At 48.9% G+C, this 243793-nt stretch overlaps 3 long non-coding RNA genes and 1 pseudogene across 5 annotated transcripts; 2 read left to right on the top strand and 2 right to left on the bottom strand.

Annotated features, from left to right (window-relative positions):
- The first annotated feature begins 251 nt into the window (after positions 1–251).
- On the top strand, positions 252–130869 carry LOC139084082 (uncharacterized). Of its 3 annotated transcripts, XR_011541352.1 has the most exons (9): positions 252–451; positions 90465–90538; positions 104659–112863; positions 113294–113388; positions 113806–113921; positions 127162–127376; positions 129079–129331; positions 129610–129800; positions 130433–130869. It is a non-coding gene; the product is annotated as an uncharacterized lncRNA (long non-coding RNA). The 3 variants fall into 3 exon arrangements; XR_011541350.1 differs by having other exon boundaries at positions 104659–113388; XR_011541351.1 differs by lacking the exon at positions 127162–127376 and having other exon boundaries at positions 104659–113388.
- LOC139084083 (uncharacterized) lies at positions 51417–63196 on the top strand. The gene is made up of 3 exons (XR_011541353.1): positions 51417–51668; positions 52736–52818; positions 56125–63196. It is a non-coding gene; the product is annotated as an uncharacterized lncRNA (long non-coding RNA).
- Positions 130870–158570: 27701 nt separating the features above from the next.
- Positions 158571–163386, bottom strand: LOC103551242 (uncharacterized). The gene is made up of 3 exons (XR_544964.2): positions 163181–163386; positions 159189–159468; positions 158571–158851 (listed from the first exon to the last, which is right to left on the bottom strand). It is a non-coding gene; the product is annotated as an uncharacterized lncRNA (long non-coding RNA).
- Positions 163387–240529: 77143 nt separating this feature from the next.
- LOC103551241 (myosin regulatory light chain 2, smooth muscle major isoform pseudogene) lies at positions 240530–241666 on the bottom strand (annotated as a pseudogene).
- Between the last annotated feature and the right edge of the window lie 2127 nt (positions 241667–243793).

Below are 243793 nucleotides of genomic sequence, written 5' to 3'. Positions count from 1 at the left end.
CTTTGTTCTTCTTTGTCAAAATTGTTTTAGCTATTCAAGGGCCTGTCTGTGCCTTTTCATGTAGATTTTAGAATAAGCTTGTCTACTGGGATGACTAATTTCATGTGTCGACTTGACTGAGTATGGGGTGCCCAGATATTTGCTTAACCGTTATTCTGGGTGAGGCTCTATGAGTGTTTTGGGTGAGATTAGCATTTGAATCCCTAGAATGAATAAAGCAGACTGCCCTCCCCCAATGTGAGTTGGCCTCATCCAATACACTGAAGGCTTGAATAGAACAAAAAGACTGAGTAAGGAAGAATTTGCTCTCTCTGCCTGGCTGTCTTCAAGTCGAGACGTCAGTTTTCCTCTGCCTTTAGACTTGGACTCAAACCGGTACTGTACCGTTGGCTCCCCTGAGTCTCCAGCTTGCCAACTGTAGATCTTAGGACTTCTCAGCCTCCATAATCACGTGAGCCAATTCCTTACAATAAATCTCCCTCTCTCTCTCTCTCTCTCTATATATATATATACACACACATATACACAAATATACACACATACATACAGTCACGTGTTGCCTAACGACAGGTATGCATTCTGAGAGATATGTTGTTAGGCAATTTTGTCATTGTTCGAACATCATAGTGTGTACTTACACAAACCTGCATGGTATAACCTACTGCACACCTAGGCTATGTGGTACTAATCTTATATGACTACTATCATTCATGCAGTCTATCATTGACTGAAACATCGTTATGTGGCACATGACTATGTATACATATATAGGTTATATATATGTGTATATATATATATATATATCTTACTGGTTCTATATTTACAAAAAACTTTGTTGAGATTTGGACAGGAATTGCATTAAACCAATTTCAGGAGAATTGACATCTTTACTATGTTTTCTTCCAATCCATGAGTCTGGTATGTCTCTTCAGTTATTTAGATCTTCTTTAATTTATTTCATCATCATTTTATAATTTTCAGGATACGGATCCTGCACATGTTTTGTTAAGCTTATACCTAAATATTTCATTTTCTTTGGAGTGATTATAAATGGTATTGTGCTTTTAATTTGTTTCTGCATGCTCATTGTTAGTGTATAGAAATGTGATTGATTTTTGTGTATTTTATCTTTTATCCTGCAACCTTGGTGAATTCACTATTAGTTTTAAAAATCATTCTTCTGTAGATTCTTTGGGATTCTCTCATAGACAGTCATGCCATCTATAAATAGAGACAGCAGTTTTATTTCTTTCTTTTAAATCTTAATATCTTTTGTTTTTTTATTTCTCTTGCCTAATTGCAGTGGCTAGAACATGCAATATTATGTTGAATAAGAGTGATGATTGTGGACATTTTTGCTTCATTCCTTCTCTTTGGGGGAAAACATTCAGTCATTATCCATTAAATATAATGATAGCTGAAGGTTCTTTGTAGATGCTTACTATCAAGTTAAAGTAATTGTCCTCTATTCCCTAACTTGCTGAGAGTTTTTGTAATGAATGGGTGTTGGATTTTGTCAAATGCTTTTTCTGCATCAATTGATATGATCAAATGATTTTTCTTCTTTAGCTTATTGATATGGTGGACTACATCGATCAATTTTGGAATGTTGAACCAGCCTTGCATAACTGGAGTAAATTCCACTCAGTCATGATGTGTAATTCTGTTTATACATTGTTGGGTTCTGTTTGCCATTTTACTGAGAATTTTTTCATCTAAGTTTGCGAAAGATACTGGTCTATAGTTTTCTTTTTTTGTACTGTCTTTGTCTGGTTTTGTTATTTGGGTAATACTGGCCTCATAAAATGAATTGGAACTTTTTCATCCTCTTCTATTTTTTGAAGATATTGTATAAACGTGGTGTTAATTATTCTCTAAATGTTTGGATGAATTCTCAAAATTTCATGACCTTGAGTATCAGATGTTATTATAATTTCTATTTCAGTTATCAAATATGATTTATAAAACTCAAGAGGAAAAGGATAGTCTTTTGTATGTACCAATATTTTTGTTCTTTCCATTGTTCTTTCTTCCCCCCGATGCTCCAAGAGTCCTTCTTTTATCATTTTCTTTGTATTTGAAGACTTTCTTTAGTCAGTCGCTAAGCCTAGGTCTGGAGTCTGATAGTAACGCATTCTTTTTATTTTCCTTTGTCTGAGGATACTTTATTTTCCCTTCATTCTTGAAGGATGCTTTCATTGGATATGGAATTTGTAGTTGATAGTTAATTTCTTTCAATTTGAAAAATGTTGTGCCATGCACTTCTGGCCTCCACGGTTGCCGATGAAAAATCCACTGTCGTTTGAATTGCTACTTCCCAATAGGTGATGCACCATTTCTCTCTGGCTGCTTTCAAGATTTTTAATTTATCTTTGGTTTTCAGAAGTTTAATTATGATGTTTCCTGGCATGGATTTCTTTGTGTTTATTTGGTTTGCTCAGCTTCTTGAGTCTGTAGGTTAATGTCTTTGGCCACATTTGAAGAGTTTTCAGCCATTAGTTCTTTTTTTTTAAATTTTATTTGAGTTCATAATAGTTTACATCATTGTGAAATTTCAGTTGTACATTATTTCTTGTCTGTCACCACATGAGTGCTCCCCTTCACCCCCTGTGCCCACCCTCCAGCCTCCTTCCCCTGGGGACCACTGAACTGTTTTCTTTGTCCATGTGCTTGTTTATATTCCACATATGAGTGAAACCATGTGATGTTTGTCTTTCTCAGTCTGGCTTATTTCGCTAAGCATAATTCCCTCCAGGTCTTTCCATGTTGTTGCAAATGGGATGAATTTGTCTTTTTTTCTGGCTGAGTAGTATTCCATTGTGTATATATATATGCACCACATCTTCTTTATCCAATCATTGGTCGATAGGCACTTGGATTGCTTCCATGCCTTGGCTATTGTGAATAGTGCTGCGATGAACATAGGGGTGCATATGTTACTTTGGATTGCTGATTTCAAGTTGTTTGGGTCAATACCCAGTAGAGGGATAGCTGGGTCATATGGTATTTCTATTTTTAGTTTTCTGAGTAATCTCCACACTGTTTTCCATTGTGGCTGCACCAGTTTGCATTCCCACCAGCAGTGTGTGAGGGTTCCCCATCTCTCCACACCCTCTCCAACATTTGTTATTTTCAGTCTTAGTGGTTATAGCCATTTTAACAGGCATAAGGTGGTATCTTAGTGTAGTTTTGATTTGCATTTCCCTGATGATTAGTGATGTTGAACATCTTTTCATGTGTTTATTGGCCATCTGTATATCTTCTTTGGAAAAATGTTCATGTCCTCTGCCCGTTTTTTAATCGGGCTGTTTGTTTTTTTGTTGTTCAGTTGTGTGAGTTCCTTCTATATCATGGAGTCTAATCCCTTATTGGATATATGATTTGCAAAAATTTTCTCCCAATTGGTGGGTTGTCTTTTGGTTTTGATCCTAATTTCCTTAGGCTTGCAGACGCTCTTTAGTCTGGTGAACTCCCACTGTTTATTTTTTCTTTTGTTTCCCTTGTCTGAGAAGACACGGTGTTCAAAAAGACCCTTTAAGTTTGATGTCCAGGAGTTTTATGGTTTCAGGACTTACCTTCAAGTCCTTGATCCATTCTGAGTTTATTTTTGTGTATGGCGTGAGATAATGGTCTACTTTCTTTCTTTTGCATGTTACTGTCCAGTTTTCCCAACACCGTTTATTGAAGAGACTGTCTTTTCTCCATTGTATGTTGGCACCTTTGTTGAAGATTAGCTGTCCATAGATGTGCGGTTTTATTTCTGGGCTTTCAATCCTGTTCCATTGATCTGTGTGCCTGTTTTTGTACCAGTACCATGCTGTTTTGATCACTATGGCTTTGTAGTACATTTTGAAGTCAGGGATTGTGGTGCCTCCAGCTTTGTTCTTTTTTCTCAGCCATTATTTCTTTGAATAATGTTTCATCCCCTCTCTCTTCCTCCTCATTCTGGGACTCTAGTGACCTGAGGGTAGGATCTTACGTTATCCGCCAGATACCTCAGGCTCTTTTCATTTCTTTCAAACTATTTTCTCTCTGATGTTCAGATTGGGTGAAATCTGTTTATCTGACCTCAAGCTCACTAATTTTATCCTCTGTGCTTATCCAGTGAGGTTTTAAAAAAATTTGTTATTGGATATTTAAATTTTTTAAATAGTAATGCCCATTGGTTCTTTTATTTTTCATAACTTCAATCTTTGCTAAGATTTTTAGTTTTTCATTTGTTTGAACAGAATTTGTAATTGATTATTGAAGCATTTTTATGATAGCTTCTTTAAAAAATTTATCTTGTCAGATAATTCCAACATCTGATTCATCTCAGTATTGGTGTCATTGATTGCCTTTTCTTCTTTGAACTGTGATTTTTCTTGATTCTTGGTATGACAGGTCATTTTTGAATTGTTTCCTGGACATTTTATATAGTATGTTAGGAGACTCAGGGTCCTATTTAAATTTTTAAAGTTTAGCCGGCAGTCACCCTATTTATGTTTCGCACAAGTCCTGGCCTACATTTTTGGGTGGTTATTCCAATGACAGTAAGGTTCTCGGAGCCTTTCTGGTGTTGTTTTGGTCTGCTTGGTTTATCTGGTGCAGCAGGGGATCCTGCCGGTCCAGGCTCATGCTGCCTGAGGGGTGGAAGGGTGGACCCAGGCTGGACCCAGGGTGTCTCTCAGTGGAGGAGGGTCTTGGCCCAGCAGAGAAGGAGAATACTGTTTCCCTGTCTGCTTATTGTTGGCATGGCTTGCCATCAGTCATTCTTGGTGTTGGGCTTACTTCATGTTGCCAAAGGAACTCCTCTTTGACTTGGGGAGGGAACGAGCCTACTGAGTTGCCTTCTCTTTCTAGGTTGGGGTTTAGGAAATGGAAGGTCGGGTTGTCTTCTTCTGATGGATGGGGAACATACGATGCCTGCTGCTTGCTTGTTCCTCTGCTCCTAGAGCCACAAACCAGTTTACCTTCTTCCACATGTTCGAGTTCTCCTTTTGTTGCTTCTGGCAGTATTTCCAGGGCTTATCATTACACTAGTGGGTAGAAACAGGGAAATGAGCCTGTAGCATCTTATTCAGACTGGAAAGCTAGATTTTGTTTTTAAATATGTCTCATCAAAAATATATTACTGGATTTTGCTTTTTAAGAAAATACAATATGTATAGTTTCTCTATCTTTGTTAAAATTTTGATTTATTTCAGTATTCCTCTCTGCTATTATATTATGTCATATAATTTTCTACCCCTCCCTCCATTTTTATGCCTTTCGTTAATTAGACTGAATTTTCTTTTTCTGGTTTCGAAGATGTTACTCTCCTCCCCACAAAAGGATTATACACGCCTGCCTTTTGTCAGATGACTTGAAGCGTTTCCCTGTGAGTTGGTTATACTTTCCTGCCCCATGAGTATCAGGCATGGCTTGAGATCTGCTTGACGAATGGAATCTGAGTCATAAAGATCTGCCCATGATTTCTGAGCTGAAGCTTTAAGTACCATCATGTGGTTCTTCTATGACACTTTTCCCTATGCCAGGAGGCTGAGATGAGGCCTGCCCCTTGAGCCAGGTCCCGGAATGAGAAGATACGTGGAATGCACCTGCAGTAGCTGGCCTGCAGCCAACCTCTGTATGCGGAATAAACCTTTGTTGTTGCAAGCCGCTGAGATGGGGCTGCTTGTTACTGTAGCATAACCTTGCAAAAGCTGACCGGCCCGAAGGAGTTCATTCTATTATTTATTTTTCTGGTGGTTGTCCTATTATGTCCTCCAGCAATCTGTACTTTTTCTTATTAATTTCTGAAGTATATCAGTGTTTTTCTCTCCCCCTGAATATGGACCTCAACATGTACCTCTCACCTCCATGGTGATTCTCACCTTGTCCCACCATGTTAGGTTTGTTTAAAATCTTAGTTCTAGATTGTTGTGGATATACTTTTGTTTTGATTCTTTCTTTTTTCTTGTTTACCCATATATTTCCCAGCATACTCCTTAATTTATTTATCTTCTTGCCAGAGTACTTCTTCTAAGAGTTTTCCAAAGGGACTGTTCTGAGGTCTCACTTGCCTGTTACTATCTTTTATTTTGGTTTTATATTTAAAAATAGGTTACTGGAATATAAAGTTCTGGGTTTAAAGTTTTTTTCCCTGAAACACTGAAAATATTACTATATTGCATTTTTTTGTATTCTGTTTTGTATTCTCAACTTCTGTTGAGAAGTCTGATGTTCATTTCGTTCTTGTTCACATGTAGTTTATCTGCTTCTCTCATTCTGGAAGTTTTAAAAATTTTACTCTGCTTTTGATCTTAAGTTGCTCTATAGTATGTCTAGTTTTTTCTGTTTTTGCATTTTTTTTTCTTCCAAATCCATCCTGTTCGGCACTATATAAGCCTTTTCAGTCTGAGGCCTTTCAACTTTCTTTAATTTTGAGAAGTTCTCAGTCATTACCCTTGAACTGTTTCCTCCCCTCCGTTCATTTTTCTCTCCCTATAGGACTCCTATTAAAACATATATTGATGTCTCTATTTCTATGCATCACATCTCTTAACTTTTCTTTTATATTTTGCAACTCTCTTTCCCTTTATGATACTGTTTGGCATCAATCTGAGCTTCCAGTTCACCTGTTTGTTCTTGAGCTGAGTCCATTCTGCTATTTGACCCATCTGCTGAGTTCTTTATTTCAACTCTGATGTTTTTCATACTCGAATTTCCAAGTGCCTCTTCTTTATAACTGTGTGTTCCCATTTCATGTCCCCAGTATCCTTCCTTATCTCTCATAGAATTATTATTATAAAGTTATTTTAAATTCTTGTTCTGTCTAGTCTTTTAATTCCATCTTTGTCTGCTATAGTTTCTTATCTTTTTTTAAAAAATAAGGGTTGCGCCTCTCAGAGATTTCATTATTTTCCTCTGTGAACTTATATTCCCCAGAGGGGTCAGCCATCTTGGCTGTTACACATACCGATGGGGAGCAGATGAATCCTGCACCCCAGCTTGTTCCCCGCCAGGTGAGTTTAGGATGTGTGGGATGGGAGGGTGGGTAAATGCACCTCAGTGTGCAGAACCCTGGTACTATAGGCAGTATTCAACCATTGCCCATGAACCACCACCATCCCCTTCCCCTACTAGGTGACCCTGACCTTGGGGAACCTGCCTTAAGTTTTAATCCTGGTCTTTATGGTGTGTGTGTATGTGTGTGTCTGCCTCTCAAGCTCTCCCTGGATGTTCTCTGCTGATGGCCCCCCCTGGGCTTATGCCGCTGTAAGCCCCATGGTGCTGACAGGGTGAGCAGAAGTCTCCTTCCCAAGGCAGTGTGGGGCTCTCCTCCTGCCATCTTCTGTTCTCTCTCTTGCATCCTTGCCTGCGTTTCTTCCTCTTGCTTCTGTAACGTGCCCAGGGTTGGGTTTGGGGGAGGGGGCCGTTGGTCCCTGATCATTCACTGCCGTTCTGCGGATGGGAAGTTGGAGCTCTGACTTTCCTTTCCGTCTCCTCTCAGTTGTGATTTCAAGGGATTCTTTGCCTCAAATGGGAATTCCTTTCAGAGGTGTGGGCAAAATCTGGGGGTGGACATGCTGTTTCTAAGCCCAGAGTGCCCGAGTGGGAGAAGGAGGGCGGCGCAAGCAGCAACGGGGCTGTGTAGTCAGCCAGGCCTGGGCGTCTCTGAGGACCAGAGCAAATGCTGTGAGCAGGGTCGTCCTCCCTTCACATGCCTGGGGACTGAGCCCCAATGAGGGGACCTCGGGAGCACTGGTGGGTGAGGCATGAGACCAGGTGGTCCTGGGAGGCCTGGGGCTCAGGAGATGGATGCAGCTTCAGGGCTGGACCCACTGGGCTCCCACCCACCCCAGCTTGGCACTCAGTGTTGAGAGGGCCGCAGAGGCAGCCTTAGAGAGACCAAGGGGATGAGAGGGCAGGAGGGAGCCTCCAAGGCCCCAAAGACAGGTGACAAGCCAAACAAGATGGTCTGGACCTTTGCTTCATCCATCCATTCACTCATCTGCTTATTCAATAAATATGCATTGAGCACCTGCTAGGCACTGTTTTGGATGCCAGGGCTGTTGCCATGAATAGGACAATTTGAGACTCTGCCGGATGGAGCTGACAGTCCAGTGAGGGGTGGGATGCAGAACCATGCAGTGTTGGGGGCCCCAGGAGCAGAATCCTATACCTTAGGGAGGGGCTGGCCAGAGTCCTGTTGGGGAACTGTTGTCCTGGGAGGGGAAACCCCTTGAACTGTAGACCTAAGATCCTTTGACCTGTAGGCAGGGCATGTATCTGACCCATCTGTCAGCACCTTGCAGTATGACAGGTGTTCACACTTGTGCGCAGACCCACTGACTGACCAAACCCTGAGGCAGAAGCTCCTTGGCCCAGACTAGGAGAGTGGGGGAGCCATCGACTTGGTGGGTGCCTGGAGGCCAGGGTGCTCACTCCTTGGACACGTGGGCCCATGAGGCCAAGACTGCAACAGAAGATCTGGTCTGCATCTGTCTGGAAATTAGACGGGATGGAGCCTTCCAGGGGAGGGGATCAGGGCTTCTGATCTGGAGAGGAGGGGGCCTCAAGAAAGCAGACAGAGCCTGACTCCCAGCCCTTACCCTCCATGAGAGAGAGGCTCTGCGCTGGGCTCCAGCCCTACCCAAATGGTCCGCATGCTGACAGCCACTGTGTGACTGCCATAGACTGAATGTTTGTGTCTTCCTTGAATTCCAAATACCCGAGGTATTAAATCCTAATCCCCAATGTGATAGTATTTGGAGGTGGGGCCTCTGGGGAGGTGATTAGGTCATGAGGGTCGAGCCCTCATGAATGGGCTTAGTGCCCTTTTAAAGGAGACCCCACAGTGCTCCCTTGCCTTTTCAGCCATATAAGGGCACAGCGAAAATCAGCCATCTATGAACCAGGAAGTGAGCCCTCACCAGACCTGGGATCTGCTGGCACATTGGACTTCCCAGCTCCAGAACCATGAGAACTAAATTTCTGTGGTTTATAAGCCATCCAGCCTATGGTAGTTTGTTATAGCAGCCCGAACTGACTATGAGAGTGTCCTTGGGCAGGTCCCTTTACTTTATCTCTCAGTTTTCTTCGTGGGCCTCAAAGTAGGTGACTCTTGTCCGGGTCACTTCAGCCCTGAGATCCCCAAGTAGAGCAGGGAGCCCCCATCCTTGCCCTCCCCTCCCGCCCCTCCCTGTTTTCAGAGCTGGGATGGCACCCTCGTTACACCTTTGGTGTGACATGTGATTGAAAAGTGCAATCTGGATCCTCAGCTTCCCCAGCACCCTTCCTGCTGTTGATTCGCAGCTCAGAGCGGGTTGACTGCCAAGTCAAGTAATCAGGAGGTAATAGCCTAGTATCAGATGAATCCCCAGAGCTGGCAGCCGAGTCTGGAAAACTCCATCCCCATGCTGCCTGTACCATTCACGACCAGGAAAATAATTGTGTAAAGCATGCTGGCTCGGATCAAACCCAGGCTGACATGGCGTGGTGTAGGAATTGCTCGCGCCATGGTCTGATGTGGTTATTAGGAACTTGCTTGGGGGCAAGGCTGCCCAGAGCACCAGGCGGGCTGGGATTCATTTGCCCATGCCGATCTGATGCTTTTCCCCAACCCACGGGGATATCTCTATTGTGGCCTCTTTGTTCAGTGCCCCCTGATTTTTCCCTCCTTCTTCCCCATCGCCTGCTCCGGCTGCCTCTTTGCCTTCCCTGTCTGTCCATCGTTGCTGAAATTCTCGCAAAGTGCTGATTTTATTGAGTGCGACAAGTGGCAGTTCATTAAAAAGTGGGAGCAGATGGGGAACGGATTGTGGAAGAAGATTAATGATGCACACAGACCACTAAATAGGGCCAGGTTTGGGAGTAAACACAATCGCTCAGCTCCCTCCGAGTGGGTAATCCTGCTCTGTCAGATCCGTTCTCGTTAGCTGGCTAATGTTGGAAGGCTCGGGAGAGTTAAAGAGCGCGCCAGCCTGCCCAGTGGAGGGCCAGCCTGCGCTCTTGGCCAGGACAGGGGTGGAGGAGGGATGGGGGTGCAGAGCAGCTCCCCGAAGCTGAGGAGCAGCACCCTTTCTGGCTGAGAGGCCTCTCTGGGTATCTGGTAGGGGAGATTTGGGGGAAAATCTGGTGACCTCTTTTAATAGCCCTGCCAGGCTGGATCTCGGCATAGGAGTTGGCGCACCCTACGTGGAGGTTCCTCATGAACCCTCAAGATTTGGGCTTTGAGGATTACCTGACTCCATCTAGAGGTGGAACAGAGGCCTGTCACTGCCCCTTCCTGTAACCTCCGTTTCTGGCCTCAGGTCTCCCCGAGCCTGGCATGAATTCTGGGCCAATGGATCAGAGCCTTGTTTCAGGAAGAAAATCTCTCAGAGAGACAAAGGTGAACTACCTACCAAGAATCCTAATTTATAGTCCAAAAAGTCCTTCTAGAGGATTTGTTTTCACTGCCTGGACAGCTGCCTATGGTTCAGGACGGAACAATATATGGTCATTCGAGACTCAGGTGGAGGGAGCTAGTTACAGAGAGAAAGGAGGGCTCTTCTTTTGACTGACCCCTTGGACCTCTTGCATTAATTTAATAAGTACTTGTTAGGTACCTATTATGTGCTAAACCAGGGGTGACAATTAGCTGGTGTTTGCTCCACCTCCCTTCCTTGCTCTCCCATGGCAGACGTCAAACTTGATTCTAGCGCTTTTTCCACTGAGTCCGGAAGAGTCCTTGGAATCCTTCTCAACACAACATTCCAGATAGCCACTAACAATGTACGGGCACTGGATGGTGACGTGAAATCTGTTTCCCATCCCTATGTGAGACATTTTGGGAAACCTAAAGATTTATGTTGTAAGACAAACTGCTGAGGTGAACAGAAATATTTCAAGATGAGAACTCATTTGGAAAAAGAAATAGCAGATCTGAATGAGAACTGAAGAAGGGGTGATGTTCATTGCACTCACATGTACGCAGAGAACACATACTCGCTAAGGCATAACCTGTGGGCCCCTCGTGCTCTGCGGGAGGGAGGAGAGAGGAGCCGAAAACAGCTACCCAGGCCTCTCCTTCCCATGTCTCCAGCTCTCCTCACGGGGATGGCACGTGGGGTGTGGCCAACACCAGAAGCCTAGCCTTGGAAAGCCTGCCCGGTGTCCAGGGATGGGAGAGTTTGTTCAGCCTTCTCTGTGGGCTCCCTGTCAGGCAGGGGAGCACCCCATGTTGCAGGTCGCTCTGGGGAAAGCTTCCTGGAGGCAGCCTCCTGTTCTGTGCACTCTATTTGCCTCCATCTGTGAGTCTGGCCCCAGAGTCTCATTTACCTGGTTTCCTCCTGCTATTAGATGGCTATCTGTGCCTCCCCCCGCCCCGCCCATGCTCCTCGCCTCTCAGCCCTGGCCAGGAGGTTCTGGTCTCCCAAGTCCTCATTTCCATCCCCTCATCTCCACTCACCCTCTGTAGGTGAGGGGTATCTCCAAGGCTTGACCCCAAGAAGGGTGGGAGAGGCTGGTGTGAGTCCCTGGCTGCTGGTGGAGCAGGGACCCCAGCAGCAGATGGCATCTCCCTGGCGCCAGAACCAGGCTCCATCTTCACCCCCAAACCTCCTCTTTCTTTGGCCTGCCCTATTTTTGCCCTTGGACTCATTATCCTCTCAGGCCCCTGCACTCACAGCCTCGGAAATATCGCTGATTCCCTGGACCAGAGTTGACTGGTTGCCTTCCAATAGCCATCTCTCCTTTCTCCCTAGTGACAAATCCTGAATGTGTTCAGGGTACAGTGGGTCCATCCAAAAGACTCCATTTCCCACCCTCCTTTGCAGCTAATCTTGGCCATGTGCCTAAATTCTAGTCAATGACGTGTAAGAGGAAGTGTTGTAAGAGAAAGTGTGAGGGTTCCTTAAAGGGAGCTGACTCAGAGGGAGATTTTTGCCTTCTCTGCCTTCATTCCTATTGTTGTCTAAAGTGTAGAAATGATGGCAGAAGCCCCAACAGCTATTTTGGTCTATGGAATGACCTTGAGAATGAAAGCCATATGGTAGGATGTTAGAACAGAAAGAGAAGGAGCCTGGGTCCATGATATGTCTGGAGCTGCCATAACAACCCTGGACTGGCTTCCTCCAGACTTCCTTTAGGTGCAAACACTTTATCTTGGGTCTCTGTTATATTTGGCTGAACCTAGTCCTAAATGGTTTACTCCTCTTTCTGCTGTCTGCACCCTGCCTGGGGAGTAGTGAAGTCCACGGGCTCTTTCTCCAATAAACCTCTTGCAGTTGCCTGGCCTTGCAGTCGCCTGGTTTTGAGCATGTCATTACCCAAATCAAATATCCTTAATAGATCCCCATTATCTTCTAAATACAGAACAGACTGCTTCCCCTCTCATCCAAGACCTTCCATTGCTGGATCTCAACTTCCCTTTCTAGTTATACCTCCTGCACACGTCCTGTGGTTCAGCCAAGTTGATTTCCTGGAGTCCCCAGACACACCATGCTTTTCTGCCTCTCTTCTTTGGCTCCAGTGTTTCTCCCATCTGTCAAAACCTTACCTATCACTCAAGGCTCATCTCAAAGATGCCTCCTCCAGGAAGACTTCCCAGTGCCTCTGAGCTAGGAGTGATGGTCCTCCTCTGGACTCCCATAGTAAATTGATTGTGGCTGTCAGGGTCTGCCCAATATTATTACTCTCTCAGCTTTTTACACAACTGGAGTGCTTGTAGGTCTGGATTATGTCTTGTTCATTCCCAAATTCCCCGAGTGGCCTGGCCCAGGGCCTACATGTAATAGGTCCTTGGTAAATGTTGGCTTATCAAGGTGACCCCTCCCACCCCCATCCCTGTCCCCTACCAAGTCCAGGGCCCATGCAGCTCTGCAGAAGTCCCCTCCTGAGGTGGGAGGCTGGCTCAACCCCTGATTTCGCTCTCCTCTTCTCTCCCCCTCACTGTCATGCAGCAGATTCTTTGGCCCTGGCTTCCAGGGAGGGGGATGGGCGGGGGTAGGGCTCGGGCCAGCAGCTGGACAGCTGCTGCCGCCTGGGGAAACAGAGATGTCAGGGTTGACATGGGGGAGCTGGGCTGCTCATTAGATCTGCTAAACTGCTGTCACAGGCTGGCTCCCCTGTGGTGACAGGGTTCACCTCTCCCCACCGGGCCCCCTGTGCGCTCGCCGCCCCCACCCTCTCTCCTGACAGCACTGGCCTATCTGGGTGCTGCTCTCACTCACTAAGCTAAAGGCCATGGAGCGTCAGGGCCGTCTCCATGGAATACAAGGCCATTTGTCTTTCAGAAGGGACGGCCCTCCCTTGGGGGACGGCTTCCAGCTTTCTCTCACTCTCTGGCTGTAGTCAGAGCAGCCAGGTGAGAGAGCTTGCTTGGACCAACCTCAGCCTTGGATTTGGTGGGTTTAGCCCCCCTCATGCTGCTGGCAATGAGTTCTCCCTAAGTGAAGTCTCAATTTGAACAATAAGTCATTACGGGATACAGTGCAGTGGGGCCACAGAGGGCTGACTCCAAATCTGAATGCCATAGGCCTATAAATTACAGTGATGGCATGAGGCTGTTCCTCAGGGCCCCCGGGACTAATGAGCACACACGCCGTCAGCCTAGGGGGCGGGTGGTTTGCATGGCCACGTCTGGGAGGATATACGTTCTTTGGAATTTTCACACTAACAGAGCTCAGTGATAAAGCAAGTAAAAGGACAGCCTTTGAAGTTAAACTGTCAGGATTCAAATCCCAGCTCTGAGAATTGATAACTGAACTTGGGCGGTTTCTTAACTTTCCTAGACTCTAGTTTCCTTATCAGTAAAATGAGCATTCGCAAACCTCTTGTGCGGATGATGCAAGATAACCCAGGCAAAGCGCTGAGCTGTTTCCAGCCATAGTAGATGCTTACTGAGCTGATTATCTACTAGAGTGGAAGCTCCCAGAAGACAGGGATCTTATCCATGTTGGCCATCTTGACATCCCTAGTGCAATCTCAGTAAATATTTATGGAATGAATAAATGTGCATTTAGAGAGTAAGCTTCACAAAGACTGGACAATGTCTTTTCTTCTTTTCTCCTATCTCCCATAAAATCCTGCTGCAGCACCCTGCATTGCAATAGATGCTTAATAATTAGTGGTAAATTTAAACACAAAGTGTCTTTGCAATTTTGGAAAGTATTTTATATGTAATAAAGAGTCCTTAAAAGGTCTCAACCCAATAATGCCAACATTTGGGAGATTTCTCCATCTTCTAGAACCTCTCCTGGGTCTCTGGCTAAGTCAACTCCCCCAGAACTCAGCAGCTTGACCCAACATAAGATGCTGTGGGAAGGATCCAGAACTGGATGTTGGGAGACCTGGGTCCTGTTCCAAGATCTTTAGTGGTTTCACTGTTTGACCCTGGGCAAGTCACTCCCCAACTCTGAGACTCAGTTTCTACATTGATAATGTGAGGGGGTTGGTCTGGATGCTTTTCCAGATTTATTTCAGTTTGATCCTTACAGCATTCTGATTGTAGGGTGCCAGGCTCCTGTCAAGACCTAACTCTGGGCCCAGGTGTGATTCTGTAACTCCTCCATCTGGAACAGGGATCCAGAAGCATTCTTTCACCTTGTGTCCCTTAGGACAGACCAACATGAAAGGTTGGAGGAGGTGCTATGGAGGCAGGGCCTTGATCCCTCTGAGATGGATCTTGGGGAGAGGGCCACAGGGAAAGGCTGAGAGGGCACGGCCGCAGCCTACTGGCCTCCTGGTTGGAGTGGTGATGAGGGGGGGGGGTTATAGCGAGGACTCTTTTATCTGAACCACTCTGACCTAATCCCTGGGGTACCAGGGCAGGAAATCCATAGCCAGACCCATTGGGTTGCTCCTTACTCCCAAGAGGGAGCCAGGGCTAGAGCATGGAGTGTGAGGGCTGTGGGGGGACAGGAGGAAGGGATCTCATCTGTCCCAGACATCTGCTTCCAAGAGACGATTTTCTGTGTGAGCAGTCTCACCAGATGAGACCTAGGCATCGCCCCCTCCGTACCAGCATCGCCTACTGCCCCTTGCAGCTTGCATACCATCCTTTAGCCAGCTAGGGCCTTGCGCTAGTATTGGAACCCGGAAAACCAAGGATGCCTTCTCTGTGGAGTCTAGGGCCTTGTTGCCTTCAAATTTTACAGAAAAAACGTCTTGTTTTCTCAAGTCTCATGGAGTTACCTGCCCAAACTCTCAGTTATGCATGTCCAAGGATGTGTCTGCTTCTGAGCTCTCTGCTCTCTCAGCTCCCTAGGGACTTCTGTGTCCTGTGTGATGGGACAGCTGGTAGCCTGGACAGGGCAGGGAGTGGTGGGGAGCACCCTGAGTACCCAGGACCAAGCTGAGCCTCTGCTGTGTGACTTTTCTAAGCCTCAGTTTTATTATTGATAAAATAGGGATAGTGATAGATAATGTCTAGTGTCCAGTTAAGAGCAAATTAGATAATGAGGATGAAAAGGATGTTGCAAGCTGCTAAGTGTGGGCATAAGGAAGAGGTGCAGAGGTGCTGGCATGGAAGGAAGCAGTCTGGCCTCCTAGGGGCGGGGGCAGCCCCATTCGGAGTGATGGGCTCCTTCCGACAGAACTTACTGCCTCTCCCAAGCAGCTCCTCCCCCTCCCCCGGAACTCTCTGTTACAGTTTAATCCATCTAATTGAAAGACTGCTGGATCAGGCAAGGAATTTATCAAAGGGAAGGAGAGGAGAGCCTGGTGCCATGTGGCTCCCTGCACATTTGTCCTTTCAAATCCTTGTAGATAATCCCATTTCTGCATTAGGAGCAAGACTGGGATTTTGCATGAGAAGGAGGGACAGGAGGAGGAAAGGGGGAGAGGAAGGGATGAGGCCAGAGGCTGGGGGAGAGCTGAGGCTGCCCTGGCCTGGGAGTGGGCCAGTTAGGGGCTCTCTTGGGCAGGAGAGGCCGTGGCAGCGGCAGAGAGAAATTAAGGCAGAGGGGATGAGGCTGGAGGGAGGCACTAGTGGCTGAGAGGGCAGCTTGCTGAGAAGGTAAGAGGAGGTGACACCAGGCACCCAGAGATGAGGAGGCTCAGACTGCCTTGGAGCCAGCTTTCTGACCTATCACTTGCCTGCATAGAAGGCAGTATAAACCTAAGCACCCCTTTTCGAAAGACCCTGCCCCATTTGCGGGGAAAGAGGAGAGGATGGTAGCAGAGTCCTGACCAGGAATTTTTCTAGAAAGATCCAGCCCTGGCTAACACAGGGAAAGCAGAATGTCCAGCTGAGGGGATTGGTGGCTGCAGGCCTTAGGAGAGGAAGAGGATCAAGGGGAAATGCAGAGAATGAAAAGGGTGAGGCCACATCCACTGTGTGGTGGTTGCTATTTATGAACTGAAAATTCCATCCCCCAAAAAACTCCAAGAGGAGGTTATTATTAATCTTACTTTTTGACGGAAGAAACTGTGTCTTGGCAAAATTTAGTGCAAGAAAACGGAGTAGGCTGGTCCTTTGAGGGTGGGAGATGAGGGACCCAGCACAGACAGGCTGGGACAGGCAGGGGCAGGGCAAACTGAGTGGGGCATATGCGGGTAGGGGTGGATGGGCACTTCTACATGAAGAAAGAACACTGTTCTCTGTGGGGCTGGACTCATGTGTTCATGCACTATTTATGCACCAGGCAGGATGGGCATGCCAAGGAATAAAGCATAGCCCTCACCCTCCAGGACCTTGCAGTTCAGAGGGAAAGGCAGATGAGCAGGTGAGCACATGGATAAATGTGGTGCAGTATGGTGAGTGAGTGCTGAGAGGGGAGGAGTGTGCACTGTGCTGTGGGAATCCTGGAGAAAGCTATTGATTAGTTTCTTGGTGATGGGACAGTTGCCAGGAAAAGCTTCACAGAGGAGGTGGCATTGCTCCTGTAGAGAGTTGAGAGATTGATTTCTAGGGTGTTGATGTAAGTCAGTGATCTAGAAGAAAGGAGTATCTGCCCTGTGCTTCAATATGTTATCAAATATAATTCTCACAATATTTGTGAGTCATTATTCTTACCCCTCATTTCACAGAGGGAAATGCTGAAGCCTACCTAAGGAAATATGGATTGTGTCTTTCCCACCTCCGTCCACTGTCTGAGGAGGCTCCCTGTTAATGTGCCTTCTTGCCCTAGGAAGCATTGTTTACCCCCAAAGAGACTGTGGCAACCAAGAAAGACATCAGCACCTTGGACAGGGCCCAGTGCCCGGTCAAGGTCCAAAAGTCAGATAAAGTGATGGAATCCGCAGCCATGGCTAGTACCTTTCCAAAACCCAGGGACTCTTGGAGTGGGCACTGCTATTTCGAAGATGATGTAATCTGGGGTTCCGATGAATCTGAGCTCACAGACCACTGAGCTGGTCTGTGACTGTTGTGTTTGGAGACAGATCTGCTCCAACAGAGGGGATTAAGAAATGTGTATCTGAGGGGCTCCAGGCCATTTTGTCCCCATCCTCCCAAAGACATATTACCTTTAAGAGCTGAGACAAGCTTAAAGGACCCTGTAAAATGTATATATGTAGCTGAGAGGAGATGAAGCACAGGTTAGGTACATCTTGGAAGGGGAATTGGAAAGGTCTGGAGCAAGGCTGCTGCTCAGGGAGAGTGGGCTGGCAGAGTGCCAGGGTAAGGGGCCCTGTGGCCTCTGAGGAGCAGCGTGAGAGGTCAGGAGCAGGTGGGGTGGGCTCACTGAAGACAGCATCATAATTTTGCTTCTGGCTGGAACCTGTGCTGGAGTCAGGGTGGGATGGAAATCTTGGTCAGTGAATTCCCCATTTCTGAGAAATCTGTAAATGGGAGGCGCCACAGAAAGAAACATACATGTGAGGAGGCACCAGGAGAGAGAAGAAGGCACATGCACACAGATATCACTAGTTTGCACAGCAATTTGTGAAGGGCCTACTTGCACTTTTATCCACATACATGTTGTTGGCTGGTCATCACAGGGTGGTGTCCAAAGGCCAAGAATGATGATGATTTCCAGCTTGCTAGAGCTTATGTGCTATCTCTTTTGATGCCTCCTAAAAATCCTGTGGAGTAGAAAATATTCTTTCCATTTCTCAGATGAGAACACTGAGGCACAAGTAAGTTAAACAACTTATCCAAGTTGTACTGTTAATAGGAGCAGAACTGCCACTTGAGGAGCTCAGGTCTTCCAACTCCAGGTCAAGAGCCACTTCTGATGCACCTCAGATGAAGCCGATGGTCCCAGCAGCCCCACTTCTGTGACACAGAACTACTCTACTTCTCAGGGCACATAGGAGTCACGCCAATGGGAGTCTGGCAATGCACTTGGGAGGGTTTATCTAAAGAGCACAGGTGTTGGAGAACATGGATTCAGGTTTGAATCTATGTTCAAACCTTTCATAGCTGTGTCATCTTGGGAAAATTCATCAGCTTCTCTGAGCCAAAATTTCCTCAGCTGCAAAATGGAAATAACAAAATCCACCCCACAAATTGTCTGAAATAAGAGGAAACATATGGATGACCTAACACAGTACATGGAGTTATAGAGGATTCTGTTTACCCTGAATGTCCAGGACCTGTCCTATTCCATCAGGGATGAAGTCCGCCTGGCAGGTGGCGGTGAGGGGCAGTGGAGTGCCCTTCTTTGGAGCAGTGTCAGTGGAGGAGAGGTGGCAAGGGGACTTCGAGGGGCTTTCCTGACCTGGGAGGTTAACTTCTATCAGACCTAAGGGACCTCAGCCTTGGAGATGCAAAGGGGGACCTCATGGAGATATCCCATCGGGCTGAGGCCGGCTCCCACAGACAGTGACCAGGGCTTGCAGGGGGCGGTCTGATGGGGTTTTGTGCCCAGAACCCCAGGGTAGGGGAAGGGACCCCCTAGGTTCTGCCTGGGGCTCTGCCTGCAGTTTCCTGCCGTCAGCAGGCAAGACACAGGGCTGCTGTGTGGGCACCGGTGCATGCGAGGTGATTACCCCTTTAATGTTTAATGTGCTGAAAAACCATTAGACCCCAAAATGGACAAGTTCTCCGTTGGTAACTTTAATTATTGTTAAGACTCGGTCACGCCTGCTTATTAGCAATTATGCATGGCATCTCCCAGCGTGCCGTGGGCCTCCCCCTTTTGTTTCCTTCTCCTGGGGAGAGCAGATTGCGGACCTCTGCCTTCGGGTGGCTGGAAAAGCAGCACCAGCCGCACGGGTGGCTCCTGTTCCTCCCTTCTGTAGCCTGGCCTTGCTTAGGACCAGAGAGGCTCTCTGCTGCTTCTCAAAGGAGAGGGAAGAGCCTTCCGGCACAAACTGGGAGGGCCCGAGGGGGGCCCACTGCATAGCACGATGCCTTTTACGAAGCACTTTTGCTTCCATTACCTCATTTCCTTCTGGCACCATCCCCACTCTGCAGATAAGGGAACTGAGTCTCAGAAAGGTTAAGTAATGCAGTCACCTTTGAGTGCCTACCTTTGAGTGCATGCGTCCCCTTCTTGGAGACCCACCCACTGAATCGTTGGGCCTAACTGCCATGAAAATACCGCCTGACCTCGAGCCCACTCCTCCCCTGACTCCGTCTCCACAGCTGCTTGGACCGGGGTGGATTCCTGGCCTGGGCTGGGCCACTCAAAGGCTCTCTCCTGGAAATGGAGCGTTGGGACACAGCTGGTTGAATGTTGGACCTGGGAGATGATGGAGAACCAGGAAACTGGGTCGTCCATTTTGAATCATATACAAAGAAAGCCACTCTCTAGGGAGAGACAGTAGAAATAGATTCACAGAGGCAGAGAGGGGGAGAGAGAGAGAGAAAGATTGAGAGAGAATGAATCGAAGCTGCAGAAGGACAGGGAAGTCATCCCTGGTTCTTGACTCTCTACTTTCTTGTGAGGCTGGCTGTACCTGCCACCCTCAGGCTCCAAGAGATAGTCCTGTATCCTTCTAATAAAATCCCCTCTCTTGCTCGAGAGTGTCGTGCCGCAGGTCCCTCGTAAGCCCAGATGTAAGCATTTTGAGGCCTGGTGGTCAGCTGGTGCTGCGAGAGCTCAGCACCCCTTCAGGTTTGAAGGGCCAGGCGGGTTCCTGGAGAACTGTGGGCGCATCTCTGATTCCATGCTGGAAGAAGGGGCAGGGAGGAGGCCGCCCCCCACTGCAGACCTCCAGCAATGTCCACCATCCCCTGGAGACTCTTCCTGAAAGACCACCTCTCTCCTAGTACCCCTCGCTCAACACTGGAAACCCCAACGTTGAGCTATGCTCAGGCGAATGGCAGAGTGATACTACGGACTGGCAGCCTTGCCTCTGGCCTTGATTTTTAAGAAGGGGAGGGAAAAAAGAAACAGAAGGAAAAAAGTGAACATGAGTAATGGGCCTGGAATGAGGCATACGAGATAACACTGAATAATAACGCGTCAAAAACTACAAGATGTATTTTTTTTATTTCCCAGTGGAGTTTCCACTGCGCTAATCCATCACTGTAGCGCAGGCAAGATTATGCTTCCCCAAAAAACTCTGGGAGATAAATGTGAGTAAATTAGGGTTTATTATATTATTTGGGGTGATATAATTTCCAAGCGGGCCCTTATTAAATTACTTCCTCTGGTGCTGACACTTCCTGCCGGGGTCCCTGCACCTTCGCTCCACTTCCCCGTCTGAAGCTGCTCTGTATTTTAATGTCTCTCATCATTTTTTGGTGGGGGCGGGGTGCCAGTGGAGAGAGCCAGAAGGGAGTGCTGAGTCACTGCTGTCCAGCTGAGTTTCTTGCTTGCCAGCCTTCCTAGGATCCCAGAACCACAGGCTTGTACAACGTCGACGCTGGGAAAAATATAGAGACACCCAGCCTACACCCTCACTTCATAGATGGGGAAACTGAGGCCCAAGGACAAAAAGTGAGTTGCCTTAGGTCACACAAATGGGTAGGGACAGGGTCGAGACTGGCATCCATGTGCTGATTCCCACACACCGCCAATGCTCTTCTTTGCGTGGGGTTTTTTTTTTGTGCCTGTAGGTCTTCCTGGCTTCAGGCCAGCTTCAAGTCAAACAGCAGAACCCTCTGGAATTTAGGAGTCTTGGTCATCTACTTTGAAGTCTTCCTAGTGACTCAAAAGGAGATATGAGAGAAGACCTGAGGTCTAGTCTTTGGTTTGACCACAAAAAAGCTGTGTGAGCTTAGGCAAGTGGCTTCACCTCTCTGAGCTTTATAGTAAGTATACCATCTTTATAGTAAAAGGGCTTAGAACAGCGTAGTGGTTTTCAGACTGTGTTTTTAGGAGTGGAACTCCATTTTGCAGCCTATTTTGGAACTCTCACATATAAAATAGTTAAGTGAGGAGTTACTCTGATTGAAGAAGAACACTGGAGGTTGGATGGCACTTCTCTCAGTTTCCCTCCATCTTTTGCCACCTTGTTTGAAACCACTTCGGTTTCAGCATCTGACCCTGATTGTGCCCCTCAGTGCCCTCCTGGCATCCTCACTGAGTCCTGCCCAGTCTCCAAAGATGAGTGCCCGTGTCTCTTCCCGCCCTGAGAGTCTCTGATCAGACTCCACAAGTCCCATCCACGCAGCCCTGTCTCTTGGTCCCAACATGAGCAATCCATGGAGTGAGCTCACCCTCATGGTGAGCATGGGCTTTTCCGTTTAGCAGCTGTGTCACCTTGGTCAAGTTATATTATTTTTCCTCTCTCTGAGTCTTTCTCATCATCTCTAAAATGGGATAATAATAATTTTGACCTCTTAAGACAGTGAAGTTTAAATGAGAAAATACATATAAAACACTTAGCATAGCACTTAGCTTGCTGTAAATTATAATTATTATTTTCATTATGAATACTACCACCTCTGTGTTTTTTTGGTGAAGTTTATACAAGGGCTTGGTACAGTACACAATAGATGCTTAACAAGCAGATAAATGGAAGCCGTCATTTTTATTAGCTGTTATGATAATAGGACCATGGGAGACAAGTGGTGAATGCATTCTTGTCCCCTCTCTCAAGGGATCCCGAGTTCTGCTTGCCCACCCAGACGTGAGCGCTCACACTGCCCTCGACTAGGCTCTGGGCTTCAGGAGAGGGCAGCGGGGAGCCTGCGGGAGAGAGCTGTGAGTACCCACAGCGGGGATCAGCGAAAGCTTCAGGGAGGAGGGGACTTGCTTCCTATTGCTGTGCAACCAATTACATCAACTGAGCCGTTTGAAATAACCCCTACCTACTCACAGAGACAGAGAGTAGAGTGGCGGTTGCCAGGGCCCGTGGGGAGGGGAGACGGGGAGATGCTGTTCCGGGGGTGCCGGGTTTCTGTTTTGCAAGATGAACAGTGTCCTGATGATCGGTTTCATGACAATGTGAATGCACGTAACACCACTGAACCTACGCTGAAAAATTGGTTAAGACAGTATATTTTATGTTATGTGTGTTTTTACCACAATTAAAAATAAAAAAGAAAATCATGAAAAAAATCATCAGAAAGCCCCACAACACCTATTCATGATTTCCCTGGCCTGTGGGTCGGAAGTCCGGCCTCCCTTGGAGTGTCCACAGGGCTGAACTCAAGGAGTTGGCTGGGCTGACTTCTCGCCTGGAGTCTCCGGGAAGAAATCCACCTCTAAGCTCGTTCCGGTTCTCGGTGGTTGTAGGGCTGAGGTGCCCGTTCCTTGCCAGTGGGCGGCTAGCAGTCACTTTCAGCTCCCAGAGGCTGCTCTCGGGGCCTGTCCATGTGGTCCCTCCACCTTCCAGCCAGCAGCGGTGTGTGGAGCCCCTCTCATGCTGGGAATCTCTCTGACTTCCCTTCTGTGACCAGCGGGAGAAGCTCTGCTTCTAAAGGGCTCGGTGATTAGGGTCAGGCCACCTGAATAATCCCTGTTTCTTAAGGTCACTAATTTGGGACTTTAAGTACATCTGCAACATTCCTTACAGCAATACCTAGATTAGTGTTTGATCGAATTATCAGGGGCGAGGAATCTTGGGGGGCGTTTTAGAATTCTGCCTACCATGGGAGGTGTCCTTAGAATAGAGACTGAAGGAGAAACAGGGTTTGAAGGAATGCCCAGAATAAGGTGTGGGAGGAAGTGGCCCGCCCTGGGGCAGGACTGAGTGTTTGTGGGTGGGGTGCTGTGATGGGAGGGGCGGTAGGGCTGGGTGGGCGTATGAGATGCTGGAACTTCCCACTGCTCTGAAGGTGTGTAAGGACTGGAAGGCCCACCTGGGATGGTTTAGGAAGCGAGAGGGACTGGTGCACTCTGGGGAGCCCCTTTGGACCAGAGCAGGCTGGGAAAAAGCAGGAATGTTCTTCTCCTTTGCCCTCCGTAAGAGGAGCTTGGTTCCTTTCTTCTGTTATTCTTCATCCATTCAGTAAATATTACAGAGTGCCTACGATGTGGCAGGCCAGTGCTAGATTCCTTTTGTTTTTTTCTTTTAAATGCTCTACTTCATGAATAAGATCACACAGGCACAGAGTATTTTTTTTTTCCTTAAAGATTGGCCCTGAGCTAACATCTGTTGCCGATCTTGTTATTATTTTTTTCTTCTTCTCCCCAAAGTCCCCCCAGTACGTAGTTGTATATTCTAGTTGTAGGTCCTTCTGGCTCTGCTGTGTGGGATGCCGCCTCAGCATGGCCTGATGAGCGATGCTAGGTCCGAGCCCAGGATCCGAACCGGCAAAACCCTGGGCTGCAGAAGGGGAGCACGCAAACTTAACCACTCGGCCACAGGGCCAGCTCCAGGCCTGTGCTAGATTCTTAGGGCACTGTGGTGGACAAGATGGGTATGGTCCCTCCCATCTAAGTGCACTTAGAGTCCAGAGAGGAGAGATGGAGCCCAGAGGAGATTCCTATGCAGAGGAGGCTGTAGTGGCAGGGGAGGCCCTGGGTGCCATGGGAACCCTAAGGAGACCTCACCCCAGGGTCCTGGTTTAAAATGGATGAGGCAGGAACCCATCACCCCCGCCAGTGGGTTGGAAGGTAGAGGAGTGACAGAGGTGCCATGGAGGGCCATCCAGGGGGTGCTCACCCAGGCCCTTCTGCCCTTCACCAGCAGGACGCCTGGGCTGGCATGGGGAGGAGCCTAAGACTGGCCTGAAATGCACAGTCCTGGGGAGAGGGCAGGCAGAAAGAAGCAAGAAACTGTTTGCTCACAGTCTGGGCGCTGGGAAAGAGCTAAGTGTCTTTTTGCTGGCAGCTGCAGTAAACGGTACAATCATTAGAAGGTGGCATTTTGCATTAAAATTGTTCCCATCAGCCAGTGACATTTTCTTGTTCCTTCTGGTCAGGGGACCTTTCAGTGCTACAGATTCAAATGACTCAGGCGTCAGAATTTCTTTCTCTCTGGGGAAGAAACCCAGTCCAGTCACCCTGGGGTGGCCATCCGCATTAACTGAGGTTTAAAAAGCAGATGAACCAGCGAGCACAGCAAGGATGAAGGGGTGTGTGTGAGGACACGGAAGAAAATGAAAGTGCATGTCTGTGTTTTGTGCATCCAAACCATTTTGTATCGATGAGGATGGCAGGCCTGGGGTATTGGGTCCTGCACGTGTGTGCCCCATGGAGGTGTTCATTACCGTGGAGAGAAAGGCTCACACTTGGGTCTATGTGTGAGTGTGTGCACTGAGGAAAGAAGTGAGCAGCTGTGCATAAGGGCATGTGCACACGTGTGTGCAGGCGGGCACCCCTTAGTGCCTGGGTGTGTGTGAGGCTGCACAGAGCATGGCGGGTTTTTAGGTGGTCTGTCTGAGAGTGAGTGGCAGATCACCCATCCCTCTGCTCATCCCCCACCTGCCACAGTCTTCCCATCTCCGTCAGGGGTACCACTACATGTCCAGCTGTCAAGCCCCAAACCTAGGAGTCCTTCTCCCTTTCTTTCATCTCAAGTTCAAATTTCGCCTTTTCAGATAGACCTTTTGTGCCACTTCAGCCAAAATAGCTCCCCTAGTCCCCCCACAAATATTCTCCATTATGGCACAAATTTCCTTTCCTTTATGGCACTATCTCTATCGGAAACGATCTTGCTACTTGTTTGTTTATGTGGCTAGTGTCCTTCCACCCCTTCCAGAACGCATCTCCCTGAGAGCGGGGATTGACTTTCTCATTCACTTCTGAATCCCCAGTACTAGTAAACAGCAGGTACTCAATAAATGCTTTATAGAGTGAATGATGAATGACTTGTTTCCTTGTGTTGCCCCAGGGGCTGACTTAGGTCTGAAAGCAGGTCTTGGAGGTGTTGCTTCAGTGCAAAGACACTGTGACCCAGAACAGATTGGCATGTGAGGGAGTGAGTTCCTTGTCACGGAAGGCATTCACACAGAGACTGAGTAAATGCTGTTAGCTTCCCACACCTACAGAGTACGACCCGAGGGCCATACTGTGGGACACAAAGGTCGTCAAAGACTCGTCCCCTTTTACCTCCCCAGCCTCGTGCCTCCTGCCTGCGCATGCTGTTATCCTGCCCTGGAAGGCGTTTCTTCTCTTCCTTGATGGAGACGTGTTCTCATCCTTCCAGCAAGTTCTATGAAGTCGTCTTTGACTCCCCAGGCAGAACCCGGTCCCCCTTTGTCTCTGCTCCTGGGGCCCTTTTTGTGGGCTTCCTAGCTCTGACCACAGTGGAATGTTTGCTTGTGTACCCCTTTGACAGACCCAAACCTCTTACGGACGAGGCCTGTAGCTTGGCATCCCCAGGCATGTGAGGGGAGTTCTGGCAGGAAGGTGAGAAGCACAGCTCCACTAACAGAATCTTCTGCTCCCTGCCCACTCCTCTTAGCCCCTCTGACTTTGCGGCCAACAGAGGTTGGTCCTTTCTGGTGACTCCTGGGCTCAGCTTGAGAGCCGCTGATGCCCCCAGGAGAAGATATTAAATGGATGCTGTCCAGACCTCAGGCGAGCCAGTGACTGGTGGGGCGCCTTCCCCAAACCTGGGCTGCTGGGCAGAGGGACTTGGGACTTGGGCCACCAAAGAAGCTTACAAAGGTCCTTCATGGGGCCCAGATGGATTGATCTGGAGAGACCCCAGGAAGAGACAACTCTTTCTGAGAGGCCAGGGCGGGGTGAGCATGGAAAAGGGGAGCTCCAGAGATCCCCACTGTTGCCTGCATTCCTCTGGAGATACAGAGAACAGAGGCGCGTGCAAGGGGAGGAGGGCCAGGGAGGGCCCCTCCAGGGGTGGCAGCTTGGCTGGTCCACGCCGAGCTTTCAGGATGGCTTGGGTCGCCTGAGGCAGGATGGCAGTCTTGGGGCAGGCTGGGCTCGGGGGGTGCACACGGGCAGCAGGGAGCCCTGGGGAGACTCTGTGGGATGGCACCCTGAGCCTGAAGTCAGCAGCTGAGGGCTCCAGTCTGGCTCTGCCACTTCCTAAGCACACGACCTAGGGCGAGAGTCTCAAGCTGGTTCCGAGCCTCAGTTTCCTGGTCTACAGAAGGGGGTTCTGGGGATTAAGCGCTGTCTCATTTATCTTCACAGCATCTCCAGGAGGTGAGCACTATTATATTGTCCATTTTACAGATGAGGAAACTGAGGCGTAGGCCAAATAATTTGCACCTAGGGGCACAGTGAGCCACTCAGTTAGCCAGCACTGACGTTGGAATCTGTGCTCCGTTTAGCTATAAAGCTCATGTCCTCACCCACTGCTCCAGATGCCCCATGATTCCTGCCAGGCCCAGGTCCCAGGATCCACGTGCAGATCTGAAGCAATCACAGGCGAACACACGGTGTGAGGGGCCCAGCAGGCTTCATGTGGAGGACCACGGCTGCGTGGCCTGGGGCTCAAGACAGCCACTCCTCCCTGGCATGGCTGCCTCCCCGCCCCCGCCCTGGCTGGCCACCCCTGGGGGCAGGCACAGGCCGGTGCCCTCTCTGCTTGCTCCTGCCGCCGCTAAACTTTACACTGGGCTCTGTCATTAGCCCAACAACAAGCTCCCTGTTTGACTAGCCCTGTCCAAATTTGCTCGGCGTGGGCAGGAGCCCATGGTAAGTAAACGGTTTTCTGTTGATATTTGAGCACTAATGAAGAGGCAGCGAGCGGGGCCCATTAATAACTGAGGAGATGATTGTGTTTGCAGAATGCCTGTGTACAGCGTGTTAGCCTGCCTAGACAGGGCCCGCCTCCTTATTGATTTCCCAATAAGCCACGGTGGCACGCTCGTTCTCAGGCCAGCGGGGAGGCATCCTCTGTGCAGGCCCAGGGCTGGATTGCCTTGCCCTGGTGCTGTGACCCCACAGAGGCTCTCAGCCTGGTTCTCAGGTGAGGGTGGGGGCTTCGTTCATTCTGCCTTCGTTCATTCAACATGCACAGTTAAGCATCTTTAAAGCACGGGTCCCTCTGCCAATAGCCAAGTCCCTGTCCTCAGCTAGAAACAGAGCCTGCCCTTGATCTTATTGGGGGGCCTGGTCTCTCATACCTCTGGGTAGACACATGGGCAAAAGCTGACTCTGTGTGGATCTCTGACCATGCACCAGGTGGTACCCCATCCTCATCCGCTGCCCATCAGGACCCTCTGTCCTCATCTTGAACCGACCAATTGCCTGATCTGTGATGGGAGATGCCCTCTGGATGGCCCTGGGGGTTAGCGTCTTTCCTCCTCATGTTGTCCTTTAGCCCTGAGATCCAGCAGGCTCAGCTTGGGAATTTCTGGCTTTGACTAGGATAGTTAGTTACAGAGAAGGGCTGCAGGGCACGGCAGGATGCCCGCTTGTCCTCCCCACTCGGAACCTTCCAGATTCTGAGCTCTCCCCAGAGATGGCACAGCAGATGCAGAGCCAGGGCTCCAGGAGGGCTGCCAGGACCCCAAGCCTGAGCCTGATTTGGGGGTAATTTCTGGCCAGTCTTGCAAGGGACATCAGGATGACTAAGGCCGTACCCTATCTGATGGTGGAGGAGGTTGACCTGGAAACAAATAATTGGAGAAAAAATGATAATATGTTGAGAAGCATGAATCCAGGGCTGTGGGAGCTAGAAGGCAGGGGGGACTTCCCAGAGGAGATGACATTTGAGAAGGTTCTGTAAGGCTGGCTGGGGTTATGGAAGCCAGGTGACTGCTCTCACTGGTGGGGGAGGAAAAGAACGGAGTCTGCCATTGATTGCAGTCTTGCAAAGAGACCCAGGCTTGTGTCCCTTGACAAGGGTAGGCTTTGGAGGGGAGGAGTTTGTCAGGCAGGTCCTTGACTTGGAATTGGGGTGCTGAGGTTGGGCCTGGGGTGGAAACATATCCTCACTCCTGGCCTGGAAACACATCCTCCTGGCCTGGGTGTTGGTGTCCACAGCCTTTCCTCCATTAGTGCTGTCCTGGGAAAAGATGAAGGAAGGTGCGAGGGTGGGAGGCAGAAGGCTCAGACTCTCATCTCAGCCCTGCCATTGTGCGGAGAACGACTTCACTGCTTGGAGCCTCCATTTCCTGATCTGTAGAATGGAGCTGGTAACACCCGCGTCCCCTAAAGAGGAGAAGCAACTGAGGTCGTAGAATAAAAAATGCTGTAAGGAAAAGCAGCCGAGTGCTGAGAGGTGGTCAGTACACCAAGAAACACCACCCAAGCATCTGTATTGAACTTGGGTTTCTAGATAGAGACACACGCCTCACACTGTGGTCCTTCCATGTCACACCAGTCTCCTCTTGCTACAGCCCTGGGGGCAGAGCCCATCAGCAGCTAACAGAGAAGAAACTGTATTTGCAGGAGCCCAGGGCAGATTATGATGCTGGGGACCAAGGAAGTGAGTGAGAAGGATTGCGGAGGGGGCCTGAGCTAGTCCTGTGGAAGCCAGCCTGGCACTGTGTCCTCTCTCCCAGGACACAGAGGCTCCTGGCGGAGCTGCTGGTTTGAGTGCCCTTTACCAGAGGGCCCTGAGCTCCTGGGATCAAGGGGGCAATCCAGAGTGCCCTTGGAGGCCTGGAAGAGTCCTGAGGAGTGAGCCTAGCTTACTGGTTCTGCTCCCTCAGCCTTTAACTCTGGCCCCAAAACTGCTTCCCTTTCCCTCTTCCGTCTTCTAGTTCTGGGTAGTCCAACCAAGGCTGCAGAGGGACAGCCCTTCTGCTGGGGTGAGATCCCCATGTCAGTGGGTGTCTTTGACCAGATTCTAATGCGGGGAAAGGAGGTGCTGGCGGTAGTGATCTCCTTTTGACCATTCTCGTTGCCACACTGTCTTGTACTACTTACTGTCTCTCATTGAGAGCTGGAAAGAACCAACCCCAGCTCCCCCACCAACTCCTGTCTACTAGCCCCAGGTTGGCACAGCTGTATGAAATGGAAGGCTACTGGATTGTGCATCTGGACCCCTTTCCCAGGATGAGGACCTGCGTCTGTACTGGTTACCTGGTCTATATCCTGCAGAAGAAGAGGGTCTTTGGCAAGAGTGAGAAGAACGACGGAGACTGTTAGCAATAATAATGCATTTCAGTTACACCATGAGTGGTGGTCAAAATCAGCACAGTGGTTCACCCTGATTGCACTTTAGAATTACCTGGAGATTGCAGGTGATGCCTGGACCTCACCCCAGACCAATGGAGTCACATCTCTGGGGGTGGAGCCCAGGCATCTTTATTTTGAAAAGGCTGCCTGGGTGGTTCTGATGCATAGTGAAGGCTAAGTACTGTGGGGCTGGAGATGCTTTATCTTCTTTGGTGTAGTCTCTCAGAGGCTGGCTCCTTCATCCTATATGCAAGACTGCAGAATCTGAAGCCCCTTTTGATTTTCATCAAGGGGAAAACTGGATGGAACCTATTGCCTGAATGCCTGAGCGAGAGGTCAGGAAGAAGCAGCAGCTGGACCCTGGGAGGGAAGGAGAGAGACTGAGAGGGGGCCATGGAGCAGAAGGATGGAACCCCAGATGTCAGTCACAGGGGCCTTGGCCTGGAGCAAAGGAGAGAACCACTCTGTGCTCTCCTCTGGCCTCTGTGTGCCCCATTGTCTGGTGAGAAGATGTATTTCTGATAACGGGTTGACCTTCCTGTGCCTCCAGCTCTAAGAGCACAGTTAATGGTAAGACTTGGGGACCTACCCTTTGGGATTTTGGACCTAATGTGCCGTGCTCTGGGGCGCCACACATGAACACCATTTGGCCGAGCTCTCTTTCCACTGTGACCGCCTAAATGCTGGACTCGGGGTGAAGAGGTGGAGATAGAGTCAGCAGGAGCTGTGAAATGCCACCAGCAAGCCACAAGGATGTGGGACAACCACACTGAAACTGGACTTGCAATTCGGGAAGGAAGATTTGGATGGCCCAGGCGAAGAGCCCGACTGCAGGGGCATTAAGTGGGAACACTAGAAAGCAAAGGCCTACAAGAGTTCTTTGTGAAGTTATTAGCTGGAAATGAAATTTAAAAAGATGTAGCCTCCATGGACACCTAATTTCTGAAGAAGTTCATTTTTTTTGAAGGGGAGAGGAGGTCAGGGCAGACATGCAGGAACTCGTTCTTGGCTTTTGCGCTGCATCGCCATCTGAGGCCAGATCCCTGGGTCTTGGCTGCTGCTATGGGACGGATAAGGGGATCAGCCAGCTCTGAAATGACTGGTACTAACCATCTTCTTCTGGAAACTGGAGAAGAGTGCTAGAAATACGCTGCTGGGAATGAGACGAAAAGATTTGAGTCATAGTTAGACTCTTCAGAGAAATGGCACAGAGTGGCCAAGCTTGCATGTAGGGCAATGCTGCTGTTTATGACGTACAAAGCACTAACTAACGTGCCCCTCACAAGGGAGCCATTTTTGGACCCAGATGCCGTACAGACTGATGTGTCTTGCGGCTCTGGCTCACTGCCCCGGAACAAGCATATGGCAACGTGGGAGGAATCGCTTCTCCCTCACTCAGCGTTTTACGGCGGTTCATTATATAGGAAGTGCAGCCCTTTGGCAACAGTAGAAAGAGTTGCTTCTGCTCTTCCCTCCATACTCCCAGTTGCTCCCCCTCCCCAAATGAGTTGATGAGATGAGAGGAGGGGTCTACACAAGAGTGGCCTGGGCACCCTTCCTCTCTCTTCTGTCAGGGCTGCCCTGTCGGCAAGGAGCCTGAATTCCTCTCCCCCTCATTGGGGCAAAATCTACCCCTGTAGGGAAAAGACCTGCAGTTCAGAGGGCAAAGTTCAATTCCAGGTGGAAAGCATTAGGAGCCCAACTTTGGACATGGACCCAAGCCATGCTAGCCAACCAGCCTTCTCAGCAATAAAGCTGAGGGTTTTTTCTGTTCCCATGGAGGGGACTGATATTTGAGCCACGTAGCAAAGAATGGACAGATTAGGCTGGGGGAGAGAAAGCATTGCAGGAAGAGAAGGTGGCGTGAGCACAGTGGTGCAGGTACCCCAGGAAGAGTTCTAATGAACACCGCTGAAAGGAGAGGCTGGAGGCAGACCAGAGAGCACCTTGCAGGCCAAGCAGAGGAGTTTGAACTTCACTGGACAGACATGTGGGGAGCCACTAAAGTTTGTTTAGGTTAAGGCATGACAAAAGTCAGAATTGTCAAAATCTAGAAACTCGGCTACTGATTAGATGGGAGGAGCAAGGGAGAGTAAGGCGTCACGAGGAACTTCAGGGTTTCAAATTTGGTTGCATGGGAGATGTGGTTGGCCTTCTGAGTTGCTGGGAAGTAAAGAGGAAGAACGGGGCGGGGTAGGGAAAAGACAATGACTTTGGTGCCAGACATTTGGGTTTTGAGCTGAATAGGGCAACCAGAGAGAAGGATCCAGAAGACAACTCAGGAAGGGAGAACTGAGATTTCTTAGGAGGTGAGGGAACCTGGGATTTAGATATGAGGTCGTTGTTACATAAGAACAAGGCCACCAAGAGAAAGGGTGTGGTGAGAGAGCACAGCTGGAGGTATAGCCAATGGGAACACTGGCATGCGGGGCTGGAGGGGAGACAGAGGTTTGGAAGGAGCAGGCAGGAAAGAGCCAGAGGGATAGGAAACCCAGGAAGCAGCAGTGTGGTGTTGCTGAAGTCAAGGGCTGGGAGTGCTCCACACGAAGTTAGGGCTTGCTACCCTGAACTGAACTTAAGCAGAAGGGGGTTGTCCAGAGTGAGAAATGCCACTTGGAAGTCAGAGGATGAGGACTGAGAACAGCTCTTAGATGTGGTCACTGGGAGGTCATTAGTGGCCTCAGCCATATTATGACCTGGTTGGGGTAGGAGCCAGACTGCAGGGGTTTGAGCAGCAGACAGGGGTTTGTGAGGAGGTAGAGATTTCTCTCTTGAGGCTCTGCCAAGCCCCTGGAATTGTTCAGAAATTCTGGTGGCAATACTTGGTCCCAATGAGGTTGTTCTCTTCCCAATGCCAGGTGCAAAGAGAACTGCAGCCCGAGGGCCCAGCACTGCTGTGACTTGCTGTGGCTACTCACAGCTCACAGTGCTCTGCACAGTCAGACTCTTGTCCTATGACCCTAAGGATCCTACCAGGCCACTGGGGGGGCCCCAAACTTGGGCTTCAAACCTTCAGCACTTCTGGATCCAACTCACGTGTTCAGCCATTATTACCAAAAGTACACACTTTCCAAGGATCTCGGGTCTGGAGGAAATTCTGCACCACACACATGGTTCCCCAAACCAGCTCTCTCCTGTCCTTGACTTGGGCTCAGGTCACTCTCCTGGACACCCTCTTTCCTTAATTCTATTTTAAGTGCCTGGATTTTACAGGTCATTCGTCCAGCCACGGATCTCCCTGACTTTGAGTCTTGGATAGCAGAGGTTAGGTCATTGGTCTATCTTTTTCCCTCCCCAAAGGCACTGGCCTTGTTGTGTAAATTGGGCTCCTGCCCCAGCACTCAAAAGGTAAAGCAAATTTTCCTAAGCTACTAAAGCAAAACAAAACCCCCCAAACACAGGTTTTGTTATATCTTGACCCCTTAAAGAATAAACTCCTTCTAGCCTCTTCTTTGCAAAAGTAAGAGGGTTCCTCAAGTGACCTTGAGCAGGACAAAGATCAGCTTCACAAGGACAGAGCCTATGTAAGATAAACAAAATCAGTGAAGAGGGGGCAGCGAGGAGTTCTTTCCAGGGTTGGTGTGTGGAGTGAGGGGAGAGCAAAGGAGAAACTACAAGGAGCAAGGACCCTCCTCTCCCCTCAGCATTTTCTCATGAAAAATTTTAAGTACACAGAGAAATTGAAAGAATTTTTCATTGAACACCCAACCCACCACCTAGATTCTGCTATTACCATTGTATTATATTATTTCATCACAAATCTTTCTATTCATCTCTCCATCCATCCGTCAATTAGCTTGACTGATTAACAGCTTTGCTGTTAATTTTGTTCATACCATAAAATTCACCCATTGTAAAATTCACCCACAATTCAATGATTTTTATAAGTTTAATCAGTTGTGCAGCTATCAACACACGCCCGTTTAGAATGCTCCCATCAGCCCCAAAGAGCCCCTTCATGCCTGTGCGCTGTCACTTACTGCTCCCACCCCCAGCAGAAGGCAACCACCGCTCTGCTGTCAGCCTCTATGCGTTTGCCTTTTCTGGAAATTTCATGTAAATAGAGTCATACAATGCACAGTCCTGTGTGTCTGGCTTCTTTCACTTAGCATGATGTTTGTGAGGTTGTTCTTGTTGTTGCACGTAACAGTAGTTTGTTTCTTTGTGCGCTGAGTTGTGTTCCATTGGATGGATGTACCACAGTGTGCTTATACATTCACTGGGGGATGGACATTTGGATTGTCTCCTGTTTGGGGCTATTCTGAATTGTGCTGCTATAAACCTTCCTGTACAAGCCTTTGTGTGGACATATATTTTCTTTTCAAGGTGGTAAAGCCTAAATAGGAGCTGACTACGTTGTTAAAGCCAGAGGAAAACACTCCTGGCAGGATGCACAGTATGTGCAAAAGCTCAGAAAATTACAGTGCCTGGTGTACGCAGGGGGGGAGAGGAGCTCCGTATTGTAGGGAAGGAACAAAAATTCTCTTTTCCTCCACTCATCTCAGGTTCATTGCCTGGAGCCCTGAAATTTGGACTGACAAAAGACAGAAAAACAGAACTTATTAACATGAGCATCACGCATACATGTAGAACTCAGTGATGAGTAACTCAAAGGGGTTGTTAGAACTTGGGCTTATATAGCATCTTAACCAAGAACAATAAATTTGTAGAGAAGCGACAAGACAAAGGAACAGGGGTTCAGGCTTTTAAGGGTGGCAAACTTTGGGAAGGTAAATATATGGGGGAAACTAACAGAAGATAAGGGTTGTTTCAGCAAGGTTTGTTATGTAGACTCCTCTGGTGTCGTCTCTGGGCTGATAAGAGTCTAGAGCTGTCTCCAGTGATTAAGAAGCATCCTGCTCTTCCTGGTAGCGAGGAGGAGGCCAGAGACTTTGTCCTGTGTCTGCTTCTCAAAAAATAGCCTTTAGCTCGAAATAATCCTTATACCAGAGTGGCATGTTTTGGGGTGGCATACCCTGAACCCCTTCAGTATCATGGGGGAGTGGGACAGAGAGGTAGGCTGGGGCTGGACCACAAAGCCTAGGGCACTATGCGGGGGCGGGGGAGTGGGGGTGTCCAGTTGTATCTTGAAGGCTGAAAGGAACCTCAGAGGAGTTATGTAGGAATCAACCCGGTCAGATGTACTTTGTAGAAAGATCACAGGCTTGCGTCACAGAGAATGGGCCAGCTAGAAAGGTATTACTATTGTTAGGTGAGAAAGACAAGGTCCTAAACCTGGACCCGGGTCAGGGTGGGGGTCAAAGGGGGCGGATTGGATAGGTGGAGACTCTGTGTCTGTGTGTCCTTGGGGAGGGGAGGACATGGGCATTGAGAGGGCAGCCGGGTAGTTCAGCCTTCCCTGCAGCCCCGTGAACACCCTTCTCCAGCGAGGAGGCAGCCCCAGCTCTCTTCTCACGGACGGACCGTGTGTGGCTCTCAAGGTTAGTGCCAAGGGGGTCAGCGCTGTTTAAATGTTGATTACAGAGACGGTGGGAGCTGCTCAGATTTCTAATTAAGATTAAAGAATGTACCCGGCTTATAAATGGTTCTCAGGAATGTATAATTTGATTAGCCTGTTTTCTCCAGGCGCTTTAATTTCTGGATTAGCGAACGTGGCCTCTGACTATAGGTGGGGCCGCTTGCTCACCACACACAAAGTTTGGGACCTTGTAAGGCATTAGGATGGGGAAGGGGGGAGTAGGGCAAGAGGAGGAGAGGGAGTCCTGGCCAGAGTGGTACTTCTCTTCTTCTCCACTTCTGGACAAGAATGAAGGATGCCCAGCTCAGGAGCAAAAAGTGCCCAAATATTGACTATAAAAATACATGTGCTCCCCTGGACCTTATTTACATTCATTTATTTCTATCCAGAGGCACCCAAGGCTGAGTCCTCCCTCTCCTGAATCCCATCCTCTTCTTCCCTGGCCCCCCATTTTGAACCCAGCCAGCTAACGCCTGGCAGGGCCCCCTGTAGGGCTGAGGTCTCTTTAGGGAGCATTGCCCCAGTGTCAGTCATAATCACCAGGACAACGGTAGTGCTGACTCAGCGGCTCCGGCTGCCAGGGGAAGTCGTATCTCCCTGTGGGAAGCATCCTAGGCTCCAGGGCAGCCAGCTTCCGCCCTCCTCACACCTCTCATCCTCCTGCCCCTGGCCGAATTACGACTTTTGTGACTCCCCAGACACTTTTGCTTTCATGGGTCCCTTCCTCTATTAAAAAAAAAAGTTCTATTTTACACCTGTGTTGGTATAAAGATGAATAAATTAATATTATATGTTAAAACACTTTATTCTATCTAAAGTTCATTTGTTTTCTTCTGATTTTACAAGAAATGAGAACATTTTCTTGGGCCCTTAAATGTATGATGAGCCCTGGGCCCTGGGCCTCCTGTGACGGATGGATAAGGTGGCCCTGTCATGCCCCCCGAGTCTCCTGACTGGCAGCACGCCTACCTGCCCATTGACCTAGCCACAAGGGGCCGGTCTTGGGGGACTGCAGCAACCAAATGCTGCTCCTCCCTGAAAAGCCCTTAGGGGCGGCCTCTGTTAGCTCTGCCCTCAGGCTGTCGGGAGCCTCTCCCCAGCCCCTCTTCACTTCTGCTTCTGAAACCCGAGGGCAGCACTCCCAGAGGGGGGCCAGATGTTTCCCACCCCTCAACCAGGCCTGCCCAGATGGCCCTGCTTCCCGGGCCTCCTTGCGTTCTGTTTGAACTAGGTCCTCCCTGCCGCCTGTGCACGCCCATGTGGCTGACCTCTGGGGTGTTGTTCAGAGCTCAGCCCTGGTGGGGAGGGCTTCTCCAAGAGTGGTGGAGGAATGCCTGGGGGAGGGGCTGAGAAGTGAGTGTTTAAAGAAGATGCCAGGGGCTCTACCCTAGACTTCACATCAGAATCTCTGGCTAGAGTTGGGACTTGGCCCGTGAAGGGGCTCTCCAGGTGATGCCCATGCACAGGAAAGCCGGAGAGGCCTGGTGGCAGGTCTGGTGCCCGTCTCTCCTTCCTGCTCCCAGGCCTCAGGCTGCTTGCTGCTCGCTTTTACCCCCGCTTGGAATTCAACGAACATTATTACTAAATGCCGTGTTAGGAAGTACAGAGGAGGAAGGGATAGGTGCCGTCCAGTTCCTGCTTCCTGGAGTTTAGAGTCTTCCTACGCAGAGGGTGGGGATTACCCTCTACACCGTCCCCTCGTCCCCCCCCCCCCACCCCATTCAAAAGGCTTGTCTTTCCATGCTTCTGAGGAAGAGGTCCAGGGGCTCAGCCCCATCCATCAGCTTCTGAAGTCACCAGGAAACATCTCTGGGCAAAAATGCTTGTTAGAGGATAAATGCTCACTTTTAGGAAAGCAGCATGAACAACAGTGTAGGCAAGAATCACATGCATTTAAAGAAGTATGACTCCAGTCACTCCAAGAGGGTGGGCTGGAAGACCCTGCACAGCCTCTGGGGACGGCACCCCTGGGCTCTGGGCTCCTGCTCCAGTGTGGCCACTAACCAGGGTGTGACCTAGGGCAAATCCCGATACCTCTGAGCCTCAGTGACTCATTCGGACCTATTGAAATAATGCATATTGTGGCATTTTGTAAACAGTAATGAACTCAGCCTGTCATTCGTGATTATTTTGCCAAGTATCACTGTGGTTATTCCAAGGGAGCAGTAAGGTGTGTTCACGGAGCGCTGGAGGAGAAGTCTGGAGACCAGGGTTGGGCTCTGTTTCCAAGTGGCTGTGTGATATGGAGACCCTTCCCGGGTCTGGGCCTTACCGTTATCATCCCTAGTAAAGGTGGGAGAAGGAGGGATAATATTCAGTGTCGGTTTTACGACTTCCAGGCAAGTTTCACTCTGAGCACAAGGCGGAGATCTGCCAGAATTACCGCCTGGTCCACCCAAACCGCTCTGAGCACGGGTTTGTGACCCCCACGGTCCTTCAGCCCTGGGGGCCCTTAGGGGAGACAGGGATTGGGCCACAGGGTTTCTGGTCAATGGGGGCGTAGTTCTGGGGTCAGCCGGAGAAGGGGCACATCCTGCAAGACTTAGGAAAACGCATTTTTTAGGGCTGACCAGAGTCAGTACCAGGAGACCACCTCGCGCCGTCCGTCAGCGGACTCCGACACCTCCAGAACGTGGGGCGCCTCCTCAGTGAGGCCTTCCTGGACATCCCCTCGCCCTTACCGGGAGTGGGACGGATACACCTGCAGTTAGTTGTGTCTTGTACCTCGCTCCTCCTCTCCCCCCAACCCCCCCCCCGCCCCCCCCCACCCCTCCCGTCTCTATCCTCGCGTCCGGATCTCCAGAAGGCCGGGGAATGAGATACAGAGCCAGGAGGAGTGGGGGTACGGACCGGCGGATGACTCGTGCTGGGGGTCTCCGCGCACGCCCGGCCGCTGCAGCGCAGGCTGGCAAGGGGGCACTCCGGGCTTCCCGCGCTGTTCGGGAAGCGCGTTGGGACGGGGCTAACGATAATTAACACTTGGGGCGCGTTTTGTCTTCGAAGTGCTTTACAAACACGACCTAATTGGCCCGCGGGGAGGAGCGGCGCCACCGAAACGCTTGCTTTATTATTCATTTCTATACCGTCTGGAGCGCGCAGCCTCGGCGCGCGAGAGGTGACGGGCAGGATGCGCTGGTTGGGGCGCCTCCTCAGGTCCCCGACTCTCGGTGGGAAGGGCCCCCAGCAAGGCCGAGCGCGACTTCGCGCAGTTCAGCCGCTTCTCACGCATCTCATTTCATCTCCGCGGCAATCTAGAGAAATGGGTAGGCTCTGGGGCTCAGACCAGTGAAGTGACATGTCCAAGACCACACAGGCAAGACAGGGGCGCTGAGACTCAAACCTGGCCCCTAAACCGCAAAGCTCCAGGTTTTCGCCACCTCCCCGGGCGCCTCGAGGGCCCCGAGCAGCAAAGCTCTGGGCTTCCCGCCGGGCTCGCCGCACCCGGGCGCCGCCGCGAAGGCGGGCGGAGACTGGCGAAGGCGGGCGGCTGGCGGCAGTGCGCGCGCGCTCCCGGGCCGGCCGAAACTGTTGCCAGCGCAGCTCCCCGCTACACCTGAGCGGGGGACAGATGTGCATCAATATTTATTCGGAACTCCCAGGAAACCTGGATGAAGTGTAATTATCTCAGCTCAATCAGCTCGGATTAGCATAACATCAAGTCACCCATCAGACGGAGGGTTTGATTTTGGGGATCAAAGCGCCGCGCTGTAGCGGCTGATTAATCGGGGAGAAGAGAGCGGCGAGAAGAAAGCTGCGCGGGCTCCTCGAGCCGCAGCTGCGCCGCTTTGATGCGCCGATTGTGCCAAGTTAACTTTCCCGGCCCGCTCGGCGCCCGCCCCGCGGCTTCCTGGCCCGCTGCGCCCGCCCGGTGCTCGGGTTCGAGCGCCGCTTCCCGGGCAGCACGTCGCTGGCTCGAACATAAGCCGCGACCGCTGCCCACCCCGAGGCTGTGCTGTGAAGCGGGCTGCCGGTCCGCTGACTTTCTGCTTGGAGGTGCAGGGCGCTTCGGGCTCGCCCGTGTGGGGACCAGGGCCGGACACCGGCGAGGAAGGCCTCGTTCTCCTCCTCGGATCTCTCCTCGGATCTCTCCTCGGAGACCGCAGCGAGGAACGGGGAGGCTGGCCCCAGGTTGAGCAGAGGAAATACCGGCGTTCAAAGCCTTCCCGGGCCGGCACCAGCCAACCTTTCTCATCTCACCTGCCCCATCCCCTCCCGCCACACGGAAAGTGCTCAGGGTTTCTTAACTCGCCCTGCTTTCTTGATCCTGTACCTTCGCACAGTGTTTCCCCTACTGGGATGCCCTCTGTCTCTTTCTTTCGCTAACCATTTCGGACATCTTTAACGCTCAGCCCAAACGCGTCTTGCCGCGGCGAAGCCTGTCCTCATGCTTCCAGTTATTTCTCCCGAGAGAGCGAGGGGAGCCTCTGTCGTGGCGCCGTGGCATTGTGCTGTCATCGTTTGAAAACCCCCCTTCCGCAGCATACTTGGCGCTGCCACTGGAAGGGACCCAGGGGGCCCTGGAGAAAAGCATTTTCCAGGGATGAGGATGGGCAGCAGGGTTAGATTTCATTGATAATCCACATCGATTTCCAAACGCCCCTGCTAATTCGCACTGGTTCCCCCTCCCCCGTCAGCTGTGCTGAGGACAGGCACCCTGTTGTACCCATGTTTGTGTCCGCTTGGATATAGTCCTTGGCACAAAGCAGACATGGATTCTCGCTCTTGCCCTTTACTAACTTTCTGTTTATTTGACCAAATCACTTGACCTCCCAGGACCTCAGATGGCTGGGCTGTAAAGTCTCTGTGGCTGAAATGTCCTGTCTTCTGTGATCCTTCCTTTAGGGTTTACCCTGTTCAGTGAAGCCACTCCCGGGGGACAGTGCCCAGTTGGTGTCAGAGCATCCCAGAATTTTAGGGTTGAAGGAAGCTCACAGACCCCTTCCTCACTCTCCTGACAACTAAGCTTCATCCTTTGCTTGAGGGGATGGGAGCATGGAACCGGATCCTGAGGGTCTGCCCTGCGGTTGACCCAGGTGGCAGCTTGCCCAGCATGGTAGGGGGAGGGGACTGGAGGACCCCCAAGGCCACTCTTCAAGGCTCTCTCTAGCTGATAGGGTGAAGGCATCAGCCATGACATCACCTAGGGTGTCTGTGCGCTAGGATTCTCCCTGCTCGGAGAACCTGGAGAGCAGTGGAGACCAAAGGATCTCAAAGCTATGACATGTGTGTATCCATTGGCATTCTTCTCTGGAGTGTATATCCTTTGAGGGCATGGATGGTCTGTATTTCATTCCCTACTGTGCCCCAGATTCAAAGCTCAGTGCCTGGCACATAGTAGGTGTTCGAGAAATAGATGTAGAAGAAATAAAAGAAGAAACGAATGAGAAAGAGAGGAAGGAAAGAAGGAAGGAAGGGAGGAGTAAGGGCTTGCCAGCCCTGGCAGGGGGCTAAGTCGTGAGAGTGGGCGGGAATGTCCCCAGTGTACTGGCAGAAAGATGATTTATCTCTATTCCAAATCTCTGCTATGCAACATCGTGGATTTTTCTCTCCCCTTTAATTAAGAACTAAATATAGATCTTAATTAAGACACTGATGAATTTAATTTAGAGTGGCATTAGGGCCTTAACTTGCAGAGCCCAATGCTGTGTTTGTATAATGTGGGATATAAGCTAAATGAGTGCTTGCTTGTTACCACCGTAAATAGTTCCCCTGAAAAATCCCTTTGGAAGCATCACTAACATGAATGTGCCCCCATCTAGAGGATGCTCTTGGACGCCCACTGCCTAGCCCTTCTCCGTTTGTTGACATCACAAAATGCCCTGTCTTGTCACCCATGCTTGGACCCGACTAGGGTCCTCCTTTTCCCACTTCCACTGCCTTGCCCACCTCTGATTCTGTTCACACAAGTCCCTCCGCTGGGAAGGCCTTTTTCCTCACTTCTCACTCCAAGTTGGTCAGGAGAGCGCCTCCCTTCCTTCAAGTGCATGGATTTGATGAAGCCCTCTCTGCTCTCTCTCCCTGTCTCCTCATCTCTGAGCACTTGAGATGTGAGCTCCAAACTCCCATAGGGTTTTATTGATCTCGCACTTATTCTGCCGTCCACTGTTATTATTTCATTACCTTGTTATCTCCCTGGCCCAGTCAGGTTGTGAGAGCCAAGCACGGGGCCTGTGCACGGTAGGAAGAAGCTGTAGTTCGGCGGTAGGAAGAAGCTGTAGTTCGGCTTTCATCCATGGAGCTCAAGGAGCCGACCTCGCCACTCAATCATGCATGCCAGGCACCGTGCTAGGACCTGGGAGACCCTTAGAACCATTGCAGGGGTCAGGGCTGAATGAAGACGCATGGCAAGGGCAGGCAGGCCTAATTATATTGGGTGGAGTGCAGAGCATGGCCTGGGCCTGTTTCATTCGTTGTTGGGGCTCCAGTCTGATGCCAAGGTGGAAGTACAGCATGGTGATGAAGAGCTGTGCTCTAGAGCCTGATAGTCTGGGGCTGGACTCAGTGGCTTCACCTGTAAAACAGGGTTGTTATGAGGCTAAGTGAGATGTTGCCTTCAGTGCCGTACATGACGCACAGTAGGTGCTCAGGAACTGGTAGCAGTTGACAGGCTAACCTAGTTGGAGACTGAGCAACTGACAGTCAGGTGGAGGAGCAGAATGTGTCATTTGTACTTTGTATGTAGGACATTGGGGTACAGAGATTGCTTGGCCTCTTCAGGAACTCCGTGCTTTTGGTCCACCTTGTCTGGGGCCCTGGGCCCTTCCTCCGCCCTCTGTGCTTCTCACCTGTGAAAATGAGGGAGTGGGATGGAGTGATTTCACCCCCTCCCTTTGTGGTCTCAGGTGACTCAGCCCCCTGGCTCCTCCTCCTCTCTTTCTGAACCTTTCCTTGGTGCAGTTTCATCACAAATGTCGAGTGTCAGCGAGGGGACTGTTTTTCAAGCACTTGGCCGTGCGGTGTCATGGCTCTTTCACGTGGCAAGTGGTGACTCTCTGTGATTTGAAGAACGGCATCGTTTCCCTGGACCTGCTGCCCTGTGACAGCATGGCTGTTCCAGGCTCTGAGCGGAAGGCACCCCTTCTGAAACCTGACGATCCAGCTCCCCTCTTGCCGCCGGCACGTTTTGAACACTGTCCTTGAGGCTCTAGACTAGTGTTTCTCAGCCTCAGACTATTGACGTTCTGGGGCCAGATCATTCTTGGTTGGGGGCACTGTCCTGTGCACTGTAGGAGCTTTAGCAGCATCCCCGGCCTCTACCCTCTAGATGCCAGTAGTAACCCACCCCCCTAGCTGTGACTATCCAAAATATCTCCAGACAAGGCCAGACATTCCCTGGGGGGCAAATTACCCCCAGTGGGAACCATTGCTTTGTACTACGTGCAGGCCATGTGCATTATCTTGTGTATCTACATGCCAGCTTGTGATACAGACACTGTTCTAATACTCGTTTTATAGATGAGGAAACAGACTGAGAAGGGATTCTGGAATCAGGCATGTTGCCATCTGCAATCTGGGCACCCACTCAACCTCCTTTAGCCTCAGTTTCTCACCTTTAATATGTTGAAAATCACACCTCACTCGGGGTTATTGTCAAGTTCCTAGCACAGTGCTTGACACTTGGTAAGTGATCAATAAATATTAGCAAATATTCTTTTGTTGATGCAGATTCAGACTCGACAAACATTTTTCATGCCTACTATGTGCCAGTAATAGTAACAGTTAATATTTATTCAGTCCGTGCTATATGCAAGGTGGTGATTAAATGTCTTAACTTGTTTGACTCTCGCAGGAATCCTGTGTGGTAAATGTTATTCCTGTTATTCAGATGAGGAACAGAAGCACAGACAGTTAAAGAACTTGCTAGTAATGTGAGATACAGGGATTCGAACCCAAGACCATGCTCTTTATTGCTGCGCCATGCTGTGGCACCAAGCTTTTAGTAGGAGCTTTCATGTTCATTTCGTTTGTGAGCCCCATCTCCAGAGACACCTCTTTCCAGAACTGTACTCTCCAATTTGGTAGCTGTCAGGCATATGTGGCTATTTGAATTAAAATGAATTAAAATGCAAAATTCAATTCCTCAGTCACACCAGCCACATTTCAAGTGCTCGATAGCACCCTGTAGTTAGTGGCTGTGTGTCAGACGGCTCAGATGCAGAACGTCACCATCATCGCAGAGACTTCTATTGGGCAACGCTGTTCTAGGACTGCGGCAAATGAATTTCTTTCCCTTAAGAGTTTTTTTGATGTCCCTTCAGTTAATTAGTGTCAGGCAATCAACACTGCATCCAGAATTGTACAGCCACCAGAGTTTCCGTTCATTTAACATTTCTTAAGTTCCTACTATGTGTCTGGGACAGTATTTGGGACTGAAGATATAAAGATAAATAAATACGGTCTCTGCTCGTAAATGTAATTTATAAGAGCATCAGGTATTTAACTTATATAACTCAGTGCTGTGTTTGTATCATGTGGCCTGGAGCTGAATAATGTGAAATGTGCTAAACTTGTGCAAGGGCCAAATGTCATGGGAGCCAGTGCAGGGGATAAATGCTTCTCTCAGAGTTGGTTGGGGGGGTGCTTCCTCGAGGAGGGACCGGGGGACCTTCCTGGGTAGTCCTTGGACGGGCAGAGACTGGGTGAGTTCTCCAGGTTCTCGAGTCTGGCTCAAACTCTCTTGGACTGGAATTTCTGCTGTAGAAACTTGCAGCTAAGAAGGTCCAGCTATTAGGGCAGATTGGCCTTATTTAAAGGAGATTCTGTCAATTATAAAGAAGTTACATTCCAGGTGAACCCCTAGTTGAGCACAAGGAGTGGGGATTAGAAGTGCAGAGATGGAAAATATTAGAGGGTCACCTCTGCTTGTGCCTCTGGAGACCCCAGTGTCCTTCTTTCCTAATTCCAAGCTGAGCCCTTCCTCCCACCTCCCTGGAGCTCTCAATCCCCACTCCCCACCGTGTCAGCTGACCCTGCCCAATCGCCCATCTTTCTGCTCCAATTCAACACTCCCCTAGCTCAGAAATTGCCTGGTGATATTGGGAACAATGAGGCCTGACTCTGTTAGTTCAGAGCAAAATGGTTTTGTTTTTTTTTAAGGGTATTGCATTCCTGGTGATGTATGGATAGGAGAGCGGGAGAGCTGGGACAGGCGGGGAAGAGGAGTTGGGACTCCAGAGTGGCTGGAGCCCCGTGGGGCAGGGGAGGTGGCTGCTACTGCCAACGCGTGGGCTCATGGTCCTGCAGAGCAGGGCCTTGGCTCAGCCCAGCAAGAGGAAAAACCCTGGGTGCTTGGCTGGGAGGGGTGAAGCCATCAGGGCTGCCAAGGAGCCAGGGGCCGTGGAGAGCTTAGGCCTTCTTGGAGGCAAGAGAGGCATCAAATTTAGCTTCATCTCACCCAGTCTTGGACAAGAGTGAGGCGGTGAGATGGCCTCGAATGAGAAGGTTCACACGGGGCCCACGCTGAGGCCCAGAACCTACAAGTGATTTGCCTAGGGTCACACAGCAAGTGAATGGCTCTGTCACTAGATCCTAGGGCTTTGTGCGTGTGTGCGTGTGTGTGTGTGTGTGTGTGTATGTGTATCAGTAGTTCATTCCTTTTATTCTTGAGCAGTGTTCCATGGTATGCATGTACCACAGGCTATCTAACCATTCACTTGATGGACACTTGGGTTATTTCCAGATATTGGCTATTATTATTTTTAATTAAAAGACTTCACTTTTTAGAGCAGTTTTAGGTTTACAGAAAAATTGAGTTGGAAGACATGGAGTTCCTGTATACCCCCTCAGTTTCCTGTATTATTAACATCTTTCGTTGGTGTAGGACATTGGTTACAATTGACGAACCAATATTGATACACTATTATTAAGCAAGGTTCATAGTTTACATTAAGGTCACTCTTGGCTTTGTCCATTCTATGGGTTTTGACAAATGTAGAATGTCCTGTGTCCACCATTACTGTGTCGTACACAATAGTTTCGCTGCTCTAACAATCCCCTGTGCTCCTCCCATTCATCCCTCAGTCCCTTCTAACCTGTGCCAGTCACTGATCTGTCACTGTCTCCACAGTTTTTCCAGGGCTCTTTATTTGCTTCTCCTTAGAGTTTTCTAGAAGTCTCCCCTCATGGATCTCTAGACCCAACCACGCCTAGCCATAGAGCCTTCTTGGAACCCAGGCCCCGTGAGGAGCTGGTTTGGGGGTGTGTGAGCAGCCTGCACATGAGTTTGGATTGTTTCTTTTAAAGACCAGCTATTGCTGGAACTGGCTGACCCAGCCCCCCTCTACTGGCTGAGCTGTGGCCTCAAGAGGGCTTGGTGCTCCAGGCCTGTTTGGGGGTGAGGGAGAGCGGAGGAGGGAGGGGGTGGCCTTGTCAACTGAGAGCTCTGCTCTGGGGCCTTTTCCAACCTTGAGGCTCTCCGAGACCCCAAGCGCTCAGATCCTTTACAACCGAGAGCTTAGAAGCCAGCTGCCTGGGCTTTCTCCCTCCCAGTGCCTCTGGCTCAGCCTGGGGCTGCCTCCTGGCTTGCAGGCTCCCCCTCTAAGTCCCACTTTCATTTCTAAATAGACGGTGAAATAAGCAATTGATTTTTGGATATTACATAAGCTGGGTGAGGGAAACTTTAATAAGGAAAAGAGCAGAGGGAGGGGTCTGAAGATCTTAAACTCAAAACTACAAAAAGCCTACCATTTCCAGCCCAAACGGAGACAGCTACAAACCTGCTGTGATCAGAGAGATGGTGCAGGTGGCCCCAGGCCCTTGGGAGAAGCCTGGCCCAGCCAGCCAGGGCTCTGTGATGTCCCACTGGAGGCTAGGCCCAGGCAAGACTTCTGTCCCTCCTCCCGCTGTGGCTCCCAAGGTCGTCCCTTCTGTCCCCCTGGCCATTCTGCACCTTCACAGTCACACCTTCATTTGGTTCTCAAACCACCCTTGGAGGCAGACTGGGACTTCAGACAGTCAGGGACACACAGGACATGAGGGTAGGAAGGCATAACGGGGACTGCAGCTCAGGTGTCCCAGTGCCTGGGGCAGCGTCCATTCCCTTGTTGTCAGGCCAGATGATGAATGCATAGTCCTTTGCAGGGTGTCTGTGATCAGTACTATTGATGGTGCACACACTCTAGGCAAGGAAACTGAGCTTGGGAGAAGTGGCTCTCACTTGCCCAGGCCTTTGGACCCCTGGTTCAGTGTTCTTGACTGTTCCATGTTCTGTATGGACCTGCCCATCCAGCCCACGTCAGGTTGGGTGGGCTGTCCAGAACAGGTTATAGAGGTGTGTGTGTATGTGTGTAGGGTGGGGAAAGACAAGGATTGTAGGCATAAGTGGTGGTGGGGGGGTAACTGAAACTTGGCAGAGGGAGGGTGGAAGGTTTGTTAAGGGTCTCATGGATCCTGCTGTACACTGGCCTCCCTGGCTTGGGAGATTCTCATTAAGAACATATGGCCCTGAGCAACCACATGGGCACTGATGTAACCTCTGCACCCCCTTCTCTTAGACACCCTGAGCTCCAGAGTCCAAAGAATGCTGGCAGGCAGGCCTAGGAATCCCACATCTCCCCCAAATCTGGAGTCCCATGAACGGGAACCCCAGAGGGCTTCAAAGGCTGGATGAGTGACCATCCCTCTATGGCCCATTGCTGACCTGCGTCAAAGTCCTTGTCTGGATTGGGTTTTGGAGCCAGCATCTGAGAGGCATCCCCACTGACCACAGCCAAGGGGACATTCATCCTGAATCTGGTGGCACTGTGCTTTTCACAGTAGCTAAATCCATACCTAGAGTTTTAGAATCTCTTTCAGAAAAGATTGGAAATGTGAGAAAACAAGAAAGACTTGGTAATGTCCTTTCGCTGGGTTGTAGAGATGCAGGACGGCCCTTGTCCAGCTGTTTACACTCACAGAGGAGAAGAAACAAGTGCATAGGGAGGCTCTGTGATAGGAGGCGAATAAATACCCCCATGGGGGTACCATTTTGCATGGGTTCAGAGGTGGCAGCGGCCTCCTCTTGGTGTGGCCCTGAGGAGGGACAGTTGGTATTTGAGCTGAACCCTGAACAATGGGTAGGAATTCCACAAATGGCAGTGGGAGGGAAGGGTGTTCCAAGTGGCAGAAATGGCACGAGCCAGAGCAGCAAGATGAGAAATTGTATTGTATTTGGGAACTGGCCAAGTATTGAGTTAACTGAAGCATGGAGTGTACATAGGAGAGGGACGGTAGAGAAACCTTGGATGGCGCCTGAGCCCAGTCATGGAGGATCTTGAATGCCAAGCAAAGGAGTTTGCGCTTCACTGAACAATCAGTGGGGAGCCTTTGAGCGGTTCTGACCTGGGGGTGCCATGATCAGCCTGGTGCTTGAGGAAGGTTAGTTTGGCAAGTTGCACAGGATGTATTTCAGCAGCCACCAGGTGATTGCAGTGGGCTGGGCAGAGGGTGGAAGCCCAACCTGGAGGAACAGCCATGTGAAGGGGTTCAGGGTGTGCACTGGGGAATCTCAGAGAAGAGAAAGATATGGCTCCCGCCTGTAAGCCTAGCTGGGGATATATATATGGATATATATATATATATATAATGAGAGAAAGGTATAAGAGGAGGATTTAATGAGGTGCCAAATTGTATATGGTCAATACGTGTTTTGGGCTGATGGAAAGGGATGAATCAACAGGGGTTGAAGCAGAAGGAACGGCTTTTTGGACCACGTGGGACCTGAGCTGATTCCTGAAGACCATGAGGCTGTGAGTAGGAGAAGAGGAGCAGAGATAAGGGAACAGTGTGAGTGAGGGGTGCATGACTCGACCCGGAAGGCGGGAACGAGGGCCAGACTGGGCTGAGCTGATCATGTTATTTCTGAATAAGGTGTACTATTAAATGCAGGGTTCCTGGAGCTCAGAGGCTGGGGTCATTGGGAAGGCCCAGGGCAGGACCTGCAGCACCTGTTTCTTGGAAGACTCCAGATCTCCAGGCCCTCCAGCCGGGACCTCCACGATGTCTTAGGCAGGCCGGTCTTATCTCTTCTGGCCAGGGTCTAGAGCTCTTACTCCATCCTAAGGCTGGTCCCTTCCTTGGGAACCACAGCAGAGAGCACGGGGAAGGAATGTGGGCCTGGAAGTCAGGTTTTGATAAAGCAGCCTGGGTTGTAGGAGTCAATGTCTGGTCCCCTCATCAGGTCCTAGGTTTTTTGGGTGCTAAACGAGGATCCTCAGATTTCCGTGAGGACAGCTACTCTTTGGAACCCATAGTGGGCAGCTGTCCCTGGCATCCTGCTGTCCCTCCCACTCAGCCTTTGGCGGCCTCACCGGAGACTTCTCCTTTCATGTCCCCTTTGCTTGTTTCTGCAGTGGGACGTTGTTGGGCGGAGACCAAGACTCACTTCACGGTTGCTCTGCAGGCCTGATCCTGCAGTGCAGGCACAGGGGCCGGGAGATGGAAACTGTCCCTGCTGGGTGCTATCTCCCCCTCCGTCTTCCTCCGTCTTAGGCAATGGGAGGCACTCCTGTTAACTCTCCACCTGCCTGTAGGGTTTAGGGGGTGGGCAGGCCCTCTCCATCTCCTTGGCCTGGCTTAGGAATCCGACACTAGATTCAGGGCAGCTGTAGACGTGCATAAAAGATTCCAGTTTTGATCCTATGGTGGGGGTCAAAGCAGGCAAAGGGATGAGAAATATTTAGGACCAGGCAGTCTGACCCTACATCTCTCCCTCTTCTCCCAACCCTTGTATTTATTAAGTAACTGAAGGCTAAGTGGCTGGTCGGTGCATCTTGGGTGGGAAACTTGAGTGACTAAAATGGAAGCTGCAGCCTGAGAGGGGCGGAGCAGAGCAATGTCACCATTCCGCATGCACATCACATGATAAGTGGTACTGTACCGTGAGAGACCTCTGCCCTCCCAACCCACCTCCTGCGCAGCCCACCAAAGCGGGGGTCATGGCACAACCGCTGGAGCTGGTTCTCGGGTGGGCTTCAGATTCGGCACCGCTTTAGGAGGGGTCTTCCTCCCTCTGCCCAGGGGTTTGCTAAGGCTTTTACGCTGCCTCCAGCCCCCAGCTCATTCTCAGGTGACTCATGTGCTACTTACAGAACAGTCAAGTCTTGCCACTTGCTTCTTGTAAAGAGCTGGCGCTTGGACTCCGATGCTGGGATCAACTCCCGGGTCTGCACTTAGAAGCAGGGATGGGGGCTTGTGGCTCCAGTCGTGGCTCCCCAGGGTGGGGGTAAAAGCCCCTGTGGGGTCATCCCAGGGGCAGCGCTGTGAGGGGTGGGTCCCGGAGCATAAAGCATGAGGGCTCCCCCGCACCCAGGACTGAGGGCCTCCAGGGTGCATCCTGGACACCAGCCCAGCATTTCTGCATTCCCTGCACAACCTGGGACATGAAAGAGCACACACTCTGCCAACCCTCTGGCCCCTGGGCCTCTGAACTGAGGAAATGGCTGAATAATTAATGAGGCTGGAGCACTTCAGAGAGGGGGCCCCCGGGGACAGTGTGGGCAGAGGAAGGGGCATGGACAAGTGAGGGCGGGGGACCTGGCATGTGGAGAGATGCCAGGAGTCCTGATGAAGTCTGTGGCTGTGGCTTCCACTGCAGTTCACAGCTGTTGACTCACACGGAGGAAAGTGACCACGAGAGCTTGCATACGGATTGTGTTGCAAACCCTCAGCCTGTTGCACATCTAACCTCCCAGTGGTGTCACTATTGTCCCCCCACCTCAAGCTCCCTACCAAGAAAAGCTACCTGTGGACTTTTCAGAGGTAGTTCGTGGGACTGGATTTAGGCTGGATCCCGGGAACCCTTGCTAAGATGAGGGCTACAGGACAGGAGACTTTCTGGGGCATTTAGAGAAGGGCCAGACCAGCCAGGAGGGTGGTTGTGGTACATGTGACTTCCAGCAGGTGCTGGACAAGGGTGGCTTGCATGGCAGTTCCCAGAGGGGATCAAGGGTCCTTAGAGGCATCCCTGCCAGGTACTTGGTTGCTTCTGGTGATGAGATGCTCTCTTCTTTTGAGGCTGCAGCTCTATTATGTGGACATCCAAGCATGTGACCTGGGGACTTCCCATCTCTTGTTTTGTCTGTCGACTCAACACTACCCTTACCCTTTCTGCAGGCCCCAAAGGGGCAGCAGCTCCCCAAACTCAGCCTGCAGAAATAGGGTACGCACCTTTGTTGAGTGCTTGCCACGTGTCTGGTTCTTTCCTGACTGAGTCTACTGGATAGTTCAGATGTGTAAGCAGGAGTGCCTCCCCTTTAAAGAGAAATAAACTGAGGCACAGAGACACTGAGTACTTGGTTCAAATCACACCCCTAATAGCGGGTGAGTTGGGGTCCAAATGCATGTGGCTGAGCTGGGATTGGAACTTCAGGCCCTTTGCGTGTCAATCTGGAACTGGAGGAGGCTCTCATTCTTTTGCTGGGCGTTTTGAGGGCCTTTGAGTCGGGCTCACTGTTGGCGCAGCTTCTCAGGTGCTGCCCACTGCCCCAGCCGCCCAGCTCGCTCAAGCCCTTCTCAGCCTAAAGCAACTACTAGAGCAGCTGTCAGACTCGGGAGCCTGCCTGGGCCTGGATCTCCTTCCCACGCTTCCTTTCCCCCTTCTTTGCAAAGCCTGGTTGAAGCAGGTGGATGTCCTGTATTTGCCGGGTGGATGGGACCCACCTGTTACCCCCTTCTCCCTGGTCTTGCTGTGGGGCACTTGCCCAGGCTTTCTTTCTCTGCCAACACCCAAGCATGCCGCCAAAGCAAGTGGAGGACCCCTCCTTTAAGCTCAGCATTGGCTTATGCCCACCCTCTCTGCACATCCTTCCGGCTCTGCATCCCTTGGCTCTGATTGGCTTAGGGCTTTCCTGTGCACCTCAGGTGCATGCTTGTCCAGCACCATGTATGGTCTGAAGAAACTCAGGAGGGCTTCCTGGAGAAGGTGGTCTTGTAGTACTAGGCGGCAGTAGCTCACTCTGAAGTCCCTGCCGGGCACAGACACAGGGCCTGAAGGTGCCGGCTGTGGGGAGGAGGCACAGACGGAGGAAGGAGGGAATGCTGCCGGAGCCTGGCCAGCCCAGGGTCGATGGACAGAGTGTCCGCAGACCTCCCACGAACACTTTGCACAGATTGTCGTGAACCGACACCAGCAGCACCCCAGCTGCTCCTCTCTTCCTAGCCCCATCCTGGCTGGTTGGGCACAGATTAAATCATTGGATGGTCTTGACCCTGGCGTCTGGTGGAGGTTGGGAGGCTGCAGTGTGAGTTGCCTGCCATGAAGCATGGCAGGAACTTCAGCTTCATCTGGCTGGCGGCCCCTCTGCCAGGGCAGTGGGCAGGAGCTGGTCAGGTGGTCCGCGCTGCACCACCCTCTGCTTCTTGTGGGGGGCGTCCAGTGCTCCCTGCAGAGGGCTCTGGGCACTGTAAGAACAGGCCGGTCTTGCATTTTAACACAAAAACACTTTATTGACCTTTAGCCAGCAAGGGAGGAATTGAGGCCAAGGGCGCATCCATTCCTCCTGAGAGGGAGGCCTTCTTAGGGAACTCTGAAACCAGACTAGGAGGGGCTAGTGTGCGCCACCGTGGAGCCTCCTTCTGACTTGAGTGGGGCCGCATTTCCTGTGTTTTGGGGACCCTGAAAGGCAGTTGCCAACTATGACAGCACAGTGAGGGGCTGGCCTCTTAGGTGTACCCAGCCAGCGTCCTCCAGCCCGACCTGGAGCAGCAGCCCTTGGGTTCTCGGAGCAGGGCCCCAGGCTGTCTGCTCGGCCTTGGGGTTCTGCCCCATGGGTGCCAGGTGGCTGCTCAGGGCCCTGGCGTCTGGCCGACCCTGCCCACTTGTGGGCATGAGGGTGGGGCTGGTACTCCTTTCCCTGCCACCCCTTCGCTGGGGTGTCCTGCTGCTCCCAGAGCTGCTTCATGTCACCAATGTGGCCTTGTGGGGCGTGCCCAGGCTTCAGGTAGCCACATACTGCTCTGGAGGGCTCACCTTGCCTTAGGCCAGAATCCAGGACTGGCCAGCACCACAGGGGGCTCAGTCCCCTCAGTCCTCATCCTAGCTGTGCGGGCGCTCATGGTGCCCCTGCCCTCCCAGTGCCTGGGTTCAGGCCAGGCCCCTCTGGGTCAGGGACTTGTTCTGTGTGAGAGGGCACCATCTGCCAGGAAGGCTGGCTTGAAGAGGCAGGGCATCCTGCTGGCTGGCTGGGGCCTCGGGGCCCCCTTGCTTGTGATCACTCTCCCCTCTGGAGGACCCTCAGTGTCCAGATTCCCTGTAGACATCGAGGTCAGGGGGGTGTGGACGTTTGGGACCTCAAGGCAGGTTGCCCGGTCCTGCTGTGGCTCTGTCTTGGCCATGACAGTCACTGTCCTGAGAGGGTCATAGGCTGTAGGTGCCACAGGGCAGGAGGGGTGTCCTGGGTCTTATGGCTCAGTCTTCAGCAGGCTGGGCAGGGATCCCAGTGATAGGGGTCCCAATGGGTGGCAGGGCCGGTCCTGTCGTGTGGCCCTGGGGGTGGCCCAGGCAAATGTTGAAGGGAAAGGGACCCAGTGTTCCAGCTCAAAGCTGATGTCTGGGGGCCAACTGCCTGCTGCCTCCTGGCTCATGGGAGGTTTGGGAGGGAATTCTGTCGTCATGGCTACAGCCAGTCCCAAGAGCTGTCCTGGGCTGGGGCCAGGCAGGCCAGACCCAGAGTCTCAGGGTCCCAGAGAGTGGTTTGCAGCTGTGGGCCTTGTGGAGGTCCCCTCATGCTGCTGCTCCCAGGCCTCAGGGACAGCCTGGTTGGGCGAGGGTCCCAGCTGCTCGTGCTGGGTGAGTGGGCCAGGGAGGGCCAGCCCATCCTCTTAAGGGAGCATCTCAGTGCTGGGAAAGGTGAAGAGGGGCCTGGGCACCAGGGGCACTCACTCCAGGCCCATCGGTCCCAGAACATGATGTGGTTTCAGAAGGTATAGGTCACATCTAGGTTGATCTGCTTTATGTCCTGAGAGAAAAGCTTGGGTTGCTCCTTCATTTTCTGTGGGCGGAACCAAGGAGGAGGAGCCAGCATCAGAGATTCAGAACATTAACTGCCACCAACTGCCATCAGAAATGGAGCGGGCGCTGCTGGCTGGAATGTGAGTTTTTCCTGCAGAAACCTCATTCTTTGGCTTGTTTCTGAAGCCAGGGAGGGTCAAGCCCGGGATGCCCACATCACGGTCTGTGCCCAGCAGCCCTGGGGAGGGGACTGCTGATGGTCAGTCTGTGGGCTCCTTCGAGGCCCAGACCCCTACTCGTTAAAAAGGCACCGTCAAGGCTACCAGATCCTCTCCTCCTCTCCCCTGCACAGGGCCCTGTCCAGGACAACAGCGCCCACCTAGGCTCTGAGCTTGCCCCCCAGGCTGCTCCCTGGAACCTGCTCCCAGGGTACTGGAGGCCGGCTCACTGTCTCACCAGCTCACTTCACCAGCTCTGTCTTGCCAAGCATGAATCTGCCACCAGCTCACCCGGCCATCCCCTGACTCAGGGCCCCGAGAAGGGAGGGCTGCCCCGGGCTGGAGGCCTGTCTGCAGCGCTGGCTCCCATCACCCTCACGCTAAAACTATCCAGGAGGAACATGGAGCCCCATGGCCCTGATACCCTCACTTTCAGATCCCTGGTTAAGAAGGCAAAAAAGTATTCTTGGGGCTCCACATAGGCCTGACTGTTGTGCATGTTTCCCATTTAAAAGCTTTTTTTGCTCATATAAAGGAAAACTCTTGACCTTGCCTATTATCTTGTGCCCAGCCAATTTTCCAGATTAGTTTGCTAATTCTGATTAATAGGTTTTTGTAGAATGTCTTGAGTTTTCTAAGTATATGATCGTATCACCTGCAAATGGAGATAATTTTGTTTCCTCTCTTTTCATGTGTGACAGTCACTTTTATTTTCTTGACTAATTGTACTAGTTAAAACTACCAAAACAATTTGAATAACAGGAATGATAGCAGACATCTCTGCTTTTTTTCTTCCTGATTTTAAGGGAAATGGCTTCAGCATTTCATTTCATGGCCCCTTAGGATATTTGCTGTTGGTTTTTCCTAAATAGTTTAAAAAATATTTAGTTTATTTCTATTCTTATCTTACTTATGATTTTTTAACAATTTAGAAATGGCTGCTGAATTTTATTTACTAGTTTTCTGGAATCCACTGACATCATCAGGTGACTTTTCCCTTTTAATGCGTCGATGTGACATTTAGTCCCCACAGGCTGGTTCTGGAACATACCCTCCCGGGTCATGAGGCATGATTCCTTTAATCCCTTGCTACGTTAAACCTGTTAAGATTATCTTTAGAATTGCACCTTCATAGTCAAATGTGAAATGGATTTATAGGTTTTCTTTTCTTTACCAGGAGCTCTTTACCTGGTTTCAGTATTGGGGCTGACAGCTTTACAAACACGGAGCTTTCCATTTCCCCTGGGTCTGAGCGCCAGGCTGAGTGGCTGCATCTTAGAAGCTTGCATCCCCTGCAGCCACCAGCAGCCCCGCCCACACTCCACTGAGGGCGCTTGCATCTTTTCTTTGGTTGTCCTTCAGTTAAGGCTTCTCTTTTTCTTCCACGTGGGCCAATTTTGCTTGGAAATCATCTGCTTCCTCAATTTTCAAATGCGTGTCCACCGAATTGCACACAACCCTCCCTTGTAATTCTCTACACCTCGTCCCGCTTGTGGCCAGGGCCCCGTTTCTCTGAATGCCCCACATTTTCTCCTCTCTCCGTTCCTTTGTTCAACCTTGGGAGAGGTTTGGCTATAAAACTGGTTTTCGCAAGTGCCCAGTTTTGGGTTTTATTTATCTTTTCTACATCTATTGGTTTTCTATTTCATTTTGCGTTTTTAAACTTCCTCTTTGTTATCCTTTTTCTAATTTTTCCTTCAATTTTAAAGTTGAATACTTAGTTCCTTAATGTCAGTCTTTAAAAAATAAAACACATGTTTTGTGGGTCTTTTCATTATCTGTTACATAATTTGTAGTTTCAGTTTCGATATTCTTTTTGCTCCTACGTTTTGCTGCTATGGAGAACAGAACATTTTTCTTACAATATTTACTAAGGAGTTGGTAAATAAGGTGGTGGTTTTCGTTATTGGTGCGGCACCATTGTGTTAGATAAATTATAGCTGAGGATGCTGGAAGTAGTAACAATCTGCTACTTCAGTGAACTCTCTTTTTGCCAACTGGGCCCCTGGCTGAGTCCCTTGTGTCCTTTCATATGCGGTATCATCAGCTATTAGGCAGTTTGTCTGGATTTTCATCTGTATCTCGATGCATCTGGCTGGGTTCCTGGTCATAAGTTCAGAAACAGACTCGGGCTGTCAGAACTTGCAGGGAGCCTGGGGGCTGGGATGCAGGATCAGGTAGGGTGCAGATGTCCACGTGCTGCCCCTTCCTTCCTGAGAAGGAGCTGGCCACACCCGGCCCGGCACCAGTACAGCAGGAGGGGTCTGGGCTCACCCTCTTGCCAGGACAGCATTCCACAGCCAAAAATAATCCTGCCTCTTCTCTAAATGCCTTACTTATCCTGTCCCATCGCACTGAGCCCATTTGCAGGACCACGGTAACAAGCTGTGCAATGGGTAACTAGACCCTCTTCTTGTCTCCAGTTTTACGGGTGCCCTTTGAGGGTTTCACAATTAAGCATGATGCTGGTTGTTGCTCCACAATTATCAATGGGTGTCTACATCCATATCTATTTACCACATTAAGCAATTATCTATTCTTGGGCTGCTCATTGAAGTGTGACCATCTCTATACCCTCTCCCAGCTGCATTTCCCAGTGTCCAGGCTTCGCTGGGCCGGTCCCACTTGATCTGGGTGCATCACTGCCCTTTCCCTCCCTGAGGCAGTACGACCTGGGGGGCACCCTAGTGGGAGACGTGAGCATTGAGAATGAAGCCAGGTGCAGGCTCCTCACTGGGGGGATGGGAAAAGACCCGTTTATTGTCTCAATTAAGTCTTTTTCTGTTTATTCAATTTAACTTATATCTGTTGTTCACGTCTGTTTGGTTTTGCTTTTCTCATTTTATGGTTTGTGTGCGTGTGCTTCCTTGCTCTTTTTCCCTGGTTTCTATCCTTTGCTGTGTGACTCTGGCCCCCACTCAGGTGTCTGAGAGGCCTTGGTTTGATTCCAGTGGCGTCCATCCATCCCTGGATCCAATGTCTGCACTGGGCTGAGCTGGGCGGAACTGAGGCCCAGGCAGCATAGAGAGGGGCAGGGCTTTCCCAGCAGGAGTGCCCCAAGCCGTTGAGTCTAGGAGGTACCAGGAAAGTGCTCAGGACAGGCGAGGGGTCCCCGTGGTACACGACCTGCTCCCTTAAGCAAGCTCCTGGGAGGGCTTGGCCTGTCAGCGCTGCCTCTGCCGGGTGCAGAAGGGCCACCTCAGGTTTTCCTTCATTCTCTGCCTTTAGCTTCTGAACGTCCAATCGGAGAGACCACACCTGATCTTGCATCTGTCAAAGGATTCCTTTGGAGACCTTCGATGCTTCTACAGGATAGAAGAAAGCTCTGGTGAAACAGGCCACAGGGCGACGCTGCGGAGGAGATGAGTCGGACGCATCTGGAAGATTCTAGTCTTCAGCTCCGTGGTTTCTCAGAAGAGGTTGGGTTTACCCAGAACTGGGCCCTGTCTCCCACAATTAAGAGTGGACGAGGGCTCGAGGGACATTGTGAACTATGGTCCTGACTTATCCTTCCCTATGAGGCCCTGGGCCTGGGCTGGCTCCGGCTCTGGCGTCAGATCCTCTCCAGGCGAGGTGACCCTTGTGGGGTGGTCAGGGAAGCTGCGAGCTGCCCTGGGGATCCAGGCCCGTCCTCCTTGGGATCAGGAGAGCATACCGCCTATCTAGTGCTCAGTTCTCTATCTTCTTGCTGCTCTGGTATTTATACCATTCCTTTAGCATCTTGACCCACTTATCTGCTCGCCCAGTCTCCCGGAGTTTCTGCTAGAAAATGAGAAATGGTGGTGTTAGCCAAGCTGCCAGCTTTCCTGGAGTGGCACAGCGTTGAGTCATGCTTAGGAGCCCCGATGTGGGCGAACTCAGAGGAGCCAGAAAAGGCACAGACTGACTCACACAGACACCAGGGCTTCCAGCTGGGTCCCAGCCTCGAGGTGGGGTCTTGGCAGCCAGCGGGCAGTGACCCCTGAGCTGAGTGTGTGGTTCTGGGACAAGTGGATTTGGTAAAACCTCCCCCAGGACAGCTTGGAGGTCGGGGGTGGCAGGAACCCCAGTCCCTGCACCCATGGACCTCCTCCTGCCTGCACAGTGAGGACAAGCTCTTACCATTACCGGCCCCCCCCCCCCCCCCCCCACCGCCCCGGGTGCTGAGGCTGGGCAGCTCCTTCTCACTGGAAGGCAAAAGAAGCAGAGCCATGAGGACCTGCCCCAGGCCAGGTGCCAGGGAAGGACCAGGCCCTCCCCTCACTAAACCCCAAGTCTCAGCCCAGGTGACTCTGGAAGGGAGGGCTAACCCCAGGAGGGTGCCAGCAACATGGGGCAGAGGGAGGGCAGCGGCTGCCAGGTGCTTATGGGGCTCCAGCCACAGTCATGCCAGAGGCAGTGGCCTCTGTAGGAGCCTAAGAAGGGACAGTGCTGGCACGGGGAATGGGCTGCGTCCTGATAGCAGGCCCCCAGAAGGTGACCTGCCACTGTCCTGGGGTTGGGCCAGCCTGAGAACTCCCCAGTACAGCCAGGGTACACCCTGTGCCCATCCTGCTGACATCCTCATGCCCCTCATGGGTCTGTCTGCCGTCTATCCTGCCTCTCTCTGCACCCCTCCCGTCCCCTGACTTCACCCCTCTCTCGTCCGTCACTTCAGCCACTCTGGCCTATCTTTTACCCCTTATCTTGTCAGAACCTCTGAGCACGACCCACCCCTGATTGGCCCAAACAACTGCTCATCCACTGGGCAATGAGTGTGACCGAGGGGCAGACAGGTTGGCCCCGTGCCGTGTATCCAGCCTCAGCCTGCTTCTCATGGTGGCCGTTGGCTTCCTTCCCTCCCACTGCAGCATCACCGCACAGCCTGCTGCGCTCTCTACCTTCACACTCCATGCACCAGGGCAGCCTCCTCCCCATCCTCCCTTCTGCTGATGGGGGTCATCCACCCTCTCTGCTCTGCACCACCACCCCTCCCCCGCCTGATCATGGCGCCTCCTCCACGGCTTCTCGCCTGCACTTTTGACCAGCAGTGTCTTTAGAGAGCACTGCAGAGGCCTTCATGCCTTCAGGACTGACCGAGGCTCCTGGCTCAGGTGTCTCAGGTGAGTCGCTTTGGCCCTGGGCCTCTCCCCATTCCAGGCTGTCCTCCCCCAAAGAGGATGCCACCATCCCAGGAGCCCAGCGCCTTCGGCCCTGCTGCAGGCTAGCTCCGTCCAGGTAGACACACACACACACACACACACACACACACACCACCCTAATCCCATCCTCCTCCAGTGTCCTCTCCTCTCACCCTTGACAACAACCTGGCCCGCCTTCCACCCCAAATCTCCTCCTAGCACCAGACCAAGGGGTCAGGTTGTCTTCAGCCTCAAACTCGACCTGCCTGTCACCATCCCATGAGATTCTGAGGCCAGGTCCTGCCAGAATGCTCCCCCTGCCTGTCCCCTCAATGCCTGAGGCCACACCCCTTGTTGCCCTCATGCTAGTCGCCACATGGCCACTCAACTGGGCCCACTTGAGCCCTCGGAGACCTGCTGGACAACTGCCCACAGGCTTGCTCAGGTGCCCCTCACCCTGTGGAACCACTGCTGACCGGGCTGGACTCTCCCTCTGGCCTGGGAGGTGGACACCATCACCCCCTCTCCGTTACGGGCATGGAGGCCACACTGCTGAAGGCCCAAGCACCTGGCCCAATGCCCAGCTCCACCCCCTGCCCATTTCCTCAAGTTTGCATGCTGGGTCTCTTGGCTTGAGCCCAGTGCACACCCTGGCCCACAGTGGGCACCAGGGGATAAGGCCCTGAGCTGGGGAGACAGGTCCTGCCTCCAGAGAGGTGTTTCTGCAAACAGAGACCATCCCTGAGTTGAGATGGAGGGGTGTCTAGACAACTCACTGCAGAAAAGCAAGATGGTCGGTGACTTTGTATAGTGAGAGGTCAGCATCCTCCGCAGGTTCTGCAGGCACCCTGCATGTCATCCCTGAAACCCAAGGTGGGGGGGGAGGCATCACAGTGAGGGCATACTAGAGCCAGGGACAGGGGGCGAGGAGGGAGCAGGCCAGCTCCTCCTTCCCCTGCATCCTGAGGGAGCCCAGGAACCTCTGACTGGGCACAGCACAAGAGGCGAGGACCCGCCTGCCTGAATGGGAGCAGCCTCACCTGCTTCTACTGGCTAGGATCCTCACCTGGGCCTCACCTGCTCATCCTTGGCTATGATCCTGCCTGGGACGTACCTGCTCCTGTTACATGATCCCCACCTGGGTCTCATCTGTTCCTGCTGCCTATGATCTCCGCCTGGGCTGTTCCTGCTCATCCTTGACTATGGCCCCCACCAGGGAAGTACCTGCTTCTACTGGGGATGACCCCTGCTTGGGCCTTACCTGCTATTGATGCTTATGATTCCTGCCTGGGTCTCACCTGCTTGTCCTTCACTATCATTCCTGCTTGGACCTGCTCGTCCTTGGCTATGATCCCGCACTGAGTCTCCCCTGCTTCTGCTGGCCATGGTCCCTGCCTGGCCTGTATCTGCTCCTAGTGGCTATGATCTCCCCCTGGGCCTTACCTGATTGCATTTGGCTGTTATCGCTGCTTGTTCTAGGGCCAGCTGGCTCCCCAGGTCCTCCTTCGTGTCCATGCTGCAAGACAAAAACTCTGAGTATTACACTGCACTGAAGAGCTTCAAGAACAAACAAGTCTGTTCCCTCTTGGCAGCTCCCCAGGCTGTCCGATCTGAGTGGAGAAAACCCTACAGCCAGGTTGGGTGACATCCTGGGTTGGTGGATCATAGGTTCACACTCACTTTCTAACACTCCCGCTTACAGGCTGCCTTCCCAGCCACCTGGGAAATTCCGTCATAATGAGATTACAAAGCTCTCTTCAGCCAGCTTTATAAGGGACAGGAGGACCCAGAGGTCAGATGGACTGCTGATCTGCAGTGCAGTGTGGTGTCCTCTCGACCCGGCGCTGGCACTGAGGAAAGGAGAGGGCAGCTGCTGCTGATGAGCGGCTTCCTGCAGGCTTACTGGGAATCAAATTTTGCTCTTGGACACCAAAAGCACAAGCAATAAAAAAAATCAATAAACTTGACTTCATCACAATTAAAACTTCAGTGCTTCAAATGATAGCATCGAGAAAGCAAAAAGGCAACCCACATGATGGGTGAAAATGAATGCAAATTGCCTATCTGATACCAGGTCTAGTATACAGAATACGTAAAGAACTCATAACTCAACAATGAAAAGACGAATAGCCCAGTTAGAAAATGGACAAAGGACTTGGACAGACATTTCTCTAAAGTGATAGACTAACGGCCAACAAGCACATGAAAAGATGTGCAATGGCGTTAGCCCTCGGGGAAATGCAAATCAAAACCACAATGAGATACTACTTGTCACCCATTGGAATGGCTGTTACCAAGAAAATGGAAAAGAACAAGTGTTGGCGAGGATGTGGAGAAATTAGAACACTCCTCTGTTGCTGGAAGGAATGTAAAATGGTGCAGCTGCTGTGGAAAACAGTTTGGTAGTTCCTCAAAAAGTTAAACCTAGAGTTACCATATGACCCAGCAATTCTGCTCATAGGTATAGACCCAGGAGAAGTGAAAACAGGTACTCAAATATTTGCACGTGCATATTCATAGAAGAACTACTCACAATAGCAAAAAGGCGGAAACAGTCTAAGTGTCTATGGACAGATGAATGGATAAACAAAATGTGATCTATACATGCAATGGAATATTATTCCACCGTAGAAAGGAACGAAATTTTGGTACATGCTACTACATGGATGGACATTATGCTAAGTGAAAGAAGTCAGACACAAAAGGCTACATATTGTATGATTCCATTTATATGAAATGTCCAGAATAGCCAGATCTATAGACACAGCAAGTGGTCCAGTGGTCCACAGGGGCTGGGGGAGAGGGCCATGGGGGCACCTGCTGATGGGTAAGAGATTTCTTTGTGGGGTAGTGAAACGCTGTGGAAATAGTGATGACAACTGCACAACTCTGTAAATACTCTAAAAACCACTGAGTTGTATACTTTAATGGCTGAATTTGATGATTTATGAATTTAACAAAATCCGTCCTCAGAGCCACATTCCCCACCATCCCAATCCTGAGGGATCCTGAAGGTGGGAGTTGAGAACTGCACATAGATTGAAAGAACTTCCAGGGGCACTCCCACCCATGGACACCCCCTTGCTCCTGCCCTCTCAGCTGTTCCCTGGACCATGCACTTAACCTGGGGATGTCCCTGCAGCAGGGTAGAGCAGGGATTGGAGACCAGAGGTCTCTAGGACCAGCTTCCAGGCGCTTCCACAGACCAGGCAAGCACCCAGTCCTTAATAGGCAACAGGAACTCTTACATCTACTCCATTCTCCTTAAATCTTAACTGATTCTGGCTGGTGAATCAACCTAGAGAACAGCACCAATCAATCGGGAGGGTTTGGGTTTACCTTGTGGGACATGAGGTCCTGGAGAACACCCAGATGGACTGAACCACCAGGGAGCATACAAGGGGCATGGGGTGGGTGACAAGTCTAGAGAACTTGGGACAGGGGGCTGTGCCCCTGTTCCAGCCCTCAGGACAGATGCTCATCACCTGTCCAGGGGTCCCCAAATCTAGACAGGCTGGAGAGGTCAAGGCTAGAGTCTAGCATCACACAGTGCGGGGCTTCTGAGTGAGTGGTGGGGCCCTGGGCGAGTTGTCGAAGCTCTAACCTCAGTCTCCTCTCCTGGAGGCACCACGGGCAGCACCCCACACCCCAGGATGCTGTGGGAGGGCTGCATGAGGCCGGATCACTGTCAGTGCCAGGGGGTCAGTGTCACCCTTGGCCTCAGCCCAGGTAGGCCAGCGCTGCCCACTCATTGGCCACTGTTCCAAAAGTGGCCCCAAGGGAAGAGGGAGCAGGTTACGCTCACCTGTCTTACCAATCTCTGTGAGAGTTGTCTAGAAAGGGACGTGAAGGTCAAGTGGGGCAGTGCGAGTGTTGCAGAGCCTATCGCAGAGCACGAGTGCCTCCAACTATGTGGACAGGAAGCAGAGTGGGTGCCAGGCAGTGGGCAGAACTGTGGGAAGGACTGCCATTCCTCCCGACAGTGAAGCCTCTGGGTCCACAGTGCAGACCAGTGGAACAGGGTCAGCACTTAGTCCTTAACCCCTGAAGGTCAAGCACCCCAGGGGAAGGGTCCTGTCACCACGCAGGGCACAGGTGAGGAAGGGCAGGTGTGAGCCCAAGGAGCAGGAGACCCAGGTGCATATGTCCTCTGTCCCCTGCAGGACGAGCTCCGTGCCCCAACAATCCTCACTGTCCTTCCCTCCTGCTCTTCCCCTGCTTGTTAGCAGTGCGTGGAGTATGCTCATATTGACTTTTTAAGCCTTTTTATTTTGAATTAACAATCAGCACAGCAAGTTCCCCCACATGCCTCACCTAGCTTCCCTGAGGCTCCCCGGGTCTGACAATCAAACCAGGGGCTCAGGCGGGTACAGCCTGCACTGGGGCCCCATCCTGGCCCCTCACTGCTTGCTCTGCGTTGGCCTGGGCCCCCTGCTCCTCACTGATCCTCCTCCTCTTCTTCCCCCTCCTCCATCCTCCTCCATTTGACTCCTCTTTCTTCCTCCTCCTCCATATTCCTTTACTTCCACCTCCATTTCCTCCTCCATCCTCTTCCATCTCCTGCCTCCTTTCTCTGATTCCTCCACCTTTCTCCTCTTCCATCTTCCTCCTCCATCCTCCTCCTCTGCTATCCTCCTCTATTCTCCTCCGTCCTCCTCTTCCGTCTCCTCCTCCTCCATCCACCTCCTGCTGCTCCCCCGCCTCCATTCTCCTCTCCTGTCCCCTCCATCCTCCTCCTCCTCCTCCCTCCTTCCTCCTCCATCCTGTGTCCCCCTCTGACACCCTGCCTCCCTCAGGCGGGGCTGGGCTCTGAGCAGACCTGCACAGACAGGAGGCCCCCCTGGGCCAGGCCACGTCAGAACAACCCTCCAAGCTTGGAGACTCACTGCAACCCAAGGATGTCACCACATCTCACAACAAATTTCACTGTCGTTCATGTTTTATTAGTATAAGTGCCTTAAAAGCAGATCAGAGATTCAACTAATTTGCTCATTAGTAAAAGGAAATTAGCCATTTGAGATCTGTTCTAATAAAATTAGCTTGGTGACAAAGGCTTTGTTGCCACGTTTATTAGATTACCATACTCCTCGCATTTTAAAGGCCAGAGCGGTCAGCAAGTCTTCAGGGTGTTCTCAGAGCTTCTCTCTTCCAGGTTTTTGTACTTCCTTTCAGGCCTGTGGAGGATTATTTTTTCCCCTTTCATGGCTAATTTGGAAAGTCTGACCCAAATCTGTGTTCACTCACACATCCCACAAGTCCTTGGGGTGCACAGTATCCCTCTCCCCGCTACCCCGATGTGCTCCCACCTCCCACCTCTTGGCTTGGCCCTGCCCCCAGCCCCAGCCCCTAGGTTTCTATGTTGCTGGTCCTTTAAGGGAGCCAGTGGCCCCCTGCCATGCCCAGCCCAGCCACAGGCTGGCAGCAGCAGCCCCCTCCACTTCCCTAATTGCCTGGTGGGCTTTTTCACTATTCCTTGCATGGTCTCCCTGCCCCACGGAGCCTTCTGCCTTATACTCCAGCTTAAGACCACCCGGCTCCACTTAGTCATCTGTTTCTATGCCCCTGGAAGTGAACCACCCCCAGTAGTGTGGTCAGCTCCCTTGTTTGCTTCTATCCTGCATGTGCTTGGCTGGCTGGTGCTCAGCTGGCATGGATGGGAAACTCTATGAAGCAGCCCATTGTACACCGAGCTGCCTGGAGGGCCCCCATGTGTCTGAGGCGGGGGGAGGGATGTGTGGGTCCTGAGAAGCCCCTAGCTAATCCCAGACTGTATGATTTAAGAGCAAGTGCTCCCCAGCGTGGCCACAGCCCTCTGCTGGCACCTCTCTTTTAGCAGCATTTCATCCTACCCTGTGTATCATTTTCACAACCACCATGAGCACCATCTCTGTACCAGGCGCTGGGTCAGTCAGTGCTTTCTACGCATTCTTCTGTTTAATCGTCTGGATGACATAAGGAGGCAGACGGCACTGTTATTCTCATTTTAAAGATACAGGGACTGATGTCTAGAAAGTTTCCTTACCCTGCTTGTAAGCTGCAGAGTAAATGCGAACCCAGCCTCATGTGTCTGCAAAGTACCTGACTCTAACCATTGGGCTATTCTGTGTGCTTGGGGAAGTGCTGCCGGCCCATCCTGAGCATGGGGTGTGAGCTTCCTGAAGGTGGGTCTGTGGCTCAGACATCGTACATCCCTCACGGTGCCTGGCACAGACTGGTGTGTGGTGCGTGCTCAGGCACGTTACTGAGGGAACAGGTGGAGGGGGGAGAGATGATCAGACAGCCTCAACTACTCTGGGGTCAGGGTCACAGGCCCATGGCAGGGGACCCTGGGCTGGTCCAGCAGAACCTGAGTGCTTTTCCTCTTTTCCCTTTCCTCCAGCAGCCCCAGGCCCAGCGTCTCCTGGCCCCTCCCGGCTCCCTCCGCTCCTGGTACAAATCGTTGGCTCAGACAACAGCGATGGGTTTATCCCACAGGATGTGACTCTGAATATTAGAATGTCAGGAGCGTCTGCCTTCGCGATAAGTTGCTGTCAGAGAGGAAATAAGAGGGGAGTTGGAGTTATTTAATTTGGAGCGTGCAGGCGACAGGCTGGGCCTGAGGGCTTGCTGCTGTTTCCCAGCAGTTGGGGCATCAAAGCCCCCAGGACCACCCCCTTGATTCTCACCCTCCCGCTGGTCACGCCCTCCTCCAGCCCCCTCACCTCTAGCCCCACGTCCCACAGGGGTGCCTGGCGCCCACTGAGCCTTTGCTGACACCTCCCCTCCCTCCAGAGCTCTCTTACCTCCTACCTCTCAAGCACCCACCCCCAAACCCTGCAGTCCTCGGCACCTTTACTATATTATTTATGATGTAAATGATATTTAGTCTTATTATCAATAATAATATTAATATTGGTTAATTTATTAGTTAATATTATTAGTTAATAGTATTAATCAAATTATTAATAATAACCAATATTATTAATAATACTTATCTTTCTTATATCCGTATCCTCACTTATTTATCCTGCCACTCCAGCGAGGTAGACGTGGTTTCTCCTATCTTAAAGAAGGAGGAAATTGAGCTCAGAAAGGCTAAACAGCCAGGTCTTCTGATTCATGTGACAGAAGACACGAAAGGAGACCAGTAGTGGTGGTTCCACAGTTCTTGTTGAGTGCTGTCCGTGAGCTGCCCCTGTCAGTGCCAAGATGAATGAGCCACACTGTTGTTGCCTGGAGTGGTATGGAGTGTGTCTCTGAGCCCTGGTTCCCATGGAGGGGTTCCTGGAGGCTGTGGGTGAGGCCTGCCCAAGTGCTGTTTGGATCTGACTCTCCCAACCTCCGATGCAGTTAAATCTCCTTTCTTTGTTCTGGGCTCCGGAGGGGCATGCAGGGTGGACACAGGCCCTGGGGTGGGCCAGAGTGTCCAGGCTGAGGCTTGGGAGCTGGTTTTTGATGGAGACATCATCCCTCTTTCCAGTGCTGGGCTTTGTGTATGAAGCGTGTGCCCTGCTGGTCCCAGCCCCTCAACAGAGGACGTTGAGGTGCAAATTTGGAGCAAGATCCCCAGAGAGATAAAGAGAAGAGCGTGGGCTCTGGAGTCAGCTGCCTGAGGGTACAAAGCCCAGCCCATCAGCTGTGTGACTTCAGGCAAACTGCCTAAACTGCCTGGGCCTCAGATTCCATGCCCAGCATCCACTTTTCAAGAGGGTTCTGAGGAAGAATGGAAAGATGAGTGGAGCTGAGAGTAGAGGATTCAGGCAGTGATGGTGACCCTCTAAGGGAGAGGCCCAGCCTGACTTCTAGCCAGGCGTGGGAAGGAGGCTGCTGGGCTGGACCTCGAGGATCAGTCTAGCTGAAGCTCTTAGGAATCCTGTCCAGCCCCAGCCCCTGCCTGGTGAATCAACCCCCAGGAGGGAAGGCACAGCTCCCTGGGGCATAGCACAGCCCATCCTGGCAAGAGGCCCTCCTCCCTGTGGAAAGAGGAGAGGGTCCTGTAGGCTCCTGGACGCCTCTGTGCTCACCCCTCTTTCCTCGTCTGCTCCCTTCTGAGCCCCACACCCCTACTCAGTGCTGTTCTCTGCCTGGAGTCACACCAGTCCTTCCCCCACCACTGAGTCTACAGGGCATGAGAGTGTGAGCAGAGAGGCATCAGGGTGCAGTGGGAAGGTGTAAGAGGAGGGAGCTGGATTCCAGTCCCAACTTTGTGAGCTGAGCAATTGCTTTACCTCTCTGAACCTTTAGCCCCTTGAGACCATGGCTAAGGAATCACTCACAGATGTGTGAGGGCCAGTGGACTGATGTAAGTGCGAGCATGGGGCTCAGCACACAAGAGGTACAATTTCTCCTCCTTGAGAGGCAGCTTAGAGCTGAGGCTGCAGAGGCTCATTCCACACCCCCAGCACCCTCTGACTCTCCTCACCCCACTCCTTCAAATCTAAAGTGGGGTGGTGATGGGGACTTCAAAATTAGAGATTGTCTTGATTCTTCAAACATTTTTTCCACTCTTTTCTCTCCCTCTCCTCCTCTGGGCCTCCCATTACAGGTATATTGATATAATTTATGTTGTCCCACAGGTCCCTGACACTCTGTTCATTTTTCTTCAATAATTTTTCTCTTTGTTCTTCAGATTGGATAATATCTATTGACTTATCTTCAAGTTCACTGATTCCTTCCTCTAACTTCTCAAATCTGCTGTTGGGCCTGCAGTGAATTCTTGTTTGTGTTGCTATGTTTTTCAATTCTATAATTTCCATTCTTTTCATTTTCTTAGTTTCTATTTCTTTATGGAAATTACTCATTTGTTAAGTCATTGTCATCATGTACTCCTTTGATTCTTTAACATGGCTTCTCTTAATTCTTTAAAGGCATTTATAATAGTTTCTCTGAAGTCTTTGTCTGTCGAATCCAATATCTTCCCCTGCTCAGAGTTGGTTTCATTTGACTGTTTTTTCCCCCTTTCTTTCTTGAGTATGGGTCATTTTCCTGTTTCTTTCCATGTTGCAATTTTTTGTTGAAAATGGACATTTTAGATAATATGTTGTACAAATTTCGATTCTGATTTTTCACTCTTGAGAGTTCTTATTGCTGGATTTTTTTTTTTTAAGGTAACTTACTTAGACCTAGTCTGGGGAATTTGCCTGCCCAGTGGTACATGCTGCTGATATCTCTACTTGGTTTTTAAAAAATTCTTTTTATTTTCAGGCTTGCTTGCTAGGGGTTGTTTCCATGTCTGCATAGCACAGTGATCAGCTTGTGATTAGTCAGAGATGCGTGCAGCTCTCCTCCTCTGTTTGTGGATGGGGGAGGCAGGGGGACATTCAAAGTCCAGGTGGTTTTCAGGCCTTCTCTGCTTTTACTTTCTGAGGCCATCCTGGTCTTCCCTGCATGTGTGCAGCCTCCCAGGATACCAGATAGGGATGCTTTTCCAATCCCTCTGTGGCTCTCTCATTTCCAGGAGTCCCCTGTTAAATTTCTGGCTGATTTGCAGCTCTGCTGGTTGCCCCAGTTGGGACTGCAACCCCAAAATGACAGAGCTACAGGCCTCACCCAGTTGCTTCCTCACGGATCAGCCATTTTTACTGCCAACCGCTAGACATGGGCTCCTCACTTTCTGCTCCAAAGCAAATCAGCCTTCTCCTGCAGTGAAGCTTCTCTCATTTTTATGATCAGCCCCACCCAAGAAGAACCACAGCTAGGGGTGTCGATGGGAGCAGTCGCAGGCAGAACTTTGCAGACTCCTACTTTTCTTACCCAAAGTTCAGTGTTTCATGAACAAATGCTTCTCGATTTGTTGTTTTGCAGTTGGTTGATTTTCAGAGCCCTGAAATGGTTGTGACTGTTTTTGCTTTTTGACTATTTTGTCCCAGACTTTGGAAAGAAAATTTTCTGGCCTCTTCAGCTTGATTCTTGAGACCTGAGTTTATTGACGTTAACTTGAGTTTTATTTGCAAGTGATGAATAACCCTCTACCTGTTCTGTGTCTCATGAGCTTCTTGAGGCATTTGATGGCCTGACCTTTTCCCGAGACAAAACAGATTTGGAGATTCGCGTGCTTGTCTTGGGCCCTGGCTGCTTCCCCTGAGGTCTTCTCCACCATTGTACCCTCCAGAGGCGGGGACCAGGCCCTGCCCCAGCCATTTTGAGACCTAGAAGCCCTCCCCACTGAGGGTCTGTTTGCCCATCGGCCATACCTGGTGCATGCCACTCATGAAAACAGAGGGGGTGGTTTTCATCCAGGACCCCTGAAATTGTGACCCCATTTCCTTATGGGGCTTGTCTCCTGAGCACTTCCCTTAGAAGGAGAGCATCTGCGTGATCCCTCCCTGGACGAGGAGATGACACAGTTGAGGATTCCTTGGTCTTCACTGCCTCTAGGTCTCCATGGTCTCTGGAACAGCAGATTCTGTTCTTCTCATATATCTTTCTAAAACACAGGCACCAACTTATCACGTTCTTGTTTAAAGCCTTATTGTCTCAGCACTTGCTATTGGATAACATCTAAACATTCTAGCCTGGCATTCAAAATCTTTCATGACCTGGCCCCCACTCACCTCTCTAGCCTTCAGTCCTGTCACTGCTCCTCACACTCTGGGCTTCAGCCCAGGGAATTATTTGCTGCTCTTTGAACATGCCGTGCTCGTTCACACCTCTGCACCTTTGCGTATGCTGTTCCCTCTGCCTAGAAGGCCTTTATCCCTTCTCCATCTGGTAACCTCCTCCCTCTATGACCCATCTTAGTTGTCACCTCATCCATTAACCCTTCTTGGATTCCTCTGGGCAGAGCTGCTGTCCCTCCTCTGTCTTCCCATGGCACACTGCTTTTGCCTGGGCTCACCCATCACATACCACCACCTGTTTCCCTTTTGGCTTCTTTCTCTAGCCTGTGGGTAAACTGAGAGCAGGGGCTGTCTTCAGCTCATCTTTATATCCTGGTGTCGGACATAGTGCTTGGCCTATGAAGGGCTCCTAATGCATGTTTATGAATGTGAGAATGACCTTTCTATAACTTTTTCTACCAGAAGTGAGTTCTCTTGTTGGCTCGCTGTAGGTTTTGAAGTCTTTGGAGCACGATTTATAATCTGATTATATTCACGTGTAGGATCTACATGACAACATTCAATTAAATTCAATCTTTTATCATTTCGAGTGCCTTTTAGCTTATTTAATGTTTAATGTCAGTAACACTGGGAGACCCCACCCTCCCCCAACTCTATGTTCAGGCTCTAGAACTGCGTAGTTTAGTTTTGTCATATGTTGTAAATAGCTGTGTTTGGAGACTAAAGAACCACCCCTCCTGCCCATAACCCCATCTTCGCCCTTTGAGATCAGCGGTCTTGGTGCTTATTGCTGCCACCATGAGCTTTTCTGGGACAGGTGGCATGTGTGTGTGTGTGCACATGTGTGTGTGTGTGTGTGTAGGAGTACTTGTGTTTGGGAGGAGGGAACCTCATCAAATGATATGGGATCAATTTGTATTTTATTATTTCTTCTTTTAATAATTAAATTACTGATGCTGGCAAGCATTAAAGATTAATCCTATAAATTCCTCTCTGAGCTGCAGTGATCCCTTAAACAGGCCCCTTTCTTGATGGCATACATTCCAGGAGGGAGAGTCATGAACAAACCCTGCCCTTGTGAGGGAATCTGTGACTTTGGACTCTTGAGCTCTTGCCTGCCCCATCTAGTAGGTGGAGAGTGACAGTCTGGGAGGGAGTGGTGGGATATTGGTTGGGACCCTGCTCCCTGCCCCCTCCTCCAAGTCAGCAGCCCCCTCGGAGAATTGGTGAAGCCGCAGATTCCTGCACCTGCTGCTCAAAGGAGAGAAAGCCAAGAGAAGGTCAAGTGAATTTGGTGAATTTGGTGAATTGGGCTGCGACTCCTGGGCTTATTGCTCTGTGAGGACTCAGATATGTCACCCAGGTCATTCCCCAACTTCTGAGAGGTCCAAGTCCAAACAGCCTCTAACAGAGAAAAGTTTGTCTCTGGATGTATTGATGGATTGAATAAAGGACACCCATCTGGTTCCTGGTTCTCAGAGAGGAGTGGACAATGCCCACTGTGCCCCACGATGAACATCTCACAGCACCACAACACTCGGTGTCCCTAGTTCTGTGCAGGTCTGACTCCCACCAGACTGTGAACTCCTTGGGGCAAGAACTGTGTCTAATTCATTTTCATATTTCAGTGCTTTGTGCTGTGCCTGGAATGTGGAATGGCTCACTACAGACTTACAGAAGAAAAGAAAGAGTGGGTGGGTTGGGGGATGCAATTCTGATAGGAGGTGGGGACCAGACAAGAGATCTTTGACTCTTGTGATATAAGTGGGTGTTGGCTCCTGTGTCTGCATGGTGACCCTTTTATTTGTGAGGACACCAAGTGTCCTCTCTAAGACCCCTCATACACTCTGCTGCCTGCTGAGCTCCTCTTGTCCTCACAGCAAGGAGCTGTGACCTGTGTCCTGACCAAGGAGCAGGCCAGGTCAGGGTCCCAGGCAGAAGCAGATGGCTCATTCCAGAGAGGTAATTAAAGAGGTGGGGTCTAATGAAGGGCTATTGACAGAAGTGTAGGCAGGATTAAGGAAAACCAACAAGATAGAGCCCCCCAGGGCGGAGCAATGGGAGACACACGGTGTTACCACCCAGGCCTGAGAGGCAGCTGGAGCTGTAGGAGCCTTAGGTGGTGTCTGCGGTAGAGGGAGCCTGGAATAAATAGCCCAACCTCTCTTCCCTTCCACCTCCACTCTCTTGCCAGTGTTTCCTCTGGTGAACTCAGATGGAAGCTGGAGAGCAGGGAAGTGTGTGTGACTCAATCCGTGGAGGTGGCCTCCTGGGTCACACCGCAGATGGAGAAGGGTGCAGCTAGGACTGGGGGAGGGAACTGATGATATCCAGCGCACAGGGTATGGGGTGAGTTGAGAGTGTCCAGCTCAGAGAGATGTGTGAGTCCACGGGCCTCACCTCATACAGTGGCTGGGCCAGGCTGGAGGCGGGTAGGTGTGGCCTTGGCACTGTCCCAGCAAGCAGAACTCTAACTCCAACTTGTCCAGCCACCCAGCCCAGCCCTCACCTGGCCTTCCTGACCTCTGGCTCCATGACCCAGCAGACTTTTTCTCTTTCTCTCCATCTTATTAAAGACCATCTACTCCAGGCTAGAGAGCCAGCTGGCTGTCGATGAAACACCAATAGCCTCGTACTCTCCTGATCAATACTGGGGTGGAGAGGGAAACAATTAGTGGCTTTTTGTCTTCTAGGAAGTGAGCTGTCTTTTGTGCAGGGCAGAGGTGGAGGGCATCTGGCTGGGGACACCGAAATACTTCATAAATCAAAAGCTAGTGAGTTCTAGGTCTTGTGAGATTGGTAGACGTTTGCAGAGGTGGCGTCTGGGTTTGATTGGGGGTGGGTAGTGAAAGAGCAATGACCTGGGGACCCTTGTCCTAGGGGAGTGCTTCTGGAGTTGTGGGAGGGAGAAAGGCATTGGGTTCCAGGGACTGGGGCTTCTCTAGGTCAACCTCAGGCTTGACTACCAGTTCCCAAATCACCGAGGGCAAGATCTTAGAGCTTGAAGAACCTTAGTGATCTATGGCCAAACCCCCTCATTTTACAAAGTGAGGCACTGGGCTTCACAAAGGCAATGACTGTCCCAAGGTCACACAGTGTGTCCATGGTAACGCCACACACTATCTCATGAAATCCTTTTAACAAACCTATGAGGTGGGCGCTAGCCAACTTGTTTTACACCTGTGGAGGTAGAGGCCCAGAAAGGCCAAGTAACTGGCTCAAGCTTACACAGCCAGCAAGTAGAGAAGCCCAGGTCTGTTTGGCTCTGCAGTCCATGTCCTTCCACCAGACATGCTGAGACAGTCTTGCAGGGCCAACTTGGGGCCATCTCATCATCGCACACTCTGTGAGCAGAGCGTGGATCTTTGTTTTGACAACGTCAAAGTTCCATATCACTAATTGCTATTGTCTGTCTTAAGTGGCACTGCCCTGTGTTTGGGGTGATGCATGAGGGTCGGTCTAGGGAGAATTAATGGGCTCCATCCTCCTTGCTTCTGCTCAATTGAACTCAATTTGGGTGATTTTCAGTGGTCCATCTGGAGGCCTTATCCCACACAGGGGTGGGAGGCTAATGGGATAGTCGTCCCCCAGGGTCACCTGGGTCTCCCACAGCACGGTCAGTGGGTTGATGTAGGTCATCATTGTGAGGGGCTGGCTAATGTAGAAATCCCTTGCTCTCCAAGGAGCAGAAGGAAAACCTTGGTTTGGAGTGTGGAGCAGCTGTGTGTCTCCCTTCTGGTCCTCTCTGGAGGCCTCGAATCCAGGAAGCTCTGAGCTGAAAGGGACCAACTTGCGTTCTAACATTTGAACCCTTTCTGCAGCACCCTTTCTCCCCCAAACCCTCTTCTGGTCTTTACCTGCACACCTCCAATGACAGGAAGCTCACTACTCCTACACCAAGCTACCTCAGTGTGCTCCCAACAGGCACATTTCGTGAATTCCCCTCAGCCATAGGGCTGCCAAGTGGGTGGTCTGAGTCCCTTGGTGGTCATCTACGGCTTTGGGCCATCTTGTTCCTTCCTTTTCCCCAGTGAGTGGTACAGATATGATCAATTTCTGTGTGAGCCATGATGCAAACAATGTCAGGAAGCACTGCTGTGTGACATTTGTCAGCCCTAATTTCTGTGTCCTTATTTGGGACCTAAATCATCCTTTTTCCCTACAGTTTCCAACCACAGTCTGAATTCCACACTTTATGAGCCAAATGGTCAAGTCCTTTCTATCACAGTTCTTTAAATATTGGATACTTTGTCCCTGTCAGTTTTCTACAGGCTAAACATGCCCAATTCCTTTAATATTTCTCCTCTGACATCATTTGAAGCCCATCCCCATCCTGGTCCCACTCCTCTGTCTAAACCTCTCTGAGCACAACACTCAGCACGGGATCGGGTTCTCAGCGAGGGCTCACTGCAGAGACTGACAAATATATCACCTCCTTGGTTTTGGACCTTGTGTCTCCATGAAAGCAGCCCACACCTGCTAGCTTGGCTAGCAACCCCTTCACAAAGTTGAGTTTCTCCTGTCTGGAGCCCCGAAGTCCTTTTCACAAGGACCGGATGAGACCGTATCTCAGAACCATCATCCGTGGCCCTCGAGATGCTTGTTAGAGGCCGTTACCACCCTCCAATCCACACCCTTAGTTAAAAAATCCTGAACAGCAAACATTTTCTGAATGGTCGTATGTACTTAGCCTTTTGCTAGTTCGGAGGAAGGAGCAGACGTGGCTCCTGCTCTTGAGAAGAAAGAGACCCACGAGGGCGATGCTGGTGAGGTGCGGGTCCAGAGGGCAGAGCTCTCTCTGGCTCTGGGGCCCAGTCTCTCAGTCTGTCTTTCCTTCCTCCTGCTCTCCCTGGTGTCCTGTCCCTCACTCCCTGCAGTTCTGCACTCTCTCTTCTCCTTCCCATTGCTGGTGGATCCTTACTTGGCCTGGGTGGTGATGCGAGGTGAAGAGGAGAGAGGGTGCCAAGGTCTAACCAATTCTCTTCTGACATCAAGGCAGGTCAAGTCGTCCATCCTCCCATAACCAGGTAGGTTGAATTAGTGCATCCCAAGCTTGTGGACAGATGTCCATAAGGACATCCATCCTTATGGGCCTTCAGAGGATATTGACGAACTCAGTCTGTGGTCCAAGCTGCATTCTGATTGTGTACACCAGATGCCCTCTGCCAGCTCATTACATTGTGATACCCCGAGATTGAGTCAGACAGACCTGGTCCTAACCCAGGCTCTATGCTCGTTAGCTGTGTGTCCTCAGGAAAGCTACGTAACATCTCTGAGCCTCAGTGTTAAAATCTGTATTATGGGGATGTAATTTTCATCTGCCAGAACTGATGTGAAACTTTAAAAAAATACCATGTGCTCTAGCGTTCAGAGTGCCATGCGTGTTGAAAAGACTCAACTGTTTTTTTCATTGGAATTTTTCTACTGATGGTGAAATAAACACTTTCTGGAGTGAGGGGTTTGAGAAAAGTGGGGCTGCTTTGGGAGTGGGGTGCTGTGGCATAGTGTGCAGGCCACGGCCCGTCCCTAGGGGTTGCCCCTTTCCGAGCCAGCCTTCCTTCCAGGGCCAGGCCTGCAGTCTGGGGAGCTGAAGTGTTTTCTGAGAGCTGCTGCTGCTGCTGCTGGCTCTTTAGGTCCTGCAGGAGCTGTCGACTCTGCCCCTGGCTCCAGGCTCTAGTGACACTGCAAGTAAACAGCAGTTGTCAGAGTCAATTTAATGTTGATATTTTTATCACATATCAGGGCCCGGCGCCACGGCAAGGAATGACAGAAGCAGAATGCTAAATAATTTCTCTAAATAATGTACCCTCCCGGGGCTGCCTGGAGGGAGGAGGAGCCGAGGGAGGTGGGAACACTGGCTTGCTTTTCAGTGTATGTGCCAGGGACACAGTTAGTCCCTCATCCCAGGGGTCCTGCCACTGACAGCCTCATGCCGGCCAGCTCCCAGGTGAGTGGAGGCGGCCACAGGGCAGCAGAGGTGGGCGGGGTAGAGGCCAAGGGGAGATAGAGAGTCAGAGAAGGAGAGACACAGAGGCTCCAACTCAATGAATACTTGTTGATTTGATTTGAAAGGAGAGAAAGAGGGAGGAAAAGGAGGGCAGAATGGCAGAGGCAGAGCCTGAGAACCCGAGTTAGAGACTGAGGGAGGAGAGAGAGAGGGAGGCACAGATGGAGCGAGACACAGGGAGCAGGGGACCAGGGACTAGACAGAGAGAGAGAGAGGAAGCGGGAGAGACAGAGACGGATGCGAGTGAGGATGCCTGGAGATGGAGTTGCCATGGGAGAGCAGTAAAAGGGGCTTGGCCAGGGGGCCAGGGGAGGAGGGGGACCTCGGAGGGCTGCAGTGAAAATGCCAGGCAGGCCAGGGCCCCAAAAGGTGAAAACCCCATCCTTTGCAAACTCTACCACTCTACTCCCCCTCTCCTGATCCCCACTTCCTTTGGGGCACAGAGTTATTCCTCTGGGCTTTGGGAAGACAGAGAGCTCAAGGCTGTGCAAGTTCAAAGCCTCTCCAAACCGACTGAGCCATCCCAGGGGAAACCATGGGTCCACACAGCCCAGCAGCCAGGTGGGGAAGTCCCACTTCTTCTCACACTCACCCTGCCCGGGTGGGACCAGAGGAGAGGTCTCTTCCCCTAGAACCAGGCTCTGGACCCTCTAGTCTCCCTGGCTGCTGACAACTCCAGGAAGGACTTCGAAGGTCACTGTATTTCACCAAAATGCTTTCAGTCTACAGTCTCCCCCTGGCGAGCTACACTGGTCTCTGAACGGGGCGCATCTTACTCATCTCTCTAATTCCAGCTCCTAGCAAAGTGCTGGAATATGTTAGGTGGTCAATGCATGTCCACAGAATGAATGAAGGAGCAACGAACCATCTCAGGGTGAAGAGACATCAGAGACAGAGAGAGGTTAAATGACGCTGTCCCAAGGCATGTTTGTGACAACCCAGGACCCATAGACCTCCAGGCTGGGGAAAGGTCTTCCAGCTTCTCAGTAACCATCTCTGGAGCCTGGAAGAGCCTTTGGTCCAAAGCCCTGTTTATAAACAAGGTAGGTGAGGGTGGCATCCTGCTCAGTCTAGGCTGTGGCTGAGTCCTAGAAAACTGAGTCCTCCTACCTTCCCATCTCTCTTTTTTCCCTCACTCGTCTTCCCATTTCTCCTTCCTCTGCCAATCCAATCTGCCAGGGAAATACCGTGACTCTCGGGGAAAGCTTGTGGTCAGCTAAGTGCCACCATAGCTCTCATTCACACCATCCTCGGTTACCACATAGGACTGATGATGCTGCGGTCACCACAAACCCCCAGATCCCAGCAGCTGATCACAATAAGGCTTTATTTCTTGTTTGTGTCACAGTCTGATGCAGGTCCAATGGCTCTCCTTGGAAGCTCTTCTTCAAGGGATGACACAGGGATCTTTGCCCTTCCATTTTGTGATGCTGCCATATTAACACGTGATTTCTAAAGGAGCCTTGGAAGGGGAAGAGAGAGCATGAACGAGGACTTGTGGGTCTTAGGCCAAGCTAGGAAGTGGTGTACATCACTTCTGCTCACATGCCTTCAGTCAGAACCCAGTCACACAGCCCCTGCCTAGGTACAAGGAAGGCTGAGGGAGAGGTAGATGACATGGGGTGGGGTGAACACACAGAATTCTCTGCCACATCACCTGTGACATCATCCCTGCCATCGTCTTTCGTTTCCCATACTCAACCTGTACTTCTCCGTGGGACCTCTTGCAGATTACCTCCTCTACTCCCCTGCCTCCCCAACCATTCCCTCTGTCCTCTGATACCCAATTCCTCCTACACAATGGTACCCAATTCCTCCTACATCCCCAACATCTTCTCTGAAAGCTCTTTCTACTTGCTGGCCCTAACCGGAATTGGGCTGTCTTTGGAGGACACCCCTTTTCCCAGCCAGGGAGGTGGGGTTGATGTCCTCACACTCCGGGTCTGGACCTTCGCCCTCTCGTGAGAAACTCGGCTCCACTGGATTGCTGTCAGCTGCTCTACCTCTCTCTTTCCCTTCTGACTGTGTCACTCGCTGCCTCTCTGTAACTATCCCTCAGTCACCAAACACGTTGCATCTACCTCAGTCTTCATCCTCACGCCAAGGCCTCCCAAGGCCCTGGGAACTTCAGTGCTTACATGAGAGACTCATTCAAAGTCCTGGCCTCTGTGTCTTCTCATCTCTTCATATATATATATTTATATTGTGTGTGTGTGTGTGTGTCTTCATCTTTGCACTACTTCTGACAGCCACTCGCATGCGACATCTGGATACTATTGCCCAGAATTTCCTCCCTCTGAAATCCTGTATTCATGTTTTGACCACAACTTCTCATCAACCAAGTTATCTTGCTCAGTTTTTTCCACAAAGTGTGTTTTTCACTCTCATGGCATGCCCCTTGATCTCTTTCCTTCTCTGTCTTCGTTTCATTTCCCATCCAGCTTAAATTCTCTGGTCCATCGTTTAGCCACTGTGTTAGTCAGAATTCTGCAGACAAATAGAACCAGTAGGAGATATCTATATCTATCTATATCTACATGTATATCTGTCTCTATCTATCTATCTATCTATATCTATATCTAAGAGACTTATTCTAAAGAACTGGCTCATGCAATCCTGGAGGCTGAGAAGCCCCAAGACCTGCAGTTGGCAAGCTGGAGGCCCAGGAGAGCCGCTGGTGCAGTCCAGTCTGCAAGCCAGCAGGAAAGACCTAGTATCCCAGCTTGAGGCCTGAAGGCCATTGGGCAGGAGAGGTTTACCTGTACTCGAGGGAGGGCCAGCCTTTTTGTTCTAGTCAGGCCATCGGTTGATTGGATGGGGCCCACCCACATCAAGGAGGGCAATTTGCTCACCTCAGTCTACCCATTCAAATATCAATCTCATCCAAAAACACCCTCACGGACACACCCAGAATAATGTTTGACCAAATGTCTGGGTGCCCTGTGGCCCAGCCAAGTTGACACAAAATATTAAGCATCTCAGCCACTCTCTTGCAACATCCTCTGGTCCTTACTCCATTGCTTCTGTCTCATAACCTGGAAAAATCCTAAACCCTGGATCAATCCAGTGGTCTACCTTCTCCACCTCTCAGTCTGGGGTGACAAGTGCTGCTGGACACACAGACACACAGACACACACACACACACACAGACACACAGACACACACACACACACACACACACAGTGCTGAGTGCACTGGTGCCTCTTAATTCACGGCCTCTGGCTTCACCTGGGCCTTCCACACTCTTGGCAATCCTCTGATTCCCTAGGCAGCCCTCTTTCCATTTCTCCAAGAAGTTATCTCAAATGTTCTTTTCTCTCCTTGAACTTCCTCAGCACTCCATCCTCTTTCCTCTCTTCCTGCCTCTGGCGCCTCTGAGACAATAGCAGCCCCAAGACCTAAATGTCTTCAGCAAACTTCCCTCCCCCACACCAGTCTCCCTGCATCTGTATCTGGCCTTTTTCTGGTTCTTTCCTGTCCCAGAGGACAGTGAGTCCAAGTGTTCTGTCCCCTCCTCAGGAACTTCACCTCATCCATCAGTGAGCTCCTTTCTCTGCTAAAACTGCAGACACCCCCTCCCTCTCTGGAGCCATTCATGCATCATTTAAACATATGTGTCTCCCTTTACTTAAGCAAATACACTCCCTTCTTGGACTTCACACACCTCCCTGGTTACTGCCCCATCTCTCTTTTCTCCTTTACAGCCAGACTCCTTGAAACATTGTTGCCATTTCCTATTTTTATTTCATTTGCTCCATTGGAGTCACGGGGCCTTCACCCCCACTCTGCTGAGGTCACCTGTGACCTGTTTGTGTCACTAGATGCAATGGGCAAGTTTAGCTCTTGTCCTGCTTGACTTCTCTAGATCATCAGATCTAGTTGACTACTGCTTCTGGAAAAGCTCTCTTTTCCTTGGTTTTCGTGTTGCGGTTTTCTTCAGTTTCTCTTTGTCTCTCTCTGACTGCTTCTTTGTGGTCTCCACTATAAACTCCTTTTCTTCTCCCTTTCCTTAGTTTTTTGATATTTCTCGGTGTTCAGTTCTCTGCCTCCTACACGTTTATGTCCCAAATTCTCTGCGGGTGTTTGAATCCAATTCCATGGCTTCCATTGTGCTGTATCAGCTGGTAACTCTGGCACCTTCCTCTCCCCAGACCCCCTGTGTATCCTACTCTTTGCTGCATATCTCCAAAACTTAACTCATCATCACCCCCTCCCAACAAACCTGCTCCTCCTCCTGGAGTCCTTCCCTCGGTAAATTCATCCACCCAACACATATTTCTTGAATGCCTACTGTGTGCCCAGCAGTGCTCTAGGCTCGGGAGACCCTCCACCTGGCTGCCCAAGCCAGAAGCCTTGAAGTCAACTTTGACTGCTTTCACTTTCCATCTTCTAAAAACACCAGATCCTGTCGAATCTACCTCTGCAGTCTCTTAAATGCTTGCCTGTCTCTCTGTTCCTACTGCTTCCCGGACATCTACCTTAGGTCCCAGATTTATCTCCCTATTTCCAATCTTGTCCCCTTAATCTCTTATCTCTATTAAACCAGATTGTTATCACCACTCTACTGCTCCAAAACCTTTAGTAGATTCCCTTTGCCTTCAGGCTCCCTGGCACCTGTATACTCACCTGCCTTTGTGTGACGTGGCCTCTGCTCATTTCTCCAGCCTCGTCTCTCATGGTTCACCCCCATCCTGATTGATGCTGCATCCAGGGTGAAACACGTGGAGTCCAGACTTCCCATGCTGTCCTCTCTGCCTAGAATGCCCTGCCTCCCCCTCTTCGCCTGTGAAACCTTCCATAGCTCAGATAACATTAGAGGTCCTTTTTCCCAAGAAGCCTTAATCTCCCAAGACCAGCCCAAGCGTGCCAACCTAAGTGCTCCAGAGCACCCAAGCTTGCTTTGTCATGGAGACCACCACAGTGTAATTTCACGGCTGCTGCACTCACTGTTCCCCATGCCCACTATGAAGCTCCTTGTAGGAGTGACTGTATGTTGTTCATCATTTGTATTCCTGCACTTCACATAGTGCCTGGCACATAGTAGGTGGTCAATCTATGTATGTTAAGTGAAGAAGTGAGTAAGGCAATGAAAGAGACAATGAGAGAGGCAAGGCATCAACTGATCCAGAGCCCAGCCAGGACCACAACAGACAAGGACGTCTGTGGACAAAGAAGGGCTCGGAGGGTGTAAGATGCAAGTGAGGACATCACCACAAACACATGACTGCCTGGTACTTGTTTGGCAGCACTGATGATGGTGGACAGAGTAGTGAGCTCTGGGTCAGAGAACCTGGGTTCAAGTTATGTCTTTGCCGTTTCTTAGCTATTAATAACTCATGACAATTCCTTTAACTGACCCAGCCCTTGGTTTTCTCATTTGTTAAATGGGGACATTAATGTCAGTCTCATAGTGTTGTGGTCAGAATTAAATGAGGTGAGAGTTGTGGGAAGTGCCAGGAATTTTACAAGTGTGAGGAAGGTCTCTTGAGCGTCTGTTAGGGACTTGGGCAAGTGATGACTTTAGAAAGGCCTGGCTAGCTCAGACTCATGAAGGAAGCAGCTGCTCCCTGGGTCCCGGGGGTTGGCTCTCAGTGGGACAGAGAGGGCCAGCTGCTCTAAAGCTCCTGGGAGCACCACAGCAGGGAGGGGCAGCCTGGATTCAGCTCCTGCCTGACACCGGCCTCTTGCCTGGGAGCAGACCCCGGCCTGGGTCCCCTGGGAGAAGGGCAGGGCCTGATGTGACTGGGGACCAGGACAGCCAGGTCCCAGTGGGAGGCCCCACCCATCTGAGCCCGGCAGGCTCCCAGACCCGCTCCCCAGGGCTGCTTCCTCCTGGAGCTGCACCTGTCTTCCCTCCATCCCGCGCCCAGGGCCCCGAGGACATACCACCTCTGAGCCTAAAGGGGCCGAGGGGCAGCTCCACACGGCAGGAAGGCAGTGGAGGAGAGACTCGGGTTCCTGTCCCAGCTGTGCCACCTGCCAACTCTATGGCCTGGGCTGTTGCCTCTGGGCCTTTTCTGCATCTTAAGAAGGAATTATAAACCCACTACCCAGGGCTGTTGTGAGGGCCAGTGAGATAGAAGATGTGAAACTGCTCCTGCATCACAAAGGCTATGCGAATAGTAAGAATGATCAGAGAGACCCGGCTTCCTGAAGGCCTCCAGGGAATTAGTGCACTAGTCAAAAGATGAGTGCCAGCCAGACCTGTTTAATCCTCAGCCCGGTAGCAGGGTGTGTGTGGTAGGGGCTGGTGAGAAAGGATCCCAAAAAAGGGGATTTCCCCCCTTTTGTGTCCTCTGGTGTTGGGACTTCCTGCGATGTGCCTGTGGGGGAAGAGAGGCTGCTACCCAGTTTCTGGATTGACGTGAGGGAGGGGGAAGCTGAGAGAGGGCAGCTGTGATCAGGAGAGCCCCAGGAGGGCTAAGGATGGGGACCTCATGAAGCTGGCCGGGCTGATGCCAGGACTCAGTTGTGCCAGTGTTTTTAACTGGTTGCTTATAGTTGAGTGTTTAAAGCAGTTTACTCGTGGTGCCAACTGTTCTTGGATGATTTTCCCTAAATGTTTTATGTTTTGTACTTGTGCCCAGAGGCAATTTTATCTGGTGGGGGCACTTCTGTCAATCTGTCACTGTGAATGATCAGAGGAAGGAGGGTGGAGAGGGAGGGAACCGAGGCGAGGAGGAGGAGCCTGCCCTCCTGGAGGGCTGGGGGAGCTCTGTGCTCTCGGTCAGGCTGTCAGGTGGGTTGTCCAGTGGTCAGTCCACCTGCTGGGCTGAGAGCCCTTAACCCCTGAATGTGGCCGGTTGGGGTAGGGTGCTTGGGAAGCGTGGGCTGGTGTCTTTGCCCTCAGGGAGCTTAGGATTAAATGATGGCTCTCTCTCTCTCTCTCACACACACACACAGACACACACACACACATACCACTGGAGTGCAAGCTACCCTTACCCGGGAGTAGTTTCCTACGGGGCACGATTTAGGGCATTCTGGGACACTTCTCCATCTTGAAGCCTCTCCTGGATGCTTTTACCTGGAATTCCATTTCCATGAGCAGGACTCTGACTTCCCTCGGATCTTAGGTCAGCCACTCGGAGGCCAGGGTGAGCACCGAGAGAGCAAGCTGCCTGACCTGGGAGGTAGCAGACACTGGCCCCAGACCCCTCTCTCTTCAATTCCTGACTCAAGTGCTTCCTTGCCGAGGGGTGGCCACTCCGGGCTCAGAGTCGGGCCCAGTATGTCTTCTGGATCAACTGGAGGACCGCGATCAGAGGCCAGGACATAAGCTCCTGGAGGCACAGGTTTGCGTCTGGTGTGTTTAGTGCCTAGAACTGTGCCTGGCACACTGTGCACACTGAGTAAATATCTGTTGGATGAGTGAATGAATGAGGGCCTTCCAGGATTTCAGAGTCAAGGTTGGACTCTGTGAGCAGGCTCTTTTAAAATGCAGACGCCTGGGCGAGAGGCAGGACACTAGGTTGTCCTGAGTGGTGGAGAGCTGCCTGGCTTAGAGTCAAACAGATCCCTGTTAGAATCACAACTCTGCCAATGACTGAGTATATCACCTCAGTTTCCTCACCTGTGAAATGCCCTCACAGAGGTCAAGTGTGTAAGCTGGGAGTGAGAGGAGAAGGCACACAAGAAGCCCAAACAGATGTGGGACTGGAAAGGAGGAAACTTCATCCCAGTGAACTCTGGCCACATGCTAGTTGGGACTTTCACAGCCCTGGGTGCCTTGGGGAGCCAAAAGCAGCTCTGAGTCTCCGTCCTACAATCGTGGGGCATCTAGTGTTCACCAGGCAGGGAGTGGAGCAGACCAGCAACTCCTTAACTGGGACTGTGTGCCCCTCTCTGTTATCAGTCAATCACACTTACTGTGTCTGAGCTGGCAAGAGTCCTCCTCGCCTTTCTAAGGGGATAGAAGCTGTGATCAAGCGTCAAGGAGAAAGGAGGACTATCTGGGGGCGTGTAAGGAGGCTCACACAGGGAGCCACGGGCCTGGGAAAGAGCACAGGAAGCAGATCCCCGAGGATCTATTTTACCCTGGACACACTTGCTTGGGAATGAGAAAACCATAATATAATAATTCTCCACATGGTGCTGTAAAACCTACACTGTTTCACCTAATCTCCACAGAAGCTCTGGGAGGTTTCCCTGGAAGATGTTCTTTCCCATTTTGTGGATGGTAAAACTGAAGAGCAGACGATGGAAGGAGGTATGTATGTCAGCTCGACTGTAGATACCAAATTGCCATTGGGAGCTCTGGTCACCAAGAGGCCAGTCCTTCCATGACTTGTTAGAAAGACTGGGAACAATAGGGACAGGGGGACGTTGGGGACAGGCTCACCTCTAACTCTGCCGGCCACACTGGGGGTAGCAACAGGTTGCGTTGGGGCACAGGTGGCATCCTGGGAGACTCTGAGCAGGCCTCGAGCCAGTTGCTGTTAGGGCTGTCACCAGGTCCCACTGTCCCCATGTCTGGGAAGGCCTCATGACAGTGTCACCACAATGCAATGGCAGGGAGTCATCCTAACTCTGGAGTCCAGGATCTGGGATCCACTCTGCATTCTCTATTTTTTGGACGTGTGGCTTTAGGCACACACCTCTGGGTGCACGTTGGCACGAGGGCACACTCTCTGGGGGAGGGTTTGTGTCACGAAGGGAGGATGGACAGGAGGAAAGGCGAGACTGGGAGGGGCCTCTTCTGGCTGCAAAGGTTTGGCTGCTAGTTTGTGGGTGAACACCCCAGAGAGTGCAGCATGTCTGAAAAGTGTGACAAACAGGGCTTGTGGAATTGAAGTGTATCCCAGACAGGACCCGTTGCATCATTTGTGGAATCCCCCCAGTGCAAAATGAAAATGGGGGGGCCCCTTGTTCCAGGATGATTAAGAATTTCAACACAGTGACAGAAGACCACCAAGCGAAGTGTCAGGCCCTCTGAGTGTGGGGCCCCGTGTGACTGCACAGGTCACACGTCCACAAAGCCAGCACTGGTCTTGGTCCATGGCCACATGGATAAGCTGTGGGAGTCAAGGAGGGGTCCCTCCTTCTCTGCTTGAGGGGCTTCGATTTGCCCTGCAAGTCCTCAGTGTGGCTGGGGCTAGGTAGTGGAGGCAGAGGAATGTGGGTGCCGTGGGGAGGGGGTCGCTTCTGCTCGGAGCAGACGCAGAGGGCAATCTCCCCACCTTCCACTCAGCACTGTTCCCTCCCCTCTCCAAAGCCAGCGCAAGGTAATAGTTTTCGACACATTGCATTGAAATATAATAAAATATTTGCATGGCGTTATTAGATAAATAAGGGTTGACTTGAGGCAGTGCTTATTGGGAAATGTGATATGAAATTTCATTTAATATGAAAGAATGTGGAAGCTTAAGTTTATGGTAATGAATTGATTGCAGATAGCGTCTAATAACTCCATAGAAATATATTTCAATCATAATATCTGTCGGGGTGGTCTCGGCTCCAGAGGCGTACGGGGCGGTTGTATGCCCAACCTCTCTTCCGGGCCAGATTAGAATTAATTAATTGCTAATATTGTGACATTACTTTTGTAATTAAGAAGCCCCATAATTTTCAGCGGTGGTGAGAATGAGAAGTGTTTATTATTGTCTCAGATGAGGCTGGGGAAGGTAGAGAAGCAGAAGAGTAACAGCAGAGGGAAATCTAGAGAGGGAGAAGGGATTGTCCCATTCTCGTGTCTTGAGGTTTTCTGTCTCGCCTGCAGGCAGGGAAGAGGTGGGGTCTCAGGGCTGGGCTGAAGCAGAGGTTCCAGCATCTGCACAGAAGGTCAAGGATGACTTCTCTCCAGCCTGCTGATCCCCCGAGGCAGGGCCCAGGAGCCAGCTGAGTGAGGGGGCTCTGGCGTGGAGCTGTGGCTGAGACCAGGGCGGGAAAGCAGGGACCAAAGGTGGGTCACGCTTGATGAGTCCGTGACACGCCCCTTCCTCCCTTGATAAACTGTGAAATCCATTTGTCCTTGGCTGGGATGAACTCAGGGAGGCGATGGCTGTCACTTCTGGGCGTCCTCAGAGGGGCTGCAGTGGGAGGCGGGGAGGTGTCTGTCGGAGGCCCATATGCTGGCCTGTCTCCCGTGACATGACCCTGGGAGTCTGCGTGTCTTTCTGACTTTTCCTTTCCTGGGGAGAAAATGGAAATAATTTCTTTTGAAACGTGACATTTCCTAATCCAGCGCCCGGCCTGGCTGACAGCAGGATTAGTGTGCTCCGGCTGCCAGGCCTGGCTAGCCATATGCAGGCGCCTCCCGAGGGGCTGCGGTGGCCAGCGCCAGCCCCCTCCCCTGGCTCTTCTCCCACCTCCAGTCTGGTCTCAGCTGCCCCCTCCGTCTGCACATTAACAACTGGTGCGCTGGAAGCCCACTGAAGCCCTTTCCTGACAAGTGTGTGTGTGTGTGTGTGTGTGTGTGTGTGTTTGTTGGGAGGGGCAGAGAGTTTCACCCACCAGAAAAGGAGAGGAAACCAGGACCTGGAGAAGTGGGTTCAGGTCTTGGCTCTGCATGGACCAGCTATGTGACCAGGGCCGTTCATGTCCTCTTTCAGGGCTTCAGACTTGTCATCTTCCAAATGAGAGGATTGCATTAGACTGCTTCTACTCCTTCTGCTTCCGGCAGTCTCTGTTCTCTAGTCTTTGTCAAACATCTTTTGTTAACAATAAGGGCCAAGAAAGTAACGGGAAGTCAGCGGTAGTTTCCGCACGGGGCATTCTCCAAGGGCAGGAGCTGCTCTGCTCTCCCTCTCTGTTCTGTCTCCTAAGGTGCCCACGACTGGTGGTTTTGCACGTGGGGTCTCTCCAGCAGGGTGCCTGGCAGACAGCCTCGCAAACCCTCTTATTATCAAGGGCCATGTATATTATAATGCATGACGTCAATGCTTCATGAGGATCTGACAGGTGGGTAGTCTTCCCTCCTTTCTACAGATGAAGAAATGGAGGATCAGAGAGGATGGGTGATGCTCAAGTGATCAACTCAAGCAAATTTGAACCTAGACAGTCCAGCTCCAAATCCCCTGCCCCTAGGGCTGCCTGTCATATGTCACCTTATGAGCCGTCCTCCTTACCCGGCACCCCCTGCTAAGTCCGTGAACTCTGGGAGTTGGGCTGCCAGCCCTAGGTGACCTCGGCTGTGTGTGTAATTTTTATGTTTTTTGCAATAGGGATTGGGGTACTTCCTGTGGGGAGGGTCTAGTGTGCCCCTCTACTCCACAATCTGGACCAGGCATTGTGAATTCCAAGACTATGACCTTTAGAGGTGTCCCCAGACACAGAATGCCTGATCCCCAGGCTGTGTCCACAAGTCAAGTTGAGAGCTGAATGTTGAGGTTAGACAGCCCAACAGAGAGAACCATACAAGGAGATCTGAATTGTTTTGCTGGAGTGGAATTTTCCTAAGCGTGTTGCTGGAGATCTCTCTTCTGGCCTTGGAGACCAAGAGAGGACAGAGGGAGCCCAGCCTAGAGCGGGGGATTAGCAAGGGAAGGAGGGCAGCAAGGAGGTGCAGCCGGGAGAGCTCTCACCCGGGGCCCCGGCTGCCTCTGGGATGGAGCTCCTTCCCTCCTCCAGATCTGCATTTCTACATCAGTAGGTCAGAGAGTTGGCTTGTGTCTGAGATTCCAGGGCCTCTTGGAAGGGCTTTGAGGCCAGTGCGGGAGGGAAAGAGATATTCTGTAGGCTGAGTACCTCCCCTCCTCACCCCTCCATCTCCTCCATGTGCCCATGTTATAACATGCTGTGTGAAAGTCTAAGAGTGCTTTATTTAGGAGGCTGAGGTGTTTGCGGTGGAAACTAAGGGAGGGGAGTTGAAGGGTAATTGTTGCTGTAATGGCAGGAGGAGAGAAGAGTACGCAGCCAAGCTCAGCTCAGCCCTCCCTTGCCCGTCTCCAATGCAAACAGCCCACAATCAAGCTCCTTCATTACAGTTCAGAATTACAGATGGGAGAAAACATTTCCAGTGTGGGACCCAGGGGTGGAAGGAAGACAGCTTGGTCCTAGAGTGCCCTTCTTGAAAATGATATTTGTTGGAGATTACAGTAGCAATTCTCAGAACAAAATCCAAACATCACGGGCTGGAAGAGCTGGGCCCACCTGCAAGAGCGAGGTGTGGTCCACTGGGAATGCCCATCCCTACTCCCGCTGCGGATGTTTACCTGACCTGCTCCTTTTGAGTCCAGGGGGCCTTGTCCCACTCCACACTGTCTCTTTTTTGCTTTGTCTTCCTGCTCATCCTTTCTTCTCTGCGTCTTCGGCGTCTCTTTCTTGGTGTCTCTGCCCCTCCCATTTTTCTCTCCCGTGCTCTCCCTCCCCATCGATCTCCTGACCTCTGCATTAGCATTCACAACCTCCGGCACCAGCCACTTAGGCCAGAAAGACAGCTCCTTGGAAACACAATTGAAATATTTTTATAAATGACCAGCGGAGTTTGAGTGACATGCCCTTCTTAGGCTAAATAAAATTAAAGTTAAACCTTCTAAAAAATACATGAGCCAAACATCCTCTGCACATTTCATTATGCAAATGCAGCTGTCCGGCGCTGCACAAATTAGCCCTCCTTTTGAAATTCGCTGCTGCTTCTTCCCTTCCCTTTGCTTTCCTCTCTTTTTTTTCTCCGGGTTTTGAGCGAAAAGGCTTTGTGATTTTAGGCCGACAGCTGGAGTCTGGGGGAGAGGCGGGAGGCTGGAGGGTGGGAGAGCCAACTTACTCCTGATTTCCTCTTTGTCCCCTTCCTTCCCTCTCTTGTGGGGGAAGACGGTGGGAAAACAATGGGCACCGGATGACTCCTCACCCTTTCTCTTTCCAAACTGCTTTGCAGGGTCTGGCCAGGAGAGGTCAGTCTGGGGCTGGGAATGGGGCCTCCTGGAGTGGGGGCGCTTAGCATCCTGTCAGTCTGGGGGCTGTGGGAGCCTGCAGCCCTGGGATGGACTGGCAGACCCACTCCCACTGCAGATCCAGGCTCTCCTTCCCCGGGGCCTCAGGCATAGTCAAAGTTGTCTTATCTCCATCACCTGAATCTGAGATGACAATTGGAAAATTTGAGCAATGTTCTAGGTGTGGCATCTGCTCTGTGCCCAGCCCACAGTGTCTGGGAGAGTTTGGGTTTCGTGCAGGTGGGAGAGGGTCACACTGGATTAAATAGATTTGGGATAGCCACCCTCCCAAGGCCGGTTGACCAGGCCATGTAGGGAAGGCTGTGGTCCTTGTAATCCTTCCTGCATGTTACTGCTGCCGCGTGAAATAGCCGCATCAAAATAATTTATTTGCCCCTGTCTTAAGGGGAAAAACACCAGGAAGGAAACAAAATAAGTCACATGGAGGTGTAAAGAACCTCCTGGAGTCTCAGAATTTGCATGTGTCTCGGAGGGTTTCATGTTTGGTGCTATAGGTATGGGGACCGGGATCAAAGTGGATGTGTTGACTTGGCCACAGAATGGGTTCTTCCATGCTCTTCTGCAAATGGAAGCACCAAATTTGGGCGCAGAAAGAAGAGGAAAAGGGGACACAGAGGCAGAAAGAGTTGCTGAGACAAATGTGAATTGATGCTCCTCCATCCTCAGATATGGTCTTGCCCTGACCAATTGGGTGCGAGGCAGCACGTGAACCTTGCATCCAGCCAACTTGCTGTGCATCCTTATGTGGTAAATCCACTCTGGACCTGTAGGACTGAGTGTGAATTCCAGACTGGGTTCCTCCCCCACTCCCCTCTCTGGGCAATTTCGGCCTAGTCTGTGGGGTTCAAGTTGACCTTGCCCCTGCTGTCCTCTTTCTGAATTTAGCTGGAGGAGAGGGCGTGGGGGAGGATGAGGGTGGCAGAGGCAGAGCGGTAGATGGAAATAACTCAGTTGATTAGGCAGTTGACAGCTGGTGGAGACCCACAGTAGCCTTCCTTTCCATTCCAGCCTCCCCAGTCTGGACCCTCCTCCCCTTAAACTTAATTTACTCTCACTCTGAGACACTCTTCCCCAGTTGCTGGTGAGATTCCTATTCTAACTCCCTAATTCTTATCACTTTCTTACTCAAAAACTTTAAGTGTCCAGTCTAGTACCAACAAACATTTACTGAGTCTCTGCCACATGCCAGGTATTGAGCAAGAGCCAGGGGTGGGGGTGGGGCATGAAGTGCAGGTGGCCTGGAAGCCTAACTGGAAGCCAGGGTGTGACCACCACATGGCTGACACTGGCTAGCTGTTTACTAAGCCTCTTTCCTCTCCTTGGGGGGCAGAGCTAGACGACCTTTCCCCATCTCCCTTGCAGGTAGGCATGGTTTTCTGACTGGTCTAGCTCCTTGCTACACAAGGCATGTTCCTCGGACGGCAGTGTCAGCGTCACCCGGGAGCTGGCTGGGAACGCAAATTCTCAGGCTCCACGTCAGACCTACAGACTCTGAATCTCTGGGAGCTGAGCCCGGGAATCTGCAGGTCCCAGTGTGAGAAGAAGCTGTTCTAACCAACACAAGGGGAGTGGACGTGCCGCCCTCAGGCAGCCCGGCGCCTCCGAGCGGTTGCTTTCTTTTTCCTCTTATTTACTAGACAGCAGATGCATAGAATTGAGTTAATCATACCGCACAGGACATGGCAACTGTCATCATTCATCTGGGGAAGGCCCCTGTTTTGTTTTGTTCCATTATTTCTATCTCACCCTCATCCTTACTTCCCTATGTCTAATATGTATCTGTATATACATATATATACTATATGATATATGTATATTTTGATATATGTATTTGATATATATATATACACACGCACATATATTTTGGTCTGTTTTTTGCTTTTTTCATTCTGCTCTGTCTCCATCTTAGTTCGTGCTGCCATGAATACGTCAGTTTCCCCACTTCTGGATGAGGCATGGTATTCCACACTCTGCACGCACTGAACGTTGCTTCTGATTCCCTGGTGCAGGACACCCAGGGTGCCTCCCTTCCTTGCTGGGATGAACAATTTCAAGCGTGTCCCATTATGCATCTCTGTGGAAGTTCATGTGCGGTCCATGCCCAGAGAGGGCTTTCTGGCCACGTTTAGTGTCACCTAGACCTGCCAGGTGGCTCCTGAGAGCAGCCCTACCTGCAACTCTCCCAGTGGCAGTGCCTGTGGGTTCTGGTTTCCCCACATCTTTTCCAACACTTGGTGTTATCAGGCTTTCTAACTGTCACCAGCTGATGGGCTGATAGGGGCGTGTTACTGGTTTTTGCCTTTCTCTGATTGCTGTGCAGGTGCCCACCTCTTCCTGACCTGTTACGGGGAAGGACTTTGCAGATTCCACCTTACGTGAATTGCCTGGTCATATTTTTGGCCTTTTCTCAGTCATTTCTGATATTTTTCTTGTTGATTTGAAAGAGTTCAAATATATATATGACATATACATATTCTCTATTTCAGTTGTTGCAATATCTTCTCCCAGTTGGTCCCCTGTCTGCTAATTCTGTCTTTCTGTTCTGTCAGTGAGCAAAAAGCCTGAATTTTACTCTAGTCAAAGGCATCATTTCTTTTTTGCCTTGTGGTGTGAGCCTTTTGGGGTCTTATTAAAGAAATCTTCCCACACCAAGTTCACAAAGATATTCTTTTTACATTTTTCTCTATTAGTGTTGTAGTTTTGCAGGTTACATTCAGGGTCCTAATCTTCAGGAGTTCAAGTTTTCATATAGTAGAAGGAGAGACAAAGTTGTTTTCCATTTCTATGGTAGGCCAATTACACTGCCTGCTACACAAGCCACCTTTCCGCCAGTGCTTTCTGACTTCACCAGATCACACGCCCAGTCCAATACACATACAAACACAGAACATCTATATGTATTTCTGGGTTCTCTCTTCTGTTTCTTTGGTTTATTTGTTAGTCTCTGTGCCAGTAGTACAGTTTTATTTTAAAAAAATGATTGTTGCAGTCATTGGGACTGTTCACAAGTGGTGTGTTTCCCTTCTCTTTCAGGAAAATGGTAGGGTTGCATTTCCCTGTCCATTGGAGTTCCATGTGTCTATATGACTTGATTTGGACAATGAAATGTGAGTATAAGTGACACATGTCACTTCTGGAAGGAAGCTCTCAGAGCCAGTGTGTAATTCACCTTGTCCTATCCCCCTGCCATGACAACCTGTGATGCTCCAGTCGGGTAGGTGCTGTCAGCCCAGATCCTGGAGTGAAGAGACACAGGGCAACCCTCAATGGACATGTAATGTGAGGGAGGGACAGACCTTGGTTGTTTCAAATGATTGCCCTTGGAGGTTTTTGTTTCTGCAGCAAAATCTAGCCTCTGCTGACTAAACAATTACCATGGCTGTACTATTTCCGACAGCCGATAGCCAATGTCCCTCCTCTTTATTCTTCTTTTAAAAAATGACTTAGTTTTCTGTGGCTTTTGTTCTTCCATTTTAGAATTTGTTTGTCAATCTTCTAAGAAATTCCAGCTGGAAAATCCACCCACATAAGAAGTTTTGAGCAGGAGTGTGACCAAAAACGGAGGGGTTTGTATTGCTGAAATGCAAAGAGATTTAGTTTTCACAAGTGTCACCTTCTAAAGTGCATATATTGGCACCTCATCAGAGTCACTGACCCTCGATTCATTCGAACCTCTTGCCACTTTTCTGGCTCATCTGTTCACCACCTTCCCTTCTCATTTTTATTCTCTCTTCCTCTCTCTTTTTATGTGAATAACCACAAACTCCTCCTGAATCTCATGCAGAGCAACTTCCCCCATCCAGTGTTTTGGTGGCACTGTCACTTGGGCCTTCAGGGGGTTCACCTTTTATTCCACATTTATCAAGAGAATTTTCTAAACAGTGACAGTTGTCCCCTAAGAGGAATTCTGATGCCAGCTGTTAAGATAATACAAAGTTATCCACTTTGTTACAAATAAAAGATGCCGGGAAAAATTAGACAGCTGGTGGGGGTGGGAAGGGGAAGACAGACATGCATTCAGATACATATCTTATGTCATAAAAGAAGAATAAATTTCTTATGGATAAAGAAGGCAACTGCAGGGGGTGGGGGGGAGAATGGAGGATAGAGGTCAAAAAGTACAAACTTCCAGTTATAAAATAAATGCCATGGGATGTAATGTACAGCATGGTGACTATAGTTAATAATACGGTGTTGCATATTCGAAAGTTAATAAGAGAGCAGATCTTAAACCTTCTCATCACAAGAAAGAATTTTTTAACTATATGTGGTGATGGATGTTAACTAGACTTATTGTGGTGATTATTTCACAATGTATACAAATATCGAGTCATTATATTGTACACTTGAAATTAATATGATGTGATGTGTCAATCATGCCTCAATAAAAAAAGAAGCGAAATGAACGTTAAATCATAGGAAGATAGAATAAATATCTGATTTCTGTTTCTAACCTTAAAAGGAATAGAAGAAATAATACACATGCAAACTGACAGGCTTAACTATATAAAAACACAAAATTCCTACATGTCCAAACTGTATAAGCAAAATTGGAGGGCAATCAACAAACTTGGAGACAGTTTTTACAAACATGACAGGAAAAAATTTGTAACTTTAGTAAAGTGTTCATCAAATCAAGAAAACCCAGTAACACTCTTAAGAAAGAAGGCGCTCACAGAAATAGGCAATCCCCTAAGGGGAAAATAAAATAGCTAAATAACCAACCTACAGAAAAGATATTCAGATTCACTCATAATAAACTAAGATCTAATTTTTAACAACCCTGCTGGAATTGTTCAGAAGTGTATTGAATTTATGGATCAATTTGGGGATGATTTTCTCCATTAATTTGGCTCTTCTGTTTTAGCCTGTAATAGTTTATAATTTTTCTTTGTAAAGGGCCTTTGAATTTTTAGGCAGGTTGATTCTCAGACACTATATTTTTGCTTGGGACTGTGACTAACACCTGATTTCTAGTTGAATATTGAGGAGATGGGACCAGCTGCCTGCTCTGGAGCAGAAGATGGGTCCAGCTTCTCTTCCTTTTCTGGTTTACTGTGTCCCTGTTTCCAGCTGCAATTGTGGACCCCCAGGTGCTGGAGTGCAGGGAGCGGGGCTGAGGAAGGGAGAAAGTTCTTAACCTAAGGATGCTGTCAGAAGACGGCCCTGATGGTTTTGTACTATGTCAACGTAGCTTAGCTAGAATTAATTTTCCCAGAATTCCCTTCCCTGAATGATTCTGTATTAACATTGACCACAAGAGAAATTTGGGCAAGATTTGGAAAGTAGAAGGAAACCAGCAGTCATCACGCCACAGGGTCGGTCAAGGACCCAGATGCCACTGTCGCTCGGACATGTTGTCAACAATCTCCTGCTCACCTCCTCGGGGCCAGGCTGCAGCTCTCACTGAGTCTCCCCTTCAGCTTCTGAGTCCTGGGCCAGACCGGGGTTAGGCTCCGTAGCCAGGGGCTCCAGCTCCTTCTGCAGCTCGTTGAGGCTGGAGGCAGTGAGAGACAGGTGCAGGCTCCAGTCTGCCCTTGCTCTCCCTTGCTTCAGGACCCATAGTGGCTTCAGGCCTGCGTCAGACAGAGGCAACAGCCTTCCACAGGCTCCTTCACCAGCTAACACTATTGTGTGAGGTCTGCTTCCTATAATAAGTCCCTACTCCATCTTACTCATAGCAGTTCTACCTTCCTGACGAATCCCTAGCTGACACAATGGCTCCGTGCTCTCTGAGCCTAGCAGACTCATTCTCTCGTGGGTTCCTTACAGGCTCCTCTCTGACTTCAGCTCTCTCACACAGGCCATCTTTCAGCTGTCACCCCCTCCCCCGCGCTCCCCCTCTTTATCAAGTAGGTGTACACTTGCTCTTGGAACCTCATTGCCCTCCCAGGTAGCCCTGGGTGGATAGGAAATGGCTCCAGGGTGGCTGTCTTCCTCCCACATGAGCCACTTCCGGTCCAGGGCAATGCAGAAGCACCTTCCGTCCCTCACACATGCTGGTGGTGCAGGCCTTTCCACCCCGGAAGCAGTTCTTCCTCTGACACCAAAGCAACTCATGGGCCCTCTCTCTTGCTCTCTACTATCCTGGCAGGGGGCTGCCCAGTGGCATAGTGATTAGGTTCACTTGCTCCATTTTGGCGGCCCTGGGTTCACAGGTTTGGATCTTGGGCTTGGACCTACACACTGCTCATCAAGCCATGCTGTGGTGGCATCTCACATACAAAATAGAGGAAGACTGGCACAGATGTTAGCTCAGCGACAATCTTCCTCACACACAGACACACAAAATCCTGCAGAAGCTACACCAGTCCCTTGGATTCCTCAAGCCACAGGGGACCCTCATCAAGCTCTTGGGGCGATGCTTTGGAAGTCCCCCTCGTTGGGCCCCTCTCTTCCCTGGTCCCACTTGGGGGAGGATGGGGAGCACTTACTACAGTTCTCCCCAAAGAAAATTTCTCCTCAAATTCATCTCTCCATGCCCGCTTTCTCCACCCTTTGCATCCTTTTTGTGGATCGTAGAGCCTTCTCATTGTCTTTTTTTAAAATATTTTTTTTTGCTGAGGAAGATTAGCCTGGAACTAACATCTGTTGCCAATCTTCCTGTTTTTTTTTTTTCCTTGAGGAAGATTAGCACTGAGCTAACATCTGTGCCAATTTTTCTCCATTTTGTATGTGGGTCGCCACCATAGCATGACTGACAAGTGGTGTAGGTCTGTGCCTGGGATCTGAACCTGCAAACCTGGGCCGCTGAAGTGGAGTGTGCTAAACTCAACCACTAGGCCATGGGGCTGGCCCCTCTCACTGGGTTTTGAACATCTGCTATACCATTTCTAGTGGTAGATGGGTATTTGTTGTTTATCATGGTGCCTCAGTCAAAACTTCCATGCATCACCCTGTTAAGAAAGGATGAAGGCCTCCTCCTAGATGGAGACTCTTGCAGAGGAAGGCGTCATCCCTCTAACCAGGCCTGCAGGGTTAGAATGCAGGGCCCCCTCCGTATCCTTTCCCTGGGGAACTTACCAGAAAGAGCAGTCTTGCTGGTCTCTAGGGCTGGCTCTTGGGGGAATCCTGGAGTCACACAGTATCGGAGCTGGAAGGGGTCACAGAGGTTGCTAGTCCTACTACTCCCTCATTTTGTGGTGAGGAAACTGAGGCCCAGAGAGAGGAAGCGACCTGCTCATAGAGATGCACGAGTTTCCAGCCCAGGCTGGAAGGGATCCAGGTACAGACCTCCTTTCTCTGGTAAAGCAAAGTCAAGTAGACCCCAGCTTCCCTACCCCTAAGAAGAACTGCCGTGTGCTGGAGGGTCGGGAGGGAGGTCCGTGGGGCGGCTGGCCTCCAGCAGCTGGTTGCCAGAGCATCCAACAGAGCTTGCCTGCATCTTCTCACCTGGAAGGAGGCCAGAGAGTTCGGTCAACCAACCCTTGGTTCACGGGGAGGGCCATGGGGCTGGAACCCAGCATTTGGGGATCTGGGCCAGTGAGGGGGTGTCAGCAACCTCAAAGCACACTCTGAGGGCTGCAGGCTCCTGGTTTTGCAAGCATGCCCATTGCGTGTGGCCTGGACTCTTCTCTTCTTTACCCCACCAGCTGGCCAGACCGGGCTGAGGCTTGTTGGGGAGGCAAATCCTGGGCTTCCATGTGGGGGCTGGGCCTCTGCCCCTCTAGGACACGGTGGAGCCTCTGAGAGACTCCAGTTCCCTCCTCCAGCTCGGGGAGGGGAAAAGCCCCCTCCCAGAGAGCAGAGCCTCTGAACAAGCTCAGCTGTGGCTAGAACACACTCTGAGTCAACAAGGGCGGAGGTGGTGCTTGACCGAGCTGTGAGGGTTGTCCCTGTGCCGAGCACTGTGCTGGCTTGCACGTGCCGTTCCTTTCACTCTGAAAATAATTCTAAGAGATTGTGCTGTTGAGACTCAGGCTAACAAACTTGCTCAGGGTCAAAGATCTATCTAGTAACAGCCTCATAGATGGTATGTCAAATCACACTTCTAACCAGCAAAAAACCCCCAAGAATCAAAAAACAAAAAGACAGCAACTGCATCCCTCTGTACCCTTTCTTTCTTTTTTTTTTTTTTTGAGGAAGATTAGCCCTTAGTTAACATCTGCGGCCAATCCTCATCTTTTTGCTGAGGAAGACTGGCCCTGAGCTAACATCCATGCCTGTCTTCCTCCCTGTACCCTGTCTTACACAGAGATTTTGCACTTTTTGACCTTGGACCATCTGTTAGGTGAAAATGGTATCATAATGTTAACAGTTCTCTGACTACAGGTGAGGGCAACCATCTTTGCTTGTGTTTGAGAGCCGTCTCCTTTTATTGATTGATTTTTTTGGTGAGGAAGAGTGGCCCTGTGCTAACATCTGTGCCAATCTTCCTCTATTTTGTACATGAGATGCCGCCACAGCATGGCTTGACGAGTGGTGTGTAGGTCAGTGCCTGGGATCTGAACGGGCAAACCCTGGGCCGCCAAAGTGGAATACAGGAACCCACCCACTGTGCCAGCAGGCTGGCCCCCATCTCCTTTTAAATGAATGTCTCTGTATCATTCACCCGGTTTCTCATTGATTTGTAGACATTCTTTCTCCTTTCAGAAAATTAATTGTTTGTGATGTGGTTTTCAAAAATTTTTTTCCAGTTTATTATTTGTTTTTTGGCTTTGCTTTTGCGCCTTCCTACCCCACCAGCCCCAAACTAGGTGAATTTGATTTTTATATGGTCAAATTAATCAGCTTTTTGAAATGGGGTCTGGGTTTTAGGTCATATTTAGAAAGGTCTACTCTTCTCCAAGATTATATTTATAAAATTCCCCCATTTTTTCTAGAATTTTATGGTTTTATTTTGTAAAAGTGTAAATATTTAATTCTTTTTGAGTTGATTTTGGTGTAGGGTGTGAGCTAGAAATCCAACTTTATTTATTTTTTCTTAAACCACTACCCAGTTGGCTAAATGCTATTTATTAAAAAATTCCATCCTCTACCCTTTCGAGAGGGTGTCTTTGGGTCTCTTCTCTTCCACTGATTTGTCCATCTGTTCATGATGTTTTAATTATTATGATTTTGTCAGCTTATAATGTGTTTTAATAGCTGATAAGGCTAGTCCTGCTTCTATCACCCATTACTCTTCTTTAAAAAATATTTATTCTATGGGGCTGGCCTGGTGGCATAGTGATTAAGCTCGCGTGCTCTGCTTTGGTGGCCCAGGGTTCACAGGTTTGGACTCTGGTCACAGACCTAGCACTGCTCATCGAGCCATGCTGAGGCAGCATCCCACATAAAATAGAGGAAGATTGGCCATAGATGTTAGCTCAGGGCCAATCTTCCTCACACACAAAAAATCTATATATTTATTCTACTAATTCTTGCTTATTTATTTCTAGAGATTATTATTTATTTCAGAATCATCATTTTAGTTTCCCCTCCAAAATGCCCAAACAAAAACAAACAAATAAAATTAAAAAAGCAAATCCCAACTCTGTTGGGATTTGGTGGGCAAGGTTACAATGAATCTATATGTTAACGTAAGGGGAGCTTTTGTATGTCCAATGTTGAATCTTCGTATCCAGTCTTTAGTAGCCTGTATGCCTCATAGTGTATTCAGGGCTTTTTTCTCCCAGATCTTCTCCATTTCTTGGTTTAATTTGATGTGTCATATCTTCTTCTGTTGCTCTTATAAATGGATTTCTAAAAATTCCATGATATCTTCTAACTGGTTGTTGTTTGTACGTATATTTTTGTATGCTAATTTTATAATGAGCCAACTTAGTAAACTCTTTTAATTGTTTGCAACATTTTTTAGTTGATTATCTTGAGTTTTCCAAGTAGACAGTTGCATCAACTGAAAATGATGCTACTTCTCCTTTCCAATTCTCACACCATTGGAACAGCGTAAAATAATAGTGGTGACAGTATGTGTCCCAGTCTTGTTCCTTACTGTAATGAGGATGCTTGGACTGTTTGCCCAGTAAACATTATTGCAGTTATTGCTGACACATATCCTTTATCATATTAAGGAAGTATCCATCCATTACTATTTTATAAGATGCTTTACAAAATTAAGCATGGACGTGACTTTTTCAAATGTCTTTTCAGCCTCTATGAGAATGATCTATGTGATTTTTCTCTTTTGATCTATTCATATAATGAATTAGAAAATGATTTTTCTTTTTCTTTACTGTTTGGTGAGGAAGATTCACCCTGAACTAACGTCTGTGCCAGTCTTCCTCTATTTTGTATGTGGGACGCTGTCACAGCATGGCTTGATGAGCATTGTGTAGATCCACGCCTGGGATCTAAACCCGGGAACCCTGGGCTGCCAAAGTGGAGCACATGTACTTAACCACTATGCCACTGGGCCGGCCCCTAAGATGATTTCTTAATATTCAATCATTCTTGAATTTCTGGATGCACTCTACTTGGCTGTTATGTTTTTCACACGCCACTGATTTCTGTTTTCTAATATTTACTGTAGTTTTTTTTTTATTGTTCTGTTATTCGTAAGTGACAGTGGGCTGTATTTCATTTTGTGCTCTTTGTCAGGTTTTGATGTCACTGGTATACTGTTTTCGAAAAAGAAGAATTACCAGTTTTTTCTTTTTGCATTCCTTGAAGGAGTTTACAAAGCATCAGAATTACCTGTTTCTTAAAGGTGTATTAGAATTCTTCTGTGACACTCTCTGGGCTTGGTGCTCTTTTGGTGGGGGTAGCTCCTTAACTATTGTCTTTAGTTTTCTATAGCAATTAATTCATTGGATTGTCTGACTTTACTATGGTTAGTTTTGGAAATTTATATTTTTCTGTAAATTTACCCTTTTATACACGTTCTCAAATTATTTTGCATAACAGTGAACAAAATAGTGTCATATGTTTTAAATTTTATCAGTTTCTATGGTTATTTTCCTATTATAATTATTTGTTTTGCATATTTCTGTTTTCTCCCTTTGGCTTGATAATATTAGCTAATGGTTTCTCTCTTGTATTAGCTTTTTTTTAAAAAAATAGAATAGCTGTTGGATATATATTAATCCTGCAGTTCTTTTATTTAATTCATTGTATTCTGCTTTCATATAACTAATGTCTTCTTTCTGCTTTCCCTGGCTTGAGTTTGTTGTCTTTCTTCTAACTTCTTGAGTTGCATGCTTAATTTTCCCTATGCACTCTCCTTTAGCACAGGTTCTGACATATGCTATTTTCATTAGGATTATTTAAAGGTCTTTTCCAATTTCAGTTTTGATTTCCTTTTTGTCCCAAGTGCTGTTTAAGAGAAAGAATTAAAATTGCCGAGTGATAAAGATTTTATTCCAAAATTCTTATTTTATTACGTTATAATCTCACAATATTATATGTATAGGTTTCCATTTTGGGGAGTATATTGAGGTTGTCTTTGTAGCCTAAGATTTTCAGTTTTTTAATTTTCTTTTTTCGGGATACTGAAGGTATTATTTTCAGGGTATCAGTTAGAATAACCTTATTAATTCGATGATTTGCTTCTCTATATTCTCAATTATTTTTTGTTTCCTTCTTCTGTCGCGGGCTGTCTGGTCAACCGTAATCTCTGACTACTGATACGCTTCTATTTCTTCTTGTCCATCCTGTCGTTTTTCTTTAAGGATGTTGATGTGACGGTATTTGAAGTATAAATATTCACAACGGTTAGGTCATCATTGGGGATGGTGCTCTTTATCATTATCGCATTTCTTTTTTCTGGTTTAAGTCTTCTCTGCCTCGCTGCTCCCACGCCCAAGCTTAATCTCATGGGCACTGAAATTGTGCTCCCTCCTTTCTTTTTGTTTGTGTTTGCACGTCACATCTTTCCCATTCTTCTGTTTGCAACCCTCCTAAGTAATTGTGTTTGAAGAGATACAAAAATGGGCCTTATTTTGTGATCCCGTTCGAGAGTAAAAATATTTTAGCCAGTAAAATGATCCCATCCACATAAATTAATATGACAGACATGGTTATTCTTAGTTTTTTTTCTTTTAAATCCTGTTTTATGTTTTCCTTTCTGGTTTTATTGCCGCTTCATTTGTTTTTTCAATCTTTTACTCCGTATTCGGTTTTATTTGCTTGGTTTTTATGTGTATATTTCTTCTAATAATTTGAAAGGCTTTTATTTTCCCCTCAGTGATCACCTTTTACATATACATTTTTTTCCTTAATATCTGTTGACTGCTTTCTCTAAGAAGGATAAAATTGTTATACTTCCACTGAATCCCACTCAGCCCCCCCACACACTTTATTTTAGTCAATAATGTTATTACTGTTTTCCTTAATGTTTCCCTTTTATATATATATATATATATATATATATTTATTTTTTTTTTTTTTTTGGAAGATTAGCCCTGAGCTAACTGCTGCCAATCCTCCTCTTTTTGCTGAGGAAGACTGGCCCTGAGCTAACATCCATGCCCATCTTCCTCTACTTTATATGTGGGACACCTACTACAGCATGGCGTGCCGAGCGCTGCCATGTCGGCACCTGGGATCTGAACCAGCAAACTGCTGCCAAATCGGAAGGTGCGCACTTAACTGCTGCGCCACCGGGCTGGCCCCTCCCTTTTATATCTTTAAATATTCATGTATGTCTATCACTTACTTTATTAGCTTTAAATGATATCTTTGACAGCCAGCTATAAACAGAAAATTTGTCAACATGCTTACACTGATTTCTACCTTCTTTTCCCTTTCCTGAGGTAAATTTTGCTAGTAAGAAAATTTCTACATTATCGAAGTTTAAAATCTTTACATTTGGTTCTATACCCATAATCACCATGTTGCTTTAGCGTTGGTCTTAGTCTTGGTTACATGGATTTCGTGTCACTCCAGTTCTTCTGCTGTGCTTTCCTTCACTCATCTTTTGAGTGGCTTGAAATTATCCACCTTAGATTCTTCAAGTTCATGAGATTGGTGTTTTCATATTCTTGCATGTTTGTAAATATTGTCTTTATACTTGATTGATGGCTTGTCTTGGATGTACCATCTTAGGTTACACTATTTATTTCTTTGCATTGAATAATGTTGTGGAGCTGTCTGAGGTTACTGTGATTTTTTTTTTCCCTCTCCCTTAAAGGCAACTTGATCTTTTGGGCTGAATATTCCAAAGGATTATTTGTCTTTGAACTTCAGAATCTTTACTAGATTTGATCATTCTTTGCCAGTATTTTCCTGTGACATAATAGGCCTTTTTTCCCCCATAATCCTCCTTCACTTTTTAAAAAATAGTTTACATCATTGTGAAATTTCAGTTGTACATTATTTCTTGTCTGTCACCACATGAGTGCTCCTCCTCACCCCCTGTGCCCACCCCCCACCCACCTTCCCCTGGTAACCATTGAACTGTTTTCTTTGTCCGTGTGTTAGTTTATCTTCCACATATGAGTGAAATCATCTGGTGTTTGTCTTTCTCAGTCTGGCTTATACCACTTAGCATAATTCCCTCCAGGTCCATCCATGTTGTTGCAAATGGGATGATTTTGTCTTTTTTTCTGGCTGAGTAGTATTCCGTTGTGTATATACACCACATCTACTTTATCCAGTCATCAGTCGATGGGCACTTGGATTGTTTCCATGTCTTAGCAATAGGCCTTTTTAATCTGTAGATTTAGTTCCTTTTTTATTTTGGAAAGTTCTTATAAATCATCTCTCTGTAGGAATTGCATATATGTTTGTCAGTCTTTCAAACCTGCCATTTTCTCTCTGATCTTTTTTTAAACCTTATTAATTGCTACTAATTTTTCTCACCTTTTCTAGTTCTGTCCTCTAGATCTTTTCTGATGCATTCAGCAGTGTCTGTGGTTGGTTTTACATTTTTCTCCCACTTATTTTCTGAGCTGTACAACCACATGAATATATCCTTTGCTTGTCTGGCCATATTTTTTGTGAATATTTGTATCTCTTCTTTGTGTTCTTGGTTTGTAGAAGTAATTGCTTCATTAAGTTAAAAGCATTTTCATGGCAATATGTTTGTCCATTTTCTCCATCGCAATATTTTTCTGGTGATTGTTTTTTATCTACTATTTATTTTTCCTCTTGTTTACTCCTTTTTTTCTTTTTTTACTGTAGTATCTTTATTAAATGGATTCTATAGTAGTTTCTTTCTGATTATTAATTTCTCTTTAGTGAAGTGACGTCTTCTTGGACCAGCTCTCTGCTTAAGGTTCCGGAGTGAAGGTGGGAGGGCAGGGCCATGTCCTAGGCTCCCAGGAATATTTTGATGGGCACGTGTGTGTAAGATCTGTTAAGCTTTGCTTCTCTCTAGTCAACTGGCAATGACAACTGCAGATATGCTCTTCAGGAGGAGCCTCCCTCCTCTCTCCCTCCTCACTGAGAGACTGCTCCCTGCAAATATGACTTCTCTGTCGCGATTCATCATTGTCCCACCTCTGCTGTTTCTACTTCATGTCAAAATAGGTTCAGGAAAGCTCCCACTGCCAGCCCACACACCTGTCCTTATTATTCCTAAGTGGAGAGTGTTATCTTTTTGACCTCGGGGTGTGGCACTTACCTTGGCCAGCTATATTTGGCCAGCTTTCCCTGAGCTCTGTGCCACAGCTCCTTTCTCTTAGCATCTTCTGCATCCTAGTGATGTGCTGTGTCTGAGTTTATAGATCTTTGCTAGCTTTGTCAAAGATACAGTTTGTTTCTTATTCTCCTTGTTGCTTTTAGGCGATTTTCAAGGGAAATATTTTTCTTTTAGAGGGAGAAACACCAAGCAGAGCTTCTATATATTATTTCTTTATTTTGTATGGCCTGCTTAGCTTATAATTTGTATTAACTCATAATTTCCGCTTACTCAAAACAGACTAACAACCCTGTTACCTCAACACCTATTTCTATGTGTCTCTTTAGTTTTTACTTTTGCTACCAATTGAATGATACTCTCCCCATATTTTCCTATTCAAACTTCTGAGACAATTTTATTGGTCCAGCTAATAACCGTTACCCTTACTTGGATAGAACTTTTTGCCCTCAAGAATCCCAGGAAAACCCTTGGATCAAGTTCCCTTCACTGACCAAGTAGTTGTTGATGAGGGGTCTTCAATAACACGGTGGAGAATATGCAGTCTTGGGCCGTCTCCCTGGCAGGGGGCCATGGGCAAGCGCGTCTGTGTGGACAAGCATAGTCCAGGCCAGGACTTGGGGTTAGGACAGAGTTTGGAGAGTTTGGGGTGGAGCCCCCGAACCAGGCGTGAATGGAGTGGAGCATGCTGAGATGACATTGACTGGGGAGGGAGGGTGGCAGGTATGGAAGGCCTTGAATTCAATGCTGAGGAATTTAGACTTAGACTCAGAGGCTGTTGGGAGTCACTGGAGACTGGAGAGAAGTGACATGACAAAATTAGGTTTTAGGAAGAGTTGTTACACCCTGTGCTGAAAGGAGGAAGAGAAGTGACAGGGTAGTAGGGCTGATCCCCTGCAGGGTTGGGGGCAGGCAGCAGTCTAGATCACTAAGTGCAAATGGTCGCCATAAACGTAAGGCTGTCCTGGGCAATGTTGATATTCAGGAGGTTCAATCTGAGCAGTGGGGCTACAGTAGGGGCTTCTGGGGAGCTGTGTATCTGCACGTCTGCTGAGCATCACTACAGCCTGGGGCGACACATACAAATTGATGCAAAGTACTGCAGAGGTGTCTCTAGCTCTGGGGGAAGGGGCAGAGGGTCATTAGGTGGGTCCAGGGCTCATAGCTGAGTGGGCCTGGGTGCAGTCTAAGTCTTTGCCCAGCTGAGACTTGGCAGAGAATCTGGAGATCCAGCTTGAAGGTCTCTGGACCTGGCTCTGCGTACCTCATGGGGATGAGATGGAAGGGCCGATGCCCAATGCTCACGCAGTTGTCCTTGGTCCTCAGCCCTTCTCCCTCCTCTCCCCTCCTTGTCCCGGGGTCTCCCCCAGAAAGCAGCAGCTCTCATTGGCTCAGGACCCCGGTGGCATGCAGTTGAGTCAAGAGCCAGGCAGGGCCTAGGAGGGACGGGGCTTGGGAGTGAGAATACTCAAGGAAGCACCAAAGGAAGCGAGGCTGGAGGGGGAATCCAGTTAGGAGGCTGTTGCCCCTCAACGTCAGGGTGCAAGTCCCTGGAACTGAGAAGAACAAACTGCAACAGTCATGAGGTTGGGAAATTCCAAGCCTGAGGTAGCATTAGAAGGGAAGACAGAGGAGGGATAGATCAAGACCCTTAGCTAAGCCAGAGTTACAGACCTCGGGTGCTAATGGCTAGAGTGGACAAGGTGGAGGGCAGTCGAGGATGGTACTCCTCATGGAAACCAGGAAGTATGAGGGATGAACTGGAGCAGGAGGGAGATATGGAGCCTGGGATTGAGGGGTGGGGGGTGGGGCTGGAGAGGGAGAACTTTTAGGGTCATTAGCATTGAAATAGTTGAGGTTACAAGACAAATTGGTTTATCGTACTAGTTTTTACTTATTACAATAAATATCTTCTCTTGAGTGACTGGTAGAAACACTCATGCCAGCCTAGAGTGGCATTGATCTGGGTGGCCTCTGGATCTGAGCGTATTAAGACTGTCCCTGGAGTGTGGTCAGCGTAAAGAATGGGGACTTGCTCCTTCTCTCCCACTTCACCCCAGGCTCCTTCTGGCCTCTTTTCCCTCCCAGTACTCTTGTTGCCATGCTGCTCCTTATGCCGTAATAGGATTACAGAGTGTCAAAGATGAAAAGTACCTTAAAGACAGTCTCCTTTCACAACCCTCTTCTTTCACAGAGGAGAAAATTAAGGACCAAAAAGGAGAAGTGACTATTTTCCTTTCTGTTTTTAATGCTTTTTTGATGAGGAAGATTGGCCCTGAGCTAACATCTGTTGCCAATCTTCCTTTTGTTTTTCTCTCCCCAAAGCCCCAGTACATAGTTGTATATCCCAGTTGCAGGTCATTCTAGTTCTTCCATGTGGGATGCTGCCAGAGCATGGCTTGGTGAGCCGTGTGTAGATCTGCACCCAGGATCTGAATGGGTGAACCCCTGGGCCGCCAAAGTGGAGTGGGCGAACTTAACCGCCGACCACAGGGCCAGCCCCAGAGGTGACTGTTTTAAAGTCACAGAAAATGGGACCCAGAGTCCAGGACTTCTGACTTTTGGTCTGCTGTCATTTCCTCGATGCTAGACCGCCTCTCTAATCCGTATGTAAGATTTTCTCAGTATTTTACATTTTTAGGAATATTTTCGCTGCACGTGTGTTAGTCCTTCCATCAGCCACTCACATGTCCTGTTCTTCTGTCTCTGCAGCACAGCTCTCCCAGCAGCCCCCGCCTTTGGGGGTGATCAAAAGAATTGCTAGATTCACGCCTCGTCGCTCCTTGCCCAGCAACAGCCTCCCGTTCTCCAGTCTTGTTACCTGCCGTCCCTCTGTGATGAGCCAAAACTGTGTCTCCCCAAGTTTTTGTGTTGAAGTCCTGAGCTCCAGTGCCCAGAATGTGACTGTATTTGGAGACACAGTCTTTAAAGAGCTAAGTTAACAGGAGGTCCTACGGGTGGCCCCTTATCCACTGTGACTGGTGTCCTTCTAAGAAGAGGAAATTAGGACACAGTTATGCTCAGAGGCAAGACCAGCTGAAGACACAGAGAGATGATGGCCATCTACAAGCCACGGGGAGAGGCCTCCAAAGTAACCAACCCTGCCGACACCTTGATCTCAGACTTCCAGCCTCCAGAGTGTGAGAAAATAACTTTTTCTCATTGAAGACTCCCAGTCTGTGGCACTTTGTTGTGGAAGCCCTGGCAAGTAATACACCCTCTATCCCCCTCCAGCCAGAGTGAGCTTTCGGCAGGGCCGCGCTGAGCCCTCGCTCTTCAGCACCTACAAGATGAAGTCTAGTGTGGTCTGTAGCCCTCTCGTCCTCCGGCCCCTGCCCACCTCTCTGAACACATCCCTCCCTGATACCCCAAACCCAGCTTTAGGCATCAGGCTCCGGAGATATCAGACAGATTCGAGTTCTCCGCACAGTCCATGCCCCTTCACACCGCCACGTCTCTGCTTGGAGGGCCCTTTGGCTCGCTCATGTGCCTGGCTAACTCCTGGTCGGCTGCAAAGCCTGCTCAGACATCACCTGCCCTGGGCAGCCCTTTCCGACTGCTCCTTCCCCTGTGCACTCAGCACCTGGTTCACTTGTTCCACAGGGTCACACGGATATGATCGTCCCTCACCATATCCCTCTGCTGGAGAGTGAGTGTCTGGAATGCCTTACTCTTCTATCTCTGGTCTTAGGCCAGGCAGCAAGGTCCTTAATAGACTTCTGTTGAATTGAGTTGAATTTTGGATCTATAGGGGTCATGGGCCTTTGCTCTAAGGAGAAGATAAAAGAGAGGGGCCTGGTGACAATCTGGCTCCAACCAAGCCTGGCACTAGCAAGTGTGTCTCCTGAGAGGGTCTGATCATGGACATGCAGCTGGGCTGTGTTTGTGGGCTGCATGCGTGGCACAGCTGGTTGGATGAGTATCTGCCTCCATCTCTACAGGTCGAGCGCCTTGGGACAAGGACAATTCTGGTTCCCAGTTGTGTCTGCCCGGCCTCAGCACACTCTGGTGAAAGGCACCAGGCATGTTTAAAGAATGCTCCAGGGGCAGAGAGTAGAGATTAAGAGTATTGTCCCTTACCTCAAAGAGGCACAGCTTTGGGTCTTAGCTCCGCCACTTAGTAGGTATGTGACTTTGCGGTAAATTACTTAATCTTGCTAGGTCCTATTTTTCTCATCTATCAAATGGGGATAATAACACCTACACCCTAGTGTGGTGTTGAGGGGATTAGATGCAATAATTTCTCTCCATCATCTACCTACCTACTCTACTTACCTACATCATCTATCTATCCATCTATATATCTATTATCAACCTATCTATTGATCTATCTATGGATCTACTGATCCATCGATCCATCTGTCTATCTAGTGCTTTGCCCAATTCCTGGCACTACCAATGCTCAGTAGATGTTAGTTTTATAAGCTGAGAAGGGAATATTTTCTTCATTTCCCTCAGCTTAAATGACGGGGCTCAGACAGAGAAGGGCCTGTTCCAAGGCTGTTCCAATTTTTTTTTTTAAAGATTGGCACCTGAGCTAACAACTGTTGCCAATCTTCTTTTCTTTCTTTCTTTCTTTTGTTTGTTTTTCATTTTTCTGTTCAGACTTTTGACCCGTGCTCCCACATCAACCACAGGCCCAGAAGAGGAATAATAATAATAATAATAATAGTAACAGCAATTGCCCACTCTGTGCAGCACCTGGCAGCTCCATACAATGCACGGGAGTTCATAAAATGCTCCCCTGTCCACCGTTCTGTGATATGCACCCAGAAACTCACTCAACCCCCTGGCAGGAAGATCCCAGCATCCGAATGAGAGATGGTGAGAACACCACATCGCACGTGACAGCAGCCCTCGCATCCTGGGGCCCAGCTGTGGCTCCTCTTGTCCATCACATTCGACTCTTTTCCTTGCCAGAAGGCATAAATAGAGAAGGCTCTTCCAGAGGCCAATTGAGCTTTTAAGGGAGTTTGACCTTGAGGGTCCTTTTCCTGGGCTTGGAGAGAAAGTAGAGGTGGCTGGGACCAGGCTCCTCTCCCCACCTGCCTGCGACATTACCTGCCTGCTTTGCAGAGGTCGGCTCTCCCTGGCAGCCATCCCAGGCAGCCGGCCCGTCCTGCGTGCCATCCCAGAGGGCCATGTCCTCGTTCACGGACCATTGGGTGCAGGCTGCTGCTCTCTCCTGCCTAATTGCCGTTGTCCTTGTTAACACCCTCCCTCTGCCTTCGTGCTTCACACCCACCCACTGCTCCTGGCTCCCCACCCAGTGCCTCCTACTTGATGAACAAGATGTAAGTATACAAGTTATTAATCTTCCTACCAAGGCAATTACAGCCCCTCAAAGTTCCTCCCTGGCCACGTTGGCTCTTCTATGACAACCTTATCAGGTTAGCAATTTCAGATCTGCATTAAGTGTTCAGAAATCAATTTTCAGCTTATTTTGTGTTGCAAAGTTTGCCATGCCTGAAACCGCACCGCTAATTGAACAAGAGCAATTGATGTTTTAGCAGTAATTAAAGATGGTAATTATGACCAAATCTCCCCCATGGCCCTGCCGTGTTTGCTTTTGGACCTGTCAGAATGGTGGGCAGGCCAAATCAATCTTAATAAAGTTGGTGCTTCAGAAGTCTCTCCAGAAATGGCATCACCCTCAGGTTGCGCATGATGGAGCCACAGGGAGCAAGGGGGATGGCATATTTCGGGCCGTGGGGTGACCAGTTAGCTGGACAGTTGGGCAGTCATCACGGGTGACCAGTTTAGTCCCCTGGGTGCCCTGCCAGTGCCGAGCTGGGGCTGGGAGTTGCGCAGGGGCAGCATCCCACAGACATAGACAAGTGTACTATACTCTAGCCATCGAGATGCTTACAACATATTTGGAAAAATATGATGTACATGCATGCACAAAATAACTTTAGAACACTTATTTTCATTCATAAACATCAGAGTACCTACTATGTGCTAGGTGTTAGAAGAACAAAAATAAAAGATACCATCCCAAATGAACTTACACACAAGCTCAAATGACTACGACTTTTGCGTCTTTTCTCCAGGACTTGTGGTCAATCCATGTTCTTGGGTGGTGTTGGCCTGGTGGTTGGGGAGTGGCCCCACCCCTTTCTCTTTTCTCATCCTCCCAGAGGTTCCTCATCCTCAGAGAGGCAGCAGAAAATATGGACAGAGCTCTGGACCGAGGTCAGAGGGCCCCAGTCCTGGTGTGGCTGCTCTACATTGTGGCTCTCCCAGCTCTGGCATCCGAGGACCCATTTAGCATCTTACAGAGCAGTCTGAAGTGAGATGAGGAAGGTGCGATCAGTGGTAGGAGGTCTCATTCATCCTGTTCAGAATGTCAGTACCAGATTTGTACTCACCCCTCGAGTTACTGTACCATGAGGATGCTCCTAGGTTAGTATTCATTCTGTGTGCCGGGCATTGTGCTTTGTGCCTGGGGATGCAAAGATTACTTTTGAGCGAGAGTCTTGGGCAAATCCCAATGCCTATGACACTTGTAGGCAGAAGGTTCACATATATAGGACCCATGTGATCCTCAGCCTCTCAGTATCCCCTGGGGGGTGTGCTTTGTCCTAAAATGTAGGTTTTATTATTATTCAGATATGATGAGGCCAACAGATTAGATGATCATCATTGGAAAGATAGTTTCTTACAGTTCCCAAGAAGAAGGGGGTGTGCCACATCACACAAGGCCACAAGGGGCAGCACCGGGATCAGTCAGGAGGCAAGAGGGAGTGAGGGGAAATCATGGGCAAGAGCTCTGGGGCATATGGGCTGTCCCTAGTTCTTTGGGTCCTGTCTTGTGGTGATTAGGGCAGGTAGATGGTTGTCTGGAGTGTAAGGGCCCTGTAAGGGCCCAATAAAGGAGGTGGTTGAAGGATGCACCCCAATTAGTTCATTTGCATATGAAAGGCACACTCAAGGGGAGTGTTTGCTGTCTCTAGGAATTAGCTGGCCCTGGGAGGGACGTTCCTTCCAGTGTTGGCAAGGCAATAACAAATAACCAGATGTCAGAGCATCAGCATAGACATGCTTGATACATGCTTGGGCTGGGCGTGTTGGATGCATCATGGGTTCTGCTCCAGGAGAGGAATGCCGTGCAAGGCTGTTGTTCTACTGTTTTACAGGGAGAACTTGAGAGCAACATTGCAAAACCATGTAAGTGTGGGTGCCAGCTGCTTGAGGGAATGCATACCGCACCGGAGCTGGGCGTACTGGGAATGCATAGTGGGAGCCACCAACCTCAACCAGCTCATTTTGGAGCAATCTAGAGAGACCATCAGGTCATTCAGTGGGCACTCCTGTCTGCATCTCCACAATGACTAGGACGGGGTGCCTGACCACAGGAGCTTTATAGTCCAGTAGGGGAGGAAAGACTGGCAAGTGGACAAGAAGAAAGTACAGTACAAGGTCATGACATAGCCGTGCCAGGTTTGTGGGAGCACTGAAGAAGGACCTGGGGCGTGAGAGAGGGATTGCTGGACGCTGGTCCTTAAGGCTGAGCAGAAGTTGAGCATTTGAAGTTGGAGGGTCCCACTCAGGCGGAGGGGCGCAGCATGGAGGTGAGAAGCATTGTGGCATGTGGCGGGGGCTACTAGAGTGCAGAGGGCAAGGCAGGAGGTATGAGAGCAGAGTTTGGAGAGGGAGACAGGGCCCACGTCACATCAGGACGTTTGGCTCATGCAAAGCCATCTGAGATGGGGAAAGGGAAGCCATGGAAGGTGTCAGGTTTGCCTTTGAGAGAGTTTGTTCATTCTAACAACAGTGTGTGTGTGGCAGGGTGGGGACAGATGTAGCAGTGAGGGCTGAGGGACACACTGCAGCTCCCAGGATGATTCCTGGATCTTTCTAGAAAGGTTAGAGGGAGTCCTTGGACAAACGCTCCCTCTGCTCTTGCACCTGGTCACATGTAGAGGGTCAGGGCAATAGAGCAGAGAGCCTGGCCCGTGGCTGAATGATCCCCACAGCTCCACACTCAGATCTGCCTTATCCAAGCCTCTGCTTCAGTGGAGCTGGGAAGAGGCAGGCACAGGTTGATGGCAGCAGTGTTGGGCAATGCTGAGGAATGGACTCTTCTAGAGGAGAGAGCAAGATGAGCAAGACCTCTGGGCAGAGAAATGTCCACGAGCCTCTGTCCGGCATGCAGCCTGTGCTGGCCACATGCGTGTTTCAAAGCATGGCTATTTAGGCCCCATTCACACAGACAGACCTGCTGAAACATACATGTATATGTGTATGTAACAAATGCACATACACGTAACAAACACATATGTAACAAACATACATACCTGCCTGAATGGAAACACACTGAGCAGCAGAGGTCTGCGCATTTACAGGCACACAGCAGCACATGTAGCTATGCCTCGAGTTGCGCATTTACATGTGCTCACTGAAACATACCCATGTGTGTGCCATGTGCATACACACCTGGACACCCGGGGTGGATATGTGTGGATGCTCTCAGCCCTAATGGGAATGTTTGCCCTCTGGTCCAGGTGACATCAGTTTAAAAAACGAGGTAATTTGGGAGCCAGACAGGTCTTCAATCAGAGGGCATAACTCTTCCAGGGGAGGCAGTGGAGATGGGATGGGGAGCAAGTACAGAGGAAGGGTGTGGGAGAGAAGCTGAGGGCTGGTCCTTTGGCTTCCTCTGTGGGTATACCTCACTCTTCCCATATCCTGGTCTCTTGTGGGGGGTGTTTAGGCCCCTCAGACAGGTCTACCTTGGCCTTCAGACTCCAAATGGTCAGTCCCTCTCCTATCAGGGTCAGGCCAGCCTTCACTGATGGCCACAAGGGCAGGCCACTGTAATGGGAAGATACTGGTTCCAACTCCACAATGATGAGGAAAGCGAGTCAGAAAGTTTTCGAGTTTAGAGTTCATCTTGCTGAACTCTTGCATTGTCTAGATGAGCAGGCAGAGGTCCAGAGGGGACAAGTGACTTGCCCAAGGTCACACTGAAGATGTGTGAGGAGGCGCCTTACCATAACTTTGAGGCACCCTCTTAAGCAAACCATACGCCATGGTCTGGCTAAAGCTCTCTAGGGTCTGCCTAGACAAGACCTGGAGATGTATGCTAGCTCAAGCTCAGATTTTATTGGCCAGAATGATGCCACTTATAACACGCCTTGGTGCAAGCTAAGGACCTGTGACTATACGGCCATCTCCTTACCACCAGGTACCCCCACCTTGCTCATCGGCTACAGTTTGTATTTGGGCTCCTGTTTTAAAAGCTCTTCACTGGTATGCCTCTTCTCTGTCCCCTCAATACTGTCCCCTGAGTCACACTTACTTTCCCGAGTCAGGAGTCTTTCCCAGCGGACAGCAACTCTCCGCCTCCCCAGCTACTCCAGCCGCCGTGACAGCTCAAGCTCCCTGTCTCAGGAAAGGAGAGAGCAGCTGGTCATTTCTTCCCGGCGTCTCCTGATGCTACTCCTCTGGGCTAGTCCAACTTACAGACATAAACCCTGCAAGCACTTTCTAATCTCTGACTTCTCTAGGAAACAGCATCAATGGAGAAGATATTGATGGTGGGAGTTCAGCTAGAGGCCTGGTTTCTCAGTCTCAGCCCTGGGGCTCACTTTGTCTGTACCTTGATGAGGCTCTGTGCCCTTTCCTGGCTGGGGCTGCTGCGGCAACACCCTGCGGGGGTCCGTTTAGGCAGTTGGTAGGGTGGGAGGCCAGGCCAGGGTCCCAGCATGGGATGTGCCTGTAGCCCCTGAGTTCGATGCCCACTGAGTGTCCTCTACCACCTTGGACCCCACATTCTCTGCAGCGTCTCTCTCAGCTGGCTTGTCTGTGTTCCTGAAGCTCCTTCCCTGGATGGGTGATTGATTAATTGATTTACATATTTATTAAAATGTATTTTAGTGGCGTCTTTGCCTTTGATGCCAAATCTCATTTCCTATTGTGGGGCTGCTGACAGCCGGCATTGTAAATGCAAAGACACTTTACAAAACAATTTAAATAGCAATTGCCACCAGCTTAAAAATGAGCAAAACAGACAAATAAAATACTGATGAGGAAATTGGCAGCTTCAGGACAAGGAGGGCCAGGGGTTTCTAAGTAGCCAGGAGCTCCGGGGGCTGGGATGGTAAAGGCTGTGTAATTGTGTCTTTAGAATGGCCCAGATTTTAGGTGTGGATGAAAGGAGGGTAGCAGTCACTGCTCAGGGAGCAATAGTGCCTTGCCCTTAAAGGTGACCCATCCTTGGGTAACTTTTCTGAGTAGAGGGGGTTCCAGATGGAGGGCGCAGTCAGAGTTTGAACCCTAGATCTTTGCTCTGCGTTCTCAACTTCTGAGATAGTGTCTGCTTGCCCAGGGAGCACTGTGGGCGCTGAGGCCAGCCTGGAGATCTGGGAGACCAGCAGGCAGCTTGTTGTCGTCCAGCCAATGGAGTGGGAAGAGAGTAGATAGGAAATTCAATCTCTGGATTCCGGTCCCCGCCTGGTCCAGCTGTGACTCTTGGGCAGACTATGTTCTCTTTCTGGGTCTCTGCTTCCTCTACAGGATGCACTGCGGTAGAAATCCAGGAGTACTAGCCTAGGACACTGGAGACTAGATCTAGTCCTGCTCTCTACTCCCTAGCTGTGTGACTTCCAGCAGATTGCATTCCCTCTCTGGGCCTTGTCTGTTGCATGAGAGGAAGGAATGTGATGCTTCGTGAATCCTTTTTTCTTTTTCTAAATCTGTGATATGCTAGGGGCCCATGATACTCTGTGGTCCCGCTGATGGTCTGATTGCAGAGAGGGAGAGAGGGGAAGGTGAGCGGGTGTGCGGTGGGAGGAGTAACTTGCAGAACAGGAGGCCAAGACCAAACCAGAATTTGGAGCAGACAGGATTGCGCTGTTCCTGGGAAAGAGCGGAGATGAAAGCTGCCAGAAAAGAGGGCAAAAATCTCCAAAGGTGAGTAGGATTTTGCTCATCTTCCTCGTCCCCTCATCCATCCTGTCCTCTGGTTGTTTCTTCCCCTCCTGGTTGTGCCTTCTCTGTCTCCAGTGTTTCACTTCCTCCCCCAGCCTCAGGGCAGTCCCCCAAGACCCCTCCTGATGCTGCCTTTTCCTGCTGCTAGATTTACTTCCTGCATGAGCTCATTTTGCAGCCATTCTCTCTTTTTCCAAGATGCTCAAATTTTCATTTCTAGTCTTGACCTCTTACCAGAACTCTAGCCTCATAAATCCAGCAGCCTGTAGGACATCTCTCCTTAAATGTCTTGCTGTCACCATGAAATGTCTAAAACCACATTCAGCATCTTCCCTTACAAACCACTGCTTCTCCCTGCGACCCCCAGCATTCTTTTTTTTTTTTTTTTTTAAATGTATTCTTCTCTTTTTAGGTTCCTATATCCAGGCAGTTATCAAAAGAAACCTTTATATGGTGTTTACAGTTTTCAAGGGACCTTTCTGTGCCTGATCATATTTCTTTCAGGAGGTGTGTATTGAGCAGCTATTATCTGCCAGGCGCAGGATACAGGAATGAACAAAGCAGACACAGCTCCCGGCCCTCATGGGGCTTGGGTTCCCATGGTCTCCCTTTGCTGCAGGCTCCCACTGGGCTGCCTTGTCCACAGACACAGAAACAGTGTTTTGTTTCTCTTGGGAAGCTTCACAAGACTTCAAGCACAGGATTTCGTTCAAAGCACATGATCCAGATATTTTGTCGGAAATGTGGGAAGCAGCTAGTGTGAGCATAGCGCTGTTCTAAATGCTGAGGTTTGAAGATAGGGTCCCAGCCCTTGGGGAACTTGCAAGCTGGAGGAGCAATGTACCCACAGGGAGTTAAGTAGCAAACCGAAACAACCACGTGGAATGAAACATTCCTTCATTCATTCGTCCATTCATTTCATAGACATTTATTGAAGACCCAAGATGTGCCAGGTGCTGTGCTGGTTGTAGTGAATGTAGAGATAAAAGAAATCGTCCCTGCCCTCAAGGAGCCCGTGCTTTGGTGGAGGAGGAAGCTGCGTGAGTAGGGATAAGCGTGGATGGGGCAATGGAGGCAGGAAGCACAGGATGCTGTGGGGCGGAGAGGAGGGGTCGAGGACAAGGAAGGCTCCCCAGAGAAGGGAATGTCCGAGTGGGCCCCTGAGGATGAGCAGGCGTTGGTCAGCAAGCAGAAGCGGGGTGGTTGGTGGGGGAGGGAGAGCACTTTAGAGGGAACAGCATATATGTAATGCACGGGGGAGAGTAGGCTTGTCGCATTGGTGACTGAGCGGTCCTGCAAGGCTGGTACACAGAAAGGCTTAAACGTCAAGTGAGTGGTAGTGACTGTAAGGACAGGAATTCAGAAGAGGAGAGAGCCCTTTGGGAGAGCTCAGCAAAGTCTTCCTGGAGGAAGTGAGCTTCCAACTGCACGCTGAAAGGTGAGGAGAACTGGACTGGTGGGGATGAAGGAGAAAGGCACTTAGCTCTCAGGGGCTCCCCTTGCATCAGATAGCCAGGCCCTCCATGTTCTGGCCCCAGCCCTCCGTTAACTTTCTTTCCTGCTGACCCCCTTTGCATACTCTGCCTGGCGGGGCAAATGCAGCTGCTCGTAGCTCCCATGCTTTCCAGTATTCATGGATCATTCAGGTGGTCCCTTCCCTTGGAAGGACTCTGTTTCTTAATGGCAAGATCATAACCATGTTTCAAGATCAGGGATTCACAGGCCTCTTCCTCCATGCAGACTTTCTCCTCCCTGCCACCAGACAGTCTCTCCTTTCCCACTGAGAGTCCACAGCAACTTTCATAAGGGCTGTGTCTCTTCTCTGCAGCTCCCTCATGCTGACTGTTTCACAGTTAGCCACATAACCCACCTCACCTGCTGGATTGCAGAGCGGGGTCTTTGCTGGTCATCCCAATGGCTCCCTGGGCCTGGCACCAGGTCCGTGTGCAACCAGTGGTGGTTGAAAGAGAGAACCCCAGAGGCTGGGGGCCAAAGCAAGCTGAGGTGTGGAGATGGGAGCTGAGCCTGGCGTGAAGGGGTTTGGTGGGTCTGAATCTCTTGGCCCAGATCCAGAGAGGGAAGTAACCGTAGAGGAATGGTTATAAGTGTGTATGAACTCTTCTTGTGTGCATGGTATGGTGGACGCCTGGGCAAGATATACCGAGCAGCTCTAACGAGGAAAACCACCTCTGAGTGCGGGAAATGGGGTCCCACCTGACAGGTGAGGGTTTTCCTTGTATGCAAGTCACTACCCGCTATTCTACCTGTTGGCATTGGCCAGCTGGCCTCTTCGACCGGAATCCAGTGCCAAGTGGACAGCCCCAGCTGTGTAGGAAACTTAGCCCATGCCTCTTTTCATTTTGTCTAGCAGGCAAGCGAGCGCTTCCTTCCTTCCTTCATTCATTCATCCATCCAACAATTAATTAATGATGATGTGTGCACAGGTGCTGAGGTGCAGTGGGCAATCAGGTGGTTCCTGCCATTTATATTTGCTGTCATTATTTACTTTTCCTGAATATTTAGAAAGGTCTTTTTTTAAATGCCAGCCTTCTTCAGCTGTGCCACGGGGAGGGGACGTGGGTCCAGCCTCCTGCTAGAGTTTTAAGGGTGCGGAGGCAGGGGAATCGCCCCACTGAGCTGGGGAACTGTGAGGCAGGTGGCCCTCAGAGGGCGGCGGGGAAGTGCCTTGTCTGCCCATCCTCTGCTTCCTGAGCTCTTCTCTGCCAAACTTGGGGCACTCTGGGCTTGTCCTTAACAAGGGGCCTCTCCTTTCGTGAGGCAGTGTCATGGAGTGGCTAAAACAGGCTCTGAGATGGCATACCTGGGTTTGCCTCTTCCCATGAACCAAAGACTTAAGCTCTCTGAGATGGCATCTGCCTCACGGGGTGGGTAAGAGGATGACAAAGATGGCATGTGCCCTGCTCTGACCCATTGCACACCACAGTGAGTCTTTGATGAGTGATAGCTGTCATTGTCATTATATACAGGTGCAAAAGACATGGGGCCCTCTACTGTCAGGCAGGAGAGATGAGTAAAATGCAAAAGGACAAGTGCTGTCTTTCATTCATATAGAGCAGGTGGGTTTGCCTACTCTCTTCTGTACTCTTCTTGGCCCAGGCTTCAGTGGCCTTAGTCACACACACCAGGACCCTGACACAATCAAGGAGCTAAGTGGCTCGTGAGAGGATGGAACCCACAACCTCAGCATTGTCACAACCATAGTATACAGAGCTGGTGGGCAGCCCTGGATACCGTGCAGTCACATGGGCCTCCCTGCGTATGAGGCCCTCATAAAGGGGGTCTGGGGGATGGCTGGATTTCCTCAGCCTCCTCTCTCCAGCATCCTAGAGCGGGAGCTCCCTCCTCTCTCTTCCCAGGGAGCACCATCCATGGCCATCCCCATGGCAACTGTGATGGGGACCCTGTGCGGGGATAAGAGAGAGATGAGGAGGGAGAATGATCAAGAATTAGTTGTTTAGGGAAAGAAAAAAAGGAGGAAGAGGTAGAGCGGGAGGGAGAAAAGATAGGAAGGTGAAGGAGAGATGGAGGGGAGAGAAGGAGACAGAGAGAGAGGGAGGAGAGATAGAGGAAGAGAGAGAGGAGAGAAAGAGAGAGAGGGAGAGAGAGAGAAAGAGAGGAGAGAGAGGGAGATCGGAGAGGGAGGGAGACAGGGGAGAGATGGAGAGACGGAGAGACGGAGAGACGGAGATGGGAGAGAGGGAGAGAGAGGGTGAGAGAGAGACAGAGAAGAGTCTTTTCTTTGGGGAAGAATGGAAATTTAATCAGATCAGTTTTTATAGTGCAAATAGAAAATCAGTTTTAATAAAGCCAAAAGGAAATGCAAAACAGCCGCTTGAGATGGAGATTGTGTTCAACAGACAGCTCTTTAGGAGTAGCGAGTCTGGGACGTTTATTGTGCACAGACAGAGCAGGGAGGGGGATTTCTGGCTGCGTTTCAAATAGGCGCTGGATTTGGCGTAGGGGGTGGGCGATGAGCCCCTCCTCGGCCATCCTTCCCACCCCCGGGCCCATCTGTCCATCTGCCCAGGGAAGGAACTCTCCCAAAATGAGAAGGAAAAAGAAGGGGAGAGTGGGGACAACAGAGGCACCTCCCCTTGGGATGGGGGTTGTCCCCAGGCCTCCTGGCCAGCCTGGCCCACTCCTCCTGCCCATGACTGGACTCTGCCCTGCAGTGACACACCCACCCTTTTCAGCTTCTGATTCTTAATTATAGTTCTGGCCCAGCTCTTGGTTTTATTGCTTTCATTTATTATAAAAAGACCAGTGTCTATTTTTTGAAACGGCTATCTGGTCAAATCACAGTTGATAAGCAACAGTGAGCTGTCTTTTTAAGACAGGCCAAATTTATCACACTTAAAAAAAAAAAGCAAGCCTTCCATGGCCTATTAGGAAATTTCCCCCCTTTTCCCAGAGTGACATTTTAGTAAAAGGCTTTATTTTTCCCCTCAGCTTTCACAAAGCCATTGCCTTGAAAAAGAAAGAGAGGGAGGGAGAGCCCGACGCAGAGCACTTTTGAGGCTGTTCCATAAAATATATGGAGAGGGCATAGACGATAACAGGATCTGTCCTAATGGGGCTGTTAGCTCAGGAGAAAAAGAGGGGACCTCTGGCACGTGTTTGTCAGCTGTTATTTTTGTAATTAGAAGAGAAACCGCACTTTACATTTCGGAAACACAGCTATTTGAGGCTGCAACGAAGATACGGGGTCTGGGCCAGAAAGATGGGTTGGGAGGAGGTGGGATGAACAAGACAGGGAGGGGCGGGCCTGGTGGCTCCTGGGGTTAATTAGCTCATCTGTCACCTTCGAAGCTGGCTCACAACTAGAGAGGAGACCCTCAGGGTTCCATCAGTGGGCTCCCCTGTCCTTGCTGAGCACCCGGTATTCATGGAAACGGGATGAGGTAAAGCAGTGGACCGCCCAGGCTGCTGGGGGTGGGGGCAGGGTCCAGACAGCAATGTTCCAGTGGCTGCAGAAGCCTCTGACCAGCTGCAGGGACCAAGACAGGAGCTGGGGTGAGACCCTTCTAATGGCTCAGCTTATCCCTTGCTGCTTGCAAGCTTGGTTATAAAAAGAACAGAGATCCGAGAGAGGAGGGCGGGTCCCTGCTCCTCCTGCGTGGACGCGGGCATCCTTGGGAGCAGGCCTGTGGCCTGCAGACATGCAGCATCCGGGGCAGCTGTTGAGGGGTGCGGGATGGAGGAAAGCAGCAGGCAGCAGGAGGCTCACCTGCTGGACGCCAGGGCTCACCATGGACCTTCGCGCCCTCCTTGGCTCCATGCAACCCTCCCTGAAGGCTACTCCAGTCCTCCTTTGCCTCTTTCTTTTATGCTTTCCTCCCCAGCAATATTTCTCTCCCTGTCACTCTGAACAAGACAGCTGTAATTATTAAACAGCTCCCTCTCTTTTGTTGTGCCCCTGAGATTCGGTGCCCCAGAGGAGAGCTGTCGACAGTGGCCTCTTCCCCACTCTGCTTACGCCCGCCTTCCTTAGTGTGGAGGGCCTCAGGCCTGCACCACTCGGGTCTCCTTGTCTGCCTAATGGTGAGCACCAGACTCAGCAGCAACGCGCACTGACGTCTGCTACCTTGAGGTCCCAGGAGAGCTAGATGTGGAGGAACCTGGGCCGCAGAGATCAGGGGCCTGTTGGTGGAATGGAGAGGGCTTGGGCTTGGGAGTCAGAGGAAGCTGGTTTGAAACCCAGCACTACCATTAGCTAGATGAGTTTAGGAGAATTCTTGGACTTCTCCAGGCCTCGGTTTTCTCACCTGTAAGATGACACAGGCTTGTTGGGAGGATCAAATAAAACGAGGGAGGTAAAGCTTGTGTCCCAGAGCCCGGGACTCAGTGAGGGCTAGTCTCCCTGCCCGCATGGAGAGGCAGGTGGGAGATGCCTGCCTGGCATGTTCTGCGTCCCAGGGGCAAAGGCGTGGGCTCAGCAGGGCAGCATGCGTCATGGTAGAGCCAGGACCAGGAGGTCTAGGACTCCCAGTCCAGCATCCCTATGTTACCCCAGTGTCTCTTAATCTTCTAGATGTGTCCTGGGTAGGCCATTCCATTTCTGCAGGTCTCAGTGCCCTCTCCCAGATGATCTCCAAGGTGGTCCAGTTCCAAAAAGGCCAAGTCACATGAATCCATTCTGGAACTCTCTGGATCGTTAGACCTGTAAGGTCAAAACCACGCCTGGAGGCCAGACAGCTGAGCTGAGTCTCTCCCTTCCCCGTAGCCATCAGAGACTTGGATCGCCCAGCCTGGAAACCAGCTCTCACCTTATCTGAGGACTGTAACCCCAGCTCCCGGAGAGGAGGCATAGAGTAGGGCCACCAGCCACCCTGGTTGGCCAGGGCTGAGGGGTTTCCCACACGTAGGACTTGCTGGAACTGGGGAAGTCCTGGGAAAGCCAGGATGAGGTGGGCCCCCTAGGACGGGGCTCAAATTCAGGTCTGTAAATGGTAGTTGATGCTCTACTGTGGGCCAGGCACAGGGATACAGTAATGACAGAAACAAGCCTCACCTTGAAGGTGCTCAGAGTGCCGAGGAGGAGCAGCTGTGTAGACAGGTTACTTGCCCTACAGCGGGTGATGGGGGCTGACTGAGGCCTGTGTGAGGCCCAGGAGGCCCGGAGGAGGGCAGGTGAACTCCAAAGTGGTCGTGATGGAGGTGGGGTAGTCAAGAAGGCTTCCCAGATGAGGTAGTAGTTGGGGTTTTGAAGGCTGAAGAGATGTTAGCAAAGCTAGCAGAGTGGAAGGAGAGCTGAGATGGAGCTCAAGAGGCAGGGCCTGGAGGGGTATAAAATAACACAGTTAAGCTTAAGAGTAAAATGATGTGTAAGGGGGCAGGAGGGCAGGAGCTACAGAAGCTGGAAGGTAAGCTTTCCCTTTCTTTGCAGGCTGGGGATGGGGATAAGATGTGACTTGGAAGGAAGGAAGTCCTCAGGACCAGGCAAAGTTGGGATGTCCTCCCCACCTAAGGATGGAGACATAATTTCTATAGTGTGTCCTGGTTCCATCTCAGCCTTCCGAGGCCTATAAGAATGTTACAGGGCTGCTCCATGCCAGCACTGCTTGGCTCCCTGGCATGGCTGGGTGCCTGGCCCATGGCTGGAGGCCAGTGGCCCAGAGCCCAGGAAAGCCAGCTGGTGACAGGATAGAGTTGTCCCGACTTTGGCCAGCAGACTGGTGGGCTCTGACCCAGACTGTGATCCCTGCAGGACCTCCTCTTGGAGATATTTAGCCCTGCGAAGAGGAAGGATGCAGCTCTGGCTCTGCCGAGTGCCCGCCTCCTCTGTGCTCCCTTGCCCCAGTCACCAGCACAGAGAATCCAAGCACCCAGCCTCTGCAGGGTGGGGCTGGGCTAAGGAACCTGGCCAAGATGAATTCCACCTCCCTGGACCTTCCAGTCAAAGGGCCTGGGGTGCTTAAGAAGCCGTGGACCAGAGTCAGCCTGTGAGCACTGGCCCTCCACCTGTAGACAACACCCGGGGATGAGACTGTTCAATGAACAGAGCAATGAATGACGAGCGGGTAAATGCAGCTGAGTCCTTTCCCCGCCCCCCGTGGGAGAGAATGCATTGTCTCAGTCCATCTCGAATCCTTTCTGGAATAAAACAAGGTATTATAAACAACCACCCAGTCAGCCACCCAATCAATCAGCCACGAAGACTTCACCGGAAGCTTCAATGTGGCATTCCACAGGAAGGTACCCCAGGTGCCAGGCACGCTGTGAGGACCCAGGCATCTGGCTTCATTAGCAGCCCTTATCTCTCCTCATATGGTGGCAGTGCCCTTGGCCTTCAGAGATTTGTATCAGAGGCTCCCACACTTTGCTTTCCTGACCTACAACTGTTTACCAAAGGGGATGATTTTTTGGACCCAAGGCTAGAAATTGAATTCATATAGGATCTTAAAAAAAATAGAACGGAGGGAGGATGACAGTGATGACGGTATAATAATGCGTGTGTGTGAGGGAGCACATCCTTGGAGCCCAAGGTAGCAGATTTGGGGTGCAATTGGGGCCCTGTCACTCAACTGTAGTTCGGTCCCTTAGCGCCTCTGAGCCCTCCGCTCCTCCCCTGTGGAGTGGAACACTCGGTCCCTAGGACGTCTAAATTTCTGTTCCCTTAGCAGTTCTCCCCAATAGACTGAATTCCTTGAGAAAGGAGGCCTCCTTTTTTCCTGTCTTTGTATCCCCAGGGCCCAGCATAAAGTAGAAACTCAATAAATGTTAGTCAAATGAATGAATAAACGTTTGAATAACAAAAATACCTGCTCTCCCGACCTCTCTCAGGATTATTGGGAGGATCAAATGAGATAATGCACATGAAAGCACTTCGTAAATTGCAGAGCTCTATACAAATGCAAATCATTCACAGCTTTGGTGGAAATTATTATTCAAATTATTATTATTATTTTCACTGTGAAGGAGGACAGGAAGGAGAGGGCAATGGAATCGGTCCCTAATGGCGGGAGCTCGGCCTCCAGCAGTGGGCAGCGGGGCAGCCGTCCCCAGCCTGCCTAGAAGCCCCTTTGAGTCATCCTTCCGCAGGCTGCCTCCGGGTAAGGTGGGCCTGACGGCAGCTGCTTGGGCTGGGGCAGAAGTTGCTGTTGGCATCCTGCCCAGTGCGGGGATGGAAGCTACCAGCACATCGTACCCTGAACAAAATGAATTAAACGCCAGGCTCCAAATGAAAAAGGTTTTTTTTTTTCCCTCTGCTGCTTTAAAAAAAAAAATTAAGTGGAAAAGGTGGCAGTGCTAGAAATGTGGTGGTGGGAGAGAGAGAGAGAGAAACGCATGGCACCCCAAAATCCGGGGTTCACCTCATCTCCCCAGGCTGAGCTCAGGTTTCCAGCGCTATTATCTCGCCTCTTCAACCCCTGACCTTGGAGAGGGAGGGCGAGATGGCTGGGCAGCCAAGAGACTCGGAGCAAAGGCGTGATTGATAATTGGCGACTGTAATTCTATAATTCATCTCCCTGCACCGCAGTGAAATTAAAAGAGTTTAGGTTCCCAAGCATAATGATCATCAATTAAACGCCGGGAGATTTAGTGTCCTCATTTGAATTTTGTTTTATTTATTTAATTGTGTCTCTTGTGGGGGGAGGAGAGTGCGGGGAGTGGGGAACCGGCGGTGCGGGCCTGGGGCGCGCGGAGGCCGAGGCAGGGCCGGGGTCTCCGCAGCGGGGTCGCGCCGGGCGGCCCCGGGGAGGCGGAGGGTGGAGCGCGGCCCGCGGGGCGGCGGGCTCAGCGAGACGGGATCCATCATCCCGGGCCTAATCAGTTAACACTGATAAACTGCCAGCAATAACTGCCAATTGCGCCGCCGTCTGGAGCTGCCAGTTCATTCATTTAGGGAGTGCGGCGGCTCAAGGGGAAGCGCTCCCGACCCCCCCCCCCCCCCCCCCGCGTCTTCTCTGTCTGGTCTCCCGGAGGCATCTGGCGGAGGCGAAGGGCCACTGCCACTTCTGTGGGCAAGGGAAAGCCAATACTGGTCAGCTGCAGGGTGGCGGAGCAGGCTGCGGGGCGGAATCAGGCCTGGGCTGGGCTGGGCTGGGCTGGCAGGAGAGGCCCGCCTGGTTCTGCCGCCCGGCAGGCATGGAGATGATATCCGCTTTGAGGATGAATCTCCGAGGATGTTTCCCCGCCGAGCCGTGGGATCTCTTTGTGCAGGGCCACGGAAGGAAGCCTCAGCAATCAGGGTATCTCTTGCGGCGCTGCCATGCCGACGCTGTGACTCAGTTTCCAAGTCTGGAAAGGAAGGGGCTGGGCTGGGCGGCCTCTAGGGGTCCTTCTAGCTCTGCGGCTTGGCTGAAGCTGCTTTGCTGTGCTGGCCTGGAGGTGGGGTAACACACCCTCTGCCCTCCTTTCCACCCGTGGGAGTTTGGGGCTCCAAGTCTCTCCAGACGCCACCCTTCCACCTCCACTCTGAGCCCCTCCTCCCTCCCCACGGTGCTGTCCGTTTTTCTGGGTTGGTTCCTGCTGCGGTTTCCAGGCATACTGATTCCGACGACTTCTCACTTGCAATCAAGAAACTAAAAATAGAGCATAAAGGAGCTCTCCAAGGGGGTGGGTGGGGGTGGGCAGAGGACGAGGAAAGTGCTTGGTTCCTCCTGGGAATGCGACCTCATCAGCTCTACATAGGGAGTTAGAAATCCAATCCAGACCCCTGGCAAGGGGCGGAGTGTGGGATGGGGAGCCTTCCTGATCACCAAGTGGGGAGCCGGAGAGGATATTGTGTGGTGCTTGCCTGGGCAGTGGGGTTGGGAAGAGGGAGGGTGGGTGTTTTAGGTCCTTTGGGACGTCCCCAGAGAATGCCCTGCACAGTAGCTGCCCCCCTCCTGGGTGGGGTGTTGAATGAAAGCTGAAAACCGTAGACCTTGGAGGCCCACATAGGCACCAGAGGGCCTGTTTTGTAACTCATCTGCCAGGAGGGGGCGCCCTATTCTAATTTTAACAAAGGCATCTTGCGCCTGCTGAGCCTCTCAGAAAACTTGTGGAGACTGGTTGTGTAGTTGTCCTCTTGGGTTTGTAGACAAACAGGGCCCCCATCAGGGGTTTCTTCTTCAAAACCTCAGAAATGGTGTCTTTTGGATTGTAAGGAGTGGCTGTGGTCAACCTTGACGTGATAAGGTGGGCAACTTGAAGGCACTGAGGCTATGCTAGGAGTCGGCCCACAGGAGTGAGGGCTAAGAGGGAGTCTGGACTCTAGGGCAGCCAGTCCCTGAGCACAGTGCCCCACCTCTCCTGCAGAGCTCCCTGGAGCTCAAGCTCGGAAAGGTAAGTGGACTTGTGAAAATTCCTTAGCAGGGGGAGCGGGAGAGGAAGCCTGATTCTGGAGCCTGGAGCCCTAGGCGGCAGTTCTTTCTGTATTACTCCGTGCCCTTGGGCATGTTGCTTTTTTCCCTGAGCCTCAGTTTCTCCTCCTGTCTAATAGGATGCATTTCATAAAAGCTATGGGGTGGGGAGGGACTCTGTAAATGCAAAGGAGATCATAGTTACAAGTTTCATCTCTCATCCATGAAAACAGGCAGCAGCCCAGCTTTATCTTCTATGGGGCACTCGGACGCAGGCCTGTATCTCCGCCCTTGTCTGGCGTTGCCTCGCAGGCCCCTTTCTCACATGGGGTATGTTTAGGACCCATGATGCTTCCCCTCCTAGGGGTGCAAGGGAAATGGCTGATATTAGAATCCAGAGACTTGCCATTTTTTTGTACCACTGATTCAAATCAAGATACTGTCTTTCAGTCTCCTCTCTGTCTTGCTGAATTTGTTCCAGTTCCCTTACCAAGCCCATCTTGATTGAGAGAGAGTTGGTCCTTGAAAACGCAGTGATTTCTCCAGTGAGGGAGGGCTGAGCTGTGGGGAGCCAGGCCCCACAGTGTGGGGGGCGGGCACCTGCACCCGGGGATGAGCCCATCCTGGTTCCTCAGTCTCATCTGCAAGGCTGACTCCTTGTTTCTAAAAGAGCCCCTCTCATCAGCCCTTCCTTCAGGAAGGCTGAGGATGTTCTGGGTTGATCCAAGGAGAGAAGCAGGTGACCCCAGCTCCCAGGGAACCCACCTCCCTTTATAAGTCATCATGTTTTGTCCGGCGCCCAGGCCGTCCACCCCACAGTGTCCTCTCTTCCCTGGCTGGCCTGCTGTCGAGGGCCGCTCTGCAGCTCCCGGCTATGGCTTTGGCCCCCCTGGGCAGGGCAGCAAGTGTATTTGGGATGAGGCACTCCAAGGGTCAAGGACTCTACGATTTTCTGTGTGGAATCTGTAAAAGCACCAAGCCCAAGTGGGCGTGAAACCCAACAAAGGCTTTTTAAAATTACCATGTGCTGTCCTTTTCTGTGATTACAAAAAGAATACATATTCATGCTCAAAAATTTGGAAAATAATACAGAAAAGCATAAAGAAAAAAATTCATCCATATTCCACTCCTCAGAAGCAACCACTATTAATATTTGAGGAGTATCACCTTGCTGCCCTGCCCTGTCTCTCTGTCCCTTTCTCTCTGTCTTTTAATACGAATCTCATGCAGTAATACTTTTTTGTCACCTACTTCCTAACACTGTGTTGGGAGCACTTCTCCACACAACAAACGCACAAAAACGTGTAGCCAGGTGTTTGGCCTGGAAACGTGGGAGAGCGGGCTCTCAGAGGAGAGCTCAGCACTGACAGGTCCAGGCTCCCTCCTGCTTCCAGTGATGACAGAGGACCGCAAAATCCATTGGCTGGAGGGGTAGCCTGAGAGAAGGGGCTGTGTGCCCCAAGGATGTCTCAGGAGCACGCCAGACTGATCCTGCTGCCTCACCGGAGGTCCGCCTCACTGTATCGTCTTTCCTCCTGCATGTGTTCTTGCCCCAGCCATGCAGGCCAGCGGGAGGCAGAGATAGGTTCGAGGTGGCAAGTCTGTGGAGGCTCAAAATCACAGGAGAAATGTAGGGACTGCCCCTTCAGTTCCTTAGAGTGGGGTGGAGTAGAGAGGTTCCCCCCTTAAGGGACAGGCTTGAGAAATGACAGTAACAAGGAAGTGGGTCCCCTTTAACTGCAGAGCTGTGGTGTAGCTCAGTAGGGCTGCCTCTGGGGCCCTCAGCCTGTCCCGAGGCTGAGCACGTAGTTCCGGGATCTTGATTTGGAGGCCCTGCCTGCACCCGTTGCCCGTCTGGTCAGCACAGCACGCTGGGTTCACCTTCCGTAAAGCATTCCCACTGGGTCCTCCGACTCCTGAGCCCGCAAAAGCCTGTCTCCCCTCTACCTGCCCAGACCTTTTTCTCTCTTCAAACATAGCTTAAGGTGCTCGTCTTTTAACAACAAACCGTGCTCCCCCCCAAATAACCCAATTAAAAAAATGGGCAAAGGAGTTGAATAGACAATATACAAATGACCAAGTATATGACATTTTCAGCATCACTAATCATTTAAGAAATGTGCATGAAAACCACAGTGACATATCACCTCATGCCCGTTAGGATGGCCACTATCAAAAAGCCAGAAAATAACAAGCATGAGGAGGGTGTGGAGAAATTGGAACCCTTGTGATCTTTAGTGGGATTGTAAAATGGTACAGCTGCTCTGGAAAACAGTATAGTGGTCCCAAAATAAATATAGAAAACAGAATTACCGTTTCATCCTGCAATTCCAATTCTGGGTACGCATCTGAAAGAATTCAAAACAGGATTTCAAAGAGATGTTTGCACACTCGTGTTCATAGAACCGTTATTCACAATAGCCAAGAGGTGGAAAAAACCCCAATGTCCATTGATGGATGAATGGACAAACAAAATGTAGTATATGCATACAATGGAATATGATTCAGCCTCAGAAAGGAAAGAAATTCTGACACATGCTACCACGTGGATGAACCTGGAGGACATTGTGCTAAGAAACAAGCTGCAGAAAGACAAATACTATATGATTCCACTATACGAGGTCTGTAAAGTAGTCAAACTCGCAGAAACGGGAGGTAGAATGGTGGTTGCCAGGGGCTGGGGAGAAGGAAATGAGAGAGCTGTTGTTGGCTGGGTGCAGAGTTTTAGTTCTGCAGGATGAAGAGAGTTTTGGAGATCTGTTGCACAACAATGGAATATATTTAACATGCTGAATCGTACATTTAAAAATGGTGAAGATGGTAAATTTTATGTTACGTGTATTTTACCACTACTGAAAAAAAAGGATGCCCTTCCTGCCTTGTCTGGCCAGCGCAGCAAAGAAAGAGATTCCCCTTTTCAGAGCCCCAGTGTGTTTGCACTTTCTACAGCCAGGCCCCTAAACTGACTTGTTATCTTTTTATGTGTTCACATTTGTGCTTCCTTTCAGACAAACTCTTTGAAGGCAGGGATAAAATCTTACCTCTCTCTTTTCCTCATGGCGCCCAACACAACACCTGAAACATAATAGCAGCCCAATTAACATTTGCTGATTGACTGAATGATCACGTCCCTTGATAAATTTTGGACTGTGGCTGGTAGGGTGATGGATAGAGGAGAGAGCAAATAGAGGAGAAAGATAGACAACAGTGCGGGGTTTGAGTCTGTTTTCCACACATTGCCCAAGAATTGCTTCCGCTGACTTATTGTGATGCACACTCACCTACCAGTTTTACACGTACCTGCAGATAATGAGATTGGTGGAGTGGAGAGACCATGGGCTCTTAATCTTCAGTTAGGGTTAAACCTAAGGAGATGGTGTTTTGGACTCTTTCTGAGGTTTTAAACTAAAAAATGTTGGGAGGCATTAACCTGAACCACTTGGGACATGTACCCAATTTTACTTTTCTTTAGAATTCCTAGAGAAACGGATTCACAACTCTCCTCAGGAACACAGATCAGTGTCTTAGAACTCTTCTGCCGGGAAAATTCTTCCTGACCTCTCACCCCCATCCCTGTGGCCAAGATGTCGACTTCCCCACTGAAAGAGGGATCCCTCCCCTGGACGGTATCCCTTGTAGGTGCTTTTACAAATTGGACTTCAACAGAAGAAAGATCCCTCACATTAGGTATCTGTAATTTTCTCTTTGTAGGGTGGTTCCTCTGCTAAATTAATTGTCTAGTTCTCTTGAAAAGCAATCTTTTCCCCCAGTTCATGTTCCGGTTTTGACCTAACATTGCGATTCTTGGCCTTTTGAAGGGGATTTGCTTCTAGTGGGGAATTAAATTTCCATAGCAACGCGGGCAGCCATCTTGAAAGCGCTCTCCACCAGCCCCATCTCAGCCCTAGCCCCCACCAACCCTGGTGGTGGTTTGCTTGGTTGTGAGCTGTGTGTATATTTATTCTCATTTAAGTCAGGTCGGACAACAGCAGTGGCAGCTCAAATGACTAACGGGATGAACAGAAATACATGAAGGAGCCTGTCTGTTTTGAGTCCTGTGGGCCCTGGGCTCCTGAGGAAACATTGCTATTTACCTTTTAGCTTCACAGCATTTTTTTTTTTGCAGCTGGGGACTGGAGGTTTTCATCTTATTTCTGAATTACCTGGGCCTTTTTCTCTAAGCGGGGCACCCTGCTAAGCTTGAAGCAGGAGACAGGCCTGAATCCTAGCTTTGGGGCTATGTCTGTTTGTTGAAAGTTTATTATTTATGTCTGTTTTTAAGTAAACCATAAGAAGTGTGAGGCTTGTCTTTTTTCAGACACACCACTCAGCTCCCTATCAGTAATTCTGGAAGGATCTTTGTGGACTATGGAATCAATTCCAAACTCGATCACATGGCACTCAAGGCCCTCAATTTGCTGGCCTCAGCTCAGTCTTAATTCCCTCACTCCTCCTTGGGTTCCTACCCTCCTGCCAAACAGGATGTTTGCATGTTGTCAGAATACACCCAACATTTATCACCTCTCTGCCCTGTGCCCGAGGGCTTGCAACATCCTTTCTCACAACCCATCTGTTGAGGTTCTGCTCCTTTTTTAAGGCAGGGCTTCCCAAATGGTGAGCTGTGAAGTATTCATTCCCCTTAGCCCTGAGGACTGCCACATGGGGCTGGAGCTGCCACGGGAAGCCCTCTTGGCCCACACCCCCATCCATGGCAGCGTTATCCATTTGTCCCGGTGAGCCAGCCAGTTGTTACCATTTTCTGTGTCCAGAAAAGATTAGAAAGCACTGCTTTAAGGCCCAGCTCCATGCTGCCTCCTCCAGACCCTCCAGCCAGAAGGCTCCAGGCCTCTCTTGGACGGCTCCCCCCTCCTTCTGGAGTGTCTTACGGTCTGCTTTGTATGGTGGGTATATATTGCTTTTCTAGAGGCATCCTCCCTGCTTCCCTTCCCCCAAGGACTGGAAGCTCTTTGAGAATTCTGTTCTTGTTTCGTTGCTCACAGTGCCTAGAACTTGTCTTGCGTGGACGTGGGACTCCTTAAATGGCTGCTGATTTGAAATCCAGAGCTTCTGTAGCCGCAGATTGTCCTCCAAGCCCAGCTCTCTTTGATGTGCTGCTCTTACTCCAACGACTCCACGACTCTTCAAAATATTTCAGGAGTTTCTTTTCTAGAATTACTTTCAGAGAAGGTTTATGAGCCAAAGAATAAAACTAGTCTCTTTTCTTTAGAATCAAACAACGTGTATTTAATTTTCATTTTGTTGCCATTGTTAGTCAACAAATATTTATTGAGCCCCAGGCACAGAGTTGTTTTTTTAAAATTTAATATAAACTACTCGTCTACCTTATTGGCAAGATTTGGCTTCAAATAAGCTTGGTTTTTTTTCCCAGAAATCGAATCTACTCTCCAAACATTAAAGGTTTACTATCTTGGAGGAGATTCACAACAATGAAAGCAAGGAATACAAAACTGCAAAAAAACAAAACTTAAACCGAAAAAACAGAATAAATGCAGAGGATTCACTGGAATCAACGCAGAGCCCCCCAAAGCATCATGTTGCAAGGGCCAACATTAACCGGAACACGTCAATCCCGGAGTGTTAAAAGGACGAAGTCTCCCTGGTTTATGTCACACCTTGTACAGGTATGTCAGAGAATGTGCAGAGAATGATGGACTAACACAGTCGTTAGACTATGCCATTTGAAGCCAACTGATGCTGCTTATGTCCTGGCTCTGTCGCCTACCAGAGGGGCCAACTTGGGTAGTCATTTAAAGTGTCTGGTAGTTTCTCGCCTATATGATGGGGGCATGGTGTCTACTTCATAGGGCCGTTGTCAAGATGAATGGTGACTGTGACACCCAGATATTCTGATTTCAAAGAAAACATCTACCAACATTTTGGATTATTATTTTTTTCCCAGAGAATAGAAGGGCTAAGGAATAAATTGCTGCCTTCGACCTTTTGGAGACTTACATTGCAGACCGGGTTTTAAGATGTTCTCTGATCCCCTGAAGAAAATAGCAGAAGACCTGGCATTTGGTTGCTGTAGAAATGAGATGGGCTGGATCTCATGAAGAACCTCCCCTGAAGATGAGGCAGATGGGTGGATGAGTAAAGAAGACTGAGAAATCGTTTATTGAGAAGCAGGACCTTAGCTGGCCGAGTGCATTAAAGCAATTCCTGATTTCTCCCACAGAGTAGCTATTGGGAAGACAATGGGAACCTCCTTCTGAGCAGTGGGCTCAGAGAAACGTGATTATGCCAATAGATATGTTTACTTTCTATCTGCCAGGCCCTTCACACAAACCCACTCACTGAACCCTAGGAGGTGCCATGATGGTCCCTGTTCTATGGATGAGGAAAAAAAGGCTCAGAGAGGCAAGAAATTGACCAAGGTCATGTAGCTAGTCTGCAGCAGAGGCAGGATTTGAACTACCTTAGCATCCCAGCAGCCTCATCACTTCTTGATTCTATCTACTTTAAGAATTTGCAGATTTGTCCAAATGAATTAATTACTTACTTATCCCAATTATTGTTTATCCTCCTCTGCCAGTGTTTAGGCTCCACAAGGTCAAGATCTTTTGTCTTTCTTATTAAAGGCTGAATCCCTAGTACCTAGAACAGTGGGAGCACACATCAGAGGTGCTTAATAAATGTTTGTTGACTAAATGAACTTAATACATTTGTAATATATTGCTTTTTTTAACCTTCCTTTTCTTTCTTTCTTTTTTTTTTTTAGTGAGGAAGATTGTCGCTGAGCTAACATCTGTGCCAATCTTCCTCTGTTTTGTATGTGGGACGCCACCACAGCATGGCTTGATGAGCAGTGTGTAGGTCTGCGCCCAGAATTTGAACCCATGAACCCTGGGCCTCTGAAGCGGAGCCTGTGAACTTAACCACTATGTCACCTGCCGGTGGCTCCGCTGCCTTGCTTTTTTTTAGCACATTGCTTTTTAGGAGTTTTGATTTGTGTGTCCCTGGGCCTCCTGACTGCCCTGTGTTGTGCAGGTAGATTTCAATCAGTGTTATTGATCAACATCCCAACTCTATTCCAGGGAAAGCACATTCCCAGTCTAAAGCCTGCTTTCCGTGGGTACTTTTCTTCATTAGAGGCCATCATAAGCCTCAGAAATCAACTCGTCTCAGAGTTGTCATGATAAATAAGGCCTGCAGACATGACTTTCTGGTGTTTGTTTCATTTTTTTACTCTTCTCTTGGCAGCTGTGCCCTACCCCTGTTGTTTAACACACCGCTGTTCAGTCATCTAATTTCCTTCCTGGTCCCTAAACGGAGTTACATGATTCTAGTTAACTGCCTCATTTTACAGTGGGGGGAACTGAGGCCCAGAGCAGGGTGGTGACTTGCCAATGGTCATGTAGCTGGCAGAGCCTGGAATCGAGTGCTGACCCACCTCCTGGTCCAGTGTGCTTCCTCCTCCACTGTGTGCCCTGGGCAGGAATGCCTTGTCTGAACAGGGATGAAAACGGATGCCATTGGTCCCGGGGATGGTGAGTTTGGGGTGACGGGACACAGAGGAGTTGAATGGTGACAAGCAGCTCTCCCATTCTGCACCACCACGTAACCACTATCCTCATTGGAAACCCCTTCAAATGATGGTATTTTCAACAAATGGGAGAGAAGTAGGTCTTTCTCTTTCCCTCGCCCCACCTCCCATTGTAATTAGTTGTCAAAAAATTTTAGATGGAAGGGGGAATGCTCGGGTCCTGATGAGATGATACAGCAAAGATTTCATTTCATCTTGAATTTGACATTAAGCTTTAATAGTCTCAAGGACAAGAAGCCAAGAGATATCAGATGTAATGAGATAAAGCAAAGTTTCTCTGACAGCAAATTTGATCACAAATGGGCTCCGAGATTGCTTCTTTGATATAAATGAAACATAATTCATCTTCCTGGGCCCCAACTGGGCTTTCAGGCTGGGGATAAGGCTGGCATCTCTCTTGGCTGACAAGGGGCAGCACAGGGACGCGGTGGAGGCTTCGCCGGACCCTCCCAGGCAGTGGAGCCGCTCTGTAGGACGAGACGGAACAGGCTGCCGGGAGCTGGAGAGCATCGTGAGGTTTCAACCAGCGGCGGGGACACCTCTGCTCGAAGCTGCCTTTGACTTGGGAGGTTCTCCTCAAGCTGAGAATGGCAAAGACGATGTCAAACAGGGTGGGAGCCCTCACAGGTCTGGACCCTGTGGGAGACTGCTTTTTGGATGATTTCCTGTTTTGGGCATGAGACGGGCACAGCAGCTGCTTCTTGAACACCCCATTCATTCTCCTCTGCAATGTCTTCTTGACACAGTTCCTTCCTTTCCACACCTCCTACGGCTGCCCAAATTCAGACAGTGTGGCGCCGAGGGGGAGACAGGGTGGAGGGGCTGGGGTGGAGGGCTCTAGCCTCCCAGTCTCCATCAACTCCCCACTGGTTTTTTCAATCTTGCATAAATTACCATGTTAATGCCTTCAGGGCCTGCCCCGCCCTTTCCAAAGATTGCCTCCCTCAGCCTGTCTTATGCAGAGCTACTGCAGGTGTGCTGGGCCAGCTCCTCAGGGTCCAGTCAGGGCCACTGCCACAGCCTCCCACTCGGCCTCCGTGCCTCCAGCCTTTGCCCCTTCTGATCCCTCCTCCTCAGACTACAAACCTGTAGATACTTTAGGATAGATGACTTAACCTGATGTCCCAAGCCCGTTTTTAGCGCAGCCTCCCGCAGGTCCTGAGCATCCCCTTCGTGGCCACAGTGGGGGAGAGCACTCCCAGAGCGAACCACACCCTCCTCGTGCTTTTGCTCCTGCAGTCCCCTCAGGAAGCCCTTCCCCTCCTGCTCAAACACTACTCACCCTCCTTCAGTCTCTGAGAAACCTTCTCTCCCCGGCTCCACCAGCCCCACTCCTCTGGGTTCCGGGGCCCCTGATGACTCAGGGTCTCTCTTCCTGGTCTTACTGCAATTCCTGCATGGATCTGTCTCCTTTTCCAGGCCAGGAGCTCCTCAGGCCATGTCTCGTTGATCTTTATATATCCCTGGGTATATCACGGTGCCTGGCGCAGAGCAGGTACCAGTGAGGATGTATTAGATGAGAACGAATCCTGGCTCACAGCATGGCCTTCTGGGATGCACCTGGCTTAGTTTGGCTGATAACCCTCCCCTGGTGTTACGAGAATCAGAATGCATGCGTGCATATCTCTCTGCCCAAATGGAACAAATACAGCAAACACAGCAATTCAAACTAAATAACTTTGTCCAAATTCTCCTTGATTGAGGTCTTGGGATTGCAAAATTGGGACCAGATTGAAGACAGAAGATCTGCTGACATCATCTTCTCCTTTTTGCTGGAGGCCCAGAGTGAGGGCTCAGGTTGAGGCGTCTTCGCCTTTCTCAGCTGAGGATAGCCTGAACACCTGATGGGGAGGGAGCTCTCCTTGGAGAGGGAGTGTTGAGTTTGGCATTACTTGGGCTATACAAATGTGTGGCCAGGGGAGCTGTGCTAGAGCAGGGTATGCATGAGAGATGGGCTGGGTCCAACCTGGGAGGCAGAAACAGAGTTGGGGGGCAAGGACTGGTGTACTAATTCAAGGGAAACGTGGCTTTGAGAGCTCTGGGTCCATCAGAAATGTAGATTTAGCCCAAATATCCACCAACAGATAAATGGATAAACAAATTGTGGTATATTCATACAATGGAATATTATTCAGCCATAAAAAGAAATGGAGTAGTGATACATGGTACAATGTGCTAAACCTCAAAACCATCATGCTAAGTGAAAGAAGCCATAGAGGTCATACATTGTATGATTCCATCTCTATGAAATGTCCAGAATAGGTGAATCTATAGAGACAGGAGGCAGATCGGTGGTTGCCAGGGGCTGGGAGGAGGGTGTATAGGTAAGGGGTTTCCTTTTGGGGTGATGAAAATGATTTGGAACTAGACAGAGGTGGTGGTTACGCAACACTGTGAATGTACTAAATTGTTCACTTTAAAATGATGAATTTCACGTTGTATGAATTTCACGTCAATAAAAAAATTACAGGTAAACAAACAAACAAACAAACAAGGGAATGTAGGCTTAGTTCTGGGGGATCTGGGTAAATTCTGCCAGGTGTCTTTCTTATCATCCTGAGCTGCCTTATGACACTGCCCACATATATGTGTGGTTATCTACGAGGGCTGCCACTCTGCCCAACTCCAGGGACACCATTGATGTGATGGTCCAGGTGGATGGAACATGGTGGGCATGTGTCCACCCTTGGGTGTCGTTAGGTCTCTGGCCAAGAGAGACGTATGGCAGAAGCTCCAGGCTGGCCTCCTGCATCCGTGTCTCATGCTCGCATGGCACAATGTGATTTATTTCCCTCTCTGCAGCTGCTAACCAAGGGAACTAACCACTGATTATCAGGAGGAGCTGGTGGGTGGAAAGAGGGTCTCCCCATCTGTGGCATCACGCCCCATCCCTGCCATCCTTCCTGTCTCCCAACACAGTGGTCGTTGCCAGTGCTCTTGAGATAGAGTAGGCAAGGGAGGAGGAGAAGACCCTAGGTGATGACAGAAGAGACCCAAAGTCATTATTTTAATGGAGTCGTTGGCTGTGCTTCCACATCTCCTTACCAATGTCATTAGAATTAATTTGATTGCATGCTCTCCCTCTTCTCTCTCTCTCCTTTCTCATCACAAATGACTTTCCTCATGGATATGTTACCCTCAGGCATGACAAGCTTCCACCTGTTGGGACCTTTGAGGCAATGAAGACCATGTGCAGGAGCTCCTGCTCACTCAGAGCTGGCTGCAGAGGCCTCCTCCTTCTGGACATCAGCCTCCTCTTGCTCTCAGGACACTGGGGTTGGAGAGGATCATAAATGGCTTCTAGCCTTCTCTCTGGTAGTGTCTCCCTAAGGAACTTAAGAAATACTGTGTCCTGCTTTCATCAGCCATAATAAAATTTAGGGACAATAGCTGTGAAGAATTTTGCTTTGCTCCTTAATGCAGAAATCTTTTTTTTTTCTTTTGAGGAAGATTAGCCCTGAGCTAACTGCTGCCAATCCTCTTCCTTTCGCTGAGGAAGACTGGCTCTGAGCTAACATCCATGCCTATCTTCCTCTACTTTATATGTGGGATGCCTGCCACAGCATGACATGCCAAGTGGTGCCATGTTCGCACCCGGGATCCAAACTGGTGAACCCTGGGCCACCAGAAGCGGAATGTGCGAACTTAACCACTGCGCCAACGGGCTGGCCCTCTTAATGCAGAAATCTTAAGCCACATGGAATTCTCCACCCTAGTAGTAGACTTCCCTCTCACTCAATCCTGGTCTTACAGTCCAGAAGCTTTCGAGAGAATTTCGTAAGGGCTGTGGGTTGACCTGCGCACCTGTGGAGGGGTAGAGGGAGGTATCAGCGAGTGTCGGACACTCTGCCAGAGGCCTGGCCTCAGAGGGAGGGATCTGTAAGGAGGGTGAAGATGCCTTTGCACTAACAGCGATTGTCTAGCAGGGGAGGCCCCCACCAGTTCTTGACGCTGTCTCCTCAGAACTGCACTCACAGAGACTACAAGGGAGAAGGGAGCTTTCTGGGTTCTGGGCAAACTCCTACTTCTCCCCACCACAGACTTCCTTGGGCAGCCTGAGAAGCCTGCCCACATATTGTCCTTCTGGGAAGACCCCATGGAAAAGTCCCTGGTGTGTTTGCTAACTGCCAGTTTGGGTTTCCAGAGGGTTGGAAATAGGGAGCACATGGCAGCCACAAACGGCACCCACGGTTATCCTTTGCCGACTGCACTGCGGGCACCTGCCCGGCCTGACGGTCTTTGCAAGATCGGGCTGATTCTGGAATCTGTGGGTTGGACATTGGGTGGCCGCACTCCTCCAGCAGACCTCCTCTGGTTTCTGCATCTGGACGAGTGCCTTCGGGAGGCCACCTGTTCCGCATTTGCAGAGGGCAGGCTGAGGGTCATGCCTTGCAGAGGCTAAAGGGGAGAAGTAGACTGCGGCAGTGTGCTGGAGGAAATGGAGCCCAGGAGAGAGTCTGAAACCTGATGGAGCCCTGCCCTGCCCCCTGTCTAGCTGTAGGACCTTGGCCAAGTCATGTTCCGTTTATGGGCTGTATTAGTTGGCTCTAACTGCTGTAACAAAGTACCACAAACCGGGTGGCTTAGAACAACAGAAATTTATTGTCCCACAGTTCTGGAGACTAGAAGTCTGAGATCAAGGTGTGGCAGGGCTATGCTCCCTCTGAAACCTGAAAGGAGGGTCCTTCCCTGCTTCTTCCAGCTTCTGGAAGCTCCAGACATTCCTTGGCTTGTGATAGCATCACTCTAATTTCACACGGCATTCTCCCTATGTCTCTTCACATAGCCTTGCCTCTGTGTCCACATTTCCCCTTTTCTTAAAGACACCTGTCACATAGGATGAGGGCCCCCCCAATGACCTTATTTGAACTTTATCTCTGTAAAGACTCGGTTTCCAAATAAGGTCACGTTCTGAGGTGCTGGGGCTTGGGATTTCAACGTATCTTTTTTGGGAGACACAATTCAGCTTGTAACATGGGCCTTGGTCTCCTTACCTGCAAAATGAAGGTTGAACTAGGGTCCCCTCCAACAGGGACCTTCTGTGATCCTATGCCACCTGCCAGAAACTTTTCCCCTTTTTTTTTTTTTTTGCCAATGTAGATAAAAGAAAATCTAAATTTCCAACCAGAAGAAAGGAAGGGTTTTTCATAAGTGGTTGTCAAACTCTTAGAATCCCCTGGGGAGTGGGTTACAATGGCAACATTCTCGTCCCAATCCCAGAGATTCTGATCCAACGGGATCCTGAGGATCTGTATTTTTACAAGCTCCCCACGATCCTGATGCTGATGGCCCTCAAAACTCAGTTTAAGAAATTCTGCTTTTCACAATATATATGTACCTCAAAACATCAATTTGTACACCTTAAATATATACAGTTTTGATTTGCCAATTATACGTCAATAAAAATGGAAAAAAAGAAGGGCTGGCCCCGTGGCATGGTGGTTAAGTCTGGTGCACTCTGCTTCAGCAGCCAGGTTCGCGGGTTCGAATCTCCAGCGCGGACCTACATCACACATTAGACCATTCTGGGGCAGCGACCCACACACAAAATAGAAGAAGATTGGCACAGATATTAGCTCAGGGTAGATCTTCCTCAAGCAAAAAAAAAAAAAAAGGAAGATTGGTAACAGATGCTAGCTCAGAGCAAATCTTCCTTGCCAAAAATAAAAAAAAGAAAAGGAAAAAAAGAAATACTGCTTTGCCTCTTGGTCCAGACTCAGGCACTGTCCTCACCTAAGAGGTGGAATGTAGAAAATGGGATAGACAGCTGGAGGAAGAGTCATCTGAACTTAGCCCCCAGTACTTTGGATCCACTGCCCAGGACTTAGCTATGGTCCCACACAGACAGACCGGAAGCAGGGGAGGCTCCCCAGTAGGCATGCTACCCGGGGTCTTCTCTCAGGTCCCAGGGAGAGAACCCTGGCCGCATGAAGTGGGCAGAGCCCCCATCACCTCAAAGCCTGTGACAAATACCTGTCATTATCACTGAGAGGAGTAAGTCACGTTTTGCAGTCCCAGGTATTTTTTCTTAATTAGTGAGACGGGGCTGATCTATTTGTTAACTAACAGATGGAGGCGCATGTAATAATGCGGTTTGCTTTATTTATATTTGACAGTGGTGGATTTCTGGAGGAACGTCTGGAGAGGCAGGCACTGCCTGAAGAGGGGCTGGGATAATGATGTGATGGGACGATGAGTCATCCTGGATGGAGACCCTCATGGCTACACTTGTTCCCCCAGGTGTATCCTACATTCTCTCTAGACCAGGAAGTCAGTGTCACTTCCCCACGGGGTTGGCAAGTTTGCTTGGTCAGGTGAAAAACCAAAGTTACTATTTATTAAAAGCTCAAATTTTCCTCCTTTCTTCCATTATATCTTTATTCTCTTCTTCCATAAATATTGAATGTCTACTTCTACACATGCTAGGCACCATGCTGTGTACTGGAGAGCCAGCAGTGAACACCACAGACACAGCCCTTGCTTTTAGGGATCAGTTGCCTCTTCCATGCAGTGGGGAACCCTAAAAGAGCTCTTTTTTAAAATTGAGATGAAATTGACATATAACATTGTGTAAGTTTAAGGCATGCAACAGGTGGGTTTGATGCATTTATATATTGCAGTGTGATTACTACAGTAGTGTTAGCTAATACCTTTATCATGTCACATATGTGTCATTTCTTTTTTGTGTTAAGAATAGTTAAGATTTAGTCTCTTAGCTTTATAATACAGTTTTATTGACTATAATCACTATAGACTATATATTCCATATAGTACGTTAGATCTCTAGAACTTATTTATCTGCTAGTTGTAAATTGGTGCCCTTAAACATCTCCCTAATTCCTCTACCCTCCAGTGCTTAGTAACCACCGTTCTTCTTTCTGGTTTTACAAGTTCAGGTTTTTTAGATTCCACATATAAGTGAGATCCTACAGTATTTGTCTTTCTCTGACTTCTCTCACTTAGCACAATGCCCTCAAGGCCCATTCATGTTGTTGCAAATGGCAGGATTTCCTTCTTTCTCATGGCTGAATAATATGCCATTGTATATATATACTACAACTTCTTTATCCACTGATAATGAGTGTCATCCACTGATGGACACTCAGGTTATTTCCATGTCTTGGCTATTGTGAATAGGGCTGCAGTGAACATGAGGGTGCAGATATCCCTTTGCGATACTGATCTCAATTCCTTCAGAAATATACCCAGGAGTGGGATTGCTGGATCATATGGCAGTTCTATTTTTAGTTTTTTGAGGAACCACCATGCTGTTTTCCCTAGTGGCTGTACCAATTTACATTTCCACCAAGAGTACATAAGAGTTCCCTTTTCTCCACATCCTTGCCAATACTTATCTCTTGTCTTTTTGATAAAAGCCATCCTAACAGGTGTGAGGTAATACCCCATTGTGGTTTTGATTTGCATTGTCCTGATGATTAGTGATGCTGAGCACCTTTTTATATACCTATTGGCCATTGGTACTTCTTCTTTGGAAAAATGTCTATTCAGGTCTTTTGCAAAAAGGGCTGCTTCTTTTACCCTAACCCTCCATGCTCAGTGCAAAGGAAACAAGAATCCATGACCTCAGAATGTTCTGTAGCAGCTCGGCTCTAAGGAAGACCCGGCCACGCTGAACACCTGGTAGATGCCTTGTCTAGGCTAATAGGTCTTGTTGGGGAGGGTGAGTCATCCCCAGGACAATCCCAGCACAGGTGGAAGTCTTTCCCTTGAGTTGCTCACATGCAGGCAGAAACCTGGGCCTGTGCCGAAGGGTGTTTGCAGGCCACTAGCCTGGTGTGGGCATTCCTTAGACATGCCTCACCCCCAGGTCCATGCCTTTTAATTCCAGAGATCAGGATTAGACTTCTAAGATATTCTTTCCCTTTGAACCATAGCTCAAATTCTCTTAAAAGACTCTGGCCAGTAGATGGCCATGTCTAAGCTGAATATCAGAAGTTAGTCAATGTCTACATATTTTGTCATTTGAAGTGTTTAGTAGTTTTCCTATGACATTGTGCCTTAGCACATTAATCCTCATAACAAGCCTGTGAGGTAAGTACTATAATCACTTTCATTTTACAGATGAGAAAACAGAGGTGTGAAGAGATGGTTTCCCAAGGTCCCCCAGCTGGAGGGGGCAGAGCGAGGGTCTGGTTCTGGAGCTGGTGTTCTTGACTACCTCTACCACCCTCCTCCCAGGAGAGTGTAAGCCTTGTCCAGGGCCAGATCTGTATCTACACCCACCCCTGATCTACCTTCTCTTTCTTTCTCTTCCTATCTGCACATGTCACACCTAGATAAATATTGGGACGCAGTCTGGGCTTGTAGTCAAGTACGCTGCAATGGGAGGCCAGATCTGCCTGTTACTGGGCTGTTCTCCTTTTCACTCCACCTTGTGATTCCCCCTTCTCTATGTACTGAGGGACATGTTAACAACACTTCAAGTAGGCCAAAAGAAAGAGAACAATAGCCTCCAGAAAAAAGCAATTGTAGGTAGGTAGTATAATGGCTGTAGCCTCATATTTACAGTGGAGAGTAAGTTAAGGAAGTGCATATAAAGTGCTATCATAGTTGCCGACAGAATAAGCAACAAATAAATGGTGATGATGATACTAATGAAGATAGTGATAACGGATATGATGAAGGTGATGTTGGTGAAGAAGGAGGAGGAAGAAGTGGAGGAGGGGGGAGCAGGAGAAGGGATCAGGCCTGTGGTGATGTCCTCACCAACGACTTTGGGGAGAACATGCTCATCTCTCTGGCCAGAAGAGGCTGCCTGACAGCTGTGGAGGAAGCATCCTTTAGCAGATGTGCAAGGAAAGGAGCAATTTCAAAGTATTGCCCTTGTGGGGGTCAGCAACACGTCCACACACATGCCCTATATCCCTAGGCCCTGGGGAACACTTTGACAGTGAGTTGTACAGAGTTGCAGTGCCAGCTCCCAACTTCTTCTATTCAACTCTGCAGAACTCTTTGTTTCAGTCCGTGAAAACAGATGGTATAAGTCATTAGAAAGCCAAACAGATTTGCTGAGACACCCAAGAAGGTAGCTGCTTCTGCCAAGCATTCATAATAGCTACCATTGTATCCCAATTGGGCATCAGGTCCTCCACACAGTAGTCAAAGTGATCCTGTTAAAGGATAAATCAGACTGTGCCCCTCTGCTGCTTCAAAGGGATCTTCATTTCACTAAAAATAGGGGGGAAAAAACCAAAGTCTTACAGTGGCCTTTGAGGTCTTGTGGAATCTGACCTCCTATCCTATCTTGGACTTCATCTGTTGTTACTCTTCCTCTCTCTCTTGCTGCTTTAGCCATACCAGCCTTCTCTGTACTGCAAACATATCAGACACACTGCCACCTCAGGGCCTTTGCACTGGCTGTTTCCTCTGCCTAGAATGCTATCTCCCAAATATCCCTACTGCTCACTCCTTCACTCCTTTGAGTCATTGCTCAAATGGTCCTATCTCTGTGAGGATTACCCTCACCATGTTAACTTAAATTGCAAACCCTCCTTAGTGACATCAGCATCATGGCAGAGTGAGTTGTTCCCTTTGTCTCTCCCCTCTAAATTATAACTAAATGGACATTTATTAACCAGCAGAGGATTCCCTGAACAGCACAACAGGATGTCTGAGAGATCCATGGAGCCGTGCATCTGAAGGTAGGGGGACTGGATACCTGGGAGGCAATGGAACTAGGTGAGTGCACCCCTTCCACTCCCCAGCAGCAGCAATCTAGGTCATGGGTCCTCACACAGTGGCCAGTGTGACTGTAAGAGGAGGCCAGGGAAGCCCAGCCCTCATGAATGCTTTCAGAATTGTAGCCTGGCCTACAAGAGCACCCACCATGCTGGGGCAGCCCCACCTGTGGGAATGCTCCCCACCAAGTGGCATGGCTCAGCCCCCCATGAAGGAGCACCCACCAAGGGCAGCAGCTCAGCTGAGCTGCCCATGAGTGCAGAGCTGGGCCATGCATGAAAGAAAGTGCCCCTCACCTCCCAGCTAGCACACAAGCTTGGCTGGTCCCCTGCTGAGCACAGTGGTCTTGAACCAGAGCAACCCACTGGTGGAGCAGAGAGGCCCCACCTACATGCTCATGTGTGACTTATCAAGTGGCTGCAGCCAGGGTGCAAATTCAGAGAAGCCTCACTAGCACTTCAGCAGGTGGAGTGGGATCAGAAAAGACAGGTTCTGTCCCCCACCTCCAGTGGTGGCAGTTGGAATCTGCGACCTGATACTACCACAAATGCACTGGCAAAGGATCACTTCATCGAACGCCATGGAGAACTACATTAATGCTTTAGAGAAGAAGGAGAATGAAACCAATCCTGAACTCACAGAAATTTACAATCTAAATGACAGAGAATTCAAAATATTTATCATAAAGGAAATCAACAAGTGACAAGAAATCTCAGAAAGGCTGTTCAATAAGCTCAGGAATAAAATTAACAAGCAGAAGGAATCCTTCACCAGAGAGATCGAAACTCTAAAAACAAACAAACAAACAGAAATTCTGGATATAAAGAATACAATTAATGAGATACAAATAATCTAGAATCCATGAAAAATAGAACTGATGTTACGGAGGACAGAACTAGCGACTTAGAAGATAGAAATAATAACAGATCTAAAGGCAGAAATTGACAGCAACAAATTAATAGAAGGGGACCTCAATACCCACCTTGTATCAATGGATAGATCATCCAAATAGAAAGTCAACAAGGAAACAGTGACCTTAAATGAAATGCTAGACCAGATGGACTTAATAGGTATATAGAGAACATTCCATCCCAAAACAGCAGAATACACATTCTTCTCAAGTGCACATGGAACATTCTCAAAGGTAGACTATATATTGGGAAACAATACAAGCCTCAATAAATTTAAGAAGATTGAAATCACATCAAGCATCCTTTCTGACCACAATGCTATGAAACTAGAAATGAACTACAAGAAAAAGGCTGGGAAAGTCACAAACACAGAGAGACTGAACAACATGCTACTGAACAACCATTGGATTAATGAAGAAATCAAACAAAAAATCAAAAAATACCTACAGACAAGTGAAAATGAAAACATAACATACCAACTCTTATGGGATGCAGCAAAAGTGGTACTAAGAGGGAAGTTTATAGCAATACAGGCCTACCTCAACAAACAAGAAAAATCTCAAATAAGTAATCTTAAACTATACCTAACAGAACTAGAAAAAGAAGAACAAAGCCAAAAGTCAGCAGTAGGAGGGAAATAACAAAAATTAGAGCAGAAATAAATGAAATAGAGACTAAGAAAACAATAGAAAGGATCAACGAAACTAAGAGCCAGTTCTTTGAGAAAATAAACACAATTGACAAACCCTTAGCCAGACTCACTAAGAAAAAAGAGAGAAGAGTCAAATAAATAAAATTAGAAATTAAAGAGAAGAAATCACAATGGATACCACAGAAATACAAAGGATTATAAGAGAATACTATGAAAAACTATATGTCAACAAATTGGACAAGCTAGAAGAAATGGATAAATTCTCAGACTCATACAACCTCCTAAAACTGAATCAAGAAGAAATAAAGAATCTGAAAAGACCAATCACAAGTAAAGAGACTGAAATAGTAATCAAAAACCTCCCCCAAAATAAAAGTCCGGGACCAGATAGCTTCTCTGGAGAATTCTACTAAACATAAAAAGAAGATTTAATACCTAGCCTTCTCAAACCATTCCAAAAAATTGGAGAAGACAGAATGCTTCCTAACTCATTCTATGAGGCCAACATCACCCTGATACCAAAACCAGACAAGGACAACACAAAGAAGGAAAATTACAGGCCAAATTGCTGATGAACATAGATGCAAAAATCCTCAAGAAAATGTTGGTAAATTGAATACAGCAACACATTAAAAAGATCATACATCATAATCAAGGAGGATTTATATCAGGGATGCATGGATGGTTCAACATCTGCAAATCAATCAGTGTGATATGCCACATTAACAGAATGAGGATTAAAATCACACAATCATCTCAGTAGATGCAGAGAAGGCATTTGACAAGATCCAACACCTATTTATGATTTTAAAACTCTCAATAAAATGGGCATAGAAGGAAAGTACCTCAACACAATAAAGGTCATATATGACAAACCCACAGCCAACATCATACTTAACAATGAAAAACTGAAAGCCATTCCTCTGAGAACAGGAACAGGACAATGATGCCCACTCTTGCCACTCTTATTCAAAATAGTACTGGAGGTTTTGGCCAGAGCAATTAGGCAAGAAAAAGAAATAAAAGGTATCCAAATCAGAAAGGAAGAAGTAAAACCCCCACTGTTTGCAGACGTGGTTCTACACATAGAAACCCTAAAGAATCCACCAGAGAGCTATTAGAAATAATCAACAACTACAGCAAAGTTGAAGGGTACAAAATCCACTTACAAAAATCAGTTCCATTTCCATACACTAATAACGAACTAGCAGAAAGATAAGTCAAGAATACAATCCTATTTGCAATTGCAACAAAAAGAAGAAAATATCTGGGAATAAATTTAACCAAGGAGGTGAAAGACTTATACGTGGAAAGCTAGAAAACATTATTGAAAGAAATCAAAGAAGACATAAACAATGGAAAGATATTCCATGCTCATGGATTGGAACAATAAATATAGTTAAAATGTCCATATTACCTAAAGCAATCTACAGATTCAATGCAATCCCAGTCAGAATCCCAATGACATTCCTTATGGAAATAGAGCAAAGAATCCTAAAATTTATATGGGGCAACAAAAGACCCTGAATAGCCAAAGTGATCCTGAGAGAAAAGAACAAAACTGGAGGTATCACAATCCCTGACTTCAAAATATACTACAAAGCTATAGTAATCAAAACAGCATGGTACTGGCACAAAAACAGACACACAGATCAATGGAACAGAATTGAAAGCCCAGAAATAAAACCACACATCTGTGGACAGCTAATCTTTGACAAAGGAGCCACGAACATAAAATGGACAAAGGAAAATCTCTTCAATAAATGGTGTTGGGAAAACTGGACAACCACATGCAAAAGAATGAACATAGACCATTATCTTACACTATACACAAAAATTAACTCAAAATGGATTAAAGACTTGAATCTAAGACCTGAAACCATAAAACTCCTAGAAGAAAATATAGGCAGTACACTCTTTGACATCGCTCTTAGCAACATCTTTTTGAATACCATGTCTACTCAGGCAGGGAAACAAAAGAAAAAATAAACAAATGAGACTACATAAGACTAAAAAGCCTCTGCACAGCAAAGGAAACAAACCATCAACAAAACAAAAAGGCAACCCACCAACTGGGAGAAAATGTTTGCAAATCGTATATCTGACAAGGGGTTAGTCTCTAAAATATATAAAGAATTCATACAACTCAACAACAAAAAAACAAACAACCCGATCAAAAAAATGGACAGAGGATATGAATAGACATTTTTCCAAACAAGCTATACAGATGTCCAACAGGCACATGAAAAGATGTTCAACATCACTAATTATTACGGAAATGCCTATCAAAACCACAATGAGATATCACCTCACACCTGTCAGAATGGCTATAATAAAGAAGGTGAGAAATAGCAAGTGTTGGCAATGATGTGGAGAAAAGGGAACCCTCATACACTGCTGGTGGGAATGCAAACTGGTGCAGCCGCTATGGAAAACAGCATGGAGTTTCCTCAAAAAATTAAAAATAGAAATACCATACAATCCAGCTGTCCCACTACCGGGTATTTATCCAAAGAACATGAAATCAGCAATAGAAAGAGATCTATGCACCCCTATGTTCGTTGCAACATTATTCACAATAGGCAAGATGTGGAAGCAACCCAAGTGCCCATCAAGACAAAAAAAGACAAAATTGTGCCATTTGCAACAACATGGGTGGATCTTGAGGGTGTTATAAGTGAAACAAGCCAGATAAAGACAAATAACATATGATTTCATTCATATATGGAAGATAAAGAGAACAAATTAGTGGATAAAGAGAACAGATTAGTGGTAACCAGAGGAGAAGGGGGTGGGGGTAGGGCTAAGGGGTAAAGGGGCACATATGTATGGTGACAGATAAAAACTAGACCATTGATGGTGAGCACAATGCAGTCTATAAAGAAACTGATAAATAATGTATACCTGAAATTATACAATGTTATAAACCAATATGACCTCAATTTAAAAAAAGTGAAATAAAAAATAAAATAAATTGCGAGCTCTTCCCCACCCCCTTACTCTGCTCTACTTTCCCTTAGAAACATTTACCTTCTAATATACAATTGTCTAATTTATATGCTTTGTCTGCTTTCCCAGTTAGAATGTAAACTCTATGAAGGCAAGGATGTTTATCTGTTTTGTTTAACGAGGTAGTCTCAGCGCTTAGACCAGTGTCCAGCACATGAAAGGAGCTCAATAAACATGTGCGGATGGATAAGTAACGCTTTATATGTATTCTCTTACTTAATACTTAAAACAATCAACAAACTTACAAGGGAGGTACAATGATTATCCCCATATTACAGATAAGGAAACTGAGGCCCAGAGAGATTAAGCAACTTTTTCAAGGCCACACTACTAAATAATGATAGAGCTCATTTTGGAACCTAATATCCATTTAGAGCCGATGCTAGGTCAGTTATACTATGTTGCCTCATCTCTCCCTCTTTCCATCATTCATCCACCCACCTTTCTAGTCTCTCTCTGGCAAAACCTACCTTGTACCAGGCATTGTGCTGGGCTTGTGGGTCCAGAGAAGAAATGACACATAACTGAATGATCATTGCCTTCAAGGGGTGCACAGTACAACAGAGCAGACCTCTAAGGGGCTACAGTCAGATTTGTAGGAAAGGAAGTTGGTTCTCAGCATAACTAAGCTGGAAAATTTGGGATGATTTTCTTTGAGATCTGGCTTCTAGTAATATTAATCTATTTTCATCTTATCTGTGTTGCACAATATCCACAAAGTCTGCACGGAAGTCTCTGCACAGGAAGTCAGAAGCCTCATCTGCATATTTTATTTGGTACCCAACACAGTGTTGGTTCCCTGAAAGCTCTTGGTGGAAATCATAGGAGGTGGGGGATGCTCGAAGCGGGAGACTGTCATTACGCTGCTGCTTTAGTTAAAGCTAGCCCTGGCTGAAAATCACAAGGGAGAAAAATCATCAAATTGTGCTTCTGCTTTTATATAATCCCAAAGGCTGAAGGTTAGTGTTTTTAAATCTTGATCAGTGAAGTGTCCATATAAGAGGATAATTGAACCCGGTTTCTTGGTATGAGATGCAAGCGCTGTGAAATTCTTTCCTACTAGTGAAATGTCAACACAATTTCATTTGTTATTATTATTATTTCCAGGGATAACAGTTAACATTTGTTGAGGATTAGCCCTGTGCCAGGCCTGTTCTTAGCATTTTACATATTTTATTTAATGATCACCCCCCCCCCACACACACACACAACAAGTAGGTAATGTTGGTTCTGTTTTACCTTAAAGAAAACGAACTTCGAGAGATTAGTAAAATCACGCGTTCACCCAGGCTCAGTGCCTGGAATACAGTGGCTGCTCAAACAATGTGGCTGCTTCTTGGCTACTCTTCTCAATGGGACATGCTGTTGTTGAAGTCCTGAAAGTTCCTAGACACACCTGGAGTCCATTAGTATTTGCTGCCTACACCACCTCTTGGGTTAATGAGTTTTATAAGCTGACGACCAGCTGTGCCAAGCTGTAGTTGTTCCTTTCATTTGTTTTAAACTACCTATTTCAGGCTTCAAGAGGAGCCTCTACAGATCCCGCAATTCAGGAGTTGATGAGCACATTCATGCTCGTCTTCGATAGCCTTTAATCTTGCCGCCATTTATTATGCACCTGCCATGTGCCAGGTGTCGTGCTTCTCTCTGTGGATACAGGAAAGAAATCTCCCCCAACCTTAAGGAGCTCTCCCTTAAGAGACTTTGATTACCGGACTCTATAATACAGTTGTGAGGAAACAGGCTTTGGAACCAAGCGAGCAGAGGCGCTACATTTAGGCACACAGCTTATGCACTACACAACTCCAGGTGGTGCCATCCACATTGAATACAATTACGCACCTTGGAGATGTGCAGTGCACGACCCGTGCACCGGCATGTGGTGACCTGCCGGGGGCGGGGGATGGAGGGGGTCACAAGCAATTTACTAATATTTTCTTTAAAATTCTGTTTTCTTATCTGTAATATGGTAATCCCACTACCTTCCCCACAGAGTCGCCTTGAGGATTAAATGAGATCATGCATGCCAAATGAAGATTACAGCGTCTGGCACACAGGGCTGCTGAATAAACGGGAGCCTCTGTCATCCTTATGTAAGTGTACGACGTGAGGAGCCCCTTCATCCCTGGGGCCCTGCCCTCCATTAGGCTCTGCATGTCTTCTTTTCTAACTCAGTTTCCCATCCTTCCCCAGCCTTGCCCTTGCCCTGTGGAACTCCCGCTCAGCCATCAGCAAACCACCTCTTTCCTTAGTCTCTCCTTTGATCATTCCCTGGTTCTCCCTAAGGACACTGTTTTCTGGGGAATCTCTCTTAGTTGGTGGCTATTTTCTCTCACTGCCATCATACCTCTGGGCCTGGAGGTGGCCTGGAAGGCTTCCTTGCTTCTCATCGCTGCCTTCCTGTTGTCCTCAGTCCTTTCTCTAAGAACCCCCAGCTTTGGAACTCACATCGTCAGGAGCCGTTGTGAGTACCTAACGACCCTTGGTGACGTGCTCTCATTCCTTCAAGATTTCAGCTCCTGGCTCACTGTCACGCTCTCCAACACTGCCTCTCTCAAAATTCTTGGTGGTTTCAACATCCACGATCCTTCCAATACCTGGGCCTCTTAATTCTTTGACCTCCGCTTCCAATGTTCTTGTCCTCCCTCCTTCCCCAGCCACCCATTCCCATGGCCATACCCTAGACCTTGTCATTGCCAGTCACTGCCACCCCTCCAAGATACGCATGTTAAGGAGCCCCCACTTTCATTCTTCTAGCTCACAAGCTCTAGTAACCCCTCTCTAACACTCCTGTCCCCTCGTGGAACATGCAATCCCTAATCCAAATGCCCTTTGGGGATGCCTGCCTGTCTCAAGTCCTCCCTCGTATCCCTCTCCAGCTAAAATTCCCTAGTCCGTCATTATAATCCCTCTTCTGCATACCTCTCATCTCCTTTGCTCCTCCTCTTTTTGCATTCGAGGAACAAAACCCCAGCTATGATTAAATCCAACTTTCTATTGACTTTGAGCTTACACATGGGCCGCTGAACACGGCTGGAGAGCAGCCCCCTCATCTGACTGATCTTACTTCACCTTCATGAGCCAAACCTCCGCTGGCCCCCAGTGCTGCCCGACAACCCAACTATATTTCCTCACCTCTCACTGGCCTGCTCACCTCCATGACTGTTTCAGCCCTTTTCCGCCTCCTCCAAGAGGTAGCACCTCCTCCCCTCCACTCAGCTGTTGACTTTACCTCCTGCGGTACCACGGCCACACCTACTCCCCCCCCCCCCCCCCCCCCCGTGCACCTGTGCCCGTCTACCTGCCTCTCTCCTGTTACCGTGGGTGAATCGCCCATGCTCCTGGCAAGTGTGTACTTGATCCTGCCCCCAGCAGATTTCCAAGGACCTCACTCTAATTCTCCTTTCTTTCCACTGTCTCATCAATTTCCCTGTCTTTGCTGCATCATTTCCCTCAGCTAAAACATGCTGCCATCTCTGTTACCTCTAAAAAAGCTCTCTCTTGACCCCACGTCTTCCTTTCGCAAACTCCTCCAAAGAGATGTCTGTACCTGTGCCTCCAGTTTCTCTCCTCTCCTTCTCCCTTCAACCCATTCCAAGGAAGCCTCACTCCCGCTTCTGAAACTGCTATTGTCAAGGTCACAAACAAGCTCAGAGTTGCTAAATCCAATGGTCAATTCTTCGTCTTCATCAAACTTGACTCATCGCTGACATGTGACAGAGCTGATGACCTTTCTTCTCAAAACATTTTCTTCCTTTGCCTTTCAGGACAACACCTCTCCTGGTTTCCTTCTTTACTCACCAGCTGCTTTTTCACTCCTGGAGTGGCCCAGAGCTCAATCTTTGGACTTCTTCTCTATCTACCCCAAGTGATCTCAGCCAGTCGCATGGGGTCATAGCAGATGAGGTGGCTCTCAAATGTACATGTTCCAGTTCAGGCCTCCCCCCTGCACTCCAGACTCATACCTAGTTGCCTGTGCGACATCTCCACTCAGATGGAGGCCCCTGCCCTCCAAACCTGCCATAACAGAGTGCCACAAACTGAGTGACTTCAACACTCAGTTGAAATATATTGTCTCACAGTTCTGGAGGCAGGACGTCCAAATCAAGGTGTTGGCAGGGCCGTGCTCCCTCTGGACACCCGGGGGAGGGATCTGTTCCAGGCCTCTCTCGGGGCTCTGGTGGGTCCTGGCCCTGTGGCAGCACCACGCCATCTTCACATGGTGCTCTCCCTGTGAATCTGTGTCCACATTTCCCGTTTTTATAAGGACACCTGTCCTGTTGAATTAGGGCCCACCCTAACGACCTCATCTTAGCTTGACGACATCTGCAAAGACCCTATTTCCAAATAAGGTCAAATTCTCAGCTATTGGGGGTTAGGGCTTCCTAACATACCTGTTTTGAGGGACACAGTTCAATCCGTAACACCTGCTCCTCCTGCTTGCTCCCATTTTGGTAAGTGGCCACTCCATTCTTCCAACTGCTCAGGTCAAAAACCTTGGAGTCATCTGTGATGGCTTGCTTTCATATACACTGACACCCAAGCCATCAGCATATCTGGTTGGTTCTACCTTCAAAATATATTCAGAATCCAAACACTTCTCATCACCTCCACTGCCATTTCCTGGTCCAAGCCACCATGTTGCAACTTCTGCGTTAGTGGTAACAGTTCCTTAACTTATCTCCTTGCTTCTGCTCTTCCCCTCCCATAGTAGCCAGAGTGACCATTTTAGGTTATGTCACTGCTCTGCTCAAATCCCTCCTAGGACCTCCCATGGCACGTAGAGTAGAAGCTGATGGCCTGCATGGCCTTACATGGTCCACCGCCCACTTTCCCCCTGTGGACTCCTCGCTTGCTACTCCCTCCTCCCTCCTCCTGCTCCATCCACTCTGGCTTCCTTGCTGGTTCTGCCTCAGGGTCTTTGCACTTGCTGTTGCCACTGCTTGGAATGCTCTTTCTCCAAGTAACTGCCTGGCTTGCTCTCCTCGTTCCCTTAGACTTTTGTCCAAATATCACCTTCTCTGTGAGGTCTTCACTGACCAGCCTTTGTAAAGTTGCAGCCTTCCTCCCTTACCCCTGATACCCCCCTCCCCACTTTATTTTCTCACTAGCATTGAGCCTCATCTGACACACTATATATTTTACTTGTTTCTTGTCATTCTCTCCCACTTGAATGCATGCTTTCTGGAGACAGGGATGTTTATCTGTTTGGATCACTGCCGTATCCCCAGACCTTGAACAGTGCACATAGTAGGTGTTCAGGAAATATTTGTACAAGGAATTAATTAATTGAATGAATAATCATAATTATAATAATGGTGAACTGATGGTGATTTGACTGACAGCTTTCAAAGGATGACCATGAGTTAATTTCTCCTCCAGAAGACTGATGAGGTAGAACTTATTATCCTCATATTGCAGATGTGGAAACTGAGGCTTAATGTGATTATGTGATGGGTCCCAGAACTTGACTTTGGAATCAGACCATTCAGGTTCAAATGCTTACTCTGCCTCCTGTGTGTGTGTGTGTGTGTGTGTGTGTGTGTGTGTCTATAAGCATTTTCCATAGTCTCTTGAAGTCACAGTTTCTTTTTCTATAAATTGGGGGTAATAATAATCCTCATTTCATACAGATCTTGAGAAAATTAAATGAGATAACCCTTAGGAAGTGACTGGTAAGTAGGAAGCACTTGATGAATATTAGTTTTTATTGTTATTATTCTCCGTATTTGTTACTGTTATCGTACCCCACAGACGAAGCAAGAAATAAAATCGTGGAGAAGCGGTTCTCTTTTGGAACCTTTATTTTCTTTTGGCATCAGCTCAGGACCCAGCTACAGCATTCTTCTAAAAGCTGCAAATTCAGTATTTAAAAAAAAACAGGCCCCATCTAGCCCCTGCCTCAACAACCGTACGTTAGTGTTAGAGTATATGTGGGCGAGTGCGTGTTGCTTGTGCCTGGGTGTCTTTATTTTCCATTTACCTAGAAAATTGATAGATTTCCAATTTAGAGCAAGGGGGGACCAGGAGGGAGAAGGAAAATGGAGCTGCCCATCAAAATTAGCAGGGAAGTGGGTAAAGGTCATTTGATCACAGCTTGGCCGCCTCTGAATTAACCTGCATAACAGAGACTTGTTGAGTTTGCAGCTCTTTAAGGCGCATATTAGCACCAGGAGGGAGGCAAGGAGACACCCAGAGAGAAGGTCAATTTGTGGTTGATCAGATCAGCAGGGCTCTTGGAGAAACTTGGCTGGAGAAGCCAGCTCTGGGGTGTTGGGGTGAGGAGCGAAGGTGGAAAGTCTGGTGCCTGTCCCAGGGCTGGTTCTCTGGTCTGGCTGCCCTGTGAGACCCCTGGCCTCGGAGCTGGGATGGGCTTCCCCTGGAGCTGGAGCTGCAGCTGAAAGGGAATTAAAAAGAAGAGAGCACAGCATCCAGCGTGGCAATTGCGGATTCATTAATCGTCTGTGGGGAGAAGAATGGGAGGCATTTATATGATAAAGATGCTGGGAAATTAGAGGGAGCAGCAGTGCTGTTTACTGTTTTTATTTTATTTTTATTATCATTAAATTGCTTCAAGTCACCTGTAATTTTCCTAGGCTGTCACAATTACAAATCTTTGAGGATTACACAAGATACACACAGTCAGAAAGGTATAATTTAAACTTTCAAAGGTCTGAGGGCCTCAGCTTTTTTTCATTACCTCCCTGGCAGTTGACCCTGATGGGTCAAATTAGGTAACTCCCCCAAGGCAGGTGCTAGCCACCAACCTTTGTGATTTTACCACCAATTTGGTGGCATGGTAGACCATGAGGCAGTGGTGCCCTGGAGGGAAAAAGCATGACTTGGGGCCAACGAACTAAAATTCATATTCCTGCTTTGCTATAGGATGGCTCTCTGCCTGTGGATAAGTCACTTACCCTCCCTGTCTCTTACTCTCCCCCTCTGTAGCATGGGGATATTGAGATATAGCTTACAAGATTGTGGTTTGGCTTATAGAAAACTGTGGTTCCTGTGTTTTGACACCAATTCTCTGACAGCAACTGAGTGTCCTGCAAGTTACTTCAGTGCTGATATTAACTACCTGGGTGGTGGCACAGAGCTTCCTTGCTCTCTCCTCGTGGAATCTAAATCAGTCACTCTCCCAGCACATCGGTAACACTCATCAATCAGGAAGGTCTACTGAGCTTCAGTGTCCAGAGTTTTTGTGTGAGTTTTGTTACGCAGTCATTGTTGATTAAATCAATGGCCATGTGATTGAACTCAATCTCCAGTCCCTCTCCCCTCCTCAGAGATTAGGGGTGAGATTGAAAGTTCCAACTTTCTAATCCCCCCCCTTTTTTTTTTGCTGAGGAAGATTAGCCCTGAGCTAAAATATGTTGCCAATCTTCCTCTTTCTTTTTTTGCTTGAGGATGATTAGTCCTGAGATAATATCTGTGCCAATCTCCCTCCACTTTATATGTGGGTCACCACCACAGTGTGGCTGACAAGTGGTGTAGATCTGTGCCTGGGATCTGAACCCATGAACTTGGGCCACCAAAGCGCAGCATGCCAAACCTAACCACTATGCGATGGGGCTGGCCCCGCTAATCTCATTCTTGAGCTTTCTGGAATGGCCACTTCCTCCCCTGACACTATCTAAGGGCCCACCATTAGCATAAACTTAGGTATGGTCAAAAGGGGCCTTGTTATGAGTAACAAAAGACACTCCTATCAGAAAATTCCAAGGGTTTTTAAAATTCTGTGCCAAGAACTGAGGACAAAGATAAGATGTATTTTTTATTACATTATAATTCTCAAGTTACAGTTTCTTCACAATCACCCCAGAGCATATTAAATTTCAGCATCCAGGGTCCTGGCCTTCCAGGTGAGTGACACAGTAGGACTGGGCTGAGACCTACAAATCTGCATTTCTACGGCTCTCCCAGGTGATATTGATGCTGGTGGTCTATGGATCACACTTGGAGAAAAGCTGATGTAACACAATGTACAGTAATATGCATGAAATTGCTCTGAAAACTGTGACACCTATCATGAACATTAGGCATTCTCATGAGGACTGTCTCCTCCTTTGAACAGATCTGAGTGTTGGATATGTTTTAAGTGTAATTGTAATTACATATCAGAGCTGAAGGAAGCCTAGAAGCCTTGGGAGTCTAGTTCCCTGGAACTCCTAGAAGGGTTTTTAGGGGTTTAGAAAGGTTGGAAGACGAGGTCAGAAGTGGGGATGTGCAAAGCCTGAAGGAAATTAGAGACGGGCCATTTTCAGTGCTCCCCTGGTGATTCCTGCGATCACCCCCTCCCTTCCATGCTGTTCCCTCTTGTTCATCCCAGTGACGGGTCAGCCTCACTTACTGCCTCCTCCACACTCCCAGGCCAACTATGAAGGGTGAAGCTTGGGTTCTCTACAAATCTGGGGTCTCAGTTGTGACCACAAAACTCTTGCAAGCTTCTAATTCAGTTTCTCAAACTATGGTCTTGGGACATATCCCAGAAAACCACCTGGAGAATGATCTTGAATCAGTACCTTTGTGGGGTGGGCCAAGGAATTGGCGTTTTAAACAAATTCCCAAGGACCCTAACCCTCTCTGCCTGAGCTGATAGCCTTGTCTCTAACTTTCTGGGAAGTCTAACGCAGGCTAACAAGAGGCAGCTTTCTATCTGGCAGGTGGTAGGCACTCAATGGATGTTGGTGGAATGAGTGAGAGATTCCATGAATAAATTCCATTTTCCTTCTCTCTCCTTTCTTTTCTTCAAAAGAACTTAAAGTTCTTTTGTGTCTTCCTTGTCTTTCCACTCTCTACCCCATGTCCTGACCAGGTCCCCAGTAGGCTTTCTGGCCTCATGCAGGATCTTGACTCTCAGTTATTCTCTCCTGTATCTTTAGTGTCTTTCTTTCCGCCAGCTCTTTCCTCATCACCAGGTGGCCCCAGGCCTCCTTCATGGTTCTTGTCCTCTCTTTCCCCTTGTCTCTGATCAACATTTGCTACTTTCTCACTTAGATTAATGGCATCACCATTCTCTCACCTTCCTCCTGCACCAGCCATCTTTGACTCTTCTCTCTCTCATCTCCACACCCAATCTGTGGCTCAGATCTTTGTTTTATGTCCACTATCTTTTTCGTGATGTTGTCCCCTGTGTCAGACCTTCATCTGTTCAAGTCGGGTCCACTGCAGTAGCTTCTGTTCTCTGACGTCTGCCCTCCAAATTACACTGAACACTTAGCCCAATTAATCATTCGAAGAGTTAGCTCTTTTCATACCATTACCCTGTTCAAAATGTTCCTCTGACTCCCCATTGCTAGCAGCATAAAATCCCCAATCTTTAGCCTTCACAATTAGACCCCTATCTAGTTTTCCAGATTTATCTTCCATGATTCCCTAGACTTCCAGTCTTCCCCAAACCCTAGATTCCTACTTTTCTGGACCTAAATACTTGCTGCGTTCTCTTGCCTCCTCATCCTTATCCTTGTTCTTTCCCCAGCATCACTGCTCCCTCCTCAATCTTTTCAACTCCCTTCAACCACAATGGCACCTGTTCCAGGACGCCTTCCATCATCCCCAGACATAAGTGCATCCCTGGAACCTCCATAGCTCCCCGCTGGCCTCTTCTCTGCCTCACTTTGTGGTTATTTATGTATGTCTTAACTTCTGAGATGATCAGCTCCTTGATGGTAGAGGTAACAACATCAATTACAGCACGTCCAATGGCAGGGACTACTGTAATTCTTGATTGAGCACCTACTGTGCATAATAGGTTCTTCACACACAATAACTTTAAAATTTATCATCATACTCTGATTTAGTTGTTCTCTCCATTTCAGAGATATGGAAGCTGAGGAGTAGAGGGGTAAAGGTCATAAGGCTGACAAGTGGCAGGGATGAGATTCAAACCCAGGGATCCAAACCCACTCTCTTTCTTCTCCATAACATGGCTCCCAAGGCAAAGAAGAAAACCCACATTTGTTGAGCAACTATGTGCCAGTGCTGGCAGGGATCCAAAACTGACCAAGACAATTCCAGGAAATAGTATATATGAAAGTGACTAGCACAGTGTCTGTCACGTAGTGGGTGCTCAGTATGAATGCTCACTGAGAAATGGGTGGAGTCAGTGTCTGCTGCACGCCCGTGCTTGCTCCTAGAGTAGCGGCTGTGTCCTACTGTGGGGAGCTGTGGAGGGAAGCCTGGGGCTGAGAGCTCATTTGGGCTCAGCCAAACGCGTTTATGATGACCTTGAGCAAGTCTCACAGCCTCTCCAACCTCATTTCCTCACAGCGAAATGAAAAAGCCAGAGGACATTTTTTTCTAAGGTCTTTCCAACTCTAAGAGGTGAGGTGATGTGGGGGTCAATGAGTTGTAAACAGCAAGGCAAATACAAGCGGAAGTGATTGTTTTAATACTTTAGACGCTTCCTGCAGCAAGGGCGCTCCTCTGGATTTTAGGAAGACTGGATAATTCCCTTCTCAGAGGCTCAGTTTCTGAGGCCAGAGTCCCCAGCTCTCCTGGGCCTGCAAGGACTCAGGGGCAGAGGACAAATGGCAACCCTTCCCTGATGCGTGGGAGAGGGGACGCTGCAGGGGACCCAGTCTGTCTCACGGGGCACTGACTTCTGCAGTATCTGGCCTTGCTTGGCAGAGAGTTATTAATGTCTGCAGGGCCAGTTAGCAGAAATAACAATTGCTTTGATTAAGGGAGAGATGGCTATGAGCTTTGCTTTAAGTAAAATGGACAAAGAAGTGATAGGAAATCATCCACTTGGCCTCCTTTGCTGGGCCTGCTGGCTTGGCCTCCCTCTATCCTGGCTGCTGACTCCTCCAGCTTCCTCCAGGAAATGGGGCCCCGCTCTCCAGCTGTGCTTTACAAGGACCCTGGTTTTTGTCATTGTTGCAGATAAGAGGGTCGATACTGCTGTGGGTTTTGTGAATGTGAGTTTGGAGAGGGGCCCAAGATGCCCAGGAAGAGGCGATGATGGCAGAGCTGATGAAGCTGGGCACAGTCAGGAGAAAGGCGCGCTGCACACCGACAGTTAGTATGGCTTACCCTCCCGGGGCTGCCGCGCGAGCGCGCTGTTCTGAGCGCTTTCCCTGCATTTTCTCATTTAATCCGAACACCCACCCCAGGAGGAAGCGTGAACTCTCTGGTGGAGGTCGCTTGGCTTGTGAGTAATGGAGCCAGGATTCTAACGCAGATCTGTCTTGGGTGACAAAATGGTTACTCATTATAACCTACCTCCTCCTGGGCAAGGAGGATGCAAAATTTTGGGAGAAGAGCAAATGGGAACCGAGGACAGTGGACTTAAGAGGGGAGAGGGATGAGACTGAAAGTCCTCAAACTTGCCCAGGTCGGCTGCTGAAAGCTTCAAATGCTAACATTTGTTGAGCCCTACTATGTGGGAGGCGTGGTGCTGAGGAGCATTGCTGGTACAGCTCACTGAATCCCCACAGTAACTGCGCATAGTAGGTGTTCTTTCTCATAGGAGGAGATTGAACCTGGAGAGACTAACGCTCTGTCCAAGTCACGCGGCCAGTGAAAACTGCCAGATCTTGAACCCAGTTCTATTGTAGGCCTAAAGTTCATGCTAGCTCCATCGTCCAGCACTGCCGCCCGCTTTGCAGAACATCACAAAATGCTGATAGGTCCAGCCTTGGCATAAAGCACACTGCTCACCCCCAAAGGCAGGAGAACGGAAAGAGTGGGAGAGGCACTGGGAGACAGAGCTCTTGCTGATCGCTTCAAAGCGCCTGCCACTTGGCCAGGCACTCCACGTGTGTTTAATCTCATTTAGTTCTCGTAACACCCGGGTGGGAAAGGCATAATTGCTCACATTTTGCAGCTGAGTGTATCGAAGCTCAGAAATGGCAATTGACTTGCCGAAGGTCACAGAGCTGGTAAGTGGTGGACCAAGGATTCCCATCCAGATGGGCCCAGCTTCAAGGCCCAGGCTAATTAAAAATATAATTTTGTGCTAAATCAAGTAGCATCTCATACCAGATTCTATTAAAGCAGAGGCCAACAGTTAAAAGTAAATTTGTAGTTGAAAATTTATAATTAAGGCGATCATCAATTAACTTATTTTTCTGGGAACAGAGAAAGGTTTGCTGTTATTGGATTTTAGCTGCAGAAGAATCTGGAGCCTCGTTTAAGAACCACAGAGGCTTTTCAGTAAAGCAGGAGTTGAGAGAGCAGCTCGGGGAAGCTGACCCAGGCTGCATGCCCAGAAACGGGACTCGTTCAAGAGCTTTCTGGGCATGGAGAGCAGGCGGGAAGCACAGCCAGGTTAGCTGCTATCCGGGAGAGGAGTGTTGGCTTCAGTTAGCCTGTACATAGAATCTGCCAGAAGGGATCATATGTTCTCAAAAAACGGGGAGTAGGGACAAAATAATTTGATCATTTGTCTTCCCTGCTCAATAACCTTCAGTGGCTCCCCATTGTATCCCAAATAAACCCTAGAAGCCTTACCTTGACCTTCAAAACTCAGCACAATCTGGTCCCAATTTACATTCCCAGTCTTGTCTCTCACACATCACTCTACATAAAATTCATACTCATGTTAAACTGATCCACTTTTTCTTCCAGTAACCCAATTCTGAGTCTTTCCCCTTTCCTCCGTTTTCCATCCAAATTTACCTAGTAAAATCCTGCTCATTCTTCAAGTTCCTTTCCTAGGTGACTCCTCCATGAAGTCCCCTCTGATTGTCCTCCAAGAAGCAGATACTCCCTCTATTTATGCTGTACACATGGCACGGATCACATGGTGCACTGAATTGAGATTATTTATGTACATCCCATCTTCCCTACTAGATACAAGCAATACCTCATGACTGTGAGTGTATGAATAAAACAGTAATAATAGCTAAAAGGTTAGTGTCTTGTCTATGACATCATTGTAGTTAAATAATGGTCAGTGTTTAAATTCAACAATTTAAAAGGACTTAACTCGAACTTGCTTAAAAGTGTGTCAGAGTCTTGAAACGTTTTGAGAGTTAGGTTTTTTTGGAGTTCATAAATGGTAAATACTCACTCATTCGTTCATTCATTCATTCAGCATCCTCAGTGTGGAACAATATATTTTTTCTCTGACAACCTTGTTTGAGAGCTTGAGGGTACAAGCACCCCCAATGAGATTGGGTCTTTTAGGAACTGCAATGACAGGCCCTTAGTGCCATCAGGTCTGCCGGAGTGTGTGTCTGCACGTGCACACATGCCCTGTTTGCTGAGTCCCCATATTTGCCAGTCACCATCCTAGGGTCTTGATCCACACGGTTCCCTTGATGGTTGCAGAGAGACATTCTGAGGCAGGATTCATGGTTTGCCAGGCATCCATCTCCTCCTGTGGTTAGGTCAGGCCAAAAGAGAGAAATTGAAGGATGTCACTATTAAAAATACTTGGGGAGAAGCCAAGTGATTTCTCCCGCTTTCCACTCTTGCATTGTGCTCTGTACCTGACTGGGAGGGACAGGTATTCCCAACCAGGAAAAACGTCTTGCCAGTTTGCACAGCAGCGCTGGCACCCACCTTGTCTCTAGGACACTTGTAAGTTTGCAAAATTAAGTCAGCAATGTCCCAACTTGGATCAGTCTCAGTTACTAGAAAGACAGCCACACCAACTCTGGCCAAAAGCCAAGTGCTGCCGAGCTTCGTCGTTCTCGGCGCGGATCTGGACTTACCTGAATGAAAACAAGTTGTCGTTCTCTTTGGCTGTATCCTTTTCGGGAAGTTGGAGAATGATCTCATTTTGAGAAGGAACCAAGAATGACTTTAGTTCTGCTCGCTGCACCCAGAGGCAGTTCACACGGTGGTCCAGATGCGGAGCTTTGGGTCAGCGCGCATCTCAGCTCTCCCTTTCTTAGCTGTGGGTTTTGTTTTGTTGGGTGGGGTCAAGTTCCCTGACCTGCTGTGCCTTTGCTCCCTCATCTGTGAAGCAGGACTAATCATTGTACTTCATAGCTGTTGAGAGAATTAGATGAGCCAAGCATAGTGTCGGACAAGAGAAGCGCTCAATGGGTACTGTCTATTACTCTAACCAGACTGCCAGTGGGCATGTGGTGGCTCAGCTGACCTGCGCTAGCCACCTCGCTCCACAGACATCAGCCTCCTGTCTTGGCTTCTTTTCCCTAAACAATCCCTTAATCAAAACTCAAACCTAAGCAGAAGTTCTCAGCATTTCCTGTTGAACATGACCCTAATTCAAGCTTCATTTATTCTTCAGGTCTGTGCAATAAACATTCCCACACTGTCTCCTTTTAGCGAGCTTCTGGGCGAGGCCGTGGGAGGTTTTGGGGTGAAAAGGTAGTAGACATCGTCCTTGCTTTCAGGGAGCTTGCAGTCTGTTTGAATGGAAAGAAAGGTGCCCCATTTCTGCAAAACAACCCTAAGCGTGAAAACGGTCGAAAATAAGATGTAGACCCAACGACTCAGTTATTGGCCCTAAACCATGTCACTGTTCTGCCTTATTTTAATTATGGTTTCCCTTCTCTGTTATCATCAAATTAAAAAACCCTTGACATGGTTGTCTAGCAACATCGTTATATTGTCATTTTGCAAATTATGTGGAAAGAACAAATTGTTTTCAGGGAAAGTTTCAAGCAAATTTATGAGCTTATGGACAAATTGCCCATTATTGCTTTCAAAAAAAAATTTAAATACTGTCAATGGACTAATTTTCAACCTTAGAAAGAGAATACCATCTTTTGCATTTCTGGAGCTTAAGGTTTATAAATCTTGCTGCTGTGCACTTTCCCTCTGAATGCTTGAGGACACTGTGTTGGTGAGAGAGATAACGCAGTCTCAGGTTAGAAACACAGACAGAGGCTCAGAAAGGTCGCGTCTTGCCTGTGTTTGTGGACCGAGGGGCCTGGTAAGGTTTTGGAACCCAGGACCCCTGGCTTCAAATCCACTGTTCTTTTTGCTACATTACTCTGTAGGCACTAGTTATGCACGATTTCACTAACGTTTAATTAGCTAAAAGTGGAAACAGATAACCTTGAAATTAATTCAAGTTAATGTTCAATGTTGCTAACTTTTTATTAGTTGGATGTTTCCATTAACTTTTCTGGTGGCTGCTTTTTTGTACCTCCTCACAGCAGTGAGCAAAATTGAGTAAGTGTTCAGTAAGTGTTTATCGACTCAACAAGGAGCTTAGCCGGCCGGCTTTGGCTGCAGGGCGGGGTTAGAAGGTTGAGTCACTGAAGACAAAGTTGAGCATTTAATTCACTCATTTGTCAAGTGTTTATTAAGTCTCGGTTCTGTGTGCTGTGCTCCATGGAGTAGAACATGGCGCACATGTGGCCCTCGGCGAGTTGTTTAACCTCTTTGAGCCTCAGTTGCCTTGGCTTTAAAAATAAGGAAGAATAATAGTACTGAGCTCACGCAGTTGTTACTAGGATCAAATAAATTAATGTCTATAAAGAGCTTGGTACAGAGGCTAGCACATGGCGGTGGGTGCTCAGTAAGTGGTAAAGATAGTAATTAGCAATCTCCGTGCTATATCTTTGTATGTGGTTCATACCCCAAGTTTCTAGAGACTGAGTGAAGTAGTTTGTGGCACTCTCCACAGCCGGCACAGAGTGGCACAATTGATGTGTTCCAGAGGCAGGCAACGGAAGCAGAGCCAGGTTCCTATGGTCCTGATGGAAGAAAGGGCCTTCCCCCTTCATTTTGGGTGACAATGGGGGAAGGGACCCAGAGAAGGCAGGTGCTAGTCACACGCCATGCTCCACCAGGGGCCTCCACTCAGCATCCTTTGGGAACTCTGGGCCTTTGGGCCTTTTGGCCGACTGCCTAGGTCAGCTGTGTGTGCAGGGATGCAGGGGTGGGGGCTTGTGATACGGGGACCATGCTGGGTTTGTGCTACAGAAAGACAAAGCTGCCAAAGCAGGGCGCAGGTAGCTTGGATCTTCTGCGGTCTGGTGTCCCCTCTCCACAGTGGGAGGAAAGAGTGCTGCCGGGGGCCCCAGAGTGTTCCTGCCCAGTCCTCCCCCTGAGCAGGACTCTCTTGAAGCTGAGAACTGGGAGCGCAGGGGGAAGGGCCAGAGTGCTGGCCTCATGCCCAGGGACCCTTCCGTGCCAGACAGGGAAGGGGTGAGTGTAGGTACGGAGAGACTCTCCCTTTTGACTCGCCCCAGCCCAGGCTGCAGCTGGGCCCAAAGCACTGCAGTGAGCTGCTCTAATGAAGGGAGCTGCTGGCCAGCTCATTCCCAGTCTGACGTTCCTGCTGGCCCTGCCAGCAGCTGCCACCTATCCTAAGTGGGGAGAAGCCATTTAGGAAGACAGCAAAGCAACCTGCCACCCATCTGTCAGCAATTGGCTTCCATTAAGGATAGGACGGCTGGTGAGCGAGGCTGGAGAGGGGCAGGCTGGGAGGGAGGAAAGGGGACAAAGACAGCTCTGTCTGTTTAATCTCATCAGGTTTCCAAATCCCAAAGGGATTCTCGGGGAGCCTCGGTAGACTGGGCAACGTTGATTGTCCTTTCAAGGTGGCAGCTGGGTGCAGAGGTGTCTTCGCCTCTCTCTCCCATGGAAAGGAAAGAATAAAATGCCAATTTGCTGATCGTATCAATCTGCAGGAGGGTGTAAGGTTTATCATAAATTGTCCTGCCTGCCCCCATGGCTGTTTTTCTGTCCCCATTCTGTCTGATCTGTTCTATCTGTCTATTCCCATGTCTGTGTCTCCCAAGTGGCTGATCTTTCATGTCTGGTGCCATGTTTTCTTCCCTAGCTGTAGTGTGAGCAGTGGTTGCCAGCCAGGGAGGCGGTATTGCACACTGGAGAGGCGGTGCTTACAACTGTGCGGGATGGTGGTTGTCGCCATGAGTAAGGGCTGCTACGGGCTCTCAGCAATCAGTGGGTAGGAAACAGGGGTGCTATGCATCCTATGATGAGCAGGACAGTCCCACACAGCAAAGACTTATCCCACTCCAAATGCCAGTAGTGGTCCAGCTCTATGCAACAAGGGTTCTCAGAGGTAACTGGGCTCAAAGTGAACTGACTCATGTTAAACTCACAGGAGATGGATGAAGAGATGCGGTGGAGTAATTACAGAGGGGCTGTTCCTTTTCAGTGGACAGAGACGTCTAGCTGCTATTTGGAGCTCCTCCTTGTACCAGGCCAATAAAGTGACCCAGAGTCCAGCATGGAGTGGGGGCTAGGAAGCTAGCGCACCGCGAGGCCTGATGAACCAACGATCCCTTGTCTCTGTCGCAAGTGCTTCTCTAGAGCCCAGAATACTCGTGTCAGCCTGTGTCTCTCCCTTTAAGCCAGTGCTGGATAAACCCTAACAAACCCTTGTTCCTCAGCCCACTCCTACCTGTAGACCTGGGGAATAAGGTCCTTGCCTGGGCTCCTGCTTTAGAGGGTCTAGCTCTGGTCCTCCCCCTACCTGGGACCTTGGAATTCCCTATCCAGACAGCCCCAAGCCAGCTCCAGGGCATCTTACCCAGCGGGCGCCTCTTGAGGTCAAGGATGGCCAAGGGGCAGCTGTTCTACAGGGGGTGGGGAGCCAGAGCTTGGACATGGGCCTGATCTCTGGGAGAGAGCTGGGGCAGGAAGAGAATGGGCAGGGCCTACCCTGGGTTTCCTTTTCTGGGATCCAAGCCTGGCAACTTCTCCTGTTAGTACAGCCTTTTTTCCAGGAATTCCCAGACCTTAACTACATTCTCACCAGTTCTCCTGGGAAAACGCCTGTCTCCCCTTGACTGGATTGGGGGCCGTTCACTCTTCACTCCCCCAGACCTTGGGTTTCTCTCCACCACCTTCTCAGAAGGCTAATGACATACATTTTGTTGGCTTTTATACATCCTTTCTGAGGTTCTATGGAGCAGGTGAGGCTTAGGGTGGAACTGGGTCACTGCAACTTCCCATAGTGACAATGACCACCCCCCATGATGTCAGCTGTGACCCCTGGCTCTGTTCTTATGATGTCTATTCCTGTGTCTATTTTCCCTAATGTTTTGTTTATTCTGTTTTCTTAGAAGTTCTACCTTTTGAGGACCGGAGCACAGGACCATAAACTTATCTCATCAAGCAGTAAATGCGCAGGGCTGGTATAGCTTCCATAGAAATGTTAGAGCATTTGATGTCTCAGGCTGCAGTTCTAGCCGTTTCTTTGATCTTTTACTGACCAGTAAATTATTTATTAGGTCTGTCATAAAGATAAACCAAAGCCTATAAACTATATTTATAGTATCACAAAAATCTCCCCTCCTGCTCGGCATCTTTGGCGATGGGCTGCGGTCCTGATGAAGACGATGCAGCCGGGGCTGGGGCAACGCTAGGACCTTACTCACTTTTTTCCCACCTCCTTTTTTGTACCTTTTCTTTCTTTTCCTCTGAGCTATTTGCTTTCCTTCCTTGATTTTGCTTCACTTTCCCTTCCTTCTATTTTGTGGGGTCCAGAGCTGAGATTTTTGTGAGGATGGTTCTTAAGATCCCATCACCTCTCCCTGGCCTCTAGGAAGCCACATCCCTTCTCTGCCCGAATCCCAGACCAATCTCAGCTCCTCCCTACAGAAACTGACACTCCAGTCCCCAGCCCAGCGCCAGGCCCAGGGGCTGATTCCTTCCTCTGCAGTCATCTGCCTTGAAGCCCAGACTACCTGTCAACCCCTGGGAAAATGAACTGGGCCCAATCAATGGCCAGTTGCAGCTGACACTTTGGATTGTTGGGAGAATTCCTCCCAGAGTGTGCGTGGGTGTGTGCGCGCATGATTGTGTGTGCACGGGAGCAAAATGCCTGCCAGACACTAAGCACTTCCTTTTGTTTTATTTTTCCTTTGGCTTTTAACTAGCACCTTCCTCAATTAAAGCGGCAAGGCAGAGCAGACAAGGGAATCAGTGGATCTCTTCCCGAACATCAGTAAAACAAATTTCTCTCTGGGATACCTATTTGTTATTTGGATATCAGACTGACTGTAATCTGTTTCCATTTCCTTCTACGTGTCCCCCGCCAGAATCTAGAGGCTCAGCCGTGGATATCCTGCTGTTTCCATTTGGCTGAACGAGGGGAGAGATTAGATTCCTATTTGCTATGCGGACTCTCCCATCTGACATCCATTAGATGTGTCAGGAAGAGCCCGGAAACTGCTGCGTCTCCCCTATTTATTTTGGGTGGGTGGGGTGGGATAGCAGTGGGGGGCGTTCTTGGAAGATGCCACCAGCTGCATCAAAGATACCAACATGGCTTTCTGTCTCCCTCTGCTTGGTAATAAATCATGGCCCAAGTTATTTCCATGCCGAGAGGTATGGATGTTAGGGACTGCTTCCTGCTGCTACAAGAGGAGAAGCTAGACCCAGGGTGAGAGGTAGGAAGAGTGCCTTTGACGCAGCACCCTAGAGACCTAGAGTGCAAGGTGCTCCATTGGACAGATGAGGAAACTGAGTTCCAGAGGAATGAAGTAGGTTGTTGCCACAAGACCACCCAGCTCTCTCCTCTGTTTTCTTTCCTGCTGCCAATTCTCCTGAGGGGTGCCTTCCAGCCCAGCCACTCCCTGCCTACCCACTCCTCTGAGAAGTGAGGCACGGATGTGTCATTCATATGTGTATCTGCTGCCAATCAGGAAGGCAGGGCCATGTCTAATATTTTGCTGTGTCTAATAAGCTGCATAGCACGGTGCTGGGCAGAGGTGAGCTCACAATACATCCTGGTCAATAGATGGGGCCCTAGGAGTTACCTCTGAGGTCGCTGTCCTCTATAGCAATTGCTTACCAACTCCTTAATATGTGCAGGTTTATCCAAATCTTCTAGCCCCTGGACCCCCAGGTCTGTGGGCCTCATTCCCGTCCTTCAGGAGGCCCATTCCTGCTGCCTTCGCCAACAGGCCCGCCTCTCCCCTCCTTCCCTACTTGACCCTTTCCTGTTCCACTTCCATCAGTGATGCTTTACCAGGACAGGCCTCCGCCATTTGCTTGGTCCTGCCCCCACTCCCAGCCCCACCCCCGGCTGCTGCTTTTCAGCATCCCCCACTTCAGGGGATGGCTCGTTTTTAAAGAGAATGCTGTTTCCTGTGACACCGACAATCCCTCAAAATTGACAAGACCTGTCTCTGCATCTCACACTCTGCCACTGGCTCTCAACCTGGGGCCTAAGTGACTTGTCATCTTCTCTTGTCAGTCGCCTGCTCGGCTGGCGCTCTTGCTCCTCCCTCCCCGCTGGAGCCATAATCCTCTCCCTTTGATATCACAATTGTCTCCATGGCACTGAGTGGCCCTCGTGGCTCAGCGGGGGCTCGCAGCCCTTGGAGAAAGATGGAAATAACAGCAACAAAGACTCTCTTAAGAAAAGAATAGTGTCCATCTCCACACGTGCCCCCCTCCCGTCTCTTCCCCCTCCCCAGAAAAATATTTTTAGTAGAGAAGATACCCAGGAACAGGGAGAAGGGCAGAAAGGCTCTCAGACAGAAGACTCTTTGCCACTGCTGTTCCAAGTGGGATTATTTATTTTCCTCGTTAAGCAGCACGCCCGAGAGAGCTGGCTCCTGCCCTTGGTCTGAAAGGGGGAGCAGAGTGTCTGTCCAAGAGTAGGACAGACCCAGCTTCCGGAAGCTGGTGAGGAGCAGCTAGGCCTCCAGGAGGCCCAGTAAGTACACGTGCTGTAGGATGCCATAGGACTCTGGTCTGGGAGGCAGGGGCCAGGGAGGGATGGAAAAACAGGGCAGGTTCTGGATTCCCAGGGATCTGTCTGTGGTGCTAATGGCCTGGCACGGGACATGCCCACACCTCCTCAAGTCAGGCCTGGTGTTTTGTATGCCGTGGGGGTTCTGCTTGATTTCCCCAGACTCCACGCAGGGCAGTGTCTGAAGTCTCTTTTTCTCGGGCTGTGTGGCCTGTCACGCCAGGGGCCCTGGGTCAGCTCTCAGAGCCTCGGGGTCTGCTCCTGGCTTGGCCATTTGCTCCCTCTGTGCAGAGAGGAAAACATGGTGAAAAGATGCACAGATCTGTGCTGTCACTCACTGGGGGTGAGCACTCGGCAACTTTCCCAACCTTAGATCATCACATAATTGACGTAAAAACTTAGTATTAGGAAAAGAGAAAGCTCTTGATGCAATTGCATTTATTATGCTGTTTTAGACGGGTCGTTTTACCTCCGGGGTCTCAGTTTCCTCGTTGGTAAAGCGGAGCGGCATCTCGTCTTGGCACCTCATCATGGAATCACACGAGGAGGTGGGCATGGAAATCCTCTCTGAAGCGTGAAGTCCGAGGGATGGTTACTCGTACCTGCTTTTATACCCCAGTGTAGCTATCACTTAGGGGAGAAGGGATAGGATAGAATTTGTCTTAAAAGCTCAGAAATGGTTTCCAGGCTGCCCAAATCCCTTCTTATCTCTTCCTTGCCAATCTCCTTGTCCCTAACTTGATTTGGCCTCACCTATCCCCCCCAACCCTGTTGTTGCTCCCTGCTGACACCCCACCCCCAGGACAAAGTGCAGACTTCGTGCCTGGTTGTCAAGGAAGGCTCCTGGGGATCCGGCTCCCTGTCCTCCTCTCTTGCCATTCTCCCATTCACAGCCCTAGCCGATCTCCATTTTCACTTGTTAGAAAGTGCTGTACTGACTCTGGCCTCCAGGCCTTTGCACATGCTGTTTCTCCTGCCTGCTGATGCCTACTCATCCCTCAAGTCCTGGCTTAATTGCCACTTCCTCCAGGAACCCTTTTGATCAGGTGAGGTGCCCTTGATCCAGGCCCTGGCAGTGCATTTAACTCCTTGCTTGCTTATATTTCCCACTTACCATAAACCCTGAGAGGCAGAGGCCATGCCTGTTTTGTTCTTTGGTGTCCTCTGCACCCAGCACAGTACCTGATCCATAGCAGGTGCTCAAGGAACACTTGCTGCAGGAAGAAATAGTAGGCTGGTCCAGGACAAAAAAAAAAATGTGTTGGGTTCCACCCTAGTAACTTGGCCTGGAGTCATCTAGTTCACTGAGTGTCTATGAAGTGCCCTCTGTGAGCCAGACTGTCCACTAAGCCCAGGGAGCTGCTGGGCTGCAGGCCTGCCTGCAGCAGTGTAGAGGCTGAGTGGGCAGGCTTCATGTCAAGCGGAGCAGGATGGAGCCCTCTGCACCTGAGGCCTGACCCCGGGCTCCCCAGCCCTTCTCCCTGAAGCCAGCCTGTCTGCCCTTGGTAATCCCCAGCAGAGGGGTCTCGGCCCCAGCCCAGACTTTCACCTGATCTCTATGTCTGCATTGTCTGTGGATTTCTCATGCCGAGCATCAGCATAGTGGGAGGAAAGAGGCAGGACCACACCCAGCTGAACCAGCCAGGGCTCCAGCCTGGCTCTGAGAAGTCCTGTTTGAATATTAACATTCTGAGGACGAAGCCAGTGATTACATTTTAGACTTGCAAATGGGTTTGGTAAATAGGCTTTGCTGAGAGGTGGGACAGACAGCTGGACTGAGTGAGGATAACAGTGAGCAGCAGCACATGGTGATTAAGGAAGAGATTTGCTCCCCCAGAAGGAGACTCTCCAGGGGCTGCTTCCTGGTGAGAGATCTTTTAAATGAATTCATTTTGGCCATTTCTGCCTTCCTTCAGAGAAGAAGTCCCTGAGCATTGCTTTTGCTGTCTCTCTCTGAGGACCAGAGGGAGAGGATGCACCAAATGATAGGAGAGCACACTCACCCAACAGGGGTCTGTTGAAGAGTTCATTCATTCACTCATTCATTCATTCCTTCAACTAACTTGTGTTGTGCCCCTTTCTGCCAGGCACTGTGCTGGGTTCTGGGGACACAGCAGTGAGAAAGACTTTCATTCCCCAGTCTTCTCCACATCAGGATGTGGTCAGGGCCCAGGATGGAGGTTCGAATACCCTCAGTTACTCCATTTTCATGTATCAGACCCAGGTGACTTTTCTATCCCAAACCAAGGTTAGCAAAGGGGACATGTCACATGGACACAGGTTGGGATGGTCTGGTCCTCTGGCCATCTTTGTATTCCTAGCACCATTTTTCTAAAGAAAAGAACCCAAGGTCGTGTAGGTGAACCAGATGCTCTGGATGTTGCAGCATTGCCCCGAGCTCACATGGTGGCCGGTGCAAAAGACAAAGCAGGGCTCCTTCCTCAGGACACGTCACTGCCATCTGCTGGAAAACTTTCACAATGAATACGTTATGACTCTGCATGACTATAATGTGAACAGTGCCCCCTAGATTTGTTCCGTACATCACTTGCCTATCCATGTGGTCTTGGTCCATTGTTCAGTATGAACAATGCTGTGGATCCACAGGGCAGTGGCTAATGTGAAATGTCTCAAGAGAAAGATGCAGTGCGTGTCCAGTCCCAAACACCCGAGATGCCAAAATGTATCTTCATGTGCTCTGTATTTCTAAAGTTCTATCAGGTGAAGGGTGACTGAGGGTAGAAATCTACACTATCCCAAACTACATGTGAGAATCTGACTAGTGAGGAGGTGGAAAGTTATCCAAGAGGATCTAGTTTTCTTTTCCCTCTCCCTTATCGATTTCTCCTCTCTACTCCATGCTGGGGACAGATTGCATCGCTGCTCAGGTACATGCCAAACACTTGGCCAGAACAATTCCCCGCTCCTTGGCTCCCAAGCTCATGCAGTCCTTGGAGGAACTCTTGAAGTATTTGCGTTTAAGATTTATCACCTTATAGTTTAATTTAGAGGCTAAACCTCTGGCCTCAAACCCCTTTGCCACAGAGGAGGTAGATAAGTAAAGTAATGGATTTAATCAACAAGAAATGGAAACCCAAGTTTCCCTTGAAGAATACTGAGGGCCTCTTTCCAACCCCAAGGGGGCTGCAGCATGTACACACGCACACATGCGCATGCACACGCACACACACACTTGTCTACACTTGTCTGCTCCTGTGTATGCAGGGAGTTGGGGTAGATGAGCTAATATCTAACTCTGTGCCTTTTGCCCACTGTGTCAACAGCTGTTGGCTGCTGAAAATGGTGGCGGTGCCACTAATAATTGGGGCCTTCCTTTCCTTGAGCTTTGAGTTCCTTGTTGGTAAAATAAAAGTGTTAGCTCTGTGTGGTGTCTTAATCTGTTTGGGATGCTGTGACAAAAATACCATAAGTTTGGGTGGCTTGTCTTCCTCCCAGATCTGGAGTCTGAGAAGTCCACGATCAAGGTGCTGGCAGGTTTGATTTGGTGAGAGCCCTCTTCCTGGTTCATAGACGGCTGTCGTCTTGCTGTGTCCTCACATGGTAGAAGGGGGAGGGAGCTCTCTGGGGCCTCTTGTATAAGGCACTAATCCCATTCCTGAGGGTTCCCCACTCATGATCTAATCACCTCCCAAAGACCCCCATCTCCAGATACTATTACATTGAGGGTTGGGATTTCAACCTATGAATTTGGGGGTGGTGGGGACAAAAACATTCAGTCTATAGCAGTGTGGTGTCATTGCCTTCTCTGACCCCAATGATTTTGAGAACCATCCTGGGTGACTGACCAGGAGCATATTGCTGGGCCTAGTGGCTCCAGTTACGAAGGCACTTACCAGGCCCCAAATGGCAGGAAAGGGTTGACCCAGAAGCCTGAATCAGTCAGAGACAACACTTTCCTGAACTGAGCATCCTTGCCCTGCCTTCTCAGCTATGGGGATGCAGGGACTAGATCCCATCAGCCTTGAATGCCTCACTGTTTTCTGCTTTGGATTCTCCATCCCGTCCCTTATTTATGTCATCTGTTGATTAGAGCCCAAGCTCCCAGTCAAAGCAGCTCTGAGCACACACTCTGAACTTGGCCATGGGCATCAGGTAGAGTCACTACTGCTCTGGGGAAGTGCTGCTGCCTGGGCAGTGAGTTGGGCCCTGGGCTCAAGGGGTTCTGGGGAGGATCAGTGTATTTGGGGCCGAGAGGCAGAGGATGCTTCACCTGGGTCCTGGCTTGTGTCCATCCAATGATCCACTAGGGCACTGAATAAGTACTTACTGAGCCCCCTACGTCCAGGGCCGTGTGTTGTGGGCTGTGGGGGCTACACAGATGAATGAGACATTATTCCAGCCTAAAGAGCTTACACAGAGCACCCCAGTATAAAGCTGAATGTGATACCCAAATGCCACTGGGATTCCAGGTGGTGAGGTCTGGCTTCAGTACAAACTGTGGGGAGTGGGGTGAGAGAAGGTGGGATGGGGAAGAAGACTGGGGACTGATCAGCAAGGGTCTGCCATCTTGGTTGAAGGAGTCATGTCAACCAGGGTTGGTGTGGTAGACAGAATAATGGCTCTCAAAGATGCCTGTGTCTAATCCTCAGAATCTATGAATATGTTACCTTACATAGCAAAAGGGACTTCACAGCTGTGATTAAATTAAAGCTTTGATATGGAGAGATTACCCTGGATTATCCAGGTGGGCTCAGAGTAATCACAAGGGTCCTCCTAAGAGGGAGGGAAGAGAGTCAAAGGGAGAAGAAGGTCATGGATGATGAAAGCAGAAGTTGGTGTGAAGCAGCCACCAGCTGAGGAATGATAGCGGCCTCTAGAAGCTTAAAGAGGCAAGGAGCAGATTCTCCCCGGGAGCCTCCGGAAGGAACACAGCCCTGCTGACCCCTTGATTTTAGCCCCATAAGAGTCATTTTGGACTTCTGAACTCCAGAACTATGAAAGAATAAATTCGTGCTGTTTTAATCCAGTAGATTAGCGGCAAGTAGTTACAGCAACCAGAGGAAGCTAATACAGTTGGGAACTCCTCCAATTCTTGTGGTTTCTAATCTAAGGCAAGTTACTTAAATTTTCTATTGGACGCCAGTCTCCTCATCTTTTAAGGGGCTTAATAGCTGTACCTACCTCATAGATTTAGAGGATGGACCGAGATAACACAAGCAAAGCATCTGCACAAAGACAGCATGTGATAAATTATAGCTGTTGGGATTATTAATCCTGTAGGCTATTCTCGCCTTCCCTCCTCTCCCCATCATGGCCTCTTCTCAGGACAGTGTTTCTCCTTTCTCACTCGCTCCTCCTGAAGCTCAGTGACTGGGGGCTCTGCGTTTTAGGTGAAGATATTCATCCTCATCTCTGACCCCCACCCACTCAGACTACAGGTCATTTAAAACTCAATCTGAGGGACAGACATCTACTGATGGAGCTGCCATAAGATTCACAGATCTTGATAGTTATTGATAAGATATTAACATTTAAAAAATTAACTATGCATTTTATTGTAAGCACAAACAAAAAATTAAATGTTGTTCACTTTACGTACAACATTTAATGAGGTGAACAAGCCAATCTTTGAGAGGTCTGCATGTAGTTGTATGTGACTAAGCTCAGGTTTGGAGGGTATCATGGATTTTGTTAGAAGTCTATCCCTGTGACAGATCCAGAAACACACATCACCTGTATAAACATATCTTTTTAGCAGCTTTATTGAGGTATAATTGACATGCAAGAAATTGCACATATTTAAAATGTACAATTTGGTTAAGTTTTGACATATCTATATACCTGTGAAATCATCACCATAATTAGGATGATAAACACATCCATCATCCCCCCAAATTTCCTCATGCCCCTTTGTAATCCATCCTTCCTGCCCCTTTGTGTCCCCTCCATCCCTTTTTGCTGGCTCTTCCCAGGCAACCACGGATCTGCTTTCTGTCCCTATAGATCAGTTTACATTTTTATAAGTTTATATACATGGAATCATACACTGTGTATTCCTTCTTATCTAGTGTCTTTCACTCAGTATAAGAGGTTCATCCATGGTGTCAAATGGATCAATAGTTCATTCCTTTTTATTACCAAGTAGCATTCCATTGTGTGGACATACCACAGTTTGTTTATCCATTCTCCAGTTGATGAACATTTGGATTGTTTCCAGTTTGGACTTATTACAAATAAAGATGCTATGAACATTTATGTAAAAGTCTTTGTATGGATATATGCTTTCATTTCTCTTGGGCAAATACCTAAGAGAGCAACGGCTGGTCCATATGGCAGGTATGTGATTAACTTTTTAGGAAACTGTCAAACTGTTTTCCAAAGTGGGTGTACCATTGTATATTCCCACCAGCAATGTATGAGAGCCCCTTACCCACAGGTCATATGGTCAGCTTTTTTGTGTTGGTCATTCTAATAGACACGAAGTGGTATCTCATTGTGGTTTGAATTTACATTTCCACAGTGGCTAATGATGCTGAGCATCTTTTCATGAGCTTATTTGCCATTCATATATCTTCTTTGGTGAAGAGTCTTCGAATCTTTTGCTCATTTAAAAAAAATTGTGTTGTTTGTTTTATTATTGAATTTTTAAATCTCCTTATTTAGTCTGCATCCAAGTCCTTTATCAGATACATTCTAGCATTTTCTCTCTGTCTGTGGCTTGTCTTTTCATTCAACAGTGTCTTTCCAAGAGCAGAAATTTTTAATTTTGATGAAGTTCAATTTATCAGTTTGTTTTTTATGGGTTGTGTTTTTTATGTCATATCTAACAAATCTTTGCCTAACCTAAGGTCACTAAGATTTACTCTCATGTTTTCTTCTAGAAGTTTTATAGTTTTGGGCTTTATATTTAGGACTATGATTCATTTTGAGTTAATTTTTATATACAGTTGGACATTTGGATAGAAGTCAATTTTTTAAAATATAGAGATCCAATTGTCCCAGCGCCATTTGTTGAAACGACTCTTCTTTCTCCACTGAATTGCCTTTGCGCTTTGTCAAAAGTTGGTTGTCCGTATACATGTGAATTCTTACAAATATTTTTATATACTTTTTCAAGTATAAAATAAGTGATGTATTTGAAGTTGCGCTTTGTAGAAATTCTAAGTTATTTTCAAAAAAGTTTAAGTTAACAAGTGCTCATAAATGAATGTAGTAAACTTACCTGCCCACTATTTGTGTCAATATTTATAAAGGCACTATTGCTTGGTTTTCTCAATACTTGGGCTGGAATGAGTCATGGAAACCACAGCTCACTGAGCCTTGGGGAAACACACCTCAGCATTTTATAAACGCCTCACAGTAAAATTTTGATGTTAACCTCGTGCCTTTTCAATTCCTTTAACCCTCTCGCTGCTCCGCCTCACCGTTTGAGTGGCAGTGGGCTGTCTCCCGACTCTGCCCTCAGGGTAGGGACCATACAGAGAGAACAAAGAGTCCCTTTCCTGGCTTTTGAGATCTTAAGTAGTCTTTTGTAAATCTATTGTCGAGGCGATGGTATTGAGAGCCACGGATTTCAATTCTAAGGGCAAGGTGCTTGAGAGAAAAAAGGGTATTTTTGAATTTCAAAAGCTTGGCTTTAAATATCAAACGCCAAAGCCAGAGGGCTCAGAGCACAGATTTTATATCATAAACCAGACTGTGGAAAACAGTCTCTTTCTCAGCCCAGAAAGAGATAAGATTTCAACCAGGGGGCGAGGTGGAGAGGAGCGGGGAGAATTGGAGGGAACTTAATTAAAGTTTAGACCCTGGGTCCCTGGGAAGGGGTTTCGCACTCCATCCCACGGGCCCCAGGCTGCAGTGCTGACAGAAGCTCAGACATCCTGAGGGGGTCTTCAAGGAGAGGAGGGATTGCCTGACTACCCTGAGTGTAGCCTTGTGTTTTCTGGAACCACACCTAAGCAGTGGGGGAACAGGCTGAAGATGTCTAGGCCTGAAGGGTTCCCAGCCTCTCAGATCCTTACAGTCTAGCATGGGAGCAGCCACTCCCAAGAAGGATCTGGTGGTGGTCGTGAGGGCCAGTGGCCTGAAAAAGGCATTCTGACTGGAATGAGAAGGATGCAGAGTCTGTGTTGCTGACAAGAGGATGCTATTGCTGGACCTCAGGAGAGAACCTTGCTTCCCTCTCCCAATGCAGGCATTCCAGAGGCAGCAGGATCCTTCTGGAGTGGGAAAAACTTTGATACCAAATCAAGAGTTGTGATTATTGCTGAACATTCAACTTTCTGAACTGAGATTGTGTTTACAACTTAAAGTGCTGTAGGGTTTTCTATTTACAGAGCTTCTAGACAGGGGGGACTCGACATTGATCCCCCTCATCTCTCAAGAGTGGTAGACTGGGGCCTGGGGGATGTCAGATCACCCAGGACAGTACCTCCAGCCTTGGGCAGTTTTGCCCATTTATCTCACTGTACTGTATGAATATTATTTTCTCTTTGTGCTTCAATAGAAAGAATTCTAGGAAGCTACTTTATCAGTTTTCTACTGCTGTGTAACACATTACCATTTATTCCCTCACAGTTTCCATAGGTCAAGAGTCAGGGCACAGTTTGGCTGGGTTCTCTGCTCAGGGTCTAATGAAGGTGTCTGCTGGGCTGTGTTCTCATCTGAAGCTTGGATCCTCTTCCAAACTGTTGACAGAATTCAGATCCTTGTGGTTGTAGGACTGAGGCCCCCATTTTCTTACTGGTGGTTGGCTTAGGGTCCTCAGCTCCTAGCAGGGGAATCTCCATCCAGCCTGCTAGGAAGGAGTCTTATGGAGTGTAACATACTCAAGGGAGTAACTGTCAGGCCATCTTAGGATTCTGCCCATCATAGCCACCAAGCTATGGAACATGAGCAGGAGCAAGGTTACAACCATGGGCAAAGGGAAAACTGCCCCCATTGACTAAATCATAAAGGGACAGTGGGAAACAAAAGTAGGGTATAATTACATCCCATGAATTATTCTTGTTCAGTGATCCAGTTATATGCAAATTAAACACTTTCACTTGGTCTTGGATTTCATGAGATTGCTCAAACTAGCAAATCACGAGTATCCAGTGATTCTGTGGAAGCAGTGGGGCTTCCAGGATTTCTGTATTGAATGGACTACAGGGAGGTCATCTGGTTGAAGAGAGTGGACAGGGAATTTTCTAAAGTCACAAACTGTTTTTATTTAGAATGCATGCTTATTGGATATGCCTTTGGAAATCAATTGGAAGGACAGATGTTAAAGGCATTTCTAAGTCACTTTTTGGATTTTCCATTAGTGAGCATATTGGTATGTTGACGAAAATAATCCATAACCAGTCTATAAATGAAAATTTGGGAGAGTTTATTCTGAGCTGTAATCTGAGGACCATGGCCCGGGGCCTTTCTTCCCAAAGGGAGAAAGGGCACCAAGGGAGTGAGGTATACAGAGTGGTTATACACCCCTAAACGGGACGTTTCACATATGATTGAAATGTCCCTCCTACAATAGTCACAAGATTGCCCTGTCGGCACAGCGCTTGATGGACACAGCAGGTAGTGAGACTGCTCTCTCAGAGGGCATAGCAGGAGGCAAGTCTATTGTCTTGAGCTGGGTGGTCACAGGTGAGTGCAGCAATCAGTTTCTAGCCTAAGGAAAGATGCTTAATCCTTAAGGAAATGCCAACCTTGGGAGGGGGAGGGAAGTTGCACCTTTATCTCAAGGGCCTTTGTTCTTGCCATAGGGAATATCTAAAGCAGATATACAGTGCAGCCTCGGTCAGGCTCTTTTGGAAAGATAAGGTCAGGCCGAATTAGGTTTATACCAAATGGCTTCCTCATATTCTCCAATATATCCTATTAGTTGCCATTTTTATTTGTCAGGTCGAACTTTGGAGAAATGTGCCTAACCCTTTTAGATGCATAGGTTGAGTTCTGGGTATCCTGGTACGTGACAGCACTGAGGTTGACATGATGCATAGTGGAAAGTGAGAAGTGCATCAGAATCACAAGCCCTGGCTTCTAGTTCCAGTTCTGTCTGCCTGTGGCTGGCTGCGTGTCTTTGAGCAAATCACTCTCCTCTCTGAGTCTCTGTAAAATAAGGGGTCAGGACAAAAAGTTCTTCAAGGGCCAGCTTGTCAGACGCTTACTCTATGTCCTTGGTACCAGGGCATCCTGGATCTCCCAAAGATCTGAAACACTCAGGAATAAGAGGTTTCCTGGGCTATTGGGCCATTTTGAGGATACTTGTCTCTAGACAAGTCAATATTCACCCTGACACAGGCAGGCTGGCTCTTTTCTGTTTATAAAAGTCTCTGCAAAGAGATGCCATGGCCCCTTCCTCTAATATACTCATGTGTTTTACCATCACCCACCCTACTCCCACCCCTGGGATGATTTCTCATTATCCCACCAATACCACCTGGTCATATGTAATAGGATGCAAGTTGTACCAACATCTGAATTAGTAGCCAGAAATGCCGTCAAATTGGTAGCTGACCAAGTGGGTTGGCAGGTTAGGAAAGGGGGAGAATATTTATTCAACAAAGACAAAATTCTTCCAACCAACATTCCCTGAGCGTCTCCCATACAAAGAACACGAGTTTAGGCACTGCGACATACCAAGACACATACAAAGTCCTGGCCTTTGTTCTTAAGGAGTTCCTAGTCTCAGAGAACAGTGGAGCAGAGCAGCAGACTGTGCTCCTAGGGCTCCCCAGGGCCATGTAACTCCACGGAGAGGACGGGCCTCAGGAATTGCCATCCATTGTGAGGTTTACAGGAGCTGTGGTTAGCGGGCTGAGGCAGAGGACTGGGTTCCTGGTGAGCCACCTTCATCCCTGTCATGGTCTCTGATGTGTCATCGTGGCTAGGCTACAGACCCCAGCTATTTAATCAAACAGTAGTCTAGGCGTTGCTGTGAAGGTATTTTGTAGATGTGATTAAAATCCGTAATCAGGTGACTTGAGATAGGGGAGGTTATCCTAGATAATCTGAGTAGGGCTGATTCAATCCACTGAAAGACCTTAAAGGCGGGGCTGAGGCTTCCTTAAGAGAAGGAGAAATTGCACCCGTGGACAGCAGCTTCAGTCCGTGCCCGAGACTTCCAGCCTGCCCTGCAGAGTTCAGACTTGCTGCACCAGCCCCCACAATCATGTGAGCCAATTCCTTGCAATCAGTCTCCTAATATATACCTCCTACTCATTCTGCTTCTCTGGTCATGCCCTGGCTAATAGAGATTTTGGTACCGGAAGTGGGGTGAATGTATTTGTATTTTGCTTGAAGGATGGACCTGTATCTTTGGGGGTCAGAGAGCAGACTGTGGTGGGCAGAATAATGTCCCCCACCCACTACCAAAGATGTCCACATTCCGATCCAGGGAACCCGTGACTATGTTACCTTACGTGCACCTGGAATTAAGGCCGCTAATGAGCAGACCTTAAAACAGGGAGATTATTTGGGATTATTCTAGCGGGCCCAATAGAATCACAAGCACACTTAAAGGTGGAAGAAGGAGGCGGGAGAGGGAGAACCAGAGAGACGGCACCACGCGAGGGACTCGGCTTTGGAGATGGCGGAGACAAGGACAGCGGACGGCCTCTAGAAGCTGGGAAAGGCCAGGGAGTGGATTCTCCCCGAGAACTCCCAGAGGGAATGCAGCCCTGCTGACGCCTGGATTTTAGCCCAGTAAAACCCCTTCTGAACTTCTGACTTCAGAACTGTAAGATAATAAATTTGTGTTGTTTTAAGCCACCAAACTTGTGGTAATTTGCCACAGCAGCCATAGGAAACTACGATCCCCCTCTCTCCCTGCAGGGGGTCACCAACTGCTGGGCCATCAGTGATGTGGATCAGGGCTGCCCCAGGGAGAGAAACCCAGGGCGTCCTGGCCTGCATGCCGATCTATATGACCCGATTCACGTCTAAAGTTGTATGACCACTCAATAACTACAGCCCACCTGCACTGATACCATTTAATGACTTTTTACATCATTTTTCCTTTGTCTAGTAAAAATAAGTCATGTACCCATGCCTTATAAATTTAGCCCTAACCCTCAACACATTGCAGCCTTTCACTGCCCATAGGTCCTGTCCCCATGCCTGCAGCTCTTCACTGCCCATGGGTCCTGCCCCCATGCTATTCTCTGAATAAAAGAGCACTACCACCAGACCTGGAGAGTCCAAGAAATCTTTCTTTCGACTCCTCGGCTCACCAACCCCGCATCAGTCAACACTGAGATAGGCGGTTTGTTCTTTCCCTGCTGCCCCACACGTCAGCTTGCCCGCCATCCAGCCTCTGCCTCACCCCTGCCCAGCAGCTTCCCTCCCAGGGCACGCAGTGCAGCCCTCGGCTCTCTGACACAGCCTATTCCCTCCCCCACAGTCTGGACAGTTCTGGAAAGATCCAGAGCCTGTAGCCTGTGGTCACCACCCTATTCTTTACCCTCTCCCAACAAGAGAGTTTCCACACCAGATGCACTGTCTATTTATAGGCTTTCGGTGCCCAGGAGACACTTCAGAGAAATTATACAAGGCTGCCTCTTATAATTTTTTTTAAGTGTTTGATCCTCTCTCCAAGCTTATGAGGCCATGGGGATACTGTGGCTTTATAGCCTCATATTATTTTGTCAATTGCTTATCTGACGGAAATGGCTCCTCACTGCACTCACTTCCTCTTTCAGGAGGGTGCATCCCGCTCGTGTTCACAATATTCTCTGGAAGGGATCTTCTCTTCCCACACCCAGGGCCTGAAAAATCGCTGGTAGCTGTCTAGAAGGAGATGAAGCAGGGGCAAAAGGCGGTTTCATTTTCTTCCTTCTTTTCCTCTTCCCACCCTCCTCCCTCCCTCCCTCCCCTCTGCAGACACTGATAAAGTTCCAACTCCGGCTCTGACACTGTTGTAACGAGCACTGTTGTGTTCGTTCTTTACGGCTGCCAGAACAAAGTACTGCAAACTAGATGGCTTCAAATGACGGAAACTTATTCCCTCACAGTTCTGGAGCCTGGAAGTCCAAAATCAAGGTGTTGGCAGGGCCACGCTCTCTCTGCGACTCTGGGTGGAACCCTTCCTTGCCTCTTCCGGCTTCTGGTGGTGGCTGCAATCGTTGGTGTCCCCTGGCTTGCAGCTACATGGCTCTGCTCTCTGCCTCCGTCATCACCTCGCGTTCTCCCTGTGTGTCTGTGCATCTTCATGTTGTATTCCCTCTGTGCATGTCTGTGTCCAAATTTCTCTCCTCTTCTAAGGACAGCAGTCATATTGGACTAGGGCCCACTCCTTTCCTGTATGACCTCATCTTAGCTAGTCACCTCAGCAATGACTCTGTTTCCCAATAGGGTCACATTCTAAGGTAGTGGGGGTTAGGACTTCAATGTGTCTTTTGAGGGGACACGATTCAACCCGTAACAGTATTGAAGGTAAACTTGACTCAGCCCTGCTTCTGGTTAGGAAGGGAGAAGGAAAACGTAAACTGACAATGGCAGCCTGCGAGTTCCTAGAAAAGGATTGTCATGGGGAAAGTGGGGAGCGCATGGCAGGGGTGTCTCTGTTAGTTAGGGAGTGCTGGCTGCTGTAACAAACAAATCTGTTCTCGGGTTTATTTCCCGCACTCGGGTTTATTTCTAGCTCAACACGTCTGTGGGCAGCTTTTCTATGTGGTGGTTCAGGGACCCAGGCCCTTCTATCCTGTGCCTCTGCCATCCTCTAGGGCCTGATCTTCTGCCTTCAGCCTGTGGAAAGAAAATGAAGCCTAGAAGAAGGCACATTTGGGGAAATAATAATAATAATGACAGTGGCAATATTTATGTAGCACTTTACACGTTAATGTGGGCATCAGTCCTTAATATACATTAACTCATTTCATTCGCACAGCAATTCTATGATGTAGATATCGTTATTATTCCCACTTTATAGATGAGGAAATTGAGGATGGAAAGGTTAATGATTTGCCCAATTAGTTGAGAGTAGATTGTAGCAATGTCAGGGGTAAGAATGGTCAAAGGGGCCCAGGAGAGAGAGAAGTAAAAGGATGTAGGGCTGTAGAGGAAGCAGAGGCTATATCGTGAAAGGCATCATAGACCATGCTAAGAAATTTGGACTTGAAGTTGACGTCAGAGAGAAGCCACAGAAAGGCCGACATGGCCAGATTTGCCACCAGATCTTTCTGGTGTATGGTTGTGGAGAATGATTTGAGAGAGTGGAGACTAGAGGTGGGAAGTTGTATCAGGCAGGATGCTGCAAGTCATGGAGCCCCCAGACTAAACTGGTCTAGACAATAAGGAAAAGAAGTATCTCACAGGGAGGGAAGCATGGCAGCAGAGAGTGTCCAGGCTACTTGGGCAGCTCCACGATGCCATTGAGAACCCAGGTTCTCCCCGTCTTTCTCCTCTGTGGTCCTCAGCATGTTGGGCATGACTCCTCATGATGCAAGATCCTTCCCATGCAGACAGAATAGCTTCTGGTAGAAGAAGAGGGGCCATGTCTCCCTCCTGTGTGTCTCTCTTTATCAGCAAGGAAGCCTTGCAGTAGATTTCCTCTCATTCTCCATTGGCCAAGTTTGGGCCCTATGTTGCTTCCTAAATGAATCATTGACAGGGGGAATGAGTTGACCATGATTGACTTTGATGAATCCAGACTTACCTTTATGCCATGTGGAAGAGAGATGGATATCTAACTGTTATGGACTAATTCATACTGGCCATACTGTATCAATAACAAAATATCAAAGTTATCTTGCAGGGGCAATGAGAAGTGCATATTTGTATTCTCCCGCATAAGATGCAGCCCCTGGTTGTTCACTCAGCTGTCACTCAACAAATGGCGTCCAATTTTGTGTTGTTCAGAAGTGGGGATGTTTCCCATCTGTTCACTGGAATAGCGTCCCAGATTATTTGATGAAAATAGAGTCAAGCATGGGAGGTGGTGTCCTGCTTGTCTCAGGAAGCCCTGACCTTGAGTCTTCCCCGGCTCTCACCTTGTACTGACCCAAGGTGTCAGGAAGGAGAGCAGCAGTGGCCTCGAATTCTGGACTCAACACCGCCCCATGGCCTGGCAGCACAGATGTACCTGTCACAGGGTGAGACTTTTATTTGGAACTTCACAGATGACGCATCATTCATTTATTCAGGAATGTTTATTGAGAGCCTATTATGTACCAGGCCCCGTTCCAGGCCCTGGGGATGTGGCAGGGAAAGAGTCAGCCCAGAAAGGCTCCCCTTCTGGAGCTCGTGTTCCAGTGTATTCAGGATCTTTCCCACCGTCGATATTCTCATAATAAGCACGATTCATGTTTTACAGTGTCTCCTAGTTTACAAAGCATGTGGATGCTCATTAGCTTACTTGATCCTTTCCAAAACCTTGTGCAGTAAGAATTATTATTGTCGTATTTTATAAATTTACACACTGACATTTTTTCTCATTTTAACATCTCTGACATCAGGATGGGTCTTAAAATTGATGGCGTGTCACGGTTTAATTGGTAGCATTTATTTTCTTTCTTAGTGGTGAATAAAAGAATGGTGGGTCTTACAATCAATGGTATCTCAGATTTAATAAAATACGGAATCATCCCTGTTTCGCAGATAATGAGGCTGAAGTTCAGAGAGATTTGATGGCTTTTCAAGGTCACGTGGCTACGTTGCTTACACGGGCTGGAGGGGCCCTGGAAAAGTGAGGGCCCTGCACAAAACCACAGTCTGCCTGCCAGAGCGCTGTCTCTGCTCTTGGCGGATTCGATTTCTGAGCACATCACAGCTGGCTGCTCTCATTTTTCTACAGGGAAAGGAAGCTGTGCCCTGTCCCAGGATGAGCTTCAAAGGGAGCCTGTCCCCTCCTCACTCCACCCCACCAGGGGAGCAGCGGGAGTGTGGCTGAGCCCAGAGTGAAGCACGTCTGGGATCAAAAGAGCCCCCATCTCTCCAGAGCACCCCGGGGGCTCGAGCGAGCTCCCTCTCCGGTCTGCTGAGTGATCAGTTGACAAAACACATCTGGGCAAGGAGGAGGCCTCTGTGATCAGCTGTCATCTCCCCTAAACACCCCTGATGCATTTTCTCTCTTCATTACCCACGAGGTGTCAACCCTTCTGTGGTGATCTACGATCTGACACACCCGCTTTCCTGTGGCTGGAAGGCAGTCATGCTGCTGGGGGGCGGGGGGCAGGGAGGGGGGGACAAGCGGGGAAGGCATCCTACCCGAGACCAAGAGAAGAGGAGAAAGAAGAGGGACAGCAGAAGAGGGCTGCTGGGGGGAAAAGTGGGGACAGGTGGTGGGTGTTGGCTTGTCTTTATCCCCTGTCAAATTCCAAAGCTGAGCCTCGGCCCCAAAGCCAGGTGTGGGGTGACCCCAGCGAGCACCACGTAAGCACGGCTCTGCTTCTCCAGCACCAGTCCCCCCCACCACACACACTCACTCACTCACTCACTGCCTGGGTCAATCTCCTTCCTTCCTACCTGGAACTCTCTGTCTGGTTAACAGCAACACATGAGAGGGTTTTCCACTCTCCTCTTGGATTTTCCATGCATGATGTGAGGCCCAAGAGGTCACTTTATCTATACACATCCCTCCAGCTCTACCGTATCTATATCCCTTCGCCAGCTCTAGAGTTCCCAGAATTCCAAAACTCCTTTGTCTGATATCCAACTCCCCTTTTAATCTAACCCTGAGCCATATTCCCAAATATAAAATGCAGTACTCTTTAATCTGAATATGGTACTCCAGAGGACACATTTTCCAACTGGACTAGAAGCATGCCATAAAAAACCCCACCTCTGTATCTTTTCTCACTCCGTGCTTCTGCCAATAGTGCCCTCCCCTCTCTCTGCAGCCTTTATGCTCCACTCAAGTCCTACCTGTTCAGAAGACTCCGCCTCGGCCCAGCCTCTCGCAGGTCGTGCCCCTAGCTGGACTGCTGACCCTTCATATGAAGGGGAGCCACATGCCGATGCCGGGACCAGAGGGAGTCCATGAGTGAGGAGGGCTTCTTCTAAGGGACCCAGGCGAGAATCCCCGCATCCTCTTGGCCAGTTCTGAGGACTTCAGTTATGTGCTCCTGTTCTCGCGGTGGGCTTAGAGCCCCAGCGTGTGTGTCCACCCACCCCCATTTCAGAGTTCATTTGAACCCCAGTCCTTAAACACGAGCCTTCCCGGGACCATTCCCTCTGCATCTTCGTGGAACTCTTGGACGAGTTCCCTGGACCAAGACTGGAGATAGCTGCGTCCCATGATACCGGCCGATTCACCAGACTGAGCCTTAAATGTCATTGTCCTCTACTGAGTCGGCTTCCACAGCACCTCGCCCACCCCAGGGGCAGGTAAGTGCCGGCTCCCAGCCCCTTCCTGCCTTCGCTATCCTGCTCTCAGTGGCTCAGCTGTGCTGCCAAGCCCTGACAGCCCATGAAGCCTTCTGACTGCAGTGGTGGAGGAGCTCCCTCAATGCCATTCTCTTGCTTCTTAAGTGATGAGTACAGGAAGCAGTGTTCTCTTCTACGTGTCTGTCCTATTCCCTCAGCTTCCTCGCACATTCCTTCAGATCAGAGACGCTCGTATCTGTGACTTCCCTGCCTCATCACAGCAAGTCTGTGAGTGCTTATTGACAATGCAAATGTTGAAATCCTTGCTGATATCTCACCGAAACTCTTCCCGTTGCAATGATTCACTCCCGCTCCACCTTCAGCTTCCACCTGTCCTTTCCTTTCTTGGGGACTCTTCTTCCCTTCACTAATTCACAATTAAACGTTGATGGGTTAGATGTGGAGTTTTGTAGGGCAGGAACAGTGCTTTGTTCATGTCACTATCCCAGTATCTAGCATGGTGCTTGTCATATAGCAGATAACCAGAAAATAGTTGACTAGACTTGTGAAATTGAGCTCAACAAACATGTCTCGAGCCCCTAATGTGTAGAAAGCATGTGCTAAGCATCTTAGGTTCCAGAAAGAAAATGAAACCAAACAGGGTATCTGGCCTCCAGGAAACCGGGCCAGGCAAAGGCAATAATAGTTCCCAATTAATTCCAGATGGATGCCGCATGGGTTGAAGTTTCTTTCTAGATTAGGGGTTATCAGCTGGCGAGCTAGAGATGGTAGACTCGGAAGAAACTGAGATTTCTTAATGGTTATTAAGACATGAATAGAATTCCCCATGAGCACATATATGCCATTTCTGGAAAACACAAACCCTTTGCTTCTGTCCTGGTGAAGCTCGAGGTCTCCACATTGTGACCGGTAAGACAGGGTAAGGGAAAGGCCAAGAGCCATAAGCCTTGGAGGATTCGAGGCCCTGCAGGCCCCAGAAGACCTAAGCTCCCAGCTTTTCCTCTTCCCTCAGGTGAAGAGTGACTGGTTTGGTGGCAGAAGACAGCCTGCCAGTGGCTGCCTGAGTGGCAGCAGGCAGTCTTGTCAGCCATTACCCTGCTGGAGTAATCCTCGAACCCGCGCGCCTCTCCGTTTGAGCTGCTTGAGACCACAGGAGATAGTCAAATGCTTTTGGCTAATATCATATGCACGCATAATTAGATGGCAGCAATTGCCATCTGGGTTCCTAGTACTTGTTCCAACATCCAGGCCCTGGGCAAGGAGCTGGTGGGAGCGAGGAAGGGAGGCCTCCCCCAGCCCTGCTCGTCCTCTGTCAACCTCCCAGAGAGCAGATTGGAAGCCCGGAACCTGGGAGCACAGCCCTGTAGAAGGCCAACGATGCTCAATGAAGAGTGACAACATGCAGGTGGCAGAGGGAATCGAGCTGTGGTAGTGTCTCTGCCAGCTCATGGGTTGGCACGGCATTGCGGGCTGGGTGGGTTGCCATGGGCACGGGGGATGAAGGCTCGTGGGCAGCCCTTGTTTCAGAGAGGAAGCCAAGAGTAGGTCTGAGGGTTCTCAGAGCAGTGACGGGGCTGATGAGATGCCATCTGCCCCGCCCCTGGCACCAGGTCCTTCTACCTCCTGACTGTTGGAGCTCCTTGCGGGTGCCAATGACACAGGCATATGCTTGGCCAGGCCTGGCTGACATTTTCCTGAGGCTGGTGCTCAGACTTCCCAGCTGGGAAGGGGAGGTGGAGATGAAGAGAGTCAAGCAGCCTGGAAGGAGGGTCTTCTGGTGCAGAGGAGGCTGAAGAGCATGGACCCAAGCCCTCAGACACCTCTTCAGCTCTAGCCTATGACTCGGGGAGGGTCCTGGTGATGGCAGTCTGGCACAGTCCTATGCAGCACTTGCTACCTGCTGTGCCTGCATTTAATCAACCAGTCGATTCAGGTGGACACAGTGCTTCTGCCCGGAGGTGGAGGCGGGGAGGCGGCGTGTCTTGGAAAGATATTCCTGCAAGGGCTTTGGAGTGGGCAGGGCCGGGTTTGAATCCCAGCTCTGCATCTCCCAACAGAACGATCTGGGTCAAGCTACGTTACCAATCTTTACTCCTTCAGCAAAGTGGAGTTGTGAGGACTGAAGGGGGGCCTGGCACATAGGAGATGCTCAGAAACGTTAGCTCGCTTTTTCCTTTCCTTTCAATGCAGGGTTGAGCCTGTTAGAGAGTCTACATTTTCTGTTCTTTCTTGATTGGCAAAAACGTAAAGTGCAAAAAAAAAGTCCTATCCCCTAGTCCTATCTCCGAGGTGACTCTAGGCTTGGCTGTTTGGCATCAGAAGACTCTGTGTGGTCCATTTTGGCCAAACAACCTCCGCAGACTTCCAATGCCCTGTTCTCTGTGACTTGCTTGAAGGCAGACCCTGAGCTCCCCCTTGTGCTGTCCCATTGCTCTATAGATGCTTGTCGGTCATGGCACCCAGTACCTGGTCACTGTTTGTGTTGTATTTGTGTTTGAATCCTCAGTCCCTTGCACGATTCTTGGCAAATGGTAAGATTTTGAGAAATGTTTGTTGAGTGACTGAATGATTGTGGTCTAACTCAGTTGACCCACGCTGAGCTGTCAGGAGCAGCTTGAAGGAAAATGGGAAGAGACCAAGATGAAGATGGAAGGGAATGAGGAGACTTCTGGAGTCCAGCACATCAGCGTGGAAAGAGCATGGATTTTGGATTCAGTTGGCCAGGGTTTCAATCCTTTCTCTGCCATGCAATAGCTGGGTAATCTTGCGGAAGTCACTTAACCACTCTGACCCTCAGTTTCCTCATTACTAAGATGGGTATAATAGCTACCTCACAGAGTTATTACGAGGATTAAAAAAACCAAGTACGCAAAATTTGCCACATAGTAGGTGCTCAGTAAAATGATAGCTATAATGATTATAATTTAACATATGAGTTGGGACCTCTTGACCTTGAGAGATGTATTAAACTCTACTGGAACCTCAATTCTGTGGCCTGTGACATGAACCTGTGATTTCTTGGGCTCCTTCATTTATTTTTTCTTGCTTCTAATGCTCCACTCCCAGGCCTGTCTGGATCTTCTTTGCTGGTTTCCATATTCTATCTAATCACTCCCAGCATCTGCTGAGGTTTTGCAGACTTGTTGAAGGTTAGGGGAGGCAGGAATTCAAGAGATGGCTCAGTTCACTTAGTGAGACTCAACCTTTGGTCCTCTTGCCAACACTTTCTCTTTTTTCTTTCTTTTCTCTTCCCTCTTCAGAATGTCAAGCAAATTCGAGTCCTTGCTTTATGGACAACAGCTCTGTTCATTTCCAGATCTTTTGGGGGACTCATCTTTTGTAGAAATTCATAAGATGTTCTTCCCAAGGAGAATTCTGGAGAAGGAAGAGCTCTCACTCTGCTTCCCTTATGACTGTCACCTCACTCAGCACTGTGGCTAGCTCCTGGTAAGGGCTCCTGGATACTCCCTTCCTAGGTTCTAAGATCGGGAGGACATTAGGCTTTATTTGGGCTGGGGGCAGTAGCTATGGTGGGCTGGGCTGGAGCGTGGCAGTAGGTGGGGGATGAGGAGTTGTTGGCGCAGGAAGTCAGGTAGGTGTTTCCATTGTGGAGACGGATGGTCCATGGTCAGTGTAGGGACCATGCTGGTAAATAGGAGTTCTAGGGAATTACATCCAGGGCATGGAGTGGAATGGTTGGCAGGGAGTTGGCAAGGGGACAGAGTTGGCCTAGGCATGCACTAGGAGTCCAGCCAAGCAGGCCATGGCTTTATCACTAGAGGGAACCAGAGTGATGAGCGGGAAACCTAGGCTGGAGACCAAGGCTTCAAGTGGGCCAGGCGTGCTCGGACTAGGAAAGAGCACTTTGCTTTGGAATGTAGGTATTCTTGCCCGTGTGTGAGGCTGTGGGGCTGCAGTCCTGTGTGCTTGTGATTCAGAGGCTGCAAGGATGGGTGGGAAGGTGTGCTGCTCGCTGGAGATATTTGCTGCATGTTCCCTGCCTTAATTATCCAGTCAAGGGGTGGGTTCTGGGACAGAACCTGGAAATCAGGAGGCTGCTCTTGGGTAGGTGGGAGGGTAAGTCCCATCTCATTTACTTGGATATGGGCCCCCAGGATCCTGGATGGGCTGGGGAAAGGTGGACTGCAGCAAGGGGCCAAGCCAGGGGGCCATCCCTGTGAGGAGAAACCGCGGGAGGGCTCCAAGTTGAACACAAGTCAACTGCAGGTCTTGAACCAGATGATCTGTTTCGCATCACTCTGTGTTTCTTCCCTTTTGTTTCTCCTGAGCCTTTGGGAAAGCTGTACTTAACCATTCTGTTATTTGACCATTGATCTCTGCTACACTGTAGAGAGTAAAGAAAGTCTTCATGCCTGCGCTTGGGATCACAAGGTAAAGTGGGGAGCATCCTGAACCCCAGGCCCTCGTCATCCCCAAAGATCTGGGTGACCCAGGGCACCATGCGATCCACCTTCCCCTTCACCCCAGGAGTTCTCTTCACTGCAAACTGCGGAATGTGGGCATTTCACTTTGCTAAGGAAGATGGCTGTTTCTCCATCGTTGGCTGCAGTGAGGCTGTGACTCAGGGTACACTGGCTTCTTGAGCGCAGTATTTATTGTGTCCGCAGCAGTTCAACCTAATTTCAGACCTACCCTTTTGTGGACTGAGGCTCTGAAAGCTTTCTGTGTCCTGATGATGCTCATTTTTGGAACCTAGGAGAGGAGGCTGGGTCTGCAGTGGAAAGACATCAGGCTGCTGCTGAGCAGGGCTGAGGTTGGTAGAGGGCACAGAATTGACATCCCGTCTTTTCCCTGGCTACCCAAATTCAGTTCCCAGCATGGACTGGCAGCCTGCCCTTCTCTGAGTTCTGGGTCCATGCTCTCTGCCTGCACTGAAGGGCCTCAGAAAGGTCCACTCCTTATCTCCCTGCTGGCACCGTGCCCCAGAGGCCCGAGCCAGCCCAGCCAGAGCTGGCCTTGAGCGTCCGGGGGCCAAGGTGACGACCTCAGCTGCACAGAGCCCTTTTCCAGAGAATTCATCGCAAGTCTACATCCAATTAGGGAGAGCAGGCTGGATGAGACAATGGTCCATACCCCTTGTTAAGTAACATCCCTAATTGATGACAGGGATGGTGTAGCGGCTTGGAAGCCAACTCGGATTGTGTTTTTAAAATTCTCCTTTCTCCTAGGCTGCCTGCCAGAACTCCGTGGCATGGCTCTTCAGGAGAACAAAGGCGGCTTTGAAAATCTTTCTCCCCCCTCCTTCAAATGCTTATCTGAAAGGACATCTTTTTCCCCTTAGTTGCTGCAATCATAAAAGCACAGGTGATAAACTGCTTCTTTGTAATCATCAATTGTGAAGGTTTCCCCCCCAAAAAAAGCAGGAATTGCAGCCCCAGCAGCCAGAGGGAGAGGACCATCTCGGCCCACATTGATGCCTATCAAGCCTCCAGAAAGGAGAGGGAGGGAGAAATGAACTTTGTTCAGTGACAACTTTTATCTGCAGGTCTTGGGCTGTTGAAATGTCAAGCCAGGGCTAGATAGGATTCCCTGACAGCGGCTGAGGCTGCTGCCAGCTCCGGGGGATAGAGGGCTGGCAGAGGGTGGGAGCAGGGCCTGGACATGAACTGAACGCATCTCGAATACTTGAAGCTAGAGTTTGGGTCTTGGGGGTGGGGCCTATGTTCCTAGAGGGGAAGGCTGCAGGGAGAAGCCGTCAGGTCCTGTGTTTGCAATGACCTTGAGAAGCTATCTCTGAAAGGATAGCGCCTAAGCTCCCCAGGTATGTAATTGTAGAAACGGGGGTAGTTAGGCCTGGGGTTTGGATTGGATTCCAGACTCCTGGGACCACAAGTCAGCTCCTGCCCTGGCTCCTCCACGTCCTTCACAGTCCATCTGCAGACTTTCACTCTCTGTCCTGTGATGCTCAGGCCACTCCGGGCAGTGTGGACGGGAGTCCATGGCTAGGATCATTTATAGCTAAGAGCAGGGCCACAAGCTCAGCTGAATTCAATAACACTTCAGATTTTTCAAGCCAGAGGGGATGACATCTGAGCTGGCCATTGTATTTAAAAAAAAAAAATTCACAAAGCACCCATTATGTAGTAGATACTGGTCTAAGTGCATTGTGATTATTAACACATTTTATCCTCATGATAATCCTATGAAACGGGGAAGAAAATTGAGGTACAGAGAAGCTAAGTGATTTGCCTAAGATCACACAGTAATTGGCAGAATCAGAATTCAAACCCAGGAACACTGGGTCAAAAGCTTATACCCTTAATTATTACTCTTTTCTGGCTTTCATGCTGCTATGCCAGGCATTGAAGGATGAGTAGGAGTTTGCCCGGTAGACAATGGGAAGGAGAGAATATTTGGCAGGAGTAAAGGCACAAAGATGTGAACCAGTTTGGAAATAAAAGGAAACTATTATCTGTTGAGTACCTACACTGTGCTAGGCACCATGCAAAGCATTTCACACCTTCATTATTTTATTTTATTTTCAGATTAACCCTGTAAAGTAGCTATCATTCTCCTTTTATGAGTGAGGGGATTGAAGCTCAGAGAGGTTAAATAAATGGCTCAAATTCACATAACTACTAAGTGGTGATCTTCCATATTGAATTGATTGGGATTAAAAATGCAACCAGTCAAGACTCCTTTTGACAAGACCTGGCCCTTGTGTTTCCTGAATGTTCTGACATCACTAGCGTTTCCTTGTTTAGAACACAAGTTGATCTTGTAACTAAAGTTCAATATTTACAGTGGACTGTAAGCTCCATGAGGACAGGGTCGCCATCTAAGTTAATTGCCAGTGTTTATCCGATACCCAGCACTATGCTGGGCACCCTGTAGACTTGTAAATATCTACCAAATTAACAAATGGAAAACCCGGCTGCCCGGTTCTTTATTTTCCCCCTATCCAACTACGTTATGTTTTGCTAAGCAGGGTCCCCCGTCTCATCTTGCTGGCTGATCTCTACATCCTTATGGATGAGGCTACAGTGGTCACCATCATCGCCACTCAGATGATTTGGAGACGCTCTGACTGAGAGAGGGCGGGGTCTCTAGGAGTAGCCACGGTCTGGGTGACCAACATCCTCAATTGCTCGAGAAGGCCAGGTTTGCACTTGCTGTCCCAGTGAATTATTCCAGAACCGAAGAGAAGCTTGGTGGGTAGGCGCACATGGAACATTCCAGAGATTGTCCCTTTCCTTTTCCCCAAAGCCCCTTCCTTCTCCCCTCAGGCTGGCCATCCTTGGGGTGAGACAGTCACCTCCCTCTAGTGGAGGGCAGGTGTCTTGGGAGACCTGGCCGCTGACCAGCTGTGACCTTGTGATCTGGGGTCCAGGTTCTCTATCTGAATCCGAGGATGAGAAGACAGGAGTTTGGTGGTGGGTCACCTATGTTCTATGCACCCCTCTCTGTCCCCAGGGGAGTGACTAAAGGAGTTTGTGAAACCTGGGGCTAAAGATTCAGATGCCTGGACAATCGAGAAGGCAGCATCTGCCGCCAGAGTTCTCAGGGCCTGTCAAGAGGTCATGAGTGAGGCTCACCATTTGCCAGGGCCCTGAAGAGTTTGGAAGATGTGCGCATCATCAGAGCCCATGGGCCCCCGCCTTCCTAGCCATGGATCTCGAATTTGGGGCTTCCTAGGTGGCCAGACTGAGTGGAAGAGTGGCTCTGTGGGGTGACAACACGGGCTGGGGAGGGGGTAAGAATTCATTGGCTGGAAGGTCTCCAACAATAATTAATTGGCAATCAATTCACATATTCATTTATCAAGCTTTCACTAAGCACACCAGGGGGCCCAGCTCTGAGCTAAAGGGTCTCTGTTAGAGAGTGCTTCCGAGTACGCGAGGGTCAGGGCTCGGTGCCGCTTTTATCCCCAGCCCCGTCTCCTCCTGTGCTCACCTGGGGGACCTGTGTCCCGGGGCTGGGGCTGACTGCAGGAAAGGGCTGGGCCAGGAGTGCTGGGGGTGGGGAGGTGGGCTCCGAAGCCTCCCAAGGGTTGGGGGACACGAGTTGGGGGCTAACTCTTCCTCTGGGCAGCTGGCACTGGTGGTCCGAGGAGCCCCTCCAGAGGAACAGGCTGTAGACTGTGGTCGACTCTGCCATCACAGGACCCCATACACCCTTTCCCCACCCCGCGCTCCCCTCCCAGGCCGCCTGGCTGCCTGTCCTCTGAGGGGGCTCAGCCAGCTCCCCTTTGCCCTCTGGAGGTCCTTGCCAACATCTCAAGCCCCTAAAAGCTCTGGGAAAGGCCAACTCACTTTGCTTGAAAGACAGTCTTCTCTGCCCTTCTCACTCTTCCCGGGCCCAGCTATGGACCACCGGGGGTCCCAGGATGGGGCAGTGGTGAAGGCCTTCTTCTAGGAATGTCTGTGCAGGGTCTGGATTGGGAAAGGATGAAGGAAGCAGGAGGCATTGTTAGTGGGGGGTCCACGGAGATCTGAGAACCTTCAGGAATGGTGTGGAGTCCACGGCGAAAGCTACCCCTGTATCGTCTCACTTCCTCCGGGCTCTGGAGTTTGGACGAGAATCAGGCTGAAGTTCCAGACACAACACACAGGTGATGTTTTTCTCTGGATACGGTGGTCTGGCCTGCTTTCCATGAGCAGTTTCCCATCTCACAGACCTCAGAAAGGAAATTCTTTGCACTCACAGGGTGGAGGGGTGAACTGGGGCAGGGATGTGGGTGGCTCTCAGAGCTCTGAGTTCTTGGCCCAGCTCGGCACAAAACTGCCGTGTGGCCTCGGTCAGGCCCTCCCACGTGTAAAGTGGGGGAAATGATGATATTGGGGTCCCTCCCTTCGCTAGACTTCTATAGTGTTGTGAATTCTATGTCTAGGGGTGTGCCTTCACCCTTCACTCATTTGGCTTCTGGAGAACAAAGGAAGAGAAGTTGCCAGCAGATGCTCCTGGGGGACTACCGAGCCCAGGGACAGACAGGAGGTGCTGGGGTGGCCCTAGTGGGAGAGGGACCTGGCTTTGGGTAGCTCGGGCAGCTCCTAAGTGTGCTGGAGAGTCCCTGAGGAGAGGTTACTCCGGATGTCTCTTGTGTCTCTTAGCCAAACTGCCACTGACTCTTTTCAAAAGTACTAGAGGCTCATTTGCATCTCATTTAAACACCAACTCATTTAATGTTCAGGAATCACTAAGATTTCTTCCAAGTCCCTGATTCTTGTTCTCCCCAGGTTGTTTCTACCTCTACCTCCCTTTCCTGCATCCAGTGGGGAGTCCTAGGGGCCAGGCCTGACGCTCTGGGGCTCGGTCTCATTGGGCCCAGCCCGGCCCGAGGCGCCCACCATTGGCTGTGGGAGGAGAGGAGCCCATGGGGAGTGGGCAGCAGACAGCTCTGCCCTTCCTCTCCAGCCCCCTGACCCTTCCGGAGCCTTGGGCTCTCCAGAACTTTCTCTCAGACATCTAGTCTCTCAGGCTGCCTGCCACAACAGACAGAGTGGGAGGGGGAGAGCGAGAGCCTGTGTGTTAACTGAGAATGGGTTTATTATCCCCCAGGGAGGAAAAAGAAAACAATTAAAGAATTGATAGTTTTGTTTTATTTTGCCACCTGCAGGCTTGTGGGGAGGTGAGCTGGGGAAATCTTGTGTGGGAGCTGGCGAGAGAGTTTCTCTTGCAGGGGACACAAAACCTTGTGGGAGTCGTTGTATCAGAGCAAGAGGGAAGCCGTCCCTGCCTCTCCATCCCCCATCCTCGCTAGGATCCAACCCCAAAGCAGACCAGGCTGAAATGTTGCTACTGCAGCTCCGCAGTTTGAATTGCAGCCTCACACCCAGGCTCTCAGAAGGGGCGGCAGCTAAAACCCCTCCACCTTCTGGCAAGAGCTGAGACACTGAGAGGCCGGCTGAGTGGCTCTCGAGAAGCGGTGCCTGGTCAGAAGCCAAGCTGGGACTGGAACCCGCATCTCCTGACCCCACCCACTGGGCTTTTAGAAAACCTCCAGATCTCCCACAACTTAGAGACCTGATTCCAAGCCTGACTTGCTCCCCTCCCCTTGCTCTCCTAAGTGGGGCAGAAGCTCATTAAAAAGAGATGACGTTAGTGACCCAGACTGGCCCTCCGCAAGCCAGAGCGGGCACCGACTGTCCTGTGACTCCCTTGCCGCCCTTCTGATGCCACCTAACACCTGTGGCCGAGTCCTCTCCCTCCTCCAGAACCTAGTGTAAGTCTCCTCTCCTCCCTGCAGCCTCCACCCAGGTCTTGACTGACAATCTGGCCCTTCAAGGGACCCTTGCTAAGATACTGTGTGTTGTTCATCAGGTGTGGCAGGATGGGTGAGCTTTATTCCCCCAGGGTGTGAGCTCAAGGAGAGGGAAGTTCTACAGCCTCCTTCTCTCTCTCTCTCTGACACACACACACACACAGCAGTGCCTTACATATGGGGCTCAAGTCAGGTCCTTTATAGCTCCTACCTTGCTGGCAGAGGTGCCTCAGTTTCTATGTGTGTGAAATGAGGCGATGGGAGATATAAGGCTCTTGTGGCTCTGTCCATTTCCACTGGGAGCCAAGCCTCCTGCTTTATGAATGGTTTGGTTTCCTGCCTGGCCAGAGAGCTGGGATTGGGGGAGGGGAGGCTGGGGGAAAGGGCAGCTGGTGCAGTCCCAGACTTGCATGGGGTGGAGAAGCCCACCCCATGCTCCCTGGCACCACGTGAGCGAGCGCTGTACCTGCGCGGGCCGTGCGAGCAGCTGTCTGGCAGAGCTCATTATGGGGGATAATGTAAGCAGAGTGACATGGAATATCTGTTCTCTCCCTGCTATTACACTTGTCGCTCGCTCTCTTCCTCTGGCAGGTGAGCTAAGGGGTTTGATTGCCTGTGTGTCGGATCTCTCCATAACAACCAGGCAAACGAGACAATCGGCTCCTCAGAGTACTTTGGCTGGAAGCCACTTCCCAGCAGCCCCCAGGAATGGGAAGGGGCCAGGTCCTGGTGGACAGCTCCAGTGGAATCTCCCCCTGCCCCTCCCCCTTGAGGCAGCATGACCGTCCGGACACTTTTCTTTATCCCAGAGACAAGGAGAATGCCATTACACTTGGGTGGTCTTGCTGCGCAGATAGAACCGACGTTGGAAATGACTTCAAACACTAGAGAGCCTGGCGGCAGAATGCCCTTGCTTCTTCCTCAAGAGGGGTTTGTGTCCAGCTGAAGGGCCTCCTAAATAGATGGCTGAAGTTGTCTGGCTCATCTGTGGCTAGAGGTTTTCAGAAGCATAGGAAGCTAGATCTGGAAGGGTGGGGGTTCCCCAGCTGGCCGGCCACCAGTATTGCCTGTGGGGCCCCCAATCACACAGAGCCTGTGCTTTTCCAGGAGTGGGACCCAGAAATCTGCGTTGTACTAATTCCACAGGTGGTTTTGATACCCAGCCAGACTTGGGCACTGCTGATCTAGCCTTGTCCTTACTCCCATGTTACAGATGTAGAACAAGGCCAGAGTAGGGCACAGCAGGTCATTTCCAAGTGCCTGGGGGCCTGCAGAACACGTTCGGGGAAGGTGACCGAGAGCTGAGCCGTGTGACGCTGACCACACAAGCACCCAGCCTGGGGGACTGTAGGTGTCAGAAATGTAATCCAGAGCCTCCGAGTGGAGGCCAATCTGAAGGGGCTGGTTGGGGGGGCACGCAAAATGTGGCTGGGCACAGGGCAGGCAGATGGGCTGGAAGCGTACATTGGGAACAAAGGGCCTAGAATAATGTCAACCGGCAAAAGACGAGGGTCTTGGATCCACTAAAGTTTCTGGTGAGGCTTAGTCCATGGGCTGAGGAAACAGGAGGGACTCGCCTAAGACACAGCTGAGGCCGTGGTCACAGAGGAGGCATGAGGTTTTGAACAGAAGTTGTCAGAGGAGAGGAAGAAGGTGGCTCGATAACAAAAGGCCTTCCTCCTCCAGACAAGAAGGGGAGCCTACAACAGGGGCTTAGCCTGAGCTCAGGATGGAGTGTGGGAAAATGAAGGAAAAGAGAATGAAGCCAGGAGGCAAATGAGCATCTGCCTCCCAGAGCATGGAGTTTTGGGTGACATACACACAAATCAGCCCTGCTCCCTGAAACCCTGAGCCTCCAGCCATCTCCAGGGGAAAGTGGAGGGTGGTGGGTGCTCGCCTGTGTTAGTAACATCCCTTCATGATGACTATGTCTCCCTTGAATAGAAGAAATACACAATCTCCCATGGGGCAAACAGACAGGGCATTACTGAGCCCTCAGAGCCTCGTCCTAAGACAAACACCCTCTGTCTGACATCCTGCCTGGGGTAGGCAGTATTCTGAGAATGACCCCCAATGACCCTCACCCTCACCTGTGAATGTGATATCACAGAAGTGACTATGTGGTGGCACAGTTGACCTTAAGATAAGGAGATTTGAGGAAGTGGGCCTAATCTAATCAAAAGAGCCCTTTAAAAGCAGAGTTTTCTCCAGCTGATGGTGGAAAGGGAAGTCAGAAACTTGAAAAGGATTGGATGAGTCATGCTGGCTTAAAGATGGAGGGGCCCCCAGGATGAGGGATGTGGGCGGCCTGTAGGAGTAGAGAGCATTCGCCAGCTGGCAGCCAGTGAGGGAATCATGACCTCAGTCCTACAACCACAGGAGCTGAATTTGACCAACAAGGATCTTGGAAGCGGAATCTTTCCCCAGATCACTAGATAACTGGGTTTCGGCTTTGTGAGACCCTGACCAGAGAACTCCATTGAGCCTGACCAGGCTTCTGTCCTACAGACTGGGAGATAATAACGAATGGGTGTTGTTTTAAGCTGCTAAATTTGTGGCCATTTGTTATGCAGCAATAGAAAAAAATACACTAAGTCTAACATCCGGTCACCTGGCCCGGAATCCATCCTTCCTAATTTCTGGCCCCATGTGGCCAATAAAATCTGATTCTCTATCAGTGGGAAGTCAGTCAGCTGGGTAGCCATCCTCCTCTTTAAAGCTTTCAGGCTCCCAGAGACTTCCTACACCCCGAGTGAGTTCTGATGTGTGGGCAGAGGGTCAGTTCCCTCTACTTCTCATTGTAAGAGCAGTGATGAACCTCAAGAATGATGTAGCCTCGTGTTTTCCAACTTTTTCAGCAGCCTACAAGTAGTAAGAGTAGAGATTGTAATTATGATAATAAGAGCTGATATTTAATGCATTAAATATTAATGTCTTCCTATATGCCAGGCAATGAGCTAAGGACTTTCTCTATATGATCTCATTACATCCTCACAATAACACCGAGATGGATATTAGTATGTTCCCCATTTTGTAGATAAAGAAACTGAGGTTTAGAGCATTAAGGGATCATGCACCGCTTTGTTATAGGTGTTTGAGCCAGATTTGAATCTGAGTGTCTGGCTCCAGAGACTGTCTTCTTCGCAGTCATAACCTCTCCCTCCCTCTCCACCATGCACCCCGTATTTTTAAAGATTTTTGTCTACCAAACAAACTGCATTTATCAAGTAATAATTTGTTTTCCCATCTTTTATTAATCAAAGCCATGTACGACTGCCAATCAGGGGTTCAGATCAGTGTGCGATTAGCAGTGTTATCACACTGAGTTGATATAATTCCAGCCAAAAGCAAAGAAATGATGTCTCAGTTAGCAGTCTGTGCACCCTTATCTTTGGTAACTGTCTCGTTTCTGCGGGGCATACAGAAATATTAAAAATAGCTCCTGAGCCCCATTTCTACCTGCGGGACCCTGGAGGGGTCTGAGGACTGCAGATTGGGCCACTGTTCTAGACTTTCGAGACCCTTCTTATCTGCTCTGCTCAGGCCTCTGAGTCTCTGCTTCCTGTTCAGGTACCCTTCCTCCACAGAGGGGGCTGCAGAATCCCCCTTTGCCCCCAACCACCACTGCTGCCAGGAACAGAAGGAACAGTGTGATGTGCCCTCCAGTCCTCCCCCAATGCACACATGCATCCACAAGTGCACATGTGCACACGCTTGTGCACACACACGCGCTCACCATAATCACTGCACCGCGCCCCCCTCCCCCATCAGGGATGTGGTTTTGTTAAATAGCCCTCTTCTCCAAATCTTTCCCTGCTCCCTACTTGCTCCTGCAGACACACACACACATACACACACATTTCCATGAGCACCACCATCCTCTCCTCTGGCAGAGGATAGTTCAATCTTAGTCTAAAACATACAGCTTCCCAATCTCACATCACCAGAAATGTACAGGGGCATTAACATATGTGAGGAGGGTCATTCTTTCTACCCTGACTCTAGGTAGTCTGAATTCTGCTTCTAATACCAGGAATCCAGTACAATGAGCCCTAAGTGTCATTCATTCACTCAAAATTTATTTATTTAACACCTAGTATGTGCCAGGAATTGTTAGGTACTGGGGATTTACTATAAACAAGGGCCAGGCTAGTACAGGCAAAAAGGATGTGTCCTGACAGCCTGGAAGTCAAGCTGAGTCCCAGGAAACTTCAGCTGAGGGCAGGAGAGCACAGGACCAGCCAGGAATGAAGGAGGGACCTCTGGGGCTCCGGGCGAGGGTTGGCATCAGCAGAAGTAGAGGAAGAGTAGTTCCTTTCAGAAAGACCCTTCAGGCTGTTGCCCTGGGTTCCTCCCGCTTGTTGCCCTCTGAGCCTTCCCAGTTAGCCAGAATCCCAGTGGTCTTGTTAGCAGTAATTCTCACTTGGGATTACAACTGACCCCCAAGTGTCCATGCACTAGATCACAGCTGCTTGACACCATTGGTGGAAGGGCCATTGGGTGGTGGCCCTGACCCGTGGACGTGAGGGAAATGGAAAACACAGATTCTCCTTCTGTGTCATCTCAATGAAAATGAACATGACTGGCTGCATGTATAGCCTGCATCAGAGGTATTAAAGTGTTTCAGAGACAGGATTGAATACCAATCTCTCAAGTCTGTGAAGCAGACTGGACTGGCATCAGTGTCCCCTTTTCATAGAGGTGGCTCAGATAGGGTGGGCAAGTCACTTAAGGGCACACAGCTAGCAAGCGCAGGGAGGAGGCTGGGCCCTGGCCATGTTCTCTTTCCAGTACACCCAGCCATGTCAGTTACTGTGGGACAGAGCTGTTCTGATGGCCAAGGGGACACACATTAGCTGGTAAATTAGCCAGAGTCTGAGGGCTTGGACTAGTTTCCCAGGGCTGCTGTGACAAATTACCACAAACTGGTGGCTTAAAACAATAGAAATTTATACCCTCTCAGTTCCGGTGGCCAGAAATCCGAAATCTAGGTTTCAGCAGGGTTGTTCCTTCTAGGAGCTCAGGGGGAGAATGTGGCTCATGCCTGTCTCCCAGCTTCTGGTGTTGGCCTGAAATCCTTGTTCCCGGGCTTGTGGCAGTCTCACCCCAATCTCCACCTCCAGCATCACAGGATGTTCTCCCCGTACGAGTCTGTGTTCAGATTCCTTCTTCTTATAAGGGTACCAGTCCCTGAATTAGGGCAGGTCTGATCTAACCCACTATGACCGCGTCTTAATCTGCAAAGGCCCTATTTCCAAATAAGGTCATACTCACAGAGTGGACATGCATTTTGGGGAGACACTATTCAACCCAGTGCAGGGCTAATTCGGGCTGGCCTTGTGGGAAGGAGGAACTTGGTTAGTTTGGAGTGGGGTGATGCCATGCAGGGAACTGGACTGAGGGGGTCCAGGTTTGATTTGGCCTCTGGGGCTCCTGCTTCTCCTCTGTCTCAAGAGGGATGGATCAGAGAAGAAAATTGCCCTCCTTCCACCCCTACCCTCCCTCCTGCCCATCCCAGCTCTGGCCCCCTGCCCCTCACTGTCCTCTTGACAATCCTGACCTCTATCCACAAACAAGGATGTGTGAGGGTGGTTGCTAATGTAACTGCATTAGAACAACTATGATTTATTGAGCACTAACTATGTGCCAAGTGCCGTACAAAGAGCTTTATCATTATTTCATTGAACGCTCATAATAACCGTGAAATAAGACCCACTCTCGGCCTTGTTCGACGCTTGAGGGGATGGAGACTTGGGAAGGTCAGGTCATGTGTCTGAGGTCACAGATGTAAAAGGTGCTGCCAATAGGATTCTAGCCCAGCTCTCGCTAGACCTGGGGGCCTAACTCACCAGATACTCCTGACTCCTTCCATCTGCTCCCGGCCTATTCCCTGGGGAGTAGAGGTTGACCTGGGAGAGCTAGGGGGACCCCAGAATGGAAGGGCTGGGGAACAGGAAAGTTCTAAGGGGCATAAAAGGGGAATAGTGGGTGGAGACTTTCCATATCAAATGGCTTTGAGCTATTTCCAGCCAACCAAGTTGGCATCTCCTTTCTACTCGTCCTCGGGGCTGCTGCGGAGCAGCAAGAGGAGGAAATGAGGCTCTACCTCCCCACTGTTTCTGTGGGGCCTGGAGTGGTTCCCACCCTATTTGCAAGGCCATAAATAATCGAAATGTATTACTCAGGGATTGCCATGGTAACATCTCCAGGTTACCAGGGATGCAAGATCCAAACAAAAGTATTCGATTAAATATTTTTGGCCACTAGAGGAATCCAGCCATGCAACATTGGGATGTGGGGAAGGGAAGGGACAAGGCCTTATTGCTTCTTTCTCCTTTCTGTCCTGGCTTCTTCCACAGAGAATTCCAGTTCTGCTGGGAGGGCCCTCTCCCCTCTCTCCTGTTCCTGTGCTCTCTCCCTGCTCTTGAGATAGAGGGTTCCCACCTACAACCCAAATCTCTAAGATACGACAAGCATCCTGAAGTCAGCTCTAAATGGATGCCCCTGGCTCTCTCAATAAACACACCCTCTTCTAATTGGTTTAGGATCGAGTTGGATATCCAACTGAAAATTGTTCCCACATACATCATCCTTTTAAATGGAATCAGCAGGCCTGCAAGATGGTTTTCCCCAGACGCCAGGAGCATGATATAGACGTGGAATTATGGCAGATGCCGAGAGAAGAAATCAGGGAGTGATCGATCTGGCCTGGGGTGGCTCCCGTCCTCGGGGCTGGAGAGAGCTGCTCAGCCTGGACGTCCTCCCTGGAGGCCCGGCCTGGGAAGGAATCTGTCTCCATTCCCGGAGCCGCGCCATCACTATCACTACTTTCTATTAACCAAGTGGTGTTTGTTTAACATAAACTCGCTCTGCCCTCCAAGGCAGCCAGAGAAAGTGCCGGGTTCAGCAGAGTTTCGGAGGTGTAATTTAAAGTCGTGTTGGCAGACCTCGGCGGGCGTGCGTTGGGGAGAGGATCAATCTCTCACAGCCAGTCGCCCTCTCTGTGGCTCCACCTCTAAGAGGTTAGAGCTGGAAGGGATCTCAGAGACCATCTAGTTCAAAGCTTGCATTTCAGAGAGCGGAACTGAGCCGGGAGGTGAGATGACTTAGCCCAAATCACCCAGCCAGTAAGTGGCTCCATACTTTCTAAAACCCAATTTCCTAAGCTGATGCCTTTTCCCCTATCTAGGGTCCCCAGCCCGGGATGGGAAATTGGGACCTGCACACAGCCTGAGGATCTGGAGAAAGGGGAGAGCTGGGGAGCAGGGACACTGAGGCAGCCTCTAGGACTGTTGGTGATACACCTCAGCCCACCTAGGCTGGGGTGGCTGCCTCGAGCCTCAACGCAGCCCTGTTACCCTTGTAAGCAGAGCCCTTCTGCTCTTGGATATCTCCAGTGATCACTCTGTATTCCTTGCACAGGCTGGGCCTTGTCGACTACTGATTAGCTGTCCGGTTCAAAGAGCAAGATTTCTCTTATCTGGGGTCATTGCCCCACCCGAGTACAGCAGCTTTGCAACAGGCAGGGTGGGTGAGGGGAGCCTGGCCCGGGGCCAGAAGATAGCCCCCTCCTCAAACACCTGTGCCCTCCCACCCAGCCCGAGTTAGCATCTCATACATTGTTTATGAAGCGTTTTCCGGGATCAAGGTGAGCCTGGGAATCAGTGAGACAAATAAATAAATAATTCCAAGCAGCACCGGGTGCAGGGGCCAGGGGGGAGGGCGGCAGGGGTTGCCTACCTTGGGGCTTGCATATTTCATCACCGTGCAGTCTCCTGACCCCCCTTCCCTCCTCTCCTCTCTCGTGATGGTGCTGTGATGAGAGTTTCTATTAGCCAGCGCACTGCTTTGTAAGTCTGTTTACAACCCAGGCGTCACTGGTTTGCCTGCAAGAGAGATGGCCCATCCCCAGATTAGTTAAATTGGAAATAAATTGGTTGTTAAATAAAAGCCCTCTGTGGGATGTGACAGTGATGAATAAGGGACGGATGCACCTGGAGAAGGGAGTGGTGGATTTCTGGGTTGAGCCTGTAGAGCTGAACTGCCCCAGGAAGCTTGAGCGAGCTGGAGCCTGGACTGGTCAGGGGCTGCGGGCAGAGAATGCCCAGCAGGAGAAGAGCACAAGTGGAGGTGGGCACTGGAGTCCCTCCACAGAGGGAAATCGAGGGTGGAGGACTGCAGCACCCTCTGGAACTATGTTTTACTTTCTTATGGTGTGCAAAGTACTTTTGTATATGATACGTCTTTGATTTTACAACTTTGTGACATATTTTTCTTGACAGATGTGAAAATTCTCGTGAAATGACTTGCCTGTGGTCATTGTCAAATAAAAAACAAATAAAAGACTTACTGGACTTGGTAAGGAGAGACTTTATCCCAAAGGGTTATTGCCAGGCAGGAAAGGGACTATTGCGGTGGGGAGAAGGATCTGACCATAAGAGCTGTGAGCGGCCCAAGAGGAGGGCAAACGGGTTTCCCTTCATGGAGAGGAGTGAGCATGCTAGAAAGAACCAGGTGCAGAGCAGTGGGGTGAAAGGAGACGTGATAGGACAGATGACCAGAGGATGGTTTTCCTTGAGACCAGCCTGTCCTCACGAGGGGCTGTCTGCCGGCTCAGGCTGAGCGGGGGCCAGAATTCAGGAGCCTGAAGGAAGGAGAAGCACAAAGTTTGGTTAACAAGCATTTTGTTCCAATTGATCAGTGGGAACCAGCAGTTCAGCAAATCATTTATGAGGCAAAGAAAGGGAATTTTGAGGGTCTGTGACTGGCCGTGTCCTGGGGGAGCAGGAGGGGCATCTGTGAGTCTCTTCTAAGTCATATGGGGAAGGAAGGTTGTTTGCAGGAAGCTGTTTTCTGGAATACAAAGGATGGAGAATTACTTAACTTTCACCGTTTTCCCAGCTTGCAGCGTTGCTGGGAAATGCGATGTCATCATGCGGTGACAAGTTGCAGTGTTAGGACTGGAACTCAGGGCTCTGGACGCCCAGGCTGCTGACATCACTCTAAGTCTCCATCCTCCTACTTCTTCATAACTGAGCAATCTTATATTTTTCCCTCCATCCTCCTCCTGTTAAAACCTGCTGTTAAGAATAACGAAGATGACGACAGCGTAAACTGCAACCCTTCTCAGGGATGTTTGTGTTTGACTAGGGACCAGAGCTTTCATTTTGTAATCTGAAGAGGAGAATCCTTTCCAGGATTAACTTGTCCTGACTTTTCTTTCCTTTCATCAAAATCATAGGGTCACTTCCACCTGGACCTGGGAGGGATAATAGATCACAGAGGAAGACGGCAGATGATAAGGAGTTGGTTGGTAAAAGGTCATTGAATCAAAGAATCCCAGAGCTGGAAGGGACCCGAGAATATCTGGCATGATCTCCCATTATACAGATGGGAAAAGTGAGGACTAAGTAGCAGGAGGGACAGTAAGAGACTTGATGATATAAAAGGATCCCCCTAACTGTTCATGTTGGAGAGAATGAAAGGGGCACACAACTCTTCCTGTGCTCTTGCCCATCAGCGTCAGGTCCTCCCCTTCCTGACGCCCAGCCTCACTCTGGGTGATGAATGGACCGGTGCTTATCAAATTGTAATATGAATAACAATCTCTAGGTGATGCTAAATGTAGTTGCTTGCGACTCCAATCTTCTCCTGGATATACAGGAATGGAGCCCAGGAATCCGCATCTGATGAAGATTCTGAGAAGCACACATTTGGGAAACATTGGCAGGGAGCATGGCAGGGCTCTAGGAGGAGGGCGAATAGAACGCCCCGCCCCCCCAGAGGCTCTGCCAGCCTGACTCACGGGCACTGCTATGCCGGTTTGGAGGTAAGGTGGGGGTGGAGAGTGACCTCCATTTCTCACCTCTAGGAGTTGCCGATGGGGAAGGCAGCCCTCTTCCTTCCCCTCGTTTCCTCCTCAGCCATCACAGAGAGGGAGCCTGGGGGAGGGGAGGCATTCTTCAGGGGGATTAAAGACTCTTCCTTGAAAGGTAACAAATTCCTCACTAATTATGCAATTATTTTATTATGCAGCCTTAATGAAAAAAAAAATACACACACCACTCAAAGCCTTAAAAGAAGGCTGAAGCCAGAACTTATCCTCTTTAATAAATCCTCTCCATCCTGTAATTATTTCCCTGGTTCTTTTTAATACAAGCCTGCAGGCGGGTGGGGGGACAGTCTCTGCTTGGCTGTGGCAGGGTGGGGAGACAGGCTTCTCACCCTGTACCCCACCTGCCCTTTCCAAGTGGGTGCTGGGGCATATACACCCATTGTTCTAGACCCACCTCTCACCCTCCTCTCCCATCCCATCATAGTCCCCAGAGACAGGGTGTGAGAGGGAGAGGTCGGGGGCCAGACAGGCTAGATTCCGACTCCTGTAGTGGATTTTTGGCCTTGGTGCGTCCCGGGAGCAATGTTCATCATCTGCCCGTGAACCCGCCCTGTCCGACTCCTACTCCATTTCCTCAGCCTTCCTCTCAACCAGCAGTCAGAGCCCCATTCCCCAAAGGGTTGGCTGGTAAAACGTGGATATGCTACCCCTTCAAAGGCACAGATTTTTGAGTCTGACAGGCCTGGGCTCAAAGTTTGCCTGAGCTAAGCACTGGTTTGTGCTTATTCTCTGCAAGTCTCAATTTCTTTTATCTGTAAAATGGGGGTACTAATACCTTCCTCATCAGGGATGTGCGGATCAAGGGAAGTTGTGGACCTTGAGGATGTAGCACGCTGATGTCCATCAACAAAAGTTTTCTTCCGTATCTCCCCCCACCCGCCCCATTGGAGTCTTACAATGAATATCTGAAGGTGGCATTTGTGATGGTGCGAAGACATTGGGGGGCAGTAGAGACTTTATTGGCTTCTCTGAATTTCCTTCTCTTATGTTGCACGGCCTCCCCACGCCTCACCCCGCCATAGTCTTGTGGTGGTGCTGCTATAAGAAGGGCTTGGACTCTGAGGGGTTTGGGTTGAGCTTTGGGGGTCAGGAAGAGCCTGAGGAATCTTGTTTCTTTGTCCCTAGCAGAAGGGCTGGCCCAGATAAAGCTCGCTGCTTCCTACTTTCTCCATCACCATCGCCATGCTGACTGTCTAATTCCTCAGCATCCTCACTGAGGCAAAACCACCACGCAGGATGCTGCCACACCTGGGTCCTGCTGGCCCTGGGCCCTTACTGCCATGGGATGGTGGGTCAGTGTGAGAAAGCTGCTCCCACCTGGTTGGAGCACCACCAACGTCCCCGGATCTCTGGCTGCTTCTGTGTACTCATTCTTTCACTGCACACTAACCTGAGCCCACACCCTAACAGGCACCACCTCTAGACCCCGCCTTGCCATGGCATCCCAGCCAGGCAGCCTGGACTTTGAAGTCAGATAGATCCCACTAGAAGGCTGTTTCTAGTATTCACTAGTGGTGCCAGCTCTCATTGGATTCAAAACACCATGAAGTAGGGCTCAATTTCTTCATTGTACCCGTGAGGAAATGGAGGCTTAGAGAAACTAAATAAGTTGCTTAATAAAGTAAGAGCGTACCTTGCAGAAAAGAGCCAGAACTTGAACTATCAGCTCCTTCTCTGTAAGAACCTGCGAGAGATCACTGTTCTGCTTGATACTGATTCATAAAGAAGTTTTTATTGAGCATTTACTTATGGGGGGCTACAGAGGACACAAGAGCAGTATGTGACAGGGTCTTCCTTGACCTCAGGGAGCTTACACTCCATTTGTGGTAATAGGCCATGAAAAGTGAAGCAGCCTTAGAGAGGGGAACCCGTGATAAAAGCCTTGAATGTAGACAGGAAACATGAGTTCCTAAGGTTAGAGGTGGCTGTTCCTCCTGGGCCGGGGTCTTTAAAGAAGGCTACATGGAAGACGGGGGACTTGGGGTAGGCTTTGAAGAATGGGTAGGGTCTGAAGAGGCAGAGAAGGTGGGTGGGCAATCCTGGTGGGGACCTTCTGGAGAGAGCCCTAGAAATGTGTTGAATGGTGAGGGAGAGGGAAAGCTGTTAAAAATTGGCCATGGATTATTTTCCACATGGATCTGCAGAGTTGGCTGTTACACAAGAATCAATTTAGTAGCAGATGCAAATATGTACCCTGGGGTGTACTCAGACATGTACCCCTATAGCCCCATGTTGCCTCAGAGTCACATTCTCTTCTTTGGAAACCTTCAGCAGGGCAGGTGCTAGAGTGGGCTTTCTACTGTGTCTGCTTCTTCCCTTTGAAGCAGCCTATCCAATGGCTCCCAGCCTGGCCCTCTCACTCTTCAAATGTCAGGCTCAGCTGGATCAAACTTGACATCCTCGAATGCTGGGGTCAGTGGAGGTGGCCAATGTGCTGCTGGGTCCTGGCACAGCTAAGCTAGGGTCCCAAGGGCTCTCAGAGCAGGCTTCAGGCCTGGCCTCTTCTTCTCTGCCATCTGAAGCCCCATGGTAAGGATAGGCTTGGATGTTGCTGGTGAAATAAGAGTGGATAATTTTGGATGATTTCATGACCAGGATGGGAGTGAGGGTGAAGATATCATGGGCAAGCTGTGGGTAAGCTGGGAGTGGGGCAGGGGAGGGTACACGCCTTGCACATGTGCCTGCATAGGGTGCATGCTGGAGAAGATGGGAAGGTCGGAAAGCAGGTCTCCAGTCCCTCAGCTCCTTCCATTGCACTCCATTTCTGTGCCACTTTGGGTGTTGAAACAGGCCAAGGATCCCCATGGGGTGACTTCTACCTCCTTACCTGATTAGTTTGTCTCATCTCCTAGTAGGGCATCCAAGCCTCCTGAGCTAGGTCCATCAGTTGTGTGTAACGAAGTCTTGGGAGTAGAATATGTACTGGTTGGCAAGTTCTAGAATCACAGTCTAGTCACTTAATTTGGTGTGATTCAGACGACCACATTGATCAGGCTGGCAGACTTATTCCTTATGCTCTAAACTTTGGGCTACTCAGTCTCCATTCCCTTCTGGTTCCTGGATAAATTCCCTTTCAAAACACTCTTTTCTTTGAGCATCTCCCTGAAGTCTTAGCTTTTGATGGTCCCTGTTTTCCATCCCAGGTTCTCCAGTCAAGCTTCAAGGTCCCTCATGGCCTCTGCACTCAAATATACTTGAGCAGGCCCTGCCTCCACTTCCTCTCCCACTCCTGCATTTAGAGCCTCTGTCTTGGGTGAGGGAGGTTTCCCTCTTTCTCCTCCTTCCACCACCTTCTTGAACTCATCCTCCTTTCTTTTCTGCCACTGGCCTTTTGTCCAGGTTTTCTCCTCCCTCATTTTGGTGGCCCAGTCAGGCCTAAACCCCTTCTCTAGACTCTGAAACTTTTCCGAGGTTATCTCACTCCCAAAACCCCGATTAAGTTTTCTTTGTCTGGAGTCTTCTTCTGTAAGAGTGCTCCTCTGGGACGTGGCTAGATTGGTAAACTAATCCCAATATGTGACTATGTTATACCAATGGTAACATACTTGTAATTTGGCATGGCCCTTCTGAAGTCGTTTCTTAAACCAACGAAATGGTGAGCATTCCAGACAAAATTGTAAAGTCATAGGTTGAGATTCTTGGGGAGGACATCTTTGGAAATTCCTCATATTTCAAGTGGTCTTAATCTCAGAGAGGGTTCCAGACTAGATCTACCATCTTGGTAACTGTCTGCTTTTCTTTTTATTTGCCTTTGCCCTCCAATTTGCCCCCGAACTTTGAACTAGAAACTACGGTGTGGCATACAGGAGCAACATTGTTCACACCCACCTTCCCATGGGAGAAGCACGACCAGGAGCAGCCAGAACTGCTGGCACATCTGGTTGTTCTTTGACTTCTTTACCAGTCACCTTCTTGGATGCTCCTGGCATCTTTACTCTTTGGATCATCAAACATCTAGGGTTGGATTCATATGGCCCAGACCCCTCTGGACCTCCAAGGTTACGGTGGTTCTTAACCTTTTCTTTCTATGCGCCCATCAATCTATCATTCTGCAGGACCCACCGTGACAGGAACCAAAGCCCGGCTTTTTCTCAGAAGGCCATTTATATGTTTACAGGCAATCTGTCATTATAGTTATCACTTCCAGTAAATTTCAAAGACATAAAAAACTGCAAGAGTATTCTTGGGAGCCTATTTTATTGCTATGGCTTTAAAACAAACAAAAATAGTAATTCCATTAGTAGATGAAAATCATAGAAGTACTGTACTGTTGAGCATAAATTTTGCTGCTGCAGTAACTGTGTACCACAAAGATAATAAACACACAGTTGAAGAGCGGTTATTGGTAGGCTGGGTAGACAGGAGACAACACGTCACACTTGCAGGGCCACCTGGGAACAGATGTGGAGGACTTTCTAGCATTCTGAGAACTGTGAATGCTTCCTGGTACATGCAGAGTGATGTGGGGTGGTAGGAGGAACCCTGAAACCAGACGGACGTGGGTTGCAATCCCTGCTCTGCCCCTTTCTAACTGTGGAAAGTGGAGCAGTTCATGTGGCTTCATCAGTAAAATGGGACTAATTCTACCAGATTGCAAAGGTCAAATGTGACACAACAGGTGAAGTTTCTTGTAAATTGCTCAACTATAAATTCCATGAAGACGGGACTCCTGTCCATCTTGTTCTTCACTTCCCTCATGCTACCTCCGTGCCTAGCTTCTAATAGGTTTATTAGTGTACCTACCCTTGTAATATTTGTGTTGTTGTTATAGTTCCTTTTATTTTACATCGCTGGTGGGTAATCAAAGGGCTTTGATCTAGTTGATCCCTCTGTTTCCTCTTCTATCTCAACCAGCAACCCATCCCTCCCAACCCAGTGCCCGAGAGTCTACAGGGTAACCAGTTGGGAAGTCAAAAGAGAGCTTGAATAATAAAGAAAAACCCAAAAGGGCTTTCTCACCAACCCATGAGCTATGAGTATGTATATTTTAACCTTTTGGCAAAACATTTCTGAAGCAAATTACAATGCTTGATTTAATAGCAAGACTCCCAGACACAAAACGTGTCTCAGAGAGGCTGGGGATTTGTTGCTTGATTTATAGAAAATAGTTTTGGTGTAAATGTTTATTATAGTCAAGCTCTCTTTAAAGGTGATATACGGCATTACTACACATTAGCATGAAAAGTGGCGTCTCTGGATCTGTCAGCTTGCACGGTCAGACCTTCACGTCTTTCATGGCTGGGAACACTGCTCTCCACCGTCTCACCCAGTAGCACTTACGGTTCTTTATCAACTTTATGTCTCAATTGTCACACCTGCACAATTCCTTGCAGGCATTAACAATTCTCAGTTTGCACCTTTTGGCATTGTAGATGACCTGTGGCCTTTTGGATTGTTAATTCTATAGTTGGAGAGAGCTGAGCAAGTGTAGCCAACCAGGAAACCTCAGTTTCCCTACTTGTAAATGAGCAATGAAAATAGCATGGTCCCCACCACTTCTTGGCCCTTAAAAACAGGTTCCCTGTTCTATCTTCCTTTCTCTCTCCAGTGCTATACATAACACCTGACCCTTGGTGATGTTCACTCATCAGCTTTTGATAGAATGAATGAGTGAGTGAGCCTGTCCACGGGAGACTTGAGGTAGTGGAGACCTGTGTAACTTGTTTTCTAGACATTCAGCAACGAGGATTCTATCGAATCTCAGAGAAACTCCCTTTTCTCTTCCCGTCCCTTACTTGCCCCTTTGCCTTCAGATACACCCGACTGATTTAGCTTCTAAACCCTGACGCTGCTGTGAATTTCAAGCTCCTGCTCCGCACCTCCCTAGGCTGCCCCTCACTGTCTGCTTTTGAGCCCCATCCCTCATGGATGGAGTTGGCAAACACGATGCAATTACATTGGAAATCACAGGTCCCCAGAGATGGGGGAATAATTATGCTTAATAGGAATAAAATGAATCCCCAGTTGCCCTCTTTGGGGTGGATGACAGTCCGACCCTATATTTACCTTGTAATGATATGGCAATTACCATCTAATAATTACCCTACTAGCTGGCACCTGCCCAGCCATTAATTGGTTAATGGCCATCATGCCATGCAGGGAATTGAGGAATATGCCTGCCTCTTAATTTCCATAACTTAAAAATCTGTAGCAGATTGGGGGAGGCTTTTAGGAGACAGTCACGTGGGGAACTGTAAGGAACAGTGCTGCCTGCAAAAGGATTGGGGTTCTTAGCCAAGGGTCTTTTCCCCAGGAAGGCAAATCCAGCCATCCTGGGAGTGGTGGCAGGTGGAAAATACACAGGGGAGGAGGCCACTGAGGTCAGAATGACTCTCCGCACTCCCATCTTTATGGCAACGACAGGACCAGAGATGTTGGGGCAAGTCATAATTAAAGACCAAATTAAATGGCACTGTGCCCCTTCAACATTAATTAGATCATGTATTCATCCAGTCTGTTTATTGAGCACACACCTAAAGCAGTGCACTTCCAGCCTTCTTGGTGCACATTGATCTTGCTCTTCTCTGAACCTCTCCCACGAGACTTCACTTACTAACTCTGTCTTTCACGGTCTCCTCATGGTTCCCAGGGTCTCAGTCTTGCCTTGGAAAGCAGATCGGGAGCTTTCTTAGGGCAATATTTGTATAAACAATCCTTTATCTTCTCTTTATGACAAGTCCAGAGCAAGCACTTAAGATACATGTTAAATGAATAATATTTAGTAAGACAATAGCGTAGAGGAAAAATGCACGAGCTTTCGGGTCAGCTAGACCATGGTTCAAATTCCAGCTTTGTCACTAATTTGTTGTAGGACCTTGGACAAATCCCTTACCTTCTTAAAGACCACAAAAATGAGAAGAATAATAGTACATAGTGCTTGTCACACAATACATAGTTGACACCAAAGTGGTTCCTAATATTATAAAGAGTACTATGTATTATATTTGCATATTAATACATATCATTGTATCACATATGAAAAATATATATTTACAAATATATATGCATGATATATATATATATATATACATATACACACACACACACATATATATACAATAATAAGAACAGGGTAGGCATTTTGCTCTCCTCTTTTCCATGGGAGCAGAGGTAATGGGAGGTTTAGTTGTGAGTAACAGTGAATTTGATTTGTGGCTAATTTTTTCTGATCCATGAGTGGACCAAGACTCTGCCTCAATCTACAGAATCATTGGAGATAATACAAATACCACGGGGGGAAAATTACACAGAAGGTGCTGTGCAATGCAACTTTCACACGTGTTATTTCATTTAATCCTCATATTAACTCTGCAAGAGGATAAAATATTGTGAAAGACAGACTGCACTGGGCAATTAAGGAGACGATTTTTTTAAGCCTATTGGCACTGGGGAGAATGCTCATTAATGAGTGTCTCAAAGAAAAGGAAGGGGCCTGGGGTTTTATAGAGGCAGGTAAACAAGTGCATCTTATGGGAGTCCTGAGGAAGGATGGAGGTGGGTCTTATCTCAGAATATAGGAGACAGGGTGGTCCTTTGAGCTTAGCCACCTCTAGGAACAAAAAAGGGTAGGGGTGATTTCTCAAACTTTGGGAGCACAGGACTCAGATCAAGTTCACCATTGTCAATATCATCTTGATGTTTGTAGTTGAGTAAACTAAAGATAACAGGAGAGATTAACTTGTTCAACATCCTGCGGCCAGTTTGAAGTGGAGCAGTCTCAGAATCCTAGCCTGTCAGGCCATAAAGCTGCCATCTTGTTGCAGATTTGATGGCCTTTTTCATTCATTGATTCATTCAACAAATATTCATTGAGACACTTTGTGCCAGGAACTTCAATGAGGGGACACAAGGGCCCTGACTTCAAGGAAGTTAAGTTTGAGTAGGGTAAAGAGACATCAGATGAATTAACAAGTAAATAAAGAAGATGATTTGAGATGGGATTAAGTGTTACAAAGGAAATAAAACAGGGTAATGTGTTGGAGAGTGACTCCCGGTGGGAAAGTCTTCCCAGAGGGTTGATGGTTGAGCAAGAACCAGCCACTCACACAGCTCAGGGGTGTGGATGTTGGGGGAGAACATTCCAGGAAGAGGAAATATCAAGTGCAGAGGCCCTGTGGGAATGAGCTTGGAATGTGTGAGGAACAAGCAGAAGCCACTGAGACAACGTGAATGATGGGGGACAGGGGTAGACCAAGGTGAGAAGGTTAGGAAAGCACCAGATCAGAAAGGACTTTGTAAGTGTTTGGATTTTATTCTGAGTACAATGGAGGAAGCCATCAGCAAGAAAACAGAAGCCAGTGGATGGTGTTAGGAGAATGTTCCGGTTGTGAGCATCTGTGAAAGGCCAGGAAATGGTGCCCCCAGCCCACCTGCAGTTAAGCTAGCTTCTCAACCTTGTGCTGTCCCTGCCCCTGGGTGTACTGTTGATTATGAGGATGGAAAACACAGTTGTCTTCTTGCCCACAAACTGGGGACCAGTGGTCAGCCTCCTGCAATGGGGCCTTTGCCAGCTTTGCTGACCATCGTACTGTGAAACGTCAAAGTAGGCTTATCCCTATCATTTATCCTCACTTTGCCCTCTGTAGTGGGTAGAGCAGGGAATTTGACCATCCCCTCCCTTAGAGATGAGGAATCACAGGGGTTATGTGGTGGGCCCGAGATCCTGTTACTAATTAATGAAGGACCTGAAAGTGGAAACCAAATTTCGTGATTACTGGGCTGAGTGTCTCCCCTCTACCCCACCCCCAGCTTGGGTTACAGAGACTTCAGGACAGGCTTACACAGGGTGTCCAAGTGAGTCCTCAAGCCATTTAGAATAATAGGTGGAACTAGGAGATGTTCAGTATTTAGTGGTCTTTCAGGCCACTACCTATGAGCTATCAGCTGTGATCTACAGCCAGCCACTATTATCTGCTATTAGTACTGCCCTCTATTAGCAGCTATTATCACTTACCAACTATTAGCCACCATTAGCTACTATTGTCACCTAGCTCCTATTATCCATTATTAGCTACTCTTATCAACTATCTACTATTATCCACTATCAGCGTCTATTATCTTTAACCATTATCCAGTATCTTCCATTTGTTATCTATGATCTACTATCAGCTACTATCTATTATCTGCTATGGGCTACAATCTATCAGCCACTTTTTATTCTCTACTATCTATAGTTACCCACCATCTATCAGCCTCTATGTATTATTTAACATCCATCAGCTGTCATCCAGCTATCATTCTCCATGTGCCCTCTCTACCTAAACTCACACACAGTAATTAATAGCCATTAGAAATCTCAAGCCAGAATTTTGCTTACAGATGTACCTCTAGGGTGAGAGCCTCACGTTGGCCATACAAGGTTTGAGTGGCACTATCCATGGTGGGTTCCTGCATATGCACAGCCAGGGGGCCACAGACCCTCTCTACCCATCCCAGCATCTCTAGCTTGTGCATCTATGAGACTCCTGGCACATCACAGATCCAGGGGGGTCTTTGACAGGAGGAGTCAAAGGTCCACTCCTGGGACTGGCAGAGACATACCTTTAATGACACACATTGGGTACGGCCAATTAAAGCCTGCAAGAGGTAGAATGTCTGCTCCTGTGGGACTAAGAATTCAGAAATACGTCTGTGGACAAGACAGATCAAAATGGGCCGACTTACCTGTCCCTCATCCCCAAGCACACACATGACCCAGTGTATCCAAGCAGACATCAGAGACGGGCTTGGGAGCACGTGCCAAGAGGCAGCAGAAAGGTGAAGAATGCTGGATGCAGAAGGGCAAAAATGTCTCTGCTCTTTCCAGGAGGCTAATGACCTGCAAGTAGGTGGGGTGGAGGACTTCTTCCCGGGGGGCCTGGGTGCTTCCTGATCACAGGGTGCCTGTCTGAGGAGGCGGATGGTGGTGTGGAAGGCCCTGGACATGCAGTCTGGTCATGTGAGTTAAAGTCCTTGCTCCAGCTACTAGTGGTGTGACCTTGAGCGAGTCCATTCACCTCCAGGAATTCACGGAGGTAACGTGCACACACTTGAAACAGGTTGCAGGAGAAAAGTGCTGGGGGAGGGGGAGGGGGAGAGGGTAGAGCAGCGCAGGCGCGGCAGGACCTCATTGGCTCCAAGGGACCCCCTCTGGAGGAGGAGAAGCCTGGGTACAGATTCATCAAGTGTCACAGCTGGGATGGTCATTAGAGAGCATTCAGAACGGACTTTTCCAAATTGTGGGTCATGACCCCTTAGGGGAGTAAATCAAATCAATTAATGGGCTGTGACCAGCATTAAAAAAATAAAAGGATAAAATACAAAAATAGTAAAGTGCTTCACATATGGTATGGATAAGCTTTGTTTTGTGGAAAACAATATTTACATGTAAACTAGTCTGTAAGAGAAAATGGATTTCTTACTGTGAGTCATGGTGAAATGTTTGAAAACCATCAACCTGGTCCAGTTTTCCAGTTTGGAGATCAAGGCTCAGAGAGGTTAAGTGCAGAGCCAGGGCAAGAACGTGCCACCACTAAAAAAAGATGATGGCTGAGCCAGGGACAGGAACTCCCCCTCCCCTGCTCCAGAGGAAGGGGCCCTTTGAGAGCATTGAGTTAGGGACCCCACCACTGAAAGAGGAAGAAGAGGTCAAAGAGATTTCTAAGTGACAAGTCAGAGGTGCCAGGACTGCCATGACGGTGACACAGAGTGTGTTCTTGCGTCCTGGGCAGCTCTGTGGTTTACCTCAGGCACCAGACAAGGAGTCCAGCCTCAGCCCTGGCCCCAGGGGGACTTTTAGTCTAATAGTATCTGTGGCCAGCCTTCAGGATCCCCCGTGGATTTGGAGTCAGACAGACCTGGGGATCAAATCCTGCGCTGCCACTCACAGACTGGGTCAGACATGCCATATTAAATTCATAAGTCTCAGTTTCTCCCTAGGTAAGTAGAAATGCCTACCTCATGAGAATTTTTTTTTTTAAGGAATTTAATGAAACAACTGAAAGCAAAGTGCTTGGCACTTGAATGTGTTCAATAAATGCTTGCCCTGGCCGCCTCCCCTGTACCCCTGCTACCTAAGTGCTCCTCGGTTCACAAAGGCTTCCATATTCATTATCTCATTGACCGGCTGTTTCAGCCAGCAAAGAGAGTTCTTACACAAATAGTTCAGTAAAGTAAATACATTTAGTATTTACATTTATGCAGGCAAAGAGGCCAATGTCCCTCACCAAGACAGTGATGACATATAGAGGTCCCAGCAGACAGACTTAGAAGTCATACCTTCTTCTAGAAATGTCCAGCACCCTTAAGGTCACGGGCAGTGTATGCCCTTGGGCCACCTCCAAGAAGCTTTGAGGTTAGGTGAAATGGAGGCCTGTTCGGGGTGGCTTCTGTCCCTCCCCCCTCCCCCTCTCCATTTGGCTTGTATTAAAACCACTCACCAGGAAGATCCATGTCCTAAGGACCTAAGATGAATCTGGCTGGGAGGCCCATTAATGAGAAACATGATCTAAACCTGGAAGGGCTTGAATGCTCTGGGGAAAAATATTGTTTTTTTCACATTTAAAAAAAGTGCTTCTATTATCTCCCTCAAGATAAATCCCAGCTATTTACTCACAGTTTCCTCTATAAAAAAAGCATATGCATTCCCCGGGGGTGTCTTTCTTGCTTGATAACCTCATAACCAGATTGTAGACGCATATATATCAAGATGCTTGTTAATGTACCTTCTCTCTCTCAGGTGTGAAGATAGATGGATGAGGATGAGCTTCACGGATCCAGAAGGCAGGCAGCCCAGGTCCCTGCTTTTAGAACAGGCTGAGTCCTGCATGAGTTCCCTGCCTATTTGGATGGTGCTATTTATTATGCAGCTACTGCAAGCCCACGTTCTGGCCCGGGACCTGAGCCCTTTTAGAAGCCAGCCAGCCACGAGCCCTGGATTTCCATCCCTCCGCCCACACGCGGCAGACTGTAGACAGGGGTTAACATGGCTGTACCCGGAGGCTGGGGACCATCTGGGTGGGCCTGGGTTTGTATAATTTGTCTCTGAATACGTTTGCGTGTGCCCTATTTTCTGGTTGGAAATCACGGCTACTATAGCCATCCTTTCCTCCTGCCAAATTCACTGCCAATCTCACCTCTCTCAGGGAGTGCTCCCGCAAAGAGACTCCTTTCTCTCTCTGGGAAGCCACAACCAATCTTGTCCAATGTTGTGGGCTACTGAAGTAAAATCAAGTTCTCTATTTTATCAGTACAGTGAGGAGCCCAGCTAGCTGGGCTCTATGGATGTGAGTTCACAACTATGGATGTGCGTTCCCAAAGCACAGCTTCCTGTGGTTGAAGACCCACCCCTGCCTCCAAGAAGGCTTCCCTCGGCAGGGTTTGACGGCTCTGCAGTGCAGAGCTCTGCTCCTTGTTCCCCTCCTCCTCAGCTTTATTGAGGCATAATTTACATACCATAAAATTCACTCATTGGGAATGTACAATTCAGTGATTTTTAGTATATTTACAGAGTTGTGCTATCATCATAATCTACTTTGAGAACATTTTTATTACCCCATGAAGAAACCCTACAGTCAGCCATCAGCCTCCCAATCCCCTCCCCATCCCCTCCCCCTTCTCCCGGCCCTAAGCAACCGCTAATCTACCTTCCATTGCTATAGATTTGCCTACTCTGGACATTTCATTTAAGTAGAATCATACAATATGTGGTCCTTTGCAACTGGCTTCTTTGACTTAGCATAAGATTTTTGAGGTTCACTTATGTTGTAGCATGTGTCAGAACTTTGTTCCTTATTATCTATTACCATTATTCTTATTTATTTTGTCTATCCATTTACCAGTTGATGAACATTTGGGCTGTTGCCACTTCTTGGCTATTAAGAATAAGGCTGCTATCAATATTCATATATAAGTCTTTGTGCAAACATATGCTTTCATTTCTCATGGGTAGATATGTAGGTGTGGAATTGCAGGGTCATATATGTATATACTTTATATTTATTATATATGCTATATTAAACATTTAAGAAAGTGCCAAGCTATTTTCCAAAGTGGCTGCACTATTTTGCATTCCCACCAGCAATGTATGAGCTTTCCAGTTTCTCCACATCCTCACCAACACTTGTAAATGTATGTCTTTGATTACAACCACCCTAGTGGATGTAAAGTGGTACCTTGATATGGCATTAATTTGCATTTCCCTGATTGCTAAGGATGTTGAGCATCCTTTCTCGTGCTTATTGACTATTCGCGTGTCTTCTTTGGTGAAACATCTACTTGAATCTTTTGCCCATTTTTATATTGGATTATTTGTCTTAGTTGGAATAGTTCTTTATATATTCTGGTGTATTAGTTTTACAATGTTGCTGTAAATTACCACAAAGTTAGTGGCTTAAAACAACACAAATTTGTTATCTGATACTTCTTTAGGTCAGAAGTTTGACACAGGTTTCACTGAGCTAAAGTGAAAGTGTTGGTAGGCTCTAGGGGGGCATCTATTTCTTTGCCTTTTCCTACTTCTGGAGGTTATCTGGATTCCTTGGCTTGTGGCCCCTTCCTCTGTCTGCAAAGCAGTCAACATATCATTTCTCTGACCCTTCTTCCATTGTCACCTCTTTTTCTGACCACGACTTGACTTTTAAGGACTTGTGTGATTAGATTGGGCCCATCTGGATAATCCAGGCTAATCTCCCCATCTCTTTGTTCTTAACCTTAATCACATCTATGATGTTCCTTTTGCCAAATAAGGTAATATATACACAGGTTCTAGGGATGGGACAAGGCCATCTTTGGGAGGGTCATAATTCTGCCGACCGCATGTGGACATAAGTCACCCGTCAGATAGACGATTTGTAAATATATTTACCTATTCTCTCCCAGTCTGTGGCCTGTCTCTCACTTACTTCGTGTCTTTCGAAGAGAAAAAGTTTTTAATTTTGACAAAGTCCAATTTATCAATTTTTTCTTTTATCATTTGTGCTTTTAGTGTCATATCTAAGTCATTGCTTAACTCAAGGTCACAAAGATTTACTCCCATGATTTCTTCTAAGAGTTTTACAGTTTTAGTTGTTTCCTCTAGATCTATGATTGATTTTGAGTTAATTTTTGTTACGGTGTGAGTTAGGGGTACAGATTTATCCTTCTACACTTGGATATCCAATTATCCTAGCATCATTTGTTGAAGAGAATATTTCCCCATTGAATTGTCTCAGCACCTTTGCCAAAATCAATTGGCCATAAGTGTAGGGGTTTATTGCTGGACTCTCACTCTATTCCACACATCTATATGTCTATCTTTACGCTGTACCACACTGCCTTGGTTACTGTAGCCATGCAGTAACTTTTGAAATCCATAAGTGTAAATTCTCCGACTTTGCTCTTCTTTCTCAAGATTGGTTTGGCTATTCTGGGTCCTTTGGATTTCCATATGTATTTGATACATTGTGTCCATGATTCCTTTGTCTATCACCTGTCAAGAACAATTTTGGATGTATCCACCTTGTCCTTTACCAACACATTAAAAGGTCCCAGGGAATAGGACTCTATTCCGGTCTTCAGTGTAAACCTCCAGGGAAGACCCTCTGGAACCCAGCAATAGTGTTTGTTGGCTGGCAAAGTGGAGATCCTTCTGAGAGATGAAGGAGGGGCAGCTCGGGTCTAAAGGATTAAGGCTCAAATCTCTTATTCTGGGCCCCTCTTTCCCAGCCCAGAACTGGGAACTGTGCTCTCACCATCTATCCCTTTGCTTTTTTTTGAGCTATAGATTCTGTCTACCATCGGTAGTGCTCGGGGCTGGATTCATTCCATTCGTCATATGTCAGACCTTTGCTCAATGCCTGGGATACGTCTTTATTTTGGGGAGGTGATAGGAAAAGTCAACACATGTTTTGGTGAAGCCATTATGGTTAGTCTTCTGTAGAGACGACCAAACTCAGCCCTAATAGGTCCTGTAGCCCAAGTGTCTATTTGTTTCAGGCCATGGACTATTAAACAAAGCTAGAGAATTTGCCTTTGAGGCTAGAACAGTGTCTGTAAACTTCTCTCCCCAAGCAACCAGCCCTGGCCTCAATCTTCTACTTTTCCTCTCGTCTTCAATGGGCTATGCTTTGGAGCAATTGGAAACCTCAGACTGGAGTGAGAAAGCACCTGTGAGTCCTCTGGCTTACAGCTACATTTTAGCCAGGGGAGAGATAAATCTTTTTCTTAGGCAGACAATACTTAACTGGAGTACTTGAATACACTGGGAGGTGGGAGGATTAGGCTTCTCCTGGGTCCTAATCTGTCTTCTACTGAGTTTTTTACTTTCTGCCTCCACTTGCAGGGAATTGAGCTTGAGGCAGAGAATGTAGCTTTCCCAGCTCTGCAAGGCTAATTATTAATTTCCAGACCCCTGGGAATGTAGATTGCAGAGCACAAGCTAAAAAGGGCCTCTCTTAGCAACTCCCTATTTTCTTCTCTAGCTATTTTCAGGTGGGCCAGTTTTAAGCCTTACTAAAGGCTTCAAAAAGTAGCCTTCACCCTGTAATGCCTTGAATTTTTGCTAACAAATTCTGGGATGCTGAAACCTTGGAAAATACGCGGTATGCGTCTTAAGAAAAAAAGGTCATAGTTTAATCAGCTGCTTTGCTCCCTCTGAACAAGGGTCACCAACCTCCTGGCCCGGGATAGTGCAGCCCTCATGGCCCTCCCCTTTGCTTCCTCAGCTCAGCCAATTGCATGTAACATACCACTGCTGGCACCTCATTCTGTGTGTGTTGCAAGAAACAGAAAACTCAAGTCAAACCAGCTTAAATAATTCAGAAGATTTATTGCCTACAAAACTGTGAAGTCTGGAGGTGATGGAAGACTTCAGGCATAGCTTAATCTAGGAGCTCAACACTATTTATTCCTAAACCTTTCCATTTCTCTGATCTACCAGCCATGGTGTTGGCTCTCCCACAAGCCTGGATTCTCAAAGGATTCTCTGAGACAGCTGGAGTTATCTTAAGGTGTTGTAGGTCTTGTGCCCAGAGAGCTTTAAAAACTAATGATGCCTGAATCTTCTCCCCAGAGATTCTGATTTAATTGGTCTGGGGTGTGCAGCCAAAGTTGAGAATCAAGACTAATTTGAGAAGTGAAAAAAATCTAAAAAGTGTAATTCTAAAAGAACTGGTACAGAAAGATAAAATCAAAACAGTGTGGGTTTTACCATATTTCTTTGAATCTAAGATGCCATCGATAGAAAGATGCACCATGATTTTATGTACCACTAAGAAAGAAAAAATGCTGCCATTTAAATGACAACCCAGCACTGATTATCATCTGTGTCCTGCTTTCAGAGATAAAATGTGGAAATAAAGGTGTCTCTGAATCCATAAAATAAGGCATTTGTCTAAGGCAGAATTGCCCCCTAAAGTAGTTATCTTGAGAGGAACAATTCTATACAGATTCCTATGAAGTTCCTTCATTCAGAACACCTGTGGAATGTTTTTCCTTTGCCTTCAGAATCCATTTTCTATTTATACAAGAAAATCATAGCCTATTTGAGCTGGAGGAGACATTAGAGGCCATCCAGACCAACCCCCGATCGATTTAATTATAGTTACACCTTGTTTTAGACTAAAAATGGTATTTTCCAGCCTTAATCTCTCACTCTATTCACCATTCTTGGCTCTGGATGCTTTGGGCTGTTTCCAGCAAGCAGATCCACCCTCGTAGGATGAAGATTTGTGAGCTATTTAAAGAAACATGCAACAGGTTCTTCTGGCAGTTCCCAGAATGGGAGCTGAGCAATGGGGTAAGGAATGGAAACAGGTTTGGAATAAGCCCTATTCTCACTTTGATGTTTGTGTTATAGGATGTCAAGATCAGTCACATGGCCAAGCTTCATTGCACAGAGTGAAGATGCTAGAAACGGCATTTCAGGGCACTCCAGGTGATGTCCACTCCATACTTACTGGTTCTTCCTCAAATATAGGGAATCTGACAGCGACTGGAGGGGAAAATTCAAATAAAGTTCAATCTAGTGTATATGAGAGACTTTGCAGCCCTGTTGGGGAGGGAAACAAGCAAGGAGTCCTTTTTCCTATTCTGCAGAGTGAAATTAAGACCCAGAGAGAGGAGGTGGCTGGACGAGAGTCACAGTAGATTAGAGTCAAGCCCAAGGCCACATGAAGGCTCTTGCCTCCCAGGCCAGGGCACCCCTAACTGGCCTGTGCTATCTGCTCTCTTCATAGCGCCTCACAGCACTCTGCAGCTCAGGGTCTGAGGAGGTTCTGTGGCTGGAAATCAGGCTGCAGGCCAAGGAAGGGCTTGGTCACAGCACGCTCAGCCAGCCAGCCTGTCCACGCTGATGGGGAGTGTCTACAGCTCCAGTATAGAGCACCGATCCAGGATCAAAGGTGAATAAAAACCTTGCCCTGGGGTCTCCAGACAGACTTTCAAATCACATATTTTTTTCCATTTGTAGTAGAGGAAAGGTGAGGGATATAATGGTTTATGAGGGGGGTGCGAGCTGAGCAGTGATTTATGCAAATCTAACCCCTAAGGAAAATGGGCTGGGGGAGCTTTCATGGAAACCTCTCATGATGGTGTGGAAAGGCAAGGGGAGAGAAGAAGAGGTCTCTGAGAGGGGCACCCACGCTGGGGCTTGACGTCCTCTCCATCCAACACGGATTGGAGGGCCGACTCCAGCGGCAGCTCCCTTCTCTCACCAAGCTCCCTCCTCCTTACCTCACTGCAGCTCCTTTATCACTATCACCACCATCATTGTCATCATCATCCTTTTCTTCATCATAGAAGGGCATATTATCTCAAAGTTTGTAATAAGGCACCTTAATTTGCATTTCCAATAAGCTTCTGGGTGATGCTTTGCTGTCACCGTGGAGACCATGCTTTGAGTGGCGTTAGTTTAGGGCCGTGCTTCTCAGAGTGTAGTCTCCAGACCAGCAGCAACAGCATCATCTGGGAACTTGTTAGAAATGCAAATTCTCAGGCCCCCTAGACCTAATGAATCTCAGGGTAAGGCCCAGGAATCTGTGTTTTAATAAGCCCTGTGGTTGGTCCAATATAAGCTAAGTGGCCCTTCTGTTTTTCAGGCCTGGCTAGACTTTAGAATAACCTGGTGAGTTTTAAGAATTACTGGTGAGGGGCTGGCCCTGTGGCCAAGTGGTTAAGCTCACATGCTCCACTTCAGTGGCCCAAGGTTTTGCTGGTTCGGATCCTGGGCACAGACATGGCATCGCTGATCAGGCCATGCTGAGGCGGCGTCCCACATAGCACAACCAGAAGGACCTACAACTAGAATACACAACTATATACTGGGGGGCTTTGGGGAGGAAAAGAAAAAAAAAAAGAAGATTGGTAACAGATATTAGCTCAGGTCCCAATCTTAAAAAAAAAAAAGAGAGAATTACTGGTTACTCCCTTACCACCAGTTAACTCCAGGTCTCCAGGATTTCTTGGGCAAGAACACTTTTAAGATGCTTTCCAAGTGATTCTGAGGCACAATGAAGGTTGAAACTTTGGGAATGAGTCTGAGAGCTTACAGATTAGAAACAGGTTCAGAGAAGGAAGGTGGCTTGTCAGGGTCACACAGCTGGGGCAAGCCTTCCTCAGAGTCCCTGGTTCCCTCGCCCTGAAGTTAGCAGTGTTTCTGGGCACATGTGGGGCTCAGCAGCTCCTGGAATGCACTCCCACTTGTGTGTACACCCCAGTGAACCTTTGCTCCACCTTTAACCATTTCCTTCAGAGCAGCAAGGCACACCTGCATGTGCTGGCGGGCAGCGCCTACCCTTGCTGTCAACGCCGGACGTGTTCTTCTGGTCTATGAGCTCTCCAGCCCGGCCTACCGATGCGCGGAGGACACCCTGAAGAAGGGATTGTTCCTGCTGGAACATCACGCAGCTTCCTGGCTTCCCCGAGCCCACGGGTGAGGGCCTGGGAAGTGGGGGCTTGCACGGGACAAGCATTGGCAATTCATTGAGTTCCCCAAAGCCAGCTCTTCCTCTTCGGGTTAGTCTGGGATATCCTCCCCACTTCTTGGATGGACGCTCTGACGCTGGGAGAGGCCCCCCACTCCACCCGGCTCTCGCTGGCCCTCACCTGCCCTCGTGATGCTCCAGGATTCATGGCTTCACTCTTGCCCGGCACCTGTCTCAGCCGGCTTTCCACGAGGACGGAAGCAGGCTAGCAGAGGGGAGCGGGACAGAAGTGGGAGGTGGGACGTACGGTTCCTGGAGAGGCAACACTCACCTGACCGCAGTTAATCCCCAAAGCCAAAGTGCCCCCGAATTGTTTCTGTGCAGATTTAAAATGTGTTACAGTGTTGTTGGTTATTTTTTCCCAAGCCATAGCTGATGAGGCTTCTTAATTATGTTGAGTTTAGTCTAATATTAAAACATGTTCCCCGAGCTTGCCCAGGGAGCAGAAATGGTGGCTGTGGGCCTGGTAAACGACAGCGAGAAGCCAGCACAGGGCTCGACATTTGCCTTGAGTCATGCAGCAGATGAGTTACCAATGGCCTCCTCAGGCAATTCTGGGTCGTGTGTGTGTGTGTGTATGTGTGCACGCGTGTGTGTAGGCACGTGCATGTGTGTGTGGCAGGCCGGGGCACCAGGGGGCAGTTCCTTGGTCTGTCCACCTGCCCTCGCTAATGTTTGGTGCCCGTGCCATGAAGGCAGCTGGTTTCCTGGCACCCACTGCCTGGCAGATGGGCCTTGACCTTTGTAGCAACTAGCACGGTGTTAGGTAAACAAGACCCCCTGCCCCTCCACTCTCCTGCACCTGCTGCCAGTGAGTTCTATTTTTGACAGGCTTGGGCTGGGGAGACTGAGAGAGCTGATGGCGGGGGCGGAAGAGCGGGCACCTGCTGAACTGGGGACGGGAGGCAGATGGCGGCGAGGAGCGTGGCCTCTCACCCTAACCAGGTTTGGTCTGTCCACAGGACGCAAGGGGCCCCTCCCCACCCCCCAGCAGGCAGCTCTGAGCATGCAGTGGGGTGGCTGAGGAGGGCAGGAGAAAGGGGGCAAGACAGGCCAATCCGTTCCACAGCCACATCCTTGATCTTGTGACTGTGAGAAGTAGGAGCCAGAGGTCTCTGGATGGCAGGGACTGGCTGCTCGTGAGAGGGCCAGACCCAGTCCCAGGCCCCCTGTTAGTCTGATGGATGGCTCTAGTGCTGCTAATGTGGTTAGGGCAGGCAGCGGCCTGGGGGCCCGGGAGCTCAGAGACGGCTGATACAGGCCCTGCCGTAATCACGTTTGCCTGTACACAGAAGAGGTCCAGATTACCTACCCAGAAGCCCACAGGACATTAGTTAAAGTCATTTAGAAATATTTTTTGTATCAAGCTTTTCTTACCTTATTATTATTATTATTTTAAACAATCAGTTTACTGCCCAGGGCACACACAGGAAGGAGCAGCTCTAAGAATGGATTATGGAGGAAAGGCCCAAGCAGATGGCTCCCTGAAGCCCTCAGACTCCAGGGTGGGCCCAGCTCGGGAGGTGAGAGGGGGGCACCCTATGCTTCCTGGCTGACAAACCACTGTGCCCCATTCTTCTACTTCCCAGACCTGAATGGCCACTCTCTTCTTTTTTCGTAAGCTTTCTATTTTAGATAGCTCTCGTTCTATTAAAAATTGTGAAGATAGTATGAAGAGTTTCCATATATCCCCACATCCAGTTACCCCTATTATGAACTACCTATGTTAGTTTGCTACACTTGTCACAGTTAACAAACCAGTATTGATTCTTTGTTCTTAACTAAAGTCCGTACTTGATTCGGATTTCCTTAGTTTTTACCTAATGTCCTTTTCTGTCCAGGATCTTCCTCACCCAGACCCAGGCAAGCACTAATCTGCTTTCTGTCTCTATGGGTTTGCCTATTCTAGACATTTCAGATAAATCATACGAGATGTGGTCTCTTACGTCTGGCTGAGCCAGCCACTCTTACGCATACTTTAATGTCTTCAACTCTCATCCTTAGACTGAAGATAGGATTCTAGGGAAAACAAATTCATGGCACGTAGGCAAAACCTAACTGTGGACTTCTGAGCCCAAACCCAGTTGTTTTGATTACCAAACCAGAGCATTTTCTGTCTCCCATCTATCAATCATTCATTCATTCAACATTCATTCAGTGTCCTCTACGTGCTAGGTGCTGGAGATAAGAGGCAAATAAACCCATCCTGGGCCAAGCGGTCATCATCTGTCTCCAGTTATTGCCACATCCTTTTAACTGATCTGCTTCTGCCCTTGCTTGTCCACAGTCTGGACCCACCGTACCGGCCAGGCAGATTGGGTCACGTCTCGATGCTCTGCTCAAAATCATTCAGTAGTTTTTTATTTTACCCAGAGTCAGAATCAAGATCCTTGCAATGGCTCCACGGCTCCCTATTTCTCTTCTGACTTCATCTCTTCCTGTTCCCTCCCTTGCTCACTCTGATTTGGGGACACCGGCCTCCATATATTTTTTAAATCCTGCCAGGCATGCTCCCGACTCAGGACCTTTCCCACTTGCTCTTCTTTTCTGCCTGCAGCCTTCTTACTGCAAATGTCTGCATGGCTTGCTCCCTCAGTGATTTCAGATCTTTGTGAAAATAGTTTCTCAAAAAGGCCTTCCCTGACCTGCTCATTGAAAATAGCAGTCATTCCTTGTGCTCCTGAGTCTCCTTCCTTGCTTCATTTTTCTGTACTGCACTGACCACCATCTGGTACTCTGTATATTTTCCTTTTTATCTGTTTATTATCTCTGTCCTCCCATTAGAGCATAAACTCTAGGAGGGAAAGGATTTTTGTTTTGGTCTGTTATACTTACTGCTGTGTCTCCAGTACCCATAAATATGTTTGGCCTGTAATGTATGCTCAATAAATATTTGTTATATGAATTATAAATTCTTCACTCTGAATCCTTTATCTCTTCTCATCAGAAACCTCTCAGGAGTCAGCTCTCTGCTACCATGGAATGTGGGGGCTGATACAGGGAGGAATCTTGTTCTGTTGGACACTCAAAAGTTAGAATTAATACCGTTTGGGAGGGAGGATGTTCAAGAAGACGGACACTGTCCTCTGTTTATTCATTCATTCATTCATTCATTACTGAGTTAATCTTTGTTAAGCAAGTACTATATGAGATTGTTAAATAAGATTAAAAACTTGTTCATCTATCTAGTCAATAAATATTTATTAAATGACTACTAGTTTACTGTTATCATGCTAAATACTGAAGATACAGCAGTGAACAAAAAGACGCAGCCTTTGCCCTTGTGAAGTTTACAGTGCAGTGTGGGAGACAGACACTGAACAAATTATTACACAAATAACTTTCAAATTATAATCTGTAATATATGCTTTGCAGGAACAGAGCACTATGAGAAGCTTCTAACTAGGGAAATTGACCTAGTCTGGGGGTTGGGGAAGATAAGGAAGAGGTTTCTTACAGTTGGAGCTGTCCAAAGTTGAAATAGGCTGCTTTGCAGCTGACTTTCCTTTCACTGAAAGGTTTAAGTGGAGCCTAGAAGTCTCTGGATGAGGGTATTGTAAAATGCAGTGAGCACTGGGTGGGGTAGAGTGGGAGCTTCATATCTGAAAAATTTAACAATTCAATTGAATTTAGTGGTCGAACATGAAAGAGGCAGTCTCAAGTTCCCTCTTGGAAGAGAATTAATTTTACTAGTACTTTTGTGGACCCAAATACTCATCCTTAGCCATCTGATGTCCCATTTCAACTGAGTGTACAGGATCCAGGGCTAGAGACTGTGGGTGTACCAGGATGCTGGAGAGACTTATGAATACCAGCTCCTAGTAATAATGCTCCTCAATCTCTGAGCTGCTGTTTTTCTCACTGCTGTGTTCTCCTACCCTTATCTCTTTTGAAGCTAACATGACCTTTGTGAGCTAGGTTGGCCAGAAATTGTTATCTAAACTTTATAGAAGAGGAATTAAGGCTCAGAGAAGAGATGCTGAACTTTATAAACCATGATCTTCTGATTAAAACAAAATCCATTCTGTGTTTTTCTCTGTGTATTGGTTGGCTATTGCTGAAATAATACTTTGTAACAAATCAACCCTCAGACTTAGTGGCTTAAAACAATAATCATTTATTATCAATTGTGCGTCTGAAGTTCAGCTGACATGTGGCTCATCTAGAACGGGCTTGGCTGGATAGTTTCCCTTTAGCTCTTCAGATCTATGGGTAGCTGGCATGGCTCTTCTTCATGTTGTGACAGCTCTGGTAGCTGTGCTCCATGTGGCTCTTATCTTCCTCCTGATACCGTGGGCTACCCAAGTCATGTTCTTTTTACAGCAAAGCCAGAAGTGCAAGGTCTCTTAAGGCTTAGGCTTAGAACAGGCCGACTGTTACTTCTGTTTCATTATATACCCAAAGAAACTCACATATGTAAACCCAAAGTCAAGGGGAGGGAAAATACACTCTACTTCTTCAGTGGGAAGAACGGCAAAGACATATGGAAAAGGGTGTGTGGATACAGGAAGGAGTGAAAGATTGGGACAAAAGATGCAACTTAACACATTCCATTTGTTCTTCTTTATTAATTTATTTTTTCATTCAGGCCCAAACAATACTCCTGGCCTTCTGCAAGTTGTTGAGGTTACAAGGTGAATAATATGGTCTTTGTGAACAGACAGTGTCAGCAGAACATGAGACTTGCTGTGAGAGAGGCAAGAACAGAGAATCTTGGGAATATGTACTTTCAAGAACCAAAAAAAAAAAAAGGAGTAGGTCTTATTCCCAAATGAGGAGCCAAGAAATGAATTAATGAAAGAACAAAATCAAAGCTGAAAATATTCTAGAATTAGCTCCACTCACATTTCAACCAGTGAAACCAGTTAGCTGTTTTGTTAACTCCTATTTCTCTTTCACTGTTAGAGCAAAAAACCTTGGTAAACCTGTGTTCATTCCAAAGCAAAGTGTGAGGAGAAAGACGAGGGTGGCATCACTTATCCAAATGCTATTTAGCAATGGATTTTGGAAGAAAGAGTATGTCTGGGAAGTGGCATTGACTAAAAAGGAAATGTGGGACAGTTCTGAAGCCTGCAGAATGATAGCATAGTCATAACAAATACTACCATTTTTTGAGCTCTTTGTGCCAGGTATGATGCTAAGTGCTTTGCAGGAGGTAAGCACTGTTAATTATTCCATTTTAGAGATGACTAGAGTGAGGCTCAGAGCAGACAGAGCAAGGTGATCTAGTTCCCTGGCTGAATGGTGAGTAGAAAAAGGATGACCGGGAGTGGCCCCTCAGGTCAGCACCACGGACAGTGGACCAACTTGCCTGCCAAGCCCTGCATGAGATTCTGCAGGGTGAAATTTCACAAGCAGAATATCAGAAGTGTTTTTGAGTGGGTTATTTGTAACATACCCACCCCTCTCCCTAGGATGCATTCTGGTAACGTAACCTTTGTTAAGGACCTGATAGTATGTGTGTGTTGGGTGGCGGGGAGCATCTTGGAATGTAAACGTGTGAAGACAGGATCTGGGAAAGGGTCACATTCTTCTTCATAAAAAAGCAGCAGTGAGAGGTGTGGAAACTATATTAGTTTAAGGAGTGAGAAAGTATGTGTGTTGTCAGAAAGAAGGGGTCCCAAGTCTGGGCAAGGAAGAGAGGGTACCTGGGATAAAGAGAGAGAAATAGGAAATGTTCAAAGAAGTTTCAGTGGGGCATGTGAAGCAAATCTTCATCTTCCCTCCAAATAGTCAGTAAATCCCACACCATTCATTCATTTGCACTGGATTTATTTAGGGGCTTGAAGAGGAGACTGAAAGGGACAGTGAGGCTGGTGTTCCACATGTGAACACATGCAAATTAACATTAACTGGCTGGCAAGTTTTCTCCCCGAGGGCAGTAGTGGAGAGTTTCTAGAGTTTCGTCTCCTGTGTTTCAGCTTGGTCTCCCTAATCAGCTTATCATGCTTTTGAGGGCAGGTATGGTTCCTCTTCTGCCTCTTGACCTCCCAGAGACTGGTACAGTGGTGGGCACGAATCACACACTTAGGATATACTCAGAGTTGATTTGTTTCCTCTGGCTGAGTCCCATTCAGAAAAGAAGCATGAGTTTTTCTCTGCCTACAGCAATCAGAGTTCTCAGGGTTTCCAGGACACTTCGAATTTTAAATATTCCTTCCCCTTGTCACCATAAGTGTACCTTAACTGGTCAGACAATACCTTTGGGTTTCAGGCTCAGAAAAAATTGCTCTAGGATCCATGCTTCCAGGATCAATACAGGAATGTCCTAAGAACTGGAACAGTGTGCTTGTCCTAGGTCACGAGCAAATTCCCAACTTACCAACAATTTGACCTAGCAAGGGCTACATGCGATGCACAGAGAAAGTTTGAGTGTGCCCCCTCCAGTCCCATGGGGACAACTTTTATCCCGATTCAGAGTGTTTTTAGTGAACAACTGACCAAGAAGCCTCCACATCTACCGAAGCACCTTCTTTTACTCAGGCCTGGAGTGTGGTCCAAAACTATGGAGGTGAGGTGGTGGTGAAGGATGTGTTCTCAGAGTCAGGCTTGGAACCTCAATCTCTGTCCCACAGAAACTTCTTTGGGCAATGGGTAAGGTTTAGATGAAAAATGCATTGGGTATTTTGTTGATAAATAGATTTTTGTGACTGGCCTAGGAACCTGGCCACCCACTGTGGTAGGCAGCACAGAAAAATTACTGGCTTTGGAGTCTGACATACCACGGTTTGAATCTTGGCTCCACGGGTACTTGCTATATAAACTTGAGCATGTCATGTTACCTCTCTGAGCCTCAATTTCTTCCTTTGTAAAGTGGGGGCTATTGATAGGTTCTGATGCTTACTGAATTAGTTAGGGTAGGTGACCTTCAGTAACAAAACCCATCAAATTTCAGTGGCTTAACACAATAAAATTTTATTTCTCATTCATGTCACAGTCTAACATAGGTTAGTAGTGGGGTTGGCTCCATGCAGTCATTCAAGGACTCTGGATCCTTCCATTTAGTGGATGCAATTCCCTAGAGCTTGGGAGTTTTCCACTGGGTCCTCTGCAAAAGGCAGGCAGATGAAGGAGGAGAGAGTACACAAAGAGTTGAGCAGGAGGGATTTTTATGATCCAGACTGGGAGGTGGTGCACATGATTTCCATCTCCGTGCCTTTGTCACGTGGCTGCACCTAATATACGGAAGGCTGAAGAATGACTAACCGTGTGCCTAGGAGGAAAGGGTTACTGATTTGGTGAACAACCAGCCAGAGCCAGCCACTCCTACCTTGTAAGGTTGTAATGAGGTGAGGATGTAATAAAAAAAAAGATGCAGGTGGAATGCCTTGATCCCATCTAGCATATAGTAGGACTCAATAAATGTTAGTTCTAATAGCATTGTTTACAAAGGAAAGTGAATTTTGAATTCCAAATAAGCAACTTAGAAAGGACTTCCAAGTCTCCATTCATTCGTTAGATGTGGGCTGCCTTGTCTGTTTGTCCTTGGCTCCCCAGGAATTCTGATTAATTGGCCACCAGGGGTTAAACTATCCTGGCCTCCACTGATCCTCGGCAGCTGGGTATCTTTCTAAGGGCCTTCAGCACTCTCTTTCAGTGCAGTAAATACATCTGGCATTCCCTATTCTGGAAATACAAGCAACTAGTCAATTGAAAACGGCGTCTGCTGATGGTAGCATGACAAGCAATATCCATAACTTCTTGTAATCTCCTTCAGACATCCGCTCGCTCCCATCCAGCCCCACGGAGCACAAAAGGGCTCCTATTATCTTGGCAGCCTTCTGTCGCCAAAAATGCAGATGAACCCTGACCTGATATTCCTCTCAACATGCCCTCTGAGCCAAGGGCCTTCTTCGAGTGTTTACCCTGCCAGAATAGCAGATGAGTGGGCCACGGGGAACAGCTTGCAGGAGGCAGGCAGCTGCGGCCCAGTGCAAGAGAGCGCAGGTTTTGCAGTTGGGAATGAGAAGGCTCAGACCTGCAACTTGCTCGCTCCACATCCTTGGAAAACTCACTTTGCCTCTCTTGCCTCAGTTTCCTCACTGGTGTAATGAGGATAAGCACAATGCTTGCTTTATCTATGTCACAGGAGGTGTTGGGGCTCAAATGATGTATCTGAAATGTGCCTACACTACATTCCTGATCAAAAATTACCTAATGGGAATGGGAGGTGGGAACATGTTCCCAGGCAGGTGGGATTGGGATTCAGAGCTGAAAAGACAATCGTCACATCTTAGGCTAAGAGGATGTAGTTGTCCCCCTGTCTCTGGGCAAGCGGCGACAGGAAAGACTCAATTTCTAAGATCTCTAGCTACAATCACCTATCCTGGACCAACCTGGAGGGAGAAGGCAAGAAGGCATAGTGTCATGGCCTGAGAGGGACTGGTGACCTCTCCTCTCCCAGAACAGGCTCCATGAGGGCAGAAATGGGGGATTGCCCACCCAAGGCCAAGAGAACTCAGGTCCCACATCACTGCCGTAATAATGACAGCTCCTTACATTTGAGCCATGTTTTATCCTTTACAAAGCCTTCTTCCAGGATATTCCATGTCCACTCCTCACAGTAACCTTTTAAGCCAGGCATGCATGATCTCCATGAAACTGAGGCTCAGAGATGTTGAGTAATTTGTCCAAGGTCGTATAACAAGATCTGATTCCAAAGTTGTTTCTCCCCCCACCATACCACAGCTGTTCTGCCTCTCTGTTCTCAGACACAACCAAGAGAAAAGCTTTCTCTTCTACAGATTAGATATGGACAGATGTGTGCTTGTTAATCCTCTCTGGATTAGAAAATGGGAACACCTCTCTGGTTCGCTGTCTTCTGAGCAGTGCCTGGTACAGTGCCCTCTAAGTGGTTATGAGATGGAAGGCTGAGGGAACCGGTTGGCGGGAAGCATGGAAAGCCTTACGTATTGACCAGAGTTCAGAAATGGATGGTTGACCACTGGTATGGCGCTGTGTGTGCTGAAGGAGGAAAAGTATGAAAGAGGCAGACAAAAAGAGAGCCAGAATGGACACGGCTTTCTCACATCCTGTTTAACATTGAGAAAAATCCAGAGTCCATGAACCCTCCTTTTCCAGGGGGAGAGGACCCAAATGGGCCACAGGGAAATAGGAAGGGGCTCCAAGCAAAGGGTCTCTCTGAGGCCCACAGGGTAGGATCAAAAGCTCTGCTCAAATGGACCTGGGACAGCTAGGCCAAGAAAAGCGACTGCATTGGATCATGCCATTTATAGAGGGCTGATCAGACTCTGGCCCCAGCAGGCGTAGTATATGAACCTGGGAGTCTTCCGTTGTAGCAAACGGGAAGCAGGTCGGAAGTTCCACGCAGGGCGGGTAGAGCATAGCAGGGCAGCACATTGGAAGAGAAAGCCTGAACACATCTCCTAGGGTAGGTAAGAAATCTAGCTCTGAGAATATAATTTAGGGCAGAGCTGGAGGAACCTGAGCTCATTGGGGAACGTAGGTAGCAGCTGCAGAGCCTACGTCCACCCTGGCGATGGGAGGATGGATCATGGAGTCAGAAGGTGCAGCCCATGCAGGTGGCAGCACTAAAGGGAAGGGTAGGAGGGAGGCTTGAAGGAAGAAAGAGGAGAGGCTTTTCCTGAGAGTGGCTGGATGGGAAGATACATTTGCAGGTAGGAAGTGTGTGTGTGTGTGTGTGTGTCGGTGTGAGTGATGGGGAGATTTCATCCCTGAGCCCACTGCAAGATCAGGGCTTTGAGGGCACCCCAACCAAGTGGAGAGTGACCCATCTGCCAAGGAAATGAAGTAGCAGACCTATGATTCCACCAAGGAAGAGACCCGGGCGAGACTCTGTGCAGTGCTCTTCCTGCCTCTCCTCTTCCCCCGGACCCCCTCCTGCTGTGGAGGGGTGGAGGGTATTGCAGGCAGCGGCCTCTGCACAGCCACCCTGCCCTGCACGATTCACAGCCCCAGTGCATCCTCCCTGATGAATGTGACCCAACACTGAAACCCCATCAGCCGCCAGGCAGGAGAGGTCAGGCTCAGTGGCTGCAGACAATGGCCTTATCAGCTGCTACTAGTGAGGGTATAAGCAGGGGATTGGATGGTATCATTCTAATTTACACGGGATTTTGTTTCTTTCCAGGTACTTAGCATGTGGATCTAGGTGATATCAAAGGCAGAGCATTATACAATAAGTAGGCTTAACCTCCATCTCACCCCCTCTCATCCTTCTGTCTCTTCATTGAGGACACAAGAAGCTGCAGCTGGGGTTGCCATAGTGACCAATTAGGATTACTGAGATGTTCTTGCAGAGAAAAAGGGGAGCATCGATTTAACTTTGACAGTGGGGCATCAGGGGAGCAGGGGACCCCAAGGGGGTTCAGCATTAATATGGGCAGAGTGTGTCACCCTCGAGGCCATCCTGGGCTTGCATTCCTTTTGGGCTGGACTTCATATGTGGTGGACACCATCGGCAGGCCCCTGCCGGTTCACAGCTTAGCATCTCTGTGACAGTGCTGAGGGGCGCATGAGGGTATCTGGGGTGAGGTGGGAGTGATGTCATCCCACCCCAGGAGTCGAAGTGACCCTCAAGAGAAGCTAATCGCTTGGCTCAGTGAGTGGCAGGCTTAGGTACTCAGGTACGCCTGGGCCATGAGCTTCCAGTTGTCAGTTAACAAGTATTTGAGGGGGTCTGATACACCGCCCTGTGTGGGAGCACACACTGTGGACCCAGACCATTAGGAGCTTTGAATGGGGCAAAACACTTGGGCTCATTATGTGCAAAATCAGCTCTATCTGATTGTTCCCACGTTAGGGACTCGGAACCAAGGGGTTACACAAGGTCCAGGAAGCCTTCCAGCTGGAGCGGGGCTCAAGGCTGTTGTAACGCAGCTCTGTGGCTGTGAAGAAGCCATACACTATAACCGAACCTCAGTTTACCCCCCTGTAAACAAAGGATAATACTAATCTACTGAATAGGAGGGTCATGTAGACTAGAACCTGTATAAGTGACGTGCTGGGTACGTTGTACCTGTGGGAGGCTGAACCAAGAGGGGCTGGGGACTGAGAGCTGGATCAGAAGGAAAGAGAGGGGTGGGAGGTGGACGTTTGGAGACACAAGGGAGGAATTCAGGTGGCTTCTGGATCAAGGAGGGAAAGGACCAAGAGCCCGTGGGCAGAGTGAGAGGAGGGAGGAGAGGAGAGAGCGGCAGAGCCCCTCCTGCCTCTGCTCCCCGCCGGCACCCCACAGGTGGGCCCCAGGGCTCGTAATTAGAGAAAAGCAGGGAAAGAGGACTCAGGAAAAACAGCTTCCCCCCTCCCTACCCCTATCCCTGCCTCTGCAGGATTTAATAACTGCCCTCCTTAAAGATCAGGAGACGTGATTGATTCTGACTCGAGGATTATTAAAATGCTTCCACCAAGCATCTGGCATTAAAAGTTTTAAATCAATTAATCTGTTGTTTGGGGAAGAGCGTTCTGTTAGCACAGCTGCAAGAGGCCATTCAAGTTGCTGTTGGGTTGGGAGAGGCTGTCCTGAGGACGGGCTCAGTCTCCCTTGGGAACTGACACTGACGGGCACCGACGTCAACTGGGCTCCTGGAACTTCTGGCTCCCGAGCCCAGGCATCTCTGACCCAAGTCTCTGTGCATCCAGTTTCTAAGTGGGTCTCTCTCCCATCCCCATAGGGTTGCTGGATAAAATACAGGATGCCCAGTTAAATTTGAATTTCAGACAACAATGAATAATTTTTTTAATATGCCTCTTGCAATTTTCAGGACATACATAGCACAAAATTATTTTATGCATTGTTTATCTAAAATTCAAATTACTTAGGCATTGTATATTTTTATTTGCTAAATCTATCAACCCTGCTCTCCCACCCTGTTTTAGTAGTGGGATATCACAGCTGAAGCAGGGCTCCTGGGTTTGAGCCCTGGGCCTGCTATCTACATGCTAAACGTCCTGGGGGGCATTGCTTCCTCTTTCTAGGTCAAGCAAGAAGCAAGCAACCATGAACTCTGGGCACTTAAGCATTTGTGGCACTTACACAGTGGTTTGCCAAATCTCTGATGATAAATCATATGGAAAAATTAGACTCTCAACCAAGAGTCCATGCCTGGCATTGATTTTAGCATTTGGCCCGGGGTGGTTATCTAACCATGAGCTCCTTGATGGTACAGCGATGTCCAGTCCACATTTGCATCCCCAGCACCCACCCAGGGCTGACACACGGCAGACCCTCAATGTAAGTTGCTACAACGAATGATAACGATAATGATAATGATTCCCTGTGTTCTCATCCGGGCTCCTGAGTAACTAAAGTTGTCATTTATAAATGACAAAGGGTTAAGTGTACAGAAATGGCCAGAGTCAGAACCAATCTCAAGCCCATTGGATCAGGCATTGGACGAGGGCCCGGGATCCCTAGGCTCAGACCCTGGAAGCAAATGCCGGTTTTTGCTAATATCTTGTTCCTTTGGCTAAGTCCCCACCCCTCTCTGGGTTCTAGTTTCCTCATCTATAAATCGAGGGAGTCGTGCTTGGGGGTCTTTATAGCCCAGACATTCTGAGACAGCTCCACCGGTACTGGCCTCTGAGCCCAGCTTTGAGTGGATCAGGTTGAATGCTGAATCCTGGGTCTAATCTGAGTTCTGGTGCCTGGTAAGGCCATGCATGGCAGTGCCCGTTTCAGAAATCTGAGGAAGGCCTGGCTGCGTGCTGTCCCCTGGCTTCTGTTCCTGGTGTCTGTTTTGCGTTTCAGTTGCCTCTCTGCAAAGGAGGATCAGGCTTTGGCTCTCTTGTCCCCTAAGTAGGAGGGAGAGGGAGGGGACCCCACATTTCCTGACTCTGCATCCCATCCAAACCTCCTTTGACCCTTGGCTGCACCTCGGATATTTCTTTAAGCCTCTGCAGTCGGCCCAGATTTATCCCACCTTGTGTGTCTCATGTAAAATGCATCTCCCAACACTTTGCCAGGTTAAACGATTTAACAGCCGAGGCAGAGAGAATTAGGGGTCCAGGAGCAGAAGGCAATGCCTGCTTTTCAGATGAGATTGGAAAGGAGATGGAGATCGGCGGTGATGATAATCTCTTATTTTAATAATATAAAATAACTGTCCCACTGAATCAGAGTGAGCGATGAATTCCATGGCCCGGGGTTAGAGACAGCCCAGCCTGGAGAAGAGAGCCAGGGGGGATGCAGGATACCTTTCTTCCCCTCTGTCACTCCCTCTCTCTTGTCTTTCTTTCTCTCTCTCTCTTTTTTTTTTTGAGAAAGATCAGCCCTGAGCTAACATCTGCTGCCAATCCTCCTCTTTTTGCTGAGGAAGACTGGCCCTGAGATAACATCTGTGCCCATCTTCCTCTACTTTATATGTGGGACGCCTGCCACAGCATGGCCTGATGAGTGGTGCCATGTCTGCACCCAGGATCGGAACCGGCGAACCCTGGGCAACCGAAGCGGAACGTGTGAACTTAACTGCTGCGTCACTGGGCTGGCCCATTGTCTTTCTCTTTTAAGGGAGATACGTGCCAGCGTCGTCTGTGACTCCTGGATCTGGTACCACTAAGAATGTGGGTAGCCAGGGAGAGTGGTGGATTTGGGGAGAGAGGGAGTGTATGTGTGAGTGAGAGAGAGAGAGAGAGAGAGAGAGAGGATGAACAAAAAATAATAAATCTGGGCAAACAGATGTCCAGTTTTCCTTTGTGATCTGTCGATAGGAAATACTCTGATTTGTGACCCTGGAAAGGGGGAACAAGCTGCCCAAAGGCAGGGGCCTGGAAAGATGACCTCTAGGAGATATGGGACTGCTAACTGGGGCATAGAATCATAGGGTGCTTGGTCTGGCCCCAGCAAACCTGCCGGGGGTTAGGGATGACCCCCTCTTCAATCAGTCCTTTAATTGGCAACCACATATCGAATACCTATCATGTGCTGGTCTTCCTGTGGTTGGGCCAGACCAGGGTGGTTTCAAAAGCATCCGGGTGGTGGGGAACAAACTCTGTGGCACATGTTGGCTCAGCAGGGCTCCCCTTCACCACCGGCTGCTAAGAGCCGAGGAGCTGCAGACCTGTCTTCTTCCCTGGGATTAATTCATTACTCCAGCCCTACTCAGATGCCGTCAGGTTCAACGTCAGAATTGAGTATGCAGCTAATGAGTCAAATGTGCTCTCTATCTCTCTCTGTCCAGGGCTCACTCTCTCCCTCTTCTCTCTCTGCAGACAACTGCATGTGTCAGGGGGTTGTATGGGGTGGACCAGCGTCTGTGACTGCCTCAGCCAGCGAGGGGCCTTCCTCCCCTTTCTTAGTAAGTGGGAAGTCTGCTCTATTGACTGAACTGTTTATTGCGAAAGTCCACTCCCACTGGGGCTCCTGAGACAAGACTCATCAGAGCACGTGGAGAAGTGGGGAGACCTGATGGCAGGGAAAGGCCTGATTCCTGCACTTGGAACCTCTGCTCCTCATTAGTCAACAGCCATTCCTGATAACTCAGTACATGCTGGGTCCACACGAGGCACTAAGGATATGGAGTGGAACAGATTGATTGGTTCTTTTTTTAAAATAAATTTTTAGTAAATATCTAAAGAGCCCGTGGGGTGTATTGCTTAGGGTTTGAAGGCTCTGGAGTCAGACTTCCTGGGTCTGAATCTGCTGCTGGATCGTTGCGTTAACTTAGGCAAGTTAGTCAGTCTTTTGAGCTCTGTTTCCTCATCTACAAAATGGGGATAACAAAAAATACCACCTTTATGGGTTGTTATGCACGTTAAACGGGGTCAATACAAGTAAAGCTAGCAAATGCTAAATAAATGTGGTTATTGTTCCTATGTCGGAAGAACTTGGAGTCTCAAAGTCTAAAATAAAACCAGTCAACTGTGAATGGCTGCTTACTATATACCAGGGAATGTGATTGATATCATTAACTCATTTAATCCTCACAACAACCTTATAAGGTAGGTCTCATTATCATTACTACCATTTTATACAGGAGGAAACTGAGACTGAGTTCTCTTCTTGCATAAGGGCACCCAGCTCGTAAACGATGGAGCTGGAATTTGATCTCTGCTCTGCAGATTCCGAGTCTGAACTCTTGGCCACAATTTATGTCTTGGGGAGACAGAACATAGATAATTATAGAAATGGCATCGTGTAATACAGATCCACATACAGCATTGTGAGATCCACAGAGAATAATGTGGCTGCCTCTGTCTAGGGAGGTCAAGGAATGCTCCTGGTGGAGGTAATGTTTGAGCTGGAGGTTGAACACGCATTCTCTGGGTGTATGGGGTGGGGTAGACAGGAGGCAGAGGGATGGGTGAAGGGCAGAGGACATTTGGTAACTTCCAACCCAAATGGCGGGAGGGAAGCTTAGTTACAGAGAATGCACAGGGGAGGCAGACGATGAATGCGTCCTACAGGGCACTGTCATCTGTACCAAGGAAGCAGGTTCCATGTGAGGACAATGGAAGTCACTGTGAGTCTGAAACCAGGGAGTGGCATGGATGTGCACTGTAGAAAGCTCTTGCTTCCACTGCACTGTGGAATACAGACTGGGAAGGGGAAAGCTTGAGGCAGAGAGGATGCTTAGGGTGTTGTTACCACTGTCAACTTGTTGCTCTAGGTAGGCTGGCTCTGCTTCTCACCCAAGGAAACTGGAGGGTGGGGGTAAAAGGAGGAGTGGGGTTTACTGACGGAAAGGGACGTGGTGTCTTCTTCTGATCCTTGGATGGTGGCAGCATCATTCAGCCAAGGAAAGATGCTGTTAGCTCTGAAGGGTGCCTGGAAGCTGATGAGAGTGAGGTGTGGACACAAAGGGTGCAGATCCTTGGGAACTGAATAGGTTTTAACTGGCACTCAGTGATCAGCAAACAAAGTGTATGTAGCAAAGGGGGGTCAGTGGGTGAGAGGACCATTACAGGCCGAGTCAGGAGGGTCTTGAGTGGAAGCAAAGAAAGATCTGCTGACTCAGTGCAAGGAGGCACAGGCTGGGGTGGGGCAGAGAACAGGGTCCCAATCAAAATGGGCCATGTTGAGCAGAACTAGGGTGTCAGAGCAGCAGCTCTGGCACAAAGGGGATATCTAGGGGCCCCAATTCAGAGACAATGCAGGTTCAGGAAGTCACTGAGGATCCCACAGGCCCTGGGAGCAGGGCCAGCCTTAATCTGCTTGGAGAGAAATCCAAGCATCTCTGAAGCATTCGGTGAAGAAAAGGTGAAATGACAAAAAGATACCAGGGCCTGGGGGGACCTCAAGGGCTGTGCCTGCTAAGTCAATATTTTGCTAAATGTTCAATTTGCAATCAGAAACAAGCACTCTGCAAACATGTTTCTTTTTATAGTCCTTGGTATTTTTCTTCTGTTTTCCTTGAAAGGTTCTCCCCACCCCAAGCCCATTGTGCTTGTGTTTGCAGACCTGAGAGGGAGAGATACGCCTCTGTGGCTGGGTGGGGTAGCAGCCATGACCTCACAGGCAAGAAGAGCCAAAGCAGGTATCTGGAACACACAGAGAGATGGAGGCGGGAGGCACAGAGCCGGGTCAGAAAGGGACTGGCCACGTCCATGGCAGCTGTTCCTTCACAGATGGGTGCCATGAAGCTCTAATGGGAATGGTCACATTGGCCAAATAGTTGGAGACCTGTGATGGCTTTCCTTCTCACTCTTTTTTTTTTTTTTTTTTTAAGACAGACATAGCTGTTTAGCCAGAGCTCTTCTACAAAGCTCTTTGAGTCACACTTGAACTTATGTCATAGTCATTGTAGTATATGGCTCACCCTGTACTGGATTGTAAGATTCCTGAAGGCTGTGAGCTTGTTGCACCCAATTTTGCACCCTCCACACACTTAACACAGCACCTTGCCTGTGGAAGGTGATAGGCCAAACACCTCGTGAGTGAATTTGAGACCATGGGAAAGCCACACTCATACCGCTATTTTCAACATGGTGAGTTATAGCAGGGGTGGGTGGGTCCCAAGGACAGGGGTCCAGTCTCCAAGAGGTGCCAGTTAAGAACTATCCTGGGGGCCGGCTCCGTGGCCGAGTGGTTAAGTTTGCATGCTCTGCTGCAGCGGCCCAGGGTTCGGATCCTGGGCGCAGACATAGCACTGCTCGTCAGGCCACGTTGAGGTGGCGTCCCACATCCCACAACTAGAAGGACCTGCAACTAAGATATACAACTGTGTACAGGGGGGGTTTGGGGAGATAAAGCAGAAAAAAAAAAAAAAAAAGAACTATCCTGGACTCAGATTAGAAGTGTTACAAGTGAGGCCATTAGAATGGGAATCCGGGAATGGGGCCCACTCAGAGGCCCAGTAATTCTACCTGGGCACTCAGGGTGAGGATGGGAGGGGCACCTGGAGACTGGGAACAAGGCAGGGCAACTTGCTAGAGTGGAACAAGATGTAAGAGATTAGTTTACATCTCTATCACCCAGACCACTGCAATAACCTCCCGAGTTTTCTGCTGGTTAGTCTCTCCCCGCTTCCAGTCATTTGTCAATTGACTACTATCATCCTTTATCACGCTCAACTTCAAAACCTTTAGCGACTCCTCTTGGCCTCAGAAAGAAGTCCAAACTCCAAAGCCCCAATCTACCTTATTTCCCACTCTCTGCACCCTCCACCCATGCAACATTTCTTGTTTAAGACTGGAGCTTATTTATAACTCCCCCACCCACAATGCTCTTTGCAATTTCTTGACTAGACACCTTTTCATAGGCCTCATTCTGTCTTACACATACCCACACCTACAACCACATCCGGAGCCCAATTTAAATCTTACCTGTTCCAGGAAGACATTTTTGGCTTCGCCGGCCCACATCCTTTTTAGTCTAACGTCTGTTGAGCATGTGCCATGAGCCAAGCACTCGATGTGTGTTATCTCCTTTAGTCCTTCCGGTAGCCCCATGACTTCAGCTCTGCTGTTAATTCCAAAGGTGAAGTACCTCCCTCAGACTTACATAGCTGCAAGTTCAATGTTGGTATCGTACTTTAAAATCTGAAGCACTGTTCTTAATCCTGTTGTATACAAAATAATCTGCTGTTCTTTTCACTTTTTTTTTTTTTTGACCCAAGCAGTGCTCAGCCTTCTATTAGATGCCTACCTGCATGCGTCTTCTCGAGCTCACTCCGCGTTGGGAGGTGTGTGTTCTGGTGGCTGGGCAGGGTGTAGGGGAGGGGACTTGGCATCCTGTCCCCTGAGAAGGGACTTTAGCGAGGTTCATGTGTTTGTGGCAGTGGCTGGGAAAGGGCTTTCATGCCCTGCATGGGGGTGCAGGGGCAGTGGTGTCTCAGACCTGGACACAGGGCCCTTCCTGTGGGGAGCAGCCCAGGAATGGGCAGGTACCAGCTGAGGCCTGGGCTCTCTTAGGGGGCCTTCCCTCGGTGCCGCCAGGTCCAGCCCTCTGGCCCAGCTCCCTAGAAGATGTCCTTTCTTGCAAGGTCACCTGTGTTACATTGGCTGTGTGCCCCTTGCCTGGCACTGTGCCCTCTCGGCCCATTTCCTGCACTGGGAGCTGGGCCCCTAACCCCTCAGAGGGAGGATCCCCTGAGAGGGTTCTGTGGGGTTGTGGGCTGGAGTTGGCACAGACAGTGTGTGGGGGGAGCAGGTGACTGGGACAGGGGCTGGGTGTGCGGGGGCTGGGGTGGCCTAGTCGTCTTTGTCCTTGGCACCATGTTTGAGGATACGGGTGAACTCCACATAGTTAAAGTTGCCTTTCTTATCAATGGGTGCCTCGCGGTACATCTCGTCCACCTCCTCGTCTGTGAAGCGGTCGCCCATGGTGGTGAGCAACTCCTGAAGGTGGTCCTCATGGATGAAGCCTGAGGCCTCCTCGTCGAAGCAGGTGAAGGCGTTGCGGGTCACGTCCTCGGGGTCTGTGCCGTTCAGCTTCTCCTCAAACATGGTGAGGAACATGGTGAAGTTGATGGGCCCCGGGACCTCGCTCATCATGCCCTCCAGGTACTCGTCCGTGGGGTCCTTCCCCATCGAGGCCAGCGTGTCATGCAAGTCCTCCTTGCCAATGAAGCCATCTCAGTTCTGGTCCATCATGTTGAAGGCCTCCTTAAACTCCTGGATCTGGGACTGGTCAAACATCGCGAAGACATTGGATGTGGCCCGCTGTGGCCGCTTCTTAGTGGTCTTGGCCTTGGCCGGTTTGCTGGACATCTTGGCTTCAGGTAGGTGGGAGTTCCTTGGTGCAGAGAAGGCGCTCGCTCGCTTGGTGCGCAGAGCCGGGTGCGGAGCCCGCGGCCCTCTTTTCACTTTTTACGCAAGGAATAAATAACCTTCCCTCCCCTCTGTAACACTGAGGGCTGTGGGTACTATATGAAAATGTGGGGTTTAGGGTTTCTACTTTGGAGGCAGGGTGATATTTTATAAGGATATTGAACTAGGACTCAGGAAACCTGTCTCTTGGCTCTGCTGTTGGGTACATCACTCAACCTTTCTGAGCCTGTTTTTTTCTTTGTTTACAGCAGAAGATAACTCCTATGACTTGGGTCGTAGTGAAGGTCAAATTAAATAAAGTTATGCCATCACTCAGTATGCTGTAAAAGTGAGGTGGGGTTATTCTTATTGCTACTCTCCAAAGATGAGCTATGTCCTGGATAAAATAATAGGCAGTGGACAGAAAGGGTGGTGTCCCCAATGGTAAAAGACACAAGATGAAGGCACACAGCAGACATCTGGAAGATTCCCTACAGTCTATTGGGGTTGGTTAGGTTATCCAATACCAGCAGTCAGATCAAGATGTCTCTGCTAAGAAGTCACAGACAGGGCTGACGGACAGGCTTCATGGCTTTTGTAAAGCGTCTAATATTGGACAATTCTGGGAAGAAGACCCATTGGTTTCATGAGATTCTCAATGGGGTCCATGGTCCCTAGAAGGATGAGAAGAAGGGGGCTTGACCATGGAATCAGGCACAAGATAGCAGCTGGAAAGAGGGTCCTTTTGACTCAGAAATGGAAGTCAGGGATGGGGAGGTAATGGGGGTTACCGGGAGTGGAGCCCCCAGTCTAGCTAATTTGGAGCCCATCTGGCAGGGTCCTGGACAAGTTCACCTCCTTACAGGTCTTACAGGGGGGCATCCTTACAGCTACATATGAAGTCAGATCTGTCCAGAGAAGAGATGGACTTCTGGCAAGCAGTGAGTTTCCTGTCTAGAGGAGTGCACAAGCCCTGAAGGAAGCTGGCAGAGTTTTGGAAGGGATTCTAGCATTAGGTGGGCTGCAGGGTTAAGGGGTCCCTATGCTTCCTTAAACCTTTGAATTATTTGTTTCTCTGATTTAAGTGTTATGCAGTGTCAGGATCACTTAGCTGAACACCTGTCCTGTATCTACCTTGGGTTCCTGAATGCCTCAGCCTATCGTGAACTCAATTTTGTATTTCTTAGCTGGTTGCGTCTATGATTGTTTCACAGCTCACAGCAAAGCGATCGACGTGGAAGAGAACAGAGGTTTGGGCTGGGTCTACAAGGCCGTGTCTAAGGAGAAGAAAGCAGTCTTAGTGGAGGTGCCAGATCCCAGAGCAGTGGTTAGATGCTAATGTTAGGCGTTTGGAAAAGACACTTTGCTGTCAAATATATTTGGGAATTCTGGATGAAAGAAAGTTAAACAGTTTTTGTTTACATGCCTATTTATTTTGCTTTTTCAAACCTTGTGACTTTCCAAGAAGGGACCACGATATGCGGCATCTCCCTAGGTTTTTTGAGCATGGAACCTTCTTTTCCACCAAGAGTGATTCCTGAGGCTGATCTTCCAGAGTAAATTAACATTGCCCAAGACAACTTTGTCAGATGCCCCCTGTCTCTTCCGCCTCCCATCTGTCTCTCCTTTCATTTTCCAACCCTTCTCTGCAGCCAGGATTCTGTCGGGAGACATCTGGAGCCCCACGAAGACCCCTCCTCAGCTCAGGAGGATTTCTGCAAGTGGTGTAGGTTTAGGCGTGTAATGAATTTAGATTTAATTTGCAAGTGAAAAAGCTTGCTTTTCTTTTGTAGCTTACACCAAAGCTCAAACGCCTAAGCTTCCAGGGTTTAAGTCTAATTAACTGTATTTCACAGCTTATTTAAAAAAAAAGAATGGAGGCATTAAAATTGTAAAATCTAATTTTTGAGTAAATCTTTCAGTGCAAAATTAATGTCGCAGCATTAGAGCCGCCTTGGCAATATATCTCTTGTCTTCAAATTTCAAAATGAGCTTTTGCAAACATGAAATTATTCATTAGACTGTCTGGTAAAGAGATAAATAAGTGTCTCTTCAAATCCTCGATCTCCTCTTCTCTATTTAGCCAAAGATGGAGTTATTTGGTTTGAGGGCAAGTGGGTTGATCAGATTTGTGAATTTCGACAGGTGAGGAGAGCAGCACAAGGGAA

Source organism: Equus przewalskii, chromosome 6, assembly GCF_037783145.1.
Source record: "Equus przewalskii isolate Varuska chromosome 6, EquPr2, whole genome shotgun sequence".
Taxonomy (NCBI): Eukaryota; Metazoa; Chordata; class Mammalia; order Perissodactyla; family Equidae; genus Equus; species Equus przewalskii.
The sequence above is the reverse complement of the archived record's forward strand: the minus strand, read 5'-3'. Positions and strand labels throughout refer to the sequence as shown.